Here is a 251,376-nt window from a genome sequence, read left to right on the forward strand (position 1 = left end):
TCAGGTGTTATTTGTCTCATTTGTTCAGTTTCAGAATAAATTCTTCATATTTGTGGAACCTCTTTTTCAGTACATGCAATAAATTTTTTAAGACCGTTTGGTCCTCTCTGCACAACTGGGTCTTTATAGTTTCCATTTATTTACTTGATATAGTAAGACAAACCACGTGGTTGATGTTTTTAATACTCATTGAATATGGAGCTTGGCTGACATTCGTTCATCTTTAGATGCAAACTCTCAGAACCTGTGTTAATCACGAATGGGACCTTCATTGTATGATGATAATTCTTAAAACTTAGATATGAGGGTGTTTATAGTAATTTTACTTTTGATGTCTTGTTAACTAAAATATTATTTTTGTAAGCATCCAACTTTTCCTTCTTGTTCTCTTTTCCTGGAGTAGACACAGTTATCAGATAAATTTTGCTTCTTTATCTTGAAATAAGCTTAAGTAATCTTTTGTTCAACAATAGTTGGAGATTTCGCCTATTTAAAAATATAGTAATTTTAGATACTTTTATTTCCTGCAGTTTGTTACTTTTAGTAGGTATATTTGACGTTTTTCCTGAGACAAGTAAAAACAGTTCGACACATTAATGATGATTGGGAATGTTATCAACCATAACTGGAAATTCGAAATTTTCAGGTTTTTCACCAATGTTAACTTAGTAGTTCTTAGTGGATCTTGCTTCACAGAAGGAAATGCAGATTTTATAGACCATAGAGAGTATTCTACTCTCAATATTTGACATTAATACAAGCTTTCTTGTCTTTTACTTTTTCCTGTAGTGCAATATAAGATGAGCCTCTTAATGTAACATATAAATTGATTGCTAGTTACCAGCCAATAATTCCGTTTAATATCCATTGTGAGCAATGATTTTGAAATTCAGGCATTGTTGACATAATTTTATTTCCTCTTTTGTAAAGCTTGATATAGTCTCTTTAATTTGTGATCCTACACATTTGTGCTCAAAACATAAATTCCACAGTACTTACATTTGACCACATTTTGTATATGCAGAACAATATATGATAAACTTTCAGTCCATGATGTGTTTTTAGACAGTCTTTCATACTTCTCTTAATTTTTTGCTTTAATGCATTCAAGAAGAAATTTGGGTAAACAAAATTAAATTTTTCCCTGAATTTATTGTTTATGCTCTTTCTGCAAATTATTTATATATATGTATTGATTAACTGTTCTTCTGTGTTTTTGTGACCCGAACACATTGATAGAAAATGAGATGATTTTCCTCCAATTCCTAAATGTCATCACTTTTGGAGATTTCATCAACATTTTCAATTTAGAACAAGACTGTACACATTAGGGGGTGGGCACAGTTTATCGCCACCCAAAAAAATATAAAAATTCTTTTTAAAGAGTTGATGATGCGCAAGTTTGCTCTGGAACCTAAAAATTCCTTCCAGCACATTGTTAGCAATATAAAGGCACTTACAATCATGTGTAGTAACAATTTTATGGCCACCACAAAAAATTTAAAGACCCTAAATTCGTTCAATTTTGTTTACTTTTACTGTCACCATACTTGTTAAAGAGATACTGACGTGTAAGTATGGCTCTGAACTGGAGATACTGAATTCAGTATACAATTGGAAAAGTGACATGTACTAGTGAACTTGAATTCGGTATACAATGGGAAAAGTGGGATGTACTACTGAACTTTTTACAGTAAAGTTAACTGAAAAAATTCATTAAAACCATCTATAATTTTTCAAAGATTTAAAAATATAAGCAGTTGACTAGATTATAGTATTTTCAAAAGGTGGCCATAGAGTATCATCCCCCTCCCTTGGTATTGTGTTGGTTAATAAATGCAGTTAATTTCTTTTTTTTTGTTTACTATAGCCAGTAAATCTGTTTGCATTACAAAAGAGGTGAAGTTCAGGAATTGTGTATTGCTCCATTTTACTCTTCATTTATTAGAGAAAATACTCAATAACAACTTTTAAAATAAAAGTGGTGAGGAAGATATAGGATAAAAAGTATGTAAAAAATTTAGCGAACACTTGTACAAAAACGAAAACTCACTTTTTTCTTTTTCTCTTAATTTTATGTGTTTGGCTGACAGTAAATGTTTGTTAAGACTGTTTTAATCATTACTTTCTCACATTTACATACCACTTTACAAAATATAATTTTTTCCTACACTCTCAGAGACATACCTTACATTATTTGTATCTGAATCCTTATATGCTGAACTAAAAGCAAATTCAAACTTAAATTATTGACAACTTATACATTTATTTGAAGATGCATTTTCATGCTAAACAATAGATGAAGTAGTCATATCATTCTTTGTGAATAACGAAAGATTAGAGCGCTCATAGTTATAAATTTCTTTTAAATGCTTGTTATAATATTTAGTGGTGGTATTTTTTGCATACACAAAGAACTCTATCACTCCTACATTCAGACAGCTTTTAACACCTCTTTACGTTATGTGAATGTTTGTCCTCTGTACAGTAGAGTGAATGGAAGTCATCAAATGACTCATCCATATCACATTTCTTAAACTTCTTGGATTCAATCGCTTCCATTTATTAAAAAGAATTATAGAAGTTTTTCTATATAAATGGGTGCTCTATTGAAGTGGCTCAACAACCTTACTTGTGACAGCTAAAGCAGTCTTGATTGCATCTTCATTTAAAAATAGTCATTACTGGATGTGACTACTTGAACATGGCATATGGAGAAAAATCTTTATGGAGCCCAATAAAGAGATTAAAATTATTTCAGGAGACAGATATTTGAAACTACTGAGTGGGTTTCATTTTCAATATTTTGATGCTGGGTGTGCTAAAGTGAGTTATAAAGTGATGAAGCATAGCAAAGCTTATGCAGATAGTGAAGCTTACACCCATATAGATAATCAATTTCAGGACACTGAATTATTGACATAAATTCTTTCAATTGTTTCTTAATTTTTTGTGTTTTTTATCACCATGGGCACAGTCCAAATACGAGACACAGTCAGAACATTGATTAAGCTGTAGATTCTTGTACTCTGTTAAACTCTTTCGTTTATATTTTTCAACCTCGTAATAAAAATGGGGGTATCTCTTTCCTCGTTTTCTTGCTTGATACCCTAAAATTGTACAATACAATTAAGGGTTATTATGGAACATTTAACACGTTTTTTTATGAAAAATCTCTGTTTTTTAAATTATTTCTTAACTCTTCAAGTCTGTAAGTACATGTGTTGTTTTCTGAGTCCATACATAAGTCATAAAAATTAATTAAAGGGCATTTGATAAAGCTGCTATTTTTGTTTATTTTTCTTCATTTTTCGTTATATTCCTTCATGCACCAGTTTTTCCCTCATTTAGTATAAAAGTTGAACTTATTGGTAAAACTGTGTTCCTTTGCTTGAAATATTATTTTTTCCTTTATTTGGTCCAAATTTGAGGATTTTGCTCACTTTTTGAGAATTCTAAATGTCGACTTATTGGTAACTGGTAACTCCTACTCTTCCTTTCATGATTTCTCCTATGTGCAAAACTGTGAAGTCTGGCTTACTTCGGAGCGAATAGAAGCGAAAACACACGAACGAGCATTCGCAAATAGTTCACCAGTTTTCACTACCATTCTCCTTCAGCTGTGACGAAGTTTTTACGCTAGATGGAACAGAAGGAAGCGTGAGATAACTTTCATACGCTATGAACACTGCGTCATTATTTCCCGGTGATAATAATCGGCACAAGGAATAGAACACCACGATGTAAAACATTGATATTCGCGGAGGATTCTTTTGTATGACGAAGTAAGCAAATTGGAGTAGGAAAAGAATCGTGAAATGTTTGAAGATAGTGCACCCAAAATTAATTGCAGTGCCAACTTTCCTCAGCGTTATTCCAAAACTGGCAAATATGTAGATAAACGTTTTTCGCTGGCTTCTCATTACAGCTGAGGATGAAATTAAAAATCAGGATTTTGATTACCGACGACCAACACAGATTGAAGAACTGCTAGCATAAACACTATGGTTATTACGAGGGCTTACGAAAATTAATCCCTCCGAAATTTTCATGTGAAAATTCTTAAAACCTTTTAACTAAAACAAAGTGTTTTTAACATTCTACATTTTTATTCATCATGTCTGCAAATTTCCAATCTCCGCGGTGGAGTGCTCCGTGATGTATTGCGTAACATGGCAGTGTTAACGTAATTATGCCGATTCGTGAGAAACAGTGTACTGTAATCGAGTTTCGAATTCGAAGAGTTCGTCCACACATGGAGCACTCTCACTTTCAGCAAGACAACGCCTGACCACGAACGACTGCTGCGACATCTGTAACAATCCGATACATTGGGTTCACTGCCATCAACCATTCTCCATCCGATTTTCATGTGCTTCCAAAACTTAAAGAACACCTTCGAGGACTACACTTTGACAGTGATGCTGCGGCTACGTGAACAAAGAGAACACTAGCGAATACCAACTGAACATGACCGGATGCAATTCGCTCATGCTCGGCTACCGTTTACACGACAGAGAATTCTTGTTCGCTGGTTTCGATCCGTTGTAAACCAGGTTTCTTATTGTTCGCAGTTGACGAAAAGCGGATTGTGTAATCATTTCTCAGCAACAATTGCAATAGTTCAGGTACAGGCCCACTGAAATTTGAGCTACTCTACCGCTGTTGCATGAACGTGAAAACATTACTGCCAACATGACTGCAAACACCCATAAAAGCAGGGACCTTCATCTAGTAAAATCGCTCAAGAAAGGTGAAAAATATTCATAAGCTGTAAAATAAAAACGACAGTTTACTGGGACTAGGGTGCAGTCGTCGATTGAAGAAACATATACATATTTATCTTCATTAAGACTTCGCACCCATTCACATGTCGACAGTCACAGTGGCAATTCTCTGTATTCGGCACCACTCGCGTACTTGCTTGTCGCAGATGTACAAAAATCTGCGATGGTAGTACATTCAAGTCAATTAGCAAACAGATAGCTAACGAAAGAAAATCTAAATTTTCAAAGTTTCAAAAATGAGGATTATTGATTTTGAAAATAATAAAATAAAACACATTTTGCTAAAAGTAGACAATTCTAGTAATTAACGGAGTTCTAGAAACATAGCTATTTGTCCTAACATTGATAAATTATCAGTCGTCTTTCATAGGATGTTACAGGATGATGCAAAATACGAGAAACGCTGCCATCTGCGACACAAAGGGAAATTTAAATGCGAGGAGCTGAGGGTTTACGGTATTTACGGGTCGCATACTAACACATTTACTACTGCTTCAGATTCGGTACACGGCAGGAGCCAAACTCTTTACGATGCAGAAAGACGCCGAGAGATGCAAAGCAAGCCACATAAACAGAGCTCTCCCGAAGTAGATGGGCTCAGCAAAGCGCGCGAGATATAACATTAGCGCGAGTGTGGATAGTGACCTTTCACCTACCTGCACATTGCACAGCGTTGTTTTCACTACTGCGTAACTAACATTTGCTACCATATTAGGTTTCTCGGCAATCTCTTTTCTATTGGACTAATGTCTTTATTGCCGTTGATTTATACAGGGAGTTTCCGTAAGAGCGTGCAAAAATTCAACAGGACATAGAGGATGCTCCACTGAACAATGTGAGGTAGGTAACCTATGGTCGGAGAAGCCAGCTAAAGGAATTAATAGGAATAAAATGAGATTACTGTGTAATTTTTTTTATTTAAATTAGTTAGCTGAAACTATCTTCAGTGACACAATGAACCATTTGTAATGTATCTTACAAAATGTGCTGAAACTGACGACCATGAACCTCAATGCAAGCACGGCATCGGCGAACAAGATTTTGACACACTCTAACAAATATCCCTAGTGTGTTTCGAATCACATCACAGGCAGCTACAATTTTGGCAACAAATTCAATTTCCGTATCCACTGCGGCCTCATACACAAGTGACTTTAGATATCCCCATAGGAAATAATCAGGAGGATTTAGGTCAGGTGAGCTCGCAGGCCTAGGAACAGGCCAGTGACCAGGAAATACTGCACAGGTACTACTCCATCGTATTGCTCTGTACGTCTTTGAATAGCACGGTGTAATGAAAGGGTCTGTCGTTGACGCACAACACGTTCTTCCAAGGGACAATGTAAATACGATACAACAGAGCCACTTTTGGACAAGTAAAGTAAAGAAAACTGAGTAATGAGCTAATGACTACCTAGTAATCAGTCTCGTCCTTCTTGCTTCCTTGCAGGAGATAAGAAAAGTACAAGTGAAGAAACAACACAGCACAGAAATGCTAGACAAAGCGGCAGACAAGTTTACTTCCATATCTCCTCAAGCTGGCTTCTCCAACCCCTGAAATTATTCAGTGGAGCATTCTCTGTGGAGCGTTCTCTACGTCCTGTTACATTTTTCCACCCTCCTACGCAAACACCCTGTGTACTCATACATCGCCTTTCCAAAGAAGTGAAGCATCGAGAAGGAACGGTAGGGTGTCAGTGTAACTTTGTACACGTACACACCATCGGCGGGTAGGAAAATGGATAGAACTGTAGTACTCTATAACAGGTAGAATGGTCACTGGAGTGCAGTAGTGTTGTTCCTATTTACTGTTATTTAACAGACCTGGTGGGGAGAGTGAACAGAGTCAATGTTGAGTGATCGCTGTGCGTGAGACAGAGATGCCACATACTCGCGTGAGACAGCTTTTTCAGCACTTGAAGGGGTTTCGAATGGGCCGAATTGTAGATCTTCATTTGGTTGGGTGATAGACTCCTGCTGTATGAAGAAACGTGAGCTATTCGAATGAGGCAGTAGCCCGCTAATGGACTACATGGTAACGTGAGAAGAGGCACATTCATCCACTCGTCGTCAACGTTCCTGTCGACAATATCTGAAGACGACAAGCCAATACAAGGGGAGCTCGCGGTACAGTGCATCAATCATATCACAGGCCCTTCGCATATGTGCCAGCCATCCAAGAACATTAATGGTCCCACCCCAACATTCTGTGTCATCCTTGTCCATCGGCTGCAAATTAAAGACTGCCAGACTAGAGAACCATCCCATGCGTAGGCTGCCCTTCATGGCCGCGATTGGAGTGGTGCAATGACCGGTCGGCACAGTTGGTTGGTTGGTTGGTTGGTTGGTTTGGGGAAGGAGACCAGACAGCGTGGTCATCGGTCTCATCGGATTAGGGAAGGATTGGGAAGGAAGTCGGCCGTGCCCTTTCAGACGAACCATCCCGGCATTTGCCTGCAGTGATTTAGGGAAATCACGGAAAACCTGAATCAGGATAGCCGGACGCGGGATTGAACCGTCGTCCTCCCGAATGCGAGTCCAGTGTCTAACCACTGCGCCACCCCGCTCGGTTTCGGCACAGTCTGCTGTCGAAAGGCGTCGCATTCTTTCGTGGCTCCCCAATGCGACGGGTGACGATCGTTACGAGTATGGTGACGATATCAGGAGAGGTCCCATTCATATAATGTTTTGCAGGGGCACAGCGTTCTTATTCCTGGCGTCATGTTATGGCGAGCTATCGTGTATGACTTCAGGTCACGTCTTGCGGCGAACCCTGATGGCACAAACGTACGTCGCGAACATCCTGCAGCCTCGTATGTTACTTCTCATCCAACAGTATCATGGTGCCATTTTTCCAACAGGACAGTGCTTGTCAAAACACGACACGTGTCTCTACGAACTGTAATTATACGGCCAACAAAATCCTCAGACCTGCCTGCAATAGGACGTGTGTGGGACCGCCTCGGACGTGAGTTCCATCTCAGGACATCAAGGACCAATTTTAGGCCACTTTACCTCACGTGAGTATAAAACGGCGTTATTGTACACATACCAAATGAATCAGTACGTGAATCGAGGTCGGAGGGGATGCATCTTCACATTCATAAGTGGCCTCGTACTGCCAATTTAACCGTAAATGGTACTCGATTTTGAGATCATCTGAATGACATCACATGTCCTCTGATCATATTTCATTTCGTTTTCTTCACCCTTCTTGGGTGCTGCACGTTCTTTGTCAGGCAATGGAAAGGTTACAAATTTGTTTTCGAAGAAAGACTGTTGACTGTGCTGATGTCGGAATGTAAAAGAACCTAAGACAATAGAGAAATATAGTGTGCGTTACAGTAATAAGACATCTTTAGAAAATGTTTCAGTTCTGTTCTCATTTTCTACTGTACATTAGGCAAAAAGCGAGGTGTTACTGAATGTAATCCAACAACATCAACCTTATAAACTATTGGAAGCATGTGAGGACAGCCAGCATTCTATTCCATTAAGAAAACAATATAGTTTCTTTTCTGATCAAATTGTTCACTTATCAGTTAAAAGTGTCAACAATTAAGTTCAGTGCAGCATGATCTGGACTTCTGATAAGTTTTTATATTTTACTTAAGTGTGATTTTTGACTGAATTCAGTATTCTTATAACTGAATTCAACCATCACAAGTACGTAGAAAATGATAGAAGGGCAGAAAATGTAAGGAATTCATTTTTATGTTATTAGAACAGAGAATTTCCTACCAGACCTGGCTACATGTAAGTTTTATGTCGTTACTGTCGTCTAGGACACGGAGAATTTTTTGTTTTATCTGATGAGTTAGCTGGAAAGGAGAGCTTTTGCTTCGTTTTTATCCACTTTTTCTGAAATGAGAAAAATATGCTATTAATAAACTCATTTTGTAGCATCTAATGTATTCAGAATATATTCCTATGAACTACATTTGGTATTTTGCTTTGGAGGGTAAGGACAAATGAGTGTTGTCGTTGTCCAACACTCGACAGTCTACATATAGCTGGCCGCGCGAGAAGCACGATTCTTTCAAATTGCCTCTGCAGCACTAAATTGTTCGATCTTGTGTTTTACTGTCATCATACTTGTTGTGACCAGGAGAAATTAGTTTCGTCTCGCCATGACTGTGGGTTCTTTGATTCCTCTGGGAGAAGGATTTTCAAACTAGAATGTACTTAACTTTGACACAGTTCATTGCAACAGGATTACTGCATAATTTACACCTATCATTGACTATAGAAGTATCACTTCATGCACTAAGTAGCAAACTATTCTCTTGAGGTTCAGTGTTAAAAATTTACAATAGTGGAAGTACATCTGAAAATTTAACAACTCGTTGGTCTTACGCTATGGTGTTGCTCTTTCAGATGAGGACACGAACCAGGCAGAGCTCTTTCTAGCTCGGTTCTATATTGACCTCTGAGCGAGAGCACTGTGGTGTCACAAGGGGAGGTGTGGTGTTCAGGAGCGCCTCCCATACACTGTCACTGATTGCAGTGAGACTTCGCTGAAGTCTGTCGTATGGATATGCGTTGCCGACTTTGGTGTGGCATCACGATCTCTGGAAGATAACACAATACTGTCCGCTGACCTTACCGGAGATTGGAGCCTTTTGAAGCTTGTGGTGAGTTAGTTGAAATGCGTTGAATTCATGATAAGGATACTGAATTGCCGTTTTATTTCCGGTTAATACTTCCACTTCGTTGAAGAAACCGTAATTGGTAAAAGAAAGGCATAATTTCTTACCGAAGCTCCCTTAGAGAAAGTACCACTTGAAATAAGTGAACCTACGTGCCGGTGGTTACCGGCATAATACACGGTTGTGGCTTGGAAAGAGCTCACGCAGCTTTTTCCTAGTCGCAGAAGAGCGCCCTCACGTTCGCCTGATTTGATGACACTGGGCTATATTCTCCGTGTAGACTCAAAAATGAAACCTGGTCACAGGTTCCACCGACACAAGAGAATTTACTACATTGCATTATTGTAGCAAGGGTAATGATATCGAAGAAATGTCTTGAGTGTGTTGTCAAGTCGTGCACCAACGATTGCGAACGTGTGTTTCAGTAGACCGTAGATACTTCGAACACTTGATGACTGAAATGGAATATTAAGAAAGTGTTTATGATAACATTCTCTTGTGCTTTCCTTTTTTGTCGCCGTTGCTGAGGTAATTCTGCAAAGTAACTGTATCTTGACATTAACTTCATGATTCGAACTTATTATTTAACAATCTTTGTAGGCCACCTTGATTCCCCAGCATTACAAAACCATTCAGTTTTTGTCGTGCAGCTATCTTTCAAGGTTCTGGAAAAAACAAGCTCAGATCTGTGACCTTAGTTAACTGGTTAATCATCTTTAGATATTTCGTTTGCCTTCCAGTTGGTGTGTCGTTCCTACCACTTGCAGCCGACTGTGATTCTCAGCAGTTTAAAACTAAACTTGTGTCTGCTGTTTCCACTTTTGGAAGCAGTTTCTCTTATTCGCGTCGCCGTAGCACCACATCAGCTTGACGCGACAACAATTCCGTGTAACGACAGGAACTTCCGCATAAGACACCAATCGGTTTCATGTTCAAAACAGACAAATACTAAGCTATAAATAATGCAACTTATACGAGAGCAATAACTCTATTTTGAACATTTAAATGTCGTTGAATTCGTCTCCTTTAGAACTACGATAGTAGCAGCACAATTGGCTATATCTAGCTCCATTTGAAAATGCGGAGTTGATACCGATGCTTCTGTAATCGTTATAGTTATGAATACAGACTGTACGTCATTTACTTAGATTTATTTCGCAATTGATTTGGGCGAAAGCACAATTACGATGTGTTAGATGGCTTACGAAATATCCGATGTGAATACCTAGCTCAAACTATCTAGACATGTTTTAACTGATAGCGCGAACAGCATTCGCAGTTGATTTGTTTGCTATGTTAGGTCCAGGAAAGATTGTAAGAAAATATACAGAACAAATTACAGAGTAATTCTGGGGAAATTACACAGTAATGAACATAAAGCAATGAAAGAAAGTAATATCTGATTACAAGGATAGCAGAAAATTTCCGGACTTTGTGATATAGTTTAAGTAGCTACATGTAGTAAAACAGGCGTTATTAAATAAGATGAAAAAAATAAGGTAACTGATATGGCAGGTGGGTGGTGGAAGAATCTGCATCGAGACACAAGCGCAATCGGTGCTGATCCAAGATGCGCAGAGTGTTGTTCTTAGCATAACTTAGTTTAAGTAATGTGTAAGTCTAGGGACCGATGACTACAGCTGTTTAGTCCCTTAGGAATTCACATACATTTGAACATTTTGGTACTGCACCAGACTTGAGCGCCGTTATCAAATAGGTTCCACAGCTCACGTCGAAAGAATTCACAGTCACGCCGCTAGGAATAGTGAGCTCGATGTAGTCTGCACTTAAGTAAACTAAAAGTTCTTAGATAGCTTAAACTACGATTTTTGGGAGAAAGTCGACATTGCTGGACTGACATGTCTAGTATTTCGTTTATAACTGATTTAATTTCAGCACATTATCAGTTACAGCTCCATCAGTAGAAAAAGTTTTGACGCTGGTATTAAGTAACATCATTGATTTCAAGGATTAAACCGTCTACTCTACTCTTATATTAACTCCCTGTCTTTTCTGGAGGCAGTTTAGATGGCCAGCCGGTGTGGCCGTGCGGATCTAGGAGCTTCAGTCTGGAACCGCGTGACCGCTACGGTCGCAGGTTCGAATCTTGCCTCGGGCATGGATGTGTGTGATGTCCTTAGGTTAGTTAGGTTTAAGTAGTTCTAAGTTCTAGGGGACTGATGACCACAGATATAGGGCAGTGACATAGGGCAGTGACTCGGAGTCTGGCCAAGTCCTCTGGAATTTCGTCTTGCTTTTCAGAGCTCAAAGGAGTATCCGCTCACAGTAGGTACAACGCTATGGGCCATGTATTGTTTAATTGAGGCGCCTGCTAGTTGCCTTCCACCAGTTTTTGTCAGAAAGTGCCCTGAGCAGCACTGGTTCTGGCCTCTCTCCAAAGAAGATATATATATCGTGCGATGACAAGCATTTAGCCTTGCAGAGTCTTGGCTTTTAAAAGCTTTTCCAGCCGGTCAAAATAGATTTCAAAATAACTTTACTCTTCGCTTATAGGTTTCTTTCTTAGAACGCAGTTGAGAGGGAAGGCAGGCTACAGATACAGGTCTCTGTGTCACGAACAGCGACAGAACTGTATTACGTTGAGGAATTCTTTTCGTGTTTGTAATGGTTATGCACCGACTTAGAGGCGCGGCTCTATTCGGGGTGAGCACCCTCCAACCTAAAATGTTGTAAGAGGGCACCTCATTGGTTAATCTTAAAAAGTAGCAAATGAGTGAGTCAGGACGTTGGTTACTGAAAAATTCAAAATGGAAAGAAGCATGTTGGCTAAATAGAAAAACAGAACTGAAGAGTGGAAGTGTAACACAGAATTGCTTAGAAACAGCATACATGGAAGTCAGACAATTGGAACACATTGCAAAATTTGTGCCAGATGGGCAGTTCGTTTCTTTGTTAGGAAAAGTATGATTGGCCTGCATTTTACATTGGTTTTCCACTGGCATAAGGGAACTGTGTGGGTAGACGGTAGAGAGAAGTCGGATTCGGTGTTGAACATTTCGCCTAGGGGTTCTGAGTAAAAACGTTGTCTGGAGATCTCGAGAGAGGCATTTCGTCGTTAGCCCAAGATGAAAGTAAGGAACTTGGCGCAATCAGCAGCTGATTTGTTGCAGAGAGCAGCAGATTAGGGTAGTTGCAGTTTTTTACTCTACAGTATGCAGAGTATTGTGTGAACTGCAGCAGAGGCGAGTGGGATATGAGACTTATCGATTGCTTGTAGGTGTGTTGTCAGTGTCAAACGGGTTCTGAAAATCTTGTACACTCCTTGAGCGTTTACTATTTTTACGTTCTTGTGGTGTAATCAGACAATCACTGTGTGTCCACTGCGAATTTGTCTTTACATAACAGTTTTGAAGGGGTCTGATCTTTCCCATTCACGTAACCTATCTTGTCTTTAAATGTTAGATTAGAACTATTTCATGTTGTAACTGTCAATTCTCGTGTTTTCTGCATTTTTAAACCTCCGACAGTTTCTGTAATTAATACTTGTTCATGTTTGTGTTGTCAGAGAACTTTATAATAAATTGGTGATTATTTTGACCGTTACTTCATTTCATAGTTACATGATCCCCTTTTTATTATCTGTTGTGAGGCACAACACCGATTTCTCATGTTTGCTAAGGCCACCTTCTTAGTGCCATTAAACCATTGCACTACAGGTTTTGCTGAAGCATATGTGGCCTTGGGGAGCAGCCCCGACTATCGGTCAGTCCAGCCAGTGCGGATCAGTGTGACACTGACAGGCGTGTGTCGAAAACTCCGTTGACGCTTTGCGGTATACTGGGCGTAAGTCTACTGCTATAATCTCACTTAGGAGTAGTAATATAAAAAATTATTAGAACGCGTGTGGAAGATATAATTCGAGAGAACAGAATAATGGCCAGACCACTAATAAAACAAGGGAATAAATGAATAATGCTGACACGAAACAACTTTTGCCGTATGCTTCACCATGCGTGCACTGTACATACAAGTACGTAGATACAGAATATAATTTCTCAAGAATTATTCTTCTCTTGAAATGCGTCAGTGGTCTTAATACTGACACTGTTACATAGTAAACAGAAACTAATCTTTACATCTGTGGCTCCTGTGATGTCTCCTTTATGTCACATATACCCTAGGGGACTCATTCTTCCTGAAGGGACGAATCCGTAACTAGTTTAGTGTAAGCTCCGCTTTCTGACCGTGATTGGCCAATCGAGACCCACCGAACGCTGTGTCACCCTCTGTTAATGGCTACTGTAGGAGGGGCGTGGGCTTTGCGCACCGTCCGCCGGACCTTTTGTCAATTTTCTTGATGTTGGAGCTTCCACTTCTCCCTTAACTAACTCGTCAGTTGGCCTCATGGGGCTGAGTGCACCCCGTTCCAGTCCACCCTTCGAAACAAATCCCTGACAGTATCGGCAATCGAACCCAGGTCCTCCGCATAGCAGTCAAACACACTGTCCATTGGCTACGTAGAAAGGTATACAATGGTTTAGTCACCGAAAATAAGAGGCACTCTAAGAGTGTTATCGCTCTGCTGATAAAGTATGTCTTTGTTTCACACCCAGTAGCTCGTTTCATATCGGTATTCTTTTGTTTTCTGATTTATAATTTATCATAATATACATATAATTACATTTAAGAGACTATTGAGATCAGTCAGGCAATTGGTACGTTGAACATCACGTAATAGACGTTTTCAAGGCGAAATAAACAAAACACTTCACTGTTCGCTGTAAGATGGCTACGTAAGCCGTAGACGTGGTTAGTTCGTGTAATTTTTCCCCATCTGAAATATTAACTGAACTATACAGTTTACAGGTGATAGTCACGCAAAAATACAGCTGTAAGAGACAGACGAAGCTCCACAAGAACCACTGTGCTATTTGAGTTGAGTGTTCAAATAAGTTAAATATTTGATGTGTGACGATGAAGCATGTCGCGTTTCGTAAAAGACAATGGTTTGTCATATTAAACGGTACCTAAACGCTATTTATTCTACTTTTATGACTTTTTTGGATCGGAATATGACAACAAAGATTGTATTACCAGTAGAGTTCTTTTCTGCATGTGGCCGTGCTGTTCGCATACACAAAATACAAATTCATTTCAATCGAGGCCAAACAAAAACATTATGTAACCTTCAAATAACATAGAAATGCGCACTCACCCTCGTACTTTCGTGGACATTATTTTCAGTGTCTACGGAAAAGGAGTAGTTTTCAATAAGGCAAAGTTTGTATATACTTTCGAATGTATTTTCCTTGGCAGCTATTCACTCATCTTCCTAGCAATGTAATACGTAAAACTTACGGGGAAAGACAGATAACACATTTTCCAGCTGGTAGGCTATTTTTTCATTTGTAGACGCTTTAACGTTATAAATGTAATAATGGTTTTAAATAACGTAGAATTTTTATTGATCCAGTTGGACAAAGGACCGGTATCAAGATACATAGCTTTCTCTTGTATAGAAAACTGCTTTTGAAGGACAGTTGGTATCAGATCACTCACTACGTCAAGGGACATTTAATCAGCAAAGCAAGTGTGCGCACTCGCAAACCGAGGAGAATTTTGTGGAGAAGGAATATCCAAATCCATTATACCGAAATTTGACAAGGGAAGGTATTGAATTCAGTTCCTCTTTTAAGAAATATTGCAGGATTTTGTTATTACACCTTGGCGAAACAAAATTAGCAATTAGGAGCGATAGAATTTTGAATGTGCTGCTCAAATTTACTTCTGCCCTAAATGACGTCATAACTGTTGTCACTTGAAAGAATGTAGTTAATGGCAGACCAGTTATATGTGCCGTTAACAGATTCTCTAAGGGACATTATGAGACAATAAAAAGTTAAGTTAGAGAAAAAAGTTCTGTCCAGCGACTGACCGGCCCATCCGTAACCTCGACGCCTTGCATCATTTAAAATGAGGTGAAACAGCTGCTTGTCGGACCACATTGCATGCCTTCATTTAGGCAGTAACCAGTTTCTTTGCACTTTGAAGACAACAGCTCTATAATCCATTTCTAGCAATGATCTTTTGCGAGTTACTCGACTCCAAGTGTACGAATATATTGCGTACAATTCTCTTCGCAGTGGTTGCTCGGAAACCGATTGAGATGGACTTGACATTTGCTGTCAGCAGCAGCTCCTGTCAAGTTTGAAACCGACTGTCACTGACAAAGCACTCCATGCATCCCCGCTCTCTGTTTGTAACGATATTTCTACGGTCACTGTTCTTACGCTGTATTTCATGCCTGTAAGTGCTACACTGTTTCGTGCAGATAGCAGGACAGTTCAAACTGAAAAACGAAAAGATCGGCCAAGCTCATTCAACGTGTAGTCATGGGCACACCCAAGTGCAATACATTCTCTCTGTCATGTTAATCGATCTTAATGCGTCCGACTGAGTTATGACATCTGTGTAGGGGCACACGAATACTTTCACCATCCACTTGGTTCCAAAGAGACCACTGCGCTTATTTCCTTTTTCTTGCAGAAGGTTTGTACTTGAACGGGCATGTTAGGCAGAGTAGTGAACTTACTCTTCAATTGGGGAAACATCGTTATTGGCGTACACTCATCGCAAACAACTGAGGTACTTATTTTGTAGCGTCTAATAATCAACACATATACAGTGGCTATATTTTATAACAAGAGTGACGTCTGGAGTTAGTTGTAGACTGTTCTGAAGTTGTTTAAACAATTTGATGTTTCGGGAACCGTTTTACAGTATAATCTTATAAACACGTTAGTATCGTTTGCAGTTATTGATCTTTATGTTTCTTTTTCAAATATAGACTAAAAAAATGAAATCAGTTGCCTCTGCAATTATGTATATTGCAAATATAGGTGAGCTAAACAGCATTGTAAAATGTTCTTTATTCAAATATGGCTGTAGGTTGGGGGTATTTATTAGAAGTTCCGAAGTACATGTATCGATGTGTTCATATTTTGAATGAAGTGTCCTCAACAGATGCACTTTTACGTCTTTCTCAAAAACCGTGACCAGTTTCGGCCCTCAGGGCATTATCCAGTGGTCATATGTCAGACGGCCTGAAAGAACACGGAACACACTGACGTATAACCAGTGGATAACGGACATGGGGGCTCAAGAATAGTCGGGCTTTTAAAATTGAAGTTATAGTGCAACTAGTGATGACACTTTATACAACATGCTCTATATGCCGGACAAGAAGTTGTGTATATTTCCCATTTTACTGACTGTGATCATCAGTGAGCATATTAAGTTTCATTATAGAGATATACTCTTTCACATACAGTGTACCATACATGTTAATATATGTTAACACCGAGATTTGCTGTGTGTAGCGCATCAGAGCACTGCAATGCATTTATAATAGTTACCAACGGAATAGGAGTCAAGTTAGTTTCGGATAGTGCCACAGAGGGCATTAGAATCAACCAAAATACTATTCTCAACAAGATGTCTCTTCGTAATATGATTGTGTATGGTAAACAGTCCGAAAGTACGTGTTTGTCTCGCGTATGCTTAACTTATCACTTGCTTGTTTTTTTTTTATATGAAGGAAAACGTGAATGCTTGAAAACAACAAACAAACGGATAGAAAAGGTTCAAAAAGAAATCCCAATAGCACAAAAAACGCTTCGACTGGAAAGGGGAAGGGAGTCAATTGACATAATTTCGTCAAAATGAGTGTTTCGACATCTTCGGAAAAAAAGACCAACTATATGGTGCTGGCATAAGGTTTGTTCAATTACAGTATTAAAAAACACAAGTAAAAGTTAAAACACTTGTTCATTCAAAACAGCATTTTTGAAGCTGCGGGAACTGATACTCATTAAATATTCATGAAGTTACGTTATTCCTTTTTTGTAATTCGTGAGTCGGAGTTTTTCCTACTGTAGTACGTAGGATTTTTCATGCAGTCATTTCGTCTTTTCTTCCTATTTATTTCGTTCCGCAGCCCGTTGCATTTCTGTATACCTGAATTTCCTTGAACATTTTTGTACTTCCTTCTTTCATCGGTGAACTGAAGTATTTCTTGTGTTACCCATGGCTTCTTCGCAGTTAACTTCTTTGTACCTATGGTTTTCTTTCCAACTTCTACAACTGCCCTTTTTAGGGGTATCAACTGTGCTGCATACTGAGCTATTTCTAACTGCTGTACCTATAACCGTAGAGAACTTCATGCGTGTCTCGTCATCACTTAGTACTTCTGTATCCACTTCTTTGAGTATTTATTCTTCCTGACTAATCTCTTGAACTTCAGCCTGCTCTTCATCACTGCTGAATTGTGATCTGAGTCTATCTGCTCCTGGGTACGCTTTACAGTCCAGTATCTGATTTCGGAATTTCTGTCTGACCTTGATGTAATCTAACTAAAATCTTCTTGTATCAACCGGGCTTTTCCAAGTATACCTCCTCCTCTTCTGGTCCGCAGCTCGTGGTCTCGCTATCGCGTTCTCGCTTCCTGAGCACAGGGTCCCGGATTCGATTCCCGGCCCATTCATAACGAATCCTACACCCGTTACATCTGCTGTTTGTATTACCCTATACTCATCTGACCATAAATCCTTGTATTTTTTCATTCATAACGAATCCTACACCCGTTACATCTGCTGTTTGTATTACCCTATACTCATCTGACCATAAATCCTTGTATTTTTTCAATTTAACTTCACTGACCCCTAGTACAACTAGCCTGAGCCTTTCCATTTCCCTTTTCAGATTTTCTACCTTCCCTATCACATTCAAACAGCTGACATTTCACCCCCCGACTCGTGGAGCGTTATCCTTTCGTTGATTATTCAATCTTTTTCTCATGTTTACCTACCCGTTGGCAGTCCTGTCCCGGATATGCGAATGGGGAACTACTCCGGAACCCTTTGCCAATAGAGAGATCATCATGACACATCTTCAATTAAAGGCCAAATGTTCCTGTGAATACACGTTATGTGTCTTTAAAGCAGTGGGTTCTATTTCTTTCTGCATTCTCAAGCCGTTGATCATTTCTAATTCTTCCGCCTTTAGGGGCAGTTTCCCAACGCAAGGAAAAGAGAGTGCACGAATCTCTGTCCGCTCCTCCGCTCTTTTGGCCAAGACCCTTGGCAGAATGAGGGAGACTTCTTACGCCGAAAGTCTGCGGCTGCCAAATTTCAATTAATCGAAATTTACGCGGTGGCGTTGTTCGAACCCGGTAGCAAAGACGTTTTGAATACTAATAAAAGAAATCACCCCTTGACCACGGGTCGGTTCCATGAATGCCGATTCCAAATCGATAGTCACACTGGTGTACCCCCTAAGCTCGCGGGATGTGAGGGCCAGAAGAGGTTGACTTCAGGTGTATGAATTCATCCTCATTGAGCCAAAGGCCTTGTCAAAGAGAGCGGAGGAGCGGACGGAGGTTCAGGGCACTCCCTTACCCTTGGGATGGGAAACCGTCGTTAAAGGCGGAATAATCAGCAATGATCAACGCCATGAGGATGGAGAAGGCAATGGAAACCACTGCTTTAAAGGTGTATAATCTGAATCCACAGGACGTGTGCCTTGTAACTGAAAAAGTGTCATTATGATCTCTCTATCGGGAAAAAATTCCAGAATAGTCCCCGATTCGGATCTCTGAGAGGAACTGCTAGAGGGGAGGTGACCATGAGAAAAAGACTAAATAACGAAAGAAAAGATAACGTTCTAGGGCTCGATGCTTGGAATGTCAGAAGCTTGAACATGCTAGGGAAGGTACAAAATATAAAATGGGAAATGAAAAGCCACAATCTAGATATTGTGGGGGTAATTGAAGTGAAATGGAAAGAAAACAATGATTTCTAGTCACATGACTATAAGGTAATATCAACGGCAGCAGAAAACAGTACAACTGGAGTAGGATTCTTTATGAATATTAAGGTAAGGCAGAGAGTGTGTTACAGTGAACAGTTTAGTGATAGGGCTGCTCTCATCAGAATCGACAGCTAATCAACACCGACGCCGATAGTTCAGGTATACATGTAGACGTCGCAAACCGAAGATGAAGAAGCAGAGAAAGTATATAAGGATATAGAATGGGTAATTTGGTACGTAAAGGGAGATGAAAATATAATAGTTATGGGGAACTGGAATGTGATTGTAGGGGAAACTCTAGAAGAAAGGATTATGAAAGAATATAGGACTGGTACTAGGAAAGAGAGAGAAAAAAAGAGTGACTCTGTTGTGCAATAAATTTCAGTTAGTTATAGCGAATATTCTGTCCAAGAATAGCGAGAGGAGGAGGATACTCGGAAAAGGCAGGGAGATAAGCGAAGATTTCAGTTGGATTACTCCATGATCAGGCAGAGACTGTGAAATCAGATACTGGATTGCAAGGTGTATCCAGGAGCAGATGTAGACTCAGATCACAATACAGTAATGATCAAAAGTAGGCTGAAGTTTAAGACACAGGTCAGGAAGAATCAACGTGCAAAGAAAAGGTGTACTAAGGAATGAAGTGATACGCTTGAAGTTGTCTGAGGCTATAGGTAATGCGATAAGAAATAGCTCGATAGGCCCTTTATTTAAAGAGAAATGGCTGTTTCTCAAAATGGTAATTATAGATGTTGCTAAGAAAAACTTATGTACAAAGAAGGTAACTGCGAATAAAGCATGAGTAACAAGAGATACACTTCAACTGATCTACAAGAGAAGGAAGTAGGAAAATGTTAGGCAAATTCAGGAATACAGAAGTACAAGTCATTTATCAATGAAATAAATAGCAAGTGCAGGGACGTTAAGGCGAAAATTCTCCACGTAGAATGTGAAGAAATTGAAAAATAAACTATTGTTGGAAAGACTGACTCAGCATGTAGAAAACTAAAAACAACCTTCGGTGAAATTAAAAGCAAGAGTGGGAACATTAAGAGTGGAATGAGAATACCACCGTTAAATGCAGAGGAGAGAGCAGATAAGTGGACAGAGTACACTGAATGCCTCTACGAGGAGAAATACTTGTATGATGACGTGACACATAAAGAAATACGAATCGATGTCGAAGAGACATGGGGATCCAGTATTAGAATTTAAAAGGGCTTTGAAAGGCTTAAGATGGAATAAGGCAGAAGGGATGGATAACATTTTATCAGAATTTCTAAAATCGCCGGTGGAACTGGCAACAAACCACTATTCACACTGCTGTTTAGAATGTGTGGGGTCTGGTGATACATCATCTAACAATCGGAAAAGTATCATCCACGCAATCTAGAAGATAGCAAGAGCGGACAACTGCGAGAATTATTGAACAATCAGCTTAACAGCTCATGCAACCAACTTTATGACAAGAATAATATACAGAAGAATGGAAGAGAAAATTGAAGATGTATTAGATAACGATCAGTTTGGCTTTAGTAAAGGCAAGGGTCGAAGAGGGGCAGTTCTCACGTTATAGCTGATAATAGCAGCAAGAATAAAGGAAAATCAAGACATTTTCATAGCATCTATCGATCAGGAAAAAGCGTTCGACAATGTCAAGTGGTGAAAGCCGTTCGAAATTCTGAGGAAAATAGGGGTAAGCTATAGGGAAAGACGGGTAATATACACTCCTGGAAATGGAAAAAAGAACACATTGACACCGGTGTGTCAGACCCACCATACTTGCTCCGGACACTGCAAGAGGGCTGTACAAGCAATGATCACACACACGGCACAGCGGACACACCAGGAACCGCGGTGTTGGCCGTCGAATGGCGCTAGCTGCGCAGCATTTGTGCACCGCCGCCGTCAGTGTCAGTCGGCATGCGGGAGGCCGGGTGGACGTACCGCCGAATTGCTCAACACGTGGGGCGTGAGGTCTCCACAGTACATCGATGTTGTCGCCAGTGGTCGGCGGAAGGTGCACGTGCCCGTCGACCTGGGACCGGACCGCAGCGACGCACGGATGCACGCCAAGACCGTAGGATCCTACGCAGTGCCGTAGGGTACCGCACCGCCACTTCCCAGCAAATTAGGGACACTGTTGCTCCTGGGGTATCGGCGAGGACCATTCGCAACCGTCTCCATGAAGCTTGGCTACGGTCCCGCACACCGTTAGGCCGTCTTCCGCTCACGCCCCAACATCGTGCAGCCCGCCTCCAGTGGTGTCGCGACAGGCGTGAATGGAGGGACGAATGGAGACGTGTCGTCTTCAGCGATGAGAGTCGCTTCTGCCTTGGTGCCAATGATGGTCGTATGCGTGTTTGGCGCCGTGCAGGTGAGCGCCACAATCAGGACTGCATACGACCGAGGCACACAGGGCCAACACCCGGCATCATGGTGTGGGGAGCGATCTCCTACACTGGCCGTACACCACTGGTGATCGTCGAGGGGACACTGAATAGTGCACGGTACATCCAAACCGTCATCGAACCCATCGTTCTACCATTCCTAGACCGGCAAGGGAACTTGCTGTTCCAACAGGACAATGCACGTCCACATGTATCCCGTGCCACCCAACGTGCTGTAGAAGGTGTAAGTCAACTACCCTGGCCAGCTAGATCTCCGGATCTGTCCCCCATTGAGCATGTTTGGGACTGGATGAAGCGTCGTCTCACGCGGTCTGCACGTCCAGCATGAACGCTGGTCCAACTGAGGCGCCAGGTGGAAATGGCATGGCAAGCCGTTCCACAGGACTCCATCCAGCATCTCTACGATCGTCTCCATGGGAGAATAGCAGCCTGCATTGCTGCGAAAGGTGGATATACACTGTACTAGTGCCGACATTGTGCATGCTCTGTTGCCTGTGTCTATGTGCCTGTGGTTCTGTCAGTGTGATCATGTGATGTATCTGACCCCAGGAACGTGTCAATAAAGTTTCCCCTTCCTGGGACAATGAATTCACGGTGTTCTTATTTCAATTTCCAGTAGTGTACAATATATGCAAGAACCAAGAGGAAGTAATAACAGTGGAAGATCAAGAACGAAGTGTTCGGATTAAAAATGGTCTAAGACAAGGATGTAGCCTTTTATCCCTACTGTTCAGACTATACATCGAAGAAGCAATGACGGAAATAAAAGAAAAGTTCAAGGGCGGAATTAAAATTCTAGGTAAAAGGATATCAATGATAAGATTCGCTTATCACATTGCCGTCCCTAGTGAATGTGAAGAAGAATTACATGATCTGCCGAATGGAATGAACAGCGTAATGAGTACAGAATATGGACTGACAGTAAATCTAAGAAGACGAAAGTTACGTGAACTAGCAGAAATTGGAACAGTGAGTAACTTAACATGAGGATTGGTGACCACAAAATAAATGACGTTAAAGAATTCTGCTACCTAGGCAGAAAAACAACGCATGACGAACGGAGGAAGGAGGACATAAAAAAAAACAGGCTAACAGACTACCACTGGCAAAAAGGACATTCCTGGCCAAGAGAATTGTACTAGTATTAATCATAGGCCTTCATTTACAGAAGAAATTGCTGTGAATGAACGTTTGGAGCCCACCACTGTATGTTAGTGTAACAGGGATTGTAGGAAAACCTGAAAAGAAAAGAATCGCAGCATCTGAGATGTGATGCTACAGAAGAATGTTGAAAATCTGGTTCACTGAAGAGGTGAGGAATGAGGATTTTCTCTGCAGAATCTGCGAGGAAAGGAATATATGAAAGACACTACAAAGAGGACGGGGTAGGATGGTAGGACGTCTGTTAAGACATCACAGAATAACTTCTATGTTATTAGAGGAAGCTGAAGAGCGTAAAAACTGTAGAAGAAGATAGAGAGGGAACACATCCAGCAAATACTTGAGGATTCGGTGGCAAATACTACGCTGAGATGAAGAGTTTGACACAGGAGAGAAATTCGGGGCGGTTCGCATCAGACTAGTCAGAAGACCGATGTCTTAAAAAAGGATCAGTAATGAGAGCGATACGTGCAGAAAATGATACACTCCTGTAATCATTGGTTTTGCAGTGAAAATAGTTGAATCGAACTATCGACCATACTATTTCAAAATTATAACAAGTTCATTTCATGGAGCTTTATTACTCAACCAGTACAAATATACAGGGTGTTACAAAAAGGTACGGCCAAACTTTCAGGAAACATTCCTCACACACAAAGAAAAAAAATGTTATGTGGACATGTGTCCGGAAACGCTTACTTTCCATGTTAGAGCTCCTTTTATTACTTCTCTTCAAATCACATTAATCATGGAATGGAAACACAGCAACAGAACGTACCAGCGTGACTTCAAACACTTTGTTTCAGGAAATGTTCAAAATGTCCTCCGTTAGCGAGGATTCATGCATCCACCCTCCGTCGCATGGAATCCCTGATGCGCTGATGCAGCCCTGGAGAATGGCGTATTGTATCACAGCCGTCCACAATACGAGCACGAAGAGTCTCTACATTTGGTACCGGGGTTGCGTAGACAAGAGCTTTCAAATGCCCCCATAAATGAAAGTCTAGAGGGTTGAGGTCAGGAGAGCTTGGAGGCCATGGTATTGGTCCGCCTCTATCAATCCATTGGTCACCGAATCTGTTGTTGAGAAGCGTACGAACACTTCGACTGAAATGTGCAGGAGCTCCATCGTGCATGAACCACATGTTGTGTCGTACTTGTAAAGGCACATGTTCTAGCAGCACAGGTAGAGTATCCCGTATGAAATCATGATAACGTGCTCCATTGAGCGTAGGTGGAACGAAACTAAAATGAGCTCTAACATGGAAGTTAAGCGTTTCCGGACACATATCCACTTAACATCTTTTCTTTATTTGTGTGTGAGGAATGTTTCCTGAAAGTTTGTCCGTACCTTTTTGTAACACCCTGTATATTTTCGTGAAAGATCAGTGCCAACTTTTATTCTGTTATTCATTAAGCAGCTGATTACCCAGCACTGCCTGGGTATTTATTTATTCCAATCTTCCATTAGCCGAGCTCCTTCTTACCCCAGGTCAATCCCTCTCCCTCTCACCACCTCATCATCCCCACTCTCAGTTAACCTCCTACTGTCCCTCTGTCTATCCATTTCCTCCATTCTCTCTCAGTACATCTATTCATCTTTCATGTCCCATTCTTCTTTGTCCATCTTTTCTCTTCTTCCCTTTCTCTTTGTCCATCTCCTCCTCCTCCCTCTCTCAGCCCACCTCGACCTCCCACTCTCTCGGCCCTTCTCTCCTTTTCCCTGTAAATCTCCTCCTTCTCCCTCTCTACCTCTCCTCTGTCCATCACCTCAACTCCCCTCTGTATTCCTTTCTCTTCCCTTTCTCTGCCCATTTTTCCTCCCCCTATCTCTGACTCACTCCTCCTCTCCCATCCTTCTCCTAAAGCAGCTCTCTCTTTTCTACATTATCTGGTTCCTTTCCCATCTCCTCTTCTCCTCTTGCCCTTTTGTCAGGCTCCTGCTGCCCCTCTCTTTCTCCATCTGCTCGTGCCCCCTCTCTTTCCCATCTGCTCCATTTCCGTCTCCTTTCTCTCTCTTTGTTGTCCATCCCCTCCTCTCCCCTTTATTGGTCGATCTCACCTACCGCTCTCTCTGTCCATCTCCTCCTCCCCCCAATCTGTCTCTTCGTTCGCCCTCTCTATCTCCTCCTCTCCCCATCTCTCTCCACCTTAAGATTCCTATCTTAGTTGGAAGTTGCTGCCTCTGACCTGTCACAGGATTTCTTTCCAGATGGTAAGTTATATATGTAGTAAATTTAGCTTGAAATCGATTCAAGGGTTTAGAAGGAGTTTTTAACAGTGGTTTTGCCCATGTATGCACGTGTCTTATATATTACACAAGTGTTTCATATGTACACATATTTCACCTACACCTGTATCGAAATTTGCCCTGCAGTTTCGTTTTACACAGCTCAATATTTATTTCATCTGCTGAACTTTGTATCCTGCAGTAGCACAAACCGTTGTATAAGTGGTTACTGTCTGCAAACTGTGTTGCGAACAGAATCGGTAGCAAAGAAGTGAAAAATTTAAATGTAATGCATGATTCGGCAGTATTTCCCGCATCTCAGGGCTTGTGATGTGATATCTCCTAAACTAAGTATTGTACAATGACATACTTTTGCTGGTCTATTCAGTGGTGTATTGGACATAGTCTGCAGAATATATCGCTAATACAGTTATTAGTAAAAAAATAACAAATTAAAACGTCATGCCTGAGACAGCAGTTGTACTGCAGGAACAGCGAAAATGTAGTAACCGATAAACTGTTTTCCTTTCACCACTTTGTGGGGTTGTCAGCGAGAAACAGTTTCGTAAGGATTTGAAATGATGTGTAAATTTTGTTGCAAGTCACTAAGCGCTCTGATTCTCCAATAGTGGTTGAATATAGACTGGCTATTTGGGCGTCTTGAGCTACACTACATTTTCACCCCAGTCCCAAGCCCTCTGATAGGTAGTAAGTGATAAGTGCAGCAAGTCTGAATGAAATCGGTTCCGTGGTTTAGGAGGAGATGTTGAACATACATACATCCATTTTTACAATATGTTTGGATAATCCCATATCAAAAAATATTGTACTTCACTCAGCTGTTATGGTCATTCTCCGCAGTAAGTTGTATACGAGGGCGTGTTGAAATTATTGCCTCCAAATTTTTCATTTGAAAGCTCTTACAACTTATTAATTCGAAAAAACTTCGTTAATATTCAAAATCGTCATTTTTCATGTCTACATATTATTTGTGAACGTAGTCAGCCTGGCAAAAAACACGAATCTCCCAACGAGAGACCAATTTGTTGATACGATCACCGTAGAACGGTTTGCTTTTGTTGACGCAGCCACAGCTTCACCTCTGGTTGCACCACTTCATCGCTATCACAGTGTAGGTCTCGAAGATGATCCTTTTTTTTTGTGTCATCGGTCTTCTGACTGGTTTGTTGCGGTAAGCCACGAATTCCTCTCCTGTGACAATCTCTTCACCTCAGAGTAGCACTTACAACTTACGTGCTCAATGATTTGCTGGATATGTACCAATCTCTGCCTTCCTCTACAGTTTTTGCCCTCTATAGCTTCTTCTAGTGTCATGGAATTTATTCCTTGATGTGTTAACCGATGTCCTATCATCCTGTCCTATCATCCTGTTTTCGACATATTCCTTTCCTCTCCGATTCTGCACAGAACCTCCTCGTTCCTTACCTTATCAGTCAACCCACTTTTCTCAAATGCTTCAGTTCGCTTCTGTTTTGGTTTTCCTACAGTCCGTGTTTTGACTACTATACAATTCTGTGCTCCAAACGTACATTCTCAAAAATTTCTTCCTCAAATTAAGACCTGTGTTTGATGCTAGCAGACTTCTTTTGGCCAGGAATGCTCTTTTTTCCAGTGCTAGTCTGCTTTTGGTGTCCTCCTTGCTCCGTTTTTTAAGCTTTGGATACGGATGAAAATCGGATGGGGCCAAGTCGGGACTTTACGGAGGATGATGGACTGCAATGAATCCAAGGCGTCGGATTGTTGGAGATGTCGCAGCACTCACGTGTGTGGTTTGGTATGGTCATGCTGAAGGAAAGGGTGCTCCATGAGTTGACGAATTTTCCGAATTCGAAGCTCGATTACCATATACTGTTTCTCACGCACCGACGTAGCTACGATACATGTCACAATACAACACACTACCTGCACAATTCGGGGCCCTGTAGCGTTAGAGAGCTCTAACTATGTAGACATGAAAGAAAAAGATATAAATGTTAATAAAGTATGTTTTATGCAAGAATTTTAAGAGTTTTCACAGAAAAATTTCGGAGGCATTAATTTTCAGCACGTCCTCCATTCCTATTCGGCAGTGTTTGGAACCGATAGCCTTTTTTCCAAAATTCATAGATGCGCGATCACACGGTCGTGTGGAAAAGCGATCGGATTGTGGGGACATTTTACGTGTGACTTGACGCGACAGGGAATATGAGAGACTGATGCACCTCGAGACTCAGACTGTGCAACTATTACTGATATCGTAGGAATAAAATTCTAAGATACAGAAATAACTGTTTAATTATGCGCGAAATGAATAACAGAAGCCATGCTCGAAATAGAACCTACTGTTGTGCGTTCACGCCACACAGCAACCGTTATCGTTGGCAATGAAGATGCGAACACGGTCCACGATTGAAGCCCGAAGAGAGTGGCCATGTGTGTGTGAGTTGTTCTTGTGTTAATGTGTGTCGTGTGTGAGTTTTTTACTACTGAAGAAGGACTTTCACCCAGAGCTGAAATACTTCTTGCATTCTTTTTCATTGTGTCTGTCTGCTACTTAACGCTTCGTATATGAGGTGAGTAGCAACCAGCAGAAAAACCCTGTCGGAGTAAAAAAAAAAAAGGCGAATATGTTACTCTTTTAAGGACTGATACAAAAGTAGGAAACCAGCCGCCTCATTCCTCATTCCGTCTTCCTCACAAAAAATATTGAGATGCGAACATATTCACATTCTCTTAACACAGAACATTCTAAATCCTTCTACCCAGTTTCTCTTTGTAGTTGAGCCTTCATACGTAACATCTCCTTCTCATTGCCACTGTCTATATACGTCTCTTTCTCTCTGAGTCTCCTCTTGCACCCACTGATTTACAATATGTCCCACTGCCACTATCTCCTCTTTCATTTACACTGTCTCCTTTGGTCTTTCTTTCCCACTGATACTGTATCCATCACGTCCGGGAGCTCAAAAATCCAGCGGCGTAGAATTTATTTTTTTCACCTGTAAACACACGTTTAAAATTTCGCTCTCTGTGATGCCGATATGTTAAAGTTCGCTGGCCTGTAAGGATCCAGATCCCTCCAAGTCTACGTATGGGCTGCACTCACCCACCACTACCTCGTCTCTTTTTTGCTCCCACTGCTTCTCTTCATCCATCTCTGATATAGTGATACTGTCTCTCACTATTCATCAATATCCTCTTTTCCTTTGACGCACACTGCTATTATCTTCATCCATCTCTCTTTCTCTGTCACAGCTACACATTCGCTCACACCATAATTGTCTCTCACACCATCATTGTCAGTCTCCTCTCTTCCACCGTCGCTGTCTTTCTGTTCTCCTTCACCACAAAAAAGCGCGAATATGTTCTAATGCCAACATTTTTGGTGAAGAATGAGACTTGAGGTATCTGGTTCCCCACCTTTCCCGTCAGAGTTTTTTTTTTTTTTTAAAGAGGGACATATTTGCCTTTTTTATGCTCTGAGAGAAGTATTTTCCCGCTGGTGCCCTTCATTTCGCTGCTGCAGCAGGTTGTGCTGCTTATAAGAAACAAATCCTATAGGACAGTAAAGTTCTGACCCTTTATTTTTTACTTCGAAACATTTGAGTACTTCGACACATACAAACAACAAATAAGTACCCTTAATACATGGACAACACAAAATAGTTTGCTTTACATTTTTTCTGGATATTTTCCTCATAGATCGTAGTTAATCGGAACCGCCCAACTTAATATTTGTATCTTGAAAGAGTGAAAATGTGATTAGAAATATGTAACTGAATTTGCAATTTTACATACTTACTCGGTAGTCGTTTTAAATCCTTTTCATGCATGTAAGGAACCTTTAAGCCCATTTTTGTCACTGAAATACCACTTTGGGCATATGTGTATAGGCTTAAAGTGCGTGCCATACAAAGACAGCGCGTCATAGAGTTTTATTGGTGAAAAAATGCTGACTGAAAGCATGATTTGATGAACTCAGACGCCTATAACCCTTTCCCTGTGTTCACTACGCTAGTCAAAACCATATTCACGCCTCAGACCGGATACTGACTTCATATTTTCCGTGCATAAATAGGGAAAATTTGAACCTCTGGACCTTAGTAACGGATATTAACATAAAAAAAAAGATTCAAATTTCCCAGAGAATATCAGTTTAAGAACATACTGTAAAAATTTCGACGATTTGTCATCAAAATAAATTAGAGAAGTGGCCATCCCCCAACTGGTACTTTTGGTAGTCAATATTCATGGTTTTCCGGAGTTGCTTCAGGAACCGCCCATGAACAAATGGCGCTTTTATAAGGTGCCTAAGGCCCACCCTAGACTACACCTAAAGCAAAAGAATCGGCCGGTTTGCTCAATTTGTCTCGGCCGGAGTGTCTGATGTTTAAATTTTGACCTTGATCTGTAGGATAGCTACTGTATGCCCGCTCTTATGCTAAGTTTAAAACTGGTCGCCAGGCCAAGGGCTACCCAAAACACATGATCCCTGTGACCAACAGACTCCGAGACATGACCGCCTTGATAAATGGCATTATCCCGGGCATTTTTTGGAACATATGGGTACTGTGCACAATCGTGCACGGATCGATATATTCTTACCATATTGTTGTATGTAGTATGACACAGGTATTTTTAATCTCGGCACACGTATACCTGAGTGTAACTAAAGTAACTGAGTGCTGACTTGTCAGAAATCGGAGTACTTCTCATAAATTTGGAAATTATGAGTAAAATATAGATGTATTTGTCTAGTGTGAAAAGTTGGTTACATTTTAATGTTCTGTATTTGTCAATACAGATCTTCGTTCTACATACCAATAGAAACCGGATTACGAGGTCATACCATCACGTGGCGTCGGGAAAGAAGACTAAAATCTGACGTCCAGTCGACGAAGAGTGCATTAGATGAGGATCACAAACGGTAGGGAAGAACGCATAACGAAATTGACCGTGCCCTTTCCAAATATTGCACTGAAAGAAGCAGGGAAGCATCAGAAATTTAAATCTTGATACCGGGTTAGGAATTAAATGCCCTCATTAATTTGAGTCATCGTAGCTTGCTACAAACTGCTAGAATCCAGGGCTATAATACATCAGACGGTTTCATCTAACGTTGTCTATATTAGATTAGCAACAAAAGTGTTGCACCCTTTTATTGGACAGTTTATGACAAGTGAAGAAATAAAAAAAAGCCGTCTAGTAATGTCTTGAGAGCATGGCTCGAACCACTCTGTTCACAAAAACTAGACTCGAATGTGGACGACTACTGCAGAAAGGTAGAGCGTTTTTTGAGAATGTTGCGATATCTACTGTCCTAGAAAGTGATGCTTCCAGCAACAAACAAGATTTTAATTATGATACACACTCCGTCAACAGCTAGTTTAGTTTTTACACAGTAAACAATGGATTAGGTTTTTTTTACCAACAGTCTTCCACCTGAATAGGCACTGGGTCACTGGATCACCCAACGTCCTGAATCAACTGTGGTAGGAGTTGCAAACTTTTTGTCGCCAATAGTATAATGTGAGGATTTCTTGGAAGCGTTTGGGCTGCAAGCAGTTTAAATATTACTGAAAGTAACATCTGTTGTTCTGACATTCAGGTCTGAATGACAGGCAAAATGTGTCGGAAGCTCGACCACTAAGAGTCCAGATTACCACTTTACGACATGAAATGTTCAGGAGTGACCACAGGTGTATCTTTCAGCCTTATACATTTAAGACCAAGAAGTGATAAAATTATAATCAGCCTCATGTTTCGAAAGTATTAAAATCGTTAAATTTAAATAACGCGCTTTTCTGCAGGTATCACTGTTGCTAAGCTTTGTACGAACTTAGTACTTCTGTGTACACTTCTCTGTTCAAAGCTCGCTTTTCACATTATGTGCAGAACATATCTCCTGAATTCAGTTAGAATTTCAATCTTCCTAACTCTGAATTGATACAGAATCTTATGCGAGTATATTTTATAATTTTGTTATACGTGTTGTTAGGTTTTCTGTTCTTAGCGAGGTTGGATAATGTATTTACTGCTGGTCCCGATGGTTAGAGGGAACCACCCAAACCACGTTGAATTGCAGTTAGTGTGGCAGGAAAACAGTCGTTATTGTAGCCAATCAATCCATTCATGCCTGAATGAAGTACTCGTTTTTGTAGGCAAGGGCCTCAGATTCATAACGATTGTAACTGATCTTTGCAGCTAGCTGCCAGTGAATCTAGGACTTTTTCACCTTAGAAACTAGATGACCTTGGCACTGCCCTTGTACACGTTAACTCATCGACAATACGTACTACTCCAAGTTGCCTATTGTTTCTCTTCCCATGCCAGATAATAGTGTCACCTGCTGTGGACAAACACTTGACAGCTGAAGTGGTTTGAGATGTGATATCGCCTAGCCGATAACGCGCCCATTACTATTTCACAGTAAGTTGTGCGGATATGTTCAGTTCCTGTTATATAAGAAGGAAAGAAGAACTTTGACTTCAGAACAACGCCGAAAATGTAATCTAATCATCTAATACGCCCTTTGGAAATAACAGTGGAAACGTATGATAGGTGTGTTATTACTCGCCTAATTACCTTTTCAATATATTCATGTTTATCGCGGAATACTGGTTGCAACATTTGCTACTTGGTGTATGAAATAATAGCAACCTACATCATTATGCATAGTCAAAAATATGGAACTATCACTGCCTTCGTATATCAGTTGTTTTATCATCACATTAAAACACAACGCAGAGGTATGCTACTGACTGGGATGGATTGAGAGTGTAAATAAAAAAAATTAAAAAAGACAATCAAATGTTTGTGAAATGATGTGTCTGAATGTGACAGGGAGTTTCATTCCTCCACCAGTTGACGACTGTTGGACGGTCATCGGCGCATCTGAACGTTCCGCGTTACGTCTCCCCAACTTAAATCCCATCGAGCACATGTGGGATGCGTTGTGGAGACGTATTGCACCACGCCCACACACACCAACGACTTTGTGGAGGTGGCAACCGCGTTGGTGGAGCAATGGAACGCCCTACCACACGGACCCGTTACCAACCCTGTCGCCAGCACGATGACATTCGTACTGACCACACACCCTATGAAGAATCATGCCTCTCCTTTTGTAATGTTCTAGAGACCTCCATGAACTGTGGTGACTACAGTTTAATTATCGTTGTTGAATAAAAGCGTCATTTCTGTTCGTCTCGCTGCTTCTTTATTTCAGTTACTTTCTGAACTATATAAAAATGAAAAAGCTGGCGAACTATGCTTACTTTCATTCCATAATGTCATATGAGATTGTTTTTTTTGGGGTAATTCATCAAGTCAAGCTAAAGTTTTCCTGGCACAAAAACGTGCAGTAAGAGTTCCCTGTGGTGTGAACTCAAGAACATCCTGTAGAAGCCTGTTTAGGGAACTAGGGATACTAACTACTGCTTCCCAATATATTTATTCCTTAATGAAATTTTTCATTAAAAATATATCACTTTTTCAAACCAATAGCTCAATTCATGGAATCAGTACTAGAAATAAGAATAATCTTCATTCAGTTTAAGAGAAGTCTAAAGGGTTATATATATATATATAAACTAACTTCTGCAATATTTCAGTGCAGTAATGTGTTCATTGTAAGTAAGTATTGTAATATTTCTATGACATGTTTATTACCTCATAAATAAATAAAACTTTTTTATTTTAAATTCAGTGCATTACCGTTTGTAAAATTATCCTTTCATGTAGTGTTTATTAAAAAAATGACTATCATTCCACTTGGGACCTGTGGAAGTTACATTAGCTTATTTGTTTCAGTTGTAAATATTTGTCATGTATTAGTGTTTTCCTGAGATGTTCCACATCTTGGAGGACCTCCTCACTAGGGATCAATTGGAATGAAAGTAAATCTAATCTAATCTAAACTATGCTGCAGCAGTTCTTTCTTTTTATGTATAGATGAAGCTTCATCGAGCTATGTTACTTGGCACGTCATACGAAAGCTACTTTCGTCATTAAGTTTTGCACACCAATTTAGGTTAGAAAAGCACTTGCATCACCGCTGAATGACGCTGAAAATCGTGCACAGCAAATGAGGCACGTGAAATGTTTCTCTAATCTATGGCATTCCTTACTTCTAGACAAATCAAATCACAAAAAAATTGACCGTTATTTTTTCAATTTTGGTTTTACTTTCAAGTTTTTTTTCAGGAATACATTTAAATTTCTATCAGTATTCTATTATTATTAAGATTATATTGATCGAGAAAAGACGAGATTTTCAGTTTATACTGTAATTTGAAATGCATTTCTTTTTTTAAACGCGACAGTAATAGCTCCACAGTTACGGCACCAATGTAAGTTTTAATGTTAGGAAATGACGAGCAAAACGTTTTGACACTCCATTTACAAAGTTGGCAGCAATTGTTTGCGAAATACTTCAATTTTTCGTCCAAACATTAATTAAGTTTTTCTAAAATACCATGATTGCTTTCAAGCAATTACGTCTCCCTTAGCAACACTAGACCTCACGCTAGTGAATTTGATACTGCTTTCCCACTCTGCGTTTGCCTATAAAAATTCGGACAAAATCAGTAGCGTAATTTCTTAGCTGAAATATTTGACCAAAGGCTAGGGGAGGTGTAAAACGTATGGTAGAAACAGCAAAAGCTCATCAAAGGCATGGGATCAGTGAATTCGTCATGCAGATGTAGATCTTGAGGAAAAGGTTCAACAGATAGCGTTCATTTAGTCAAATTTCGAAATAAGCCCCAGCTACCAGTTAGAACCTTCGAGTAGTGATTGTTTGTTGATTTCGTGAAGATTTACGAGTAGTGAACTATTCATTGATCATGATGGCAAAGAAAACCTTCGCTCCCTTTTAAACTAACAAGTGTTCGTACCGAAATACGTTCACGTTCTTAAATATACCCCGAAACAAAATACGCTTATGGTTGAAGCAATGTCACTATTGTCTGGTAACAAGGAGACGACAAAGCGTCTGCAACACACAATAAAGCGGCAAGGTTATTCGGTTATAATAAAATATGATTACTGAATATGTAGTGCAAATCGTAATCGTCTCGCTGCGCTAACTTACCAAGTAAAAAAAGCATCCTACAGGTCCAATTAACTCCGGTAATACACCTCACTAACAGTCACCTATCACCATCATAGACGAAAGTTATCAATGTCGAATTTGTCGTCTCCAGCTTCGGATGATCTCTGAATGTTTCATCAGCGTCAAAATTACCTTAAATGCTGAAAATCACTTACAGAAAGTAAATTCTAGAGGAACAGCAGTGTGCAAGGCGACTTTTAAGCAAAATGCAGCGTATATTCACCGAATACGTTGCTCTACGAAACCATGTTTTAAAATTTGAGTATGGATACGGTTACACGTGGTCCAGTTGGTAAATCAGGAAAAATGTAAGACAGTGAATTTCCATAGATAAAATAAATTGAAGTCTCTTATGATGGACAGAATAGTTAAATATAAAATACATCTCTGGTGGCTGTCAATACACATTCGAAATGGATTATCTTTAAATCCCTTCAATTGACACCCCCCCTTGCGGTTATGACGCTTACTACTGAAACAGATTCATATCACAACGTGTTTTAAACCAAATACCCACAAAGACCAACTTTTAGAACTCAAAATTTCCGTATGGATTGCAACGGGAAAGATTGACAAGATGACCGAATACACTACTGGTCATTAAAATTACTACACCAAGAAGAAATGCAGATGATAAACGGGTATTCATTGGACAAATATATTATACTAGAACTCACATGTGATTACATTTTCACGCAATTTGGGTGCATAGATCCTGAGAAATCAGTACCCAGAGCAATCACTTCTGGCCGTAATAACGGCCTTGACACGCCTTGGCGTTGAGTCAAACAGATCTTGGATGGTGTGTAGAGGCACAGCTGCCCATGCAGCTTCAACACGATACCACAGTACCACAGTTCAAGAGTAGTGACTGGCGTATTGTGACGAGCCAGTTGCTCGGCCACCATTGACCAGACGTTTTCAATTGGTGATAGGTCTGGAGAATGTGCTGGCCAGGGCAGCAGTCGAACATTTTCTGTATCCAGAAAGGCACGTACAGGACCTGCAACATTGGGTCGTGCATTATCCTGCTGAAATGTAGGGTTTCGCAGGGATCGAATGAAGGGCAGAGCCACGGGACGTAACACATCTGGAATGTAACGTCCACTGATCAAAGTGCCGTCAATGCGAACAAGAGGTGACCGAGACCTGTAACCAATGGCATCCCATACGATTACGCCGTGTGATACGCCAGTATGGCGATGACGAATACACGCTTCGAACGTACGTTCACCGCGATGTCGCCAAACACGGATGCGACCATCATGATGCTGTAAACAGAAACTGGATTCATCCGAAAAAACCCAGGTTCGTCGTTGAGTACGCCACCGCAGGCGCTCCTGTCTGTGATGCAGCGTCAAGGGTAACCGCAGCCATGGTCTCCGAGCTGATAGCCCATGCTGCTGCAAACATCGTCGACCTGTTCGTGCAGATGGTTGTCGTCTTGCAAACGTCCCCATCTGTTGACTCAGGGATCGAGACGTGGCTGCACGATCCGTTACAGCCATGCGGATAAGATGCCTGTCATCTCGACTACTAGTGATATGAGGCCGTTAGGATCCAGCAGGGCGTTCCGTATTACCCTCCCGAACCCATCGATTCCATATTCTGCTAGCAGTCATTGGATCTCGACCAACGCGAGCAGCAATGTCGCGATACGATAAACCGCAATCGCGATAGGCTACAATCCGACCTTTATCAATGTCGGAAACGTGATGGTACGCATTTCTGCTCCTTACACGAGGCATCACAACAACGTTTCACCAGGCAACGCCGGTCAACTGCTGTTTATGTATGAGAAATCGGTTGGAAACTTTCCTCATGTCAGCATGTTGTAGGTGTCGCCACAGGCGCCAACCTTGTGTGAATGCTCTGAAAAGCTACTCATTTGCATATCTCAGCATCTTCTTCCTGTCGGTTAAACTTCGCGTCTGTAGCACGTCATCTTCGTGGTACAGCAATTTTAATGGACAGTAGTGTACTTTGTGGTATCAAAGAGCATGCTGGAACCACTCGAACTTATATGCACCTTGCTTTCCCATTGACTGCCCGTTTATATGTCTTAAGCGACACCGTAAGTGATCCCTACGTCTTCGCATTGGAGAAAGAAGCGTAGCGGCAGCGGATAAGTCGATGTGCGGATCGACTTCTGCCACAACCAAGTGACTAACACCATTCGTGTTAAGGACCTACAATATATGAAAGGTACAAGCTAGATTCACTCGAAGCTTACTCGAAAGTGACGTCAAAAAGAAATATACTTGTCCAGCAATGGTAGCCGTCTTCATTCTTCACGTCGTGAAATATAACAAACCTCGTATGTCGTACAATAACAAACACTGACACAAGCAAGTGATTGAACTTGTCAATGGACTTTAAGAACATTCTGTATTCCGCATGTGTTCATTCACTAAGTCAAGGGCATCATAGGCAATAAATGCATACAGATTTTTATTATCTCTCTTGATGTCTTTCGTTGGTGGTGCTAATTCATTTTCAAACACAGGCATCTCCACTTGACCAACTATAATGAAGTAATAACTTCACGACATCGTTATTTCTATATGTGACAAATTTTTCCTGCCTGTGCATGTTATGTTCCTGTTAGAAAAATCGAGTACGTCTCGATTTTCAGCAAGTTTTTGCTCCAACTTCCACTACAGTCCTGTGTCGGAGGCTTGAGGTCTAAACCCATGATTTCATTTTCAGCCTCCATTACAATACTCCTCAGCTTTCATTCTTCTCAGTTGTCAAAATATGACACAGTGGCACATTGAAGTTTCAACAACAGTATCTTTTATCTTGGAATATTTCGACAGCTTTTGCCACCATGGTGTCATTAACTGACGCTTAATCATCAACAAATCATACCAAGAGTTGTATGTTTGTGATGAATCTTCAATGCTCCATAGCCTTGAAGCGATATACTGTCATAACACGCCAGTTATGATATGAAATCATCGAAGTACATGATATCAAGGTACAGACAGTTGTGCGATAATGAAACGCATCTTAAGATTAATCTACAACAACATAAATACGTATTAGAGGCTGTTAAGTGGAAAATTTTTCTCAGACCCAGCAAAAACGAAATTGTTGATTCCTATATGTCTATTGGCCCGAAAACTACGCGCCCAAATTAAGCCGCACAAAAACCAATCTCCTAATCGTCCAGTTGTCAATGCGAGGCAAAGATTAGGATATTACACCGAAAAGCTTACAGCTTCATACTTGAATCAAAGTTTCAAACACCCGATAAATCTAAATATTTGGAATAGGATACATTTTATTCAGTAGCTACCTCAGCTAACCATACCACCAGGAACAAATTCAGTTTCCTTGGGTATTACGAATATGTACAACTCAGTACCATTGAACGAGTGTCGACATATTGTAAATAACAACATACGTTCCGTGCAATGTCGACAGGAATTGGGCATCTGGTCAGGGGAGCAGGTGAGTACTGGGATATAAGTACAAACTCAAGCAGGAGTAATACAAAAGTGGGTCTAATAATGTAAAAGAAATAGAAATGCAGATAAGCTACTATCAACGTCATAATGATCATATTATCATAGGAAACACATGAAGCCAACACCTACCACAGCAGTAGAAGTTTACATGCGAACTACTTCCGATGATGATGAGGAGATTGAAAGAATGCGTGATGAATGAAAGAAAATACTGACATAGTTAAGGAAGACAAAAATTTCATTGTGATGGGGACTAGAATGCGATAACAGGAAATGAGAAAGAAAGAGAAATAGCAAGAGAACATGGAACTGAAGGTGGGGAAGGGGCAAGTAACGAAATAAGAAACCACCTGTTAGAATTTTGCATGAATAATAATAAAATAACTGCTGAAACTTGATTTAAGAATCATGTAAGAGTGCTGCACACGAGGAAGAGATCTGGAGACACTGGTAGGTTCCGATTGACTGTGTAGTGGTAATACAGTTTATTGGTTGTGGAATGGAGATTAAAACTCAAGTGACTGCAAGAAGGTAAGACTTTAAAGGTATCGGACCTGAATAAATCGAAGGCCTAATAGAAATCCTTTGATCGCACAGAATATATTGAATTTAAATGGTGAAAGGGGAAAATATGAAAAAAATACAGCAAATGAAGGAGGCGAACACAGATGTCTAAAAAGTAAGATTGACAGAAAGAGAAAATAGCTACGTAGGAATGTCTTGAGGAGGTACGAAAAGCTGTAGAAGCGTGTTTGACTAGGAGAAAGTTGTAGCTTATAGGAGAAGTAGAGAAATTATTCGAGAAACAAGAAGCAGTGTTACTAATATCAGGAGCTCAGATAGCAAGCCAGTGCGAGGGCAGGACCCATTCCTCAAGAAACCAGGTACGTCAGCAGGTAACAGGACTCACTGCTCCCAGACTTGTCTAATGGCCTGCGGATAATAGCCCCGAGACCTCTCAGCAATTTGCGGCTTCATTTCTCAGTCTACGGAAGATCATTTTAAAGTAAACGTGTTCCCCGAAGCGCTTGCAGTTTCAGCAAGTAGAACGGGAGGGAAAATGTTACTTCTATAACGTAACACTTTCGGATTTCAAAAATTGTTGAAAAGTGGTGTAGTGCGATGGACGTGCAACGTTAAGTGTTACAGAAGCTATCCAAAAATGCTTCTATTGAGAAGCTGGATGTTTTGGAGATTCAAGAAGACCACAGTCACGTGGAAATACCTTGTCACAAAATTCGGAGGCAAAAAAAAAAAACTTTCAGTCCGAAGATAAAAGACACAGAAGGCATTTGTAAGACCAGGAGTGGTTGGTCGATGCTGACGCAATGCAATCCTAGTGCATCCCAGAAATGATCTATAGGAGTCTAATCGGGAGAGAGAGCAGGCCACGGCATGCGAGCAGTATCTTCCATTTCCAAGAGATCATCAACCACTCCTGGTCTCTGAGGTCGAGTACTGTCGTCCCTCAGTACCAAGTCTCGGCGCTCAGCACCTCGCTACAACCATACATGAGGCCCCAAGACCTCGTCACGATACCAGTCAGCTGTTAAACCTTTCCAATTCAATCGAACAATATCATGATATGTTCGAGTGATTAACATAACCCCTTCCCCATTAGCGATCTTCCTCGATATCGGTCACTTTCCGCAATATTCGGGTCTCAAAATCGTGTTCCACATCCCCTTCAGATGTGATTCCATCGAGAACTACTTTCCAGACCAAATCGGCACTCATCTGTGAAAATATCATTGGCCCACTGTTCGATTGTCCAAGTAGCATGTTGACCATTCCATTCTAGACGTTCCCTTTGGTGAAAATGCGTCAGAGGCACACATACAGCAGGCCTCTGACAATAAAGGCCACCCTGTCGAAACCTTCTCTACACCGTTTGCCTCGATACAACACGTCTAGTGCATGCCGTGAGGACAGATGTCAGTTGTTGCGCAGTACTAAGGCTGTACCGTCGTGCCCTTATAGCCACATGACAGTCCTCTATTTCTGTATCCTACGTGGTCGGCTCTGCCCTGGTCTTCGTGACAGAGTTTCGGTCTCTATAGACTATCGCCATAAACGAGAAACAACAGAAGGATGCACGTTAAGCCATCGGACTACATAAGCTTGCGACTGTCCTGTTTCCATTATTCCTATCGCCCTCCACCGCAGGGTGTCTGGTAGGCGTCTTCGCCATACTGCACTGTCTGTGATTTTGTAAGTAGCGACTGTAGATGTGGGACAACCCAGCGAACACTACTCCGTTTGAATGGTACCCTGATGTCATCGTTGTGGTGGTTTCCGTTGACTGAAATGCCATCTTCCGTGTAGACCACATCTGTTGACATTTTTATGATTATATCGTGAGTTAGACACAGGACGGAGAAATTGCGGTGGACACCAGTGCATGTTGTTAGAGCATTCAGTTGTTACACCAAGTCTTTTTGTCAGTTGTTTTCAACACTTGGGCCAGATAGTGGACATTATATTCCAGTAGTTTTTTCTTTAGAGTACGACATTAAATCTTCGTAGTATTAGTATGTGTTTCAAACAGTTGTCAATAAGTGTAATGGTCTACGTCTGAGATTTTCACCATCAACGATGTTTTAAGACTTTGAAGACAGCACAATGAGAGCGGGAAGTGGAGTTTGGACTGATAGAAGAATCCAAGTATACTAATTTCATTTAACCCAGAGCTGGTAGGGAAAAATACAAACATTGGAACTTGCACACGACTACCACGAAGGAAAGGAAATTGGAAGATTTCTGTCTTATATGTTTGGTTTGCTGGTGCTGGATCATGATATAGTTGGTGACTGTTTTGTTGAGGATTTCATGCCGTCGATGTCTGCGTCTGAAAAATAGCAAACTTTTGCGATTACATAACGGAAACTTACATAGAATAAAATGCTGTCTATCCTGCATCTTTGTGGGCAGAACTAATCCGTAATAGACTGCGAACCACCAGTGTATGTGAAAGTATCCAAAGCAAATATAACAGTCAGTTCTACTCCTGCAGTCCAGACATTTACAGATTTCTTGAGGTGAAGAAGCAACATTATCTCACCTCTAAAATCGCAATAAGTCGTCAAAAACAGAAAAAAGGAAAGGAATTTTCCAGACTTGAAATTCGTGATATAATAAACGGCAAATTTCACAGCTGGAATAATTTCCAGATTTCAGTACGTAAAATGAGTTTCCTATAAAATCAGACTGGGAATTACACAGTAAAAAAAAAGGTCGTTTTTAGATGTACAGATACATTTATGTTGTCTTCTTTGTTCTTCAACATCTTTTCTTCTTAGTTGCTGGTATACATGTTTCATAGATTAACTGCCGTACAGGTGTAAAAGACGGTGATTAATCTATACAACTTACTCATACATGTTAGGATATAAATGAAGAAATTTTGTAAATAATTCAAAAAATACAAAAAAAATTAATGTGTAAATATTTTTGAGGTGTGAAACAGTTCGCCTCCTCGTGGTGCTTCCTGGATAACGCTAAACCAATATGCTTTTTCTTTAATGATGTTTGTTTCCAACAAGATGACCTTATTTCCAAGAATTAACAACTTTCATTCAGTTAATACAGAAAATGAATCTGCATTTGGATCACACCTCCCTCACTCTTGTGCAGAAAGGTGTACAGTATTCTCCTACACCCTTTCTCAGTAAGCTAGCACGAAATGTCAAAAATATTAGCGGTAGTCCTCGCACTTTCCAATCTAAGTTGAAGAATATCCTCATGGAACACTCCTTTTATTACGTCTTGTAGTTCGTAGGAGAACTTTCAGCTAATTCCTATGTTTCATTGCTGTTGCGCCAGTTTATATCGAACTGTTTTACGGTCTTTCTACGGTGTAACGGAACTTGACGACTAAGAAATGAAATCTCATGTCTCATTAAACCATGTTCACGATAAATGTGAAAAAGTTTTACAGCTGCTGCAGTAAGTACATATGCTAGCAAGTTTAGCTTGCCTGAAGTATTCATAAAGCTAAGACTGCAGAATCGCCCTGGATGAGCGCCGTTTCCTGAGCAGAAAAAGCCCGCACGAGAAAACTAATGGATCCGCCGGCCTCATCGCCCGATGCGCTGAAGGGCCGTCATCACCTGCGAAAGTTACGTCTGCCTGCTCTAAACGGGAGGAAGCTGTTTCATTTTTTCGACCACAGGAGGAATGAGTCCTGCACCCCCCAATACTATGGATGGAAGTATCGTGCTGGTCCTTTTCTCTTGGCAGCACTGCCTAGGCTGAGGCTCCCCCTCCACCCCACCCCCTCCTACCTCCCAAAAACACCCTACTCACACGTCCACATGTAGTTTTTTCCACATGCATTTAGGACATTTTATAAGTTGTAAGGCAGATTTCATAAAAATTATGTTTTATTGAAAATATTACACTACTGGACATTAAAATTGCTACACCACGAAGATGACGTGCTACAGACGCGAAATTTAACCGACAGGAAGAAGATGCTGTGATATGCAAATGATTAGCTTTTCAGAGCATTCACACAAGGTTGGCGCCGGTGGCGACACCTACAACGTTCTGACATGAGGAAAGTTTCCAACCGATTTCTCATACACAGACAGCAGTTGACCGGCGTTGCCTAATGAAACATTGTTGTAATGCCTCGTGTAAGGAGGAGAAATGCGTACCATCACGTTTCCGACTTCGATAAAGGTCGGATTGTAGCCTATCGCGATTGCAGTTAATCGTATCGCGACATTGCTGTTCGCGTTGGTCGAGATCCAATGACTGTTAGCAGAATATGGAATCGGTAGGTTTAGGAGGGTGATACGGAACGCCGTGCTGGATCCCAACGGCCTCGTATCACTAGCAGTCGAGATGACAGGCATCTTATCCGCATGGCTGTAACGGATCGTGCAGCCAAATCTCGATCCCTGAGACAACAATCATCTGCACGAACAGTTCGACGATGTTTGCAGCACCATGGACTATCAGCTCGGAGACCATGGCTGTGGTTACCCTTGACGCTGCAACACGGACAGGAGCGCCTGCGATGATGTACTCAACGACGAACCTGGGTGCACGAATGGCAAAATGTCATTTTTTCGGATGAGTCCAGGTTCTGTTTACAGCATCGTGATGGTCGCATCCGTGTTTGGCGATCCGGTGAACACACATTGGAAGCGTGTATTCGTCATCGCCATACTGGCGTATCACCCGGCGTGATGGTATGTGGTGCCATTGGTTACACGTCTCGGTCACCTCTTGTTCGCATTGACGACACTTTGAACAGTGAACGTTACATTTCAGATGCCTTACGATCGGTGGCTCTACCCTTCATTCGATCCCTGCGAATCCCTACATTTCAGCAGGATAATGCACGACCGCATGGTGCAGGTCCTGTACGGGCCTTTCTGGACACAGAAAATGTTCGACTGCTGCCCTGGCCAGCACATTCTCCAGATCTCTCACCAATTGAAAACGTCTGGTCAATGGTGGCCGAGCAACTGGCTCGTCACAATACGCCAGTCACTACTCTTGATGAACTGTGGTATCGTGTTGACGCTGCTTGGGCAGCTGTACCTGTACACGCCATCCTAGTTGTGTTTGACTTCTTGCCCCTGGCGTATCAAGGCCGTTATTACGGCCAGAGGTGGTTGTCTGGGTACTGATTTCTCAGGATCTATGCACCCAAATTGGGTGAAAATGTAATCACATGTGAGTTCTAGTATAATATATCTGTCCAATGAATACCCGTTTACCATCGGCAGTTCTTCTTGGTGTAGCAATTTTAATGGCCAGTAGTGTATATTACTCGTCTCCCTCTATAGCTCACCCCTATTTTCCTAAGAATTTAGAACATTTCGCATCATTTGACATTGCTTTTCGCAGGTCGGCAAATCCTAAGAATGTTCGTTGATTTTACTTTTGTCTTGCTTTCATTATAATCCGAAACGCCTGAATTGCTTCTTTGGTGTCTTTACCTTTCCTAAAGCCAAATTGATCGTTATCTAACTTATCCCCAGTTTTTTCCCATTATTCTGCATATTATTCTTGTCAGAAACTTGGATGCATAAGCTGTTAAGCTGATTGTGCAATAATTCTACCAGTTGTCGGCTCTTGCAGTCTTCGTAATTGTGTGGATGATATTATTGCAAGAGTCCGATGGTATACCGCCAGTCTTATAAACTCTACACATTAACATGAAGAGGCTTTTTGTTGCCACTTCCTCCGATGATTTTACAAGTTCTGTTGGAATGTTATTTATCCTTTCCGTGCAAAGCTCTTTTAAATTCTTATTATAATACTGGATCATCTACGTCTTCTATATCCACCCCTGTTGCTTCGTCTATCACATCAAACAAATCTTCCCCCTCATAGAGGCCTTCAATGTATTCTTTCCACCTATCTACCCTCTCCTCTGCCTTTAACAGTGGAATCCACATTGCTCTCTATGGTACCACTGTTGATTTTAATTTCACCGAAGCTTGTTCTGACTTTTCCACATACTGAGTCAGTCCCTCCGGCAAACACTTCTTGTCCTGTTTCTTCGCATTTTTCATGCAACCTTTCGTCTTATATTCCATTCATTTCACGCCTCAGGGACGTGTGTTTCTGTATTCCCGAAGTTCTCTGAACATTTTTGTACTTTCTTCTTTCATGGATCAACTCACGTATTTCTCCGGTTACCCATGGTTTCTTCACATTTGACTTATTTGTACCTACGTTTTTCTTTCCAGCTTCTGTGACTGTCCTTTTTAGAGGTCCGTTCTTCTTCAACTGAACCTCGATGAACTGCCTACTCTTCATTCCCCAGTACTACCGCATTATACTTCTTTGCGTTATGATTCTTCCTGGCTTTTAATCTTCAGCCTCGTCTTCGTCATTACCAAATTGTGATATGAGTCTATATTTGCTGCCACTTGGGATCAGCCGAGCGGTCTACGGCGCTGCAGTCATGGACTGTGCGGCTGGTCCCGGCGGAGGTCCGAGTCCTCCCTTGGGCATGAGTGTTTCTCCTTAGGATAATTTAGGTTAAGTAGTGTGTAAGGTTAGGGACTAATGACCTTGGCCGTTAAGGCCCATAAGATTTCACACACATTTAACATTTTTTTCTATATTTGCTCCTGGGTAAGCCTTACAGTCCAGTATCTCATTTCGGAATCTCTGCCTAGCCACGGTGTATCCTGTATCTCCCGGCCTTTTCCAAGTATATTTCCTCCTCTTATTCGCTATTACTAGCTGAAATTTATTGCGTAACTCGATTAGTGCTTCTCCTCTCTCATTCCTAGTACCAAGCTCATATTCTCCTGTGACCTTTGTCCTACTCTTTCCCCTACAACCGCATTCGAGTCCCTCATAACTACTAAATTTTCATCTCCTTTTACATACCGAATTCCCCATTCAATACCGTCATATGCTGTGTCAATTCTTCAGCCCGTGACGTCGTCATGTATATGTGAACTGTCGTTGACAGTACCGATTTTCTGTCGATTCTGATGTGAAGAAACGTATCACGAAACTGTTCACAGTAACATACTCTCTGCCCATCCTTCCTATTCATAAGGAATCGTACTCCCATTTTACCATTTTCTGCTGCTGTTGATTTTACGCTATAATCATGTGACCAGAGAAACTTGTTTTCTTTCCCTTTCCATTTCATTTCACTGACACCCACTATATCTACATTGTGCATCTGTATTTCCCTTTTCATGTTTCTTAGCTTCTCTGCCACGTTCAAAGCTCTAACATTTCACTCCCCGATTAGTAAAAATGGTTCAAATGGCTCTGAGCTCTATGGGACTTAACTACTGAGGTCATCAGTCCCCTAGAACTTAGAACTACTTAAACCTAACTAACCTAAGGACATCACACACATCCATGCCCGAGGCAGGATTCGAACCTGCGACCGTAGCGGTCATGCGGTTCCAAACTGAAGCGCTTAGAACGGCACGGCCACACCGGCCGGTCCCCGATTAGTACAACGTTATCCTTTCGTTGGCTATTCAATCTTTTTCTCATGGTCACCTGCCCTTGGCAGCCCCCTCCTGGAGATCCGAATGGGGGAATATTCCAGAATCTTTTGCCAATGGACAGATCATCATGGTACTTTTTCAATTACGGGCCACATGTCGTATGGATAATCTTTATGTATCTTTAATGCAATGGTTTCCATTGCCTTATGCATCCTCACGACGTTGATCGTTGCTGATTCTTCCGCCTTTATTGCAGTTTCCTACCCCAAGGGCACTCCTGCACCTCTGACCGCTCCTCCGCCGTCTTTGTTAAGGTCTTTGGGAGAATGAGCGTGACATATTACGCCGGAAGACTGCGGCCGCCCATGCTGATGATTTTTATTCAAAAGTTAAAGATAGCAGTGATAAATACAGGGCTTAAAACACTATTTACAACTTGTACACAAGCCATGTTGCAGTTATAAAAGCCGAAGGAAGTGCGGCCGGAAAAAGATTCTGTAAGAAAAAGACCAAAGACGGCTGAAGAGAATCGTTCAACGTGACAGAAGTGCAACTTTTCTGCAAATTGCTGCAGATTTCAATGTTGGGCTGTCAATAAGTTTCAGCGCGCGAATCATTCAACGAAACATCACCGATATAGCCTTTTGGAGCCGAAGGCCCACTCGTATACCCTTGATGACTGCACGACACACAGCTTCACGCCTCTCCTGGGTCCGTCAACTTCGGGGTTGGGTTAGGTTGGATTGTTTGGGGAAGGAGACCAGACAGCGATGTCATCGGTCTCATTGGATTAGGGAAGGATGGGGAAGGAAGTCGGCCGAGCACTTTCAGAGGAGCCATCCCGGCATTTGCCTCGAGTGGTTTAGGGAAATCACGGAAAACCTAAATCAGGATGGCCGGACGCGGGATTGAACCATCGTCCTCCCGAATGCGAGTCCAGTGTGCTAACCACTGCGCCACCTCGCTCGGTCTATGAAAGGGTAGCACACTGGCGAAGCTGTCATTTGTAATCAGGTGGTTTCTGATACCGTTTGTAAATTCAATATTTCGAGATCCACAGTGTCAAGAGAGTACCGACACTACCAAATTTGAGGCATTACCTCTCACTACGGACAACGCAGTTCTCGAAGGCCTTCGCTTAACGACCGAGAGCAACAGCGTTTGCATAGAGTTGTCAGTGTTAACAGGCAAGCACCACCCTGTGGAATAACCACGACGATCGTATCAGTTGAGACAGTAAGGTGACATTTGGCGTTATGGGCTATGGCAGCAGATGACCGATGCGAGTGCCTTTGCTAACAGCATGACATCGCCTGCAGCACCCCTCCTGCGCACTTGACCATATTGGTTGAACCCTAGAAGACTAGAAAACAGTGGCCTACTCAGATCAGTTCAAGTGTGGTGCACACCACACGAAGCCATGGACTCAAATGGCAACAAGACACTGTGCAAGCTGGTGATGGTTCCATAATTGTGTGATGTGTGTTTACATGGAATGGACTGGGTTCTCAGGTCCTACTGAACAGATCATTGGCTGGATGACTGGAAATGGATATTGGCAAGTCATTTGCAACCTTTCATGGACTTCATGTTCCCAAACAATGATGTCATGTCACGGGGCCACACGTGTTCGCCACTAGTTTGAAGAACATTCTGTACAGTTGGAGCGAATGATTTGGCCACCCAGATCGCCCGACATGAATCCCATCGAACATTCATGGGACACAGTAGAGAGGTAGATTCGTGCAGAACATCCCGCACCGGCAACACTTTCGCAACTATGGACGGCTGGCTCAATATTTCTGCAGAGGACCGTCAGAAACTCGTTGAATCCACGCCACGTCGAGCTGCTGCGCTATGTCGGGTGAAATGAGGTCTGACAAGATATAAGGAGGAAGGCCATGTCTTTTTTCACTCAGTGTACAGTACGCAAAACGTACATTATACATGACGCAACACAGGGTAACCTAATAACCGTCAAAAGAAACAGTGATGTGCGTGACTGCTTTTGTTTGTAGGAACAGCTCAGCATAACATTGTAGTGCCGCTCTTTCATTGCATTCAGCGAATCCACACACAACGTACGTAGCAGCCACAACTTCAGCAATAAAACTATCAATACAGAGCTGTGTATCACTGTTAACGTACAACCAACAGCGCAGGAGAAACAAACCCGAGACGGAAATAAGCAGTACTGAATGCAAGCCTCGAGCCGAAGACTGTAGTGGGAACTGATGTTGTCAACAGCAGGTACCGTCAGTGAATTTAACCAGGACACGCTGCGCTTGCCGCAGACATTCTCACTCTCATGCACTATTTTCAGTGCAATACAGATACAAAGCAAACTGGCGCAAGAAAGCAAACTAAATGCTATGCCAGAGACCGTGTGTCCTGCCACGCGGGGTAGCCGAACGGACTGGGGCGCCTTGCCACGGTTCTCGTAGCTTCCCCCGTCGGAGGTTCGAGTCCTCCCTCGGGTATGAGCGTATGTGTGTGTGTGTGTGTGTGTGTGTGTGTGTGTGTGTGTGTGTGTGTGTTGTCCTTAGCGAAAGATAGATTAAGTAGTATGTATTCCTAGGGATCGATGACCTAGGCAATTTGGTCCCATAGTAACTTACCATAAAAAAACCATGTATCCCTGATACAAAAATAGTCAGAAGGTATCCCTGAACAAGCTCGGAAAGTTTCAGTTTCGTTTCCATTAGGAATAGCGTGCTCCATGACCGTATTAATGATATGTAAGACAGGAGGAAGGGCAGTATCGGTCGTAAATTTTTAATCTGTTTATTGCAGATCGATTTCAGCTATTGTGTAGCTATCTTCAGTGCAGTTACATCCAAGTAATAATGACTCATAGTAAGTAAATTGTTGTGGATTGGCAAGACAGCCAACCCACTATAAGGAAGCCGAAAGGCATGCGTTTAAACTCACGCAGGCTGGCGTGAGGTCTGGAACAGAACAAGGAATTGAGACTATCAAAAAACGTACGTAGCTTCTGGAATATTTAATTTTAATCCATAATTGGTGAACATCGCTCTTGACGGTACATGTTTTACAGCATCAATGGTAACTGGTAATGGCGCCTTGCTAGGTCGTAGCAAATGACGTAGCTGAAGGCTATGCTAACTATCGTCTCGGCAAATGAGAGCGTAATTTGTCAGTGAACCATCGCTAGCAAAGTCGGCTGTACAACTGGGGCGAGTGCTAGGAAGTCTCTCTAGACCTGCCGTGTGGCGGCGCTCGGTCTGCAATCACTGATAGTGGCGACACGCGGGTCCGACGTATACTAACGGACTGCGGCCGATTTAAAGGCGGTGACACCACATAAATCTGCGCATGGTACCAATGACACTACGGATAACTCTATACTATGAATAAAAATGTGAGACGTAAAGCAAAGAGAGACCTCTTGTCGGAGAAGTAAAATTTCCAGTACAAATGTTCGATAATGTCTACAAAACCCATTTTAATTTTTGTATTTTATAATAATTAAATTCATCCTGTGCATACTCGTATTAATCTAATCTTGTCGTTATGGGAAATTAAGATTGTCAAAAAAGAGCTCATAGTTCTTTTGTATGAAACAAGAACGCTTCGTGGTTATAATAAAGTCAAACAAGACATATGGTCCATTTTTATATTAGAGTTACAAATGCTTGCAGATATTGCCAGTTTGCAGCTGGCCATAATGTAGAATAAAAGCACCACAGGATACATTAATTTCTCTGAGTTTTTGGACCAGTTCACTTGTTTTGAAATTTATGTGCAATGAAACATGCTATAGGTCTGAAGAAATTAGCCTCGAAATACTTAATATTAACTTTAAAAAAGCTCTGTACCATTTGCCAAGGGAGGTTTTAAGGGTAATACAAGTACATGTGCAATATTTGGCTCTTAAATATGGTCACTGAAACAATGGTAATAAAGTGAAATTTAAAATAAAACACCAGTTTTCTATCACAAATATTTGCCTCTCATCCTCTCGTAATTCACTCAAATTCAGAATTTCATTCTAAACATAAAAATTACAATGATTCAATCCAAGGATTTCGACAAAAGTTATCTCTTAGCTTTCCCTCTCTCAAATATTATTAAATTATGGCTGATATTTTTTTTGTTTATATTCGTGTATACTTTTATTTTAAACACAAGGACTGCGAATGTCATCTCTGAAGGCAAATTACAAACAACTGATGCCGTTTTCGTATGACCGTCCTCTTGACAATGGAGTTGATAGTATGGTGTCGGAAAGTGTAAGGATTCTACAATTATTTGGAAAGGGTAGAGTGCAATTTTGCTTTAACAATGCTTCTGGAAGTGTTTCATAGACAAGAAATTTTACACGCAGAATCACAGAAGTCAAAGCTATGTGTCATCGGATCGTATGAAAGAATAGATGGTGTTACTGATGTCTTAAGCGCTTCTCGTGATTTTAAATTCGGCGTAGAACTGTTATAGTGGTTGCTGATCCTGATCTTCACGACCCTAAACTTCCGTGTCAGCTCGAAACTCTGAAACGTGTCAATCATGGTAATAACAGTTAAAAACGAAAGGTCTCAACGAATTCATGGTGTCACTCAAGAGTTGGTTCGACAATGATTTCGTGGAAATTTTAAAATCATCCTAGAGACATCAATGAAGTTGTAAAATTTTACAAAAATGATATTGTTGGAGACACGCTCATAAATGTTAAAATATGTGTTTTTGCAACATTTGAAGAGACAAAATGACGACGGAAGTTGTGAAATAAAAAAAAAATGGATAGACAGGAGAACTAACTCCAGAGTGTGTGCGCTTTGTTTGCTTATCTGTTACCATTTCTGGTTTATTCTGTTCTAATGAACAATGTTTTTCTTTCTTACATCGATTCAACTCTGATTTAAGATCAACAGTGTTGCGAGATCTATTCAATCATATCATTATTTTGCTTGTTTACTGTTAAATAACGATTTGTTAAATACGTTTATTTCGTGCCACACAAAGTGCAGCACAGCTTTGTATTGTTGAAGTAATTTTTTATGTAGAATAGAACTTATTAAATACATAATGTTTTAAAAAATCATTTTGAATTTTATTGTAGTTTTCATCCATTGAAAGCTTTCTTTTTATGAATTTATCTTCTGTTTACTATTACTGAGATGGGGGGTGAAGGTGGGGAGAATGGTGGGAACCCCGTTGTGGTCAATTTTCCACTTAGACAAGATATGAAAGATATGAACCGACGGGCCTGCTTGCAGTTGTTGTACAAAGGAAACGTCTGTAAATACCAACAGTATTACTGCGTCTTTCATATCGTCTAGTTCATTGCTGATAGTAGTGCGTCGTACCGACAGTGATGGAAGATAAACGAGGATTAAACCACTGTGGGCGCAAAGGCGCTATCGTGTGAGCCAAGCACAAATATCAGGAGTGAAGCGTAAGTTAATGAGAGATATGTTGACAAAGAAAGGGGAGACGAAATCGAATTTGCGTGGGCACTGTAGAAATACAGCCAATGTTCTTGATACTGTTTAATCAACAAACAGCTTCGCACTGAACGGTTGTTGAATATTGTTGAATGATTTTCCTATACATAGACACATTTCTGCGATTATTTCGAGGTTCTTGTGATTTAAACAGTATCTATGGCCTTGAGCTCTTAGTGGCGTTTGTCGAGAGTAGAGGAATCGCTGCTAGTTGGAAGAGTAAGCCTGTACTGACTTGATTGTGGCTATAACTACTTTAGCTATCGAACTTTGCTGTGTGTATTGTAGTAGCAATTCATGAATACTGTTTCATTTTGCTGAAATATTATTAACTGCCACAACACTCAATACTGGAGCACCACTGTTGAGTATACTCGTGTATAAAGCGATTACAGTTTCACTTTCTTTTGTAGAAAGTTATTAACCGAATTTTATCTCCTAGTGTCACTTTTACTTTCGTAGAAGCTCACAACACAGATATACGACGACGTACTAAAAAGTAATGCCTCCGAAATTTTTATTCTCTTCTCAAGATCGATTCAGGTTATCAGTACCATAAATATTGCTAGGTCGATTTTCCCATTTCGTTGACGCAAGTTGGAACCCTCTGCCGACTCCGAATTGTAGCGTGTAACAGGGTGGAGAGTAAGGTATCTAGGATGGTGTACTGCGAGACCCTTCGAAAACGAAAGCACCAATTCGAAGAGTTCGTCCACACATGGAGCACCGTCTACTTCAGCATGACAGTGCAAGAATACAAAAGAGCGCTGCGATGCCTCCAACAGTCCGACGGCTTGTGGTTCAAATGGCTGTGAGCATTATGGGACTTAGCATCTGAGGTCATCAGTCGCCTAGACTTAGAACTACCTAAACCTAACTTACCTAAGGACATCACACACATCCATGGCCGAGGCAGGATTCTAACCTGCGACCGTAGCAGCAGCGTGGTTCCGGACTGAAGCGCCTAGAACCGCTCGGTCACAACGGTCGGCGACGGCTTGTGTTCACTGTCTTCGATCATCTTCCATACAGTCTCCACTTGGCCCCATCCGATTTCCATCTGTTCCCAACACTTGAAGAACACTTTCAGGGACCTTACTTTGATACAGATGAAGGAGTGCAAGCAGGGGTAAGGAGGCTGTGACTCCTTCAACAAAGTCAAACATTCTACAGTGGGAAAAGTGTGTTCGTCACTGGAGTGGCTATGTGGAGTAATAATCAGACACGAAGAAAAAAAAGTAGAATGTTAATCAAGTTTGTTTCATTTAAAAAGCTTTGGAAGTTTTCACATACAGATAGCCGCAAGGGGTAGCCGCGCGGTATGAGGCGCCTTGTCGAAGTCCGTACCGCTCTCCACGTCGGAGGTTTTAGTCCTCCCTCGGGAATTGGTGTGTGTGCTGTCCATACCCTAAGTTAGTTTAAGTTAGATTAAGTAGTGTGTAGGCTTAGGGACCGATGATCTCTGCAGATTGGTCCCATAAGACCTTACCACAAATTTCCAATTTTTCACGTAACAGATTTCGGAGGGATTACATTTCATCACGCCTTCATACATTATGAACCTGTATTCCACGGACCAAATTTTGGAGAGTGCTTCAGTATACGTTTCGAGTATTTTGGTGTAAGGGCCCTGTGGTCGCTGGTGCCTCCTTATTGTGTAATTACATTTCATTTGATTTATTACCTGCATTTATCTTTTTATCCGGATTGCACTGAAAATATTTGCGCAGCACTGTAAATGTCGGCGGTAGGCAATGTGTCTCTTGTTTGGGAACAAGTTACTCCAATCACTCACGGCACTTGTTTCTGACAACAGTAATGACCACTTTATTCCTCGCTGTGCAGCTTTTATTTGGAACTGCTCGGTAAATCTCTCGTGTTTATTTTTCGACAGAGTTAGTCGTACGTTAACAGTGATTCACGGCCGTATGGATAGGTTTTGCCGATGATGTATTGAGCAGTATCTACCTCGTGTATGGGTTCACTGAGTGAAATGGTTGTTAGGCACGACGATGCTATGTGGAACCGTTCCGCGGCACCGGCAACCACAACACAGGATATTTGTATGATGTTCTATAACTCCGCGTTTTGTATTGTACGTTTTGGTGATCTTAAATTACAGGCTTCTTCGCTGTTTTAAAAGCATCTTTACAGACACAAAAATAACCGGCGTAACAAACCCACACAATATTTTACGTACTACGAGATGCAACCGACTATAAGACGCGCCTTAATTTTTAAGCAATTAAAAATCATTTTCACCATTTTAATTACTAGATTGCAAATCCATACTAGTTCTTAGTATATAAAACAGAAGTGAACTTTAAAATCACTGAAAATTTTCATCTGAACTTCCCTCTTCTTCCTTTTCGTCGTCATCGTTGCCCTCTTAACATATAAGATGACCTTCACTGCCATCGAGAGTGTTACTTATGCCGCACTTCTTGAAAGGTTTAACAATAATAAAATGGTTCAAATGGCTCTGAGCACTACGCGACTTAACTTCTGAGGTCATCAGTCGCCTAGAACTTAGAACTAATTAAGCCTAACTAACCTAAGGACATTACACACAACCATGCCCGAGGCAGGATTCGAACCTGCGACCGAAGCGGTTGCTCGGCTCCAGACTGTAGCGCCTAGAACCGCACGGCCACTCTGGCTGGAAAACAATAATATCTTCTCTGACTGTGGACTACGACTTATCCATTGACAACCTGTTTCATTGTATGTTGTTTTAAAGCTCCCTTCGGCGTGAATTCATGTTGGGTTTCATTTACTATCCATTTCATCCATTCGTCTCTCGTGTATACTTTAAATGGTTTATTTATTGAGACGTCAAGTGATTACAATTGTGAAGTAAGTTCTCCCGAAATAACAGCAATCTCTGTACTTCCCTGTCTAGTTTCTCTTTCATAGAATTTTTCAAATGACTGCTAAACTGATGTAGCACAAGAAGTGAGGCGTTCTTCAATAAAGCACCTTTCCATCTCTCCCACACTCTCTTAGTCCATAATTTCATACCAGCCTCGTCCATCCAGCCCTTGTCATGTACGTTAACATCAGCACTTGGCGGTATTTCGGAAGGTTTTGGCATTGTTTTGCGCTTGAAAATTATCATTGGATTGAATTTAGTACCGTCAGCACGACATGGAAGGACAACAGTGTAGTGTGTTTTTTCATGTCCATTTGTTTTTATAGTTGCATTTTAGCACACTTCATGGCAACAGTTCCGTTATTCGAGATATCAATTCGCTATTTGGCTAAGTTGCATATTGGTTTTCTTTCGATGTTGAATAGCAAAACGATGGAAAGATAATACTTTCTCTTCATACTTTTGTGGCATTTTTCGAGGTAGTTTGTTTTTGGTTGGCATGCTAAGTGCAGGAAGCTTTATAAACCTTTAGTACCAACCAACTCCACCCTTAAAGTCTGTAAGTTCCACTGTAGCGCTAGCCTAGGAGCATGTATTTGAATGATTTTTTATTAATTCAAACGCCATTCTGACGGTGTCCTTGAGTCAATATTAGTACGTCGTCTTCTAGTTTTGCTCATTTAGCATTCAGTCCTCTACTTGCACATTTAGTCTTCCTATGTTTTTCAGTTCTTCTTTACTAGGCCGCCAATCGTGAATGGTTTTTTTCTCTTTGTGGAGGGTCGAAATGCCGCTCAGCTTCGATGTTCTTATGCGTATGCTATTACTTTTCACCTTTTACATTTTTCCAGTACGATTAGAGAATCCTTGACGTGGCCAACCCTATATTGGGATGTTAGGAAAATGGTGAGAACCTGCGGGGAATGCTGTATGGCTAAACGCAGTCGGGAGCTGCTTCAGTCTTCACTTGCTGAGCGTCCTATGGGGCGCCTCTTTATTGATTATGTGGTCCAACTGCCCCGTTCCCAGGCTGGGTACAAATATACACTCCTGGAAATGGAAAAAAGAACACATTGACACCGGTGTGTCAGACCCACCATACTTGCTCCGGACACTGCGAGAGGGCTGTACAAGCAATGATCACACGCACGGCACAGCGGACACACCAGGAACCGCGGTGTTGGGCGTCGAATGGCGCTAGCTGCGCAGCATTTGTGCACCGCCGCCGTCAGTGTCAGCCAGTTTGCCGTGGCATACAGAGCTCTATCGCAGTGTTTAACACTGGTAGCATGCCGCGACAGCGTGGACGTGAACCGTATGTGCAGTTGACGGACTTTGAGCGAGGGCGTATAGTGGGCATGCGGGAGGCCGGGTGGACGTACCGCCGAATTGCTCAACACGTGGGGCGTGAGGTCTCCACAGTACATCGATGTTGTCGCCAGTGGTCGGCGGAAGGTGCACGTGCCCGTCGACCTGGGACCGGACCGCAGCGACGCACGGATGCACGCCAAGACCGTAGGGTCCTACGCAGTGCCGTAGGGGACCGCACCGCCACTTCCCAGCAAATTAGGGACACTGTTGCTCCTGGGGTATCGGCGAGGACCATTCGCAACCGTCTCCATGAAGCTGGGCTACGGTCCCGCACACCGTTAGGCCGTCTTCCGCTCACGCCCCAACATCGTGCAGCCGGCCTCCAGTGGTGTCGCGACAGGCGTGAATGGAGGGACGAATGGAGACGTGTCGTCTTCAGCGACGAGAGTCGCTTCTGCCTTGGTGCCAATGATGGTCGTATGCGTGTTTGGCGCCGTGCAGGTGAGCGCCACAATCAGGACTGCATACGACCGAGGCACACAGGGCCAACACCCGGCATCATGGTGTGGGGAGCGATCTCCTACACTGGCCGTATACCACTGGTGATCGTCGAGGGGACACTGAATAGTGCACGGTACATCCAAACCGTCATCGAACCCATCGTTCTACCATTCCTAGACCGGCAAGGAAACTTGCTGTTCCAACAGGACAATGCACGTCCGCATGTATCCCGTGCCACCCAACGTGCTCTAGAAGGTGTAAGTCAACTACCCTGGCCAGCAAGATCTCCGGATCTGTCCCCCATTGAGCATGTTTGGGACTGGATGAAGCGTCGTCTCACGCGGTCTGCACGTCCAGCACGAACGCTGGTCCAACTGAGGCGCCAGGTGGAAATGGCATGGCAAGCCGTTCCACAGGACTACATCCAGCATCTCTACGATCGTCTCCATGGGAGAATAGCAGCCTGCATTGCTGCGAAAGGTGGATATACACTGTACTAGTGCCGACATTGTGCATGCTCTGTTGCCTGTGTCTATGTGCCTGTGGTTCTGTCAGTGTGATCATGTGATGTATCTGACCCCAGGAATGTGTCAATAAAGTTTCCCCTTCCTGGGACAATGAATTCACGGTGTTCTTATTTCAATTTCCAGGAGTGTATTTTGGTGGCGGTTGATGCTTGCACTCGATTTGTCTGGATGTTTTCGAGTACCGGAGTCACGGCCAAGAATACTATTGCTCATCTCGAGAGGGTTTTCTCCTTGTTTGGTTCGCCCAAGGTTTTGGTTAGCGATAATGCGCCTAGCTTTGTTTCAAAAGAGTTTCAAAGGCTTTGTTTTCATGAAGCCGTGACTCACGTCACGACGACAGCCTGGTCCGAGCACGGAGCTCACAACCCGAACCACACGCCACTGTTAAGCGCTAATGAAGGACTGGGTCCCTTACTTCGATTGCACATAATTCATTAAGGTCAATCCAACACATTTATTTCAAATAACATAAATGAAGTTACATTTGAATCTATCTGTCATTAAACAGGAATAAAAAAAGCAATTTCAATATCAGCTGATTTAGTGCGTGAAGCGCGAGTTAAGCCAATAACCAGATAAACTAAACAATTCACCGTAATTCAAAAGAAAGAGAAAAACAAAATTGAATCAATATACCCCACTGACAAATACCCATAAAACCTTACAATACTACTCAAAAGAATACACTGAAGTGGGGAGCAGTCATTCACCCGACAGAACACTTCAAAATGAGTTCAATAACGCAGCTGCGTGCCCCAGAAAACAGTAAGACATTAAATACACTTCATTTGACGAATAACAAATACTCATTAACATTACGCCACTCCTGTTTGAACTGCAGTGTCCCAAAGAAACAGGCGCTTATTCTGAAAGAACAATTTTTTTTATATGTTTAAATTACAGCATTAAGGAATTCCAAAAGATGTCCCATCGAACTCCCCCCTCCTCCTTTCAGTTGAGGCAGAAATCTTTGCCCTTTATAGGCGGAGGCTGAGCCAGAAACACAGAATGCCACAAAAAGACAGATTTTCTGAGAAATCTTACGGGACACCCGAAGGCAATAACAGACAAGGGGGCGGCAGCCACAAATAACACAGGCTAAGAGTCAGGCTGGGAGCACATCCTACGAGAACTTGTTCACACTATGCTCACCACAAACTGTAGACATTCCGGCCGAAGATCGGCTTGCGGTGGCTGCCAGAAGGACGAAGCAACCAACAGGCCTACGCCGTGCTTCTCACACAGGCACCTCAATTTGTACAAACATCTAGGCCAACTCCAAATCCGGACTCCCCTCTCACTGCGAGACTCGGCACAGTCTATATGAAATGCCTTTCAGACAACCAGTCACCGCCGCAGGAGTTTCACGATTAGCAAACAGCCCCAGCGTAACAGACATCACACATGTGCTTACGCCCGAGCCACAACTCCGCCAGTCTCACCGGCCGCCCCAAACCGACTGCCTCTCGCCGTCCCGCGCGCCCCAGCCGAAAACGCAAAGCTCCTCATGCCCGGGGACGCGCCAAAGATAACAAGCCCATCGCTGATGATCGACCGGCGATCTGGCTCATAGCTACTAACAAAAATATTGTACTGCTACCAATAATACAAATCACTTTCAGTTGAAGTTCACTGGCACCGTAGACTACGAGGACGCATCATAGGCTTGACCGCATTCTGGGTTCGTGATGGCGGCGCGGGAGGAAGACAGTGTTTGGAAGCTTGCAAATCCCCGAAATTTATGCTTGTCGCATCGGTTGCATTGCTGCTTCCAGTAGCCAGATAGAGATACGTTTCCGGCGGCATCGAATATATGGCCATTTGTCAGACTGGCGGGAGCTTTAAATCAAACACTGGGCGTTTTATATTAATTAAGAGTGCGAGACGCAACTGAATTTTGGAGGTAATTTTTCTAAGGAAAAAATGCGTCTTATAGTCGTAAAATACGGTAAATCATAATTATGTGATTACTCTGTAATGAAACGCTGCAGATAAAGTGTTCCTTATGCTAAAATACTCAGAAAATATCCCTGAACAACTTCCGAAATTTTGTCGGTCGAGTTTGAGCTCACTCTGTATTCTGGCTGCAGTCCGATAGCGAGACAGGGTCCATTTCCTGGACGCCTCTTCTCCTCCTACGGGAATCCATGTTCGCGGAGGGCCTCGCTGACAACAGCTCCCAACGGCCTCGTTGTGCTTGACAACTTACGGAGTACATGTTTCTGAGTGCGGGCTGAAAGACGTTGGGATGCCATACGCGCGACTCGTCGTCCTGTTCGAGTACTTTCTGAAATTAGAAGTTACGAACTTCATAGTCCCAAGATAGCCTTAGGAGAGAATTCATTCAGACCAGTATCGTCTGTGCTCGAAATTCTACCAACTGCGTCAGTGGACCACATCTGTGATAGCAACTGTCAAGTATCTTAAGGTGTCTAAAATTTTAGCCGTAGAACTGATCCGTAGCAAATTATGCATTGTACCTACGTGTACTCTAGAAGTAATTCTTTGATTCCTCTTTAACTGTTCGATCATTTGGAGGGAGTCTTTGATACACTGCGTTGAAAAATAAATTTTGTGTTTATGGCGGCAAACTCGAAATAATTTGCATTACAAAAAATGCACTTTAAATTAATCAAACCGCAATTACACTCTCAGAGTTATTTGAAATTATGTTCAGTGCACATTTAGATGTACATTTCAGAACGACAATAGCATTATCGTTATAAACATCTGCATTATTCCTATTACTTTCTCTAGGCAAAATTTGTGTCTCTCTAGCTCTTCCTCTTCCAGTCCGACATGTTAATATTCTTCTTAGAGGCACAGACTAAATCAAATATAGTTTTCTCAAAATAGGGGCGTTGTGGTTACTCAAAATGAAGATACTGAAAATTAGGAGCACTCTAAGTTTTGTGGTGACGGTGGCAAACGAACACAGGGTTAGTACCATTTGCTCTTAGACCAAAGTAAGCCAAAAAACGACGCTAATAAACATCGTTTGTTGCACCCACGACTTCGTTACTACTTTTCGTTTTCCACTGTTGACAACATTAACATGTAGCAGTAGCAGCGTTTTAGTTTTCCGATATAATTTGTTACTGCAAATGAACTATTTGCAACATTTAAACATGAACGTCTCTAGAATGCAACTTCACGAAACGTTGTTACTATCGTGTGTCGTTTTCACCATAGTACCTGATCGTTATGCTTGGTAGGAGTTGGTAGCAATGCCAGAGATAAAGGAATACTTTTCTCTTGTGTATTTGTCTACTTTCTCTCCTAATGGCTATGTATACACATGATTTTTTTTTTGGTGCACGTATACGGCAAGTTCCTTTCGACTTATGTGAGTTTCATTGGGCTCCTTATATAATTAATTTTAAAATTACGTACTTCAATTTTCGATGTTCACGTATTAATATTATGATATGATCGTTAAATAAAACAGATGCGTTATCAGTATGAATGTTCACCTTACTATTATTTTATCAATGTGTTTCTGGCTATCAGCATTTTCCTTCCAGGCTTCCGCATAATAAGGGAGGTCGGAAGTCGTAGTTACTCAAAATGAAGAAATTAAAAATTGGGAAATTACTTCAAATGACCATAAAGTTACTCTTACAGGAAAGTAAGCGAAATAACGATGCCAATATACAACGTTATTTAAAGACTTCGTTACTACGATGTGTTGATTTTCGATGCGGGCAGCACCTTCAACCTAGCCGTCATTGCATTGTAGGTGCCTGGTATACATGTTTTACTGCATAAGTACCATGTAAACATGAAAGCCCCTAGAATGCGAGTTCACGAAATGTCGTTACTTTCGTATATTATTTCCATCATAGCACTTGATCGGTGCGGATGGCAGAGATCGGTAGCTCTTCAGTTTTCGGTGTTTAGGTATTGGAGATTTTAATGCGCGATAGAGAATGTAACATGTGTTATGAATGTGAAAGCTTCTACTTACTTTTACCAGTCTTAACGGTTATATGCACACCTTATTTTTTCTTTTTATGCATGTGCGGCTTTCGAATTTTATAAGGATCTTTGACCTCATTGTACAATTAATATTAAAAACCGGTACTTCAGTTTTCATGTTCACGTATTAATATTATAACTAGAGGTTTCAGCAAACTATGTTTCCATATTCGGGTCTGTAATACATAGACAGAGTAAACACAAAACTGGATATGAGATATCTACGTAATATTTTAAAAATAATATGGGTCAATAAGGTACATTGTGCACAGCCTTTCATAGGATATCGTCGATGTGTACAATAAACGTGTACAATAATTTGTGTCACATTGTAAGCATACATTCCACGAACATGCATGGGACAGTATACTGGCATGTCAAAAGTAAAACAATCATTATATAAAGTCTCATGCACAGCGCATCGAAAAGGCATGCTTACACTCGCTTAAAAGCCACGTACAAACAGAGATTGGATAGTAAACATGGCAGACATTATAATCAGCTACCAGTTGGCACCATAGCAGTAACAAATTGAATTACAGTGTTTCGTATAAAGCGTAAGCACAAATATAAATTCACATAGATGTTTACAGTGTTATCATGCATATAATGAGGCACATCAGAGTATAAAACGTTTTCTGTTTTTATATTTAAAACGCAGCTTCTTAAAAAATTTGTTTTGAAAATATTTTTTTAACCATAATTGAAAGTGCTGCACATCCGTTATTATCATTCACTGTGTCATAAAGATGCAAAACATATGGTATGTTTAAACTAAATACATTGACAAACAAGTCGTTAAAGCATCAACTTAGCTTTAGAGAACAAGATACGGTATAGATAATTCGTCTTAAAACTTTATAAATTATTTTGTTTTATGTTTTTAGAACGACAATACAAAAAGGTTTTCCAATTTTAATCTGAATCTCTTCATGGGAATTACGTATACCATACAATACCGACAGTTTAGTACAAATTGTACGTATTGTACGTACAACGAAAGCTGTTGCTCATTTTATCAATATAAAGACATGCATTTAGTTCTTATGAGAACAATTTAGGCATTAGTTTACGAAATTAGGTCCTACAACTGATACACATATACCTTAAATATTCAGCTCGTATCTTATAGCTCGAAGTTTAGATAATAATTTGGTACACGAGGTCTAAGTCTAAGGAGAGGAGATAAGGCCGTAACAGTAAACCAGGTATGAGTATTAAAAACATTCGGACTAAAGGCTGAGTGCAACATTATATACGATCGTCTTTTAAACTACAAGTTGCTTCCAGACGGTCACTGATGGATTAAAAACAGGGACAATGATTCATTATAGACAGTGTGTGTTAAGTATGGGAACCCGTATGCTGAGAATTAACTGCTGTATTCGCCACCACTGTATACGAACTATTTATATTGTATCGGTTGCAATCTAGTATGACTCTAGGCAACAACTGGAACTGTCTAGTGGACATGCAAAAACCAACAAGAAAAAACCAGTTCCAACAAAACTGTAAAACACTTCTTAGTGTATAGTCAAGTTGGTACTTTAGCAGAATCATTACGTTACCTAATTTAACATGATAGTAAAGTTATAATCCTGAACTTCGATGTCTAGACAGCATGGTGCTCGATGTGTTGGTACACTATACACCAAACCAAGAACAGGTTGACGGAAAGAAACCACCGTTAATTGCTATTTGGCGTACAGCACTCGCTACTTGTATGTTCTATCCTATTATATTCGAAGTATAAGTACACCATAAAAAGAAAACATTAATAAGGCTTTGTACCTAAAAAAAGAGAGAAATAAAACCGTTGAACACCATTAAATCACGTACATAATAAGTAACGAACGCTAGAAAAATGGCTCTGAGTACTAACTTCTGAGGTCATCAGTCCCCTAGAACATAGAACTACTTAAACCTAACTAACCTAAGGACATCACACACACCCATGCCCGAGGCAGGATTCGAACCTGCGACGGTAGCGGTCAAGCGGTTCTAGACTGAAGCGCCTAGAACCGCACGGCCACACCGGCCGGCAAAGAACGCTATAAGTGGAATATGATATTCTCATGTAATGTGTGCAGTAGACCAGTACAGGTCAAAAACCTGAATGCAACATGGAGAAGGAAACGCTTCTTGTTATGAGAGAGTGGAATAACGTCAAGCATTTTACGAGTACTTTGTGCTGGCTGATATGAGCATTGTAAATAAAAAGAGAAGGGTGTTTAACGTCACGTGATGCGGAGGAAACACTGGTATCGTGCGAAAGTCTCGTTTGGTCACAAGTTCACAGTGACCGTTTGAAACCTCCTGAGAGATTGAAAGTGTGTGCCGGACAGACTCGGGTCGTGAGTCGTCCCTGGAAAGCTTACCATTAGTCGATAAGAGTAATGTTCGGTGTTCGGGTGCTGGTCAGGCACACAGTTTTAATCTGCCGGAAGTTCAAAACAGTGAACATTCTACCGTAAAATGAATGATTCGCTCTAGTGATTTGGTTTGAAACTGTGCCTCTTTCCGTTTCATCATTTTTCTACTTTCGGTAATTTTCCGGGGAACTTCAGCTCAATTTACAGTGATGGCAAGCGACAAATTACCAAAAATAATGTGGAGAATTTTATGCTAGAATTCATTTTTCAGGTAATCTGAGACAGTATGCTTGAAGATAATATCCTTCTGTGAATAACACTAATGTCTGAACATCCGTAACATTTTAAACACTAACTTACAACAAAGAGGCTATGAACTGGGACACCTCAACGACTTTTTAACCACAAAATTCTAGTGTCAAGCGTTCAGTGGACACAGAGACCCGTTTGTATTATAAATTTACAAGACCATCGCTATTTTCTGTGCGGTGTGCACGCCAGCCAACATACGAGAGTTGGACCATAAATAGTGGCAACTATTTATTCACAACCGATAAAAAAGAGTTACATGTTTGCACCTGTTACTGTCCTTCAATGTAGTCACAGGCGTTGTGTTGAACCCGTTGCCAGCTATGTGGAAGGCGTAGTGCACAGTTAGCAGAGCCTGTTCTGTTGATGGTGCGAATGAAGCGGTCTAAATTTATGGTGATTCTCGTGTACGACTGTGATGGTGTTATCCTAACGCATTAAGTTCCTCAATGACAGACCGTCAGTACACAGTATTACTGTCCGTTTTCGGAGCATCACCTGCGACCAGCTTTGCGGAAGAAGCGGCGACACCTTCTGCGCAACCCACGCGTGGGGGCATGCAGCGCAAGTTGTGGCTGCTCTGTTCGATCGATGGGACTGGGAAGCACTGTACCATTCACCGTACTCCCCGGACTTAAGTTCTTGTGACTTTGATTTCATTCCGAAGGTGAAGGAACCACTTCGTGGCATTCGCTTCAGAACTGTTCCAGAGATTCGACAGGCAGTAGACTGCTCTATTCGCACCATCAACATAACAGGCTCCGCTAACGGTGTACTAAGCCTTCCACATCGCTGGCAACGGGTTCTACACAGCGCTGGTGACTACTTTGAAGGACAGTAACAGGTACCAACATGTAACTCTTTTGTATCGGTGGGTGAAAAAATAGTTGCCACTATTTAAGTTCTAACCATCGTATATATCATCAGTTGAACAGTTCAATCAGAATGTAAATAATGTTTTTTTCATTATTTTTACATGAAGATTCACGAAAAAGCTACACTCTTTCTTTGAACTTTATATCCTGACAGTTTCCAGAAAGATATTTCCATTATCAGTGCCGTGCAATGAAGGAATAATTTGTGTCAGTAACTAAAGTTGAAACGTATTCATATAAAAAAATAATGTCTTTTCCACCAACATTTCCCTTACATCGTGAAATAAGCTTATCAACGTCATTCTACGCCAAGTTGTAAAGCAAGTTCCACCAAAGGTACATCATGCTACATTTTAGATTCTGACACAGCCAAAATACTCAAAAAGTTAAAAAAATGAACCATACGTCATGCCTGGGAAAAGGCACTGCTCATTCCCGTGTTCAAGAACGGTCTTTGAACGGTCGCACTGAACTCACGTCGGTCTGTCGGAGAATTACGGAATATTCTTATGCTCGCGTGTTATGACATTTCTGGCGAATGAAAATCTCCAGTGTAGGAACCAACATGGGGTTGAAGACAACGATCGTGTGAAGGCTAGCTCACTCTGTTCGCCCACGAGACCCAGAAAGCAATAGATAGAGGCGCTCTGGCAGATGCCGTTTTCCTTGACTTCCGGAAAGGTTCGATACAATTCGGCACTGCCACCGAAGGAACAAAATACAAGCCCACAGAATATCAGATCAACTGTGCAACGGGATTTAAGTGTTTCCAGCAAACAGAACACAGCGTATTATTCTGAACGGAGAGAAGTCTTCAGACGTAGGAGTAATTTGGACATGCCACAAGGCCTCGCGGTGTAGTCACGCGGTCTTTGGCGCCTTGCCACGGTCCGTGCGGCTCCCCCCGTCGGAGGTTCGAGTCCTTCCTCGGACTTGGGTGTGTGTGTTGTTCCTAGCGTAAGACAGTTTAAGTTAGATTAAGTAGTGTGTAAGCCTAGGGACCGATGGTTCAAATGGCTCTGAGCACTATGGGACTCAACATCTGTGGTCATCAGTCCCCTAGAACTTAGAACTACTTAAATCTAACTAACCTAAGGACATCACACACACCCATGCCCGAGGCAGGATTCGAACCTGCGACCGTAGCAGTCCCGCGGTTCCGGACTGCAGCGCCGCAACCGCACGGCCACCGCGGCCGGTCTAGGGACCGATGACCTCAGCAGTTTGGTCCCATAGGAACTTACCACAAATTTCCAATTTCCATGCCCCAAAAGAACATTACTATTCACCATATTATATATGACCATGTAGATAACGTCTGTAGTGCCATGAGGCATTTCGCGGATGATGCTGTTGTATACAGAGTAGCAGCACCTCTAGATAATTCTAGGGAAGTACAGAAAGACCTGCGGAGCACCGACGCTTGTTGCAGGCAGTGGCTATTGACTCTCAACATAAACAAATGTAACGTATTACAAATAAATAGACAGAAAGCCACTTTATTGTATGATTACACGACTGCAGAATAAGCATTTGAAGTAGTTACTTCCACAAAATATCTAGGAGTACGCCAATTGTAGTGGAAAGACCGCATAAAATTAATCGTGGGTAAGGCAGGTGACCGTTAGAATAATTGGAAAAATCCTTAGGAAATGTAGTCCTTCAAAAAAGAAGGTACCTCAGAAAGCACTCATTTGGCATGTAGTTGAGTATTACTCGTCAGTTTGTAATGTGTACCAGATAGGACTGATAGAGAAGATCCAAATAAGAGCAGCACGCTTCATTACAGGTTCACTTAGACACTGCGAAAGCATCACGGATATGCTCAGCTAAATCCAGTGGCAGTCACTGCGAGAAAGGTGTTCTTTATCACGGCACGGTCTACTGTTAAAGTTCTGATATAGTACGTTCCTAGAATAGTCATCCAACATGTAAGTTCCTCCTATGTATATCTCTCTAAAGCACTATGAAAATAAAACTAAAAAGATTCATACTGGGGCTTAGCAGCAACTGTTTATCCCGAGAGATATAGGTGACTGAAACAGGAATAGGGGGATCTCATACTGGTACGAAAAGTAACACAGCCTCGGGTGGAGTGTGGAGTACACTTGTATGTGTACATATATGTACGCAGAACTAATTAAAGCCGACATAAACACAGTAGTAAAAGAACATCCGTTTCAAATGCCACGTGATGCAGGAATATGTAATATAATCTACGACATGCCACATTTCTGGTTGTGATTATTAAGAAGCATTTTGAAGTGATCGAGGTAAAATATTTAAAAAACTATTACTATGTGAAAGATTTTTTAAATTAATTAAAGCATCTATAAACATGGTTCCTGGGTTCCTGTAGTCATGTCCTAGTTCATGAACCACGGGCAACGTATGAGTGGCCAAGTAAGTGGTCCCGACAGTCGTGATACCAGTTACTTTGGAATAAGGCTGGGCATCTCGGACATATTCTGAGTCGTGGTCACTTTTGTGCTCATACGGCAAAGACTACCAAATCCACCGGTTAGTCCCTCAGCCGTTAGGGGTAAAACCCAATGGGACTCGGGGCAAGTAAGGCTAGCAACCTGCTTCCCTGGTACTTTAAATATGATGCTGGCAATAATCAGAGCAAAATGCCTCGGACCTTTGGAGGTGACGGAGTCCCACCTCTAACTGACAAACCAGGGACTCCTAAGATACGACTTGGCAAACAAATGGTAATGAGATGGGGAGCTATTAATATCAATGGGGGCTACTCTGGAAAGAAGGTAGAGCTGGCAGAGGCTGCAAGTAAGATGGGGTCGGACGTTTTAGGTGTTAGTGACATTCGGGTAAGGGGGGAGAAAGAAGAGCAAGTGGGAGAATTCAAGGTCTACCTGTCAGGAGTCAAAGCAGGAATAGCACAATGGGGTGTAGGGCTTTACATCAGGAAAGAAATCGAACCCAGCGTAGTTGCAATAAGGTATGTAAACGAACGACTGATGTGGATAGATTTGACAGTGTCAGCAAGAAAATTAGGATTGTGTCAGTATATTCGCATTGTGAAGGGACAGATCAAGATAAGATGGATAGTTTTTATGAGGCACTCAGTGATGTAGTTGTTAGAGTAAAGGACAAGGATAGTGTTCTGCTCATGGGTGATTTTAACGCCAGGATTGGAAATCGAACAGAAGGGTATGAAAAGGTTATGGGTAAATTTGGAGAGGATATGGAGGCCAACAGGAACGGGAAACAACTCTTGGAATTCCGTGCCATTATGGGCTTAGTAATCACAAACTCCTTTTTTAAACATAAGAACATTCACCGGTATACTTGGGAAGGCAGGGGAACCAGATCTGTCATTGACTATATAATAACAGATCAGGAATTCAGGAAGGCTGTGACGGACACACGTGTATTCAGGGGATTCTTTTATGTTGAAGAAAGAAACAAAGCCAAACAGATAATTGTAGCATCGAAGAAGAAATCGTGGGAAGACTTTGGAAACAGGTTGGAGACTAAGGGGTCAAGCTGCTGCAAAACCATTCTGGAGTGTAATTAGCAGTCTTCGAAAGGGAGGTAAGAAGGAAATGACAAGTATTTTGGACAGGTCAGGAAAACTGCTGGTGAATCCTGTGGATGCCTTGGGCAGATGGAGGGAATATTTTGAAGAGTTGCTCAATGTAGGTGAAAATGCGATCAGTAATGTTTCAGATTTCGAGGTAGAATGGGATAGGAATGATGATGGAAATAGGATCACATTTGAGGAAGTGGAAAAAATGGTCAATAGATTGCAGTGCAATAAAGCGGCTGGGGTGGATGAAATTAAGTCGGAACTCATCAAATACAGTGGAATGTCAGGTCTTAAATGGCTACACAGGATAACTGAAATGGCCTGGGAGTCGGGACAGGTTCCATCAGACTGGACAAAAGCAGTAATCACACCAATCTTTAAACATGGAAACAGAAAAGATTGTAACAACTACAGAGGTATCTCTTTAATCAGCGTTGTGGGTAAAATCTTCTCAGGTATTGTTGAAAGGAAAGTGCGAGTATTAGTTGAGGACCAATTGGATGAAAATCAGTGTGGGTTTAGGCCTCTTAGAGGTTGTCAGGACCAGATCTTTAGCTTACGGCAAATAATGGAGAAGTGTTATGAGTGGAACAGGGAATTGTATCTATGCTTTATAGATCTAGAAAAGGCATATGACCGGGTTCCTAGGAGGAAGTTATTGTCTTTTCTACAAGATTATGGAATAGGAGGCAAACTTTTGCAAGCAATTAAAGGTCTTTACATGGATAGTCAGGCAGCAGTTAGAGTTGACGGTAAATTGAGTTCATGGTTCAGAGTAGTTTCAGGGGTAAGACAAGGCTGCACCCTGTCTCCATTGTTGTTCATATTATTTATGGATCATATGTTGAAAACAATAGACTGGCTGGGTGAGATTAAGATATGTGAACACAAAATAAGCAGTCTTGCATATGCGGATGACTTAGTTGTGATTGCAGATTCGATTGAAAGTTTGCGAAGTAATATTTCAGAGCTAGATCAGAAATTTAAGGACTATGGTATGAAGATTAGCATCTCCAAAACGAAAGTAATGTCAGTGGGAAAGAAATATAAACGGACTGAGTGCCAAATAGGAGGAACAAAGTTAGAACAGGTGGACGGTTTCAAGTACTTAGGATGCACATTCTCACAGGATGGCAACATAGTGAAAGAACTGGAAGCGAGGTGTAGCAAAGCTAATGCAGTGAGCGCTCAGCTACGATCTACTCTCTTCTGCAAGAAGGAAGTCAGTACCAAGACTAAGTTATCTGTGCACCGTTCAATCTTTCGACCAACTTTGTTGTATGGGAGCGAAAGCTGGGTGGATTCAGGTTACCTTATCAACAAGGTTGAGGTTACGGATATGAAAGTAGCTAGGATGATTGCAGGTACTAGTAGATGGGAACAATGGCAGGAGGGTATCCACAATGAGGAAATCAAAGAAAAACTGGGAATGAACTCTATAGATGTAGCAGTCAGGGCGAACAGGCTTAGATGGTGGGGTCATGTTACACGCATGGGACAAGCAAGGTTACCCAAGAGACTCATGGATTCAGCAGTAGAGGGTAGGAGGACTCGGGGCAGACCGAGGAGAAGGTACCTGGATTCGGTTAAGAATGATTTTGAAGTAATAGGTATAACATCAGAAGAGGCACCAATGTTAGCACTGAATAGCGGATCATGGAGGAACTGTATAAGGGGGGGCTATGCTCCAGATTGAACGCTGAAAGGCATAATCAGTCTTAAATGATGATGACGATGATGATGATGATGATCTATAAACATTCATCGATAACTTTTGAAATACTATACCTTTACAAAATCAGATTCTAGATTTGTACTCCACTAAACATTTGGCGCATGCAACAAGAACAATGTTTTCAGTTATTATTTTGGCATTTTTTCGTTATTTTTGTAGTTCTGTTATCCTCATGTTAGTCCAGATGAGGCTTGGGCAAACTCTGGTGACCCCTGGGCCGGATTAAAGTATTTTCTTAAGCTCTCGCGCAGCCTCGTCACCTGACACTCTCAGCGCATAAAGTCAAAATTATAGCATCCATGATGTTAGCGTTTATGGGTTAACGCAGACGCCATGCCAAAGAACTATGCTTCAGAACACGTGTTTTGCAGAGTATATTCATTTCGTATTAACTCCATTTTCAGATGTTTATATTTATTTACGCACCGCGAACATTGTGTGTTTACTTCAGACGTTTTACGATAACAGTCTTAAAAACCTCCGTTGCACAATTCTGCAACCCCGTTGATAAACAAACAAAAATGTTCACTAACATTTAATCTTGAACTGCCATCGTGGGAAGATAAACGATTATAAAAACAAGTCGTTGCAGCTAATTCATTATACAGGGTGATTCAAAAATTATACCACAACTTTAGGAATTTAAAACTCTGCAACGACAAAAGGCAGAGCTAAGCACTATCTGTCGGCGAATTAAGGGAGCTATAAAGTTTCATTTAGTTGTACATTTGTTCGCTTGAGGCGCTGTTGACTAGGCGTCAGCGTCAGTTGATGCTAAGATGGCGACCACTCAACAGAAAGCTTTTTGTGTTATTGAGTACGGCAGAAGTGAATCGACGACAGTTGTTCAGCGTGCATTTCGAACGAAGTATGGTGTTAAACCTCCTGATAGTTGGTGTATTAAACGTTGGTATAAACAGTTTACAGAGAATGGGCGTTTGTGCCAAGGGAAAAGTTCTGGACGGCCGAGAACGAGTGATGAAAATGTAGCACGCATCCAGCAAGCATTTGTTCGCAGCCCAGGAAAATCAACTCGCAGAGCTAGCAGAGAGCTGCAAATTCCACAATCAACTGTATGGAGAGTCCTACGAAAAAGGTTAGTTATGAAACCTGAACGTCAACTACCCGAGGCGATGGATCGGCCGCCGGGCAGCCTGTGACAGAGCACTTCATCACTGGCCTCCAAGAAGCCCTGATCTTACCCCCTGCGATTTTTACTTATGGGGGTATGTTAAGGATATGGTGTTTCGGCCACCTCTCCCAGCCACCATTGATGATTTGAAACGAGAAATAACAGCAGCTATCCAAACTGTTACGCCTGATATGCTACAGAGAGTGTGGAACGAGTTGGAGTATCGGGTTGATATTGCTCGAGTGTCTGGAGGGGGCCATATTGAACATCTCTGAACTTGTTTTTGAGTGAAAAAAAACCTTTTTAAATACTCTTTGTAATGATGTATAACAGAAGGTTATATTATGTTTCTTTCATTAAATACACATTTTTAAAGTTGTGGTATTCTTTTTGAATCACCCTGTATATTACGTTCAGTTTCAATTGCAACAATGTTCTAAACGTCCACAACAATAATTATTTACTAATGTTGATACGAGAAAGAATAGGGAAACAATATACGGCAGTGAGATACACAATCCAAGTAGATAAGCAATTAGGAGTAACTTTGCTATTTTTACCAAAAGCACTTCATTCAAGTGTTTGATATTTAATACTTAAAACATCATTAGCAAGCATTTTTTAAAAATATTTTCCCAAAACTACTGCTCATAACTAATTGCAAAGACATTGGTTGTTTCTGGAACACTAAATAAATTTAGTGCTCAGACTGAAAACGTTTTCTCTTTGTTGTTCAAATCCAGCGATGATGAAATGTAATGCAGAGAGGAAGCAAAACTTTCACTGGTTCGCGAAATGAGCTGGAAACGCGATGTGAGCCGAGAGCTGGCGGAAATAACTGGAAAACGGATGTCTGGTGGAGCACATGCGAGCACCTCATTCTCCCTCTCATGAATTTTTCCGCGGGGCGGACTGAAGTCAATCACATTGCCCACCCGTGGCCCAGATCAATAAAAGTATTATCAACACGACGTCAATGCGAACAGAACCGGTGATGTATGAAGATTCCCTATTTTAATTTCGATTAACTGAATCTTCCATAAAATTGGCCTTGTGTAGTTAAAGAAATAGGTAATTTGAAATGAAAGACATGTCGTAATTATTACTTCTAACTTGGGTGGGTACTAAAACAATGACGTCACAAAGCAGCATTAGAAGCTTTCTGAGCTGAAGATGATCATAGCTGAGCGCAGTGGCACTGTCTGGAACGATAGGTTAGGAAGAACAGCAGCAGAATGTGGCCAGTCCGGCAACTACTAATACAGCTGCGTGTGCATTCAGATGCCACTGAAAGCTCGTCTCTGAGTAATAGTCAAACTCAAACCATATTAGAGTGTATCGGACACATGCTTTTGTTGGTGCTATATGTTTATAAAAAACAAAACACAGTTAAATTTTTCTTTGTTAATCAGACCTTAATATTGACCCAAATTGCAAATAAAGCGTTGCACACGTAAGACGAGAAGACGTGAGCTATCAAGGGCACTTCCTACCAGTGATCTGATTTATTGAGAGGATCTTCAGAATAGACTAGGATATCAACATACGGAATCAGGAGGACGCACTTCTCAATTGTTTTCGAGAAAATAGAATCTGAAATTTTAGATATACATATTTACTTCATATGATCACTATTAATGAAGGATTCTGCAGTCTAGTGAGTAGCCGCTTGCTTTCATAAGCGCTAGATCTTTCAGTGGCTCCCCATTCTTCTCACTGGTCAACGAAGTGTGCACCGATCAGACACGATGTGCTGTTAAAACACTGTGAAAATCGTACCGCAGGCGCACACCAATGAATAGTTCCGAAGTTAACTTTTAATCAGTTTGCTGGTTCAGTTTGTCTGTCAATCGTCGAGGATGTAAACTAGTTGTTATCAATAGGTTTTGAAATATCTGTGATTATAAAAATCAACTTATCACTGTCTAGTCGATACCGTCTTGATACAGTAACACAAAGACATTCGCTTCATGTGAAGAATACACCGTAATTATCTCTGGTCTATCAGAAATCATCTGTGGAAAAGTCCGTAATTAAACCTCTAATCATGATATCAATTAGTCTGCGCAATCTGTCTTATTTTTTGGCTCGTTAGTCGTCTGACTGTTTTGATGTGGCCTTCCACGAATCACTCTCCTGTGACAACCTCTTCATGTGAGAATAGCACCTGCAACCCACACCCTCAATTGTTTGCTGTATATATTCCAGTCTCTGTCTTCCCCTACAGTTTTTACACTCTGCAGCTCCCCCTAGTACCAAGGAAGTTGTTCCCTGATGTCTTAACAGATATCCTATCATCCTGTCCTTTCTTCTTATCAGTGATTTCCATACGTCCTTTTCCTCTCCAATTCTGCGCAGAACCTCCACATTCCTTAGATTATCAGTATATCTAATTTTCAAGATTATTCTGTATCTCCACATTTCAGAGGCTTCGATTCTCTTCTGTTCCACTTTTCGCACCGTCCATGTTTCATTATCATGAAATGCTGGCTCCAAACGTACAGTATCAGTAATTTATTTTTCTAGTAGACTTCTCTTGGCCAAGAATATACTTTTTGCCAGTTCTAGTCTGCTTTTCATGTCCTTCCTGTTTCGTCCGTCATTGGTTATTTTGCTGCTTATGTAGCAAAATTTCTTAACTTCATCTACTTTGCGAATATCAGTCCTGGTGTTAAGTTTCTCGCCATTCTCATTTCTGCCCGCATCTCGTGGTCGTGCGGTAGCGTTCTCGCTTTCCACGCCCGGGTTCCCGGGTTCGATTCCCGGCGGGGTCAGGGATTTTCTCTGCCTCGTGATGGCTGGGTGTTGTGTGCTGTCCTTAGGTTAGATAGGTTTAAGTAGTTCTAAGTTCTAGGGGACTTACGACCACAGCAGTTGAGTCCCATAGTGCTCAGAGCCATTTGAACCATTTTTTCATTTCTGCTACTTCTCATTACTTTCGTCTTTCTTCGATTTACTCTCAATCCGTAGTCTGCGCCCATTAGACTGTTCATTCTATTCAACAGATTGTAATTCTTCTCCACTTTCACTGAGGACAGAAATGTCATCAGCGAATCTTACCATTGATATCCTTTCACCTTGAATATTAATTCCATTCTTGAACCTTTCTCTTATTTACATCATTGCTTCTTTAACAGTGACATGTTCCACATCCACGAGAATCTCCTCAGCACGAATCTATGGAACGAAAAACTAATCTAATCTAATCTAATCTGTCTTACACCCCGTCTAATACAAGCACTTTCTCCTAGGTCATGCACCCTTATTATTCGCTCTTGGCTCTTGTAAATGCTGTATACTGCCCGTCTCTACCTATAGCTTACCCATACTTTCCTCAGAATTTCGAACATCTTTCACCATTTGGCATTGTCGACCGCTTTTTCCAGGTCGACAAAACCTACGAAGGTACCTTGATTTATCTTAAGCCTCGCTTCCATGGTCTGCCTCAACAGCACAACCGCGTCTTTTTTAAAGCCAAATCGATCGTCATCTAATACATCCTAAATTTTCTTTTCCATTCTTCTGTATATTATCGTGTCAGCAACTTGCAGGCATAAAATTTTAAGCAGATTGTGCGGTGATTCAGACACTTGTCAGCTACTGCAGTCTTCGGAATTGTTTGGATGATATTTTTCCGAAAGATAAATGGTATATCGGCAGACTCATACATTCAGCACAACAACGTGAATATTGGTTTTATTGCCACTTCCTCCAATGATTTTACAAATTCCGATGGAATTTTATCTATCCATTTTGTCTTATCTGATCTTAAGTCTTCCAAAACTCTTTTAAATCCCGATTCTAACAATGGATCCTCTATCTCTTCTATGTGGACTACTGTTTCTCCTTCTATGACATCAGATAGATCTTCCTCCCCATAGCGACCTTTAATGTACTCTTTCCACCTATCCGCTCTCTTTTCTGCCTTTAGCGGTGTAATTCCCATTGTACTCTCAATGTTACCACCCTAGCTTTTAATTTCGCATAATATTGTTTTGACTTTCCCGTATGCTGAATCAGTTCTTCAAACAATGTTTTCTTTTTCGATTTCAGTCATTTCGTCTTAGCTTTCCTGCACTTCCTATTCATTTCGTTCCTCACATACTTGTATTTCTATATTTCTGACTTTCTTTGAACATGTTCGTACTTTCTTCTTCCGTCGATCAACTGAAGTATATCTTCTGTTACCCGTAGCTTCTTCATATTTACCTTCTGTGTACCTATGTTTTTCTTTCCAACTTCTGTGATGGCCCTTTTTAGAGATGCCCATTCCTCTTCAGCTTAACTGCCTACTGAGCTATTCCTTATTGCAGTATCTGTAGCCTTAGAGAACTTCAAGTGCATCTCTTCATTCCTTAGTACTCAAGCATCCCACTTCTTTGCGTATTCATTCTTCCTGACTAATCTTTTAAACTTCAGCCTATTCTTCATCACTACAAAAGTGGGACCAGACTCTATATATGCTCCTGGGTACACCTTACAATACAGTAGGTGATTTCGAAATCTCTGTGTGACCATGAAGAAATCTAACTGGAATCTTCATATATCTCCTGGCGTTTTCAGAGTCTGCGTCTGCCTCTTACGATTCTCGAACAAAGTTTTCTATATTACTAGCTGAAATTTATTGCAGAACTCAATTAGTCTTTCTTGCCTCCGATTCGTAGTATGAGGTCTATATTCTTCCGTAACCTTTTCTTCTACTACTTCCCTTACAACCGCATTCCAGTTCCCCTTCATTATTAGATTTTCATCTTCCTTTGCGTACTGAATTACCCGTTCAGTATACTCATATATTTTCTCTACCTCATAATGTTCGACTTGTGACACAGCTATGTGTACCTGAGCTATCGTTGTCAGTGTCGATTTGCTGCCGATTCTGATAAGAACAGCTCTGTCATTGAACTGGTTGCAGTAGCACACTCTCTTCTCTACCCTTCTATTCATAAGGAGTCCTGTTCTCGTATACCATTTTCTGCAGCTTTTGATATTATCGTACTCATCTGACCAGAACGCCTTGTCTTATCCCATTTTTTTCCATATTTCACTGACCCCCGCTACATCTAGATTGAGTCTTTACATTTATCTTTTAAGCTTTTCTAGCTTCCCTACAACGCTGAAACGTCTGACATTCCACTCCCCGAGTTGTAGAACGTTATTCAATCTTTTTGTGATGGTCGCCTTCCCCTTGGCAGTCCCTTCCCGGAGATCCTAATGAGAGACTATTCCGGAATATTTTGCCAATGGAGAGATCATCATGACACTTTTTGAAATTACGGGCCACATATCCTGTGTGAATACATTATGCGTCTTTAATGGAGTGGTTTCCATCACCTTCTGCTTCCTCATCCCGTCGATCGTTTCTGATTCTTCCGCCTTTGGAGGAAGTTTCCCACCCGAAGAGCAAGAGAGTGCCCTGAACCTCTGTCCTCTCCTACATCCTCTTTGACGAGGCTTTTGGCGGAATGAGGATGACTTATCATGCCGGAAGTCTTTGGCCGCGTAGCTGATGATTTTCATTCAATATTTAAGCGGTGGCGTTCGAACCCGGGATCGAGGAGGTTTTGGGTACTAAAACGCTATCCTTAGACCAGCGGTTGTGTCATAGCAATTGCTTTAACTCCTGATTATTATAATATTATTAATCAGAGTTCTTACCTTATTGAGAAACTTATTTTAAATTAAATTACTGGCAGCGTAACTTACAACATTCAAAGATAGTGGTACCGTCGCTACCTTAAGCTTCGAGTTTGTGACAAAGATTGTCTCTGACTTGTGAATAAGCACTGTTACTTGAAAACTGCGTTTAACATGTACTTCATATTCTTGATTTCGGTAGAGATATGAAGTTCGGATAGCCTTGAAAAGATCTTGGGCAGCTCACCTTCGTTCAAAATAATGTTCACAAAATCACAAACTCGTAATTTCAACAAACCAGAGATCCTACTATCTAGGATTTAAGCTTGAGCTGCGTAATAAGTGAAACTTCCTCATAGTGAACTTCATTTGGCTGACACGCAATAGGATTTTCAAGTCGCTCAGTCACAATAAATCTTAAAGTGATTCACGAAAAATATTTAAAATCATTGCTTTCTTCTTTTAACAACTTTATTACAATAACCGTAACACTTCAGTAACATTGGCACGCACTGAACATTAAAAACTCATATACACATATTTTACTTGTTCGTAGCTAAATCATGAACTATCAGTATTTCATTTGATTAGAACTTAACACTATTTATTCCATTTGTTCCAGTTATTAACGTAGGATCGAGCGACTCGCTTCGGGAGGTCTTCTTTGACAAACCACCGTCGTTTTAACGCCAACGTTGACCAGCAGAGATGGCAGCATTACGACTGGAGGACTGGTCGTTCTGCTCCTATCACGCCTCATGCTCAAACCATGGAACGGGAAACAGAGCAAACATCTCTTGCAGTATCATGTTACAAAACACAATACATAAGATCTTTCCATTTCATCATCAGCAGAAATTTTAGGACGACTTACAATCAATGTGTTGCCTGGCGGGGATTGCTCGATGATACAAGATACTAATCACTTAATCGTCACAATCTCTTGGTCTAACCTCACCGCCGGTACATCTTTTTCTATCCTTCCCACGTAATTCTAACAACACATTTACTGTCGCTGTGGAATTTATCACTACTTAATGATTCATTTATTATTTTCGTTTGTCTTGGAAGTAGGAATAGTTTTTCGTAAGGAGATTGGATATAAAAACACCATACACAAGAACTTTCATTCAAACCTGTATAACCATTTTATTTACATCATTGCAACTACATTTGTGATAAATGTAGGCTAATGTGTAGTCCATGGAGGATTGCACTAATCGGGTTGGTGCTAATCATAGAAACAGGAAAACTAATAATTATCGCGACGTACAGCACAAGTAAGGAAAGCTGTTTTTGGATGTGCGTGGTTTTGTCAATATGTCTTTTGCTGAACAACCATGGTTTACATTCAGAAACAATTCTCCATCTTCACACAGTTTCGTCACGTACAAAGCATGTCTGTTATTAGAATTACAGGGAATGAAATAAAAAGGCACCGGAAGCGAGATTCGATCCAGAGACTTCGCGATGATAAAACTACACTCTTACTTACTCGCTCGGTCGGGGGATCGTTCATTGCTAGCGACCACATGAAACACACAAGGACGCCTAAAATCTTCAAACACGATTTTCTCGGAAACTGTTATCAGTTGCATCTCCCTGTTTAAGTATGCTGAAATTCTAGTTATCCCCTACACGAATCAAATCCACTTTTAAGTAAATCCACTGGAGCTGTGAATTTGGGTATTTACTAATGAGGGCTCAGTATATGTATTTGGTTCTTTACTGCTACCTGCAAGTAAATCTATCGGAGTTCGGAGTTGTCCATTTGGGTATGTACTGAGAGCTCGATTATATGTCAAAAAATAAACGTTTGTAATTGTCGAACTGAAAAGGAAAATACCTATGAGAATTATCACGTGTCTGTTCTGTTACAATGAGATGAAATATCTCCATGTATATATATATATATATATATATATATATATATATATATATATATATATATATATATATATAGATTTTACTACGCAAATCCAGATTTCGGCTAGTAGTTAGTAGTAGTCCCTGCTGTTCGGGCGTCAGTCACAATCAGTCAGTATTGAAAGAAATGTGACTGATGCCCGAACAACAGGGACTACTACTAACTACTAGCCGAAATCTGGATTTGCGTAATAAAATCTAAAAAAGGACTGCTGCACTCTATAATTTATAAGATATGCATATATATATGGAAAACTATCGCCACGAATGAGAATCATCGACAAATGTCGCCATTCGGCAGGTGTTGGATGTTTGGAGATCCATGTGTTACTCGTCTTGCCGACAACAGCTGATGACCAAAATATCTCAGTGTCTCTGTCAGAAATTAGTATTATTAATTTTCACAAATGATAACCAAGAATTTGGTCTGATATACAAATGACTAAACCAGTAGGCTGATACAGTATCTTCCTATCGATGATTGTACCTATTAGTTTACAAAGCTGAATTTCATGAACTACGAAGCTGTAATTTTTAAAAACAAATTCTTAGTGATACTTGAATTTGAGTTTCAGTAGCTTGCACGAGACAGACTTGATTTAGAAAATCACTGAAATTCGAATACATGTTGACTTAATCTTCCTGGCATCTGAAAAGCCTGCACGTACAGTCACTTTACAGATGTTGGTCAAGTGGTATAATTGTAGTCCAACTGTAGTTAACACTAGTACTTAGAACCATCAATTAAATGGTACGCGATTTGCAATAATGATCATAATTCTACAGTACATGTAAGCTGGTATAATTTGCTTGTAATATCTGAAGTGTGCCATATTCATTCTCAAACTGGAGTTGATACCTTGTGTTATTTAGTATTACTGACCGGCATAGTGTATGAAGTGTAGTGCATGGGGAAACAGGATTGGTGCGTTATAAGAGTGAACCTGGTATTGATATAAGGTCATAACGATTTCGAATTGCACGCTATTGGATCTGTTCCCTCCGCACTCTTAATGTGATACTCATATTTCGCACTCTAATCCCCAAGTCATTCACGCTCTAGCATCAAGCATACGATCCTCTTACTTTTGTTTGGATCTTTGTCTGCAACGTAACAATTACCCCACCCAGGAATCAGCTTGTCAGTGGGAGGTGTCATTTCACGCTGCTAACATTGTGTGGAACCTACACCAAGAATTGCAAATGCATTCCTATTTGTATCAGTATTCATCAGAAACATCCTCTTATAGTATATTTAATTAATTTAAAAACAAGAAACTAGCTTTGTCTAATCGTGCAACGTATTTCATTTAGTTTTGTTTAACAACAGATGTTGTCTGTCATTAAAATATGTAATGAAGAGTAAAACAATGCGCCATTGAGCAGAAACAAAATTAGAATGATAGTCAAGGAAGGGCGAAAAGAATTTTTGCACCAAGCAAAATTCTGCGTTGATGATCCAATTTCCTGTAAGCTGATAACGATTGTAAAGTATACGTATCATTTTGTCACTCTGAAAATTCTGTTTCTTACGTAAATACCGATGTGCATAGCTCACACAAACAAAAACCATGTAGCTAAGTAATCTTTGACTATTGCTCAAATATCTTTGTGTTGCTACACCGTCTGTGCCTGAGAGTGCTAGCAAAGTTAAACGCTTTTTAAGTTTTTTCTTTATAAGTGAGAAATCAGACAGATGGAATTTAGTATGGATATTTTGGATGTAATTATGGAGACAGAAACTAAGAAGATAGCGCGTTTTTATGGAATGCTGTGAGAGTGAGGTAAGCGCGCGAACACGTAGCATTGTTTTGGGTTCTTGAGATTGTAGTACCGAAGCTCAGTTAGTAGGACTGTTACAGTACGTGGGTTGCTCTAATAGGAAGATTAGATTCCCCTTGCTTAAAATTATTTCCTGTTATGTAAATACTATCGTGAACATTCAGTTGATTTTTAAAGCGTTACTTTAGAATATCGAGACTGATTTGAATTTTGTCGGAAGTCATTTTTTGTCAATTAAAATTCGTACTCTTTATTCAGTTTATTATGTACATACGCACATTGCACTCTCTGGTTTTCAGTCTTGGTTTTTTAATTTTACTTTGCTGCTGTAGGCTGAGCGCTGCTTTCGAGAAATCTGCAAAAAATGTTCGTCAAGACACAAGGTAAGTGAAAATACGCTTAAAGGCCAGGAACTTCTTTGTAAGTTCAGCTACACATTTATTTCAGCATTCATTTTACATTTAGAGTAGCACTGCATTTTTATAGAAACAGTTAGCTTTAATTTGCAGACAGTGTTGAGCAAATCGTAAGTTGTGCACATTACACGTATTTGAGTTAGGTACTAGATTGTTTGGTAATCATTTTTGAGAAGGTCTGGTATACAGTTTTAGGTAGAATCACTCAGGTAGAGAGAAGCAGACAAGAAGTTAAGTTACACGATGAGTAAGAATATGTTGCCCAAAGGGTAATGATAACACAAAATAGTTTAAATCGCATTCTGTTCCACTGATTGTAGTTACACTCAGTCACGCGGAGAGGCGGTTCTCGGAATTTTCGTTTAGATGAAAACCCCAAACATCAGTTGGACAACAGCGATCAACGCTGCTACCCAGAGGTGCACTCCGAGCCCCATCGCAGCAGACGTTTCGTTGGATGTAGTAGAGTTGAAGTAGCTCTCTGGGATTTCGCGCGTCGCCGTAATGTTCTGGAACATCTCCACAGACCCTTTGGGAGTGCGTGTCCTGGTGGGACTTTCGAAGTCCACGTGGTAGATGCCAAATTTCTCCCTGCAGGCAGACAGAAGAGACAAAGTCGAATAATTCAGCGATTGCAAAGTTAGTAAATATACTTATGATAACGATACGATTGGGCACCAAAAGGAGTTTAAGATTAATTCCGTAGCTACAGTCGTAATGAAGTGTCAACTATCGCCAGTAAACTGTGGGCTCTGAGCACTATGGGACTTAACTGCCGAGGTCATCAGTCCCCTAGAACTTAGAACTACTTAAACCTAACTAACCTAAGGACATCACACACATTTATGCCCGAGGCAGGATTCGAACCTGCGACCGTACCGGCCCAGTAAATTGTTTAATTATGTAATGGACATGTTGTGTCTGTTATTTCGGACATGTCGAAGGTGTGCTATGGTAATTCGTGTAGTTGTAGTGCCCACTGTGTCTGGATGACGTAGTGGTCAACACATCTGCCTTGTAAGCAGGGATCCAAGTCTGGGATAAATTTTGAACTTGCCCCATGATGTAAATCAATGCCCACTGGCAGCTAAAGTGTAATTCCTTTGTGTATTAATTATAATAGTAGTACTTTTTACCAACTTGGAGTAGTTATCGTCTGTGGTAGATTCTGTCTCAGATAAGAAACACAGTTGAACATTCGTAATACTGGTTTCAACATATTGAAAATAAAATTGAAACCCAAAACATGTGTGTCAGATACGATGAGATGAAGAGCAAGTTTTGACCACAATTCCAGAGAAACGACTTTGTTCAAATGACAGTATGTTTTAAATGTAGAGAATGAGTGTCACTCTGTCACTGCACATGTCGATGTGGAAGAGAAGCTCCAGTACAGAACATAAAACAATTGTCTGTGACCTCCAAACCAATCACTATGCTTTCAAAGCTGTTTCAAAATCCGCAAGGGTCTTCATAAGGTTATAAGTATCAACGCACTTATCCAGGTCATTCCAGACAGGCTCTGTTTACTGTTAGTTCAGTCCCTGTGATCGCCACATGCTCTGCCATTTTCTTGTGTAATCATTCTTCTCTTGACTCTACCATTCCTCCTCTCCTGTTTCTGGTCATCTCATCCAGTATTTTCTTATTTCCTTTACCCTCCAGATCTATTATCTCGACCCATTTTTCCACCCATTCACTCGTCTACAACCACTCTGTGTCTCCCTCTTCACCTTTTTACATTTTCTTTTGTTTCTGATGTCCCTTTCGAAAGCGTGGTTAATACACTCCTGGAAATTGAAATAAGAACATCGTGAATTCATTGTCCCAGGAAGGGGAAACTTCATTGACACATTCCTGGGGTCAGATACATCACATGATCACACTGACAGAACCACAGGCACATAGACACAGGCAACAGAGCATGCACAATGTCGGCACTAGTACAGTGTATATCCACCTTTCGCAGCAATGCAGGCTGCTATTCTCCCATGGAGACGATCGTAGAGATGCTGGATGTAGTCCTGTGGAACGGCTTGCCATGCCATTTCCACCTGGCGCCTCAGTTGGACCAGCGTTCGTGCTGGACGTGCAGACCGCGTGAGACGACGCTTCATCCAGTCCCAAACATGCTAACTGGGGGACAGATCCGGAGATCTTGCTGGCCAGGGTAGTTGACTTACACCTTCTAGAGCACGTTGGGTGGCACGGGATACATGCGGACGGGCATTGTGCTGTTGGAACAGCAAGTTCCCTTGCCGGTCTAGGAATGGTAGAACGATGGGTTCGATGACGGTTTGGATGTACCGTGCACTATTCAGTGTCCCCTCGACGATCACCAGTGGTGTACGGCCAGTGTAGGAGATCGCTCCCCACACCATGATGCCGGGTGCTGGCCATGTGTGCCTCGGTCGTATGCAGTCCTGATTGTGGCGCTCACCTGCACGGCGCCAAACACGCATACGACCATCATTGGCACCAAGGCAGAAGCGACTCTCATCGCTGAAGACGACACGTCTCCATTCGTCCCTCCATTCACGCCTGTCGCGACATCACTGGAGGCGGGCTGCACGATGTTGGGGCGTGAGCGGAAGACGGCCTAACGGTGTGCGGGACCGTAGCCCAGCTTCATGGAGACGGTTGCGAATGGTCCTCGCCGATACCCCAGGAGCAACAGTGTCCCTAATTTGCTGGGAAGTGGCGGTGCGGTCCCCTACGGCACTGCATAGGATCCTACAGTCTTGGCGTGCATCCGTGCGTCGCTGCGGTCCGGTCCCAGGTCGACGGGCACGTGCACCTTCCGCCGACCACTGGCGACAACATCGATGTACTGTGGAGACCTCACACCCCACGTGTTGAGCAATTCGGCGGTACGTCCACCCGGCCTCCCGCATGCCCACTATACGCCCTCGCTCAAAGTCCGTCAACTGCACATACGGTTCACGTCCACGCTGTCGCGGCATGCAACCAGTGTTAAAGACTGCGATGGAGCTCCGTATGCCACGACAAACTGGCTGACACTGACGGCGGCGGTGCACAAATGCTGCGCAGCTAGCGCCATTCGACGGCCAACACCGCGGGTACCTGGTGTGTCCGCTGTGCCGTGCGTGTGATCATTGCTTGTACAGCCCTCTCGCAGTGTCCGGAGCAAGTATGGTGGGTCTGACACACCGGTGTCAATGTGTTCTTTTTTCCATTTCCAGGAGTGTATTAGTAATCGACTATACCGGAATCCGGTAACAGTTGCAAGTTGCCTACATACGGCTTCCAGGAGAAAAATTTGTTTTCAATATTTCGCATAATTATTGACTGAACTTACAAATTTAAAATGCTGTCATAATCTGCTCGTTAATAGGTATAATCTTCGGTTAAAAGCTTCACACAGTAAGACAGGTATTACAGTTATAAACTGTGCGTTTGTCTTGAGACAGCATTACTCGCAACACGCGAATAGCCGGAATTTTTTCATCCACTATTTGAGGAAGAGAACACTCAGCGTCTTCCAACAAACATCACACATAACGCAGTTTTCAGAACGTTTCCCATGGAGAAGAGGGCCGGTATAAAAGTGCTTTAAAAATAAACGCAAACAGTCTCGTCTGCAAAATGATTTATTTTAATGGTAACCGGTTTCGGCCAGTTTTTGACAATGCTCAGACCCTCATAGCAGGATGGTAGGCGGAGGCGGTGAATGGAGTGGGTGTTGTAGTTGCAAGAACTGCTCAGACCATTACGAAACTTTCTTCACCAACACGGCCCACAAAATGATGAAAGGAAAAACGTTTATCGCTTATTACATGTTCGTTCCTTATACAGTAAAACGTCAGCCTCAGACATGACGATTCGACTTATAGTTTCTTTGGGACTCCTTTCGCAACACAATATGCAGGCAGAATCCATATATACCACTGAATGTACCTGCAGAATTATGTCAGTGTACTACACAGTTTAGAATATGTTACCTCATAGGTATTTAGGTACGTGGAAAACTAGTTTCTGCTTAAAACAACACGCAGGTTGGTTGGTTGGTTTGTGGGATTGAAGGGACCAGACTGCGACGGTCATCGGTCCCTTTTTCCTAAATTTCAAACACCCATACAGAATAAAAACGAACAATGGAAAAGACAGCAGACGACACAGGACAAGAAAGACTTAGACAGAGACGAGACAGAATGAATTAAAATCACACAGAGTGTGACAGCGGTTGGCCGACCATAGAGACAAAAAAGGAAAAGCCAACCACCGAGAAACACACTAAAAACTCAGTCTAAAATCGTAGGCCAAAGGCCAGACTCAACACAAAAGAAGACAAACACTCAGATTAATTGATAAAAACTCCCTGCCCAGATAAATCGCAAAACTAAGCCTGCCATGGCAGTATCATCCGTTAAAAGGGCAGGGAGCGTATCAGGCAGCACAAATGTCTGCCTGAGCACAGCTAAAAGGGGACAGGCCAACAAAATGTGGACCACCGTCAAAGACACCCCGCAGCGACATAAAGGCGGCTCTTCACGGCGCAGTAAATATCTGTGCGTTAGCCGGGTGTGGCCAATTCGGAGCCGACCAAGGGACAACTGAGTCCCTGCGAGTGGCTCGCTTGTATGACCGCCACACAGTCGTCGTCTCCTTGATAGCACGGAGTTCATTGGGTGTGGTCAGATCGCGCCATTCAGCGTCCCAAAGAGCGAAAACTTTGTGGCGTAAGACTGCTCGCAAATCAGTCTCCGGGTGGTCAATGTCCAGAGTTGGTTCACTTGTGGCCAGTTTGGCCAGGTGGTCAAAATCTTCATTGCCTGGGATGCCGACATGACCAGGGGTCCACACAAAGACCACATAGCGACCGCATGGGGCAAGAGTATGGAGGGACTCCTGGACAGCCATCACCAGACGAGAAAGAGGGAAACACTGGTCGATAGCTCGTAAACTGCTCAGGGAGTCGCTACAGATAACGAAGGACTCACCTGAGCAGGAGTGGATATACTCTGGGCACGAAAGATGGCGACCAGCTCAGTAGTGAAAACGCTGCAGCCAGCCAGCAATATGCGTTGTTTGTAATGGTCCCCTAGAGTGAGAGCTTAACTGACACAACCAGCAACCATCGAACCATCAGTGTAAACCACGCCAGAGCCCTGATATGTGGCAAAGATGGAAAGAAAGCGGCGGTGGAAGGCCTCCGGAGGGATGGAGTCCATCAGGCCCTGTGCCAATTCAAACCGAAAGCAAGGGCGGGGCACACACCACGGGTGTGTATGCAGGGGGGCCCAGAAAGGAGGTGGAAGAGGGAAAACCCCAAACCCGGAGAGAAACTCTCTGATGCGGACCGCGATCGTACAACCCGACTGGGGCCGACGTTCTGGGAGATGGACGACCGACTGAGGGAACAGGAGACGATAATTAGGATGCCCGGGCAAGCTACAAACATGTGTAGGATAAGTGGCCAGTAAGCGTTGGCGCCGTAACTGCAGTGGAGGGACACCTGCCTCCACAAGTATGCTATTCACAGGGCTGGTCCGGAAAGCACCAATGGCAAGTCGGATCCCACTGTGAAGGATTGGGTCGAGCACCTGCAATGCAGAAGGGGATGCTGAAACATAAGCCAGGCTCCCAGAATCCAGATGGGACTGGATTAACGCCTGGTAGAGCCGTAAGAGGGTAGATTGGTCGGCGCCCCAGCTGGTGTGGCTCAAGCATCGCAGAGCATTAAGATGCCGCCAACACATCTGTTTAAGCTGCTGAATATGTGGGAGCCAAGTCAAACAGGCATCATAAACCACACCCAGAAACCGATGTGACTCCACCACAGCAAGAAGTTCGCTATCAAGATAAAGCCGAAGCTGAGGGTGAACTGTGCGTCACTGACAGAAATGCATAAGGCAGGTCTTGGCAGCTGAAAACTGGAAGCCATGCGCTACAGCCCAAGACTGCACCTTGCGGATAGCACCCTGCAGCTGACGTTCAGCAGCTGCAATGCCAATGCAGCTATAGTAGAGGCAGAAGTCGTCATCATACAAGGAAGCTGAGACAGACGTTCCCACCGCAGCAGCGAGCCTGTTAATTGCAATTAAAAACAGGCAGACACTTAAGACAGATCCATGTGGTACCCCGTTCTCTTGGGGGGAACTATGGGAGGCCGCGACTTGCATGTGGAAGGTACGATGCGATAGAAAATTTCGTATGAAAATCGGCAGTGGACCCCGAAGACCCCAACCTTGAAGTGTAGAGAGGATGTGATGGCACCATGTCGTATCGTACGCATGTCAAAAAAGACAGCAATGAGGTGCTGATGGCGGGCAAAGGCCGTACGGATGGCAGGTGTGAAATGAAAGGCTCCAACGTTCCAACTGCTCTTTAATGGAGTGGAAGACCAGTGGGTAATTCACAGAAGTGGAACTGAGAGCAAAATGGTCTGCTAAGACGTTTGCGATTATGTCGAAGTCAGTACAAACTGCTCCATTTAGTGACAGCGCAGGGACGCTGACAGGGGTCCAATAGCCATAGAGGCGCCTAATCTTGGCCCAAACCTGCAATGGAGAGATATGGAGGCCAATGGTGGAGACATACCGTTCCCAGCACTCCAGCTTGTGTTGGCGAATGATGTGGCGGGCCCGTGCAAGGAGCTGTTTAAAGGCGGTGAGGTTTTCTAATGAGGGATGCTGCTTGTGACGCTGGAGCGCCAGCCTGCGATCTTTAATCGCCTCGGCGTTCGCAGGCGACCACCAACGCACAGTCCTCCGCCGAGGGGACCCAGAAGAACGGGGAATAGCAGGTTCTGCGGCAGTAACGATGCCAGTGGTGACTGAGTGAACCACCACATCAATGGCTTCATTAGAAAGAGGCTAAAATAGCGGCAGTGGAGGAGAACAAGTCCCTGTCAGCCTTATTCATAGCCCATCTGCAAGGGCGCCCAGAAGAGTGACGCTGTGGCAGTGACAGAAAGGTTGGGAAGTGGTCGCTACCACACAGGTCGTCATGGACACCCCATTGGACAGACGGTAAGAGGCTAGGGCTGCAGATTGAAAGATCGATAGCTGAGTACGTGCCATGCACCACACTGAAATGTGTGAAGACGAAAAAAAAAAATGGTTCAAATGGCCATGAGCACTATGGAATTTAACTGCTGTGGTCATCAGTGCCCTAGAACTTAGAACTACTTAAACCTAACTAACCTAAGGACATCACACACAACCATGTCTGAAGCAGGATTCGAACATGTGACCATAGTGGTATCCTGGTTCCAGACTGTAGCGCCTAGAACCGCTCGGCCACTCCGGCCGGCTGTGTGAAGGCACCATCATTTAAAATGGAAAGGTCGAGCTGTGTCAATACATTATCAGCGGTGGCGCCTCGACCTGATGCCACTGACCCACCCCACAGAGGGTTATGGGCGTTGAAGTCGCCCAGTAACACGAAAGGTGGCGGCAATTGGGCTATCAGTGCAGCCAGGACATGCTGCGGGACATCACCATCTGGTGGAAGGTAAAGACTGCAGACAGTAACAGCTTATGGCGTCCACACACAAACAGCGCCAGCCTCTAAAGTTGTCTGTGGAGGGACAGACTCGCTGTGAAGTGAGTGAAGGACATAGACACAGACGTCAGCAGATACCCTTTCATAAGCCACCCAGTTCCTGTAATAACCCTAATAGCCACGGAGGGCAGGGCTTCGCATTGCTGGAAAGCAAGTTTCTTGAAGAGCAATGCCGAGGAAAGGGTGAAGGTTGAGAAGTTATCGGAGCTCAGCAAGATGGTGGGAGAAACCGCTGCAGTTCCACTGGAGGATGATATTGTCCATGGCTGAGAAAGGCGTGAAGGGACTGGGGAGGCAGATTACGCTGCTGGGTCACTTACTGCCACCAATTCAGTACCCACACGAGTGACATCCATTGCATCCGAGGTACCGGCGAGATCCAGGTCTTCAGCAGACGCCAGAATCTCGACCTCATCCTCAGACGCTGAGCTTGTAGGAAGTGTGGGATGGGTGCCACCACAATGTCGGGATTCTTGGGAACCTTTTTCTTTTTCTGCTTCTCGCGCTGTGCCTTCGGTGGTTCTGGCTGGGAGGGCTTCACTGGGTCAGTCTCAGGGACGGACGACGACTGTGAGGCCCTACGACCAGCGACTGGTGGTTGTTTCAGCCACTTGCGTGTGTCCGCTTTTCCACTGGTCGGAACTTTCGAAGGTAGGTCCCCAAGGGACCCCTTCCTGGCGAGAGGAGCCGAAGAAGTCTTACACTTCTCTGGCTGGGAAGTGGGAACTGATGTCCCTAATGGTTGAGGGGGTGTTGCTCCTGAAATAGATGGAGCAAGAGCAACAGGGAGTGAAGTGCCCCCCCCCCCCCCCACAATCAAGGGGGCCGGTGGATTCTGAGGGATCATAGAGCCAACCGTATGTGGCGACACAGGAGATGGGAGAACTATTGTTGCAGCGGCGGCGTAGGTTGACGTCATTGGTACAGGATGTAGCCTCTCATATTTCCGTATAGCCTCAGTGTAGGTCAGGCGGTCCAGGGTCTTATATTCCATGATCTTCCGTTCTTTCTGGAATACCTGACAGTGCAGCGAGCAGGGGGAATGGTGTTCTCCGCAGTTAACACAGATGGGAGGCGGGGCACATGGAGTATTGGGATGTAAAGGACGTCCACAATCTTGACACGTGATGCTGGAAGTACATCGGGATGACATATGCCCAAACTTCAATCATTTAAAACACCACATCACAGCGGTAAACCATCACCTTTTTTCGGTTAAGACATCACCCTTGAAGGCCAAGATGAAGGGACCAGTGGCTACCTGATTATCCCTCGGACCCCGATGGACGCGCTGGACGAAGTGAACACCTCGTCATTCTAGGTTGGTGCGTAGTTCATCATCTGACTGCAGAAGAAGATCCTGTGGATCTAAATGCTCCACAAAAAACTGAGGCTTCGTCGACATAAATGATTCACCATCAACTCGCGTACAGACGAGGTTAGACCTCAATCACTTAGAGACCGTTGGTGGAGGCCCACCAGCGAGAGATGATGTACCACGCTTCATTGCGGGTCATCTGACCCGATGCCACTGACTGCGACCAGGGACTCTCCCCACGGGCGCCACCCAGCCACAGCAAAGACCACCTGGCAGGATGGCCTTTGCCTGGTGCCCTGATGCCCCAGAGGGACAGGCATCTACTCCTCGGCATATGTGGGGAGGTAGCAGCTCAGGCATCAGCAGTGTGATCCCTGTGTAGTCAGGGGGCTACCACCAAGATGGTACATGACCCCACCACAACGGACTGGCTACTGTGCTGGATGTCGGGTGTTGAATATCCATGTATATCACGAGTGCGAAGATGGAAGTGCACAATGGAGGGCATGTATGCTACCCGGAACGCACAGCAGCTGATTTTGTCGGAAGCTCGGTGTCAGTCCAACTCCATGACAATATCGGCTGTGCCAGATCGTAGGGCAATATGGATTTAAGATGCACCACATAAGGCGGCCTTCCCCAAATGGTACGCACTAACGGAAAATTTTGAAATGTTGTGGTCAAACCTCTTAGGGGACCATCACATTAAGGCCAAAACGTTTGACACTCGTTTTAGTCGCCTCTTACGACAGGCAGGAATACCACGGGCCCATTCTAACTCCCGAACTCGCAGGGGGGACAGCACACAGTAAAATATGTTAATTCATAAGGGAACAAACTTCTGAGGTCGTCGGTCCCTAGACTTACACACTACTTAAACTAACTTGTGCTAAGACAACACACACAACCAAGCCCGAGGAAGGACTGGAATCTCCAGCGGGAGTGGCCGTGCAGTTCATGACATGGAGCCTCCAACCGCACGGCCCGTCCGTGCGGTAGCATGCTGTAAACATCAGACAAGGAGGAGATGTTTTAATTTATTTACTTTACTTGAAAACCTATTCACGACAAATTTTGCATACATTACCTGCATGTATCAGTGGATGTACCTGCAGAATCACACTCCTGGAAATTGAGATAAGAACACCGTGAATTCATTGTCCCAGGAAGAGGAAACTTCATTGACACATTCCTGGGGTCAGATACATCACATGATCACACTGACAGAACCACAGGCACATAGACACAGGCAACAGAGCATGCACAATGTCGGCACTAGTACAGTGTATATCCACCTTTCGCAGCAATGCAGGCTGCTATTCTCCCATGGAGACGATCGTAGAGATGCTGGATGTAGTCCTGTGGAACGTCTTGCCATGCCATTTCCACCTGGCGCCTCAGTTGGACCAGCGTTCGTGCTGGACGTGCAGACCGCGTGAGACGACGCTTCATCCAGTCCCAAACATGCTCAATGGGGGACAGATCCGGAGATCTTGCTGGCCAGGGTAGTTGACTTACAACTTCTAGAGCACGTTGGGTGGCACGGGATACATGCGGACGTGCATTGTCCTGTTGGAACAGCAAGTTCCCTTGCCGGTCTAGGAATGGTAGAACGATGGGTTCGATGACGGTTTGGATGTACCGTGCACTATTCAGTGTCCCCTCGACGATCACCAGTGGTGTACGGCCAGTGTAGGAGATCGCTCCCCACACCATGATGCCGGGTGTTGGCCCTGTGTACCTCGGTCGTATGCAGTCCTGATTGTGGCGCTCACCTGCACGGCGCCAAACACGCATACGACCATCATTGGCACCAAGGCAGAAGCGACTCTCATCGCTGAAGACGACACGTCTCCATTCGTCCCTCCATTCACGCCTGTCGCGACACCACTGGAGGCGGGCTGCACGATGTTGGGGCGTGAGCGGAAGACGGCCTAACGGTGTGCGGGACCGTAGCCCAGCTTCATGGAGACGGTTGCGAATGGTCCTCGCCGATACCCCAGGAGCAACAGTGTCCCTAATTTGCTAGGAAGTGGCGGTGCGGTCCCCTACGGCACTGCGTAGGATCCTACGGTCTTGGCGTGCTTCCGTGCGTCGCTGCGGTCCGGTCCCAGGTCGACGGGCACGTGCACCTTCCGCCGACCACTGGCGACAACATCGATGTACTGTGGAGACCTCACGCCCCACGTGTTGAGCAATTCGGCGGTACGTCCACCCGGCCTCCCGCATGCCCACTATACGCCCTCGCTCAAAGTCCGTCAACTGCACATACGGTTCACGTCCACGCTGTCGCGGCATGCTACCAGTGTTAAAGACTGCGATGGAGCTCCGTATGCCACGGCAAACTGGCTGACACTGACGGCGGCGGTGCACAAATGCTGCGCAGCTAGCGCCATTCGACGGCCAACACCGCGGTTCCTGGTGTGTCCGCTGTGCCGTGCGTGTGATCATTGCTTGTACAGCCCTCTCGCAGTGTCCGCAGCAAGTATGGTGGGTCTGACACACCGGTGTCAATGTGTTCTTTTTTCCATTTCCAGGAGTGTATATCACTGCACGACAGTAATTCAAGAGATGTGACGTCATAAACATTGACTGCTTGAAAAATTTGTTTGCGCTTGAAATGGAGCGCAAATTACGCAGACTAAATAGATCCACTGTTTTATAATGAGAGCACTTTGTTACTTCCAACAAACTTTAAGCACAATTTGAGACCTTTAACAAAATTTATCTCACTTGCTTCATTAACTTAAAATATTTAACATATTAACCCATTTGTACTCAGGTGCTTGTGATTGAAGGTGCTTTTATACACTGGAGTTCGATTCTTTAGTGAATCGGGATTCACAGGTTTTCATACTAATCACTCTTTTTAACTTCATAAGTCCACCAAAGCTTCTCATTGTAACGCCTCCAGTTACCACTTCTTGAACACACCCAGCGGTGTTGTTTCTTCTTTTGACAGGTGAAAAATAGGAGAATGTAAAAAGCGGTTTATAAGAGTGAGAACTAGGGAGGAACACTTCAAAGAGCTGTGGATCATTTACTTAATTCAAATGGAGATGCGAAGGAAAATAGAGCTACAGAGAAGACGGCGTAAGGACTGGAAACGGATAAAAGTGGAGGAGGAACTGAAGAAGTCCTGGGGTTGTATGAATTAGGTGTAGAAATGATCAGAGCTGAGTACGCAGTGCCTGTAGAGAGTTATGACTGCAGTACAAAGGGAAATGAGAACTGCATAAGCTTGACTCTAGATGGTGACGAGTTGATTACGGTGAGAAGTTTCAGTGAAGGAAGAAGGAAGATTAGGGTTTAACGTCCCGTTGGCAATGAGGAAGTTTCTAGCGTTTGTCGAGTGTAATACAGGAAAACGGAAGAAATCACAGAGAACAGAACGTATAAGGCTAGCTGATAGCTGTGTGAGACATGTAAGAGAAACGATATTCAATAAAGAAATCCCTCAGAAAAGTAAGAAGGTGATATGCTAGTTCTGGGCCATGAAGGACAGGGAGGGAAGTAAGGGGCGAGCCAGTGAAATGATACTGAATAGGCGTAATAAAAGTGCAAAAGAAGAGAAAAGACCATTGTAGCTATATAATATTTTCCATATTTGTTTCTCCTATTTTGTAGCATGAGGAACCCATACCGAACAAGATTAAGCAAAGATGATTACGGTGTGGGCACATGAATGTATAACTGTTGACACGAGGGTGCCTAAGGAGATGCAGTAGATGAAGATGGAGAGCAAGAAATCCTGGCAAAATCTAAATGATAAGTGACTAAAAAAAAGTGGAACAATACATGTAGAAGACTAGGCCAGACTAGTGGCAGAGTAGTGGTGGCAACAGTGGAGACAATGGAGAGACTTGACTTCCAGTCAGGCCATTCCATTGGCAGCAAATTGTACGAGATGGTGATGATAATGAAGATGAATAAAATGGTGGTGATTACGACAATGAAGAAAATGGTGGCGGTGGTGAGTCTTCTTACTGGTAGTGGGAGAAGTGGTGCCAACACTGGAGGAAATGGCGAGACTTGACTTCCAGTCACGCCATTCCATTGGCAGCAAATTGTACGAGATGGTGATGATAGATGAATAAAATGGTATTGATTACCATAATGAAGAAAGTGATGGCGGAGATAAGTCTTCTTACTGGTTTGATACTGTCCGTCACGACTTCATCAAATCATAGCTTATTGCATCGGTGTCAGGATGTATACTCTCAAAATAAATTGATAGGGAAATATCTCTCAAGTAGTGCGTAGTATTCCCGCACTGCCTTTTGTCACGATGATACCAAAAATACATGGACACCACAGGACGCGTGTGGTACGTGGGGAGCCATCCTCATCCATGACTGCATAACCACAACCCACAGCTCACAGAGAAACGTCGGAAAAGTGCCCAACAAGCACTTATTGTTTTCACTGGCGTTCAAGATTATACAGTAGGAATGAGTTCAAGTAATCAGAAACGTTATACAATTGCCCTAGTGTCTGTGGAGATTTCCTCAATTGTTTCAGACACGTCAACAATGTGCAGCATTTTTTTTGTTAATGTGACAAGTTGCTCGTGGTATGTACATGATAGAATAGTAAGTTCCAATGGAACTATTCCATTTTCAGTAAGAAGGGCCTCCCTAACACCAGGCAGCCGTCTCTAACATATTGGCTCACGACTGTATAGCGGCAAATACTGTCATCTAAGAGCATTTGTTCCTTGGTCATACTAGTCCGAAAATTTCGGATTCTGAACTTCCATTCTTTAGATAAAAGAGACACCAACATTTAATTATCTGACAGCGAAAGTCATCGTTTGGCTTCATTCCTTATTGAAATTTAGGGACTATGTAAATTATTTTATATTATCTTTTGCTACTGCTTTTTGTGCTTTTTCCTCATTTATGGTACCTAGCTGTTAGAGTTATATCGTTAGTTTGATGCTTTAAAGTTGACCTCAATGTTTCAGGATGTATTCAGGCATACACAGGAACAGAACTTCAAAACTGAAATGCTTAAAGGAAATGATTAAAGACACTAAGGAATTAATGACATTAGCTAACAGTGGTCAATTATTCAAATCAATGGAAAAAAGTTGAAAATTTGGGCCGGAAACCCGGGTCTCCTGCTTACTTTTTTTCTTTTTTTTAGGCAGATGTTCTGAATACTTGTTTGCGGGGGGAGGGGAGTTTGCGAAGAAAATAGCAAGCTAAACGCTATCCAGAAGCAGTATCGTCTGGGACTGGATCGGGAGGCAGGAGTTCTGAAAAAAAAAGAACGGAGTTTTATTTTTATTTTTTTATTGTTTATATTTTCTCTTTTTTTTTTACAGTCGTATTGACCATCTAGGATCACGTTAACAACTTCAGTTCCTCTTATTCCGTTGTTGTTGTTTCTTACTTTTCCAGTAGTCCGTCATTTTCTCCCCATGAAATCTCTTCCTTTCCACTGTACATTAGTTCCAGATTTTTTATTTCTTCTGCTTGGAAGCCTTCCAAATTTATTATTTTATTTTTAAAACTGTTTCTTTCTGCTATTTCTGATCCTTTTATGTTGTTTCTTTCTAGATCTTTCCTTACTTCTGTAATCCATGCTATTGTCGATTTCTTCTTACAGAAATATAGGAGTATTTGTTTTGTTAGTCTATTTCCATCCATTCGGTAGAGGTGTCCGATGAAGGTTAATCTTCGTTTGGCCATTACTTCAGATATTTTCTTTATATTTTTGTTTATCTTCTTATTACTTGTTATTTTCCAAACATCTGCATTTTATATTTTTCTTTATTCTACTTCATTTTATTTATTTACTTATTTCATTATTTTTTTAAAGGAAAGGGAAGTCCGTCCACCCGACTGAAAGATAATAACCATCTCACTAATTGTTGCAACTAGGGTCCTCGCACTGCCTGATCATCCTAGCGTGTCTTCTCGTTTCGTTCGTTGCATCAGAGTTGCTCGTTTTAAAGTTATCTACTTCGCAACATCTTCACCTTTTCTCGTCATAGACGATGCAGCTGCGCGGCGAATTGTGTAGTGCACTCAAGAGGTAGTTCGAAAAATACAGTCTCTATTTGGGGTTCGTGACTAGCCCACAATGCCAATCCTGTATGTAGTTCCAGATATCAGGTACATTCATTCGGCCGTCATTGAACAAGTGATGGACTGCATGGTCTCGGATTCTCGTGATGGTGTTGGCCCTGACCACGGATAGTGTATCCTCGGATAGTACGTTTCGTCAGGAAGAACAGCTGCTTGAGCTGTGACGTGTGTCGGTGTTACCCATAGTAGAAAAGCCAACGTTTGTTTGATGAAGTACCAGACCGCGGCGGTCTCCACAGCTAAGTCGGTGTTCGTCTACGTCAATCACGTTACACTGCACACACTCGGGGGATTCCACCACGTGGATTTAATTTAGACGTTCTGGTGATATCTGTTTCCTATTGACTCTCAGATATCAAGTGGATTTTACGTCAGAGTCGAGTATGTCAGCGTGGACTGTCCGCCACACGACACTCCGACGCATGCTGGGATATCTCGTTTCCACCAGATTCGGTTGTCGTCTCCGTTGCAGGGCGCAATAGATCTCGTTCGCCAGGGGTGGAGCCAGGAAAGCGTAGCACGTGTAACTAAGTTCCAAATAAAAACGACCAAGGTGGAAGAAAGGTCCCGGGATGTTTTGCAACGACACCATGGGCTGGAGGGGGGCTGGCGCTGAAGCTTCCAACAGCAAGGTCATGAGGCTGGTGGGCGAGCAATGCCATTACCGTAAATGTGAACTAGAGAACTACGCCACCGCTCTATCGTCAACGTTTACTAACCATAGTTGTCCCCTGTCCTTGGGGAGGGTGAGCAATTCGTATCGAACTTTGAGCAACACTCCACTGCTGACGAAATAGCCGAGAGTCGCCATAATGCTGCGGGCCATTGGGTTTGTAATTGGAAATGGCTGTGAGATGTGTGGAATGCGCTACGCTAGGTAGACATTGGCATACTGTGTCCTCTGGAGCATGTTCAAGATCCTCAGGCGGTGATTTGCTATTCCTGCTCTAAGTTGGTACAGGAGGCGCCTATAATTGTGGGTTGTCGTACTGCGTATTTCGTTTGTGAAGTCTAAAACCGAAGCATTTCATCTGATCGCTGACGCGCAAGGGGGCGACGCTCTCAGATGGTATTGCCGTCCCGATTTGCTTGGCTACTGACTTTTCGACGTTAACTCGGCTACCCGAGACTGCGCGTATGTCCTGATCCATTCCTTGGCGAATCTCATATCATCACCACTACGGAGTACCAGCGTCACGTAGTCCACGTAAGCGTTGCATCGGAAGGTGGCGGTATCGAGCATTATCCCACACAGTCTATGGCGCAGGCCGCATAATAAGGGTTCTAAGGTCAACGCGTATAATATCATTGATAACGGGTGGCCTTAGTGCATTGAGCGTTGAATCTGGACGGTTGACATTAAAAGACCATCAACGAGCGCTGTCGACGACGCATCGTGTTGCAGGCGCATCAGCAGTTCGATAAAGGGATCTGGATATCGTGCGCTCCGGAAAACTGCAGACAAGAATGAGTGGTCAATTCGGTAAAATGCTTGACTAAAGTTGATGGATGCCAGCGCACGTGGTATGTGCCAAATCTTCGCCTGTGTTATCAAGTCTCTGTATCAGTACAGAGTTGCGCGAACGTTGTGGGGACTCACGAACGATGCCTGATCCTACTAATTACATACTGTATAGTACTACTATTAGAACTACTGACAGCTTTTGGAGAGCCAGTCCCGACAAAACTCTACCATCTGGTGAGCAAGATGTATGAGACAGGCGAAATACCCTCAGGCCTTCAAGAAGAATATAATAATTCCAATCCCAAAGAAAGCAGGTGTTGACAGATGTGAAAATTACCGGACTGTCAGTTTAATAAGTCACAGCTGCAAAATCATAACGCGATTTCTTTACAGACGAATGGAAAAACTGGTAGAAGCCGACCTCGGGAAAGATCAGTTCGGATTGCTTAGAAATGTTGGAACACGTGAGGCAATACTGACCTTAAGACCTATCTTAGAAGAAAGATTAAGGAAAGGCAAACCCACGTTTCTAGCATTTGTAGACTTAGAGAAAAATTTTGACAATGTTGACTGGAATACTCTCTTTCAAATTCTAAAGGTGACAGGGGTAAAAGACAGGGAGCGAAAGGATATTTACAATTTGTACAGAAACCAGATGGCAGTTATAAGAGTCGAGGGGCATGAAAGGGAAGCAGCGGTTGGGAAGGGAGTGAGACAGGGTTGTAGCCTCTCCCCGATGTTATTCAATCTGTATATTGAGCAGTCAGTAAAGGAAACAAAAGAAAAGTTCAGAGTAGGTATTAAAATCCATGGAGAAGAAATAAAAACTTTGTGGTTTGCCGATGACATTGTAATTCTGTCAGAGACAGCAAAGGACTTGGAGGAACAGTTGAACGAAATTGACAGTGTCTTGAAAGAAGGGTATAAGATGATCATCAACAAAAGCAAAACGAGGATAATGGAATGTGTGGTGTCACCGCCAGGTGGTGCTAGGTGGTAGCCTTTAAATCGGCCGCGGTCCGTTAGTATACGTCAGACCCGCGTGTCGCCACTATCAGTGATTGCAGACCGAGCGCCGCCACACGGCAGGTCTAGAGAGACGTCCTAGCACTCGCCCCAGTTGTACAGCCGACTTTGCTAGCGAAGCTACACTGACAAATACGCTCTCATTTTCTGAGACGATGGTTAGCATAGCCTTCAGCTACGTCATTTGCTACGACCTAGAAGGCGCCATTACCAGTTTATATTGAGATTGTTATTAATGTATCAACAAGAGCGATGCTCTCCAATTATGGATTAAAGTTAAGTATTCCAGCAGCAACGTACCTTATTGGCTATATTCATTACATTGTCATTTTCCAGACCTCACGCCACCCTGCGTGAGCTTAAACGCGTGCCTTTCGGTTTCCTCCAAAGCCTGTGAATTGGCTCCTGTTAATTCACAACACATGGTGACGAGAATAAAAACGGTCTTCTTCTTTATATTGCACTAAATTACTTGTGTCATAGCTTCGCCACAATCTCCAGATGTACTGTCCCAATTTTATCGCTTACAGAATCAGCAGACGCAGGCCTTATTGGATGCCCTTGGACAGCTCATCCAGGGTCAACATGCACTGCAAAACAATGCGGCGGCCGCCGCTTCTCCGCTACCGCAGCCACAACACGCAGTTGCACCACCTTTTCGTCCTTTTGATGCGGCACTGGAAAGCTGGACGGAGTGGTCACGCCAAATTGGATTCTATCTCGCCGCCTACAGAATAGAAGGTAACGAGCGGCAGCCTTTTCTCCTTTCCACTGTAGGCGTCCAAACGTACCGTGTGATAGTGAAATTATTTCCCCGACGCGATGTCGCAATTCTGTCCTACGAAGAAATTTTGTCTGCATTAGATGCATATTTCAAAGAATCAGTCAATGTAGTTGCAAAAAGGTATACCTTCTTTCGTACAAAACGTACGGCCGGTCAAACTCATCGGGAGTGGGTTGCAACTTTGCAAGGCCTTACTAGGGATTGTGCTTTTGAGTGTGAATGTGGACTTCCTTATTCAGATACTATGGTATGTGATGCAATTGCACAGAACGTTTCTGATGTTCGTATAAGAGAACAGATTTTGAAACTAGTCAATCCCTCCCTTCAACAAGTGATGGACATATTGGATGGACAGGACGCACTTGACTTTGCTCAGGAATCATTTGCAACTTCGCCAGCCATGTGTCACGTTAACGAGCCCGCCGGGCGAGCTGCACGGAACAGTAAACAGTCCTCGCGCCCAGCCGCGCCAAAGCCGCCTGGCCCTCAGCCGCGAGTCCCACGCCAGCAAGCACATGCAGTGAAATCATGCCCGCCGTGTGCTACTAGACATTCGTGTGAGAATTGCCCATCACGCCAAGCTATTTGCTCTTTCTGTAATAAAAAAGGACATGTTCAGAGTGTTTGCCAGAAAAAGCTTAGATCGGACACTCACAACCATTCCAGGCCCTTTGCTTCGCGCCAGAATCGAACCAAGAATACTCAGGCTCGTGAACCTTCGCCCATGGATATTCATGTAGTTCAATCCACTCCGCCCAGTGCCGCTCTCTCTACCAGTAACTGTGTTCATCCCACAAATAGTGTGCGTCGACGTCGCAGGAAATCCCGTCACGTCGCAAGTGATTCTGTACCAGTGTCTGTTTACGTTGCACGAGACAGTCGCTCTTGTCGTTAGCAGGACAATAAACTTTTTGTAGACTTGGACATTCATGGCAACGTGATACCATTCCAGCTCAATAACGGAGCTGCAGTTTCATTGATCAATAACGACATGTACCAACAGCTGGGCAAACCTCCACTGCGTGCCGCAAATGTTAAGCTAACTACACATTCAGGTCACAAGATCCCTGTGTTAGGACAGTGCAGCCTTCTTGCAACTTACAAGGGACAAACAAAACTTGTGTCATTGTACGTCCTTCGTTCTTCTTCTGCAGTGAACTTGTTTGGTTTGGATTTATTTCAGTTGTTTAACTTGTCTATAGTCAATCAGGTCCTATCAGTGAACCAGACTGTGCCTTCAGCCACTGTTTCTCGTCTCTGTGAAGAATTTGCGGACATTTTTGCACCAGGCCTTGGTTGCGCTAAGATTTATAAAGCACATTTGGAACTGAAAGTCAACGCGCAACCGAAATTTTTCAGAGCGCGCAATGTTCCCCACGCTTTGCATGAGGAGGTCGCAAGAACATTACACGATTTGGAATCACAAGGTGTAATTGAACGTGTGCAGGCTTCTCTCTGGGCATCACCCTTAGTAATTTTGCCAAAACCTTTGGGAAAATTAAGACTTTGTGTGGACTTCAAGGCACACACTTGTGACTGCTACTTTTCCTTTACCCCGCCCGGAAGATCTTTTTGACAAACTGTGTCCGGGTAAATATTTTTCGAAGTTGGACCTAGCAGATGCGTACTTGCAAATACCGGTGGACGAAGACTCCCAGCGCGTTTTGGTGGTTAACACGCATCTTGGTTTGTACCGATTCAAAAGACTGCCATTCATGTGTGCATCCGCCCCTGCATTGTTTCAGCAATATCTGCAAACTGTTTGTGCCTCAGTCCCTACTGCAGCAAACTATCTGCACGATATTGTGATCTCCGGAAAGACAGAAGAAGAACATTTAGCCAATCTCAGAACATTATTTCAGGTCTTGCGACGAAATGGTCTTCGCTTGCGAAAGGACAAATGTGTGTATTTTGCTCGGGACTTACCCTATCTGGGACATGTAATCAATGCCCATGGCATACATCCCAGTCCAGAGCACCTCCGTGCCATACAAGACTTGCCTTCGCCGCAGAATTTGAAGCAGCTGCAGAGTGTGCTGGGAAAAATCAATTACTATAACACGTATGTGCGCCACGCCTCTTCCATTTCAGCTCCGCTTCATCGTTTACGCCGTAAAGGTGTTCAGTTCATCTGGACGACGGAATGCGAACGCGCCTTTCGCCAGTTGAAATCGGCGTTGCTTTCCACTACTTGCCTCACGCCATTCGATTCCCGGAAACCCCTTTTGTTGATGGTCGATGCATCGGATTTCGGGATCGGTGCTGTGCTTGCGTGTGGTTCGCACGATCGCCCTATTGCCTTTGCGTCCAAATTGCTGTCGTCTGCGCAAAGAAATTATTCCCAGATCGAGAAAGAAGCATTGGCTCTCGTATTTGGTGTTACAAAGTTTCATGATTTCTTGTATGGTCGTCACTTTACCATCATCACAGACCACAAACCTTTGACATCGCTTTTTCATCCGACCAAGCCTGTACCTCCACGTACAGCGCAGAAATTCATTCGCTGGTCTATTTTCCTCTCGCAGTACTGCTACGATATCTTGTATCGGTCCACTGCTAAGCATGGAAACACCAATGCGTTGTCCCGTTTGCCTGTTGCTGAGGATAGAGCATTCGATTCCTCCGAACTTGCTTGCATGTTCATTTATTCGAATCGTTTCCGATTGATTTTCGTCGTATAGCTAGAGCCACAGCTGCCGACCCTGTCCTTGCTACCGTTATGCGTTTTGTTGCTATGCAGTGGCCCTTGTCACAGTCACGGATCGAGGATCCGTTGGTTCGCCGATTTTTTGCTCACAAGGAGAGACTTTTTGTACGACGTGGTGTTTTGCTGTTGCGTTCTGATAATGATCAGTCCAGGGTCGTGGTCCTACGTTCGTTACAGTCCTCTGTCTTACGGCTTCTCCACCAAGGCCATTGGGGTATAGTGAGAACGAAACAACTTGCTCGTCAGCACTGTACTTGGTTCGGAATCGATGCTGCGATTACACAAATGTGCTCATCTTGCATGGCGTGTGCCGAACACCAATCCGCACCACCGCGAAAATTCTTTGCATGGCCGAAAGCCACTTCCCCTTGGCAACGCTTACACATCGATTTTGCTGGTCCCTTCTGGAATGCTCGTTGGTTGGTTCTGGTCGATTCATTCAGTAATTTTCCTTTTGTTGTCCGGATGTCTTCAACGACGTCTTCTGCCACCATCCAAGCGTTGTCCGCTATCTTTTGTATTGAAGGTCTTCCACAGACTATTGTTTCCGACAATGGCCCACAATTCATGTCCGCAGAATTTCAGTCCTTCTGCAAGGCCAATGGTATTCAACATCTGACGTCCGCGCCGTTTTCACCATAGTCAAACGGTGCCGCTGAACGATTGGTCAGGACTTTCAAGTCACAGATGTTGAAGTTGAAAGAGTCGCATTCTCTGGAGGACGCGTTATTGCTCTATTTGTCCTCGTATCGCTTCAGCCCCGAGATGGTCGCTCGCCGGCTGAGTTGCTTCACGGTCGCCCTCATCGAACCTTGATGTCTTTGCTACATCCGCCGCATCAGGTTCCTGTGCAGCAGCAGACAGCTGCTTTTGCCCCAGGCGACATTGTATACTATCGCAACTATCGCGGTTCCGCGATGTATCTGGTTTTGGGGGCCTCTGGTGAGGAGCGTCGGCATCTCAATCAGCTGCGCCTCTGTCGTCGCACGGGCTCTGCCGCTCCCCGTCTGCTTTCAGCGACGGTGCCGTCCGGTCAGCGCCCTGGGGACCCATCTACTGGCTCGCCTCATCCCCAGGTGTTACCGACGCTGCCTTCCATTTTTCCCCGTGGCGATGCGCCGCCGCAGCCTGTTCTCCCGCCGGCGACGCCCGCAGTGGACGCGTCGCTGCAACCGCAGGGCGCCTCCCTGGGTCACGCGCCGCCGATCGCTTCCCGTGACCAGTTGTCCTCCGCCATGGAACTCTTGCCCGCTCCGGACCATCTGTCGTATTCGCCCGTCGGGTGCTCCGACTCGATGGAGGTCGACCCTTCGGCCCCTCCTGACTATCTACGGGCGCATACACCGCATGTTGGCGTGCACCCTGGACTAGGCTTTCAGGCGTTTCCTAGCTCCCCTCGGACCGAATGGCAGGGTGCGGGTGGCACAGCCTCGCCTGTTGTTAGGCTCCCCACCTAGTCGCATAGGTCAACAGGGGTTCCTCCCCACGGCGGGCGGAAGCCTTATAACACAACCGTTCACCGATTTGCGGGGGAGGAATATGGAGTCACTGCCAGACACCACACTTGCTAGGTGGTAGCCTTTAAATCCCCCGCGGTCCGTTAGTATACGTCGGACCCGCGTGTCGCCACTGTCAGTGATTGCAGACCGAGCGCCGCCACACGGCAGGTCTAGAGAGACGTCCTAGCACTCGCCCCAGTTGTACAGCCGACTTTGCTAGCGAAGCTACACTGACAAATACGCTCTCATTTGCCGAGACGATAGTTAACATAGCCTTCAGCTACGTCATTTGCTACGACCTAGCAAGGCACCATTACCAGTTTATATTGAGATTGTTATTAATGTATCAACAAGAGCGATGCTCTCCAATTATGGATTAAAGTTAAGTATTCCAGCAGCAACGTACCTTATTGGCTATATTCATTACATTGTCATTTTCCAGACCTCACGCCACCCTGCGTGAGCTTAAACACGTGCCTTTCGGTTTCCTCCAAACCCCGTGAATTGGCTCCTGCCAATTCACAACAGAATGTAGTCGAATTAAGTCGGGTGATGCTGAGGGAATTAGGTTAGGAAATGAGACACTTAAAGTAGTAAAGGACTTTTGCTATTTGGGGAGCAAAGTAACTGATGATGGTCGAAGAAAGAGATATAAAATGTAGACTGGCAATGGCAAGGAAAGCGTTTCTGAAGAAGAGAAATTTGTTAACATCGAGTATTGAGTTAAGTGTCGGGAAGTCGTAAAAATCGTAGAGGGAGACCAAGAGATGAATACACTAAGCAGATTCAGAAGGATGTAGGCTTTAGTAGGTACTGGGAGACGAAGAAGCTTGCACATGATAGAGTAGCATGGAGAGCTGCATCAAACCAGTCTCAGGACTGAAGACGACAACAACAACATAGTACTACTGAAACTCTGAGCCAGTAACATGGTGAAAATTTTCATACGACTATCCAGCAGCGTCAAGAGTCGGTAATCAAGGATACAGGACCCACCATTCGGTTATGAATAGGCACTATCAGTCCTCGTAAGAAGTTTACAGGAAGTGGTACATCTGGAGGTAACAGTCCTTGGTGTATCTCTGTCCAGCACGGCACCAAAAGCAGTTTCAAGGTCCGATGAAACTTCAAATGGAGGCCGTCTGGTCCCTCTTGCTGGCCGCGTGTCGGTCTCTGGCATCAGACACCTCGTCTTCTGGCACGTCTCCTATCAAGTCCGCCTCCAGTGCCTACGGCACGGGGGCGTGGATCAGTCCTGAGACGTCTGTAACGACAGCCACATGCGGTTTCCGTGCCGTATATATTCGAACTTAATGGTCATCAAAAGCCTTGGCTATATCCCGCTTTTAATTGAAATGTCTACTGCCCTCCATGTAGATAACGTGGACTATCGCCCGTCGCCGCCTTTTGCTCTCCGTCTGTATGTCAGACATTGAAGGTCGTTCTGTGGGCAAGCGATCTTGTGGAATCGTGTGTACTACGCCTCCTTCCAAATGGAGGTGCATGAGAGGAACGACCTATACTTTGGCACGATCGACTGATGCGTGTCTGTCTGGTGAGGGCGACTGCTCTGAAAACTCTCTGAGGACTGTACGACACGCAGATGCTTGCCTACGGTACATCATGAAAGTTCGCCTGAGGGCCGGTTTCGCAGTTAGTCCATCGTCTTATCATCTTACGGCCGAGGGATAAGGACCGCAATGACGGACACACTTATTCCATGTTTCTTCCCCAGCTACACGACGGACTGGAGAGGAGAAATGGGTGGTTTGAGCTTGCATGGGCTCCTGCTTTCCCATACCCTAAGGGAACTGAGAGCTATGGCACAGATGTAGGCCGAGTGATCCGAGAATATTATTGACCATAGTGTCGCGTTACACATCGCCGTCTGTAATTAGGAAATTCCATAAATCCAACGGGTCGGCTGGATGAGTGACTGGTGAAGTGAGTATAGCAGGGTCTATCACAGTGGATGTGGCGTCATGTGTCTACCAGCTGAAGATTGTGGATGAGTATGTCAAGCTCAGTGCTCGGGAAATGGCGCTGAAGTTGGTCCGAAGGTGTTTATGTGCAACAAAAGTCCCCGCCAATAACCAGAACGTCAAACCGATCCTGAGAGAGCAGCTCCATGTTCTCTGCAAAAATGCTGAAGCGTTGCCGCTGTCGATCTGCACCGGTAGAGTTATGGGAACTGATGAGTCAGACTCCGTCCACCATGGCAGCCACGCTTCGTGCGTTGGGGAGATATCGAACGTCCTCGGCTGCCAAACACTCTCTAAGTATGTCGGCGACGCCACTGCTGGTGGGTGAAGCTTAGCTGTGTAGCCGAAGAGGTCATGAAATCTGACTGCGTGGATCTCTTGCAGGAGAGCGATGTCGATGACCGCAGCTTTAAGCACATCTTGCAACTTCGAGAATTTATAGCACGTCCTGATAGTGTTGATTGTTGATGGCGTAGTCATCGATGGTGACAGTATGGGGTACTGTCGCCTAAACGCCGCTAACTGCCACTCTCTTGGTCGCCGCAGCTGTAAGGGCACGCTGGGTGTCGCTCTTTCATCTTCCCTCTTTTCTGTCGTTGCGTCACGTCCAACGTGGGGTGTAAGTGCCAGCTGCTGCTGCGTAGAAGTTCCAAAGGTGAGATCCCGTATATCTTTCCTATGGCAGCTGATAGAGGGTCAGCTTCCCCTGGCGTCGCAGCCAGCAGGTCAAGAGGCGACGACGGGGCTGCATCTTTAGCGTAGAAGGTGTCTGGTCAGCTCGCCTCGCGGCAGGCGCCTCCACTATGCCCCCTGCAACGACGTCACTTTCCCGTTCCGTCGCGCGGACGAGGCAATCGTCGGAAGGTGCGCCCTGTCGCTTTTTATGTTTGCGAGGTGATCGTTGCTTACGGACATGAGTTGCCCTGTCGGAGTGGGATTGCTGATCGGTAACCGTCGCTCCCTCTGTAAGAATGGCTGAAGTCGACACGAACCTGTAATCGATGTCCATATTTTCTTCAGGTTCACCTGTTGACGGCAGTTGTGGGTATTGCAGTGTTGTCGGTAGTGAAATGAGTTGTGTCCTCGCTGGAGAATCAGGACGTAGATGATCGGTGCTTCCTTCGCCCATGGGGGATGTCTCCGCCACTTTGATGTAGCTGAGTCACCGCTGGTGACGCCCATTCTCCGACCGGTGTTTGCGTCAGTCGGCGTTGAATACACTCCGAATTGAAAAGGCCTTCCTGACCTCAGGCAGAACAAGTGCGTAGCTGGCCATTGCACATTACCCATCACGCAGCAACTGGCGATGCTCAGTTAGTACGTAACGTATTTCTGTCAGTTTGATATTTATTGGATGAACACCATTGTACACCTTATAAGTCTCTGCCATTTCTCGACCACGTGGGTGACAACGTTTCTGTGCGGTCGGAAAGCCGCAATTAAGACGTAGGCCGGCACGTCGAAGTGGAGTTCACAGACTATACGTGTGCGCAAACCTAGGCCTGTATGGTCCACTGTAACCGTCCCGACGTGTCCATCGGGGCATTTATCATCTTGACGTCAACGACGCTGGACGTAATTGAGAAGTGGATGCCCACAATTTCCAGAGTGTTCAGACGTAGATCGTCTCGTTCATCCTCATATGCGCGTGGTCTGGCGCGTTTCTGTTGAAACGTATTTGGAGCATTGCCTATCTAAAGAATTGCGCCATATTTGGAATGTGTGCCAAACGACGCACGACAGCTAGGAAGTAAACAACTGCTCGCATGCAGCTCCGCTGGCGAGACGCAAACAACACGTCCGCACCTCAACGCTGCTAAGCGTAAAAATGTGTTCTAGGCACACGCATTGATGGCAACCACACAGTGCTCATCGCAACTGCCCGGAATATCATAGCGCGCCTCCCGTCAGATCTAAGTTTTCAACTTACCAGCACACTTCAGATGTAGTGCTCCTTGCCCATCACTCGCGGTATTTCATCGATTCCCGTAAGAGTTCGAGCATCTGCAGTAAAGTGATCATTGGCCTTAATTGTACGTGTCGCGTTTGCTCTTTCGGATATGTCTAAAAGAACAGACACCATATATACATGAATAGCGTAAGACTCCGCAGACCAGTTTGGCGACTAATAGATAGCGCTTTGTTTACACCTGGTGTTTACCTTGAGCTCTCTGTGAAATTGCCGTAATGCAAGACGTCACCCCATAAACCTTGAAGTCCAAAGCACAATCCAGGTTCTCAGTAGATTATCAAATTAATTCTATCAAAACTTAAAGAGAATCAGAGCAAAAAAAAAAAAAAAATTGATTCCACAACGTAGTTCTGAAACTGAGTCTCAAAAATTTTCTGACAGCCATCGCGTGCCCAGCAGTCTTTTGGGCGCTATGGCTAGAAAAAAAAAAATCTGTGCGAATTGACGGGTCAGCTGAATGGCGCACAGTTTAATTGACTAAATACTACAGTATGCGTCTTTCATCGGGTATATATTTCGCCTTCAGTCATGTCAGTTCAATAGAATCACTGCAAAACCGGCACATTGCAGTGTACACAGAAAGTCTTCCCACCTCCCGAAACCAACCAATCGTTTATGCAGTACGAAATATTGGAGTTAAAAATACGTTTCTGTGTAACACTTTATGACTGGTGTCTTGCCCATTTGCACTTACCAGTAGATCAGCTGCCATCTGAATGACTCATTCTAGAATAAGTCGAATTAATTCTCTAGTTCCCGAAAAGCACGAAAAAGGTTCCATTTAAATAATTTTATTTTTAATTCGGTTACCTTGGTTAGCTACAACAGGTGATTCCACTTAGAACTCAGTGGTGATTAGGAGAAACAACCAAGATACCTCCAAATGTTCAAAATAGATGTATCCCTAGGGTTACGATGTTATGGATCACTTTATGGTGAACGAAAACCTGTGGGCTACTCACCAACCTGCACTGACTACAGTGTACATTTCAAAGTTTGCTATCCTTGGAATAACTCAGTAATGGATGAAACAAAACTAACTGAAAGCATGTGGCGATAGTGACCGGTGACTTGAGGAAATATTTCGTTTGGAGTATTTTTCTATTTATTTAATTTTCTATGAAAGTTTACATTACGAAGACTCTAAAGGAATTAAAATTCGCACGATCCAAAGATAATGAAAACAGGCCGAGTTTCTATGATCTAACAGAGATATCTAATGACGGATGTACGCTTGTTGTGACTAAACAGCAATAGTTGAGTATGTTTAAAGCTTTGGCTACAATATTTTGATATTGCTACTGATAGGGAACAAGGAACCGACGCCAGAGTGATAATTTGACAGCAACTAGACATTTAGATTGATGTTGGATGGTTTGGACGTCTGTGATTTCGAACATGTAGGTATTAAGCACTTGAAAGTAAACTGAAACAATAGTCGAAGTGAAGGATTAAAATGTGCTGATTTCAATATTTACTTTCATTTATAATGTATAATTTCCAAAAAGGAAATCTGACTGTGACTGTATTTGTTAAGGCACTACGGATGACGTCCATAGACAGATGTGAGGTATCCGTCAAACAGTCCGATGTCAAAATATCATCAACCTATTACATTAAAAACGGGCAGGGAGCTTGCATTCCCATCATCTCCAGACAACAGTACTATATGAAGTTTGGATAAACAGATGAATACACATTTATAGAAATTCAACTGCCTTCCTTACCTTTTATTCAGGACAATAAGTATCTGAACTTTGTGGTTCAAAGATGTTATAGTTTAGCTGAACTAGTACTTCAGTCAAATCTTATAGAGCAAGTAGGAATACCAGGAAAGCGTCGATGGAAGGAAGGCTTAACGGAGTAATAGTCATGGTATATGTCCACTGCAGAAGAATGGGGCTGGGAGGAGAATCAGATGTAGACTTAAGTGTACATACGAAAACTAGAAACTAAAGAAATTTATTTCAGTATACCAAGACTTGTCTTAAACATAAACATAAGATAATTCACGTCTCAGCATCGAAGTTTTCCGCCTAATTATTGGTTAAGAACAGTCTTGGTTGCAATTTTAGTTTTTTTTATTTTTCAACGACGCATTTCGCCTTATTTAGGCATCTTCAGGTTATCTTTTCTAGATGGACGCGAGAGGCACCAAGATCTGCATAACGCGTTCCCGTTCACAGGAGCGTCCATCTAGAAAAGATAACCTGAAGATGCCTTAATAAGGCGAAACGCGTCGTTGAAAAATAAAAAAACTAAAATTGCAACCAAGACTGTTTTTAACCAATACTCTTAAGTACGGGTTTGCTGTATGGCACATATGGATGGAAGATTTTCCATCTAAGATATGGAGATAGAAGATTTTTATGAAGAGTTACAGAAACTAATAAACGAATGCTATTCCAGGACGTGAAGAAATAAAAACGATTCTTTGGATTGTTGTTGTTGCTACTGCCGCTGCTGTTGTGGCCTTCAGTCCGAAGACGGGTTTCAAGCAGGTCTCCATCGTAGTGCATCCTGTTCTAGACTCTTCATTGCTGCGTAACTAAGGCAACCTATGTCAATTAGTACCAGCTTGCTGTATTCAAACCTTCGACTCCCTCTACAATTTTACCCCCCCCCCCCCCGCCCCAGCTGCCGATTATTTCATTCCTCAGGATGTGTCCTATCAACTAATTCATTCCCTTCTTCAAATTGTGCCAAAAATTTCATAATCAGTTATTTCAGGGGCCAAATCACAGAACTCATCTAGTACTTTTAGTGTCTTATTCTCTAACCTAATTCCCTCAGCATCTCCTGATTTAATTCGACAACATTCCAATATACTTATTTCACTTTTGCTGATGGTCACCTGATAATCTGCTTTCAAAACAACTATCCATTCCGTCCAACTACTCTTCGAAGTCCTTTGCTGTCTCTAACAAAATTATGTCATCGGTAAACCTTAAATTCTTGTGAAAGTTATTCTTGGTTTCTACGTATATTACGAAAACAGCTGATGACGTAGTTACCAGAATTTTCCGATTTGAGAACATCTTTGCTCTTAACACAATATTCCCTATAAGAAATAGAACATGACTATGACAAGAAGAAAAATGTGGTTGCCAATATACATATTATCATTCAAAGAAATTGCATTGAATGTGACAACCCTGAACATCGGCGTCCGCAAAGTGGAGAATTTGGGGGGGGGGGGGGAGGGTTGGTGCAGGGGGGCATGAGGAGGCACTTCCCCACGTCTCTCCCAATTGGAATTTGGGGTTTTTATTCATTACAGAATTCTCTACGTCTCTAGAATATGATTAGGTTTCTTGAGGCATCTAAAAGATTTACTTCTTGTTTGGTGATGCGTTACGAAACTGACCAACACAGTAAAATGAAAAATGGAAACTTCGGTATTTGCTGCTCCTAGGGAATGTTTTGGGTGGACAGAGAAATCCTACTAATGAGTAGAATGCCTTCTAAAAGGCTTGATTTACACAGTACTTACGTGTAGCCGCTCATCCATTCGAAGTTGTCCATTAAGCTCCATGCTGTGTAACCAATGACGTTGTTTCCGTCGATGTTTACGGCCATTAGCAATTGTGCGAGGTATTGCTGCGGAAAAATGATGGCATTTTTTTAGCATGACAAGAAGTTTCAGCCTTTGTAGGCGTGGAATAATAATAACAACCGGTCTAAGGAACTTTTTTTTATATTTAAGAAAGTGTTTGTATACTAGTAAGCTCTGCATGGAACTACATATTTTGCTCCTAATGTATACATATTCTGTAACACGTATAACGCTCATTCATTAGTAAAAACAACAGTTAATTTGCAATATACCTGAGAAATCTTGATCATGCAAAAGTCAGCTTTAAAAATTACCAGCAAACACAAGTGCATTATATTAGTAAAAAATCTCACCTTGTAATATTCTTGGCGATCCGTGTCATCCAGTGTTCCTCTGTCTGAGAAACCGTTTTCAGTTACGAAAACAGGTGGGTTGTTATAGTTTCTTGCAATCCAGTTAAGCAGCTTACGGAAACCCCAGGGAACGACCTGTAACAGTGAAACCGTTCAAATTACCAAACCTTCGTGTGTTCTGTGGCCCTATAACTCCTGCTTATGTTCGGTAAAGACATCTTACGGAGTATTCAAATACCACTTTGCTTGAATCAGATGTTACAAGCTGGGTATCAAAATTTAATTTGTCTTATCATAACTTATCCTCATGCAATAACCCTTGCAGCGTACGAACCACAAAGGCCATTACACAGTTTGTTGCTATTGATGGTGCTAACTGAGGAAGAGAGTCGTATTAATGGGATAGAAGGGAGCGTGGAATATTTGGGCGCCAGTCCACGAGAGAATCTTTCCACTGTAGCTTTCACCTTCGTATCTTTGTGCGACAGTGAAGTCCCTAGGATGGCAACCATGCAGCCTGCTACCGCAGGAAGTATGTGAATTTGGTCTTCTTCCACAACCGAAAGTGACTTGCACCTACAGTATTTCAGTCAGCAGTAGGGAACTGAAGAGTGAAATCCTGTGTTCACGGTTCGTTACGAATGGAATGTCGGAATAATGCGCAACTTTATATCATCTTTTCCTGTATGAAAGTCGATGAGAATGTCGCAGTAACATACGGTAAGCTTCAGCAGGCTTTTGGAAACAAACTTTTATCAAGGGCACACGAGTTCCGTTGGGACGAAACGCTTTCTGAAGGCAGAATCAATGTCGACGATGAACACTACAGTGGGTGACCATCAATAACACGAACAGATAACAGCATACCCAGAGTGAGTGAATCGGTGCTCGCTGGTCAAAGATTAACCGTGAAAATTGTTGTACATTAATCGGCAAACTGTTCGTCTGATACTGACGGAATATCTGAGAATGAGAAAACTTTGTACCAAAATGGTTCCCAAAAATCTAACACAGCAATAAAACGTTCGAGGGCGGACTGTGACTGCTGATCTATAGGAAGAAGTGGAACAGAGCCCAAAATTACTGTACCGAGTTATCACTGCTGATGGAGTTGGGTTTTCCAGAACGACTCCGAGACGAAACGTCAATATTTGTAATGATGTTAAAAGAATCGCCAAGACCAAAGAGAGAGAGCATGTAGAAGTCAAAGGGGCAATGAACGGTGGAGTGTTTGTTTGACTCCACGTGTATTGTTTCAAAGAGCTGCTACCTTTAGGCCAGACAATAAATCAATATTACTACCAAGAAATTCCCGAAAGACTTCGTAAACGGGCCCGTTGTGTTCGTTGACACAGCTAACAACTGATCCTAGATCACCATAATGCACCATCCCATATTGCATTGTTTTCTGGAAAGTTTTTGAAGTCAAAGTCCATTACTGTGCTACCACAACCTCAAGTTTTTGAAGTCAAAGTCCATTACTGTGCTACCACAACCTCCTTATTCAGCCGACATGGGCTAGAGTCATTTATTTTGTTCCCAAAAGTAAATACAGTCGTTAAAAGACACCACTTTGCAACAGTTAAGCATACTCAAACCGCCGTAGCAAGGGCTTTTGCTGATATACAAGAAGACGAGTTTCAGAGGTGCTACCAACACTGGAAACACCGGTGGAGTAAGTGTGTACAGACGCAAGGGAATTGTTTTGAATGGACACCACTGTAGTTGGTTAAAAATTTTTGTAAAGCTGTTCTTTCTAATCAGTTTCATTACATTATTGTCACACCTCTCACTGTAGATCAATCGTCCTTGAGAGACTGTAAAAGGATACAAGATGACTTAAACAAAATTTCTAGTTGGTGTGTCGAATGGCAGCTAGCCCTAAATGTAGAAAAATGTAAGATGATGGAGGTGAATAGGAAAAACAAATCCACATCGTTCGAGTACTGCATTAGTCAATTCGATCAATTGTCTAGGCATAACGTTGCAAAACAATATGAAATAGAATGAGCATGTAAAGATTGTAGTATAGAAGGCAAACGGTCGACTTCTTTTTATTGAGAGAATTTTGGGAAAGTGTGGTTATCTGTAAAGGACACAGCATGTCGGACACGAATGAAACTCATTACTGAGTACTGTTCGAGTGTTTGGGTTCCGCACCAGATCGGATTAAGTGAAGCAGGAACAATTCAGAGGCGGGCGGCTAGATTCGTTACCAGTAAATTCGAGCAACATGCAAGTATTACGGAGATGCTTCAGGAACACAAATGGGAATCCCTCGAGGGAAGATGACGTTCTTTTCGAGGAGCACTATTGAGAAAATTTAGAGAACCGGTGTTTGAGGCTGACTGTAGAAAGATTCTGCTGCATGCAACGTACATTTCGCGTAAGGACTGTGAAGAGAAGGTTAGAGAGATAAGGGCTCGTATGGTGGTATATACACTACCGGCCATTAAAATTGCTACAACAAGAAGAAATGCAGATGATAAACGGGTATTCATTGGACAAGTATATAATACTAGAACTGACAGGTGATTACATTTTCACGCAATTTGGGTGCATAGATCCTGAGAAATCAGTACCCAGAACATACACCTCTGGCCGTTTGAAGCCTGAGTATCTCTGATCTTACCCCCATATCGATACTCAGGGTGCGTGGAGAGTTCGAATCACTGTCAGATACTAAGATACTAAACACTTCATGTCTCCACTTCTCTGTTTCTTACAAACTGCCACTGTAGAACGGAATCTTATACAAGCCCTACAGCAGTGATCGGAATCAAATCGCACGCACATGTGATCACTCACAAATAAAACAACTTCACTCTTGTATTTGCCACCATAAACCCACCTACCTGTAATGGAAGAACAGACATGCTATAAACTACTGAGGAATCGAACTGTGACTCTCGAAAACCCAAGTACGAATCAAATATACATGATTATTGGGAAGTACACCAGGCAGCGTGTATGACGACTACACTCTTCAACAGACAGCCATGGTTGTCGTTAGCCATGGGCACAGGGTTTCAAGTTTTTTCTCTATACATTTTCTACATCTGCAAACATTCTGCACAGGTCCCGTATGGTGTTCGATGTAGGGTACTCTGTGCCACTACTAGTCATTATCCCTTCTTATTCCACTCGCAAATAGAGCGAGGGCAAAACAACTACCCACACTACTGGCCATTAAAATTGCTACACCACGAAGATGACGTGCTACAGACGCGAAATTTAACCGACAGGAAGAAGATGCTGTGATATGCAAATGATAAGCTTTTCAGGGCATTCACACAAGGTTGGCGCCGGTGGCGACACCTACAACGTGCTGACATGAGGAAAGTTTCCAACCGATTTCTCATACACAAATAGCAGTTGACCGGCGTTGCCTAATGAAACATTGTTGTAATGCCTCGTGTAAGGAGGAGAAATGCGTACCATCACGTTTCCGACTTTGATAAAGGTCGGATTGTAGCCTATCGCGATTGCGGTTTATCGTATCGCGACATTCCTGCTCGCGTTGGTCAAGATCCAATGATTGTTAGCAGAGTATGGAATCGATTGGTTCAGGAGGGTAATACGGAACGCCGTGCTGGATCCCAACGGCCTCGTATCACTAGCAGTCGAGATGACAGGCATCTTATCCGCATGGCTGTAACGGATCGTGCAGCCACGTCTCGATCCCTGAGTCAACAGATGGAGACGTTAGCAAGGCAACAACCATCTGCACGAACAGTTCGATGACGTTTGCAGCAGCATGGACTATCAGCTCGGAGACCATGGCTGCGGTTACCCTTGACGCTACATCACAGACAGGAGCGCCTGTGATGGTGTACTCAACGACGAACCTGGGTGCACGAATGGCGAAATGTCATTTTTTCGGACGAATCCAGGTTCTGTTTACAGCATCATGATGGTGGCATCCGTGTTTGGCAACATCGCGGTGAACGCACATTGGAAGCGTGTATTCGTCGTCGCCATACTGGCGTATCACCCAGCGTGATAGTATGGGGTGCCATTGGTTACACGTCTCGGTCACCTCTTGTTCGCATTGACGGCACTTTGAGCAGTGGACGTTACATTTCAGATGTGTTACGACCCGTGGCTCTACCCTTCAAAAAAAATGGTTCAAATGGCTCTGAGCACTATGGGACTCAACATCTGTGGTCATCAGTCCCCTAGAACTTAGAACTACTTAAACCTAACTAACCTAAGGACATCGCACCCATCCATGCCCGGGGCAGGATTCGAACCTGCGGCCGTAGCGGTCACGCGGTTCCAGACTGACGCGCCTAGAACCGCACGGCCACACCGGCCGGCCTCTACCCTTCATTCGATCCCTGTGAAGCCCTACATTTCAGCAGGATAATGCACGACCGCATGTTGCAGGTCCTGTACGGGGCTTTCTGGATACATAAAATGTTCGACTGCTGCCCTGGCCAGCACATTCTCCAGATCTCTCACCAATTGAAAACGTTTGGCAATGGTGGCCCAGCAATTGTCTCGTCCCAATACGCCAGTCACTACTGTTGATGAACTGTTGTATCGTGTTGAAGCTGCATGGGCAGCTGTACCTGTACACTCCATCCAAGCTCTGTTTGACTCAATGCCCTCCCCGGGGGGAGATCACTGCTGCTGGCTTGTCGTGTGGACCCGATCACTAACGCTGTGGTGTCCATAAATACCGCTGGCCCACAGTTGTCCGGCAGTTCTTGCTATTCGCCCAAGCAGAGCTGTAAAACTACCTTAGGCTACGGTATAAAATGTTAAGTAAGCGTATACTACGGTAGTTTTCCTAGTAGCTTTGGCCAGTTAAGGGCATACCCGCATTACCTGTACTTTAGGTATGTTGCATACCTATGGGGCGTCACCTCATGACGATTGCTTTCTTTACGTAAGCGATCAGTGTCTTATTAGATTTCGTAAAAACTGACCCATCTAGAAACTGAGTGACGGTAAATAAAGGATACAAAACAAAAATATATCAAACATCGCTTCTTCATTACTTCAGAACTTATGTAAAACATATTTCTGTTATTCATAAACAGCTTTCACATTTATCAGGAATAACAGGAAACTCTTGCCTTTGAACATGATGAAGAACGTTCTGTTGAGTCCAAATTGTTATTGTTGTTGTGGTCTCCAGTCCTGAGACTGGTTTGATGCAGCTCTCCATGCTACTCTATCCTGTGCAAGCTTCTTCATCTCCCAGTACCTACGGCAGCCTACATCCTTCTGAATCTGCTTAGTGTACTCATCTCTTGGTCTCCTTCTACGATTTTTACCCTCCACGCTGCCCTCCAGTACTAAATTGGTGATCCCTTGATGCCTCTGAACATATCCTACCAACCGATCCCTTCTTCTCCCCAGTTCTATTTAATACCTCCTCATGAGTCCAAACTATCAACAATAATTATATATATGGTTTTTATAATTGTGTATGTAAACTGTACTTGCAACAAAAATTACTGCTTGGTTTACATAGGAACACAGAAGTTACACAATCAACTAATTTATATTACTTATAAAATGCATTTTATATTTTGTAAGGATATAAAATACACAACGGATTAACGCTGAATTATGTGTGGTTATAATTATGTGCTAAACAAACAACCAAACAAAAAAGATCAAGGAGATGTCGTAGGCTCACAGTTTCTTTCTTACACTATTATTTATGTTTCTTTTCCTATCAATGCTACCATTAGTACCGGCAATACTGAAATTTACTGCGTCATTTACGTAGTGCACCAAAACTACAGAACCGTTATTTTGATAGATCGCAACTCTGCTCTGAAGCCTTCGACACGCGTCACTGATAGCAATGTAATTAACCTTTTCTGGGTTAACGTTTTTCGACACGAATTGTTCCTGGACTGTTTGCGCACTCTTTCAACGATTTTTACTGCTCTTGACTCTGCCTCTGGCTAGCTGTTCACTTCGTGAACACACCGTCACCGCCCACAGGAACCGCCTTTATGTTACCACTCTCTGCATCACTGTTAGTACGAGTGATCGTAAACGGCGTTCTAATTGTGCCGCCTAAGGCAGAGAGAGAGAAGTGCTGACTGTGTAACTACTCAGTATGAAGAATGGATGTTGACTTTATAAAGTTGCGGTAGCTGCAGTTTCAGAAACAGCAACAGCTTGGAAAGCAGTAGGAATTCCAGCAGCCACAACAGACGTTGCTTTTACAACTGGTGCAAAACCAACAACAGTCTGGGCTGCGGGATCATTGCTTTCTCCTTCCATTTATCTGCTCCGACAAGGCAAACGAGAGCTGGGAGGTCAGTTTACTTCGTTTCGTTCTTCACTGCAAGGCACGTCACGCAGCTGATCCTGTACATCAGAGTGTACTTCCTGCTGTCTTCTAGTGATGAAGAGTACAAAGAGATGTACAAACTGCGCCCAGTCTCGGATTGCAATAATTTGAAATTTTCTGACGTTTGTGGTTTGTTGGCGGCCTTTAGCAGTCACCAAACCCACGTACATGCAACAAGGCTCAAATTTAATCATTGCAAGAACAATGTAAGTGAACAAACACAGCATGGACTCTTGACTTTCAAGGCTTAGCAAGCTGGTGTGATTTTTCTTTTAAATAGTGTGGCGCGTAGTATGCGGAATCATTATTACGTGTTGTATTTACAAGTCTAGCTCCTGTTAGAGAAGAAATTGCGAGATTTTGAAGTCTGATCAAGCCATGAGAGTTGTACTCCAAATTGCCAGTTCTCACGCAGTAACAGCATCAGTGCAAACTGTGTTTCACTATACTTCTGGTGTCGACTTTCTTAGCACCAGTAATAGTCGCTGTTTTCTACGATCACCAGTCAAAGTCTTCATCTGATTTCCTGAGCACCTGACTGTCCGGTAACTTAGCAAATCGGGATTCAGTAGTTACGGCAGCAATTACTGGTCCATCGGTCTCATCATTGGCAGTCGTGGACAAATAGTAGAGTTTTCGTTTGCCATTGGCATCTCCCACAGCAAGCAGAATCTCAAACAAAAGTTTTCAAAGACAGTTAGTGCAGTCATTTCGTTTCCAGATGGTGGCCGAACGTATCAGCTACGTCACTGTCGGCTGCATAATGTTATTTGCTTTGGAAGCTGCAAACATGGCATCTAAGTGTATGCCTTGGCCGCCGTGCCATAACAACATCTGTTAGCGAGCTCCAATCAACCTTGGTAGTACCAGTAGCAGCAGTAGACGGGTTGCAGAAGGTCAAGGTGCATCTGGAAATTAATGAAGCGTTGTCAGAATTTCAGTTCGACAGCGTGGTGGGTGGCATATCAGAGTTATTCTAGACCAAACTAGTGTGCTCAAAGGATAGCACGGTGGGTGGCATATCTGTGCTAAACGAGGCCAGAGTAGTTTGTTGCAAGGACAGCGTGGTGGGTGGCACATCGATGTTAACCGAGGCCAAACTAGCTTGTTGCAAGTACAGCATGGTATATGGCATATCGGCGTTATAGGCCAGACTAACTTGTTACAGAGACAGCGTGGTAAATGGCTTATCGGTCTTAGCTGAGGCCAAACTAAACCAATTGGGATCGACCATAGAAATAAGTGCGACAGAACCCCCGCGCAATTTAGCACTTCCGACTAGCAGCAACATTTGCTGACAACGGTGAGCGGAACTCAGAGAGAGGAACGGTAGGGCATCAGCTCACCAGTTACTGTGATTTGGCGTCAGTACTGCAACTGGCTGTTGCAGTCTGTGCTGGTGGAGCGGTCACACATGAAACTGCATGCCTGAGAAGCGCACAAGCGAAAGCGTGCAAGTACAAGCATCCATTTCTTTATCAGAAATGGTCGAGCTCTGACGACGATGCGCTGGCTTTGGCAGCCTTGTTGCTTCTGTTAAAAAAAAAGTAAAATACGAAACGTGGTGTGTGGCGGAGGGAGCTGAAATGGAAACAAAAATTTTAGTCCCATACTATTCGCAGTAGGCATGCTTCAGAAACAGTCTCACGGCACTATTGTCTTTCTTCTCTTTCCTTCCGTGTAAAAATATATTCCTTGGCTTGTCGTACATTACCGTACAACCTTTGTAGGAAACGTACTTTAACAGCGCTAAATAAAAATTAAATCAAATCAAGTCACTGGCGAATGCTTGCACAAGCCTCCCTGTTCCTGGTACACAAGCTCAAACATGCACACACTTGAACGCTTGCACCAGCATCCGTAGTCGAAATTCGGTCATGCATCAAGCTGTTTGTACACTCCTTATGCTGACGCAGATTTATCCTACACACGCTGAAGCATGCACTGGCGAGCGCACTTCCGAGTGGACGCCAGTTAAGCATGCAGTTATTTGTGTATCTGCCTTTAGAAACCACCAGTTAACCTCCCAGCTTTCATTCTGTATGAATCGAGCTCTGATTTATAGAACTCTAATTACCAAACATTGATTGAGTACAGTGTGGGTAACTTGCTCTCTGTTAGAAGAAAAAGTAGTTTTTCCTCATCTCAGTGTCTATCATGCCATATCTCCAGAACTATGTGACGTACCGTGACATAATTTTGCAGGTAGATTCAGTAGTATATGTGCGTGGTCTATGAAAAGATGTGTTAAATAAGTAATAAAATTTAAAGTTATGCCTGTTACTGAAGTTATACTGTATGAGCAGTGAAAATGTAAATAAACTTCTTTCCTTTCATTATTTTGTGAGGGGTGTAAGACAGAAAAAAATTTGAAAATATCTGAAATTATGTGTAAAGTGTGTTGGGAGTCACTAAGCACTCTCAATCCGTAATACTGAATGAACGAAGTCTGTACAATTTTCTTGCCTGAGTTACGGTGCCTCGGGCACGTACACTGTTTCTAACTGCGTAATGTTTGACTTATTACGCTCTATACCTTCAAAGTAAGATTATATTGTTTAACGAGTAGATTGTGACAACATTTAAAAATTTTAAATTCAATTTTTTTTGAAATCCATTCATCACTCTTCCAGTATATTCTCGTTATACGAGGTCGCTAGCTACCACAGTGACCGAGCAAAGAGCGTGGCGTCATGCGGTGATCGCAGCCTACTTACTGGAGTACTGGATCCCGTTTAGCTACCGACAAAACGTCGCACATGAACCACCTTGTGTGATTACATATCTTACTGGCAGTGCAGGTGACTGGCTCCCATGCTATGTCTTGCGAACATAATCATAGCGTATCTGACCGTAACCATATATACTATCTGATATGAAAGTGTCAAGCGTCCGGAAAACGTGGTCGGACATGAATGTCTCTTCGAACAGGTACACAGCATCGACGGAAATGTAAATGATTCGAGTCTCAATTACTTGTGACAGGTAGAACGGCTGTCAAGTGTATTACTGTTGCTCGTGGCCATACTCGTGTAGGCTTTGAAAGGAGCGTCACTGTGGGTCTCCATTTGCTCAGCTGGTCGAACCGTGCAATATCCGAATCTGTGGGGCATTCTGATGCGGATGACAGTAGCCTGATGTTGGACTGCATTCGAACGCGGGGGGCGGACATACAGGTTAGGGCGAACCACGTGTGATCACCTTCGACGACGAATCCACCTGTCATGAAATATGCTATTCAACACCGCTTCAACCGTACGCGAGCTATGTGCCCGACATGCATCATGTTGCAAGTACATCGCCATTCTGTCATACAGTGAAACATCTTGTAGTAACATGGGTAGAACATTACGTAGGAAATCAGCATACATTGCACCATTCAGATTGCCATCGATAAAATGGGGGCCAATTATCCTTCCTCCCATAATGCAGCACCATACATTAACCCACCAAGGTCACTGATGTTTCACTTGTCGCAGCCATCGTGGATTTTCTGTTGCCCAATATTGCATATTATGCCGGATTACGTTATCGCTGTTGGTGAATGACGCTTCGTCGCTGAAAAGGACGCGTGCAAAAAATCTGTCATCGTCCCGTAATTTCTCTTGTGCCCAGTGGCAGAACTGTGCACGACGTTCAGTGTCGTCGCCAAGCAATTCCTGGTGCACAGAAATATGGTACGGGTGCAATCGATGTAGATATAGCATTCTCAGCACCGACGTTTTTGAGATTCCCGATTCTCGCGCAATTTGTCTGCTACTGATGTGCGGATTAGCCGCAACAGCAGCTAAAACACCTACTTGGGCATCATCATTTGTTGCAGGTCGTGGTTGACGTTTCACACGTGGCTGAACACTTCCTGTTTCCTTAAACAACGAACTATCCGGCGAACGGTCCGGACACTTGGACGATGTCGTCCAGGATACCGAGCAGCATACATAGCACACGCCCGTTGGGCATTTTGATTACAGTAGTCATACATCAACACGATATCGACCTTTCCCGCAATTGGTAAACGGTCCATTTTAACACGGGTAATGTATCACGAAGCAAATACCGTCCGCACTGGCGGAATGTTACATGATACCACGTACTTATATGTTTGTGACTATTACAGCGCCATCTATCACAAAGCGAAAAAAGTGGTCCAACTAAAAAATTCATATTTCTTTACGTGCTACACGAATAAGTAGTAAAAATGGGGATTGTTATTTAAAAAAACGCAGTTGATATCCGTTTACCTATGGCAGCGCCATCTGGCTGGCCAACCATAGCGCCGTCTTATTTCCCCCTTCAAGCTAGACGAGTTTCGTTCTTTGTAGTTTTTTCGTTTGATGCTTATTTCGTGAGATATTTGGCTCGATCACTATCAATGGACCACCCTGTATATAGTGCATGACCATTTGCACAAGATGCTTTACGTTTTTAAGTATTTTAATTATGACACAACTTTTATTCTGTGCTGATTTTTATCACATGACAACTTGGCGTGATTTGCAACGTAAAATGAACACGTTTCACAACAGAATGATTTTTGAAGACCTGAAAATTACAGCAAATTCTGTCGACCCTGGTTATCTTACATAAATATTTATGAGATCTAGGCTGTTGAACGTTTTTAGCAACCGGAAAATATTTGTTGATGCAATGAATGTATCCCTACAACCTGTCTTCGTGATGTTGAGTACTCTCGTGGCCAACAAGACTCGCAGATCTGTCTCCAGCAGAACATATGTGGGACCAACCCATATGTCAACTTTGTCCCAACGCCAGTATGCAGGATTTCAGAGACCAGTTACAACTACTGTGTGTCAGCATGCCTCAAGAGAGGATACAGTGGATTTATTCCACCAATCTAAGCCAAGGCTGCAGCGTATACATCCAGACCAGAGGGTCTGCTACAAGATATTGATGTCTCGGTTCATACTGTCAAGTTATTTGTAATTTTGACTTGTTTTTTTAATCAGAGGAGTAACATCATATACTCTCTCATCTCGTGATGTTTAATTTCATTTGCTCCTTCCCTTCCGGGTGCTTAACTTTTTTTGTCAGGCATTGTATTGATGGCCAGAAATATAAATGGGTGTAAGGTATAGAATTTATAGTTCTGTCGACGTAGTGACCTTTAGAGACGGAGTGCAAGCTCAGAATGTACAGGAACGGAGAAATACATCGGCTGCAAGAAATATTAAGTTATAGTTTTAGTATTTACCCAACGTGAAGAAGAGAAACCACAGGAAACCTAAATCCGATGGTCGGATCTTATACCTCTTTTTCTAAAAAGATGTCTTGCGGTTTCTACTAATTTCAGATTCTTCGACCGAGTTATTTTATGCAGAAAACACAAGTACTGTGTCGCTGAAATTTGAAGCTGATCCCTGACTTTTTCAAGCAGGGTGCTACCAGATACACCATGCCCCACGGACCATCACAAAGATTCAACTTCTTGCGGGCTCCTTACGTTTCCCTTTCGCTAAGTTCTTTCTCTAGCTGGTACTAGTCTCGCAACACTACAGGGCATCCTATGCAGGGTTTGGAAAGCATAGGAGCCAATTAAATGCTGACCCTTCGCGACGGTCCGAGTGGTGGGTTAGGACTGCGTAATTGGTTGCGTCCGACCCACTAAATCCGATAACCGCAAAGTTCATTTAAAGCCAGTGTTCATAAACTAAAGTCACTATTGACTGAAATAAATTTGTAGCTAATAGTCATCTGTTCACTGATCCACTCTGCCATTACCATAGCAAGTGCTCGTATGAACAAGAGCATCATGTAAACATTGTCATATAAAATCATCCAAGCAAATACTTTGCTCAGAGTAGAAAAATTTGTTCTCTGTGTTAAGTAAATGAGAAAAAAGAAGAAAAATAATATGTGGACCACTGCAGCTAATCAGTACCATTCCAGTGCTTTAAATCGCTCAGAATGTGAGTTTCTCTGGACCATATGACGTGAAAGGACTTGCTTGTTCACCTGTTGTTTGTATGTACGTCGACTTTTGTAAAGTGGCTGCTGCTGAGGCCACTGTTATCGTCACCAGTCGGATATGTTGGACTGCAAAGGAACACAGACAAACAACTCACAGGCCAACATAGTACAGGTGTAATGTAAAGCGTTTCCTCGATGTGGGATGCTGTCGACCTGTCCCACACGGATACTTTTGCTAACCGCTCAATGAAAGCACTTAGCAAATACCATCACTGAAAACTCGGAGCTTGGGAAAGGTAATCTGGACAGTGTTGAGTAGTGGACATACACTCCTGGAAATTGAAATAAGAACACCGTGAATTCATTGTCCCAGGAAGGGGAAACTTTATTGACACATTCCTGGGGTCAGATACATCACATGATCACACTGACAGAACCACAGGCACATAGACACAGGCAACAGATTATTCACAATGTCGGCACTAGTACAGTGTATATCCACCTTTCGCAGCAATGCAGGCTGCTATTCTCCCATGGAGACGATCGTAGAGATGCTGGATGTAGTCCTGTGGAACGGCTTGCCATGCCATTTCCACCTGGCGCCTCAGTTGGACCAGCGTTCGTGCTGGACGTGCAGACCGCGTGAGACGACGCTTCATCCAGTCCCAAACATGCACAATGGGGGACAGATCCGGAGATCTTGGTGGCCAGGGTAGTTGACTTACACCTTCTAGAGCACGTTGGGTGGCACGGGATACATGCGGACGTGCATTGTCCTGTTGGAACAGCAAGTTCCCTTGCCGGTCTAGGAATGGTAGAACGATGGGTTCGATGACGGTTTGGATGTACCGTGCACTATTCAGTGTCCCCTCGACGATCACCAGTGGTGTACGGCCAGTGTAGGAGATCGCTCCCCACACAATGATGCCGGGTGTTGGCGCTGTGTGCCTCGGTCGTATGCAGTCCTGATTGTGGCGCTCACCTGCACGGCGCCAAACACGCATACGACCATCATTGGCACCAAGGCAGAAGCGACTCTCATCGCTGAAGACGACACGTCTCCATTCGTCCCTCCATTCACGCCTGTCGCGACACCACTGGAGGCGGGCTGCACGATGTTGGGGCGTGAGCGGAAGACGGCCTAACGGTGTGCGGGACCGTAGCACAGTTTCATGGAGACGGTTGCGAGTGGTCCTCGCCGATACCCCAGGAGCAACAGTGTCCCTAATTTGCTGGGAAGTGGCGGTGCGGTCCCCTACGGCACTGCGTAGGATCCTACAGTCTTGGCGTGCATCCGTGCGTCGCTGCGGTCCGGTCCCAGGTCGACGGGCACGTGCACCTTCCGCCGACCACTGGCGACAACATCGATGTACTGTGGAGACCTCACGCCCCACGTGTTGAGCAAATCGGCGGTACGTCCACCCGGCCTCCCGCATGCCCACTATACGCCCTCGCTCAAAGTCCGTCAACTGCACATACGGTTCACGTCCACGCTGTCGCGGCATGCTACCAGTGTTAAAGACTGCGATGGAGCTCCGTATGCCACGGCAAACTGGCTGACACTGACGGCGGCGGTGCACAAATGCTGCGCAGCTAGCGCCATTCGACGGCCAACACCGCGGTTCCTGGTGTGTCCGCTGTGCCGTGCGTGTGGTCATTGCTTGTACAGCCCTCTCGCAGTGTCCGGAGCAAGTATGGTGGGTCTGACACACCGGTGTCAATGTGTTCTTTTTTCCATTTCCAGGAGTGTACATGCGAAGCACAATATATGGCTCCATACCCAGCGTGATACATATTAAGAGATGAGGATGTTTGGTTTGTGGGGCGCTCAACTGCGTGGTCACCAGCACCCGTACAAAGTTCCAATTTTTACACAGTCCGGTTTTTTTACTCAATCCAATCAAGCCACTGTTACGAATGATGATGATGAAATGATGAGGACAACACACACACCCAGTCCCCGGGCAGAGAAAGTCCCCAATCCGACCGGGAATCGAACACGCGACCCCATGATCCAGAGGCAGCAACGCTCGCCAATAGACCACAAGCTACGGACATACATATTATGTTAGTCACGGTATGCCAGTGTGGAAAATAGGGCGCGAGTCGAGGTCCGACTGTTGGGAAGTAAATCTACAGTACGTTAAAGAGTGGCAATGTGGCAACACTGAAACCACATGCACAGTAACTATCTCTCTCAAAACACGTCAGATGCGCTGTACAGTTGGTGCAGTGGATAGTGTTCTGGGTTAGCATGCAGGAGGTTGAGGGCTCGATCCTGGGTTCGAGGATATGTTTTTTATTTGGTAAATGTAGTTCAGGTGATACGGTATCTGGCATCTTAATCGTCAACAGCGATTGCAGCGGGTCTTCTGGAAAACATTTGCACTTACATACTACAATCGTAGAAATGGAAGATTGGTCAGCTTTGAAAGACGCCCTTCCCACGTCGCGGGCTCGAATTTATTCTTACCACTTCTTCTACTAGTCACGATACCTGTCTTTTTTTAACGTTCCTCTAATGGTCACATAGATTAGTACCAACTATTATTCTTGCCTTGTTCAAGTCCATTATATTTCGTTAGAGCCTTACGTTATCAGTAGGACTAGCAACATGCTTTGCAAATAATGTCCAAACCCGGTTACTATTTCTGTGTGTTATCCCCATGGTTCCATTAATCGTTTCAACTGTCTATTTCTTATTTGTCTAACCATGTATCTGTTGTGTTCAGTATTACAAAACGTTCTAAATTTAGCTTCACAGTAAATCATAATAGCCAAACAGTTGCAGAATAAAGATTTATTGAAATACTTGACCACGGTCTAAATATACCTTCATCAGAAGCAATAATACGCTAAAATAACATCCAGCAGTGGCGATGCGTAAAACAATCGTGCCACAGGCGTCGTCAGTAATTAGATTTTAACTACTGATGACGCTTTTGGCACGATTGTTTTATGCATCGCCACTGCAGGATGTTATTTTAGAGTATTTTTGCTTATGATGAAGGTATATTTAGATATACCGAAACTGTGATCAAGGATTTCAATAAATCTTTATTCTGCAACTGTTTGGCTGTTATCATTTACCGTGAAGATTTTCAACAGTTGCTGCTGCAGCCATGTTTAAGGTTCTAAATTGAGGATACATGTAACATGAGAAACGATATACATTACAGTATGAAATATCAGAATGAAATTAGTAAATAAAAAAAAATGCGCCCCACTCGAACGTTGAACCCACGATCTCCTGCATGCTAACCCAAAACTCTATCCACTGCACCAACTGCACACCACAAATAACTTGTGCTGTCAGAGGCAGTTACCATGTATGTGGTTACAGTGTTGCCAGACTGCCACTCTTTAACGTCCTTTTTCTGCCGGATGTACTCGCCGGGCAAAACTTTGTGACAGACATTTTTTTATCGCTGGCATGTGAGAAGTCGCTCTGCGAAGCCCGAGTCCGCAAATTTCGCTTCACCCTGTATATCTAATTCAGCTAATGTCATGAAATTCGCTTTCATCGAATTACCCTGAAGCACCAAAGAAACTGGTATAGTACAGAGTACTGGTATTCAAGTACAGAGATTACAGAGATATGCAAGCAGACAGAATGCGGCGCTACTGTCGGCAATGCCTCTATAACACAACAAGTGTCTGGCACTGTTATTAGATCGGTTACTGCTGCTACAATGGCAGGTTATCAAGATTTAAGCAAGTTTGAACGCGGTGTTATAGTCGGCGCACGAGCGATGGGACACAGCATCTCCGACGCAGCCATGAAGTCAGGATTTTCCCTTACGACCATTTCACGACTGTACCATGAATATCTGGAATCCGGTAAAACATCAAATCCCCGATATCGCTGCGGTCGGAAAAACATCGTGCAAGAACGGAACCAACGACGACCGAAGAGAATCGTTCAATGTGACAGAAGTGCAACCCTGCAAATTTCTGTAGAAATAAATGCTGGGCATCAGTAAGTGTCAAAGTGAAAACTATTCAACGAAACATCAACGACATGGGCTTTTGTAGCCGAAGACCCATTCGTGTACCCTTGATGACTGCATGACAGAAAGCTTTACGTATCCCCTGGGCCCGTTAACACCGACATTGGGCTGTTGATGACTGGAAATATGTTGCCTGGTCGGACGAGTCTCTTTTCAAATTGTATCGAATGGATGGATGCCTACGGGTATGGAGACAACCTCATGAATCCACGGAGGCAACATGTCATTAGGGGACTGTTGAAGCCGGTAGCGGTTCTGTAATGGTGTGGGTGGCGTGTAGCTGGAGTGGCATGGGACCCCTGATACGGCTAGATACGATTCTGACAAGTGACATGTACATAAGCATCCTGTCTGATCACCTGAATCCATTCGTGTCCATTGTGCATTCCGACGGACTTGGGCAATTCCAGCAGGACACTGCGACACCTCACACGCCCATAATTGCTACATAGTTGCTCCAGGAACACGCTTCTGAGCTTAAACATTTCCGCTGGCCACCAAACTCCCCAGACATTAACATTATTGAGCACATTTCGGATGCCTTGCAACGTGCTGTTCAGAAGAGGTCTCCACCCACTCGTACTCTTATGGATTTATTGATGGCCCTTATAGCGTCCCTAGTGAGGTAATAAGAAAACACTTAAAAAACAGTATTTATAAAGAAGAGACATTTAAAACTTGATTGATACAGATTTTTTTATAATGTACCTGTAAAATAATAATTTCTCTGTGTAAGTTTCGAGTGCAAAGAAATATAACAAAATGATCTAAAGAGTCGACAAGATACGCTCTTTTGTTAATTTTTTTAGTCTTCTTCACTTCTTCTCTTGTCTTGGTTGTATGTAGACGGACATCTTGCGAGTGCTGGCAAATGTAAGCATATTTGTACGAATTAAGCAGATAATATATTGATTTAATATTATTGTGCACTTTTAATTTGTAAGAGGTGATCCCAATTTCATGTTCGCCTTCCTTGAATTAACCTGCATTCAAGTAATTTACAGTTCAACAATCGCAGCGGCCGATGCAGCCAACTGCGCCATTACGTGGCGATATTAACTTATAAAATTTAGCGGAAGCGAAATACTCGCCCGCTATTAACGTAATACACATTTTTCTCCACAGCAGCACGAAGTTTCAGAAAATACGTAGCTTTAAGATTCTTATTTTCAGTACTATAGCCGAGAGCCAGAGCCAGGACTCCGACTACAATACAATGGTTAACGGAGGTAAGAAAAAATACTCTCGCCCGCGTGTGGGCCGCAATTGTAATTAATAACTAAAGATCTTTTGCTTTAAAGTGAGCTGACTAGCCGAAGAAATTAATATGAAAAGTTTATTACATTGTTCAGCTTACAAGCTCATGTTTTAAGATTCAGCGAGTCTAACATTCATTAACGTAACAAATAATTTAAGATTAATATTGTTAAAAAGGAGAACTTCACAAAAGCATTTAATCGTAAATCAAAATTGAATGAAATGTCATTTTTATCAAGGCCCACCACGTAACTCGGCAACAATAAAAAAATAATAATAACAATAATAATATATTAAATTACGACGGCCGACGGAGGCGAGACGCTGCAGGATTCATGGCGTCTGTTCCCTTCAGCACTGTTTCAGACATGAGTCGGGCGCATGCCACGTAATGTTGCGGCACTTTTGCGTGCTCGCTCCTCAGTGTATTTTCGACCTGTGGAATAGGTCGGAGGTGGTTGAAAACGGAGATTTTCCTTTTTTTAAATATGTTCATAAGTTCCTGAACTAAACGAAAGTACGGTTTGGAGAACAACGTGATGCTACCCATTCACCAAAGTTAAATTCTACAGGTCGCATCAGGCATACTATGGAGTGCCTTAAGCTCTAATCCATTCAGTATCAGTAAGCTACGGCAGCTGTAGAGGGGTAACGAAACTGCTGGGTTTGCCAGCGCTCAGTCGACTTACGATACCACTATGATGAATTCACATGATTATCTTTCAATGTGTACTCTTATCTAGAGCGACGTGTCCATTCTTATGAAGAACTGCTTCCACTAAAGTGAAAAATCTGTTTCTGCCCACCAGAGTACCAAATTATTGCTGTATGTCAATCTAGCTGAAAATTTCCATCACCTATTCGAGTCTTTCAAGAGACAAGACCATTATCAAAGATTTTCCTGGAGATAAAGAGACGGGATTTTTCTTTGCTTTCTGATACAGTTTATCTCATACACAACTTCACCTAAAGCGCTACTAAATGTTTATCGGGTGATTTGATCAGCAGCTGCATTGGACGGTTATGAGAGGCATATTGTTCTTATTAAATAAGTAATCTGGGGAAAATATGTGAGACACATCTGATTGCGATCTGAGAGCGATTTCTATCTGAATGAATCTGTCGACTACTTACGGAAGCTTTTGTCCCAGATTTCTAAGTAATCGTGCCAAGAACTATGTTAGGGGAGTTTACCTGAAATCGAACGAGCTGTCTTCCAAGAGTGACCCACAATTTTACTGCTGAGGCCTTCAGTCATCTCTAATAGAACAACATTAATTGAACTATTAACCGTTTTCAGTGCGAGTGAATAACTGATTCCTAAATAGGCAGATATTTTCTCTGCTGATCCCCTTTTCGGATGGAGGCGATCAACACAGAAACAGAGCATTTGCGATGGTCCTCTTCATCATAAGGACCTGCTTGCAAGTGAAATGGAGGTACTGCGGTATTTGAAAATGAATCAAAGTAAGTTTTGGTTGTTGTTATATATTTTTGAATATAGTTTACAAAATGTGCTTATTTCTTCATTCAGATGGTATTTGATAATAATCTGAATAAGGGCAAGCATAAAAAAGTGCGTTTAAGTTAAATGGCTGTTTCGTTATTGAAACGGTAATGAATCCGTGTGTTATAATGTAGCATACAAGATAGACCAAATGAAGCAAGCAAAAGGGAATACAGAATCATAAAAATGAGATTGACAGGATGTGCAAAATGACAAGCAGTAGAGGCTAGACGAAAAAATGCAAGGAAGCATGCATGCAAAAACAGATACGACTACGGCAATGTTCAAGAGGCTAGCAAGTCCAAATGACAAGCCCTTACTGAGCAAAGAAGGTTGAAAATTAAGGAATTTATAGAGCGTCTGTATAAGGGAAATAAACTAGAATATAGTTTGATAGAAATAGAAGAGGAAGTAAATGATGATGAGACGGGAGAGAGGATGCTGTGGCAATAATTTGGAAAATCACTTACAGACCTATGTCGTAGCAAGGGCTCCAGAGTAGATGGCATTCCTTCAAAACTGCTGAGGTATTTGAGAGAACCGACCATGAAAAACCTTCTCCATTGGGCATGAGACAGGCGAAATACTTTCAGACATCAAGTAGAATGTAATAATTCCTGTTCAGAAATAGGCAGGTGTCGATAGATGTGGGTATTACCGAACCATCAATTTATTAACAATAGCAAATTGACGTACGGATTGTTTACAGAAGAGTGGAAAAACTCGAAAACGTCGTCCTTGGGAAACATCAATTTGAATTCCGAAATGTAGGAAAACGCGAGGCTGATGTCACTGTCATTCTGTCAGAGATGGCAAAGGGCCCAGTTGAGACCAGTTGAGTGGAATGGAAAATGAGAAGAGTGCATAAGATGAACATCAACATAAGTAAGGCCAGACTGATGGAGTGTAGAAGAATAAAATGAGATGATGTTGATGGATTAGGAAATGAGAGGCTAAAAGTAGTAGATTGGCAGCAAAAGAACTGATGATGGTCGAAGTGGAGAGGACAGAAAATGCCGACTGGTAACAGAAAGAAAAAAAATCTGAAAAAAGATAAATTACTTAACATCGAATATAAATTAAAATTTTAGGAGTTCTTTTCAGGAGGTATTTGTATGGAAGGAAGTGAAGCATACATAAACGTGCTATAGCATAGACGATGGAAATACGTAAAGGGCACACAAATGCAGACTTCACGGTCAACGTAATCCACCAGAGAAATATCCTCTCGCATTCTTTACAGTTCTAAGATTGTAAGGTAAAAATTGAATCTTAAATTCTCAACTGGAACCTCATTTCCTGTACACTATTTCGAACATTTTTCAACAACATTTCAGAAGATTCTCTAATCTGTTTTATTTCCTTCCTTTTACGCAAATAATTTCATAAAGAATTTGACACTTCGCATTTTTTTATTTCCAAGATTTATCCACAAAGAAAAGAAAGAAAAGGTGAACTCTTTGACACATCACTTGTCTTCTGTTCCCGAAGTCGAAATTTACAACTTGATTACAAGGAAGCCAGTTTTTGAGTCAAATTAAACGCCAATGCCACTTTTTGTACGCAAAATAGCTAAGCCTGGAAGAGATGAACTTCCTGAAACCTGGTCTGCTTTCAATACGTCTTCTGTACTCTAAATGTCCTGAATATTGAAACTGGTTGGAAGGAAGCCATTTAGACATTTAAACATCACACCGATGTAACTTTTTAAGCGTAAATAGCTTGGTCTTGAAGAGACGAATGTTTTTTTACTTTTACATATTTTGCAGCAGCTGTTAGCGAAAAACTTCAATTTTCCCTCAGACCGTTATGTTTCTTCGATTGACTGAAAAAAATCGGAAATAATCCACTGTGTGATTTCTAGAGTGTCTTGTTTTCGCTCCTCTCAAGCATCTGACCAATACTGGGAAACGTTAGTACGAAAAAGCTATAATAATCCCTCAGATTACCGCATGCATTGCTCCATTCTCGATAATATCTGAAACCACTTCCGTACACTTCCCTCAGTGTTGTGGTAGAATTAGATTTGTGCAAAGATGGGATTTCTGAGGTGTGACTGGAGGATGTATATTGCTGTAGATATATGTAGCCACTGGATATTAACTAACTTAAGAAATAAGATTTTCTTCCTCAGGGAGGTATACTACCTGCTGGTTCCTGAAACTGCGGAAACAGTTTCTTGCCCCTCCCTTTCCTTCATAAAATGCGCCTTGCAACATCCTCACATGCTTGGGTTGCGGGATAACGTACAAAACACATGGCAAGTGGTCACTTTTATACAGTCGATGGATATCAAAAGAATTACAAAGTCATAGGGAACACTTCTTATGATGAAGGCTTCAATGCGATTCTCACTGACTCGGACAGAGCAATCCTTGCAAGGAAACATGAACCTATTACTCGTTCTTCCTATGACAAAAGTATAACACCAAGAAGAAAGGAGGTAAGGAATGAAGAGTACACCATGCTAGGATACACAAATGATTGTCGTTTCTACACAATTTAGGTAGGATAGCGCCACGCAGATAAGTCGCAATTCTCTCTGACAAGCAAATCGGCTGCCACAATGCATTAGTGTTATTCGTGTTTAGTGTTGTCGCCAGGCCTGATGGGTATAAGTAGAGTGGACAGTTGAGTAATCATTAAGAAGGAAAGTGAGATGAATCGTACTGTGTGAGAGAGCTTTATCGGCACTTCACAGAGTTTGAACGGAGACTCATTGTGGATCTCCATTTAGCTGGCTGGTCAAATCGAGCAGTACCCTGAATTGTGGGTCATTCAGATGTGACAGTGGCCCAATGTCGGACCGCATGGGATCGACAGGCACAGTCGTCGTCAAACTTCCGGTCGACGACGTTCGACCACCACAAGGAAGGGTCGCCGTATTGCACAACAGGCACATCTTAAGCCCTTCACATCTTCACTTCCCATCTGAGGACCATAAAGGGACTCCCTGCAAAATTATACGTCATCCCGCACTACTGATCGGAGACTAGCAGCAGCGGGCTAAGGAACTACCTCCCCACGCGTAGACTGCCGTTAACATCAGAGTACAAAAGGGCTGCGTCTGGAGTGGTGCTGTGAAATGGAAGCATGGATAGCCGCTTAATAGCGTTGCATTGAATTCAGAGATGAATCGCTGTTATGAACTACACCTGGATGACCAGCGTCAGCGTGTATGGCGCCAATCTGTAGAAAGCTCTCATACTTCCAACGTTTTGGAGACGCACAACGGCCTTACTTCCGGTGTCACGGTGTTGGGAGACAGCCGGTGTGACTACAGGTCAAGACCGGTAATGACTGAAGCACTCTAATGGCACAGCAATGCGTCTCGGACATCCTACGTCCTCATATGTTACCTCTCATGCGATTTATCATGTTGACATTTTTCAACAGAACAATGTTTGTCCATACAAGAGTTTGTCTGTATGAACTATATGTATGATGTTGAGGTAACCTCATAGCTAGCAAGATCCCCAGATTTGTCCTCAATGTAACACGTGCGGGACTAGCACGGACGTCACGTCTGTCCCGGTGCGAGTATCAGTGATACCAAGGAACGGCTACAACAGTTGTGGACTATCCTCCCTGAGGAGAGGATACAGCGATTTTACGGCACCCTTCCTAGCCAAAGCAGCGTATGCATCCAGTCCATAGGATCTGCATCATCATACTGACAAGTGGATTGTAAAGTTCTTTACAAATAACTTTGTGCTATCCAAATTTACTGTGTTATGTGTTGTTGAACAAATGGTGTGCTTAATCACTTTTACTGTAATCCAAAGAAAAATTAAACCTCTTTATCTGGAAAACCAGTATGTAATGCCTATAACGAAATCAATCCCTCTTAAGTTTACTCAGTCTCGTGAGCACCGACATCTATGGACCTGTGTAATAAACTGATAAAATTCCCTATGCAAATAAACAATGGAAAACTTTTTTTTTAGCTCTTGAGTCGCAACGGATGTAATCTTGGTATTCTCTTCTCTTCACAATAGGCATACAAAATATTCAATCTTGGCTCAGCACTGTGAAATGCTGCCCGCATCGAAATTGTTTCAAACATTAATACGTTTCTCATTATGGCATATTAATTTTTTCTGACCCTGATTGAAAAATCATTTTTTTTTAATTTCACTGGATTTAAATAAATACGATGTGAAAGAGGATGAGGTACTGATACGGGGATATGCTAAGACCGAATTCTTTAGTTCAAAAATTGTATTCAAAATAAAAGTTTCTTCTTCACAAAATCTGATATGAAACATTTTACGTTAACTTCAAAATCACTGAACTTGTCAATTGTTCTACAATTCTCACTTACTGACGTAATTAAACACTCTTGGATTGTTACATGACTAAAGTCTAGCATCGTTTAACAAAATAGATTCCAAAATTTAACTTGTCTGTATCAGGATTACAAAACACACAAAATATTACAAATCGGGTATAACTAATCAATCTATACATTAATCCTGATGGCAAATACTGGGTTCCTACACTGAAGGCGGCCGGAGTGGCTGAGCGGTTTTAGGCGCTACAGTCTGGAACGGCGCGACCGCTACGGTCGCAGCTTCGAATCCTGCCTCGGGCATGGATGTGTGTGATGTCCTTCGGTTAGTTAGATTTAAGTAGTTCTAAGTTCTAGGGGACTGATGACCTCATAAGTTAAGTCCCATAGTGCTCAGAGCCATTTGAACCATTTTAGCCTACACTGAAGGGTCAGTATTGTAAAATTAGCAAGATCCACATGCTGCATACTTAAAAGTACGTATACTAATAAAAAATTTCACTACCTTAGAAAACTGTGTTATGCAGCGTCCATAGGCCAACAGCTAAATTCTCACAGCTAGCCACTAGCTTAAAGTCTTACATCCTACCTATAACAGAGTACAACGGTAACTGCTACTGCGCTCCGAGTGCCCTACTTACTATCGAGTCTGCCACTCAGGCAACATCTTTGGTTTAATGGTTTCAAAGATACAATCTCTGCTACATGTGATAACCATTTCATGTCATTTTTCATGAAGTATTTTACAAAATCGGGCTTCACATACAAGTGGATCCCTCACAGGATTCATACTGCGAAGTTATTAGTAATGTTGACTCGATTTTGTAATTAGTGCAGTAACGTCATAAAGTCTCTCAATTCGTGACGTTTCGTTTAGGTTGCTGCTCCCCTCCTGGGCACTTACTTGTTTTTGTCAGGCCGTGTATAAGGAAAGATTATGCAAAAAGGTTTTCATTATAAATATTAACTGGAATTTTGTTTGTTGATGATAAAGAAGTGTTATGGCATGGCTCAGGCAGGTTTTTCTAAACATTTCCACGCGAAAGAGTTCCAAGAGAAAAAAATGGTTCAAATGGCTCTGAGCACTATGGGACTTAACATCTGAGGTCATCAGTCCCCTAGAACTTAGAACTACTTAAACCTAACTAACCTAAGGACATCACACACATCCATGCCCGAGGCAGGAGTCGAACCTGCGACCGTAGCAGTCGCGCGGCTCCGGACTGTGCGCCTAGAACCGCTAGACCACCGCGGCCGGCGTTCCAAGAGAACAGACATATTTTTCTCTTGGCTGATCAGAATCGTTCGGCATGTCAGGAACCATGTATCAAGAATTGGATTAGTCTGCAGGAAGATAAGTACGTGCAATCACAGTGCTATGATGTCTGGAGCAACACGGACAATTATCATGGTGACCACTGTTGTGACTGCCCTTGACTCGGCAGCAGGGAGAGGCACGTCAACAGCGTGCGTACACCCAGCGAAGTTGCGCAGTAGTTAGCACAATGGACTTGCATTTGGTAGGATGACGGTTCAAATCCGCGTCTCACCACACAGATTCAAGTTTTCAATGATTTCCCTAAATCGCTCTAGGCAATTGCCGGGATTGTTCCTTTGAAAGGAACCGATTTCCTTCCCCATCCTTGACACAATCCCAGCCTGTGCCGCGTCTCTAATGACTTCGATGTCGACTGGGCGTTAAACCTAATCTTCCTTCCTTCTTTTTCCAGTGGTAGGCCCACTGACAACAACGAATACAGTAAGGACACTACATTGCCTTTCAGACGTGTCCTGGTTCTGCGTTTAGCGTCACCTTTATCGTTAACCAAATGTGCAAGCTCGGAGGAGAATTAACTTTCGTTACTGTCATATGGACCAAAGGCCTGACGGTAAGACGTGGAGCGCCTATGGGTATGTAACTCATTCACATAGCAGATAATGGTGATTGCAACCGTTACATTTCTGACGAGTTTAATTACAGCTGATGGTGCTCTATCTTAGAGGTCTCTGTAACCTTATCTTACAGCAAGATAACGCAAGAACGGATGTTGTGCTTACTGTCTCCACCTATGTCGACACAGAAGGTGCTAGACTGTTGCCCTGGACAGTACTGTCTCCAGATATCGTATCTGTTCAAACCACATCTGATCATGAGTTGTCAGTGACAGGCATGTCACTATGCACCAGGCACTTTAACTGGCACAGTGTTGAAGCACTATGAAGTCACATCTATCATCGTAGCTCAGTTAGAGTCGACGCATAGTTGCTGACGAGGCTGCAGCTCCGTTTACTATATTTCGCACCCTGTACACCCCCAAGCATCTACAAATTTAATCACGTATTCTTTCTACAGTACTGTTCTTTAAACACGCAAATATCTTCAAGTGTTCCCCAGGATAATGTGCTGCGACCATTGCTATTCATATTGTGTATCATGACCTTGCAGCCAATATCATTAATAACTTCAGATTTCTGCAAACGTTGAGATTACGTTGATGAGGCACTACCGGATGGTTGTAATTAAAGTGCAGCTACTCACAACTATGCATCGTGAACTATAATTATCATGTGGCAGCCAACCTCGGTAGGTATTCTAAAGCGTTCATAGAAACCGATTTGCGAAGGGGAAATATTTAATTCTAGATTTGGCCGTCAGTTGCAGATCTGGTGCTGTGAGTGCACGAAATGCATTTAGAAACGTTTCCATATGTACTGGTTAGGAGCAAGACGTGGGCAGAAAAGGTCAAATAAAGGAGAAAGGTGTAATGTCCCCAGAATGAGATTTTCACTCTGCAGTGGAGTGTGCGCTGATGTGAAACTTCCTGACAGATTAAAACTGTGTGCCAGACCGAGACTCGAACTCGGGACCTCTGCCTTTCGCGGGCAAGTGCTCTACCAGCTGAGCTACCCAAGCACGACTCACGCCCCGTCCTCACAGTTTTACTTCTGCCAGTACCTCGTCTCCTACCTTCCAAACTTTACAGAAGCTCTCCTGCGAACCTTGCAGAACTAGCACTCCTGAAAGAAAGGATATTGCGGAGACATGGCTTAGCCACAGCCTAAGGGATGTTTCCAGAATGAGATTTTCACTCTGCAGCGGAGTGTGCGCTGATATGAAACTTCCTGGCAGATTAAAACTGCGTGCCAGACCGAGACTCGAACTCGGGACCTCTGCCTTTCGCGGGCAAATGCTCTACCAACTGAGCTACCCAAGCACGACTCACGAGCCGTTTTCACAGCTTTACTTCTGCCAGTACCTCGTCTCCTACCTATCAAACTTTACAGAAGCTCTCCTGCGAACCTTGCAGAACTAGCACTCCTGAAAGAAAGGATATTGCGGAGACATGGCTTAGCCACAGCCTAGCGGATGTTTCCAGAATGAGATTTTCACTCTGCAGCGGAGTATGCGCTGATATGAAACTTCCTGGCAGATTAAAACTGTGTTCCAGACCGAGACTCGAACTCGGGACCTTTGCCATTCGCGGGCAAGTGCTCTACCACTTGCACTTGCCCGCGAAAGGCAAATGTCCCGAGTTCGAGTCTCGGTCTGGCACACAGTTTTAATCTGCCAGGAAGTTTGAGGTGTAATGTTGATTTTATTATTAGCCGCTGCTTGAAAAGTTTGTTCAATGTGAGCAGCCGAGACGTCAACGAGATGCTTCATTCTAAAACGACGTGAGCAACAGTTGCTCGCAGCCGTGCCGTTGGAATCTGAGAAACTTGTTCCTGTGTACTGGCCTTTATATCAGCTGTCCCTTGTAAACACATTCTTGTAGGTACCCCCAGTGCCAATATCGCGGATTCAAATTAGATGATCTTGCAAGCCATGCATCCTGAAAACTTGTGGATTTTTACATTAAGGGAATCTTTCACCGGGCGGGCGACGTGAGGTGTTGTCTCATATTTTACGAAAATAGTAGCTCCCGCAGTGTTTCGCTCTTCTGAAGCAGGAATCACATGCTGTACAAGGAGGTCTCGATAACGTGTAGACGTCGCGGTACACCTGACAGGCAATCTGGGTGTATTCCCTTCAAAGAAGAACGGACCGAGAATAAAGAAGCTTGTCAATACACATCACACATTCACATCCAGCGGGTACAGTGGCTCCTCGTAAGCGTGTTTAACAGTACCCCAAATTAGGCGGTTCCGCGTATTCACTCCACCGTATAGCGTAAAATGTGCCTCGTCACTCCATAGAATATTGACCGGCCACATGTCATCACCTCCGATCCTTGCCAGAAACAGAAGAGCTTATTCAGATCGTTTTGCGGATGATGAGGTTTCTGTTGCTGCTCCGTCTGGACCTGGTACGGGTATTAGTGTGTTGTTGACCACAAAACTTTTCATACTGTTGACCACGGGGTGGACAATTTTCGTGACACTCCCGGAGCACTGGAACTACCTGCGACACGTACTTCATGGTCAGTTACAGAAGCAGCAACCTTGTTAATAACTTCCACCGGGATAGGGCGCGTTCCATTTGCAGGTGCCAGACTAAGCTTATCCGTGTTTTTGAATTTCATTATCATCTCCTTTAAGGCATTTAATGACATCCAGCCTCTCCTCAGACCTTTTGGTCGGCTATTCTCTTTCATTGTTACACTTTAGTTGCTGCCGTTCACATGAAACAGTTTCCCTAACAGCGCACGGTCTCTCTTCTCGATAGCCATACAGTTCACTCTCATTACAGCTAGTCAAATGATAGTGTGGATATCATATTGTCACACAAACAGTGTACCGCGCCAGATTTGCACCTGGTGAGCAAAACTGGAACTAATTTTTTTCGTCATATATCGGTTCCGCATTAACGCATTTGCATGATTACCAAGTTTCGCAGCCATACGATAATTACGACCCACAATGGACCTCACTGAGTAGCTGCACTTCAATTACAACCACCCTTTATTTGAAAAAAAAAAACTAAAAAAGTGCCCAAATATTCTATAGGATCGTATAAGATTTAAAATTGATCGAAATACTGGCAACTTGAGTTAAATATTCAGAAAAGTAAAATTGTGTATTTCACAAAATGAGGAACTGTAGTATTCTGTGACTACTGCATAGAGGAGTCACAATTTGAATGAGTCAACTCATACAAATACAGATTTAACAATTTGTAGGCGTGTGAAATGGAGCGATAACAACGTTCAGTTGTACATGCAGCACATGACAGACTTCCGTTCGTTGTTAGAATATTGGGGAAATGAGATCAGTATACAAAAGAGTTTGTTTATAAAATGCTCATGCGACCCATCCTAGGACAGTATGCGGGGCTGACACTCGTACGAAGTAGGACTAACACAGAATACTTAAAGTATACGAAGTAGTGCAGGTCGAATTGTTATTTGGCCCTCGGGAGAGTCTCACGGAGATGCCTTAGGGGTTGGTGGTCTAATGGTAAAGTGCGATCAATGACACCGTAAGGAATCCCCGCCAGATAGTGGAATTTTTCAGTCTTTACGGTACCCTTCACCTCTCAGTGATATGAAGATAAGCAAGGAAGACTCTGGTTCGGATTCTACGTAAACTGTCGGTCACTTTCCCTCAGTGTGACTACCGAGGTAGATTAAGGGAGAAGGTCGCCGAAATCGATTCCAGATAACTTGGGAGCGGGCAACAGAACACACCTCTTCATGGTCTAAAAGCGGATGTTTGAAGGCAATGCATAGTATTCCCGCGAAAGTCTGCCCACAGTTTCAAGAAACAGCTGCAAGTGAAGAATATAAGTCTACACTACGGTGTGTAAACTATAACTTGACCAATTTCCTGAGGTTTTGTGTGGAGCGGAGGAAGCAAGCCGGACTCCAAACAGACCGCCACAGAGCGCGCTGTCGTGCGGGGATGACAAGACCCACCTGCCTCCAACAGTGGAAGCGCACTAACATGCGTTTCATGCTTCCGCGAAAGCACAAGTCACGCATGGAGACAAAAACCTCGTAAATGTTTCCCGACCTCGAAACTGAAATCGTCTTATGTACTGACATGTTTAATGACAATGCTAACTGTAACAATTCTGTATACTTTTGATAAGAAAGGAAACGAATTAACTGACGCGTTTGATACCCCTTTTCCAACTCACAGCCAGTCAGCTTTCAACCTCACTTAGATCTCAGGCTGCGGCAAATATCAGTGTGCCATCATTTCGCATATTTATTTATTTTTTTAATTTACTGGCTTTTGGGACGTGCCTATAAAGCTACCTCGACAGTGTAAGATACGACAGTGCGGTTCGACGATTCAGAACGTCAATAGAGCGAAGCCGCATCCTGGTACGAAATTACACACGACTGAGACATTTTCCTGTCAGTTATGCTGGCAAGAAGATAAGGACAACGCAACACCCATTCCTGGAGTGGACAAACTCTCCGATTTCTAACTCACATTCATTAGCTTCGGCAACTCACAACCCACTGTCACCTTTCAACCTACCCTCGATATCGAGCTACTCTACAGATCAGTCGGTCACCATAACCCACATTCCAAAAAATAATATAGACGGAAAATAAAAATTGTCAGTGTTCTGATCTCTTTCTGTATGCGCTGTATGACGTCCCACGCAGTATCATAATTACGATACCGAACGAAATCGACGTCCGATATTGGTAGTATGGTAAGTTCATTTGACCCAAGCAAACAAACGAAATAGAGTGAAGGACAACACTGTAACACAGTTAATAACAGAGGTTACCTCATACAGAATTATCGGCTACGTAACGTTGGCTGAAAAAAAAATGTCTACTGGCCGAAGCCTTCCGGCTCCTGCCGATTTGTACCGATTTAGGACCAGGGAGCTGATCCAACTGAGCAACTCCCTGCCTATCGCTTCCAAAGAGAACATCAGACTAATTACAGGGCACCAAGAAGCGTTAAACAATCATTCCTGCATCGCTCCATTCCTCCCCCTCTCACTTTTTCGTCCAATTGATTCTGTTTGATCGGAGTCACTCACCTGGCAAGTTATATCACACTTACTGACCTTCAGCCAAGAAGATGCAGACACGGGCCAGCTTGGGTCTACAGTCTTGATTACTCCCGTATCACGCAGGATGGACGGTTCCTGGCCAGACAAACCATCCGTTACCAGGTAAGTAGAATAGTGGTTGAGACCAAAGAAGTCCGCAGATCCTGTAACAGAAAGCTACATATCAAACCGATGTGCGCGTTCCTTAAATTTATAATGTAAGTTTTGCGACTATGCCTATTCTCAGTGCTACGATGATGATGTCTGTCAGAATTTTATTCGCCATTGCTGACAGAATGTTTGAACTTTCAGGTTCGTCACTGGGTAAGGTAGAATATAAATAAGTTTCGCTGTGACAGCTGCAGATTCCTACAAGGTAAAGGATCGACCCTGAAAATTATTATTGTGCCAGCTTGAAATAAATTTCATCTCCTTCACTCCAGTTAGAAATTTGAAATACGACGTGTTCATGTGTAAGATAATGTTATTACATTGTCTCGCTTGCCATCGCGTTGTCATGACTGACATAATTCTAATGCTGACAAGGTAGAGAGGCATTGGTAGAAATTCACTGCCGGCCGGTGTGGCCGTGCGGTTAAAGGCGCTCCAGTCTGGAACCGCGTGACCGCTACGATCGCAGTTTCGAATCCTGCCTCGGGCATTGATATGTGTGATGTCCTTAGGTTAGTTAGGTTTAATTAGTTCTAAGTTCTAGGTGACTGATGACCTCAGAAGTTAAGTCGCATAGTGCTCAGAGCCATTTGAACCATTTTAGCTATTTAGAAATTCACTGAGCAACAAAATTAAACGATTATACATTCTAAAACCTAGTAATTGTATCCCATTGTGACTAGAAGTTTGGAATTTGGTTCAAAGGAGCCTACAGCCTTTATCTGTAGTGGTGCAAAACCACTAGAGAATATTCGAGTGACAAGATTCGAACTGAACAGTTGGAACTTCGTCATTCATACGTGAAATTTGTCTGTAGAAAGATAAAAGATTGTCTTCCTAACCAGTCAAAAGAAGCGATATCGGGTGGAACATCGGCGCTCTTGTAACTCGGCTATTTTTTCGCCGGTTGCAACAGGAGTACACTCTACTTACAGCAGAAGCCAGGAAGAATCTTGTCACACTAGCATTTTCTTTAAGATTGTCACTTGGAACCTTGTCATTTGGAAGGACAGCGTAGTCTCTGTTTTGCTAATTGTCAATAGTAACAATATAAAGTTATCGCATATTTTGTTCACCGATCGTGTTAACAAAAATGTTGCATGTGAATGTATCTGAATGCATGAAACTTTGTTCGTACGTTTTCGTTCGCGTAATTTTAATGAACTGATAAACCGAGTGCACGCTGTGCAAAGTTCGTGGTCAACGTAGTCAAATACTATGGCCGTTAGTTCATATTTAATGTCTATGTTTTGTAACCAAGGAAGGGGGTGGAAGGCTGTTGAGAGAGCTAAGATGGAGTGAAACATGGAAGTACTTTAGTGGAGGAACGGTTCATAGCATGGGGATAGAAGAAATATTTTGAAACGCTTTTGAGAGAGTGACGTATCATGAAGAGTGCTGAAGGAAATACTGTAGTGAGAAAAAGCTAAAGTGAAGCTATTTTGAGAAATTTCCGATCTAATGAAGAGTCTGTTTTGCAGTGCCTTTGTTTTATGGTGTACTATGCAATGTCCCTCAGAAATGCTGGCAAGTCTGACGGACATTTTCATAGTACAACGTAAGAAATTGACACTGCGGAAAAGTATTACATCCCTAGAGAAGCCGTGACAGTAATGAATAAGTCTCTCCCTATGAGCGGAACATAGCAATTGTACGAGAAAAAGACGTGAACGCACGTTGACATATGGGGATCTGGGTAGGTGGGAGAGGCGCGCTCGGGTAGCCGAAGTGGTTAATATGACCACTCAGTGAAGTGAGAAATTGGGTTCGAGCCCCGGTCCGAAACAAATACTCATATGTCACCAATAAATAGTGCAGCTGACGTCTAATCGTATTCGTCAATGTGATGACATTTTATCTACTTCATACAACTGTAGATCGTAGCTGTGCGTATTTCTTCAGAGTATTATTGAGCTACACAGTATTTCATGAGCGTAACAAAATAAAATACAGAGATGAACCAAAACAATATGATTACCTGCCTGTTATCAGCCTGTTGATCCACGTCTGGAACGTAGTACAGCAGAGACTCTGGTAGGTTTGCGAACGTATGTGGCACCAGATGTCTGTACACATGTCACGCAACACCATTAACTTACTGGCCAGTGGTTAGCGGGTGTGGAGCTGGCATCTGATAATGCCCCAGATGTTTTCCACTGGCTCCAGATTAGGCAAATTTGACATTACCTTGAGTTGAATACTATGCTCCTCAGACCACTGTAACGCTGACTTTATGACCGTTGGCCGGCCGCGGTGGTCTAGCGGTTCTGGCGCTGCAGTCCGGAACCGCGCGACTGCTACGGTCGCAGGTTCGAATCCTGCCTCGGGCATGGGTGTGTGTGATGTCCTTAGGTTAGTTAGGTTTAAGTAGTTCTAAGTTCTAGGGGACTTATGACCTAAGATGTTGAGTCCCATAGTGCTCAGAGCCATTTGAACCATTTTTTATGACCGTTGGAAGACGCCGTCATTCATGGGGAAGACATTAAGCACAAGTAGAGTTGTAGAACTATCGTAGGGTACCGTCGGCTACTGTAAGCAAGCGTAGACTACGGCAGTTTTCCTAGTAACTTTGGTCAGTCAAGGTCGCCTCCACCTTATCCACACGTTGGGTTGTGTTGCATAGTGTCGGGCGTTACCTTGTAACGATCGCTTTCTATACATATGCAATCAGTGTTATTAAATTCCGCTGAAAATCAGATGCGACGAACCTCTATAAACTGACTGAGGTTATATAAAGGGCCGGGTAACCTACGGAAATTTTTGTTCTGCATAATTATCATCTTGCCTGTTTCTTAAATGTAAAACGTATTTATAACAAAATTGAAATTGGCAGTATTTAATTCTGGTTTTATTTGAAAATTGTTGGTTTGTAACGTGAAACAAAGGGATATTGTAATAAAAATGAAGAAAACAATCCAGATCTATCATACAGCGCTAGAAAACGCTATATCTTCAACAAAAAGGTAAAATTAAAAAAGAAATCGCAAAACAAAAATATGTCGAATATCGCTTCAATACTCCCTCGAACTTGTATAAAACTTATTTCTGTTACTGATAAAGAATTTTCGCATTTATCAGTAATAACAGGAATCTCTTGCCTTTGATTATGATGAAGTTCTCTTGGGTACCAAATAACAACAGAAATTATATATATTGTTTATGTTTGTGTATGTAAACTGTACTGGCATCAGAAATACCTGCTTTGGTTTCATAAGAGCGCAGAAGTCACACGATCAACTAATTTTTACTGCTTATAAAGTGAAATTTATATTTTATGAGGATATAAAATACACAATGTACTAACACTGAATGATGTGCGGTTCCAGTTATGTGCAAAGAAATAGAAGAAAAAAATGCAAGGAGAACTCATCCGTTCCCATTTTCTCCCTTACACATTCGTTTCTGTGTCTTTCCCTACCAATTCTATCAATACAACCGATAATCCTACCTTTAGTTACGTCATTTATCCAAAGTACCAGAACGACCACACCGTGGTTTTGATAGAGCGAAACTCTAATGCGAAGGGTTTCATGTGGTCCTGAATGATGTACACGTAGTGCAAAGGTGCCACTGCAACTTTCATTACTACCAGCTGAAAATCTCCGATACCATATCACTGCCGCCACCGACCTGTGCGGCTGGCGCATTTTCGCAGCGAACATCCGATCGGATGACGGCACTGCTACCCGAGATACGTCATCCGACCATTTACATTACCAGTACGACGCAGTACAACTTTAGCCCCTATCAGTGTTGGCCACCTCGTCAGGGATAAATCGTATCCAGAGTGTCCCAAGAATTGAATCTGTCGCAATGCATCGGTAATACTGACACTCGGTATTAATATTAGACCAAATTATATTTTCGCATAGACTGAATTTGAGTACTCTTACACAACATGTGTTTGAAATATGTTTTACAGTTTCTTTAAAGTCAGCACCGCCATTAGATAGTTGTTTATTTACAGTGCAAATGTAACGCTGTAAATGAACAACTGTCTAATGGCGGTACTGACTTTGAAGAAATATCTTATGACTGTGGCCCCACATTATGAAAAAATTATTAAATTTGCCTAATTTGCTTTACTTATTGTCTTTCTGCAGCACTATGCAGAAACTATGAATTGTTATAGCAGTACTACATTAAAAACGGTATTATTCGTTATAACCACGAATCGTATGCTGTTGCGGTTAACGTTTTGTTTCCCCTTCTGGATAGCGAACCACAGCACACTAGGTAATAATCTCATGTCTCAGACGAATATAAAATGATTATACGGGAGTGTGGCTAAATAGTGCCCTAATCAGGTGAAGCAAGAATTGTAATTAGTTTATGTGATTATACAGGGTGTCGATAACTAAAGTTCCAGTTCCTAAACGCTGTAGAAAGAGAACCACTGTTCAGAAAGACATCAAATTTGAACAGCATATTATTGAACAGGGACCGGCCGCTGTGGCTGAGCGGTTCTACGCGCTTCAGTCTGAAACTGCGCTACTGCTACGGTCCCAGGTTCGAATCCTGCCTCAGGAATGGGGGTGTGTGATGTCCTTAGATTAGTTAGGTTTAAGTAGTTCTAAGCCTAGGGGATTGATGACCTCAGATGGTAAGTCCCTTAGTGCTTAGAGCCACTTTTATTGACACAGTGTGTGATGTTATGGAACAAAATTTTGCCACTAGATGGCGCTGTAAACGTGTTAACTTAAATTGGATCGGCTACAAATGACAGAAGAATTGCAGTATGACGGCTGCGGTTTGAATCGCACGTTACACCACCCGTGCTGTTCAGCGTGCCTGACTGCACAAGTTCGGCAGTCAACAGTTCTAGCATGGTTAGCAAGATAAGCCCATCAACCACGCAAGGTCGTTCCACATTAGATGGGAAAAGCCGGTTTTTAATTGCACTGAGGCCATAAACCTCATAAAATGGTACACTGCTGTCCAAAATTAAAGCAACAAACGGAAATTTTGCAAGACTGCGTTTATTTTGCCACAAAACAGTGTACACAGGTGATGGTAAAGTAGAAACAATGTAAAGAATTCAGAAAGTGAACAGTTGCAACATGCATAATTGTAGGCAAGAATGTTCATCGTTTTTTCCAACTTAACGGATTTGCACACACATTCTGACAACTGGTTAATGTATTCAGCATGGGGCGTGACCACCGCTGGCAGAAACACAGGTATGACAATGACGGGGCATGCTGTGAATGATGTCATCAGTATGTTATTGAGACAATAGCGCCCGTTCCTCCTGCACACCTGCGTGCATATCTTGGAGAGTGATTGGTGGATGCTGACATGATGCAACCAGTCTCCTCGTGCATCCCAGACTTGTTCTATGGGATTCAAATCGGGAGAGCGAGCTGGCCACGCCATGCGTGCAATATCTTCCGTTTCCAAGAAAACTTCAACCACCTGTGCTCTAGGAGGACGAGCATTATCGTCGATCAATACGAAGTCTGGGCCCACAGCACGTCGCAACAAATTCACACAATGTCCCAAGATTTCGTAACGATACCTGACAGCAGCTGAATTTTGGCGGTTCACCCGTAGAATTCCGGGAAGAGATGTTCATGTGGTTAATGTAATCCCTGTCCACATCATTAGGGATCCTCCTAGATACTGTTCTGTTTCCACAATATTTGAGCCCCGAAATCGAGTTCCACGTTCCCTCCATAGGTGAATCCGTCGAGAATCACACTTCAGACCAAATCGGGACTCATTTGTGAAAAGAACATTGGCCCACTGTTAGACGTGCAGGTGGCATGCCGACGACTCCACACTAGATGTTCCCTTCTGTGAAGACGCGTCAAAGGTACACATACAGCAGGTCTCGGACAGTAAAGGGTACTGTGCCGAAGCCTTCTGTAGACCGTTTGCTCGACACAACACGTCCAGTGGATGCTGCGGGGTGAGATGCAAGTAGCAGTGCACCACTAAGGCTGTACCAGAGTGCCCTTACAACCAAGTAACGGTCCTCTCTTCCTGATATCACAAATAGTCGGTCCTGCCCTGGTCTTCGGAGCACGGTTTCTGTCTCTCCAAAATGTCACGATATACGAGAAAGAACAGAACGATCCACATTTCGTCATCAGGTCACACCAGTTTGCGACTGTCCTGCTTCCATTCTTGCCTTGGCCCTCCACAGAAGAGGGCCTGGTAGGCATCTTCTCTGTGACATACTGCACCGTCAGTGACTGCATACACAGCGATTGTGGGTGAGGGACTACCGGGCAAACACTACCCTGTTTGATACTTCTTCTACGTCTTCGTAGGCGTTGTTGTCGATTGACCGTTGTGGTGTCACCGCCAGACACCACACTTGCTAGGTGGTAGCCTTTAAATCGGCCGCGGTCCGTTAGTATACGTGGGACCCGCGTGTCGCCACTATCAGTGATTGCAGACCGAGCGCCGCCACACGGCAGGTCTAGAGACACTTCCTAGCACTCGCCCCACTTGTACAACCGACTTTGCTAGCGATGGTTCACTGACAAAATACGCTCTCATTTGCCGACACGATGGTTAGCATAGCCTTCAGCTACGTCATTTGCTACGACCTAGCAAGGCGCCACTACTAGTTACTATTGATACTGTAATCATGTACCGTCAAGAGCGACGCTCATCATTTTTGGATTAAAGTTAAGTATTCCACCAGCTACGTCCGTTTTTCTAAATTCTAATTTCCTTGTCCTGTTCCAGACCTCACGCCAGCCTGCGTGAGCTAAAACGCGTGCCTTTCGGCTTCCTCTAGTATCCGTGTTGGCTCTCCTGCCAACCCACAACAACCGGAATGACAAGTTCCGTACAGAAGACAATCGTATTGACATCTGTTGACAGTTTGTATGATTATATCGTGAATTAGACATGGAACGGGGAAATAGTGGTTTTAATTTTGGACACCAGTGTAAATAAAATCGATTTTTAGTTGTCCTGGCGCTAAGACCCGCATAGAAACTAAATGACATTGATTTCTAATTGTCGTGAGACAGGCGCATTACGTGTTGAGTATGCTGTTCACCGTTTTCTGACATAAGTTGCAATCGAGAAACAACATGTTTCACAACAGAATGGAGTGTCTCGCGGGTGACGTTGAGAATGCGTTACTCAGAGCGTGCCTTCAACTCAGCTACGTTCGTAATTGGAGCATTGAACACATCTTTCAAGTAACCCCAGAGGCAGAAGTCAAACGGATTGGCATCAGGTAATATTTAGGGCCGGGGTGTGGGAAAATGAGGGCTGATAATTCTAGCAGTTCCGAAATGCCTCTGGAAGAGCCGCTTTCTGACTATGCAAGGTGGGGAGGAGCGCAGTCTTGCATAGAAAATTATCGTACCGATAGATCCAAGCTGTTGAAGGGTTTACCAGTGACGGAACAGGTAACAGAACGCGCAAGACTCTTCTCCTCGAAAAAAATACGGCCGTACGATAAACGTTGCGGCCAACCCGCACCACACATTCACCTTTGCACAATGAAAGTCGTACTGGTTGACGTGCGATTGGATTTTCCGTTGCCCATATTCTGCAATTCCGCGTATTGGCATGTCACTGAAGATGGAAGTGGGCTTCATCTGCCCACAAAAGCTTTAATGGCCAATCATTGTCCACCTACACGTGAGCAAGAAATTTCAGAGCGAACATTTTTCTTGTTGGTAGGTCAGCAGGATGTTTGTTGGATTTTATGCACCGCTCTCACAGGCATGTCCAACTTCTGGCATTTCCCTTGCACTACATGTTTTCACACAACTGTTGTATTCCTCCTGCGGTGTTGTGACCACATCTTCGACCGGCCTCGAATCAATTGCTCTCAGAATCAGTCTTTCCAGTTTTATAACCATTTTCTGTAGATCCTTAGCAGACAACGGACCAATGCCTTTTTTCATACCCATGAGCGTCCGGAACTTTTGAAGAGCTTCTTTAAAAGAGCTTTACCAGCAGCGCGCGATCCTTCAAGGAGACGGCCATTTTGGGCGTTCGAACGCAAATCAGCAGCCGTATGCCGTGCGTATGTTGGTGTGCATATTTCGTTGCTTACAGCGCCATCTATTGCTCAAATTTTCCTTAAATATTTTGTTCCATGACGTTTTCCCTGCGTCAACAATATGCTGTTCCAATTTGACGTCATTTTGAGCACTGGTTTTCTTTCTCCAGCATTTTGAAACTGGAACTTCAATTATGGAGACGCTATATTTCCAAGATCAATTTCCCAGACGAATGTTGATTCTTTTTGCTCAATGTTAAAACAATTTGCATAGAATGTCATTGTTCAGTAATACCTCTCGTTATAAAGTAACTAAAAACTATACGTACGGGAACTGCACGACTCATTTGTTAAAAATTAAGGTGGTTTTCATGTTGCTTTACGTAGATGTGTAAATGAAATGTTGTGTTTACCTTTCAGATCCTCTATTTCCTGAGCAGTGAATTTCGGCAGCCGTGATATCCAGATGCCTGCCTCCAAGCTGTTATTGTCTACCCGCTCTATCATAACTGCAGGGTAATTTCCCTCTTCCGAGAATATGGGGTGCGCAAACCACCCGAGCTGAAACAAAAGGGGTTCGTTACTTGAATTTATGTAGATCACCATGTAAGTTATACAGTTATCTACACTTTCTTTCTCATTCGGCTAACGAAACAATGTTAAAAACGAAATAATCACCTGAACTGATTATTTATACACAGTGAAAGGAATTAAAACAAACAAACACACACACACACACACGTGCGCGAGCGCGGGGGCACACACACACAGGTATTTGTAGGTCCGTTGAACACGACTTCAATAATTGCCACCTAATAAACGTAAGCATAAGAGCTACCTGGATAAGTTTTGATAAACCAAAAGGAGTTTAGAGATATCTTCCTGGGACGGAATGTGTGTAGCCCATACCCCATCTGTCTGCGTCTAATATTTTGCTATGTGAAAGGGTGAGGACGTGAGTTGTGTGGCTCAAGGGGACTTGGGTACCAGCCCGCAGTGTATCTTGTTGGATGTAAGAAACTGCCTAAAAACCAGATCCAACCGGCCGATTAACCAGCTGCACGGATTTGATCCTGATTTGGTTCACCTATTAGCACACTCCCCGGCACGCTACTCGAGGAGGTATGTATAGTTTTATCATGCCATAGAAAATTTGTAGCCAGTACTCCAAGAAGACTATTAGGATCTTTCATGTTCACGAGATCTATTATTTCGGCTAGTGTTTAGTTTTCTGTTTATATCCATCACAAAATTTTCACATACTCTTCATTTCAAGGTTGACAGACAGTGAAAACAAGTCTCAAATTGTCGAGGCATGCTCTTTTAAGCAGAATCTGTCTTTATTATTTCATAATTCTTACAATGAATAAAAGTAGTGCATCCTATGAATTCCTGAATATTATAGTTAATGGCCAATATTGTAATGGTTACTAGGACAGCAGTTGGATTCAAGTATTTTCATTGTGTAGCCGAAGATAGGTAAACAATTTACTCTATGTTGCCACGGCTGTAGTTTCCATTTGGTGCCAGCCGTTCGCAGTACCAGCACAGAATGGTTATGTTGGCTGATGTGACAAGGCCACATCAGTCAATCATTCAGACTGTTGCCCCTGCAAGGGCTGAAACGGTTGCTGCGCAACATCAGGAACTACATGTTTAAATATAAACGTAGGATTCCGCGGCCATTGCCACATTCAATAAAAATTTTCTGGATTTGTGACCGCATTGTCAATATATGTAAAACTACCGACGTTTCGGTCCCCGTTTCAAGCGACCTTCAGTAAACAAAAACACCATGAAAAAGGTCGCTTGCAACAGGGACGGAAACGTCGGTACTTTTACATATACTGGCAGTACGGTTACAAAGCCAGAAAATTTTTATTGAACTACATGTTTGTTTGGCCTCTAGTTAGATACCCCTCCGCTGTGGCTTCACCTACGGTGCAGCTGTCTGTATCGTTGTGGCATGCAAAGCATCCCTTCTCGACAATGTCTGTGACTGATCGGGCAGTGTTCTATAATATGTTTATATCCCACCCCATACAACTGATACATTGTACAACACAGCATTTGACGGTTTTATGTAAACGACAGAAGAGGAAACATTCCTTCTATCAAGGTTATTATAGCCTAACAATTTTAGATCCTGTTGAACAATCCTGTGTACCTGCAATAAATGCTGCTGGTTTTCCAACAGTTAGCACAAATTTGTTACAGTGGATTCACTAACTATAGCTGATGTCTGTATAGTTTTAATACTATAACGGTCACACAGACACAAATGTAATGAAAACTTGTTTAGTCTGATAGAGTTATTTCATAATTTAAAAAAGTAAGTATAGATATTAAGATGTTGTGTTTTGTATGGTATGATAAGTAATGTGTTTCTTTATCTAGTGCCCTGAAGATGGTGGATTGTATCACAGAAACCGGTCGCAAATAAATAGAACTAATACATAGGGCTGATTGTAATACCACTGTTGCATACACACAATAATACACAGGGTGTCTCTTCTAAGAGTTGTCATGTGCATATTCTTAGGAGGTTAAGCAAATATTTGCAGTTTTATTTTTGCATTGTTTAGCTGGAGCCAATCGGTAAAAAGCAGCATTTTAGAACGCTTTATCAATATAATAATAATGTCAACAGTTTAATCCCGTCATTCATAGACATTCTTGAATTCATTCTTTAATCGGTGTAACTATTAACGTTGATAAATTTGTTGCGTTGGCGCTACTATAGTCATTGATGAGTTTGTCGAACAGTAATAATGCCTTGCCCACGACTTCATCCGCGTGGAACTCTAACCCGCATGAATTTTGAAAAATCTAATAGCTTGTTATCGGCGAGGAAAACAGATATAAAACATTGAAGGTGAAGCTGTCGATAGGACACAATGATTAATAACTGATGGGTTTCTAAGCACAGATTCCTTAATTTTCGTAATTTCCTTAAATCTAACACCAGGTTTTTCCCCTAACAAGGTCTATTGTTATTTTATATTTGAAATATGTTTATCCGGGCTTATAAACACATCAATTCTTTACCGATGCGCCGTTTTGACAGTTTCACTTTCAGTGTGTTATATACACTACCGGCCATTAAAATTGCTACACCACGAAGATGACTTGCTACAGACGCGAAATTTAACCGACAGGAAGAAGATGCTGTGATATGCAAATGATTAGGTTTTCAGAGCATTCACACAAGGATGGCGCCGGTGGAGACACCTACAACGTGCTGAGATGAGGAAAGTTTCCAACCGATTTCTCATACACAAACAGCAGTTGACCGGCGTTACCTGGTGAAACGTTGTTGTAATGCCTTGTGTAAGGAGCAGAAATGCGTACCATCACGTTTCCGACTTTGATAAAGGTCGGATTGTAGCCTATCGCGATTGCGGTGGTTTCAGGAGGGTAATACGGAACGCCTTGCTAGATCCCAACGGCCTCGTAACACTAGTAGTCGAGATGAGAGGCATCTTATCCTCATGGCTGTAACGGATCGTGCAGACACCTCTCGGTCCCTGAGTCAAAAGAGGGGGACGTTTGCAAGACAACAACCACCTGCAAGAACAGGTCGACGATGTTTGCAGCAGCATGGGTTATCAGCTCGGAGACCATGGCTGCGGTTACACTTGACGCTACATCACAGACAAGAACGCCTCCGATGGTGTACTTAACGACTAACCTGGATGCACGAATGGCAAAACGTCACTTTTTCGGATGAATCCAGGTTCTGTTTACAGCATCATGATGGTCGCATCCGTGTTTGGTGACGTCTTAGTGATCGGACATTGGAAGCGTGTATTCGTCATCGCCGTACTGGCGTATCACCCGGCGTGATGGTATGGAGTGCCATTGGTTACACGTCTCGGTCACCTCTTGTTCGCATTGACGGCACTTGGAACAGTGGATGTTACATTTCAGATGTGTTACGACCCGTGGCTCTACCCTTAATTCGATCCCTGCGAAAGCCTACATTTCAGCAGGATAATCCACGACTGCATGTTGCAGGTCCTGTACAGGCCTTTCTGGATACAGAAAATGTTCGATTGCTGCCCTGGTCAGCACATTCTCCAGATCTCTCACCAACTGAAAACGTCTGGTCAATGGTGGCCGAACAACTGGCTCGTCACAATACGCAAGTCACTACTCTTGATGAACTGTGATATTGTGTTGAAGCTGCATGAGCAGCTGTACCTGTATACGCCATCCAAGCTCTGTTTGAATCAATGCCCAGGCATATCAAGGCCGTTATTACGGCCAGAGGTAATTGTTCTGGGTACTGATTTCTCAGGATCTATGCACCCAAATTGCGTGAAAATTTAATCACATCTCATTTCTAGTATAATGTATTTGTACAATGAGTACCCGTTTATCAGCTGCATTTCTTCTTGGTGTAACAATTTTAATAGCCAGTAGTGTATGTTTTGCTCAACGGTAATAAGCTTCAGGATTTTTCAAAATTCGTGCGGGTTCGAGATCCACACGGACTAAGTTGCGGGCAAGTGCTAGTGAAACATAAAAAAAAATAACTAACTAGTTTTTGTTTCGGGTCATACTCACTCAAGCAGAACTGTAAGGTTAAAAATGTGGAAGCGATCTTTTCTAGAATACTAAATAAAATAGCAAAATATTTGGTTAGTATTACATTTTAGTACACGAAATGCTTATCTGCTAGGCAAAATAATTTAATTTAACTCCTGTTCTTCGTTATAGATAGTAATTGAACTACCTATACGCTAGATACAGGACAATGCTGCTGCTAACTTCCGTCATTGGTCTGCCTGTGGGGCAGACATATCATGTGGTAAGGCTTTTAATTCTGAAAGAGTGCAGGCAGAACCTCTTTAGCCGTACTGAACATTAGAAATACCGATAGTCTTATGAATGATATACCAAATTCTCCATGGTTTCTATGGCAACGGCCCGGAGCTAAGTAATGACAAAGTAGTACGAGTAATATGGATAGACCTCCTTCGGCTAATTTAAACTGAGATATTCCCACATCTAAGCTTTTGGGTGAATATCTGAGTTCTGGAAAGCATTCTGGGTTTATTCGCTTTTGATTTTCTTTCACAGCCTTATCCGTCCTACCTGTTCTCTTCGCGTCTCCCATTTCTCTGCATCAGGCTAGTTTGCGTCGTCTAATACTTGTTTGTAGATACGATTAAGTGAATGTTCTCCATAAGTGTAGATTATGGCTGCATTCATATTTCGCAGTTACTATGTAACACGCGATACACTGTTACTTGCAAATCTGGCCGGACAATTTAGCTGATACAGCAGATTACTCTTTAGTTTTCACTCTTCCTATTTTCACTTGGATATATTTCTTGTCTCCAGGCAGTGCGATATATTAGTACGATAGGTGGCTGCTGTCTGGTGTCATGCTGTTCAAAGCAATGAATCTTCCATTTTCCTTTATTCCTTGCCCAATAAATATGTTGTCTTCTTCCTACATCGTCTAATAATTTCCATCTTTAAAGTACATATACCTTTTCTGTTTTCGTGCTTGCATTATATGATCCTAGTACTTTTGTCTTGAATTTTTTGTTTCTTTAACCGATGTTCGTAGTAAACATCATACATATGTGCAAGGAATAGTCTGTTTCTGTCATTTTTTTCTGTGCTATTTCTGTTCTGCTGTATGAAATCACGTTACGTGTTTCAGATGTGGAATTACCTTTCTGTTTTCACATTTTTATTTCACTTTATCAAAGCCTGAAGGAGTGAATAACTTTGATATAAACGTATGGTATCAGATTACAGTTTTGCACATGGGGGAAAGGGCTTTCGTTTTCATGTTCTGACATTTTCAAAATCTTCAGGCATGTAAACTTCATTGTTTATATAGCAGAACAATAATGAAGAACAGAATACATGTCAGTTGCTGTGGAAAAATCAAAGAAATTCGATGCGGTGAAGATATATCGTTGGAAACAAGAGACAGGGAAACCGTTGCCTAGGAAGTTCTCGGTTAACTTGCCGCGTCACATTCGGATAATACCCAAAGCTTTAGATGATTATCCCCATCGCCGACGTGACGAACTGAACTGTCTGGAGTGAAACTGACAAGGCTTCCATTTTTATGTCCAAGAACGGTATCTGGTCGCCTAGTGTACGTCATGATGACATCACTTACATGGCTTATGCCGAACTGTCGTGCTCTATGTCCATAGGTTATTTTTGAGCTTGCTGTCCATCGACGCTTCTACGGCTAACACTCATATCAGGCAGTAAACTACACTCCTGGAAATTGAAATAAGAACACCGTGAATTCGTTGTCCCAGGAAGGGGAAACTTTATTGACACATTCCTGGGGTCAGATACATCACATGATCACACTGACAGAACCACAGGCACATAAACACAGGCAACAGAGCATGCACAATGTCGGCACTAGTATAGTGTATATCCACCTTTCGCAGAAATGCAGGCTGCTATTCTCCCATGGACACGATCGTAGAGATGCTGGATGTAGTCCTGTGGAACGGCTTGCCATGCCATTTCCACCTGGCGCCTCAGTTGGACCAGCGTTCGTGCTGGACGTGCAGACCGCGTGAGACGACGCTTCATCCAGTCCCAAACATGCTCAATGGGGGACAGATCCGGAGATCTTGTTGGCCAGGGTAGTTGACTTACACCTTCTAGAGCACGTTGGGTGGCACGGGATACATGCGGACGTGCATTGTCCTGTTGGAACAGCAAGTTCCCTTGCCGGTCTAGGAATGGTAGAACGATGGGTTCGATGACGGTTTGGATGTACCGTGCACTATTCAGTGTCCCCTCGACGATCACCAGTGGTGTACGGCCAGTGTAGGAGATCGCTCCCCACACCATGATGCCGGGTGTTGGCCCTGTGTGCCTCGGTCGTATGCAGTCCTGATTGTGGCGCTCACCTGCACGGCGCCAAACACGCATACGACCATCATTGGCACCAAGGCAGAAGCGACTCTCATCGCTGAAGACGACACGTCTCCATTCGTCCCTCCATTCACGCCTGTCGCGACACCACTGGAGGCGGGCTGCACGATGTTGGGGCGTGAGCGGAAGACGGCCTAACGGTGTGCGGGACCGTAGGCCAGCTTCATGGAGACGGTTGCGAATGGTCCTCGCCGATACCCCAGGAGCAACAGTGTCCCTAATTTGCTGGGAAGTGGCGGTGCGGTCCCCTACGGCACTGCGTAGGATCCTACGGTCTTGGCGTGCATCCGTGCGTCGCTGCGGTCCGGTCCCAGGTCGACGGGCACGTGCACCTTCCGCCGACCACTGGCGACAACATCGATGTACTGTGGAGACCTCACGCCCCACGTGTTGAGCAATTCGGCGGTACGTCCACCCGGCCTCCCGCATGCCCACTACACGCCTTCGCTCAAAGTCCGTCAACTGCACATACGGTTCACGTCCACGCTGTCGTGGCATGCTACCAGTGTTAAAGACTGCGATGGAGCTCCGTATGCCACGGCAAACTGGCTGACACTGACGGCGGCGGTGCACAAATGCTGCGCAGCTAGCGTCATTCGACGGCCAACACCGCGGTTCCTGGTGTGTCCGCTGTGCCGTGCGTGTGATCATTGCTTGTACAGCCCTCTCGCAGTGTCCGGAGCAAGTATGGTGGATCTGACACACTGGTGTCAATGTGTTCTTTTTTCCATTTCCAGGAGTGTATATGACGTCTTCGTCTCTGATCTTTCTTTATCAAGTGCACGCTCCCATGAATTTCTGAGAGCTGGTGTCTATATTGAACTTCAATTAAGACACAGAGGAAGACACTGGAGATGACTTCACGTAGTTTACCACCAACATGAGCGGTGGCGGTCGATACAACGCTGGACAGCGAGCACAAACATGATCAATGGATGGAGAAGGCACCACCTCTACCTTTGCTAACTCCGTGACGCCATCGTGACGTAGTCTGGCCAATGAGATGCAGTTATCTTGCCATAGAACTGGGAACTTTGTCAATTATATGACTCCCATTTAGCCACTGGTAATGATGATGGAGCCAGTCATTTGACGTTTGGGATTTTATCCGAATTTAACGCGGCAAGTCAATCGAGAAGTTTATATCCGCGGACTCTGTCTCAAAAGACTTCCTAGACACACTCCTGAAAGCTTTATTTCGGAAACAAAACACAGGGGAAAAAATTAACATCTTTCTTTGAACTCAGCACTTACGTGGAACTGCTGCGCGCGCTCCGCGGCGTCGATGTCCGCCTGACTGTCAGAAGCCGGCTCGTAGAAGTCCGAGTTGAGGGTAATGCCGACGCTGCCTGCGAACAGAACACGCCTACGTATGACCAACTGCAGCTCTTGTATCATTATTACCTGCTGAGCTTTGTTCGTTATGGCGTGACAGTGTTAAATAGATTCTTGTATGAGTCAACTGAACACGCCGAACAAAAGTGTATCCTAAGGAGACAGTTTTGATAATGCCCTCAAGTATTATACATCCAGCTGAAACCATTCTTTGATTATTAGATTCCGTAAAGCCACACCTCATCCACTGTTCCAAGCACAGACATATTGAAAGAGGGGAACATATTCAGCATGAAGAAGTAAGAACAAAACATGTAGAAACAGAATTTTGATGTGAGCTTCCTAATTCATGTTTGTGACTTAGAGCGATTGGGTGCAAGTGGTGGTACAAAAACCCTGAAAACATAATAACCACCTACGGCCTGAACTGTACCCTCTACGCATTGCTGGTTAAAAACCTCATTAAGGCGTTGATGCAATCGATGCTCGAAAAACTTGCAAATAAGTAAAATCGTGACTCTTAGGACCAGAATAGATGCTTCGAAACACCGACTGTCCGATTTTTGTGTTCTTTGGACCACTGAAGATGTGCAACCTAATGTACCCCAATCATGATGGCTTTTTCCGAGGTAGTCCACTATGAATGTCCCTTCCAGGCAGTTCTCTTCACAGTGTTCTGTCGGCAACTTTCTGAGATGGACCTGTTTTCACAGATCCCATCAGGACTGAAGCCGATTGATAAAGCATAACACTCAGCTCCAGTCTTTATCACTTAGGATGTTCTTACGACAAGTTCTACCACCATGTTACATGGTTGTGACTGGTACTCCATTTCGAGAGTGAGCGTCCATACATGAAGAAACTGACAAGCTTAATTCTTTATTCACGATTTGGTCAAGATCCAGCTCGTAGTGTAGAAACGAAGATTGACTTCTCCAGAAGCAGAACGAAAGGGAGAGAGTGAATGAAAATTAGTTTGAGATAATTCTGATTTATCGTACCATCTCAGTTGCACGTTTTTAATTAGATTACATATTTCGATCACTCTGGATCATCTTTGGTTAAAAGTAGTTGCTTGCACTCTGGTATGTGGTTCTGTGTAGACAAGACGGGTTGTTGATGCAACTGCTTAAATCTGAAGATGATCCTGAGACGAAACAGTAAATAAGAATTATCTTAAATATCTGTACAGTTCCTGGATCTCTCAAAAAATGTGTCGACTCTAGTGAAAATTGGTTTGGATAATCTGATTAGTGATTCACATTGCTGGCGAGATAACGAGTCAATTGGTACCGAGCATGGGTCTGTTAGTATGTTAATTCAGTAATTCTTAAAGTAAACATGTGACTTGAGCACGAAGGAAAGTTTTCTAAGACCTTTGAACCACACGAAAGTACCGGCTACAAGGCGGATTGTCGGGTGGAGGGGGTTAAACAATTTTCCCGTTCCCTGATTAATTAATATTATACTTCGTCAAACTGGAGGACTGCCTTGAGTTTTTTAGCCGTTAGGTTCGAACATGTCCAGCAGGAATGCGGTCAGCCAGGAACACCGATACAGGTACCTGGGGACGAATTGGCTCCTAGACGGACCCGGTAACCAAATCTTCAGACGGCCACGCCTCCACCTGGGCCACGTCGACTGCTAACTTCTCCCTCCCCGGTTAAGTTGGTACGGGTAACCTTTTCGCGTTTCGTGGAAGTGCGGTGTGTGGAGGTAGGTGTTCGTGTTAACAAAACTCCGCGGAGGTCAGTTCTCAGCACAGACGTACTCAGTTCTTCGAAGATGTCAGACTTGCTCCTCCATAAGTAGCAGTAACGCAAAAGTGGCCTCCGTTTTAGCCCAGATTACCCCTTCGACGAATGGAAGCAGTTTCGGTTGACGTTCCGTTGTTATAGTGTACGATGAATACCATTCGGGATATTGCAGTGACTTTGGGGGTCGCTTACGCACCGTTGCGTGAATTTCTTTGCTTGTGGCTAGGTTTGCGGCTACGACGGCAGTAATGTAATCAGTTACATCTTGCCACCTCTGCTCCTGCTTTACATCTCAGCCCTCGTAGTTGGCCGTTAATGTGACTGGGGTAAAATTACTTCAGGCATTCTCACTCTCTCACTAGAGTCCAAATCTCAATTTATTGCTTCTTAGAATAACAGGTCTTTGTCGCTAGTATCTCCTGGCGTACAGCAGGACAGAAGCTCGCCATTTACTTTAGCATTCATTTTGACACTGTCTGTCAGTTCGTAGGAGGGCTGCCTCTGTTTGTGTCATTTTGAAAGCAATATACTTTCCGTAGTTTTCCCCTGTCCGCTTTCAACTAAAACCTGTCAGCAACTAGACAACTACACGCGATACTAGTAGGTCAAGAATTCTACAGCCTACGCCGTGGGCGGCCGTTAGAGGAGACCGGGACAGGTTGGCCCACGTTTCTTTCTTGATGCTTCTCCTGCTTGAGTTTTTTATGTTTCCATTGATCTCTTTATGTGAAAACTTTGGTACATTGTTTCAGCACTTTTACAATTAAGTAATTAAGGCATCTCGCTGATTGATAGTTCGCAAAGAACATTTAGTATAGTAATACCACATGGGCCAAACTACGGCACCCGTGGTGCAACTTGGTTCAAAATGGCTCTGAGCACTATGGGACTCAACATCTTAGGTCATAAGTCCCCTAGAACTTAGAACTACTTAAACCTAACTAACCTAAGGACATCACACACACCCATGCCCGAGGCAGGAGTCGAACCTGCGACCGTAGCAGTCCCGCGGTTCCGGACTGCAGCGCCAGAACCGCTAGACCACCGCGGCCGGCGGTGCAACTTGGCCAAGCTGTCTATCATTTACTTTTCTTACGACATCGGCTGTTTAGCTAGAAATATATCGACTTTAATACCAACAGTTTATTTTAGTACACATTTCTACAGCTGTATGACAAAAACTACCATCAAAAACTGTGTTATCATTGTTATAATAACATTTTGCCAGAAGAAAACATGTCTGAAATATTTATCTGATTTTATCTCAGCGCCCGATAGGATGTTCACAGTTCAAACAATAAAAAAAAAGTACTTTCACTTCATTTTTAACTCTCCAGTACGATCTTCAACATGTTTTTCTGTTCAGGTTCAAACGCCTGGAAAATGAATTTGTCTTAGTTACGTATTTACATAATCCTTGAGTAAATAACCCTTCCAGAAAATTATTAGCGAACCTAATTTTGTACATGTCTTCCATTTTATTTGGTGTTATTACTAAAGTCCAACACTAAAAAATGGAAACATATGTTGTCCGATATCTTTTACGTAGCAACACCTATCCCACAATCTTGTTACCGTTTATGACGGTTATAAATTTTTGATTTTGTTGCAGTACCACTCTATAGCTTTTATAGGATTATTAAACTCCTTGTTTACTTCCAAAACTGACATTTCATACCGTTTTAGTTTTATTACTGGTAATCTCATTCATGCGTCAGAAATACTATCTGTTTCGTCTTGTTTTTATAACGTAGAAGAATCCTAAAAACAAAACGGCAGAAAGGCGATGAATAAAAACATGAGCGCATTCGAAGATAATGGAGGTTTGATACTTGAAAATGTAAGTCCTCCACTGGTCGATAAGTAATACTTTCATGTTTATATTGCAGTGATTTTAATTGAACACTTGATCACAGATTATGGTTTTTGAAAGAGAAAAAGATCAAACATTGTATTGATGTTACCGGTTTAAAATTGCTTTCTAAAAATTGTGTTGGGTATGATCTAAACCTTTTATTACTGTGGATCTGTTAAACTTAATAAGAGTACTTACATAAAGACAACGAGGGTTGGCACTGTTGACCGACGTGTCCATATTTAAGTGGTCGATTCTTCCCCATCGCCATATTGGCATTATTTCAGTTCGTTTACGGAAACGTGGGAAGTATTTATCACAATATACAATGCCAAAACAATCCTTAATCTACGGACATACTTTTTAGTAGGAGCCCTATCTTGGAGTACATGAGATACTGTCTTGAGCAAGCAAAATTTACTTTCACTACAAGGGAAGATAAAATGTGTCCCTTTCTCGCTCCACAATCTGACTGCACTGACGCGCTGGAAAAACGACAGTATAGTTGATATCAACCGCCTCGGTCGGTGGCATGTTCGAATGGCAGTTTAACGAAATAATACCAACTTGTCATCGTGCCCTTGTGGCCAATGTGCCCTGGTCTCCCCTATATCAGCAGGTGGGTGGAAACCTCTCTGGCTGTTAGGGAAAGGCTGTGAAGTCCTTCACTATATTTGATCCCAGTAGCCGCAGACGCAGCGATTTTGATAATCACCGTAACTCTCGTTACGTTCAGCTTTCTGCAATCACTTGTGTCGGAGGTGCACGGTGTCATGGATCTCTGGTACCAGTCCTATGCAATCTGCAGCGCTCCAGACTTGAGCAGGGTGCTTTTAAACGGGTGAGTAATATTTAGGTCGGTGCACTTATTAACAATATATCTGTGGGTTTCATTAAATGGACTACCTGTTTCGAATGAATTCGTGTTGGACAATTGGGTAATGTTACTGAAGAACGTCCCATTCTTACTGAGTTGAATTACACTTCCTCCTAATTCTACTGAAGCACATAAATTTAGGAAGAATACTTTACAAATTAATGTAGTCGATTGCCCGACGAGTGGTTATCATAATACTCAGTTATCTTACACTAATCATTGTACTGTACCAATCAGAGTACAGTAATTACCGTTGGATTTCGTATAAAGTATTTAGTAGGATGTTAGCCAGTTAGCCACTCTGCTAGTAAATCGGGTGGAAATAATACTGGAGAATTATCAGGATTCATTTAGGAGACACAGATCCAAAGTAGACCAAATTTTTTTATTGAGGTAAGTGCTAGAGAAATTTTATGAATATGACAAGCAACTGCGTCGGCTGTACACTGATTTTAAACAAGCATACGACAGCTTTGACAAGAATAAAATTCTCCAACTTATGAAGGATTTCAGAATACCGCTAAAATTAGTGAGATTGACCGAAAGGACTCCGTGAAACAAGGCAGATATGATCTCTTCGCTACTCCGTAACTTGGTTCTAAAGAGGGTATTTCGGCAAGTATCAACAAACCCAGCAGGAACAATATGTGACCAGCAAGTCCAGTTGGTGGCAAACGCTAATGACTAAGTATTAATTGGAAGGAATATCAAAGCCATTTAGGATAATTGCTTTACATTGCAAGGAACAGTGCGAAAGTTAGGACTATAAGGTACCATAATTAAAAGAAAATGTATGGTGATGGGAGAGCCTGGAGTGGATTAGAGGAGAGACTTCAGTAACAATAAATGCCAAAGATTACCCTAGGCTTGAAAATACCAGAAGCTAATTAGGACAGCAGCAAAAATTAAAGAAAGGATAGCAAGTGGACATCCTTACAGAATGTATTCAAGTATAGAAATGTTAGTAGCAACACAAAAATTCAAATGTATTTGGCTATATTAAGATCTATAGTAATGTGTGGATCGGAATGCCGGGCAATGACCACGAAGGAAAAAGGCTGGTTATTGAAAGGTAAAATGAGTCGAATGCAAAATACAAACTACGCTGACCTATCTCTCTATTTGACGAGAGACGTCCCAAAATTAAACTAAGACACAAAGAATGGTTTTGTAAAGTTAATAGTTTGGTCATTAACTGAGTCTTTGATGTAGACAATTTGTTGCTAGCAATACTCAAAACAGTGGCAGCTATCAAGTCATGTACTTGGTAGATTCATACACATTGGCAGCCCCGATGATAAATGTAAGTTTGCTTCGGATACCCATGTAGTTAATAGATGTGTCTTCAAAATATAGCTCTGAATCGTGATGATCACTAATATGGGTATTGGTTATTTGATGATGCAACTCTTAGTTGTCACAGCTCATTTCATTTGGATGATAAACTTCCAAGTGGGCAACATAAATTATTAGGTTGGTACATAAGTCAGTAGCGTTTTTGGTTTGCATTTTCCTGTTCCGTTTGCTCTGGATTTATTTATCATTCGGCATTTATTATTTGTAGTTCACTGTAGCTATTTGAGTTTACGTATTGCCATTTTGGAGATAGTGCCAAATGGAGAAGTTTGAGCGTTTCCGACACATTCCTCTGTTTGAGTGCAGTAGGAGGGTGACAACAGTGGAGGCTGCCAGAAACATTAAACATCTGCACCTTGCATGAGGATAATACACTGGACACAGCACGGCGAGAAAATCGTTTCGACATTAATGACTCTCCACGTTCAGGAAGACCTTCGGGATTTAAACACATTAATCCATAATAATCCATGTCATTGTTTTCGAGAAATGGCAGATGTGATGAACTCTGATCATTCAAAAATCGGGTATATTACAAAGATCTGCAGGTGGCCATTTGAGCACCTGTGCTTGCTCATCAATTGGCTTGGGGAAAACCACGGCCATTCTTGTCCTGTATCAATGGTGGCGGCGAAAAATGGTATGTTAATGCTCCAACATAACGAAAAGAAATGAATGGTTAAGCCCAAACAGCAGCAACTTCCAGCTCATCGACAAGAGATAATGTTACTCATGTTGTGTAACAGCGACGGTGTGATGTATTCCGATTTTGTTCTCTGAGATGTAACCGTCACTGCTGAGATTTATTGTCAACAACTGAGACGTCTTGCAGACACAATCCGAGAAAACTACCAGGAAGACAGCATGAAGTGACGCTACTCCACGTTAACACTCGCCAGCGCTCTTGTAGAGTGACAGAAACATTATATAGGCGCTATGTTGGGGAGACATTCTGCGCCCACTTTTTTTCGCCAGATCCAGCGCCGTCAGATTTTCACTTTTCCCGCTCTCCATCGAACAACCTTCAAGGAACTTCATTTCGGGATGAAAATGCACTCCGAACAAGGCTCGACGTGTTCTTCACCTCAAAACTACGTCGTTTATGCAGTCGCGGAGTTGAAATGTTACCCCAACGTTGGCAGACTTTTGTAAATATGAGAATATATTATTGATGACTGAAGTCTCTGTTGTGTGTAACAGCTGCGTTCAGTAAAAATCGCTATGAACTTATGCGCCAAACCAATACAATTTACTGTCTGGGCTAATAATCGCTGGTCATGGAAAACTAATCCCATCAGTCGTTTCAAAGTTCAAACTTGTTTAAACAGATACTTTTCGGCCGTGATCTAAGGAACCTACAATGAACAAAACAGAGTGAAAGTTCTACAAGAGTGTCAACCAAAAGTCAATATACACTAATGAATACATTATATACAGGGTGAGTCACCTAACATTACCGCTGGATATATTTCGTAAACCACATCAAATACTGACGAATCGATTCCACAGACCGAACGTGAGGAGAGGGGCTAGTGTAATTGGTTAATACAAACCATAAAAAAATGCACGGAAGTATGTTTTTTTAACACAAACCTACGTTTTTATAAATGGAACCCCGTTAGTTTTGTTAGCACATCTGAACATATAAACAAATACGTAATCAGTGCCGTTTGTTGCATTGTAAAATGTTAATTACATCCGGAGATATTGTAACCTAAAGTTGACGCTTGAGTACCACTCCTCCGCTGTTCGATCGTGTGTATCGGAGAGCACCGAATTACGTAGGGATCCAAAGGGAACGGTGATGGACGTTAGGTACAGAAGAGACTGGAACAGCACATTACGTCCACATGCTAACACCTTTTTATTGGTCTTATTCACTGACGCACATGTACATTACCATGCGGTTTACGAAATATATCCAGCGGTAACGTTAGGTGACTCACCCTGTATATATCTTACCTGGAAGGTTTGGTGTCGGCTTTCGGCATTATGTTGACATAGGCTTTTAAGACATCAGTTGTTCTGCAGTGGTCCGAAACAAGTGGTCCAGATACTTCAGAGTACACAGACGCGCCCAAACGTTACTGGACTTTTCGGTAAATATATCTAATATACGAAGGGCGCTTCGTAAGAAAGGTAAAACTTTTCTTTTCTCAGCCAATTTCGGTTGATAAAAAGTGGAATTTGTTGTGGAACATCGTGGAATGTTAATGCTTCAGTTCCTATAGTTTCATAAAGATCCGCTTGTTGGAGATACTGTACGTAGCTTTCAAAATGGCGTCTGTGACAGAGACACGTTCGAAGCGGAGAGCTGTCATCGGGTTTATTTTGGCCGAAAACCAGAGCATCGCAGATAGTCATAGATGTTTGCATAATGTCTATCGAGACCTGTCCCTGATCAAAAGCACGGTGAGTCGTTGGGAGAGACTTCCGCCATCAGGGCGAGGCTTCCGTCACTATTGTAACAGGGTCGAACAAACCTATCCGATCTCCTACGTGCAGTTCGGCCGCTCACAGCTCCTGCATTGTTGGAACGTACAGAGGCTCTCATTCAAGGTGATTGCCCCATCGTAATGAAACACCTCGCTGATAAGCTGGACGTCTCTGTTGGTAGTTCTGACATAGGCGACCACCAGTGTCGATACTAAAAGGCGTGTGCGCACTGGGTTTTCAACGCCTAACGGAAGACAAAAAAGAGTGAAGAAGGGCCATCTGTGCGGAATTGCTTGCACATTACGAGGCTGGTCATCCTTCTCCATGATAACTCAAGCCACACACAAGTCTGGGCACCAATGAGGAGCTCGCAAAACTTCATTTTTTCCTCATCCGTCCTAGAGCCCCGATATCGCATCGTCCGACTTCCATTTGTTTGGCCCATTAAAGGGTGCACTCCACGGCAAGCAGTACGTGGATGATAGAGACGCTATTGATGTAACAAGATGTTGGTTCCGACATCGGCTGGTAGAGTGGTACCGTGCCGGCATACAGGCTCTCCCAGTAAGGTGGGGTAAAGAAGTCACGTTAACGGAGGTTATGTTGAAAAATAGGGTTTTCTAGCCAAAAGAGTGAGGAACAATGCAGCGAACGGGAATCCTGGTAAAACCAACTTTCTTTCAGAAAAAAAGTGTTGCATTACTTACTGAACGCCACTCATAATTATGAAATGTCACTATAGTGTCAAAAGATATCAACAGTTTAAAATGGTTCAAATGGCTCTGAGCACTATGGGACTTAACATCTGAGGTCATCAGTCCCTTAAAACTTAGAACTACTTAAACATAAATAACCTAAGGACATCACATACATCCATGCCCGAGGCAGGATTCGAACCTACGAACGTAGTGGCCGCGCGGTTCCAGACTGAAGCGCCTAGAACCGCTGGGCTACACCGGACGGCTATCGGCAGTGTAGAAAGGAAACCAAAAGAATGACTTGTTCGTTTTTCCTTCAATAAAATGGAATCTGACTGAGCCGGGCGCGGGCTCTTATCGATTGCAGCCGCTGGTTGAACGTCATTGGTTTCGTTCCCTAGCGACGACCTTCCTGGCCTGAAGGGCTTTTAACGCCACGCGCAGTTCTGAGCGGAGGTTTGTCTTGTTGGCTCTTCCTCTCACTAAGGGGACTCTTATCGCCGAGGACGGAGATGTTGTCGTCGTGTTTGGCGACTGCTTACCATGGAGAGTGTGCCGACAACATTTGAAGATTCGTGGCTACCCGTTTCCTTCGTAGACGCAGCGTACAGCATCTGAGTTGACCAGTTCGGGTGTTTGGAGCTTTCGTTGATGAGTGTGGCACTGCCAGTATTCCCTGTGCCTCCATGATCCAGCACAGAAATAAATGGTGAGCATCTCGTTTGTGCGTGATTAAGTCCTGGAGACGCGATTTGCGAAAACTCCTGTTCCTTACTGAGCCCAGGTAACTGAGAGTTGTGTTGGTTCAATCTTATAGCTTATGTAATTCTCTCTAGTGGCCGTTAGTTAATCGTGGTTCTAATGGTGAACCATCATCCTTGGTACGCGGAACATGCCCCAGTAATTGTAAGACCATTTCAAAGGGGCTCACATTTTTGTCGTCCTTAGATGCGTTATTAACTGATTAAGCGAGGAGATTATATGTTTAAAATTTTTATCTGCTTCTTTTTTGTATTTAAAGCATTCGTGAATTGCTTCATTGGAATTACATTTTCATTCCATTCTGAATAATCTGTTGTTCAAATGCTTGTAAAATATTTGTATGTGCGACTATCTGTCTGCTTCTGTGAGTTAAACAGGGATAGCTTGTCTTGTGCTCTGCTTCTGTGAGTTAAACAGGGATAGCTTGTCTTGTGCGGAGTGTAAGATCTCTATTTTGTACTTATTATACTGCGAGCTGACAAAAGTCATGGGATAGTGGTAAGCACATATGATGATGGCGGTGGAATCGCATCCATAAGGCACAAAAGGGCATTGCATTGGCGGAGCCGTTATTTGTACTCAGGTGATTCATGTGAAAAGGTTTCCGACGGGGTTATCGCCACATGACATTTGTCGTATGGTAGTTGGAGGTAGATGCGTGAGACACGCCATTTCGCAGATCATTAGGGAATTCAATATTCCGAGATTCACAGTGTCAAGAGTGTGGCGAGACTACAAAATTTCAGGCATTACCTGTCACCACGAACAATGCTGTGGCCGACGGCTTTCACGTAACGACCGAGAGCAGCGGCATATGCGAGAGCAGTTGTCAGTGCTGACAGACCAGCAAACTGAGTGAAATACCCGCAGGAATCAATGTTTCAGGTTCGATTAACTTGTCCGTTAAGGCAGTGCGGCAAAATCTGGCGTTAATGGGCTATCGCAGGAGACGAACGACGCGAGTGCATTTGCTAAAAGCACGACATCGCCTGCATATCCTATCCTGGGCCGTTGACCATATGGCTGAACGCTAGGCGACTGGAAAGCCGTAGTCTGGACATATTCCTCCCGATTTCAGTTGGTAAGAGCTGATGGTGGGGCTTCAGTGCGGCGCAGACCTCACGAAACCACGGACGCAGACTGTCAAGAAAGCACTGTGCAAGCTGGTAGTATATCCATAATAATGTGGACCGTGTTTACATGGAAACGACTGGATCCCCTGGTCCAACTGAAGCGATCATTGGCTGGAAACGGTTATGTTCGCCTACTTGGAGACCATTAGCAGCCATTCATAGACTTCGAGTCAATGAACAAATACAGTTTATGGTAATTACTGTCAGCAATAAATGAAAGAAAGGATTATCAGGCTACATTACTCGTGACTAAAATCTTGCACCTCCACCTGTACCCAATGTCGCAAGTAGATGTTCTGTGCAAGACGCATCGTATAGTCGACAATCCAATATCTGCTCCATGATGTGTGGTTCTCTGCAGTCACAGTTGGTGGTATCTGCAGGGAATTAGCATTTCTGGAGGCTACTTCTCGAGCTTCCATTTACAGAACGAAAATGATTGAGTGACCTCCACACGAACCAATTTTGTTCACGCAGAGGGAGAGGTCTTCCGAAGGAAGAAGCCATGTACATTTACTTTCAAGTCAAGCAATCCACAATTGTTTTCTTGCTGTAGCTTGTCTTGAGACATTTTTTTCGACTTCAAATTTGGTTGCCCATGTAGTAGGCAGTTTTCCTTGTGGTTTGTTCTCTCTGCTTTATCAGCTAATTCACGACGAGTATCTGGTGGTGCTAAGGCAGAGAGGTGGTAGAGTTTTACAGATGGTGCTCGTTTAAGACAACCTGCAATGAGCGTACGCGTTTCGTTTAGCCCCTTGTTCACTTGTCTTTGGAAGTTCTAAGCCAATACTCTTGATTTTGGCTCTTTTGGATTGTTTCTGTTGTGCTCTTCAATCCGAAGACTGGTTTGATGCAGCTCTCCATGCTACTCTGTCCTGTGCAAGCCTCTTCATCTCCGAATAACTACTGCAACCTTCATCCTTGTAAATGTGCTTACTGTATTCATTTCTTGGTCCCCCTCTACAATTGTTACCATCACCTTCTCCCCCTCCCTCCCCCCAAATACACTTCCCTTCAGTACAAAATTGGTATCTCTTGATGTGTTCTCTCAGCCGATCCCTTCTTTTAGTCGAGTTGTATCACAAATTTCTGGCTTCCCTAATTGTATTTCTTACTCCACATTGGTTACGCCATCTGCCGATCTAATCTTCAGCTTTCTTCTGTAGCAACACATTTCAAAACTTTCTCTTATCTTCTTGTCTGAACTGTTAGTCATTTCAAAAGCTTCCATTCTCTTCTTGTCTGAACAGTTAAGCATCCGCCTTTCACTTCCATACACGGATATACTCTAGACAAATACCTCCAAAAAAGACTTCCTACCGCTTAAGTCTATAGTCAATGTTAACAAATTTTTCTTCTTTGGAAAAGCTTTTCTTTCCATTGCTAGCCTACATTTATATCCTCTCCACTTTGGCTATCTTCAGTTATTTTGCTGCTCAAATAGCAAAACTCTTCTAATACTTTATGTGTATCGTTTCCTTATATAATACCTTCAGCAAACCTAATTTAATTCGTCTACATTGTAGTATCCTTGTTCTGCTTTGGTCGATGTTCATCTTGCCATCTTGTACCCTCCTTTCAAGACACTGTCCACGCCATTCAACTGCTCTTCCAAACTCTTTGCCGTTTCTGACAGTTATAAAGTCACCGGCAAATCTCGAAGTTTTTTCTATTGAATAAAATCCGTGATAGGCTACAAACCTGTCTCACTCCCTTCTCAATCACGGCTTTTTTTTCATGTCCCTCGACTCTTTATAACTCCCGTCTGGTTTCTTTACAAGTTGTGAATAGCTTTCCGCTGCCCGTATTTTACTCTTCCTACCTTCAGAATTTCAAAGAGAGTATATCAGTCAACATTGTTAACAGCTTTCTCTAAGTATACAAATACTTTAAACGAGGGTTTTCCTTTCCTTAACATAGCTTTCAAGGTAAGATGTTACGTCAATATGGCCTCGCGTGTTCCTACATTTCTCTGGATTCCCAGCTGATATTCCCCGAGGTGGGAAGGAATTCGCGTTAGAATTTTGCATCCATGACTTATTAAACTGATAGTTCGGTAATTTTCACATCTATCAGGAACTGATTTCTTTGAAATTTGAATTATTACATTGTTCTTTAAGTCTGAGGGAGTTTCGCCTATCTGAATACATCCTGCCAAGAGATGTAAGAATTTTGTTACCGCTAGCTCTCCGAAGGCTATTAGTAGTTCAGACAGAGTGTCCTCTACTGCCGTGGCCTTGTTTCGACTTAGGTCCTTCAGTACGTTTTCCAAATTCTTGTCTCAGTGTCGTACCTCCCATCTCAATCCCATCTACGTTTTGTTCCATTGCTATAATATTGCAATCAAGTTCATCTCCCTTCTATAGACCCTCTATGTACACTTATCACATCAGCTTTCCCTTCTTTGCTTAGGAATTGTTTTCGATCTGAGATATTGATGTTTATACCATTACTTCTCTTTTCTCCAAAAGCCTTTTTAACTTTTTTGTAGGCTGTGTGTATCTTTCCCCTAGTGAAACATACTTTTAAAAGCTTACATTTGTCCTCTAGCCATTCCCAATTAGCCATTTAGCATTTCATGACAGACTCATTTTTTATGTATTTTTATTTCCTTTCATCTGCTTCAGTTGCTGCATTTATATGTTTTCTCCTATCACCGGTTCAATTCAGTTTTCCAAGGATTTCTATTGGGTTTTGTCTTTTTGCCTATTTGATCCTCTTCTGCACTGACTATTTCATCTCTTAAAGCTACCCATTCTTCTTCTACTGTTTCCCTTTCTCGTAATCAGTCAGCCGTTGCGTAATGCTCCCTCTGAAACTCTCTACAATCTCTGGATCTTTTAATTTATCCAGGTACCTTCTCTCTAATTTCCTACCTTTCTGCAGTTTCTTCAGTTTTAATCTACAGTTCATAACCACTAAATTCTGGTCAGAGTCCACATCTGCCCCAGGAAATATCTTGAAATATACCACGATATAATCAATCTGAAACCGTCTGGACTCTCCAGGTCTTTTCCACGTATACAGCCTTCTTTCACGATTCTCAAGTGTGAGCGATAATTAAAGTATGCTCGGTGCTAAATGCTACCAGGCGACTTCCTGACTGTAATTATAGGACTATATCTAAAAGTCCACAAGTCCTGTTCGACCTACCGCCGAAATTCACTGATCCCAAAATATCTAACTTCACACGATCCATTTCCATTTTTGAATTTTCCAACCTTCCTGCCCGATTACGGGATCCAACATCCCACGCTCCGAAATGTAGATCACGAGTTGCGTTTCTCGTGATGACGGCCTCCTTCTGAGTAGTCCCTTCCCAGAAAAGGAGAGATGATGGACTACTTTGCTCAGGAATATTTTAGCCAAGAGGACGCCACCACCATTTAACAGTACAGCAGAGATGCATGCGTAGCCGTTTGCAGTATCAGCACAGAAAGGCCGTTTTTGTCGATCTTACAAGACCAGATCAGTCAGTCATCATGACTGTTGCCCCAGCAACTTCTGAAAAGGCTGCTGCGCTCTTCAAAACACACGTTTGTCTGGCGTATCAAAAGATACTGTCCGTTGTGGTGACAACTACTGTATAGCTGTCTGTATTACTGAGGCATGAAGGCCATGCCAACGACGGCAATATCTATGGTTTATGGGGAGTATTGTCTTAAAAACGTATATTTTCTTAAATGTTTCTGGTGTGAAGTATCATTTAAAACATTTTTTTCCCTAAATAATTGTTAACAGTCCCGAGTACCTCTAGGATAGGATCTTAAAGTTTGCTAGATTTGAGAACACAAGTTTGTAAAAATTGGAAAATAAAAAAGAATTATAATAAAAGTAAAACTTTTGAATATTGTATGTCCAGCACCTTATCACTCCCAGATCCATGCTCTACCATTTCACTAACGATGTGGAATGGCTGTGCCTTAACAACAGACCAGTGTTTATTGTTACAGGATGATATACACAATGGATTTATAACAGAGCATGCGTATATTGTTACTGGGTGATATGTACGAGTATAACTGCTGGTGTCCACTGCCCCTTATCTCTTACTGCCCCTTATCTCTTTGGTCTCCGCTCATGGTCAGTCATGTACAAGCTACCATTAGAAAAAGCAGTTCTTGAATGTAAACGTTGTATAGGTGATCCCCTATAGCTCCTAAATAAGTAAAGAACGACGTAGTTGTCAGGAAAAACTACAGATTCGAAAAGAATTTCAATTTCTTTTACTGCCAGTTTCGATAACACTGATCATCATCAGGTATCATACAATATCATGGAAATACTCTTATCGTTCATGACGCTGTTATTTATGACAATAATACCGTTTATTTTCATTGAAGATACGATATTACACGTGTTATTTAATATCGGGCGATTATCTGTGTGTATTCAAAATTAGTAATAATTCTTTTGTTCGTCTAGTAGTTTCTGATGATAAATATGATATTCAATAAATGTGAGAAAAGGTAAGGTCTTGGGAGAAGCCTGGTGGCCTAGCAAGGCCAGTCAATAGCACATGTTTTATATTATGGACTTCCATTATTCGTCACATTAAAATGTGTAAATATTATTTTACATAGACGTCTAGGTGAGTTGTGGAAATATTGTGCATAAAAAACCAATCGTCGACCTTTCTGAATACACGAAAATATATCATGAATTAATCAGACTGTGAGATAATCTGAAATAACAGAACAAATTTTTGTCAGTCAATCAATACTAATGAGCCACACCTCAAAAACCGCACTGTGCCCCTTGGAGCGGAGAATCAAAGAAAGAGAAGAGATTCAGTGAAAAGTGTGGAAGCACTGAACAAGAGACACCATATGGTGAAGCTGACTCTTCTGGTCTGTATAAGTAACTTACAAAGAATTTCCAGCGGCAACGGAAACGTCACGTCAGGGGCAGGAGACGTCTTGTGGAAAACACTGTAGTGAATGCACGCTCCCTTGTTTAGTGTGACTGCTAATTTACTCACACAGATGATGTGTAGATTCAGGTGTCGATTATCTACGAGTAGCTTGCAGCGCAGAAAGCGCTGTGTGAGTGGTGTTAGTTTTCTGAGCTCAACTATGATTGCGCGGTAGCACAATGTCGCTATCGGGGAGAGCAGACCCTCAACGATAGCCGTAATTGCACTGTTAGTGAGAAAGAACATGTTTGTTATGAGTGGTATAATAGGACCTTTGTGATGCTGATGTGTGAGTGAATTTTGCGGCGGTGTTCTCGTCTACTGCCTGGTGACATTTTGTGCCAAAATTCAACGGCAATTTCAACTACAATGGAACATGAAATCATTTCAATATTACGGGGGCGTGCGGAAAAGTAATGCCTCAGAATTTTCTATGAGAAAACTCTTAACGATCTTTACATGGAATAATCGTTGTTAATATTCTACATCTTTATTTTTCATATCTGCACATTTATTTCTCAACATAGTGACTCCGGCGATGAACACATTTCTCCCAAAGGGAGGCCAGTTTGTTGTACCGTCACTGTACAGTGTTTGGATTTATTGACCGCAACCTCAACTCTACTTGCACCGCTTCATCAGTATTAAAGTGAAGTCCTCTGAGATGCTTATTAAGTTTTGTAAACAGATGAAATTCGGATGGGGACAAGTTGGGATTATATGGAGGATGATCGGTTACACTGAAACCAAGGCGTCGGATTGTTTTGTAGATGTCGCAGCGCTTGTGTGTGGTCTGGCATTGTATACTGTAGTAGAGGGTGCTTCACACGTGGATTCGAATTCTAAACTCGATTGCATCATGCTGTTTCCCATGCACCGACATAGTTGCATTATACACTACATGCTACAATTTGGAGCCGTGTAGTGGCAGACGGTTGCAGATTTGTAGACATGAAGAATCAAGATTTAGAATATTAATAACAAATGTTTATTTAAAACGATTTAAAAGTTTTGTCATTGTAACTCGGAGGCAGTACTTTTCAGCACGTCCTCACAAAATCTAGGCCTTTACTACCGCTGTAACATCTCGTTCACTGAGCCGATCACCTTTGTGTAATAGCCCTGGTCATGAATTAGCATTAGGCTGCTTTGTGTATTTCAGTTAACAGTTTGGGAAACCAACATTGTTTGTCACAACAACGCTGATCTAATATTACCAGCTTCTTTCAAATTCAATATGTAAAAAACAATGTTTAGTCTGGAAGCTTTGCATTCCAAGGAACAATCCTCATTGCCTGTGTACAAACTTGGTTTTCACATGCCTATTTGCGTTGGAGCTGCATTCACTCCTTTTCGTCAGTGGTAATGTCGTCTAACTAAGCGCTCCGATTAAAACAGATTTTTCAATTTATTTTTTGTTAAACGTTACTGTCCTTCGTGTCACCGCAGTTGTGTTTTAGTGTGAGAACAGATACAACGCCGGTAGTCTGCTTGCCGACTCGCCGCACTGTCCAGCACAGTTGCTCACTGATAAGCCAAAACATAATGATCACTGCCCACCGCGACGTTGGATGCCGCCTGTTGATGTTGCTGGCACCTGACGCGTTAGCAAAAGTATGTAAGCGGAGCGGACACGTACGGCGGATCACCCTAGGGAAGGCATGGGCTGCAAATGGGGAAATCCGTTGAGATAACCGACTTTGACAGATTATTATTACACAGACCTGTGAACGGGTATCTCGAAAACGGCGAAGCTAGTCGAATGTTAACGTGCTACATTCGTGACACCTACAAAAGAGGTAGAAGAACAGTGAAACTACCACTAGTCGGTAAATAGTTGGACGACCACGACTCTTCACAGAACGTGGAATTAGGAGGCTTGCCTGCACTGTAGAGTACAATGCTGGTGCGTACACAAGTGTTCTGTGCTTCCATCGTACACTGTTGAACACGGAACTCCACAGCAGAGCACCCCTACGTTTTTACATGGTGATCCAATGACATCGTCAATTACGATTGCAGTGGTTCAAAATGGTTCAAATGGCTCTGAGCACTATGGGACTTAACATCTGTCATCAGTCTCCTAGAACTTAGAACTACTTAAACCTATCTAACCTAAGGACATCACACACATCCATGCCCGAGGCAGGATTCGAACCTGCGACCGTAGCAGTCGCGCGGTTCCAGACTGAAGCGCCTAGAACCGTTCGGCCACATCGGTCGGGCGGCGATGTCATGTTTGAGCAGTATAATTTTCCATGTCTTTGAGCCAGAACCGTGCTACAGTGATTTGAGAAGCATTATAGCGAACTCAACTTGATGCGTCGGTGACCAATTTCGTCGGATGTAAATCCTGTGGAACCCATCTGGGTCACTGTCGGCACTACCACCGTTCACGCAAATCAGCAGGCCTTTAGTTACGTGAGTTACATGGGCTGTGCGTAGACACCTAATACCACACACGTGTACAAACCTACGAACAAACTGCCGGGCCCCCGATACGCAGACTCAGAGATGCATTTCGTTCCAAAGACGAACAAACAAATGGTTAAGCAGGTAGTCATAATGTTTTGGCTCATCAGAATACGAGCCTACGGCTGAACACAGACAACGCTGGTTAGCCTTCGAGTCAAGGCGCAGCAGTGCCATTAAGAGTAGAAAGGCGCGAGTGATACGTTAACAGTGCTGTCTTTGCCACACGATTTTGCACAAACTATTCCGTAAAAAAATTGATTTTTACGTTGTTTATAGGATAGCATATCAGCTTCATGATGAAGTGCTCATTATTTCCTTGATGATCAAATTTATTGTGATGTTTCACATATAAATAACATTCTGAATCAAATTCGAAAACGTTGCAATGAAAAATTGTGGTCACTATGAATTTGCGTTTGCACATTAGACCAAATGTTGCGGTGTATGAAATGTAGTTACCATTTCGAGTCTTTCTTTAAACTTTGGAGGCAATGGGTGTCTGTTTCCAGTCTCGACAAAATTGATTTTGTGTAGCGCGATTACTTCCGATCGTTAAGTGCGTGAGAAAGAAATATTCACAACGTCGCTTAAATCTCCAAAAACGTTCGAGATATCCAAACGACAGTTGGACAAATGATAGCATGCAAGGAGGACAGTATTTTACCATATGAATAACGTGTGAAATTTTCTTAACTGCAGCGATGTATGAATAACTACAGACTTTGCACTGCAATAATGTAATTTTTAAGGATCATCAACATCTGGTGAAATGTGCGTTACTGTGGCTTTGCAACAACATAAATAAAGAAATTACATGTTTGTTTTGAAGCTGAAGATGAGCTTTTTCATAAGCTATTGACCTGGCTTACTATTAGAACGTCACTTAATAAGCCACTGTTTCAGGAGGTTCAAGGTGCAGAAGGAAAAATCCTTTAGGAAGTTTCATTACCAGCTATTCCTTATTAACAGCACAATGGGTGACAATATTCCAATGAAATTACAGCAGAATCAGCGATTTATTTACACCTATCTTGCTAACCTTTTATCCTTCACATAAAGTATCATCGGTGGCGATTTTTGACTAATTAATCTACTTTTCTCTTGTTGCCATATTACAATTAGCCTCTATCGTCGAAACACAATGTAAATTGCGCAGACTCATATTGGAGTATTTATTGTGTCAGAATCCAGAAACAGAGTGTCTCATTAAAAAAATAACTGGTGACGAGAGACGTGAACAGCTTACAGAAAACCGCATATAGTAGCAAATTCTCTTTTCACTAACTGTCGATGACTCTTAAAAAATTACAGTACTGGAATGAAAAAAAAGCAAAATCAATAAATTCTGTATTGTTCTAGATAAGAAAGTTCCATATGTTAACTATATGAAAAAATACTCTCCTGTTTGTGTACTATCATTTGGCGAAACCTCGTTTCAGTATCTCGAATTCCTTATGAGACATGAGGGATGTCGTGGATATTACATTCTCGCGCACTTGAGGCCGGAAGTGAATGCGTTGAATACAATCCGTTTTCTGGAGACTGGAGGCATATATTGATCGTGGCGCAGCTTTTAAAATCCCCTCGCTTCTAAACTGATACTGTTATTACTCAACTTAGCCGCAAGTCCGTAGAGGGTGGTATATGTGACGTACAGTATAACTGGTCAGCATTTCCACCCGGAATTTGCGAGTGTAAGTCGGACCTTCCTTGATCCGCCTCGGTGGGTCGTGTCGTCGGATTTCCTCCTACCTGTGCGCGGTGCACCTCTCGTAAATGTCGTCCCGTGCAGATTCTTCTTTGGCGCATTGGATGTCTCTGTCGGTGGAAGCTAATTATCTGAAATTGCTGTCGATCAGCTTTGGGGTATCTATTTACTCGAAAGAAACATTCAGAATATCGTAACATCACTTTCATTCCTGTTAGATCAATAATGAAACACTCATGTCACAAACTACTCGTAACCGAGAGCATGGCTACCATCGACCAAGATAGGAAGAGCTCTTAACGCCGACTGCCGACTTTGGCGCGCAGTCCGTATATCTTACTAGTTTCGTCACAGTTCGTGCATTTCCGATCAAGTTCGTACTTACTAAGATATGCATGTGTTAATGAACTGGTGTGAATTTTAACGAGGCAAAATTATGATAAATAGTTTTAAACATCCAGAGGCTCCTCCTAGTATTCATGTTGTCATAAATGACTTTAATTATTAAATATAAATAAACAAAATCGGTGACTTTGGCGCCAAGGTGGCGGTACTTCCTGTCATGTATATTTCCCAGGCTGACGCTTGTTGCTACGGTCCAGCGCCGAGCCCCACCCCACTACGCGCGACATACGGTCGCTTCGTCGCCTAGGCAGCCAGCGTGGGAAATGCTCTCCTATTCACGGCCGGCTACGGACTACAGCACTTCCTAACTATCGCGAATACATCAATGAGAGACAATAATTTATTAAAAATGGTAAAAATGTCTTCCTCGCGTAAGAAGCACCTTACAAGACTTAAAAGGAATTCAAAATGCCTTTCATACACACCAATATATGGTGTGATATGCATCAAACGGAGATACATAGTGACCTCTATTTTTCATTACAGTGTAACAGAATTTGATGCAATATGTTACATATGTGTGAAATACCGTAGTAACTCTGACTACTAACGAAATAATGGGAACTTCTTCATGAAGCCGACATACGAAGCTACAAGGAACGTAGAAATGAAATCATTTTACGACATAGTTCTTCTGAAATCGCTTGAGAAATATTGCAGGGCGCGCACCTCGCTTCTGTCTGCCCGGCGCGTCGTCAACCGGCACGCTGGAAAGCGGACAAAGAATGTCTCGTTCATTCCGGCTCCCGGCAGTCGTGGGTCCGCGCCACTCGGAGCCTTCATCCGGCTGCCATTGTGTGCTGCCTCTTTAGATAACAAGGGATATTTTCCGCGCAGGTTCAGTCCTACCCGCGCTGGGATCCCCTTCGCAGGTAACCCACTTCCTTTCTGTTCGCACCCTTCCGTAAAGTGGGGAAATAACGTGCACCACTTGTCTGTGAACTGTGTAAACGATGATGTGTATGTGCCTGTATTCTGTCTCTCTGTTTCGTAATTTCTAAAGCGGAAATCGGTAATCAACCCAGGATATGCCTAAACGTGCGTGAGAAACCGCCTAAAAACCAACCATACACAGGCTGGGCGGTGCAGCAGCCACGGCTTTTAATCCACTGCGCTGATTCGCCCCGACTTTGGATCACTTTCATATGTCACACGCTAGCGCACTGCCTATATGTTGAATGAGAAAGTCAAAGAGAGTGAATACTGAAGCTCTGAAATCATTTTGAAAATTCGGCCCCAATTGAATGGAGCGACTTACATTACAAATGAAAACACACACAACACTGGTGTGATATTCTACAATATTCATTGCTTATTCACAAACTGATTTTGGGTTGTTTCGCCATCCTCAGGTACAAAGATAAGTATGTGGTGCAGTCAAATATTGTTGGATCAAAGATTTTAAACTACTGCAGCTACAGAGTATCTCCTTTCGGAGAGGAAAAATTTTAATGTTAGATTTAGGAATAATACAAGTAGGATTATTTCACTGTAAATATGATGTAAGATTATTTAATGTAACAAATTAACTGATGAACTGTATACAAATTGGAATAGTTTTTCATAAAAGAGAATAAACTGAACAATCAAAGAAATAGCATCAAAGAATGGTTAGCCTTCTACCTTGACGGATTCCACAATGCACGAAAAGCAGAAACAACAGTTGTACTCCCTTCTTTATCGTGTTCTTGACCAACCGACTCAAGAAAGAAGTAAACAATGCACAATTCCATGTTTAGGAAAACTCATACTGGATGTAGCTAGAAAGCTACAGGAACGTAAAAACATCATTTTATGCACACAACACTGTTGGATATTTTTTGACGAATGATAAAGACAGAAATCTAGCTTGTAAAAGAGTGGAACATACAAAATTTCTTGTAATTGTGGCAAATTCTATATAGAACAGTCTGGCAGGAGAATATGCTTGAGGGCTCACCGCAGAAGCTGGAAGCTTAGAAAAGGAGACTCAACTTTTTCAGACCGCCTGCTTAAAAGGCCATAGTTGCATGGTGAAACATGAAGTTTTACATCACATCGGTAAAGGACGGAAGATGAACTATCTTGAAATAATGGAAATCAATAAATATATGTCCATCAGCCCTAGCTTAGTACTGAATCGCTATACACAGTTCCCTCACTCACCACATCTGATTGCAGATACTACTCATACTCCCATTCAGGTCAAGTTATAAATAAAGCCTATTACTAACATGCCCCGTTTTCCCTTATTTCAGTTGCTATAATTACTCTTGTGTTGTGCTGTGTTCTGCTTCGCTTACCTGCTTAATATCACTAGTGTATATACTATCTGTTCGTACTTTAATGCCTATTAAAGATAAGATTATTGTGTTTGGCCACATCTGCAGAACATGTCACCAAAGGTAATTGTTCAGTTTATTTACATCCATGAACAACTGTTGTAATTTGTGTATGGTTCGTTAGTTAATGTCTCACATATTTTATCTTAGTTAAATAATCTTCCTTCGCAGTTGCACTAAAATAATCACTGTTGTTTTATTGCTAAATCTAACTTTGACATTTTTCATCTCTGCAAATGTAGATGCACTAGTTTAAAATCTATGCTCCAACGAAACTTCATTGCACCACATACTTACTTTTGTACCTCATGATGGCGTAACAGCCAAAAACCGGTTTGTGAAATAAATAATAAATATTGCAAAATATTACACTAGTGTTGTGTGTGTATTTTCATTCATAATGTATAGAATACTTTACCAATAGCCGACGGAATAATCAGTCAATGTAACAGAGACTTACCATTCTGAGTTGCACGGTACTTTGAGTCGTAGAGCCTATACGCTCTGGCGTGCCCTAGCAGAAGCGTATACCCGCACATGTACTCTCCGAAGCCGTGGGCGTTGATTGCGGGAGCCTTCTGCCTTTCTTCCCCGTAGCCAGAACACATCACGTTCGGTTCGTTGAAAGTGAGCCACCATTTCACCTGCGAAAATGCGTCGAGTGATATATCAGTAAGTGTCGAACTGACGACAGTATCGTGCTAGTATTTTCTGGACATAGCACAAATTGGGCAATGGAATATAAAGACTTACACATTTTCTCCGAACTGTGACTGCTGTGCTTACGAGGAGACCACACAGCAATCGAATTTTTGTATTTTCTTTTATAAGTACGTGACGTTCAGAGCTCAGACATAAATCCCTCAAAGAATATCAATGCAACTGTAATAAATTCGCGAGGATATCGACTTTGACGTTTTCCAAGCGACACTGATACACACACACATTCTCGCCCGCCACATAAGCATTAAGGGGTTGATTACTACCCCTTGTAGCTTTTTAAACAACGGTGCTCGTTCAGCATTTCCGTGAAGTACCAAAGATACAAAAATAAAAATAATTTTATTTGTAACGTTTTACTACTGAACCAGTCTTTAAAATATTGGTAATTAAGGATTTATATTTGCAACGAAAACTGGTTTTTTTGTCATGTGTAATTAGAAACAATAACATATGCATTTCTAATAAAAATGATACTTAGATAGATGTTATGATACTTAGATAGATGTTAACTAGCATGCATTTGGTGCATTTTATACTTAAATTACGTAGGTACCAGAACAGAACGAAGAAAAAAAACACGAGACAAACAATGGTCGACAGGAGAGTCGAACCACCGATTACCCAATGTCGAGTATGACCAATATTTTTTTCCCATTTTTACGTACTTTAAGCTTCACAGAAAAGACTGTAGAGAATGCACCTTTGTTTAAAGATTGCCGTCGGCTGGGAATCGAATCCAGGCTGCATAGTTGATAGACGAGTATACTTAGACAGCCACATGGGCAGCTGAAAATTCGTCCTTGTTTTAAGAATTGAAAAATGCATGGAAAATTTCAGTGTCGATTTTTTCTGTGATTTTGAGGATTACGTCGAAATGTTGTGGAAGACTGACATTTGAGTTCTGAGATTCACGTACCATAAATATAAAAAATTACAAAAGTCGGACTGCCGAGTATCTCCATGTTAGGTTATGTCCAGGGAAAGGCATTTATTAAATTCGCTGCGAGTTAGAGTTAGTAGATTTTCAGCAACATGATGATTGTGTAGACTAAAATACTTTCGAACATCCGACACACTACTTAAAAATTCCTTCGTAGTGTTCGAAACATATTTATTTCATCTGCCAGGATTAAAGCCTTCAGACCATCCCTTACATCTAACCAGACGCCCTTAGTCAACATTACAACATTGATACATAACGATAATTGCCATAGTAAAACAAATAAAGAACGAGACCTGTCTGGAGTTGTTACATCCTCCATCGGGCGCCTCCCCAGGTGGGCGATAGGTGACAGCCTTCCAGATATGGATGGTACTGGGGAAATGAAATACCCAGGGTGGACGTAATGCTAGCTTAGGCCTAAACCCATTAGTGTGTGTTCTGGCATCATGCTGCAAGTGGTCAGCGTCTGTTCTCCAAGTTGGTGCGGCTGCTACAAATATGTTTTTATCTCAACAATCAAGTCTTTAACATTTCTGATCTCCAACATAGATCACGACAGCCACCTTCAACTTGACAAAATCATAATGGAACAAAAGGAAAACTGTCCACTACCCCAGGCCCCAGTAAATATACTGGACTTTCCCGATCATCGGATTCTGGGGGACCAGAAACATTATGAGGGGGAGAAGATTTCGTTTTTCTCAAAACCGGTTACCAAACACTGTACAGACACGTTCAACAACAAAAAAAAAAAAAAGAAAAGGTTCAAATGGCTCGGAGCACTATGGGAGCTAACATCTGAGGTCATCAGACCCCTAGAACTTAGAACTACTTAAACCTCACTAACGTAAGGACATCACACACATCCATGCCCGAGGCAGGATTCGAACCTGCGACCGTAGCAGTAGCGCGGTTCAGGACTGTAGCGCATAGAACCGCTCTGCTACCGCGGCCGGCCACGTTCAGCACAAATATAAGCAAACTCAAACAGCTTACGGATGTTCCGGAAAAAAGTCACATCAAAATCCTCGCATTATAAGACACGCATTTCACAGACGGAAACCACTTCAGTACAGAAAACTACAGGATATACAAAGGAAAACATGCTGTCAGAAGAGGAACATCTACAATGCTTCGCAGAGGTTTTGCGGTTCTCAAACAAGTCATTGACAACAGCCTAGATTTCAGTTCAGTTTCAGAAAAGATCTCTACAGTAACCTTCAAATCAGGAAACAAAAGATACATAATCTGAACTCACGTCCATTGACAAAGGATCACAAAAGAAAGAAACCACAAGAAGTCGAAGACATTTGGGAAGACATGGAAGAAATCACAAAATACCAGAAGACGTGTTAAAATTGTATTAGGGGACTTCAATGCACAACTAGGCAAGGAGAAGTACAAGCAACTCACAGGCCCATACACAACACACAAACGCAAAAACAAGAATGGGGAACATCTCATACTTTGCTGTCAAAATTTTAGCTTTAAAGTTATGTCAACAAAATTTCAAAAGCCAAAACGAAAACTTACAATAGGAAAACGCCCAAAAACGTATAGGGAAGATAAGAGAAATAGGTCATACAGCCATCACAAGCAAAAATAAAAGTGGAATTCTGAGTGTGAGAACACGCAAAGTAGTCTTCGAGTCTGACCATCACTTGCTAAAGGTGAAAAGTAAGCAAATCCCAAGAAACAGAAAGACAACACAGGTAAAGATTATGAGGCTGGACCCAGTACACTTAAAGTTAAACAAAGTCAAAATTATTGAAGAAATTAATCTAAGTTCAACAAAAAGTGGGACAGACCTCGCGAAGACCATTCAAAATGCAATGAATTCGGGTCAACCTCCTGGGAAATGGAAACACAGATAGTGGAACGCATATCGTGATCAGCTCATTGGACATAGAATCCAGGCCTGGAAGACGTTTAGCAGCAGCAGAACAAAAGGGACATGGCAAGATTTGCACGAAGCCCAGAAAAAATCCTTGAAAGACATTACAAATATTAGAAGAGTGAGAAGGACATACGACAAAAACAGACTAAATGAAATCGAGAAAGACTTCAAGAGAAATAACACGAGAAATTTCAATAGAATTTTCAGGGAAAATATAAAAGGTTATAAGCTTCCAATTATTTTCCTAAAAAGAACATACAGATCTCTTGAAACAAATACTAAAGAAATCTGCAAAATTCTTGAAATATTTTAATAAACTAGGCAGTTGCGAGAAGCTTGAAGAAAAATTACTCTTCAGGGAATCGTTACCAAACCCAAATTCAAAGCCGCCTTCAGTAACAGATGTAGAATAGATTATACCACAACTAAAAAATGACAGAGTCCCAGGAGAAGACGGCATTATTTCCGAGTTCTGGAAACTCAAAGATGAAACCATCACAAAGAAAATCCATTAAATTTTATACAGTAATGTGAAATACAGAGAAAATTTCACATGGAATGGATATTTGCTTTGCTTTACTCACTAACTACAGAGTATCTCATTATTACCAGTTGCGTACAAAATTCTCTTCAAGGCGTCACTCAACAGACTATACCCAGAAGCTGATACAAAGATTGTTGAATACCAAGCAGGCTTCAGAAAAGGAAAGTCCTGTATTGAAGAAATTTGGAACCTGCGAATTCTCCTGAAGGTCAGACAGACAAACAACACTGTAGTCACATTCGTGGACTTCAGCAGACCTACAATTCCGTAGGCAGATTCTCTTTGACACATTAGAGGAATGTGGAATAGACCGAAAAACTAGGACACTCATACAACACACACTTTGAGCCGTGTACGGCTCGCGTTCTTGCTGTTGGTTCTTTCGCATTTTTACATCAATTGGTGTAACCAAGTTGCTGGCTTGCCTTCTTGAGTGGCAGCAGCAGCGGTTATCGATACTAGTACTGGCATACTATCTTTGGTGTGACCACTATTATTTCCGGGTGGTGGTGTGTGTGCTAGTGAGTCGATTAGGATGGAGCAGCAAGCAAGTCTCCGCGGCGGGAGGCCAGGCCGGGGCCGCTGGCGGTGTGCACGCGCTGTCGGATCGTGAGGCGCTAGCTGCAAGAGCGACAAGTTCGTTGCCCACCGGACCTAGACGCTGAAGTTGAGTGATCAGTTAATCTGTTATGAAACCTCAACTATTGTGACATCTCTTCGCTCATTTGCGGTTTGTTGCCTCCTTGGCCGTTTGGGCTAGCAGCATCGTATGATGTGTTGGAGTCGGCGAAATCTTGCAGCCGTCTTCCTATGTTGTGATTAATTACGAATTTGACTGTTACTTATTAGTGAAGTGTACCAGCGGTATTTCCTGCCTGTGGCCGTTAACTCTCCAGTTACCTGCCCTTGACGTTAGCGAAGTTTGTAGGCACTGTGCCTTTTCCTCGCCGTGTTGTTGCTGTCCAGCATGGCGAGTAGTTCGACAGCCTTTAAGTTGTTTGGTTCATATTTGCTTAGAGAGGTTATTGTTCCCCTGGCTGTTTTTAGACGACAATTTCTAGAGGCATAGTGTTGTTCGTATTCTCGTCCTCGGCCGATATTCTCCATCGTTGTGCCGTTGGTCGGACGGAAGGGAATTGGTTAAATTGTTGGCTGGTCCTTGGGCCGTCCCTAGTCTTGGCTGCCATCTGATTACCTAACTCCAACTATTGGCTGTCTATCTCACCTCACCTTACGTTTGAGCTACTATCCCAGGCCGACCCTTGCAAAACTTCTGAGCACCACTTGTTCTGTTTGTTTTAAACTGTGATTTTCATTTTAGTTGAAGAATTGTGCGAGGCCTTTCACTGCGCATTAATTCAGTTTTTTTTAAATTTTACATAAAGCCCTTCAGCCATGTTAAATTAAAATTTCAAGCATTGATTGTTTTAGGAACTTTTTTTTTATTCTTAGAAACGTTCTAACTGAAATTGTTTGTAATCCAGGCCCTAAGCCGTTAGTTGATCCACGTATTATGTGTGGCCTTCAGCCGAGGATTTGCTTGAACCCCATAATAAGGGCCTTTAGCCGTATGTATTCTCTAAAGAAAAATATTTTGTAAGAAGCAAGGGGTTTATTCTAAACTATTTATCTGACTTGTTGTTCAGCCCTTCAGCCGTTGTTTCAAATTTGTTTGTGGCCTTCAGCCGTGCTATAAGTAAATCAGGTTTTGGCCGTTCTGGTGCAAGTTTAAAAAGAAATTTTACTGCTTAAAAATTGTTTATTAATGTGCCTTGATTAAAGTTGTTCTTCAGACGTGTAGTGTAGGCCTTCAGCTGTTAATTATTTTCATTGAATGTTTTTTTAAAATTTTTTTACGTTGTATTTTTAATTGCTTCGATTTCTAAGCCGTTCTTATGTTGGCTGTGTGGTTTTGGGCCTTCAGACCAGAAAGTATCTCAAGTTTTCTTTAACTAGGCCTTGAGCCGTATTGTTTAATTGTGATCTTTTAAGCCAATGAGTAAATAAGTGGTTCTTAGAAAAATAAAGTTGTGTGTTTGATTGTGCAACTCACAGTAACTGTTTACGGCCCTGTCCACAACCTTAACTTTATCCTGTGCGCTCCCTGACTACCTACCAATCAGGTTTCACACTTAAAGACACCACATCAAAAATAAAATTTATGGGAGAAATCTCAGACTCGATCGAGATACATACGGGGTTCGGACAAGGAGATGGTCTCTCACCTCTTTTATTCAACATTGTCCTGGACAAAATTATCAAACAACGGGAAGAAAAAACAAAAGGAACTCAGTCAGGAAGAACGTGTGTAAACAAGAAGACCATAAAATGCATGAAATTTGCAAATGACCTTGCAATACTCAGCAAAAATTGACAACGAGTACTGGAATACTGAAAACAGGTCTACGGAAATCACATTAGAAGACGCAGTACATGGAAAGAAAGAACAACAACCAACACATGTACACAAAATACGGAAAAGTTAAAAGAGTGGAAAAACTCAAATATCTTGCGAAATATATACAAATCGGAGGATCAAACAAGGCATCCAACACTGTACTATCAGAAGCATTCTACATATCTGAAGCGACCACAATCGGAGCATCAGGCATCACAGAGACATAAAAAAATAGATCGCAAATTCCTGAGAAAAATTTTGAAGCATTACCGACAGATGGTATATGGATGAAGAGAACAACCGAAGAATTATATGAACACACAGACAGGCTCACATATATAATCAGGAAACGCCGACTAACATTTTATGGAAACATACATAGAATGAACAATAAAAGACTCAGAAACAGGACTTTTGATGTATTAAATAGTTCACTCATAAAAAAAACCAATTGGTTTCAAAAAATAGGAGAAGATCTAAAACAAGCAATGATCAGTACCGAAGCGATAAATGAAAGAGGCAAATACAGATACAAAATTATGAACACGAAAATCTGAAGTAAAAGGAAGGAAAAAAACAGGCAAAATATGGACATAGCAAATGAAATGGGAACACAACCAAAGAATGAAGAGGTTTTTGGAAGAGAAAAAGAAGATGGAAATAAGAAAAAATGAATAATCATTTAATAATCAAGTTAATCACTGTCCTGGAGACAAAAACGTGTAATAATATATATATCAAAGGGAAATCCAGGATCGAATGTAACAATATCAGTTGCCAGAGACTGCAGTCATGTGTGGGTGGGTTGCGTTTGCGTGAGTATTTTTGTGTGTGTCTGTCGCCTATTTTTGACGAATCTGACCGAAAGCTTATTTGTGAGTCTTTTTGTTGTGCCTATTTGAGACTCAGCATCTCCGCTATATGGTGAGTAGCAACTTTCAGGACAGTGATGAATGTGAATGTTACATGATTATTCACTTTTACCTACTTTCCTTCATCTTTTTCTCTTCCCAAAACCTCTTCAGTCTTTGGTTGTGTTCCTGTTCCCTTTGCTCTGTGCATTTTTTTGCCTGTTTTTGTCCTGTCTTTTACTTCAAATTTCGTGTTTATAATTAATAAAACAACTGATATATATATATATATATATATATATATATATATATATATATATATATATATATATATATATATATATATATATATGTGTGTGTGTGTGTGTGTGTGTGTGTGTGTGTGTGTGTGTGAGAGAGAGAGAGAGAGAGAGAGGGAGAGAGAGAGATTTTTTTGTCGAACTTGATCACAGATTGCTTTTGATTTGGATATAGAATTTCAACAGCTATAGTTTAACCTTCCGTTTCATGACCAAGTACTTTTTCAGCTACGAACCTGGAAATGGAATTCTCCTTCGAAAATAACAGAGAAGATCATTAATTCATAAAGGGTGGTGCATGAGTGGTTGACACATTTTGACATTGAATAATAATTGTACTTCTAGTTACATTTAATTCAAAATTCGCTCCAACGTGTTTTGTTTCGTGGAAATCTCCGTAGAGGTCGTGTTGCTGCAATGTCACCAGTCTCTTGGTCCGTAGTTAGCGTTTCACCATGAGTGGGCTTAGACGATCATCTGTTCTCCTTTATGCTGAAATGAGAAGTGTCACAGCAATGCAAAGAAGTTTTAGGGCAATATTCCACACGCGCTGGGCTCCAACAGAGACCAAAACTCTCGATTAACGAGAAAATTTGAAGAAGAGGCAGTTTGTTGGAAGGGAAACGACCTGGGGCACTGACTGTTCGTTCTCCGGAAAACATCACAGCGTTACGGTCGCCATTCAACGAACTCCAAACAAGTCATCTCGGCGGGCAGCATGGGAAATGGGGATATATCGTCTTTCTGTACAAACATTTTTACGGAGTGATCTCAAGCTCTTCCTTTACAAAATGACTGTGTTGCACAAGAACAAACAGAGAAGACCGGAGTATTCATTATGGCACCTCAGTGGAACCGTAAACAACAAAATGTTCGATTTTGGGAGGAAGAAGAAACACAAAATCTTCGTGTTCATTAAAAAACAACGCATGGAGAAAAAGTGAGTGAACGTAGCTCTGTCCATTTTGGCCTAATCGGACGAGTATTATTCAGTGACACTGTCATTGCTGAACGATAAAAGATAATGTGGAAAAATGACTTTGTGCTACATCTTCTTGCCACCAATGTTCTAACGAACACATAGATGGTACAACACCACATACGACTAATGCTGTACTGAATTCTCTACAGGGTCCTTTTGGCGTCCTTCAAGCCCAAATTTAAACCCTTGTGATTTTTTCGGTGTGGATATTTGAAAGAGAAACGCTTCCCTTTGAGACCACAGAATGTTATGGAAATGCGTGTCCGGGTAGCGCAATTATACAACGAGATAATAGGAGAGTTGTGCCCCGAAGTTGAAAGGAATTTGTGTACTCGCCTTCGCGAAGTTGTCCGCTGCAGTGGAGCGCATATGGAACACGTGATGAAGTGAATAGGATTTCCAGCAACCGTATCGTCTTTGTGTAAAGTTTAAATATTTTCATTTCAGAAATAAAAATGTTGCGACAATATTAAATGTGTCAACTACTCATGCGACGCTCTGTACATTGCTTCAAACGCCTCTCGCGCAGTCGTCAGGTAACTGACAGAAAATGGGATTTAACTTTTTCTCAGGTCGCCTTGTCGCACCATAATTGCCGATTGCTTCAGCTACCAGCCGTACTAGTGATGCGACTACTCAACTTTAGTGAGAACCAGAAATGTTTAATACTTTAAGTTTCCACAGCGAGAATGGAGCTTGGAATCGGTTCAGGAGGGAGCTCTAGATATGGAACTGCGTAATGAGGTACGTACGTCACATCAGAGTCTTCTGAGCAACGACGAGACTGCAGATGAAAACCTGGTCTGCGGATGGTGCTATGGTTTCCAGTCTAGAGAAGGATTTGATGCAGTCGTCCACGACTGACTATTCTGTGTAAGCTTCTGCATCTCTGGAAAATTTGCTTTCATTTGAAAACGCTCACTGTAGTCAACCTTTGATCTCCCTCTACAATTACCCTTCCGTCCATCCCATCCTGCGCACTTTCCCCTGTTACCAAACTGATTACTCCTTGATAGCTCAGTATGTGACCTTACAACCTGCACCTTCTTGAATTCAGTTTATGAGAAAAAATTCTCCCCGATTTAGTAGTGTATCATTAGTCGTCTGCTCTACCCACTTTCCGCATCCTTTTGCAACACTACATTTCAAAAGCTTCGGTTCTCTTCTTGTCTGTAGTGTCCATCATCCGCTTTTCACTTCCTAATAACTTTCACTCCATTTACCTGAAGAAAACACATCCTAATACATGAGCTTTTTCTCGATATGAACAAATTTGTCTTTTTCAGAATGCCTTTTATTGCTAACTTTTTCAATGCTGTGCATGTGTATATACGTCATGCTATGCCCGTCCCCAGGCGTTGTAGACGTGTATACGCATGCCGCTAGCGTTTTCTTACAGTGCTATGGACGTCTATCCGCCGACCTCTCACGGCTGCGATTTCCATAGTTCGGTAAATAGCAAAGCTTAGAGTATTTATCTTATAACATATATGCTCATTGCGTGCTATTATTTGCAAAAATCTCGATATGACATCTCCTTATCGTTTGTGAGATATGACTATTGTTATGACCGCACAATTAGCTTTTTGCAAGGTCGTGAATAGGTGCGTCGCGCATTACCGACTGTCGGATATGAAACCCAGTAATTCGAGAACGAAATGAGATATCCTTCTACTCTTAATTTAAAAAAAAATTCGATACCTTATCTAGACTTCATTCACTGCAATTTATGAGCTAAAATCGACCTTACAGAAAGTTTGCACAACGCGTTTGTACCTGTGCTAAATTTTTATAAATTCGCGAAATTTTTTGGTTAATTTGAGGAAGCGCGGTGACTATGGCATACGACGGAAGAAATTCAGTCCACTTTCGAGCGCAGGTATTAGACTGTAAGATGTGCAAAGATTAAGTTTTTTAACCTAACGGTTTTCCAAAGACTGGATGCTAAGTATTTCATATCAGCCGGAACGCCGTCTGCCAGCACAGGCAAAACCATTTGGCGAGCAGTGCAGCTATAACAAAAGAAGCCTTCGGCAGGGAAAGTGGAGAGCAAGTCTATAACAGCAAAATGTCTAATGTCAGACTACATTTTATATTCTCTTCAGCACCGCCATTGTCACTTATTTTACTGCAAAAATCGCAAAACTCATTTACCACTCTATATGTATCATTTCATAATCTGTTTTCCTTAGAACAGTCTGATTTCATTCTACTGCACTAGGTTTCTCTTGCTTTACTTTCCTTGGTTTTCATCTTAAAACTTATTTTCAAGACAGTACCCAGCGCGTTTCACTGGTCTTACAAATACTTCGCAGAATTACAGTACTGTCGGTCAACTTTAAAGTTGATCTGGACACGCACCATGGATACGGAGATGCTCAGTCATCCACACTGACAGACGTTGCAAGAGAGGCATTCTGTATCACTGTCCCGTCTACTGTTAAAGTTCCGAGAGCGTACGTTCCTAGAAGAGTCAACCAACATGTTGCTTTCCCGTACGTCTATCTCGTGAGAAAGACTACCCAGATAAAATCAGAGAGATTCAAGCTCATATGCAGGCTTGCAAGCATTTGTTCTTCCTGCGAACCATATGCGACTGGAACAGCAAACAAAGGGAAGTGAGACTAGTACACAAAGTAGTCTCCGTCACACACCCTAAGGTGCCTTGCGGAGTGTAGATGTAGGTACCAAACGGGCAGTACATCTAATGCTACCTGTTGACGCCGACGTCCAGCGCACAAGGACCAGTGAGCCAGCTCAAAGCAGGGTTCTCTGATGGTGAACGTACTGCCAGGTATAACTACACAGTGCGTCGTGTTTCAGAACATCACTCATACTTTGGCTAATTGTCTCTGACACGAGAATTTCTTTTATCTGACACAGTAAATGTATAATAGCTTTGTGTCTTCGTTGAGTCATTACTTCTGAAACTGAACCAACTAAATTAAATGTAAATTCTTTCAATTTAGTGTCTGGTTCAGTACGTTTCCCTGTTAATTTTCTTTCTCGAGATAGAACACATATTCAGTATCAGACTGTTATATGGCTGGCCGCACGTAGCCTTCTTCGTAAAAATTCACTTTCATCCTTCCACTGTACTATGTAATTTGGACAGACAATATATAAGGATTGAAGATAGTTTTCAACGTCTCTCAAAACTATTTTATCTTTTTTAGTACCAAATGTAGTCGACATTGTTTTTCCCTTCCTTTCTAGAACGTTAGAAGTCTAATTATCGCTCCGTGAGTATCTAAGTAATTACTGAAGAAACGCAAAATACATTGGCAGTGATGGCCAAAGAAATCGGTGCATAGTGTCGATCAAGTATAACAGTATTTTTGATTCTGAGTCTCACAAAAACTTGCTCTGCACTGTAGCTCAAGAATTCACGTCCGTTCTTCAAGTGTGAGCTACCCTCTGCTTTTCTCTATTCAATTCACTGAACTAAAAGAAGTGTTATTTTTACTTTCCCTAATTTTGGTCCCTTTGTACTTTGTTCGCTAAGTCAACTTGAACTCTGATTGGAGGATTTACAATGGATCTATAGAAATTAATGTAGCCAGTAACAGTTTGTCCGGCTTACAAGAAGACTGTAGGAGAATACTGCACGCTACTTACATTTATGTGGAGGGTAAACATTTATGTGCAGACTATTCATAAAAGTTGCTAAGTATACGCACTCTGTCGCCGAAGTTCTCGAAAGCCAGTCTCGCATACTCTTCGAAGTAGTCAGCGATCCTGGGATTGGGCCATCCACCGATGTCTTGCAGTTTCTGTGGGAGGTCCCAATGGAAGAGCGTCACCTGGTCAAAAAACACATTTGATGTTAATAAATTTGTGTAAGAGATGTGAGTTGCCCTCATCACTAGATAATGCATAATTTAGCCTTAAGCTAATGTACAGTGCTAATACAATTCGAATGTTCAACAAACTGTGAAGGAAACAATGACTTACGTTAAAAGTTGTTAAGTGATGGAAAGCATGCACCTTATGTATGATAACACTCGAAATACTGAGTTTCTCTTTATGTGTTTCATCGCGTCACTGGCGGTTCTGCGCCCTTACATAAAGAGTACTGCCCATAATGGGTCCTTCAGGTACTCTGTTTCAGTCTTTGCATGTCATAAGTTTCAGCACCATGTCACATTTATTGCGAAGAAAAAATGTATACTTATTTTCTCAGAGTCATAGAAATTTTGTGCTGTACATTGTGTTTAACTGTTGGTGTATAGCGTTCTCCGAGTCTTGTACAGGAACCATCTTGACATTGTCAAAATGACTGGGAGAAATCTCCTAAAATCCACTTCTTGTAGGAGACAGAATCAGTAGTTAAGACAGTGGAAGTGATAAGGAAGAGGAAATAAACTCTCATTTAAGAATAAATATCCCTGCTACAAGAAAGTATTTTTTATTTGTAAGGAATTTATTTGGAATCACCAGTTGCATGTGTGAGGGTTGCCCAGAAAGTAATTTTTTTTGTCGTGTACTATCGGAAGTCGTGGGAGGAACTTAACAGCCGCTGTAGGCCAGTGTATTTTCAGCCACGTTGGGGAGAAAGGCATGTCGCTTTAAGTTCGTCTTCAAAAGCCGTTAAAAGTGAGCATTGCAGTTATAAATCCAGCCAAATCTGTAATCAGTTCTGTAATACGCTTTTAGGACTAAAAATTTTAAAAACACGCTGTGTACGAGTCGACTGTGATGAGTCAAACTATCGTGCGACAGTGGTGTCGTTTGTTTAAGAGTGGAAGCATGAATATCTATTATGTTGGCATAAATTGTGCTTCGTCTGTAGTCAGTACTAAATTCTTCAGAAGACTGACGAAAAGTTCACAAAAACTGGCGATTTGTGATATCTCACCTCCTTATCGACTTCCCACAGATTTCTTTTAGTGTTTTGCATGTGATTCTGACTAAATAATTCTGATACCTAAAACTATGTGTTTGTGGGTTATGGAAAAGTTTTCTGAAAACCACGAGCCTCAATGGATGACTATTCAATTCAGTTTCTTTTGCATTACAATGCGTACGGAGGTTTTTTTCGGAACAGAATCGTGTTGATGACGAGGCTTGGGTTTCCCAAAATGAAGACAAGAAAGCAGTCAGCACTGTGAAGTCACACCGTCACGCGGTAGTACCACTTCTCAGAATATCGACAGAAAAGAGCTTTCGGGCGAAAAGATTTGTTTCACAGTATGGAAGATGAAGTGCTGATATCTTTCAAGTGAGGGCTTTCCAGCGGCGTGCCAAGGTACATGTGTGCCGGGTGTGCGGACCGTGTGCGGGCCGAAGCTCGACCTGTCTCGGCTTTGCTCCAACGTTCTCGGAAGTACTCGTTAAAGTGAGACATTTCGTTTAGTATTGTGGTGTGGCACTTTTCTGTCGGCACTACTCTCTTCATCTCAGCAGAATCGCGGTGACACATCACCGCTGTTTATCCTTCGCTGTTTGTTCGTCTTATGGAGGAAGTTCTCTGGTCCAGTGGCTGTTTTGCACAAAAAGAGGCAGTTTAACGACCTATCGTCAAAAACCTTTAAAAATGAATGGGAGTGACCGAAGAGACTGGTAAAAATCCTCAATATACGTTACGCAGTCACATAAGTAACGGGTACTGCAAATATTCTATGAAATGACATTGCAATATCACGCAGAAAGAATTTAAAAATTTATTTGCCACTGAAAGAGAAAAATAATTACACCGATAGCCAGACGGCATCCATTGTTATGTACATCAAGAACCACCTTATGCTGAATTTTCAGGCATGCAGCACATTATGAAATCGGTGGTACGAACAGTAACATTTCTGAAGTCGCACGCATTATTCCATTGTGGGTTGCAACAGTTTTCGACAAAGAATATGAAGAATTTATATAATACTGCAAAATACGTAGGTTAAGTCAAGGGGCATGGCTGGAACGATTTTCGATTTAAAACTCACCATTGTTGAATTTATGAAGGAAGAAAGAGGGCTGAAATGAAAATTAGAACACGCGAAATGTATTGCTAGACACTGAATTTTAATTGGAATTACTGAACATTGTCTACAGTAAGATACTGCAAGGTGAGAAACAACTTTTTCAGGATTTAAAAGAAAATCGATTTTTAGAAGAAACACATTCTGAGTGACACAGTCCAGTTTTTTGAGTTCACTGGCGTTAAAGGAAACGCGTGGTTTGAAGAATTCATTGAAACTATTACGACAGTTTCCTAAACTTTTTAAGGAAACTACCAATCTAACATCTGCCTTCCAGCTGTTTTTGAGACCATTTGCGGTTTAATTAGAAAGTGTCGCTGTGCATGAACAGATGTAACTGCTTGATCGGGAAGATAATTCTCATTTTAAAGACAAGTCCTTCTACATTCCTGGAAATTGAAATAAGAACACCGTGAATTCATTGTCCCAGGAAGGGGAAACTTTATTGACACATTCCTGGGGTCAGATACATCACATGATCACACTGACAGAACCACAGGCACATAGACACAGGCAACAGAGCATGTACAATGTCGGCACTAGTACAGTGTATATCCACCTTTCGCAGCAATGCAGGCTGCTATTCTCCCATGGAGACGATCGTAGAGATGCTGGATGTAGTCCTGTGGAACGGCTTGCCATGTCATTTCCACCTGGCGCCTCAGTTGGACCAGCGTTCGTGCTGGACGTGCAGACCGCGTGAGACGACGCTTCATCCAGTCCCAAACATGCTCAATGGGGGACAGATCCGGAGATCTTGCTGGCCAGGGTAGTTGACTTACACCTTCTAGAGCACGTTGGGTGGCACGGGATACATGCGGACGTGCATTGTCCTGTTGGAACAGCAAGTTCCCTTGCCGGTCTAGGAATGGTAGAACGATGGGTTCGATGACGGTTTGGATGTACCGTGCCCTATTCAGTGTCCCCTGGACGATCACCAGTGGTGTACGGCCAGTGTAGGAGATCGCTCCCCACACCATGATGCCGGGTGTTGGCCCTGTGTGCCTCGGTCGTATGCAGTCCTGATTGTGGCGCTCACCTGCACGGCGCCAAACACGCATACGACCATCATTGGCACCAAGGCAGAAGCGACTCTCATCGCTGAAGACGACACGTCTCCATTCGTCCCTCCATTCACGCCTGTCGCGACACCACTGGAGGCGGGCTGCACGATGTTGGGGCGTGAGCGGAAGACGGCCTAACGGTGTGCGGGACCGTAGCCCAGCTTCATGGAGACGGTTGCGAATGGTCCTCGCCGATACCCCAGGAGCAACAGTGTCCCTAATTTGCTGGGAAGTGGCGGTGCGGTCCCCTACGGCACTGCGTAGGATCCTACGGTCTTGGCGTGCATCCGTGCGTCGCTGCGGTCCGGTCCCAGGTCGACGGGCACGTGCACCTTCCGCCGACCACTGGCGACAACATCGATGTACTGTGGAGACCTCACGCCCCACGTGTTGAGCAATTCGGCGGTACGTCCACCCGGCCTCCCGCATGCCCACTATACGCCCTCGCTCAAAGTCCGTCAACTGCACATACGGTTCACGTCCACGCTGTCGCGGCATGCTACCAGTGTTAAAGACTGCGATGGAGCTCCGTATGCCACGGCAAACTGGCTGACACTGACGGCGGCGGTGCACAAATGCTGCGCAGCTAGCGCCATTCGACGGCCAACACCGCGGTTCCTGGTGTGTCCGCTGTGCCGTGCGTGTGATCATTGCTTGTACAGCCCTCTCGCAGTGTCCGGAGCAAGTATGGTGGGTCTGACACACCGGTGTCAATGTGTTCTTTTTTCCATTTCCAGGAGTGTATGTTAAAACTGTCCTAAACGTCTACATTGCTTTCCCCAGGTAGAGTTTCCTCGTCTCCATAACGCGGTTGCAAAAGTGCTACAATATTATGCTCAACATAAATTTTTGAAAGCCCTTTTTTCGGTTACGAAACTGAATATATCACGATTACGTGGAAACAAGAGTGCGAAAATCTGTGAAATTGTGTTTGTCTGTATGCTGACAGTTCATACCGGATAAAAATTATATTACGCCAAAAATAACTAAATAATACTGAAAATTTGTTTCGTTTCTGTTTTACGTTGTTAAAAATGTGAAATAAAAGCCAAATCGTGTGCAGTGTGACTACGCTGTAAGTTTGCAGTTTCCCCTCTTCCGTCTCAGGCAGCGTGGTGAGTGCTATGGTACTCGGGCCAGGGCACAATCGTGGGCCGAATACTTGGCCACCCCCTTCTAGAGTCCATGTTTACTAGACATATTTGCTGCGAATGATTGTTCCTGTTGTACCCTGAATATCAATCATTCCTTCTGCGATACCCTGTGTACAAGCAATATTGCATCAGTGCAAATAGGGCGATTTTGAACGTTCTCTCTACACCACAAACTTCGTTCCATACATTTGGCTTCAAACTCAGGTGCCAAAATTTTGTGGTAGGCGATTATTTAAGTGAAATAATAGGCGCTTAAATCTGAAAGATCATTATGCAGAGCAGAACTACAGAGCTGTAAATTCAAGGTTTTTCTAATACGTTTTATTCAATCATTCATTTATTTTATCATAACCTAATAGAGGTTACTTTCTGGATAACTGTTGTACAATACAAGACGTCGCTTTCGTCATCTGTTGTTTAAACAAATCTCTGGGCTTACAATTTAGCTATTAAGCACATCTGACGGATAGTTCGGGGATTATCTATACAGAAGAAAGCCCTGATGGAGCCGCAGGTGGTTGCCTCTGTATCTGGCACACCTGCTGAGAATTAGGAGTTCACCACGTTTCTGGAAACCTTTTTGGTCTATACATGGTTACATGAAAACCAGGACAAAGAAACGCAGCCGTAATGGAGTAATAGAAGACTGTCGTAGTGAATATCGTAATCTGCTTAATACGAGCAAAGATCAGCCTTATAGACATATAGAGGAAATGAGGATATTTGTTATGAGAATCATTCGTAAGCCCTATCAAGGAGACGCCGCCTTAACGAAACATTGTATGTGCAGGCGAGTGGGCTTGTGAATTTCAATGAAGCTGAGGGCTATCTTGGGACTATATGGGTGGCAATCACATGGGCCCTTAGCTGGCATCACTTCCGCTTACTTCTGTTAGGCCTCTGACGCATATTTTGCTATCAGGTGTTAGGTTTCGAGGCCCGAGGGTATATTTCTCTCTAAACGGGCAGGGAAGCCAACTTATCATGGAGAGGAATCCTCAATGAAAATCCTGCGAGTCTGAAGGCGGCAAGGCGGCAGCCCCACAAACAGAGTGTGCTTGCATAGAGCCCACAACTCTATCAAGCAAGATTTTCTTACTAAAAAGCTTCATAAAAATAAGCCACACTGACAGCAACGAAACGACTGTGCAAGATAAAGGATAAAGACTTTGTAATATGGGATAAACTACTCTTAGCTACAAGGAATGTTCCTGGTTTAGCTGAAAAGGATACAGAACCCACTCGAATTAAGAATTAAAGGAAATAAAATCTAATATAGCGGTTCTAAAATAAACGGAAAAAAACTCAAAGGATCTCAACATATAGGAGACTAATCATTGATTTATAGCGGAGCTAGTAAACAACAAAAAGCAGCTTTTGGAGTTGCTATAATTATCGCTGACAAGTGCGAGAAATATTGCACAGTCAGCTTAACAGCTCAAGCATCCAAGTTTCTGACAAGAATAGTATACAGAAGAATCGAAAAGAAAATTGTGGATGCACTAGATGACGATCAGTTTGGCTTTAGGAAAGGTAAAGGCACGACAGAGGCAGTTCTGACGTTGCGGTTAATAATGGAAGCAAGACTAAAGAAAAATCAAGAAACGCTCATAGGATTTGTCGACCTGGAAAAAGTGTTCGACAATGTAAAATGGTGCAAGATGTTCGAAATTGTGAGAAAAATAAGGGTAAGCTATAGGGAGAGACGTGTCATTTACAATATGTACAACAACCAAGAGGGAATAATAAGACTGGACGACCAAGACGAAGTGCTCGTATTAAAAAGAGTGTGAGACAAGGATGTACTCTTTCGCCCATACTGTTCAATCTGTACATCGAGGAAGCAATGATGGAAATAAAAGAAAGTTTCAGGAGTGGAATTAAAATTCAAGGTGAAAGGATATCAATGATACGATTGGGTGATGACATTGATATCCTGAGTGAAAGTGGAGAGGAATTACATGATGTGCTGAACGGAATGATCAGTCTAATGAGTACAGAGTATGGAGTGAGAGTTAATCGAAGAAAGACGAAGGTAATGAGAGGTAGTAGAAATGGGAACAGTGAGAAACTTAATATGAGGATCGATGGTCACGAAGTAGATGAAGTTAAGGAATTCCCATCCCTAGGCAGTAAACTAACGAGTGACGAACGGAGCAAGGAGGACATCAAAAGCAGACTAGCAATGGCGAAAAGGGCTTTCCTGGCCAAGAGAAGTCTACTAATATCAAATACAGGTCTTAATTTGAGGAAGAAATTTCTGAGACTGTAATTCTGGAGTACAGCTTTGTTGGTAGTGAAACATGGACTGTGGGAAAACCGGAACAGAAGAGAATCGAAGTATTTGAGATGTGGTCGCTACAGACGAATGTTGAAAATTAGGTGGACTGATAAGGTAAGGAATAAGGTGGTTCAGTGCACAATCAGAGAGGAAAGGAATATGTAGGAAACGCTGATAAGGAAAAGGGACAGGACGAGGACAATTGTTAAGACATGAGGGAATGACTTCCATGGTACTAGAGGGAGATGTAGAGGGCAAAGCTGTAGAGAAAGACAGAGATTATAATACATTCAGCAAATAATGCAGGATGTATGTTGAAAGTGCTACTCTGAGACAAAGTGGTTGGCACAGGAGATGAATTCGTGGCGGGCCGCATCAAACCAGTCAGAAGACCGATGACAAAAAAAAAAAAAAAAAAAAAAAAAAAAAAAAAAAAATATATATATATATATATATATATATATATATATATATATATATATTAATCATCGATAAGGAGTGAGCTAATAAGATAAAATATCAGACTTTCGTAAATGACACAATAGTAGTTGTTAGATTTAAAATTCATAAGGGGTCATTTGACTATAATTGGAGTATATCCCCATAGATAAGGCAAAAAGGAAGAAAGTGAAAGATTCTATGAAGAACTACACAAAGAAATGCGTAAAAATGTGAAATTTGTCATTATCTTATATTATCAAGAGATATGATTGCACAAGTGGGTAAAATACTGATTAAAGACGCTATAGGTATTTTGGTGAAGAAATGATGGAGAGAAGCTGAGGCAGTTTGCAGCATTTAACAAATTAAGTATAAAAATACTTTTTTTAAGAAAAAGACATGATTAAGTTTCCTTGGTGTGCAAGGGGACGTAAATCACGAATGGACTACGTCATTACGAATAAAATTAATTTCCATCGAAATAAAAATATAGAAGTCTACCGAGGAAGTGACATATCAACTGATCACAATTTGAAAATATCAAAAATTCATCTCCTAACAAGGTGGATGAAAATGAAAACCAATGAAAGAGCGAATGGAGAAGCGTTTAAAATGTATCTACTACGAGGAGAGAATATAAAAAATTATATCAAGAACTTCAAATACAATAACAAGAAATTAACCAAGATATTAATGAGGAATGTGATGCCATTATACAAGCTATAAGAACCATAGCTAACGAATTGTTTGGTAAAAGTGAAAGTGCCAGAAGGAAAATGAGTTAGGAATATGGAATGATGAAATTACAAAGACTATAAAGGACCAGAAGTGCTTATGTTCAAACGCTACAAGAAACAGACGAAGCAAGGGAGATCTACATCTATCTACATGGATACTCTGCAAATCATATTTAAGTGCCTGGTATAGGGTTCATCGAACCACCTTCACATTTATCTATTATTCCAATGTCGTATTGCGCGTGGAAAGAATGAACACCTGTATCGTTCCGTACGAGCTCTGATTTCCCTTATTTTATCGTGATGATCGTTCCTCCCTATGTAGCTCGATGTCAACAAAATATTTTCGCATTCGGAAGAGAAAGTTGGTGATTGGAATTTCGTCAGAATGATTTCCAGTCCAAATTCTATATCATTTCTGTGACACTCTCTCCCATATTTCGCGTGCTGCCTTTCTTTGAACTTTTTCGATGTACTCCGTCAGTCCTAAATGCTAAGCATCCCACACCGCGTAGCAGTATTTAAAAGAAGACGGACAAGTGTAGTGTAGGCAGATTCCTTAGTAGGTCCGCTACATTTTCTAAGTGTCCGGCCAATAAAACGCAGGCTTTGGTTAGCTTTCCCCACAACATTTTCTATGTGTTCTTTCCAATTTAAGTTGCTCGCAATTGTAGTATCTAGGTATTTAGCTGAATTTACGGCTTTTGGATTAGACTTCGTGTAACCGAAGTTTAACGAAATCCTTTTAGCATTCATGTGGATGACCTTACACTTTTCATTATTTAGGGTCAACTGCCACTTTTCGCACCATTCAGATACTTTTTCTAAATCGTTTTGCAGTTTGTTTTGATCTTCTGATGACTTTATTAGTCAATAAACGACAGCGTCATCTGCAAACAACCGAAGACGGCTGCTCAGATTTTCTTCCAAATCGTTTATATAGATAAGGAACAGCAAAGACCTATAACACCACCTTGGGGAACGCCTGAAATCACTTATGTTTTACTCGATGACTTCCCGTCAGTTACTACGAAGTGTGACCTCTCAGACAGGAAATCGCAAATCCAGTCACATAACTGAGACTATATTCCATAAGCACGCAATTTCACAACAAGCCGCTTGTGTAGTACAGCGTCAAAAACCTTCGGTAAATCCAGGAATACGGAATCGATCTGAAATTCCTGGTCAATAGCACTCAACACGTCATGTGAATAATAGTTGTGTTTCACAGGAACGATGTTTTCTAAACCCATGTTGACTGTGCGTCAATAGACCGTTTCCTTCGAGGTAATTCATAATGTTCGAACTCAATATATATTCTAAAATCCTGCTGCATATCGAGGTTAACGATATGGGCATCTAATTTGGTGGATTACTCCTACTACCTTTCTTGAATATTGGTGTGACCTGTGCAACTTTCCAGTTTTTGGGTACGGTTCTTCGCTGAGCGAACGGTTGTATATGATTGTTAAGTATGGAGCTAATGCATCAGCATACTCGGAAAGAAACCTAATTGGTATACAATCTGGACGAGGAGATTTGCTTTTGTTAAGTGATTTGAGTTGCTTCACTACTCCGAGGATACTTACTTCTACGTTACGCATGTTGACAGCTGTTCTCGATTCGAATTCTGGAATATTTACTTCGTCTTCTTTTGTGAAGGCATTTCGGAAGGCTGTGCTTCGTAACTCTGCTTTGGCAGCACTGTCTTCGATGACATCTCCATTGTTATCGCACAGAGAAGGCATTGATTGTTTCTTGCCGCTAACATACTTCATTACGACCAGAATCTCTTTGCATTTTCTACCAGGTTTCTAGACAAATTTTCGTTGTGGAAACTGTTATAGGCGTCTCGCATTGAACTCCGCGCTAAATTTCGAGCTTCCGTAAAGGATCGCCAATCTTGGGGATTTTGCGTCTGTTTAAATTTGACATGTTTGTTTCGTTGTTTCTGCAACAGTGTTCTAACCCGTTTTGTGTACCAAGGAGGATCGTCTCCGTCATCTGCTAGTTTATTTGGTATAAATCTCTCAATTGCTGCCGATACTATTTCACTGAATTTAAGCCACATCAGGTCTACACTTGTATTATTAATTTGGAATGAGTGGATATTGTCTCTCAGGAAGGCGTCAAGTGAATTTTTATCTGCTTTTTTGAATAGGTATATTTGTGCCTTATTTTTCGAGGATTTGGGGATTAGAATATTCAGTCTCGCTACGACAACCCTGCGTTCACTAAACTCTATATCAGTTTTGATGCTGGTTGTTAACTCAGGATTATTTGTTGCTAAGAGGTCAGGTGAGTTTTCACAACCGTTTACTATTCGTGTGAGGTCATGAACTTCCTCCTCAAAATAATTTTTAGAGAATGCGTTTAGCAGAATTTCGGATGATATTTTATGCGTACCTCCGGAATTAAACATGTATTTTCGCCAACATATCGAGGGTAAATTAAAGTCACCACCAACTATTATCGTATGAGTCGGGTACGTGTTTGAAATTCAACCTTTCAGCAACTGTATCATCTGAACTGGGAGGTCGGTAAAAGGATCCAATTATAATTTTATTCCGGTTTCCAACAATGACCTCTGCCCATACTAACTCACAGGAAGTATCTACTTCAATTTCGCGACAAGTTAAACTACTTCTGACAGCAACAAACTCGCCACCGCCAACTATGTTTAGCTTATCTTTTTGGAACACCGTTAGGTTCTTCGCAAAAATTTCGGCTGAGCTTATATCCGGCTTTAGCCAGCTTTCAGTGCCAAGAACGATTTGAGCATCAGTGCTTTTAATTAGCTTGGAACTCTGGTACTTTCCCAACACAGCTACGACAATTTACCAATGTTTCCTGTATCTACGTTCTTCCTGTGTTCAGCCTGCACCCGTTGTGACTGAAGCACTTCCTGTGTTTTCCCGAGACCCTCTAACCTAAAAAATCACGCAGTCCACGCCACACAGCCCCTGCTACCGGTGTAGCCGCCTCCTGCGTATTGTGGACACCTGACCTATTCAGTGGAACCCGAAACCTAACCACCCATTGGCACAAGTTGAGGAATCAGCAGCCTAAACGGTTGCAGGACCGTCTGAGCCTCTGATTCAGACCCTCCACTCGGCTCTGTACCAGGGGTCCTCAATCGGTCCTGTCGACTATGCTGCAAATGGTAGCTCTGCTTTCATCTTGCAAGCAAGACTGGCAGCCTTTACCACTTCTGTTAGCCTATCCAAACCAGAGAGAATCTCTGCTGATCCAAAGTGACACACATCATTGGTACCGACGTGAGCAACCACCTGCAGTTGGCAGCACCCGGTGCTCTTCGTGGCTTCCGGGAGGACCCTTTCCACATCTGGAATGATTCCACCCGATATGCACACGGAGTGCACGTTGGTTTTCTTACCCTCCTGGTCAGCCAAGTCCCGAAGGGGCCCCATAATGCGCCTAACGTTGGAGCTCCCAACTACCAATAATCCCACCCTCTGCGATTGCCCGGATCTTGCAGGCTGAATGGTTTCCTCTGAAACAGGACAGGCGACAGCATCTGGCTCAGCGACAGTGTCAGCTACAGAAAGTACCTGGAAGCTGTTTGTGAGACAAACCGGGGAGGCCTTACGTGCGGCCGCCTGGGAAGTCTTTCGCCGCCTGCTTCGCCCCGGGGCGACCTCCCACTCGACCACAGGTAAGGGGTCGGCCTCAGTGCGGGCAGTAACTGGGTTTGTCACCGGTGAGGACTGATCGGAGGACTCTGACGTGCTGGACGTCCGTTGGATCCCCACGGCCGGCCCACAACAGTGGCACCCATCCACTGCAGCCTCAAGCTTTGCAACCGATGCCATCACAGCCTGAAGCTGAGAGCGAAGTGTCACCAACTCGGCTCGCATCCGCACACAGCAATCGCAGTCCCTGTCCATACTAAAGACCGTGGAAAACTAAACTATTCACGTAAACGGACTACCGGCACGTGCTGCGCAACTCTACTGTAGAACCTGACGAAAACGCACGAACTGTGTCTTGTAATACGCAGATATTCAAAAACCTAATTACCGAAGTACTCAAGTGAAACTAAATAATTTGCCCCTGATTAGGAACGTTTAATATGTCTCAAGATCGGTTTACTTTCTGACGCAAACGAAAACGCGAGAACTGTGTGTATTAGATGCTAAATTTACACGCAGAAACTCAAGAAAGCAAACTATTAAAGCACACAGATGATACAATAAAATTCGCTCCTGGTTAGGAGCTCTGTAAATGTCACAACTGCGTTTACTTCCCTGTTGCTGCGTCTGTCTCGATCGGCTACTGCTAGGGAAAACGAAAATTAAGTGAAAAATATTAAAAGGGAAGCTCACCAGAATCTTGGAACAAACTGATACGCACCTTTTAAGCTGATACACATGGGAGATAAATCATGACCCATAATGTGCTGAAGTATCTAGATACGTGAAGAAAGAATTGTTGCAAATATAATGTAATCGAAGAGGAACAATGCATACAATATTTCTTTCCTCATGAAGCTCAGACCTTCACAAAAGCTGATAAAAACAAGATATAAGCTGCCTAAATGAAATTCTTAAGAGCAGTAAAAGGATGTACCCTTTCAGATAAAATTTCAAATGAAAAATGAGAGAACTAGGAATAAACTCCTTGTGAGCAAAATCGTAAACCATAGAAATGTTTCAAAACAGCATCTTGGGAGAATACCGAAAGAGAGCAACCCAAGAAGAGTGCTCTACTATAGGCATAAGGGGACAAGATATCCGGGAACACCGAGGAACCGATGGCCAGACATGTTTTGAAGCCGGAACAGGCAACATTGCCTAATCCAAGGAGTGCAGATGAAGGACAAGAGAAAGAATTTATAAAACAACTGGAAGGCATACATTTTTAGTACGCAATGTGCACTCGTAACTGAGTAAAAGCCGGCCAGAGTGGCCGTGCGGTTCTAGGCGCTGCAGTCCGGAACCGAGCGACCGCTACGGTTGCAGATTCGAATCCTGCCTCGGGCATGGATGTGTGTGATGTCCTTAGGTTAGTTAGGTTTAATTAGTTCTAAGTTCTAGGCGACTTATGACCTCAGAAGTTAAGTCACATAGTGCTCAGAGCCATTTGAACCATTTTTTTGAACTGAATAAAAACAAATAACCGATGTTCCAGGAAACGTCCGTTTCAATAAATATCTGCAGTGTGAAAAGTTAAAGGGATTCTATGGTACCGACTGTGCTCTGGTATGCAATTTAGAGTGGTATGGATACATAGAGGATGGAGTAGTTAGGATTTACACCATCTGCGAACTGCGGCTGGCCAAATAGGATAGCTAGCAGGCATTGATTAATTTTCACTAGTGTACGGCTGAAGCTCTTGCCTCGAGCGACTGAGGTCTAAATTCCACCAAATGCTACTACTTCAATGCACACACAGTAGCCTGTAAAACTAGGCCACTTTATAAGCTGCAATATCCGTAATTAATACTGAAATGTACTTAGTACTTACACTCCTGGAAATGGAAAAAAGAACACATTGACACCGGTGTGTCAGACCCACCATACTTGCTCCGGACACTGCGAGAGGGCTGTACAAGCAATGATCACACGCACGGCACAGCGGACACACCAGGAACCGCGGTGTTGGCCGTCGAATGGCGCTAGCTGCGCAGCATTTGTGCACCGCCGCCGTCAGTGTCAGCCAGTTTGCCGTGGCATACGGAGCTCCATCGCAGTCTTTAACACTGGTAGCATGCCGCGACAGCGTGGACGTGAACCGTATGTGCAGTTGACGGACTTTGAGCGAGGGCGTGTAGTGGGCATGCGGGAGGCCGGGTGGACGTACCGCCGAATTGCTCAACACGTGGGGCGTGAGGTCTCCACAGTACATCGATGTTGTCGCCAGTGGTCGGCGGAAGGTGCACGTGCCCGTCGACCTGGGACCGGACCGCAGCGACGCACGGATGCACGCCAAGACCGTAGGATTCTACGCAGTGCCGTACGGGACCGCACCGCCACTTCCCAGCAAATTAGGGACACTGTTGCTCCTGGGGTATCGGCGAGGACCATTCGCAACCGTCTCCATGAAGCTGGGCTACGGTCCCGCACACCGTTAGGCCGTCTTCCGCTCACGCCCCAACATCGTGCAGCCCGCCTCCAGTGGTGTCGCGACAGGAGTGAATGGAGGGACGAATGGAGACGTGTCGTCTTCAGCGATGAGAGTCGCTTCTGCCTTGGTGCCAATGATGGTCGTATGCGTGTTTGGCGCCGTGCAGGTGAGCGCCACAATCAGGACTGCATACGACCGAGGCACACAGGGCCAACACCCGGCATCATGCTGTGGGGAGCGATCTCCTACACTGGCCGTACACCACTGGTGATCGTCGAGGGGACACTGAATAGTGCACGGTACATCCAAACCGTCATCGAACCCATCGTTCTACCATTCCTAGACCGGCAAGGGAACTTGCTGTTCCAACAGGACAATGCACGTCCGCATGTATCCCGTGCCACCCAACGTGCTCTAGAAGGTGTAAGTCAACTACCCTGGCCAGCAAGATCTCCGGATCTGTCCCCCATTGAGCATGTTTGGGAGTGGATGAAGCGTCGTCTCACGCGGTCTGCACGTCCAGCACGAACGCTGGTCCAACTGAGGCGCCAGGTGGAAATGGCATGGCAAGCCGTTCCACAGGACTACATCCAGCATCTCTACGATCGTCTCCATGGGAGAATAGCAGCCTGGATTGCTGCGAAAGGTGGATATACACTGTACTAGTGCCGACATTGTGCATGCTCTGTTGCCTGTGTCTATGTGCCTGTGGTTCTGTCAGTGTGATCATGTGATGTATCTGACCCCAGGATGTGTCAATAAAGTTTCCCCTTCCTGGGACAATGAATTCACGGTGTTCTTATTTCAATTTCCAGGAGTGTATTTCTTAGGTTAGCAATAGAATATTCAAGTAAATGTAATGTTTCATAAGAATCAATTATTTTTAAATGTGTAGTGTTCGATAGCTAATGGCCTTACCGCAGTGGTAACACCGAAATTAATCGCTGTCGAGCTGGGCTAGCAGTTTGTTCTGCCGAGCGCTGTTGGCAAGTGGGGTGCAGTCAGCCCTTGTGAGGAAAACTGAGGAGCTACTCCATTGAGAAGTAGCGGCTCCGGTCTCGTAAACTGGCATACGGCCGGGAGAGCGGTGCGCCTCTCCGTATTCGCATTCAGTGACGCATGTGCGCTGAGGATGATACGGCGGCCGGTCGATACCGTTGGGCCTTCATGGCCTGTTCGGGCGGAGTTTAATTTAGTTTTAGTAGTGTTTGGTATCTTTTTGATCCGTATTTGAGCGTGATTACTTCATGAAACTCTTATTGCCCGCATCTCGTGGTCGTGCGGTAGCGTTGTAGCTTCCCACGCCCGGGTTCCCGGGTTCGATTCCCGGCGGGGTCAGGGATTTTCTCTGCCTCGTGATGGCTGGGTGTTGTGTAATGTCCTTAGGTTAGTTAGGTTTAAGTAGTTCTAAGTTCTAGGGGACTTATGACCACAGCAGTTGAGTCCCATAGTGCTCAGAGCCATTTGAACCATTTTTTTTTAAACTCTTATCATTAATGGTGGCTGAATGTTTCTAAATTTGTATTATTGATGTTTAATTTAACGCGCACCACTAGGACAGAGTGGTATAACAGGGAAGAGATAGAAGGTAAGCTAACAAAAGTGGTGGGGCAAATGTACAGAAAGCTGGACATGGGTGTTAAGATTCAGGGGGACGAGAACGAGGCGAGCATGGTGTTCCTATTCGAAAGAGTGAGGAGCTCTCTTTGAGGACGCCAGATCGCTTGTTATTTTATTTCTTGCTTGCAGTAAGGCGCGTAATGGTAGCGGCTGTACCTTGATTATTGCGTGGCCCCAGTTCACATCACGGCTTAGAATTATTCTGTCAGTGACATCGTAGAGGAATTTTGAAGTTTTTATACCGAATTTGTTGATACACATTGTAGAATTAACAGTTTGATCATTTATTCGTGAATTGCGAAGGACAATTTCTGACAGCTTTTGTGAGCTGCCTGATGGATGTAATAAGTTGACTAGTTCGGCTACAACAGAGTTGTGTTATACTAAATAAACTATTGAATTTCAAAGTACCACCTAGCTCATTTAATAAAATCAACTTCAGCTACTTTCATGTATTTATATTGCAGTTAACTAACCTGGAAAAAACTTCCCATTTTAATTAGAGTTTTGCAACGGTGTGCGACAGGTTTCTTGACAACTAATGGGCGAAGATCAGTTCATGTAAATCTGACCGTGCATTTGTGTTTCCTTCCCAAGACACAATTACTAATACAGGGTGGCAGCCATCGTTCTCCATTACGGCGTTATGATGTGCTTGGATCCCCGTTTGCGTATTCTACACAAGGTGATCGAAACTTTGCCGCTGAAGATAGTCCCACTCTTCGACGGCAGCCCTCCTTTGGTCATCCAGTGTTTTGGGATGGAAGGTTTCAATGGTTCCAAGCGTTCTCAATGGTTTTTTACAGCAAATAACACAGGCCATTCCATTACATCAATTCCTTCTTGCCGGCCGGTATGACCAAGCGGTTCTGGGCGCTTCAGTCTGGATGACCTCAGATGTTAAGTCCCAAATTGTTCAGAGCCATTTGAATTTGAATTCCTTCTCGAGATGTGTATAATGTGCACGCATGTTATCGCCTTGAAAAAGAAATATCACCGAAATGTCCACTGTAGGGCTGCTAAATACCTCGCACGAACTTGTCTCGATGTCGTACAGCCCCAAATTACTCTCAATAAGGATGATTAGTGTCAAACATCCGTAGGCGATGTTAGCTCGGAAAGGCAGACCCACGTTCCTACTGAACGCATAGGTCTGTAGCCTGAGACATGCAGTGCTAACAAAACTGTAACATAAAGTCACGAAGGAGGGATGGACGATGTTGAAAAATATGTGTAGTCTGCAAAATTCTGATTGATCGTCGAGGGAAAAGTCATTGACTGGGTGCGACATGACGTTACTAATCCAATATGTGATGATGGCTAGAGCGGAAATGAGTAAAAATAAAGTCATAAATAAAGTCATGTTGCTTTCAGTCAATATCTTTTCCCTCAGCGAACAATTCAGCATTTTGCGAACTACAGATATGTGCAGCGGTGTCTGGTCCGCTCCACATCTCTAGGATGATCCTCAGAAGTTACAAGAATGCAGCAATCGTCCCTGATCCAGGTTCCATCTCAGGTATACCACTGCCCACCGCACTACGATGCTGGGTTAGGAAGGTTTAGAGGGTAGTTATTGTTTCGCTGTTTTGCCTAATGGAGCCACGGAGGTCATAATGATCATGTGTATTGTTACGTACTGTATAGTTCGACGCAGCCTTCTCAATGAAACAGCACGAAGTTCAATTGCATTCTCACTGGGCTGTCTACGAGCCAAAATTAGCAGAAAGCCGCACCAGCTGCTAATGTTGACCGCTGGTGACAACCAGGAGGTACGTCTACGATGTTTACTGTCTGCATGAATGATCGGATGACGTCATCAAGGTGGTCACTACTTCGGTGGACAACTTGCCGGGCCTCTTTCCATTCGTGCTGAAGACCGCTATCCGCGCACGATTTTAACTTCAAATTATCCTTCGAGGCAGGTTGGCAGACCCTAGAAATTCTCCAGATCACAACTGATGACAGGGAGTACTCTACTGAACTGCATTGATGTGATAATGAAGGTTTATTTTCACCCCAATTATACATATTACTGTACATAGCCTCTTCCTGTGGTGAAATGGATATTAAGAACGAGGTTTCCGATACAAATTTCCGATGCAAGTCATGAGTACGGCGCGCAGCTTTTCGAGAAGTCAGTATGCAGTATCCAAACTTCGCAACTGATATGTCCACTGTCTTATAGGTCTGCATTTTATTTCGAATTTCGAGTTTTCACAAGTATAGTTTGTGTAGCAACTTCAAAATCAAGGATCCATCTAGTAACTAACTAACAATACTTTTTCAGATACTACAAGAGATCCAAAAGCTTATTCATGTTTGGATAATTAACAAATTTTTACTGAAATCAAATATAGTTATCAATCTGCCACTTTAGTACAAAATTTTCTCGGATGATGGAAAAGGTAGAGTTAGTTTGTGTGTGGAGTAATCAGAAGAGAATTCAACAATAAAGGCGGAAATAAAGTTTTCCTTTTGCAGTGGAAGGCTGTATTGATATGCGGAAACCTGAAATCAGAAAAAATGACAAAGGGAGTAATGGAATATACACTCCTGGAAATTGAAATAAGAACACCGTGAATTCATTGTCCCAGGAAGGGGAAACTTTATTGACACATTTCTGGGGTCAGATACATCACATGATCACACTGACAGAACCACAGGCACATAGACACAGGCAACAGAGCATGCACAATGTCGGCACTAGTACAGTGTATATCCACCTTTCGCAGCAATGCAGGCTGCTATTCTCCCATGGAGACGATCGTAGAGATGCTGGATGTAGTCCTGTGGAACGACTTGCCATGCCATTTCCACCTGGCGCCTCAGTTGGACCAGCGTTCGTGCTGGACGTGCAGACCGCGTGAGACGACGCTTCATCCAGTCCCAAACATGCTCAATGGGGGACAGATCCGGAGATCTTGCTGGCCAGGGTAGTTGACTTACACCTTCTAGAGCACGGTGGGTGGCACGGGATACATGCGGACGTGCATTGTCCTGTTGGAACAGCAAGTTCCCTTGCCGGTCTAGGAATGGTAGAACGATGGGTTCAATGACGGTTTGGATGTACCGTGCACTATTCAGTGTCCCCTCGACGATCACCAGTGGTGTACGGCCAGTGTAGGAGATCGCTCCCCACAGCATGATGCCGGGTGTTGGCCCTGTGTGCCTCGGTCGTATGTAGTCCTGATTGTGGCGCTCACCTGCACGGCGCCAAACACGCATACGACCATCATTGGCACCAAGGCAGAAGCGATTCTCATCGCTGAAGACGACACGTCTCCATTCGTCCCTCCATTCACGCCTGTCGCGACACCACTGGAGGCGGGCTGCACGATGTTGGGGCGTGAGCGGAAGACGGCCTAACGGTGTGCGGGACCGTAGCCCAGCTTCATGGAGACGGTTGCGAATGGTCCTCGCCGATACCCCAGGAGCAACAGTGTCCCTAATTTGCTGGGAAGTGGCGGTGCGGTCCCGTACGGCACTGCGTAGGATCCTACGGTCTTGGCGTGCATCCGTGCGTCGCTGCGGTCCGGTCCCAGGTCGACGGGCACGTGCACCTTCCGCCGACCACTGGCGACAACATCGATGTACTGTGGAGACCTCACGCCCCACGTGTTGAGCAATTCGGCGGTACGTCCACCCGGCCTCCCGCATGCCCATTATACGCCCTCGCTCAAAGTCCGTCAACTGCACATACGGTTCACGTCCACGCTGTCGCGGCATGCTACCAGTGTTAAAGACTGCGATGGAGCTCCGTATGCCACGGCAAACTGGCTGACACTGACGGCGGCGGTGCACAAATGCTGCGCAGCTAGCGCCATTCGACGGCCAACACCGCGGTTCCTGGTGTGTCCGCTGTGCCGTGCGTGTGATCATTGCTTGTACAGCCCTCTCGCAGTGTCCGGAGCAAGTATGGTGGGTCTGACACACCGGTGTCAATGTGTTCTTTTTTCCATTTCCAGGAGTGTACTTTGAATTCAGACACTGTAAGGATCGTTGGTGGATTGTTTCATCACTAGTATTAAGGCTGGGTTAAGTGAAGTGCATTAAGCGCAATCAATTGAGGTACCACTACTTATGTATGGTATCCTTTATTGAAAGGCATTGCTGAATCAAAGCCATAAAATCATGCAATGAGACACGAATTATTCATGAACGCTTCAATCTTTAACGGTTGTCCATAAGCGCGAATTAATGTTCAAAATTTTTCCGAACAGCGGCCTTAAAATTCAGTACACTAGCTGGGTCTTTGCGACCGGGAATCCACGACGCACCACACCAGAACTTCTCATCAACGTTTGCCGCGCTGATGCTCGCACAAAATCACGCCACCATAAAACTCATTGTTGGCTCCTGAGACGATTAACCTCACGCTGTGGCATCTCACAGAGGTTGTATTTGTTCTCATACTGATAGAGATAGAACAACGGTGACCTCAGACTAACTGAAATGTCAAAAAATGCCCCCTGGCCATGCTCGCGCGATACAAAGGAACAAAGATTCAGGGACTATGATCAAGTGCTTCTGCAGGTGTTGTATTGTTGTGAATCTTGACACGACCGTCGCAAACATTTACAAATCAACTTACACACAAAACCGTTGAATGGGCTACAAAGTGAGAAGAGTAGTTTACAAGAACTCCCTACGTTTGGGGCGAGAGCGTTACGCGCCGAAGGCTTGAGTATTCTGCGACTGGATTGACGTATCTTTCGCAATATGTTGCTTTTGAAGGGAACGTTCTCTGCTCGGACGAGGTGCTGTGAATCGTGGCAGTTGCGTGTGCTGGGATTCTCACTATTTTCGCGAAATTGTTGCCTACAGAGATTTCTCGTAACTGTGAATCCTAGAAAGGGAACACACGATAACATTTACGCATTCGGAGTTCGACATTTCTTACTTGTACGTTGCATACACGTTAAACATACTTACTACACATTAAGCATACTTACTAAGGGCTAAGCATACTTACTAAGGGCTGAATATTCCTTTCCAGCAGAGCGTCTATGAGGTTGTTGTAATACTCTATCCCCGCTTGGTTTACTACGTCCCAGTCTCCGGATGGTAACAACCGCGACCATGACAGGGAGAAGCGGTAAACATCAAACTGAAACAAATGAGAAAAGGTATATTTTCAGCGCTATAGTCTACTCCACTTCTGCAATTAATTACTGTCTAAAAAACATCACATTACAAATCTTCATACATGTATTTTAAGCGGTCGTGGGGAAATACGATGTTAACTCAAATTCCTACAAAATGTGTCAGTAAGTTCTGATATACATATTTTCATACGCCGTAGTAGGTTTTGCTTTTGTAATATTTATTCTAATACTACTGGGAATTGAAATCAAACTGTAGGAAACAAAGTTAAGTTAATATTCAGAAAAGTATTCAGTCGGAAAAGTTTTAAGATTCACTGTTTCACAGTAAACCGATGTTCACAAAACTTGAAAACATTATTTGTTCTGTTAGTGATGGGAAGCTATTATAGAAGAAAAAGAAATTACCGCTCCCTAAAGAAGCATTCGCGTCATGCTATAAGAGGACTTAAGTGGCTTCGTGAAAGGGAAAGCTTAAAACATTGGCCGTTCGAGCTTACGCATTATAAGCTATACCAATACCATGTGCGTTACAGTTACATGTTAGATTGAAGCCGTTATGAAAGACAGAAAGAAAGGAAATTAAAACCAAGAACCCTCCTTCAGATTGTCTATTCACTTGCACTATGTGATCAAAGGAATCCGGACACCCCCAAAAACATACGTTTTTCATATTAGGTGTATTGTGCTGCCACCTACTGCCAAGTACTCGATATTTGCGACCTCAGTAGTCATTTGACATCGTGAGAGAGCAGAATGTGGCGCTCCGCGGAACTCACGGACTTCGAACGTAGTCAGGTGATTGGGTGTCACTTGTGTCATACGTCTGTGCGCGAGACATCCACACGCCTAAACATCCCTAGGTCCACTGTTTCTGATGTGATAGTGAAGTGAAACGTGAAGGGACATGTACAGCACAAAAGCGTACTGGCCGACCTCCTCTGTAGACTGATAGAAACCGCCGACAATTGAAGATGATCATAAGGTCTAATAGGCAGACATCTGTCCAGACCGTAACACAGGAATTCTAAACTGCATCAGGATCCACTGCAAGTACTATGACAGAACATCATCTGCCAGTGTTTGTAGTGCCAGTAGTAAAATTCGGAGGCGGTGGTGTTATGGTGTGGTTGTATTTTTCATGGAGGGGGCTTGCACCCCTTGTTGTTTTGCGTGGCACTATCACAGCACAGGCCTACATTGATGTTTTAAGCACCTTCTTGTTTCCCAATGTTGAAGAGCAATTCGGGGATGGTGACTGCATCTTTCAACACGATCGAGTACCTGTTCATAGTGCACGGCCTATGGCGGAATAGTTACACGACAATAGCATCCCTGTAATGGCCTGGCTTGCACAGAGTCCTCACCTGAATCCTATAGAACCCATTTGGGATGTTTTGGAAAGCCACACCCGCACCCTGCCATCGGATCGCCACATTGTGTACCGTGATTCGTCACTCCACACAAAGTTTTTCCACTGCTCAATTAATGTTTACGCTCCTTATACCAAGCGAGGCGTCGTTTGGCATTTACCGCCGTGATGTGTGGCTTATGAGCAGCCGCTCGACCATGAAATTCAAGTCTTTTTACTTCGCTCCTAACTCTCACAGTAACTGCAGTGGCTCCTGATGCAGTTTCGAATTCCTGTGTGATGGTGTGGATAGATGTCTGCCTGTTACACATTACTACCATCTTTAATTGTCGGCGGTCTTAGTCAGTCAACAGACGAGGTCAGCCTGTACGCTTTTGTGCTGTACGTGGCCCTTCACGTTTCCAACTTCACTATAACATTGGAAAGAGTGGACCTAGGGATATTTATTCGAGTGGAAATCTCGCGTACAGACGTATGACATCACCTGACCGCATTCGAAGTCCTTGAGGTCCACGGAGCTCCCCATTTTGCTCTCTAACGATGTCTAATGACTACTGAGATCGCTGGTATGGAGTACGTGGCAGTAGGTGGCAGCACAATACACCTAATATGAAAAACGTATGGCCGGCCGCAGTGGACGATCGGTTCTAGGCGCTTCAGTCCGGAACCGCGCGACTGCTACGGCCGCAGGTTCGAATCCTGCCTCGGACATGGATGTGTGTGAGGTGCTTTGGTTGGTTAGGTTTAAGTAGTTCTGAGTTCTAGGGGACTGATGACCTCAGATGTTAAGTCCCATAGTGCTCAGAGCCGTTTGAACCATTTTTTTTTTAAAAACGTATGTTTTTGGCGGTGTCCGGATAATTTTGATTACATAGTGTACATGGACTTCATTCTTGTCTTCATTGGAGGAGTCAGCCCCAAACCCCTCGTGCTATATTTACTTTTTCAATAGAGTGAAATAAGGGGATGAAAAGACGTGGTGAAATAAATGTAGGTTCCTTGACCTTGACGTTTCGCCACTAGAGAAGGTAGAAGAAATGATGGAATTCGTATCTAAGTGAGGCGATTTACAGGAACCGTAGACGTTTCCCCAAAATCGCACCCTCTGTAACATCCAGCATACTCACCCCGAGGTTAGCTACCAGCTCCGCGTCCTCCTGGTACTTGTGGTAGGAGTCGCAGGCAACGTCGCCGTTGGAGCCGTCAGCTATCCAGTCTGGGTGCTCGTGGGTCAGTCGATCCCAAATATTCTCTCCTTTACCTGCACATGATCACATTTCACAACGGAATTATTTCACTGTATAGCTTTCTCTAAAATACTTCTGCGTACTGACAGCAAATAATTGAAACATTTATGATCATAATCCAAGATAAAAGGGAAAGCTGTCACAAACTCAAAAGTAGGTTTTAAGACCACAGTTGTTTGCTACGCTTGGTCCAGCTGGAGGTGGTTTCCTCTCTCCCTCCCTCCATCTTTGAACCGACGTACTGGAGAAGTCTTTCCAACACTCCGTATACCAACGATGTCAACCGGTTTACCCATTAAGATTAGCAGTTCGTCAGTGTGATGACCTTTATATTTCAAGTTGGTGAGTCAATTCTCTCAGACCCTGACTAATCAAGTGGGACGTGCAGTTGCACTTGGACTGCAAGGCACGATGCTACTCGGGATTCTTCACATTTGCCGAAAAGGAGGTAGTGGTAAGTGACAGACAAAAATATGTCGAACGAACATACATCGAACCCCAAGTCTCTAAATCTTTAGTTTCGCACTCTATCACTGACAGGGGAATGGTCATGCTTGTCATGTCGAAACGTGCCTTAATGTTTTTTCACTCATAGTTAACGTAAGTTAAACCCAACATGCTAAATTTCCGCTGCCTGCTCGATCTGAAAAACGAATATGAAATGTGAAATTTTTGCCATAGTTTCCGCGCTTGAAAATGCATTGCGTGTAGGCGCGAGTTATCGTAGCGTCACGCGAGCTCTGAATCGCCGATTGAAAGCGATCGTTAATTCAGTTTAATATCCGAATACAACTCGTATTTCATCCCTAAAATTACATTAAAATTGGTATGAAGCATATGCCAATAACTAGTTTTCCACTTTGAAATCATTAATTTTATTCAACACACAGGGGAATTGAAGCCATTAGCTGCCAGGAAGCATTGATTTATATCAATGGAGCAAGTTGAAAATCTGTGCCGGACCAGGATTCGAAACCAGGTTTCCTGCTTACTAGGTAGGCGCACTAACCACTACGCGATCCAGACACAATGGTCAGCACAACCGCACTGTCTACCCTAGCACGCCGCACGTCAGACCGAAAGCCTCACCTTATACCACACACTACTGATGTAGTGCCCCTGCTCCTTAGCCTCATTACCCGCAGCATCTCACGATTTTCCGTAAGGGTTCGAGCTAGGTGTACATCTGCACCGAAGGGATCACTGGCCGTCATCGCCTTAATTAAGTAAACATGTGATGTCTATTCTTTCGGACATTTTTGTCTGAAAACGACTACGTCCTTATGCGATTGATAGGACTGACGATTTTCGTCCTTATTAGTATATAAATCTGGGACACTGCATCAGTGTTTCACATTTTTGCAATAGCTACAACTAATAAAATTTATTATACTGCATACGTGGCGTCTGTTCTTTTGTGCATATCTGAAGAACAGGCACCACATATACAGGGTGAGTCACCTAACATTACCGCTGGATATATTTCGTAAACCACATCAAATACTGGCGAATCGATTCCACAGACCGAACGTGAGGAGAGGGGCTAGTGTAATTGTTAATACAAACCATAAAAAAATGCACGGAAGTATGTTTTTTAACAAAAACCTACGTTTATTTAAATGGAACCCCGTTAGTTTTGTTAGCACATCTGAACATATAAACGTATACGTAATCAGTGCCGTTTGTTGCAGTGTAAAATGTTAATTACATCCGGAGATATTGTAACCTAAAGTTGACGCTTGAGTACTAATCCTCCAATGTTCGATCGTGTGTATCGGAGAGCACCGAATTACGTAGGGATCCAAAGGGAACGGTTATTGACTTAGGTACAGAAGAGACTGGAACAGCACATTACGTCCACATGCTAACACCTTTTTATTGGTCTTTTTCACTGACGCACATGTACATTACCATGAGGGGTGAGGTACACGTTCGACGGGCGTTTCATAGGACGTGGAGGACGCATAAATTGGCCAGCCCGTTCTCCTGATCTTACCTCTCTGGACTTCTTTCTGTAGGGTACGTTAAAGGAAAATGTGTACCGTGATGTGCCTACAACCCCAGAGGATACGAAACAACGTATTGTGGCAGCCTGCGGCGAAATTACACCAGATGTACTGCGGCGTGTACGACATTTATTACGCCAGAGATTGCAATTGTGTGCAGCAAATGATGGCCAGCACATTGAACATCTATTGGCCTGACATGTCGGGACACACTCTATTCCACTCCGTAACTGAAAACGGAAACAACGTGTGTACGTGTACCTCACCCCTCATTGTAATGTACAAGTGCGTCAGTGAAAAAGACCAATAAAAGGTGTTAGCATGTGGACGTAATGTGCTGTTCCAGTCTCTTCTGTACCTAAGGTCCATCACCGTTCCCTTTGGATCCCTACGTAATTCGGTGCTCTCCGATACACACGATCGAACAGCGGAGGAGTGGTACTCAAGCGTCAACTTTAGGTCACAATATCTCCGGATGTAATTAACATTTTACAATGCAACAAACGGCACTGATTACGTATTTGTTTATATGTTCAGATGTGCTAGCGAAACTAATGGGGTTCCATTTATAAAAACGTAGGTTTGTGTTAAAAAACATACTTCCGTGCATTTTTTTATGGTTTGTATTAACCAATTACACTAGCCCCTCTCCTCACGTTCGGTCTGTGGAATCGATTCGTCAGTATTTGATGTGGTTTACGAAATATACCCAGCGGTAACGTTAGGTGACTCACCCTGTATAATTAATTAAGGCGATGACAGCCAATGATCTCTTCAGTGTTGATGAACACCAAACTCGAATTCTCCCGGGGATCGCCGAGACGCAGCAAATAACGAGGTTAATGAGCAGGACAGCTTCTTCGTCAGTGTGTGATGTAAGTTGAGAATTTGGGTCTGAAAGGAGGCGTGCTAGGGTAGTCCGTGTGGTTGTGGTAACCCCTGTGTCTGGCAGACGTAGTGGTCAGTACGTCTGCCTAGTAAGCGGGAGACTTGGGTTCGAATCCCAGTTCATCACTGATTTTCGACTTGTTCCATTGACAGAAATCAATTTCCACTGGCAGCAAAAGCGTTTAATTCTTTTCTGTCTTCATTTATAGTGTCTGCAGGATCAAACTGGTGTCTGTTCTTTCGAACATGTCGAAAATAACATACACCGCATATATAAATAATTCATTAGTTGTGGTTAATGCAAAAATGTGCGATACTATTAAGGAAGAAGGTTGACAACGCTACGAGTTGCGTACAGACGTAGTCGTTTTTAGACAAAAATAGAGCACTTTGGGGAAACCATTCGGACTAATATTTTGAGCAGTGCCGTGCATATTTAATCAGAATTTGAAACCGGAAGGAGGCATACTGATAGTGTACTAATGATTTAAATGTGAGAATATTTACGGAGTTAAACTGGAAACTGCAAGTACCTGTCCGTAACGAATTCCTCTGTTATTGTTCTTTAAAATGGTTTCAACAGACGGAAATATTCCGTCTGACGGTCAATACATTCGTTGTACGAGATGGAACCTGAAGCACCTGTAGTTCTTTGCAGAGTGAGCTCGGAATGCGGCCATTAATTCATCAGCACTGCCGTGAACTGGAAATCTGTAAGGAGAAGAAATTGGTTCCTAGAAAATGGAGTAAATATGTAACGCTTTCGTCTCCCAATTGTCAGACCTCGATGAGTCTTCCACACGTTTGTCTGTATAGGACATTGATCTTTTCACAGATGTTTCAAAATTTCCTGTCGATTCTTGTAAAAAAACATATTGCGTAGTTAACAATGAGCTAAGATGAGGTGATTAATTTGGGTACTGAATAAAAAGCTGTGAGTGGAGTCGTAACTGTGCATTCGCCTCTGTACTGTTTTTCTCTTTCCGTTAAAGTGTTCTTTTAGCTGGCATTTCTTATTCAAATTTCGTATCATCTGAATTCCGACCTATCACTGCAAATTTTATTTTTCATGAATTTGACGCTTGTTTGAAGTTACTACTACAAAAAACTGTAAATTCTTTTGTATATATATCGCTAGCAATATCTTATTCCTAGTTGCACAAAGTGGTATCACTGAAACTGAATGATTATCTGGTTTCAGAAAAAGAAAACTTGAAAACGACTCACGTTTAACGTTGTCAACAACACTCACACATAGGCATTTGGTACCGCTTTCATTTACCTTAAACACCACCACTTTTTCTTTGTCTGGTGTGGTAATTTTAATTCGTTGCTTTTTTCCGGATATAACTGATAATTAAATATGGCACTACCACTTAAAAATTCTTTACAATTGTAGCAGTTTTCAGTTTTTTCGTCGTCGTCGATTCACAGTCTGTAGCATCAAGTATTTCAGTCGTTTCTAACATATCTACACTAATTGTCAGTTGAGTAAAACTTCAAACATCATTTCGCACATCACGTCGGCCTCAAAAATATTTTCTGTTGGTTTTCAAAACGTTTACATGGTTATCTATAAACAGTAACACATACTAGATGTACAGAAATGCTTGTAAAACTCGAACGAGGGTTAGAAAGATGTTTCCAAGTACTTTCAGAAATTAAAAAAAGGAGCCCCAAAACATATATTAGCTTCCTTTTTAACAAAGCGTTAAAAAGATATTCCTTTTCAAGAAACTCTGTGGCGATAACAAGTTGAATACACTTCTCCGATCATGTGACTATGTTTGCCGCAAAAACCAAGGAGATCAAAGTGTATCCATCTCTAAGTTGCATGCGCCAAGCAGGGAAATACCTGTTTTCGTGATATTTTTTTTTTTTTTGGGTTACTTCTAGTTAGTTTCGGCAATTGAAATTTAGCATGCAGATTCTGACTATAATTAAGCACGAGTGCTAAAAAGTCGCGGCAGGTTTCTACATGACAAGACTGATCATTCCCATATGAGGCACCAAGCCACGCCCGAATCATCACTATAATTTTGCACTACTGCTTTAAGATGATTTATACACATCAAAAATTTTTGCATCACCTCGGGTCCGAGGGTTCCGGGACCTGTACAGAAAATTTGAACAGAGATCAACATAAACATCATTTAAGGCCTTTTTATTGCTCATGAAAACCACACATTGCATGTTGTTCTACCATACAGCGAGACTTTCAGAGGTGGTGGTCTAGATTGCTGTAAACACCTGTACCTCTAATACCCATTAGCACGTTCCCTTGCATTGATTCATGCCTGTATTCGTCGTGGCGTACTATCCACAACTTCATCAAGGCACTATTGGTACAGATTGTGCCACTCCTTAACGACGATTCGGCGTAGAACCCTCAGAGTGGTTGGTGGGTCACGTCGTCCATAAACAGCCCTTTCCAATCTATCCCAGGCATAGTGGATAGGGTTCATGTCTGCAGAACATGATGGTCACTATAGTCGAGCGATGTCGTTACCCTGAAGGAAGTCATTCACAAGATGTGCACGATGGGGCCGCGACTTGTCGTCCATGAAGACGAATGCCTCGCCAATACGTTGCCGATATGGTTGCACTGTCGGTTGGAAGATGGCATTCACGTATCGTACAGCCGTTACGGTGTCTTCCATGACCACCAACGGCGTATGTCGGCCCCTCATAATGCCACCCATAAACAGCAGAGAAATTGCAGTGTGTGGTTTTCATGAGCAATAATAAGGCCGGAAATGATGTTTATTTTGTTCTCTGTTCAAATTTTCTGTTCAGGTTCCGGAACACTCGGAACCGAGGTGATGCTGCACTTGCTGGACAGTACGTCTAAGGCGTTTAGTCTGGCCGGGTTGCCTCCAAACACGTCTCCGAGAATTGTCTGGTTGGAGGCATATGCGACACTCATCGGTGAAGAGAACGTGATGCCAATCCTGAGCGGTCATTTGGCATGTTGTTGAGCGTATCTGTACCACACTGCATGTTGTGGTTGCAAAGATGGACATCGCCATCGACGTTGGGAGTAAAGTTACTTATCATGCAGCCCACTGCGCACAGTTTGAGTCCCAACATGTCCTGTGGCTGCACCAAAAGCATTATTCAACATAGTGGCGTTGCTGTCAGGCTTGCTCCAAGCCATAATCTGTAGGTACCGCTCATCCACTGCAGTAGTAATCCTTGGGCGGCCTGAGCGAGGTTTCTGTCTCTCTGCATCTCCTCCATGTCCGAACAACATCGCTTTGGTTCACTCCGAGACGCCTCGACACTTCCATTATTGAGAGCCCTTAATGGCACAAAGTAACAATGCGGACGCGATCGAACCGCGGTAATGACCGTCTAGGCATGGTTGAACTACAGAGAACACGAGCCGTGTACCTCCTTCCTGGTGGAATGACTGGGACGGATAGGCTGTTGGACCACCTCCGTTTAATAGGTGGTGCTCATGCACGGTTGTTTACATCTTTGGCCGGGTTTAGTGACATCTCTGAACAGTCAAAGGGACTGTGTCTGTGATACAATACCCACAGTCAACGTCCATCGCCAGGGGTTCTGGGAACCGGGGTGATGCAAAACTTTTTTGATGTGTGTATTTAACAGAGAGGCCTATATTGCATTAATTATCCTTCCGAGGTGTTGGAATGACACAGATTAACGACATATAACGCCTCTTTAACTTTAAAAACTTGTCTGCTGCATCGTATTTTGGCAAAAATATATGTCATATGGTGGCAACAGTATGCAAGGTGACTGCCGCCCAATACAAGACATTCTACATAGCTAACCTGCAATTCACAATGAAGTGTACTGTCAGTGAAATCAAAGAACAGAGGGGCAGAACAGGTAATCAGCATTTAGACTGCCTAGAACTGACGAGGATTAACATAGAGAATGATCAATGTGAAGTAGGTGAAGTTCGAACTCAGTACCCTCTAGAATAATTTGATTTTGAATCCTAACCTCATACAGGTTGCACTAAAGGAATATCCGCAGCCGAATATCAACAGCGAAACGTTTGCTCATCACTGAGAGCACGGTAACAAGACGGACACAGTGCTGAAACAATGTTAAACAGACTCACAATGGCTGCAAGATAGTAACATGGCCACCTATACTCTAATAACTGCGCAGGTTTAAATATGACGGATGTCCAAAGAAGATAATGCCTTTGACTACGTATTTCCTATCCTCCAGCATCAGGAAGTCCTGTGACTGGATGAGTTACCGATTTACATAATCTTGTTTCTCGTATTTACTGCTGTAGAGGGACAAATTGCACCGTAGCCCAAATCTTACTGTACGTCAGTAACCCATTCCGAATCATGTTCACGAAGGCACTGGATACAGATGTATCTTACATCGAGTTGCAGTAAATCGTAGCAACCTAAATATTGTTTAGCTGCAGACTGAACTGCCTTCTACAAGATTTGAAGGTAGGCGCAGGGTTACAGCAAATATCTTACAGACTTTCAGAAGTTGTGGAAAATCACAAATGTATCGATACGAAGGCGGAAATGTGTCGAAATATCAAAGAGAAACTCGAAAATTGTCAAAGTTACCCTTGGTCTGCTAACGATGGTTAATATACAAATAGAGACATATCTGTAATAGTGATGATTGTCTGCACAGCTTGCACAGAGTATTTCATTGTTAAAAGTGACATCCCCAACCTCTAGGCAAGTTCTGTCAGGGCCAGAGCTGTTCGAATAATCTTAAAGTCACCTATAACTCTAGCTAGAATATAAGTTTCAGTACTGATAGGTGTCCAGAAGAGAAGATGTTTCAAAGGTCGCCACATGTGGATGGGGTCAGACGATGTAGGCCACAAAACGTCAGTTTTCCAAAGCGATTAAATTCTAATTTTGTGTGACATATTTTAGGAGTTCGTTAATGTGTATCACACACGCAATGAATTTCATTTCTAACCCCATCTACGGTTGGAATGTACAATTGTCAGATTGTAATATATGCTGCATACCCAATCAACGTGGCCATAAAAGTTGTTTCCGTTTGCTGCAAATAACCCCTTATACTTTAGATAATTTCCATCTTACCCCTGCCATACCATTATCTGACCCAATATGAATAATCTTACGATCCCACTCCTAAAGCTTCCATCTCTTGGCGATCGTATCTCGCTTTTTCCTAAGATATCTATTAGTATACGTTCCATTTCTGCCTTAATAATTTTGTACACTGATTTAGCGGTCCAACATTTCACGTGGGCACCGTAATTAGAATTCACCTACTACTGGGCAGTCTCCGCTAAGGCCGTTAGCAAGCCAGATTTCGTAATGGAATCGTCAGACCGTAATTTCATCTAACCGAAGGAGTAAATAACGTTATGATGCAGCGAAAAATATATGTACATGAAGCAAAACAATTTCAGAAAACACACATGCGTCTGCAAAATTTCTAAATGGGAAGAATTCGTCACACAGCAACCACATTACACGAATGTTTTATGGACTGGGTCAACTTGTACCAGAAACAGAACAAACCGTCTCCAGTCATTTGTTGTAAACTTTATGTTGATTATTTATTTCCAGTGATGATCTCCATACAACTTGCCACGAATGTAATATTATTGTCTGTTACGATACATACCACAAGGCAGCTAATTCCATCTGTTAAAGGAAGACTGACTAAGCTTATGTAGTGTTTCAAACGATAATATATAGTAGATTTATTGAAAACGAATTGTAGATGGCTGGGTTTCAGTTTATCTAAAACACAAAAAGAAAATAAAAGTTACAAATTCTTGTTTTGAACACTTAATGGTACCTAGCTGCAATGTGCACCAGAGACAGCATGCATAAAATCTTCGTTGTTCTGATCATTTTTGTTATTGGAGGGGGACGATTTTATACAAATTTCCAATCGCTTCTCTTCATCTGTCAGTCGTCTGTTATCTCTGTACGAGACATGTGTGTATCGGTGTCTGATGGCCTTCGCCCTATAGTGTCCAGTTTCTTTGCCTGGAATATGTGCCATTCGTTTTACAAAGTGTACACGTGGGTAGCAACATGCTAGGCACGTATTTTGCACACGATCAGACACTTAATAATGGTATGTTACTGATAATGGCCGTTTACCGTAGTGGCAAAGTTCCTTTAGGAAATAACTGGAAAAATCTTTGATAGAATCAATGCTAGGTGTGTTTTTGGTTGTTAACACGTAGACGTAACTGCGACTGATTGACGATTTAGCGTGACTTTTTGTTCTGTGCTTATAAACCAAACGAGGTGGTGGAGCGATTAAAACACGGGACTGAAGAAGACTAAACCTCCCTCCAGATTAAGATTCCCTGTGGCTTAGGTAAATCACTAAGTGCAAATATGACAACGATCTTTTCTCCCCATACTCCCGAAAACTTGGCTTGTGCTCCGTTTCAAATGACCTTGTCATCAAGAGGACGTAATTTTCATTCTTTCTCCGTTTCTTCTTTCATTCTTTCATTTTATTTAATTTTTTTGTTTTCTGAGATCTTGTTAAACAGATGTATTTGAGTCGAATTGATTACATTAGTTGGTAGTACGTTAAAATTAATATGTAATTAATTCAGAAGCAAGTATTGTTTCTTAGGCTCGAGCTCACCACTTTCATTCCAAGCGCCCTCCACCTGGTAGGACGCTGTTGCTGCCCCCAGAAGGAAACCGTCTGGGAACTTGTTGACCTGTTGGCAGCAGGCGCCGAGTAGGCAGCATGACAGCGTCAGCAGGAAGCGCCACATTGTGCGGGACGAACTCGTTGCGTTCGAGTAGACCAACACGCCTCTGTCCACAGCGGCATCGTCGCCTTATATAGCGGTAATCTCGAACTTATCGACGGGAGATCGCATCTCACTAATTAGCTACTGTTGCTCAATCAGAAGAAAAGCGCTAGAGATAAAACAATACAGTTTCTCAACATTAACTGATACCGGATCTAGTTTCAACATTCGTCCACTGAATTCTCAGATAATTTCTGTTACTATATTTCAGTTTTTAATATTAAGAGCGCCTTTCGACTTGTAAAAATTGGACTATTTCAAAACTGATGCGGGGGTTGACGACCGCGCAGTTGAGCACCCCTTAAACAAAAAAATATCATAGAAACCCCCTCCCCAAAAATATGTTAATGTGTGTGAATTGCTAAGAGACTAAACCTCTGAGGTCATCGGTCCCTAGACTTATACACTACTTAAACTAACTTATGCTAAGAACAACACACACACACCCATGCCAAAGGGAGGACTCGAACCTCCGACTGGAGACGCCCCGCAACCCGTGATATGGAGCCTCCAGCCGCGTGCCCACTCGCGCTGCCGAATATGTTAATAGACGCGCTTATAGATCAATTTTCAAATTTCTGTGCTAAGTTTCGGAGAAAAATAGCGCAAAGGCAGAGCTCTGAAAATTTTAAGGTACTCTATAAAATTTGAAGCTATATCTGCCACAGAGACTTTTAAGTTGTTTGCCTGAGAAGAGAAAAGTGAATTAATCATGGATGAACCACTAACCTATCTTCTTCTAGTAAAGATTATCCGTACATGTCTGTTCTCACCTGTTTCTCATATGTCTCTGCCTACTTCCGCAATATCATCAAGTTCCAGGCTCTACCCTGCATTCGCTTTGGCGCACATTTTACTTCATTACAATAGCATGCACTATGCATACTTTCAAGATATTCTTCCTCGATTTTGTATCAAAATTTGACGTCAGTGGGACTGTTTTATTCGAAATAATTTCTTCGTCTGCACCAATCTACTTTTCATACCTTACTTAATTCTGATACTATATGAACCACTTCTTAGGAGAAATCCTTCACTTCAGCTACTGTGTTAATCCTAATTTGATCTTAGAATACTCGCTTTTCTTCTTTTTACTGCACACATTATACTTTGTCTAAGTTTTAATTATTCTGCACCAATATTCTTTCGGAAGAATGTTATCCATCTGCCAGTTATTCCTTACTTCTGTCCAAACAGTATCCACTGCGAATCTTAACAGCTGTACCTAGCTCTGAAGTATGATAGGTCAAGTCTAGAGTAACAGGGGCACTGACAAAGTAAAGAGAACACAGCACTGATTTCTGAACCGCGTATTGCGACAGTCACGATGAGTCCAGTGCCATTTGCCTGAGACAGACAGATGCTCATTGTAGCCTGCTGTGGCCTAGGTTAGGGTAACACTCATTATTAAAGGCACAAGCTCAAACGCTAATTTGTTAATTTTTCAAATATGTTAAATACAACTTTCAAAGTGTCATTCACTGTTATCACTAATATCCTATCTTGTGACTTTAACTCTCCATCGTTGAAATGCATGTTGCGAGATATTTGACTAGTCACGTTGTTGGTTTAAAAGTATGGCTCTGAGATTGGGTTAGATATATGATGTCCACACATCTTGGAGATGGCCAGTGCAAGTGGACGGCATGTGATGAGCTAACAGTCGCTGTACTGCAGTACTCTGAAAAGTGAAATATTGTTAAAGAGAAAAGAAATAGCATAGGAATCATTGACAACAGAAAATAAAAAAAGAGCTATCAAGCTGTACATACATTAATATGGCAGATAGAATGGCACTAACTGTATGTTCTTTAACAATTAGAAATAAGTGGCTGGCACATAGGAAAATACAACAGTAGCTAGCTGTTATGCGCGGCTGTGCTGCCATATCAGTAGAATGAACTGATTTGTGCATATAGCTTTATTAGGCTGGAGACTACGTTTGGCATGTTGAGTCACTTGGTACAAGTCTTTTTATTTGAAGCTGCTACGGCGACCTGTCCATCAATACTTGTGTATTGAAGACAATACACATATTGTACGCGCAAAAAAACTTGACAGTCGGCGTGGTGGCTGATGGGAGCGACTGCAAAGGCATTTACCGTTTATAGCCGCTCCCGTCAGCCGACGCACCGGGTGTCAACTTTGTTTGCGCGATTAATACACAGTCCCTAACGGAGAAAATCTCACCCAGCCACAAATCAAACCTACAACGCAGTGACGACTAGTGAACAGAGCCAACTGCAGGACCACTGTCTGTTGATACATACACAACTGGCCATTAAACTTGCTACACCAAGAAGAAATGCAGATGATAAACGGGTAATCATTGGACAAATATATTATACTAGAACTGACATGTGATTACATTTTCACGCAATTTGGGTGCATAGATACTGAGAAAACAGTACCCAGAACAACCACCTCTGGCCGTAATAACGGCCTTGATACGCCTGGGCATTGAGTCAAACACAGCTCGGATGGCGTGAACAGGTAAAGCTGCCCATGCAGCCTCAACACGATACCTCAGCTGATCAATAGTAGTGACTGGCGAATTGTGACAAGCCAGTTTCTCGGCTACCATTGACCAGGCGTTTTCAATCGGTGAGAGATCTGGAGAATGTGCTGGCGAGGGCATCAGTCGAACATTTTCTGTGTCGAGGAAGGCCCGAGACGTGTAACCAATGGCACTCCATACCATCACGCCAGGTGATACGCCAGTATGGCGATGACGAATACACGCTTCCAATGTGACTTCACCGCGGTATTGCCAAACACGAATGCGACCATCATGATGCTATAAACAGAACCTGGATTCATCCGAAAAAGTGACGTTTTGCCATTCGTGCACCCAGGTTCGTCGTCGAGTACACCATCGCAGGCGCTCCTGTCTGTGATGCAGCGTCAAGGGTAACCGCAGCCGTGGTCTCCGAGCTGATAATCCATGCTGCTGCAAACGTCGTCGAACTGTTCCTGCAGATGGTTGTTGTCTTGCAAACGTCCCCGTCTTTTGACTCAGGGATCGAGACGTGTCTGCACGATCCGTTATAGCCATGCAGATAAGATGCCTGTCATCTAGACTGCCAGTGATTCGATGCCGTTCGGATCCAGCACGGCGTTCCGTATTACCCTCCTGAACCCACCGATTCCATATTCAGCAGACGGTCATTGGATCTCGACCAACGCGAGCAGCAATGTCGCGATAGGCTAAAATTCGACCATTATCAAAGTGGGAAACGTGATGGTACGCATTTCTCCTCCTTACATGAGGCATCACAACAACGTTTCACCAGGCAACGCCGGTCAACTGCTGTTTGTGTATGAGAAATCGGTTGGAAACTTTCCTCATGTCAGCACGTTGCCGGTGTCACCACCGGCGCCAGACTTGTGTGAATGCTCTGAAAAGCTAATCATTAGCATATCACAGCACCTTCTTCGTGTCGGTTAAATTTCACGTCTGTAGCACGTCACCTTCACGGTGTAGCAATTTTAATGGCCTGTAGTGTAGGATTCTTCGTTTCTTCGAATCGAGAAGGACATAGTTCTGTATTCATGAATATTCAAAGTAAGTTACCAATGTGTGCTCCTCACTGAGATTTTAGTAATACCTCAGTGAATATTTAGGCAGCTTCTTTCGGACAGTGTTTAATTACAGATAACTGCATCATCTGTAAAAATATGAGGCTACTAACAATATTTTTATTAAGGTTATAAATACACAACATGAACAGCAAATGTCTCAACATAGTTCCTGGGGTACACTCGAGTTTACGCTAACATCTCTTGATGACTCTCCATCCAAGATAGCTTGCTGCATCTTCGCTAACAAAAACTCCTCGGTCCAGTCACAAATTTCCCTTGATGCACCATACAACCATATTTTTGATAATTAACATGGATGTGGTACTGCGTTAAATGCTTTTCCGAAATCTAGAAATACATCTACCTGACTCCCTTTATTTATGGCTTTTAGTTTGTGATGTTTCCGACCCCGGTAGCTGAGTGGTCAGCGCCAGAGAATGTCAGTCCTACGGGCCCGGGTTCGATTCGGGGGCTAACTCAGCCGCAGTATAAAATATGATAGTGATTCCGTTGAGTTCTAGGGCTCTGTTCAATTTTAACGAACAGATAAACTCTTTACTGATTTCAAATGTTAAGCATACACTTTCTCGTGAGACAGGAGGCATTCCTTTAAATTGTATTATAAAACACATGTATGGAATAATATCTTATGTGGCGAATATATAGAAAAAGAACCTTTTTGTGCCGTTTTCCGACGAAGCACCCATGAACTAATGGTTCCTCCATAAGGCCAATCAAGAGCACTGTGGAGCACATCAAAAGCAATAAGAAGCAACCTGTTTGTTTTGTTTGTCTAATCAGGAGGAAGTGTGAGACATTCATGCTCAGAGCCTGTACTGTAGGATAGTGACACAAAGACGATCCTTCTATTGGGTATACGAAAGGTCCCTAGGCCAAGGGCTATCCAAAACACTTGACCATACCTTTTTATCACCAATAAAACCCGAGATATGAACACCAGAAAATCCAGTTTTGGAACATAATGGGCGCGCATGCTCTCGCATACATACCGACTGCCGGAAAAACAGACCCGTGACAGAATCGAGCAGTACCGAACGCAAGTTTGAGAGCGAGGAGTAAAGTGAGCACCAACATCAAATACCGTGACCGCGTGGAATAAGTTTGTTTGCAATCAAAGGAACTCACAGCATATCGTCAACATTTGTATTGTCATGCACATATTTTCAGTGCAATACAGGCGCAAAGATAACGCAGATGGCACCGACCAGAAGCAAATCGAAACAGCTCATAAGTCAACAATCTACTAGCAGCTCCCTAACTCCCAACAAACCCCATGAAAGTACCAAGCCATAGAGACATTTCAGGTCACAATGTGTTTGAAAGCCACGCACATCCTTTTCGCCCCAGCAGTAAGCTAATATACAGAAAAACCATGCAACAACATTAGTTAACGAATAAGTGGAAAGTAGTTTGTTGCTTAAACGATACGAGAGGTATTACCTGCGGTTTTTACGGCGTTCACCCAACTCTGCTTACGTCTCTCCTTTCCTTGTCAACTTGTGATTCTTCTATCAACGTGCTCTACGCTCCCGTGTTTCAACGTGCGTGAAATGCAAGTATCTTTCTGCTCACGTTGTTTCGGTGTTGGGATGTCTTTCGTTAGCGGCGTGCTACCAGTAGTCATCCACATCAATATCAAGGGCTCAGTGTGATTGATGATAGTTGGGGTTGCTTTCATTGTAACTTCAGTCCGAAGATTAAAGCGAAAACACTTGCAGGTCCGTGGTGGACAAAACATTATCACCTGAGGTACACAGTGCTGCTTTTGTAGATTTTTTGCCAATTTCGAAGTATACCTTCACCAAGTTAGTAATGTGGAACCAGCTACTCCCGAGCGAAATTCTTAGCTCCAAAGAGACGATAACGGCTTATTAGACGGTCTGGTTTAATTGAGATGTGTAGGGTTCTCACTGACATCCCATAAAAATTGATCCAAATTGTGTAAGCAGAAATTACTGTCAGTTGTTATGGTCATAATAGATAAACTGAATTGTTAGCTGAAGGTTGTTAAACAGTGCTGTCTCCAAATATGTCACGCAATTACTGTACAAAAGTTGTTATAACGGAGAATGCATTGATACATCAGTTGAATAAACCTGCAAATTCGGCCATAGTGTCCCTTTGATCGTTATTGCAGGGGCAATTTTTGTACAGAGGCTATCGCTTGTATTGTCACACTTACGATACCGATCGTTTGAAATGGACACTGGTATCCGAAACTAGTCACCAACAAGAAATAAAAGGGATACTTCTTAATGAAACTTAGGAGGAACTGGCACCATGTATTTCATTAAATTATTTTATTGTGATAACGGTGTGAGTCGGGCGCTAATGACCGTAGCAGTTTTGCGCCCTAAATCCATAACAAAAAAAAAACGGTGTGAGCATGATTCATTGTGTGTCATTTCAGTATAGATTACCTTGCTATTTTTATGCTGTGAGCGTGTCTGATTCCATATGCGACATTGTACAGAAAACGACAATGTTGAAATTTGCGTGGATAATATTGTAGTGGATTGATGGTAGCACTGTTTTCGCGAGTAATTGCTGATGAGCTTGCTCACAGATTTCGATCTTCTTGAGAGCTAGTGGAAGGTAGCCTTAATTAATTAAGTGAGAGAGTTGTCTTCTCATATTTTGTTTATTTATGGAAGCTGTCTTCATCTGCCACTTTGGTGTCTGTGTCCAAGGGTCGTATATTGTGATCTACGGTTCTTTTTAGCCTAGTTTAATTAAGGAGAATTTTGTTACACTGTGCTGAAGGAAACTGATGTTGTTTTTCTCTTATCTGAAGCCCCACCTTAACGAAGTACAACAATCGGATTGCAGATTAAGTTTAGCTGTATTACTTATTGTCAGTTGTCGACAAGGATATTTTATGTTTAATAAATTGTGTATAAAATTGAGCTATGTCCGCACATAGCACAGCCCAAACCAACCTCCACCCAAATTATACACTACCCCACAGAGTGTGGAGCCAGGATATTGGCCAGAAGTTTGGTGCGAGATGCAAAGGTGTACACACCGCTTCACGAGGAGTTAAGGAATGCATATACATTTAAAATTCTGAGGACAGACTTGGTGCAGCGACACAGAAGATAAACTACATGTAGATATTGCAGAGATCAGTTAAACAATACACCGCAAAACATGGGAAACCCGTCAAATCGTTAATGACGGGATTAGAATGCTAAACGTCATCACACAAGAGCTGATGCACAACAGTATACCAACATTGTCTATCTGCAAGAGGGAGAACAGAGAGCATTTGATGAATTTTTTCTGTGACTGCTGCCTGATGTGTCAATAAATGTACAGGCAGATTTTTCTTAGGACTTAACTGGAGCCGTACCGACTGCAACTACATTAGAGACACATCTAGTGCGCGATTTCGGGGTACAAAGGGAATTTTCAAATTTTCACAGAGGGAGTTAAATTTTACAACTGTGTACAAACGAGGTCAATGCTGCGGTATGTAGTAGGAAGTGTGAGCCAGTGGGGCATCCGGAATGTGATTAATGACAAGACAAGACGGTAGTTGGGTGCCAGATGGGAGCAGTAACCCACTGTTAAACGGCAATGGGGCTCTATAGCCACCGTGCTGGGCTCCCAGTAAATATTAGCACAGCTAAAACGTGTACCGCGGCAGCATTTTGCTAAGTTAGCTTAGTGTAAGGTAAGAGGCAAAAGTTTTTATTGAACTTGGGTTCACAGGTGTGTGTGGCAATTTAGGACCTCGTGGGAAAAATGTGTTCGGTAAATTGGAGTAGGTGGAAATGATGTGTGTTTACTGGGATCAGCAATGTTGAGTTTCTGGTTTGGGGGAAAGGTTTTCCAGGTTGCTAGTGAAGTTTTGCCTCATATAGGGGATAGTTACTGGGCAGTCGTAGGTTTAGATTTCTTTCTTGAACATAACTCTAGAATGGACCTTGATTGACATATGGTAGGAATCGATGGAAACAGCTTTGACTACATGCATGACCGCTAAGGTTCAACGTCTGCTATAATTTACCTTAATGTATGGAAAAACTGCTGTGGGTGAGCAGAGGAGCTAATATGGCAGTAAATGTATTGTATGTAGTGGAGCCGCTATTGTTAAATGAGGAATTATGCAGAGCAAATTGTTTCATAGGGAGGAGTTAGATGATGAACAGACAATTATGGGACTCATCATCATCATCATCATCATCATCATCATCATTTAAGACTAATTATGCCTTTCAGCGTTCAGTCTGGAGCATAGTCCCCCTTATAAAATTCCTCCATGATCCCCTATTCAGTGCTAACATTGTTGCCTCTTCTGATGTTAAGCCTACTACTTCAAAATCATTCTTAACCGAATCCAGGTACCTTCTCCTTGGTCTACCCCGACTCCTCCTACCCGCTACTGCTGAACCCATGAGTCTCTTGGGTAACCTTGCTTCTCCCATGTGTGTAACATGACTCCACCATCTAAGCCTGTTCGCCCTGACTGCTACATCTATAGAGTTCATTCCCAGTTTTTCTTTGATTTCCTCATTGTGGACACCCTCCTGCCATTGTTCCCATCTACTAGTACCTGAAATCATCCTAGCTACTTTCATATCCGTAACCACAACCTTATTGATAAGGTAACCTGAATCCACCCAGCTTTCGCTCCCATACAACAAAGTTGGTCGAAAGCTTGAACGGTGCACAGGTAACTTAGTGCTGATACTGACTTCCTTCTTCCATAAGAGAGTAGATCGTAGCTGAGCGCTCACTGCGTTAGCTTTGCTACACCTCGTTTCCAGTTCTTTCACTATGTTGCCATCCCGCAAGAATATGCATCCTAAGTACTTGAAACCGTCCACCTGTTCTAACTTTGTTCCTCCTATTTGGCACTCAGTCCGTTTATATCTCTTTTCCACCAGCAGTTTTCCTGACCTGTCCTAAATACTTGTCATTTCCTTCTCATCTCCCTTTCGAAGACTGCTAATTACACTCCAGATTGGTTTTCCAGCAGCTTGACCCAAAGTCTCCAACCTGTTTCCAAATTCTTCCCAAGATTTCTTCTTGGATGCTGCAATGACCTGTTTGGCTTTGTTTCTTTCTTCAACATAACTCTCTCTGTCTATCTGAGTTCTAGTATGTAGCCATTTTTGATACGCCATCTTTTTCCTTTTACAGGCTGCCTTGACTTTGTCATTCCATCAAGCTGTTTGCTTCATTCTACTTTACACACTACTGTTCCAAGATATTCTTTAGCCGCTTCTAGTACTGTGTCCCTGTACCTTGTCCGTTCCTTTTCCAACAACTGTAATTGATTACATTCAACTATCTGGTACCTTTCTGAGATCACTGTTATGTACTTGTGCCTGATTTCCTTATCCTGAAGTTTCTCCACTCTTATCCTTCCACCTATGGACCTGACCTCCTGCACTTTCGGCCTCACAATATCAATTTCACTGCAGATTAAATAGTGTGCAGTGTCATCAAAGAATCCCCTGAATACACGTGTGTCCCTCACAGCCTTCCTGAATTCCTGATCTGTTATTATATTGTCAATGACAGATCTGGTTCCCCTGCCTTCCCAAGTATACCGGTGAATGTTCTTATGTTTAAAAAATGAGTTTGTGATTACTAAGCCCATACTGGCACAGAAATCCAAGAGTTGTTTCCCGTTCCTGTTGGCCTCCATATCCTCTCCAAATTTACCCATAACCTTTTCATACCCTTCTGTTCGATTTCCAATCCTGGCATGAAAATCACCCATGAGCAGAACACTGTCCTTGTCCTTTACTCTAACAACTACATCACTGAGTGAGTCATAAAAACTATCCATCTTATGCTGATCTGTCCCTTCACAATGTGAATATACTGGCACAATCCTAATTTTCTTGCTAGACACTGTCAAATCTATCCACATCAGTCGTTCGTTTACATACCTTATTGAAACTACGCTGGGTTCCATTTCTTTCCTGATGTAAAGCCCTACACCCCATTGTGCTATTCCTGCTTTGACTCCTGACAGGTAGACCTTGTATTCTCCCACTTCCTCTTCTTTCTCACCCCGTACCCGAATGTCACTAACAGCTAAAACATCCAACCCCATCTTACTTGCGGCCTCTGTTAGCCCTAACATCTTCCCAGAGTAGCCTCCATTGATATTAATAGCTCCCCATCTCGTTACGATTCGTTTTCCGGGTCGTATCTTAGGAGTCCCTGGTTTGTCAATTAGAGGTGGGACTCCATCACCTCCAAAGGTCCGAGGCATTTTGCTGTGATTGTTGCCAGCGTCATATTTAAAGTACAAGGGAAGCAGGTTACTAGCCTTACTTGCCCCGGGTCCCATTGGGTTTTACCCCTAACGGTCGAGGGACTAACCGGTTTATATGGTAGTTTTGCTGTCTGAGCACAAAGGTGACCACGACTCAGAATATGTCCGAGATGCCCAGCCTCATTCGAAAGTAACTGGTATTCTGACTGTCAGGACCACTTACTTGGCCACTCATACGTTGCCCGTGGTTTACGAACTAGGACATGACAACAGGAATCCACACCATGAACCACAACCAAAATTATGAGACTGGGAAAGTGAAATTGTCCAAGGGACTGATTACCACCGATTCGGAGATCTCAACAAGATGACCATTCAGACAGAGCAAGTTTGACCCTAAGTTTTAGGAAGCCACCAATTAGGCTGTATTGTGGGATAAGGTACTGATGAAGCGATTATTCCTGGAATAAAAGGATCTGTTTCTTCCCAGAGACCCAAGTTACAGAGCACAGAAACACAACTGCGAAAGAAATGCCCATATTTCACAAGCTGCGCTGTAAATCACATCACCTGCAACCAGTGGTGGAGGAATTTGTTAAGCAGCTCTTACAAACTATTATTATTATTGAAGAAATTATCAGTGCTTGTATTAATTTTTCGCAAAGAGAAGTGCTACTTTGACGAAGGCATATCGCTTTGGATAAGACTGTTGGTTCATTGACAAGTGTACAGTTACAGGTGCTTAACCAATCCCAAATGAAAAGGGAACACTGCATAATTTGGGGTGATGCAAATATTTTTCTGCCATGGATCTGTGGTCTGCTTAATACTAGGAGGAGGGAGCACCAGGGGACCTCACAAAGACAACACTTATGGCTGCATGAGGACGCTACTTCATTATTTGGACTGAAAAACGCACCAGCTACATGGCAGCACATCTTGGAAGAGCATGATGGGGATTGAAACTTAGATCATGATGTGTTTAGATGACAAAATCATCGTAACAAAGAACTTGGAAGATCACATATTATGGCTAAGGTAAGTAATTAAGCATTTGCACTGAAAGCACCTAACATTCAGTTTTGAAAAATTTCACTTCATGGTGGAAGAAATGCAGTATTTAGGAAATATGATTAGTATTTATGGGTTCCAGACAAATCTCATGATAGCAGAAGCCATACGGGGTTTTCTGGTAAACTTGCATAAATATAGTTGTAGTCTTTTGTAGGTGTGGCGAATCATTACCGGAAGTCTGTGCCAGAATCTGAGCAAACAGCGCACCCGCTCATTCTTTTATTGAAGAAAGGTATGAAATTTCATCATTTAACACAGTAGAAACACGCATTCAGTCAAGAAGGAATTGTTAGCAAATGGACGAATATTACGGTTTTCAAATTATAAGAAAGAATTTATGGTGACATGAGATGCAGGCAGTGTATTAAGACAGTAACTGGGCAGGGTGTAGCATTCAATGGTCTACACCTCACAACAGTTGAGTAATTCGGAAAAAAACTTCTCTAGAATGGAAAATGAGATTCTGCGTCTCACATATGACACATTTTCGATGTTATTCATGTGGAAGAAAAATTCATGATAATAACAAGTAATATGGTACTGAGATGGCTTTTGGGGATGAGAGACCAATCCAACTGGTAGACAGGAAATCTCAGTGAATGCGGCTTTGAGTGACTTACCGACCTTCCAAATCACACAGAATCGCCAGTGAACTGGAAAGCATGTGCAACACAATGAGTATGTTCCACTTTTGTGGAATGGCGGAAGGCACAGGCAGGTGATGCCTGCTACATACTATTTACAAAGCAGCCACAATTCATTTTCAAAGATTCAGTGTTTTGTAATCGAGCAAAACTATACTCTCTTATTGTGGTACTATGTACATTTTGAAATGGAGTGTTAAGAGGGGTTGTAAGCATGATTATGTATTAGCAGGACATAGATGTCGTAGAATAGTAGAGTAATGTATAGTCGAATAATACTGGTGGCAGACATGTTCATAAAGAACTTCACACCAAGCACACAATGCGCCAAAATAAGTCATCACCTTATTCCACTGAGAGATAACCGGAAACCAGCGAACAGTTGGACATTGTAAGTTCTTTTGGGCGGATACTGGTAGATAATCTTTATGTGTCAACGATAATTGATGCATCGTTGCACTTCAGTGGTTCAAATGGCTCTGAGCACTATGGTACTTAACATCTTAGGTCATCAGTCCCCTAGAACTTAGAACTACTTAAATCTAACTAACCTAAGGACATCACACACATCCATGCCCGAGGCAGGATTCGAACCTGCGACCGTAGCAGTCCCGCGGTTCCGGACTGCAGCGCCAGAACCGCACGGCCACCGCGGCCGGCAGTAGAGAAGATGTTGAGTCACTATCTCAACAGTCATTATAACGATTGGGATACACTATTGTTTTATATGAACGTGTGGTGTGTGTTCTCTCAGATATGGGCCTAGCTAGGCAACGGATCCATCTTCTTAAATACAGATACAGGGTGTTTCAAAAATGACCGGTATATTTGAAACGGCAATAAAAACTAAACGAGCAGCGATAGAAATACACCGTTTGTTGCAATATGCTTGGGACAACAGTACATTTTCAGGCGGACAAACTTTCGAAATTACAGTAGTTACAATTTTCAACAACAGATGGCGCTGCAAGTGATGTGAAAGATATAGAAGACAACGCAGTCTGTGGGTGCGCCATTCTGTACGTCGTTTTTCTGCTGTAAGCGTGTGCTGTCCACAACGTGCAAGTGTGCTGTAGACAACATGGTTTATTCCTTAGAACAGAGGATTTTTCTGGTGTTGGAATTCCACCGCCTAGAACACAGTATTGTTGCAACAAGACCAAGTTTTCAACGGAGGTTAAATGTAACCAAAGGACCGAAAAGCGATACAATAAACGATCTGTTTGAAAAATTTCAACGGACTGGGAACGTGACGGATGAACGTGCTGGAAAGGTAGGGTGACCGCGTACAGCAACCACAGAGGGCAACGCGCAGCTAGTGCAGCAGGTGATCCAACAGCGGCCTCGGGTTTCCGTTCGCCGTGTTGCAGCTGCGGTCCAAATGACGCCAACGTCCACGTATCGTCTCATGCGCCAGAGTTTACCCCTCTATCCATACAAAATTCAAACGCGGCAACCCCTCAGCGCCGCTACCATTGTTGCACGAGAGACATTCGCTAACGATATAGTGCACAGGATTGATGACGGCGATATGCATGTGGGCAGCATTTGGTTTACTGACGAAGCTTATTTTTACCTGGACGGCTTCGTCAATAAACAGAACTGGCGCATATGGGGAACCGAAAAGCCCCATGTTGCAGTCCCATCGTCCCTGCATCCTCAAAAAGTACTGGTCTGGGCCGCCATTTCTTCCAAAGGAATCATTGGCCCATTTTTCAGATCCGAAACGATTACTGCATCACGCTATCTGGACATTCTTCGTGAATTTGTGGCGGTACAAACTGCCTTAGACGACACTGCGAACACCTCGTGGTTTATGCAAGATGGTGCCCGGCCACATCGCACGGCCGACGTCTTTAATTTCCTGAATGAATATTTCGATGATCGTGTGATTGCTTTGGGCTATCCGAAACATACAGGAGGCGGCGTGGATTGGCCTCCCTATTCGCCAGACATGAACCCCTGTGACTTCTTTCTGTGGGGACACTTGAAAGACCAGGTGTACCGCCAGAATCCAGAAACAATTGAACAGCTGAAGCAGTACATTTCATCTGCATGTGAAGCCATTCCGCCAGACACGTTGTCAAAGGTTTCGGGTAATTTCATTCAGAGACTACGCCATATTTTTGCTACGCATGGTGGATATGTGGAAAATATCGTACTATAGAGTTTCCCAGACCGCAGCGCCATCTGTTGTTGAAAATTGTAACTACTGTAATTTCGAAAGTTTGTCTGCCTGAAAATGTACTATTGTCCCAAGCATATTGCAACAAACGGTGTATTTCTATCGCTGCTCGTTTAGTTTTTATTGCCGTTTCAAATATACCGGTCATTTTTGAAACACCCTGTAGATGCACAAGCATGTCCGACCTCCTATGATACTCTCAGAGAGGTAATATGGAGGAAGTGGACATGCACTGCGGATAGGTAGCGCTCGATGGGAGTGTGGATCGGCCGCGAAGACTGGCGAGGTAGTCCGCGCTGTTGCGACAACACTGTGTCCTAGATGGCGCAGTGGTTAACACACCTGTTTAGTAAGACAGTGTCGCCTTGCGCGTCGAGGGAGCAGGTTGTCATTAACTTCCGCCTGTGCCGCAGCGCCGCTGGTGTCGAAGCTACTCAGTCTTGTTGGTGTATCGGCCGGAGTCACATCGTACTTGCGTAGCGGAGTTTGTTGTCATTTTCCTCTGCCCACGAGATGGTGTCTGTCGAGTCTTATAAATATGTTCCTCGTCGAGCTACTATTCGTTCCAGTTTTCACAAGAGTACGCGTCGTGTTCGACCTGGCTCCTTAGAAATTCTCAATTGGTTGGCTGATGTTATCCGCGTTACACCTGATAAGGAAGATACTGCTTCCTTTGATTCTGATTTGCATGTATTCTTTGTGAAGTTTTATGATCCCGTTCAAGTAGAACGACTTCTCTCCCTGGCTGGTTCTAAAGTGTTGTTTACTCTTCGCGATGGTTCCGTTAGTCAAGTCCTACTTGAAAATGCGGCGCTCGAATATACTCCTGTTAGAATTTATAACCTTCCTCCTGGAGTGGACGATTCATTTCTTAAAACAGCGTTGCTTTCGTTTGGAGTCATACGGCATATCCGATGGGAACGCTGGTCAGCAGAACGTCTCTTCCAGTGTTATAATGGTATCCGGACTGTGGACATGTGCGTTAAGAAGAATATTCCTTCCCACTTAACTGTTTGTGGGTACCGAATCCATGTTACGTATACAGGGCAAGAAGGAACATGTTTTCTCTGTAGCGAAAGCGGTCATCTCAGATCTGATTGCCCGCACCGTACTAATGTTCTGACGTCGTCTTATCAAAAACATCTTCCTTTAACGTTAGCAGACACAGTATCTTCGCAGTCAGCTGTCAGTCAGTCTCCAGCTTTAAGCGATGTAGGGGCAACATTACCCCCTACCCCTCGCGAATTTCCACCGTTACCGGTGCGTACCAGTGCGGCCTCTGTCCACAAGGGGACGACGGCTCCTGCAGCGCAAGTCAAACGCCGGCGGGCTGAGGACGGTACATATTTCGAGGATGCCCCACTCCAGTCTCGTTATTCTGACACGGCGTTGACAGAGAGTGCACCTTGTAGCAGTAATGAGTTGTCTACCGACGTTAATTGTGATTCCAGTATTAACAGAGATGACGTAGCTGCTTCTTTTGATGTTGAAATGTGCGTTGAATCTGCGTCCCCCACTTCACCCGTCGATGTGACGGTTCTCGTGAGTTCCGTTGTTCCCGCAGAGACGTCGCCTGCTAGCTAGCCTCTACAGTGTTCCAATGCAGTACCACCCTTCCTCCACGCCGAGACGTTAGAGCAACAGGATTCTACGGGTTCTCTTCCTGATGTTCAGGAGATGGCACCAGACACCGGTACTGCGTGTGTGTTCTGTACCTGATGTTGCTGTTGGGCGTTGTGAGTTGTGTTCCCCTATTTCCGGTAAGTGCGGTGACGATGGCTCCTGTGTCAAATCTGAACTTTACGTACCCCCAATCCCTCCACATCAAGTGTGTATGTTTTCACGGAGTGGTGTGAAACAGCGTTTCAAACCTGCCCGTGCCGCGGCGCGTCAAAAAAGAGAAGCGAGGATTCCTCGGCATCAGGCATCAGGACTAGCATTATACCTTCTTTTCCCCGCCTCCGGACGTTGGGGAGAGACGGGCGTCATAGTGCTTTTCCTTAACGTTGTTTTATTGACCTTACATGTGTTAACGGATGCAGGCGTATACATTTCTAACCCTCAATGTTAACAGGATACGTTCCCAATTACGGCTTGCTGCGTTACACCACTTTATTTACGATTCCCAACCTGATATCGTGTGTTTACAGGAGGTATTATTTGATGTGTTTTGTCTTCCTGGATATTCTATGTTTTTCAATGTCACGCCAGAAAATTCTACCGGTATGGTTTTGCTTTATCAAGATGGAATCCCGCTGACGGATTTCGAAACGCAAGATGATGGTCGCGGTATAGGCTGTAGTTTTTATGACCTCACCTTAATTTTTCTTTACGCTCCGTTTTGATCCGGTCGTTCATCCAATCGCGCGCGGTTTTATAAGGAAGAAGTTGTATGTTTACTCCGACGGAACGCGCGCCAGGATTTGTTAGGGGGCAATTTTAACTACGTCCTAGCGGAGTAGATCAGATCCCAATTATATTTTTATCATGAACTTAATGATATGGTGACGTCCTTGCACCTCGAGGATGCTTTGGTTTGCAGATATCCTACATTGGTGCGGTTTACGTTTTTTGTAGCCGTTTCAAGTAGCCGATTGGACCGCTTTTATATATCTGCCCTCATATGTAGTCAGCTTCTATTGATTGATGTAGTTCCTGCCAGTTTCACTGATCACTGTGCTGTTTCCATGACTCTTAAACCCGTCCCGCAGGGGGTCCATCTTTCGCGCCCTTTATGGAAGCTAAACACTCTACATCTCACAGACCCCTCTCTGGAAGGTATCATTGCAGACGTCTGGCGGTGGACAACCCAGTCCCAGGCACGTTATTCATCACTTCTGGAATGGTGGGTTACCTATGCTAAACGCCTGATTCGAAATACACTCAAGCATTTTAACGCTGAAAAAGCGGCTGAAATAAGGCGACTAGGGAATTTTATTATGCAGTCCTTCGCGATCTTTACGATAATGCTCGTGATGCCCCCTTGCGGGTCGTCGACGTCCACCGTGTGAAGGCAAAACTTCGCCAACTCAAGCGTAGGCAAATGGATGGTGTCCGACTGCGTGCCCAGCCTCTTTCAATCGTACAGGATGAGTTGGCCTCTCTCTATCATCTTCTCCGGCTTCACAAGGACGTGTCTTTCTACCATTCGTTCTCTAGATGGGCGTGAGTGATCCTCCCAATCTGATATCATGCGTAAACTTTACCAATGCTATTCCGAGCTTTATACTGAAGTGGATTCAGACGGTCCACTGTCTGTTGATTTCACCTCCCTTCTTGATAGTGTTGTTACGCTATATCTCCAGGAAGGGTTTATCTCTGTCTTCCATCACGATGATATAGTCTACTTGATATTGTGGCTCGTTCTCCCTCCCACAAATCGCCTGGCCCCCGATGGCCTTCCCAAAGAATTTTTTATTCGATTTTGGCCCCTAATAGGAGTTACGATAACTTCCATGGTGAATGAAGTGTTCCACGGAGGCCTTCTCCCGCTCACCTTTAAGGTTGCTAAAATAGTCCTGGTCCCCAAAAAACGGGGACGTTCGCGTGTGGATGAGGTCCGCCAGATAACCCTCTTCAACTATAATTATAAAATAGTGGCGCGAGTGGTCATTAGCAGACTGTCAGTATTGTTGACTACCATCATTGCGAGCCATCGAAGTTGTCTTCCGGGTCGTATTCTCCTGACTCCCGTTGCTGAATGTCATGATTTAATTTCGATCGCATCCACCATCCCCGTGCCAAGCGCTTTGCTTTTCATTGATTTTCACCAAGCGTTCGACTGCGTTAATCATGGATTCCTTATGCGAGTATTGACGACTGTTGGTTTTAACGATACTGCTCGGCGGGTGATTAGCTCTCTAATCACTGGTATTCGGGCTTCCGTTGACGTAAATGGCCGTCTTATTTCCCCCACCGCGGTGTGTCAGGACGTCCTTCAAGGGAGTCCATTATCCATGTCGCTCTGCGTTCTGTTTCTGGAACCGTTACTGCGAGCTATAGCTACGCGTTTGGATGCCTGGTCGCTTCTGGGAGAAAGGTTTACCGTTCGTGCATATGCTGATGACGTTATGGTTCTGCTCCGTACACATGATGATATACCACTGCTGAAGGAAGTTTTGGATGCGTTTTGTCGTCTTACGGGAGCGCGGGTTAATGACGAAAAATATCGTTTACTCAGTTTGCGAGGAACTGACGCTGTTGAAATTCCATGGGCTTTGAAGGTCACCCGATATGGATCGTTGGGAGTTATAATTGACATTTGTTTGGTAAAGATGGCTATCGTAAACTGGAAATCTGTCACGGATAAGATTCAGGGTGCAATCATCGAACACGAGTGTCTCTCCCTCTAGCTTCTTCATAAGGTTCGGGCCATGGAAACGCATGTGTTACGTAAGGTTTATTTTATTGCACAAATGTTTCCACTTCCTGAGATGATGTACCGCAAGTTGCAAAGTTTAACTGTCAGGTTTATCTGGCGTCAGCTATTTAGGAATAAATATCCTTTCCCAAGCGAATCTCTAACTAACAATGCTGTTAAGCCGCTGCCCAATTCCTCATACTATTCCCTCTCTGGAAGCCCTGTCTCCAGAAACGAATTGGAAGATTGTTTGGTCTAACAGCAGGCTCCCGATTTTCCCGATGGAAGTGGCGTCCTCGTGGTACCAAGTTGTTCGTGATATTGTGTAAGCTACCTATGTAAACTGCTAGTTCGCTGGTCTACAGTGGGAGCTATTTCTATTTGTAGGTGTAAGCTACACATCGTAACCTTATCGATGATAATGGACTGAATCGAACCGTATTAAGTACCGAACTGCATCCACACTTGGCAAATATCTGCGGTTAAGCTACCATAAAAGACAATTTATTTTAAATAAAATTTACAGGGTCGCCACCAGCCCAAGTCCTTCCTAACATACAAGAATGACTAAACTGGAAGTAATTCAAATTTGGAATTCAATGGAAACAAATGAAGTAGCAGAACACACAGTATTATCCTTTACGGCATATTTATTCGTTAATAAAGATTTTGGAAATAGCGTGCACATCCTATGGGTACACTTAGCTGGTGCCTGAACATGAACTACATTAATCTGTTTTCGATAAGTGAAATTATATTGTACAATTTCACTGTTGTGATTAATGGGAAAGGTGAGGAAGGGGAAACTGGAAACATCCTCTCTATCATTTAACCTAGATTCACACGACATAGAAAGATCACAGGAATAACCGACGATCTTTAAAAACATGCACTAATTTGCAAAGAGGTTTATTTCCGTTGCAAGATTTGGTCAGCGCAAGTACATGAGATAAGAAGTCGTGCGCCCACGTGCAAAGAACACAGTTCACCACGTGCTGAATTGCGTCACACATTTATGGTTTCAAGACAGAATTTAAGTGGTAAGCACAAATATATGAATCGTTTCTTTTCTTAGGAAACGACTATAAAATGAATTTGTCACTACAACGGAAAACTAAATCACCATGGCAGAAACCTTCCGATGATTCAAGGTACACGTGGTCCGTTAAGAACTAAATCATTACAAAAGTTCACCTTAATTCACGAAAATCCGATGTTTCAAAGAGTTTATCGCGAACAAAACAGATTAAATTAGCACTGGAAAAACCTATCGGTATGCAGTAGGAAGCGGAAACGTACATGGTTTACCAAACCCGTAGTACAATATGAACACAAGCGTATACTATCACCAGGAAACCACAAAAAATAGAATAAAATAAAACCACTACGCAAAGGCACACAATTAATCTCACATTGACACGAGATATAAGTTCACTAGCTGATCCTAATCATGTTCAATAGTGGATGCTCCACACGACGATGTCCCAAAGGAACAAAGCCAATTTCCTCCACAACTATTTTTAAACACGATCATGACCTATTATTAACCAATTGTACCACAGTCCGAGCAGAAATTCGTAAGGTTTCAGTTAGGCTGAACGACTTAAATATTCCAACGAATTTAACATAGGAAAATCTTGATTAACGCTACCTCCTACTTTGTCATAAGTACTAGAAGCCTTACTTAGGAGCTGCGAACCGTACTCAGTTGCACCTACGAACATGCGACTTTTTCGCATTGGCCTCAGTGTAACGGATCGCTGTGGCTTGTTGGACATTATGTCCACTACGTGATGTTGAGCGGATATGACGCAGATCCATGTGCCTTTTCCCAATATATGGCCACCGCCCATTGGACGAGGCTCAGGATGCCCCGTTATCGTGAATTTTTTTTCTAATATTTTATATCTTGTTTTTCATCGGGAAGGCGTTGGATGAGTTGTCATTCCCCCCTTTTTATTATTTTTTATTTTTGTGGGCAATTCTCTGGATTTAGATGTTCCACGATGTAAAAGTGACGGAGGAAAGAATGTGTGGGCACATTAAAATTAAAAAAAAAGTAATCAGGAGATCCTTGGTTCGAATCCTGGTCAGGTACACATTTTAATTCATCGCCGCTGATTCTGTGTATTGTCCTCATGCAGCTGACAGCAGTGATGCACTCCTTTTTCTTTCCTTTCCTTTCTTCCCTTCTCCATCTTCAGTTTACACTACTTTTTACATAGTTGCAGCGCAGAATTGAAAAGCCTATACAATCTAGTGAATGGACTGTAGATCCACTCACTAGAGTGGAGGAAAATGGTGCACCAGTGTTGAATTTTGGGAAATCCCTCAGGACACCATGGTGCTAAGTATGGCGCTAATTGTAAATATTGAACCAGAAGACCCTAGAGTAGCAGGAGTAAATACGACAGTGGACTACAAAGAAGGGACAAACATATAGACACCCTGATACCTATGGTGTATTGGTAACTTTTACACATACTGTTGATCGTGTAACTTAGTTAATCTTTAACTTCTTTGGCTTGAAAAGCTGGAAATTTTTTCATTATTCTGTTAATTCGTGCAATGCGGAAATATACTTTAAATGCATTTTTCAAAGCTATATCAATTTGCATTATTTATCTTGTATATTGTAGCTATGGTAACTGCTTCATGCTTAGAGATCCTAGTATTGTATGTAATAGGACACTTGGTGGGAAGTCCTCCCGTAACGAAAGGGTTTAGGCACGAGAAAATGTAAAAGCTGGATCGGCGTGAGTTAGCGAGCCATGTTTTACTGTGACAAGGACTCTGTGGCCAGCTTTCGAAGAGTAAACATCCCGAGTGCACAGTGAGGCAAGAATTGTTGTGAGAGGGGATACTCTGTTGAGCCTCGGATGACCATTGTTATCAGCCGCTGTTTCATGCTATTTATTGATTTACTCTGAAAGTTTCAATCCTGACCCCAAGAAGATATATACAGAGCCTTTTACACTATGACTGCATTACACGGCATTGTTCAGTTGGCACAGAAGATCGCTTCTGCATCCATCTTCAGACAAATTAATGTTTAGTTAACTGTTCTGTTGCACATACCAGATTTCGCCGGGAGTTTTCATATTATAAATGCTTAATATCGACTGTGTGTCACGAACCTTGATTTGCCCTAAGTCACTAATCTTATCTGATTCTTAGGTCGTTACCACGAATAGTCCAGACTTCAAAACCAACTTAAAGTGGTTAAATTAAAATTTGAAACCACTGAGAGAAGTGTTAAATTTTGTGGAGCAAGTGATTTGAATTTACAAGTAGCCTTTTGTTAAAGTTCTCCATGTGGTAGTTAAAAATCATTATTACGATTAAGATTAAAACACTATTTTCTTACAGTTTCGCATAAAGAAACAACCTTATAAATTCTTAAAAGCATTTCTCACAAACAGCATTGATTATAAACAGTGAATGCAATGTATATTACTGCTAAGTACCGTTTGAAGGCCTAAATCATTTCTACTTGTATAACAGGTTTGTAACTAGTGCTGTTGCCGGCCGTAGTGGCCGAGCGGTTCTAGGCGCTTCAGTCTGGAACCGCGCGACCGCTACGGTCGCAGGTTCGAATCCTGCCTCGGGCATGGATGTGTGTGATGTCCTTAGGTTAGTTAGGTTTAAGTAGTTCTAAGTTCTAGGCGACTGATGACCTCAGAAGCTAAGTCCCATAGTGCTCAGAGCCATTTGAACCATTTTTGAACTACTGCTGTTCCATGTTTATATTTATGCATAAGGTATGTGTTGCCACTGGGTAGTGTCGAAGTGTTGGTGAAAAATCAGGTTAACAGACAAATCGGTTTGAGGGACCCCCTCTGTGTTAGTCAGCGTGTTAGCAATTTTATAGTGAAAGCTACTCGTAGTATAAAGTTTATTGCTACTTTTCAGATTATGATTTGCACTAACTTACCTAATGATTCCCACATATAAATTATGATCTGCGTAATGCATTAAAAAACCGACGTTAACGTTTTTAAAATAATCGCTTGGTAACTACCTGAGTATGACTTCTTATCAGTATTGCACGTTCAGGAATAACCCGGATGAAATTAAGTGGTACTCTTCCCCAGTTAAGCGGCATTCTGGGATTAGCATTTTTAATTACACACTAAAGCAATTAGTGTACATTAATGTGACGTGGTTTACTACCGCGATACTTAACCAGAAAGCAAATTAATTCATGACTAACCATATTCTTAGTGCATGCTACTGTTGTCGTGTCCAATTACTAAACGAAGTCCTTATTAGAGTAAAGCTTAATTGAGCAGATGTTTTACCTTTTGCTGTACATTTGCCTGAAAATAATTTTGCGTAATTTAGCTGGCGACCACATACTTGTAATCCGTAATAAAAGAGCGTTGGATCAGTTTCCACTCTGACAACTTTCCCTTCTTTCAGTAATTAGATCACGCAAGAGAGGAAATAAAATAAATTAGTAAACGACCGCGGCCATTTAAAATCCTCGTAAATGGATAGCATTGTAGGATGGAGTTTTCAACATTAGCATCCCCCTATAATGTTATATACTGTATTGCACAGCAATTTGGTGAAGCTGGACAACCTTCACAAGAGGCGTTTGGTTTGTTGCGGTCACTCAGGCGCTTGCCCCAAGAATTTACTTTGAAACTTACGTGGTGTGAAGTTCAGTTACAGGGTTCTTGTCTCGAGTCTCCTCGGGCAATGGTTTCTGTTTGCTGTTTCACTTCATGCTGCTACAAATCTGCCACTTAATTTTCAACATTCTTCTGTAGATTCTCTTGTGTTCCGGGTTTTACGGAGTCCGTCTTTCACTACCATACAATGCTGCGCTCCAAACGTACATTCTCAGAAATTTCTTCCTCAAATTAATATCTATGTTTCATACCAGTAAACTTGTCTTGGCCAGGAGTGTTGTTTTTTGACTGCTAGCATACTTTTTATTTCGTCTTTGCTCGTTCAATACGGATTATTTTGCTGCCTAGGAGGCAAGATTCCTTAATTCTTCTATGTCATGATCCTCAATTCTGATGCTACAACATGGAGAACTTGACATAATGCTGCCGAAGTTCTTGCAGTTCCAACACGGTGGGGTCCGTTGATCAAAATTTCATCCGTTTTGCCGGCCGGTGTGGCCGAGCGGTTCTAGGCGCTGCAGTCAGGAACCGCGCTTCTGCTACGGTCGCAGGTTCGAATCCTGCCTCGGGCATGGATGTGTGTGATGTCCTTAGGTTAGTTAGGTTTAAGTAGTTCTAAGTTCTAGGGGACTAATGACCTTAGAAGTTTAGTCCCATAGTGCTCAGAGCCATTTGAACCATTTTTCATCCGTTTTGAGTACAGAAAAACCCTTTCCCACATATGGAAAATGGTGTGATACTGATGACTGTTGGATGTGCCCGACTTTAAGTTTTAAGTTAGAGATCGCAAGATAGCTTCACCAGACTTCTGGTCATGTGAATACAGGGTTATAAATACAAAATGAAATAGCCGTATGCAGGAGTAGTTTTAATAATGAATAAAAAAAGTAGGAATGCGGATAAGCTACTACATAGAGCATAGTAAACGCTTTATTGTAACCGAGATAGACACGAAGCCCACGCCTACCACAGCAATACAAGTTTGTATGGCACCTAGCTCCGCAGATGACGAAGAAACTGATGAAATGAATCATGAGATAGAAGAAATTATTCAAATAGCTGAGGGAGGGAGCATAGCTTAATCACAGCCAACAGTTGGTTTAAGAAACATGAAAGAAGGTTGTTTATGTGGAAGAAATCTGGAGACACCGGGATTCAGATTCATTATACAATGGTAAGACAGAGATTTTGGATCCAGATTTTGAATCGTAAGACACTTCGAGGGGCAGATGTGGACTCTGGCAACAATTTATTGATTATTAATTGTAGATTAAAACTAAATAAACTGCAAAAAAGTTGGAATTTAGTGAGAAAGGACCTGGAAAAACTGAACGAACCAGAAGTTGTAGAGACGTTCACAGGGAGGATTACGGAACGACGGCCAACAACAGGGGAAAGGACTATTTTAAATGAAGAATGGGAAGTTCTGAGAGATGAGACAGTGAAGGTAGCAGAGGATCAAGAAGATACAAAAAAAAAACGAGTTCTAGTAGAAATCCTTGGGTAACCCAAGAGATATTAAATGTAACTGATGAAAGAAGAAGACGTAAAAATGCAGTAAATTAAGGAGGCAAAAGGGGATAGAAACATCTAAAAAATGAGACTGACAGGAAGTACAAAATGGCTAAGCAGGAATGGCTAAAGCCAAAATGAAAGAATTGAGAAGCATATTCATTATGGGAAAGATAGAAAGCATCTGCAGGAAAATTAAAAGACCTTTGGAGAAAAGAGAACAAATTGTATGAATATCACGAGCTCGGATGGGAAACCAGTCCTACGGAAAGAAGGGAGAAATATATTGAAAAATCCGCCTCAGTTGCGAAAATTTTCTTGCCTTTACCTAGGTTTAGGCTAGATTAATGTAGCTTACTTCAGAAGCATAAAATTACTATAACACGCCAGAGTAAGCCACAGTCAACATAAAAATTAAAACCTATAGTACCGTGGTACCACGTCGAATTAAAACTACTTTTATGCTTCTGAAGAAGGCTAGATTAATCTAGCCGAAAACTGGGTAAAGACGAGGAAATATTCGCACCTGAGGCGGAATTTTCAGTATATTAGTCTGTCACAGTTGCTGACGGGGCTGCAATGTGCTAAAAATTCATTTAAGGGAGAGCAGGAAGGTGGAAGGAGAATATAGAGAGTGTATACATGGGAAATGTACTGGTGGAAAATATTATGGAAGTGGAAGAAGTAGGAGAAGATGAGATGGGAGACATACTGCGTGAATAATTTTACAGAGCACTGAAAGACATAAGTTGAAATAAGGCTAGGGAGTAGACAACATTCCATTAGAACTTCTGATATCCTGGGAGAGCCAACCATGACACAACTCTTCCATCTGGTGCGCAAGGTGTATGAGATAGACGAAATACCGTCAGACTTCAAGAAGAATATAATAATTCTAATTCTCAAGAAATCAGGTGCCGACAGGTGTCAAAATTACCGAATTATCAGCTTAATAAGTCACGGTTGCAAAGCAGTAACAAGAATTCTTTACAGAGGAATGGAAAAAAATTCATGCATTATCCCAAGTTTGTTCGGTATTTATAACTCTGAATTCACCTGACCAAAAGTATTGTTCCTCCTGCCAGTGAACTTCACGTACTCCCACTATATCTAACTTTAACATATCCATTTCCCTTTTCTAATTTTCTAACCTACCTGCCCGGTTAAGGGATCTGAAATTCCGCCCGCCGATCCGTAGAACGCCAGTTTTGATTTTTCTGGTAACGACTTCCTCCTGAGTAGCACCCCCCCCCCCTTCCCCAGGAGATCCGATTGGGGGCCTATTTTACTTCCGGAATATTTTACCCAAGAGTATGCCATCATTATTTAACCGTACAGTAAAGCTGAATCCCCTCGGGAAAAATTGCGGCTGTAGTTTCCCCTTGCTTTCTTTCATCCCTTCGCAGTACAAGGCCGATTTGGTTGATGTTGCAATGCCAGATCAGTCAACCATCCAGACTCTTGCCCCTGCAAATACTGCAAAGCCTGCTGCCCCTCTTCAGGAACCACACATCGGTCTCGCCTCTCAACACATACCCCTCCGTTGTGGTTGCACCTACGGTACGGCTATCTGTATCGCTGAGGCACGCATGCCTCTCCACCAACGGCAAGGTCCATTGCTCATGGCGTTTCCCTATCTTTCAACAAACTAACGCAAGACTCCATGTTACCCGTGCTCTCTTGACGTACCTCGAAACAAAGTATGTGCCCCTTCTATCTCGGTTGGAGCATTCTCCAGGTCTTGCACCCAGTTGCTTAGAGAGTGCCTGGCTACACTCACTAACCAAGATGAACTGAACCTCTCACCACGGACAACGCAGAGGCCGACGGCCTTCACTTAATGACGGAGCAGAAGTGTTTGCGAAGATTTGTTAGTGCTAACAGACAAGCAACAGTGCGTGAAATAACAGCAGAAATCAATTTGGAACGTTCGATGAAAATATGCGTTAGACAGTACTGCGAAATCTGGCGTTAATGGGTTATGGCAGCAGACGACGGAAGCTACTGATCTGCTGACGCATGACATCGCTTCTCTTGGGCTCGTGACAAAAACGGTTGGACCCTACAC

General features: G+C 42.9%; 1 protein-coding gene across 1 annotated transcript; it reads right to left on the reverse strand.

Annotated features, from left to right (window-relative positions):
- Nucleotides 1–80,008: 80,008 nt before the first annotated feature.
- LOC126094691 (myrosinase 1-like) lies at nt 80,009–225,041 on the reverse strand. The gene is made up of 11 exons (XM_049909216.1): nt 224,881–225,041; nt 215,255–215,388; nt 212,626–212,760; nt 191,975–192,097; nt 180,118–180,301; nt 156,879–156,973; nt 149,108–149,255; nt 140,561–140,709; nt 110,270–110,404; nt 109,854–109,960; nt 80,009–80,576 (listed from the first exon to the last, which is right to left on the reverse strand). Exons 1-11 carry the CDS (start codon nt 225,014–225,016, stop codon nt 80,348–80,350), a joined length of 1,575 nt encoding a protein of 524 aa, XP_049765173.1. The 5' UTR covers nt 225,017–225,041; the 3' UTR covers nt 80,009–80,347.
- Nucleotides 225,042–251,376: the final 26,335 nt, after the last annotated feature.

This window comes from Schistocerca cancellata, chromosome 8, assembly GCF_023864275.1.
Source record: "Schistocerca cancellata isolate TAMUIC-IGC-003103 chromosome 8, iqSchCanc2.1, whole genome shotgun sequence".
NCBI classification, from domain to species: Eukaryota; Metazoa; Arthropoda; class Insecta; order Orthoptera; family Acrididae; genus Schistocerca; species Schistocerca cancellata.

What these genes read in the sequence shown, in the direction of transcription:
- LOC126094691 (XM_049909216.1), bottom strand. Translation starts at nt 225,016, where the DNA reads ATGTGGCGCTTCCTGCTGACGCTGTCATGCTGCCTACTCGGCGCCTGC. An exon ending in GGGCGCTTGGAATGAAAGTG is followed by an intron (nt 215,389 to 224,880) that starts GTGAGCTCGAGC and finishes GATCATGTGCAG; the next exon opens with GTAAAGGAGAGAATATTTGG. An exon ending in GGAAATAGAGGATCTGAAAG is followed by an intron (nt 140,710 to 149,107) that starts GTAAACACAACA and finishes TTTCTGTTACAG; the next exon opens with GATCTGCGGACTTCTTTGGT.